Source organism: Phalangium opilio, unplaced genomic scaffold (genome assembly GCF_054372755.1).
Source record: "Phalangium opilio isolate 3A_F unplaced genomic scaffold, DU_Popi_V2 ptg000003l_1, whole genome shotgun sequence".
In the NCBI taxonomy this organism is placed as follows: Eukaryota; Metazoa; Arthropoda; class Arachnida; order Opiliones; family Phalangiidae; genus Phalangium; species Phalangium opilio.
This window is the reverse complement of record NW_028324145.1, coordinates 1,919,308-2,163,100: the sequence shown is the minus strand read 5'-3', so window position 1 is coordinate 2,163,100 and position 243,793 is coordinate 1,919,308. Positions and strand designations below refer to the sequence as shown.

General features: G+C 37.9%; 10 protein-coding genes, 7 long non-coding RNA genes and 4 other non-coding genes across 45 annotated transcripts; 9 read left to right on the top strand and 12 right to left on the bottom strand.

Annotated features, from left to right (window-relative positions):
• Nucleotides 1-4,386: 4,386 nt before the first annotated feature.
• LOC149717076 (uncharacterized) lies at nt 4,387-39,993 on the top strand. The gene is made up of 3 exons (XM_089834991.1): nt 4,387-4,724; nt 35,398-35,739; nt 35,874-39,993. The coding sequence occupies exon 3, from the start codon at nt 36,019-36,021 to the stop codon at nt 39,271-39,273; it is 3,255 nt and encodes a 1,084-aa protein (XP_089691117.1). The 5' UTR covers nt 4,387-4,724; nt 35,398-35,739; nt 35,874-36,018; the 3' UTR covers nt 39,274-39,993.
• Nucleotides 4,912-8,389, bottom strand: LOC149717077 (uncharacterized). Its single transcript, XR_016365725.1, has 2 exons — nt 6,603-8,389; nt 4,912-6,537 (listed from the first exon to the last, which is right to left on the bottom strand). It is a non-coding gene; the product is annotated as an uncharacterized LOC149717077 (long non-coding RNA).
• Nucleotides 23,715-48,769, bottom strand: LOC149717073 (uncharacterized). Its single transcript, XR_016365724.1, has 3 exons — nt 48,506-48,769; nt 25,728-27,119; nt 23,715-24,845 (listed from the first exon to the last, which is right to left on the bottom strand). It is a non-coding gene; the product is annotated as an uncharacterized LOC149717073 (long non-coding RNA).
• Nucleotides 46,599-46,717, bottom strand: LOC149717075 (5S ribosomal RNA). The gene has a single exon (XR_016368838.1). It is a non-coding gene; the product is annotated as a 5S ribosomal RNA (ribosomal RNA).
• LOC149717074 (U2 spliceosomal RNA) lies at nt 47,102-47,293 on the bottom strand. Its single transcript, XR_016368479.1, has one exon. It is a non-coding gene; the product is annotated as a U2 spliceosomal RNA (small nuclear RNA).
• Nucleotides 48,770-64,360: 15,591 nt separating the features above from the next.
• Src64B (Tyrosine-protein kinase Src64B) lies at nt 64,361-73,043 on the bottom strand. 3 transcript variants are annotated; one of them, XM_089834865.1, is made up of 10 exons: nt 72,907-73,043; nt 71,455-71,636; nt 69,572-69,852; nt 69,210-69,303; nt 69,043-69,141; nt 68,720-68,973; nt 68,122-68,286; nt 67,646-67,905; nt 66,947-67,232; nt 64,361-66,877 (listed from the first exon to the last, which is right to left on the bottom strand). In XM_089834865.1, exons 3-10 carry the CDS (start codon nt 69,843-69,845, stop codon nt 66,663-66,665), a joined length of 1,647 nt encoding a protein of 548 aa, XP_089690991.1. In that variant the 5' UTR covers nt 69,846-69,852; nt 71,455-71,636; nt 72,907-73,043; the 3' UTR covers nt 64,361-66,662. The 3 variants fall into 3 exon arrangements, with proteins under 3 accessions (XP_089690991.1, XP_089691007.1, XP_089690997.1); XM_089834881.1 differs by having other exon boundaries at nt 68,122-68,283; XM_089834871.1 differs by lacking the exon at nt 72,907-73,043 and adding an exon at nt 72,608-72,738.
• LOC149717071 (uncharacterized) lies at nt 73,023-77,066 on the top strand. Of its 9 annotated transcripts, none has more exons than XM_089834912.1 (7): nt 73,023-73,165; nt 73,604-73,762; nt 75,047-75,143; nt 75,226-75,282; nt 75,351-75,449; nt 76,097-76,286; nt 76,351-77,066. In XM_089834912.1, exons 3-7 carry the CDS (start codon nt 75,119-75,121, stop codon nt 76,892-76,894), a joined length of 915 nt encoding a protein of 304 aa, XP_089691038.1. In that variant the 5' UTR covers nt 73,023-73,165; nt 73,604-73,762; nt 75,047-75,118; the 3' UTR covers nt 76,895-77,066. The 9 variants fall into 9 exon arrangements, with proteins under 9 accessions (XP_089691038.1, XP_089691029.1, XP_089691082.1 ...); XM_089834903.1 differs by having other exon boundaries at nt 73,604-73,787; XM_089834956.1 differs by having other exon boundaries at nt 73,604-75,143; nt 75,369-75,449; nt 76,157-76,286.
• Nucleotides 77,067-77,132: 66 nt separating this feature from the next.
• Nucleotides 77,133-78,978, top strand: LOC149717070 (uncharacterized). The gene is made up of 4 exons (XM_089834982.1): nt 77,133-77,265; nt 77,333-77,474; nt 77,717-77,851; nt 77,958-78,978. Exon 4 carries the CDS (start codon nt 78,033-78,035, stop codon nt 78,369-78,371), a length of 339 nt encoding a protein of 112 aa, XP_089691108.1. The 5' UTR covers nt 77,133-77,265; nt 77,333-77,474; nt 77,717-77,851; nt 77,958-78,032; the 3' UTR covers nt 78,372-78,978.
• A 1,686-nt stretch (nt 78,979-80,664) lies between these two features.
• LOC149717069 (BSD domain-containing protein 1-B-like) lies at nt 80,665-84,525 on the bottom strand. Its single transcript, XM_089834892.1, has 8 exons — nt 84,402-84,525; nt 83,649-83,742; nt 83,457-83,573; nt 82,984-83,310; nt 82,693-82,834; nt 81,466-81,720; nt 81,300-81,412; nt 80,665-81,170 (listed from the first exon to the last, which is right to left on the bottom strand). The coding sequence occupies exons 1-8, from the start codon at nt 84,416-84,418 to the stop codon at nt 81,144-81,146; spliced, it is 1,092 nt and encodes a 363-aa protein (XP_089691018.1). The 5' UTR covers nt 84,419-84,525; the 3' UTR covers nt 80,665-81,143.
• A 1,648-nt stretch (nt 84,526-86,173) lies between these two features.
• Nucleotides 86,174-86,246, top strand: TRNAV-CAC (transfer RNA valine (anticodon CAC)). The gene has a single exon. It is a non-coding gene; the product is annotated as a tRNA-Val (tRNA).
• A 65-nt stretch (nt 86,247-86,311) lies between these two features.
• Nucleotides 86,312-86,384, top strand: TRNAV-CAC (transfer RNA valine (anticodon CAC)). The gene has a single exon. It is a non-coding gene; the product is annotated as a tRNA-Val (tRNA).
• Nucleotides 86,385-89,437: 3,053 nt separating this feature from the next.
• On the bottom strand, nt 89,438-160,827 carry LOC149717065 (putative 3',5'-cyclic phosphodiesterase pde-5). 8 transcript variants are annotated; one of them, XM_089834806.1, is made up of 26 exons: nt 160,429-160,827; nt 138,823-139,210; nt 109,495-109,572; nt 107,551-107,712; nt 106,413-106,450; nt 104,183-104,344; nt 103,800-103,834; nt 103,606-103,708; nt 101,884-101,977; nt 99,717-99,775; nt 99,414-99,464; nt 96,607-96,665; nt 96,465-96,516; nt 93,774-93,925; nt 93,570-93,662; nt 93,408-93,476; nt 93,090-93,344; nt 92,903-92,989; nt 92,688-92,838; nt 92,456-92,611; nt 92,324-92,374; nt 92,135-92,256; nt 91,926-92,037; nt 91,165-91,245; nt 90,620-90,708; nt 89,438-90,553 (listed from the first exon to the last, which is right to left on the bottom strand). In XM_089834806.1, exons 2-26 carry the CDS (start codon nt 139,130-139,132, stop codon nt 90,493-90,495), a joined length of 2,682 nt encoding a protein of 893 aa, XP_089690932.1. In that variant the 5' UTR covers nt 139,133-139,210; nt 160,429-160,827; the 3' UTR covers nt 89,438-90,492. The 8 variants fall into 8 exon arrangements, with proteins under 8 accessions (XP_089690932.1, XP_089690924.1, XP_089690938.1 ...); XM_089834798.1 differs by lacking the exon at nt 160,429-160,827 and adding an exon at nt 158,459-159,052; XM_089834812.1 differs by lacking the exon at nt 160,429-160,827 and adding an exon at nt 154,086-154,226.
• LOC149717066 (uncharacterized) lies at nt 129,463-130,315 on the top strand. Its single transcript, XM_089834857.1, has 2 exons — nt 129,463-130,066; nt 130,125-130,315. Exon 1 carries the CDS (start codon nt 129,587-129,589, stop codon nt 130,064-130,066), a length of 480 nt encoding a protein of 159 aa, XP_089690983.1. The 5' UTR covers nt 129,463-129,586; the 3' UTR covers nt 130,125-130,315.
• Nucleotides 160,828-173,274: 12,447 nt separating the features above from the next.
• Nucleotides 173,275-184,053, bottom strand: LOC149717062 (solute carrier family 2, facilitated glucose transporter member 10-like). Of its 6 annotated transcripts, none has more exons than XM_089834761.1 (12): nt 182,130-184,046; nt 181,861-182,067; nt 175,850-176,157; nt 175,575-175,678; nt 175,411-175,519; nt 175,257-175,343; nt 175,092-175,178; nt 174,733-175,035; nt 174,403-174,652; nt 174,073-174,195; nt 173,489-173,621; nt 173,277-173,415 (listed from the first exon to the last, which is right to left on the bottom strand). In XM_089834761.1, the coding sequence occupies exons 2-12, from the start codon at nt 182,012-182,014 to the stop codon at nt 173,277-173,279; spliced, it is 1,797 nt and encodes a 598-aa protein (XP_089690887.1). In that variant the 5' UTR covers nt 182,015-182,067; nt 182,130-184,046. The 6 variants fall into 6 exon arrangements, with proteins under 6 accessions (XP_089690903.1, XP_089690887.1, XP_089690886.1 ...); XM_089834760.1 differs by having other exon boundaries at nt 181,861-182,722; nt 182,784-184,046; XM_089834763.1 differs by having other exon boundaries at nt 174,403-174,619; nt 181,861-184,050.
• On the top strand, nt 173,288-174,079 carry LOC149717064 (uncharacterized). Its single transcript, XR_016365674.1, has 3 exons — nt 173,288-173,413; nt 173,541-173,759; nt 173,824-174,079. It is a non-coding gene; the product is annotated as an uncharacterized LOC149717064 (long non-coding RNA).
• LOC149717063 (uncharacterized) lies at nt 179,862-180,902 on the bottom strand. Its single transcript, XR_016365687.1, has 3 exons — nt 180,497-180,902; nt 180,279-180,436; nt 179,862-180,189 (listed from the first exon to the last, which is right to left on the bottom strand). It is a non-coding gene; the product is annotated as an uncharacterized LOC149717063 (long non-coding RNA).
• A 3,674-nt stretch (nt 184,054-187,727) lies between the features above and the next one.
• On the bottom strand, nt 187,728-188,604 carry LOC149717061 (uncharacterized). Its single transcript, XR_016365558.1, has 2 exons — nt 188,295-188,604; nt 187,728-188,222 (listed from the first exon to the last, which is right to left on the bottom strand). It is a non-coding gene; the product is annotated as an uncharacterized LOC149717061 (long non-coding RNA).
• Nucleotides 188,605-190,617: 2,013 nt separating this feature from the next.
• LOC149717060 (G protein-coupled receptor-associated protein LMBRD2B) lies at nt 190,618-200,856 on the top strand. Of its 3 annotated transcripts, none has more exons than XM_089834753.1 (10): nt 190,618-191,661; nt 191,724-191,787; nt 192,044-192,308; nt 192,862-193,072; nt 194,851-194,925; nt 194,999-195,478; nt 195,546-195,679; nt 196,260-196,368; nt 197,204-197,510; nt 197,934-200,856. In XM_089834753.1, exons 1-10 carry the CDS (start codon nt 191,488-191,490, stop codon nt 198,179-198,181), a joined length of 2,067 nt encoding a protein of 688 aa, XP_089690879.1. In that variant the 5' UTR covers nt 190,618-191,487; the 3' UTR covers nt 198,182-200,856. The 3 variants fall into 3 exon arrangements, with proteins under 3 accessions (XP_089690879.1, XP_089690878.1, XP_089690881.1); XM_089834752.1 differs by having other exon boundaries at nt 190,626-191,661; nt 191,724-191,847; XM_089834755.1 differs by lacking the exon at nt 190,618-191,661 and having other exon boundaries at nt 191,724-191,847; nt 192,025-192,308.
• A 153-nt stretch (nt 200,857-201,009) lies between these two features.
• On the top strand, nt 201,010-203,892 carry LOC149717059 (U20-hexatoxin-Hi1a-like). Its single transcript, XM_089834759.1, has 6 exons — nt 201,010-201,601; nt 201,696-202,022; nt 202,125-202,280; nt 202,369-202,396; nt 202,605-202,911; nt 203,763-203,892. The coding sequence occupies exons 3-6, from the start codon at nt 202,257-202,259 to the stop codon at nt 203,827-203,829; spliced, it is 426 nt and encodes a 141-aa protein (XP_089690885.1). The 5' UTR covers nt 201,010-201,601; nt 201,696-202,022; nt 202,125-202,256; the 3' UTR covers nt 203,830-203,892.
• A 938-nt stretch (nt 203,893-204,830) lies between these two features.
• Nucleotides 204,831-205,590, bottom strand: LOC149717058 (uncharacterized). Its single transcript, XR_016365670.1, has 3 exons — nt 205,276-205,590; nt 205,058-205,220; nt 204,831-204,982 (listed from the first exon to the last, which is right to left on the bottom strand). It is a non-coding gene; the product is annotated as an uncharacterized LOC149717058 (long non-coding RNA).
• A 2,792-nt stretch (nt 205,591-208,382) lies between these two features.
• LOC149717057 (uncharacterized) lies at nt 208,383-209,061 on the bottom strand. Its single transcript, XR_016365557.1, has 3 exons — nt 208,767-209,061; nt 208,619-208,705; nt 208,383-208,554 (listed from the first exon to the last, which is right to left on the bottom strand). It is a non-coding gene; the product is annotated as an uncharacterized LOC149717057 (long non-coding RNA).
• Nucleotides 209,062-243,793: the final 34,732 nt, after the last annotated feature.

Here is a 243,793-nt window from a genome sequence, read left to right as displayed (position 1 = left end):
ATATAATACCACTCTTAATTGGACGAACGACTCAAGATTTACCTAAATATTTAATAATGTATAAATTGGAATTAAATATCCATGACAATAGAGCATAATTCAAGACACAAATTTCAGTCTTAAGCTCTTAGTTAAGTTCGAGGTGAATTACATATGGATTTTATACTCAAAGGTAGCAATTAGGGAGCTCGTTTGGTAACGAAATACAAATAGTTATTAGTCGAGTACTTGGTGATTTCCCTTTACGTTGGTTAAGATAACTTGAGAGTGTAAGAGAATACAGAAGCCCTCAGGCAAAAAAGAGGAAAAATCTTTATGGCCATGTCCTTATGTGGACAAGTCTTTCTTACAGACACGACGACCTACATTCCGGAAACTGTACAAATACTACGAGATTTGCTCAATCGAAATATGCGGAGATATTTCATTCTCTAAACCTCAACGTGAATCTTATCTTTATTTCTTAAGTATTAATTCAAGGATACAATATCATATAAACGACATTAATACTTTAATTCACTTTTATGCTGTAACTCGTCATGAACTCTAATAACTTTGGCGCCGAACCTTTTTAGTAGTTAAAGATCTATTGTCCAAGCTTGCAAATAATTAGGCCTACCACTACCTGGCTGATTCTACCAAAGAGAATGTACCATGAGGAGTAAAAGATAAAACATTATGTAGTAGTAGTAACACTAGCAATCTGCTTAGACGGGCTTAATTTAAATATTCAGTTATATTTTCGCAAGCGTACACTATGATCATTTGGTATAGCGTTTCAATATAAATATCGGAGAAAATTGAAACTAATTGTTATTTTATTTTTCATTTTGAGATTTTTCTCAAAAACTTGTTCTTTTTGGTAACCCTAAGACTCGGATCCAGACTTAGAAATAGCACACGTCCACTGGTCCAAAACCAGTTTATTAATTGCTTGGACTAGTTTTTTAATTCAAAAAGTGGGGGTTACTGGTCCTCGGGACCAGTTTATTAATTGCAAATCTATAGGAGAACAAAGGCTGGGACCACTCCGGAGACCAGTTTATTAATTGCAAATCTATAGGAGAACAAAGGCTGGGACCACTCCGGAGACCAGTTTATTAATTGCAAATCTATAGGAGAACAAAGGCTGGGACCACTCCGGAGACCAGTTTATTATTTAGGACACTAGGGGGGTCACTGGTCCCAAGGACTAGTTTAAAAATTATCCTTATTTCTAAGTCTGCTCGGATCTAAAATAATTTCTGTCTTTAAGCATAAGCAGACGACATATTCCAAGTAATGAAAGATATAATAACCCACTCGATAACCCGCGAGCTGCTCACGCTATAGATCGAGTGGGCTATGTGAATGGTGTGACGAATAAGAAAATTACCATACCGTAGTTCTTCGATTTTTCAGAGCCTTGGTAAAGGTTTAATCTTCTGCTCCTCATGATATATTCTCTTTGATTTCTACTCGACCTGAAAAGGTGTAAATTGCCCTCTGTTTGGCGCATTGTTATTGCAGTGAAAGTCGAGCGGCGAGGGTAATGGTGGATGAATAAACAATGGAAGAATTGGATAAAGATTAAGCTCGTTTAAGGATCATATAAAATACATTTTTATTTTTTTTTTTTTTCGTTCTTTCACGAATCGATCTTGTTATACGGCGCGAGTTATATTTCGGTTCCATTTGGTTGAATTTTTAAAGGCCAAGTAGGTTCAAGGCGTTTCACTCCCCTTTGCCCCTCCCTACCCAAAAATTTATTATTCTAAACCCAGTTTCAATTTCGCGGAACGTCTTGAAGCTAAATGCTTGTAACTTGATAAATCTGACGTTTTTATACTAGGCCTACTCGTATTAGGTCTACCACTTTGATTAGCTCCTGCGATGAATATAATTTAAAAATATTACGTATCGTCCGTGGACAATAGGCTCTTTTCAAAAGAATGGGGACCGTAATATCGTCTGCTTGATATAGGGTTACGACGGAACATCCGGTATGTGGATCCAAAGACGTAAGATAAGGCTTCAAAGTTACCAGTCTACCAAAGTTCTTTTGTTTGAAGTCACATCGAACGTCTTTGGATTCACATACTGGATGTTCCGTCTTGAGAAAACAAGTTGGACAAACGATAAAGTCTATTTTACCCCAGACCTTTGAAAAGGGTTTTCCTTGAATCAGAATAATGTAAATACTTACCCTCGAGAGACGTTTACCACAAAGCTGGGTAATTGTAACATGATTCTTCCCAAAATCAGATTAACATTTGGAGCAAAGTTACTAAACCGAATCACATACCCGATAAATAGTTCCCTCATCATTACTCTATTAGCGCTTAACTATTTGCCAAGGCACATGCGTGTGTGGATTTTTGTCCCACGTCAAGACGACGCTTTTGGGTTGATTGCTGAGGTTTTAGTACCAAACACTAGCACGGTGCGATGCCCATCTGAAGTATGATGAGCAGGACAGCAAACAAAATCGGCTGAGTCTGGGAAGAATCATGTTACATTACTAAGTATTAAGAGAATACAGCGTGTCATTCTTCTTCTATTATTAGTGAAATCAGATAAAACGCTATGCAGTTATTCCAAAAAGAATTTATCTTTACGTTTCTGGTCACCATTTCTCAAGATGGAGTCATCCTTCTTTTAATAACCCCTTCTGCTTGAATATATTTTATCTTCCTGTTCAAAAACAAGTTGTGATTTCAAGAACGAACGAGAAACGAATACTGTTCGGTTTTTCACTAGGCAATGAATCCTGGAAGAACCATTTTAAATAGTACATGACCATTAGGGTAATATAAAAATGCAAAATTATAGATGATTCGAGAGTGTAATTATTTAAATGATTTTAAGTGGAGGGAATAGAGAAGGCAAAATTTATGTAAATCCATCCCTCTTTAAGCGGTTAGTAGTTCAGTTGGCCCGAAGCCATCATCCGTGCAGGCACATCGCGGCTTACTTTTGAAGTGAATATACCGAGGTGAAACTTACTTCCCAAACAACTGAACTCTCTATCCACGCACTAGAATGAATTCAATCTTGACTGTGTAGGAGAATTTACAATACGACCTCGTAAGTCATAGAATTCAGTTTATGATTCCAATGAAAATATGCCGAATTATACACGTTTTCGAACGCGATCAATTTCAGTATTTCAAACTCTATGTTCAGAACTATAGCTAAGCTACTAAGTACTAAGAGAAGTAATATCTTTATGCCCATCCGAATGAGATATCTGTGTTATGTTGTTTTATATATATATAATCTTTTTCACAACATTCCAATTCAATAAAACAATGATTAAACGGAGGTTAGTTACTCGTAAAACTAAAATGTTACGGTCTTAATGGATTGGGGTTTGCGTTCCCAACCTTGGGGAGCTCAACAAACCATGTAGTTTGGTCAAACTTGGTAACCAATTGCGACTGTGTATAAAGAATAAACAAACAACTTTCTCAAGTATACAGGGTGTTCCGAAAAAGCGTGGTTGGAAAGAACTACAGTGGACGATTTTGAGTCGAAAATGTTCTATGAAATTTTGCTGTCCTCACCACCGTTTTCAAATTACATTATATATTATAGCATGTTTTACGGATTTCCCACTATTTAAATTAGTATTGTCTTTCAGTTTCTTACTTAAATTTAAGGGATCATCCGTAAAACCTTCTAATCATAACTAGCAAAGGTGTCCTTTTGGGTAACATTTTCGAGCCAAAACTGCCCATAGAACTGTACTTTGGCCCTAACTCCCTTTTAGGCACACCTCTATATAAGATTTACAAAAATATGTGTGATCCAATTGATAAAATATTTGACTTCAAGAGTGTCTGGCCCCTCGCCAAACTACTTTCCAAGAGTAATGCAATGCCAAAATATACGCAATCGAAAAGTGGTTACGAAATTTGGAATACCAACAAGAAGAATTAAACGATTTCAGTTTGGGGGAAACGGAGCGGGAAGGCATTTTATCATACAAAATTTGCATAATGAAGTAGAGGGTTACGTACGCCTCTGGCTCAGTAACAAGCATGCACGTTCGAAGACAACCCAGCCTTTGTTGATTTCCCTTGATTGCCTAATATAGGCTTCTACTTGTAAACATGAAATTTCAAGAATAATTACCTATTAAACACGCAATGTTGTTACAAATAACTGTACTTGAGATATGTAAGCGTGTTCAAAAACTTTGCAAATAAAAAAATAAAAAAAAATCCAGAAGAGGTCCACGTAAAAAAAGGAGAATTTTAATCCCATACCCGCAGTCATCCCTCTACCTTTCCCTCTGTTTTTAAAAAAATCGCAGCGCATGCGCACCGGAGTGGAAACAGGTGTGAGAGAAAGAGAGATGGGAAAGGTAGGTAGCGCGAGTCAAGTGAAGCTAGAGATTCAGAATTTACCAAGTTGCTGCCAAAGTGAGTTCCGTCCAGCCGAGAGAGACATCGGACACAAGTACGAAAGTTCTCTGGTGGATAGATAGTTCGCTGCGTACCTGTTGGACCAAGCGCGCGCTCTCCAAGAACACCTGTCGTCTTAAATCTTAAAGAATGTGAATTAAAAACGAACAGAGCCGAGAAACGAATATCAGTGTTTCATTTTTAGACGATTAAATTCTAAAAAAACGTAAACGCGTAAACACCATCCGTGATTGTTACTTAAAGAGTGTCCTTTCGGATTTCTTACGGAGCTTCCAAACCTTATCGGGATTAAAAGACGAGACAACTCCATAAAAGGTAAGAATTTAAATTGTTCTGCCTGTGCAATATTTTCTAAATTTTAATCCAATTTGAACGTAATTGAATCTATAGTCTTTCAAGGGGTTAATTTTTACCATAAAAAAACCTGCTTAAGTCTAAAACGCTAATTTGTAGTGTTACTTTTCAACTCAATAAGAATGACACAGGGCCAAATGAAAAAAACAGAAACCATCGTTTACTCAAGTTTAACTAACGAATGAAATTAACCATAGTAAAGTACCCTAAATTTTGTCGGTCGTTAAAACGAAGGTAAAGTCGATAAAAACTTGGTTCGTCCTGAACTTTGACCTTCAAGCTGGTCCAGTCAAGCGTTTAACTTATAAGAAAATAAAAGAGTTAGGTGTATTTTAAACGTTTACCGATGATCGTTTGGGTACTAAACGGATACTCTGAACGACAGGTGTTAGTTAGGTACTCTTCAAGTTTCGTTCAGACTACGCAATTTCTTCCAACGAATTGCGAACTTTTGAATCAAGTTGTAGAGCAATTACTGAACTAATTTTTACAGCAAAAATTGCGTAATGTGAACGAGCCTTTAAAAGTGAAGCCGTAATATCTTTTAAGTGAGTTGCCTGACTGTTTTGAGGTCAAGACATTAAACGGTTGAGTTCAATGCTTTACACTCCAATGTTAAGATCAGCTTACCTTACTTGTAAAGGGAAATAAATTTTTGGGGGAGTTTATAGTTAAAATATTCGATCTATCGACAGGTGAATTTTAACATTTTGTTGGTTTTTTTTCTTAACATGAAATGAGAGAGGCGGGACGTCCCTAACAAAACATAAGACGTTCAAAATGATGGAGTGCAAAGATATTAAAAATACGAGCTTCTAAGAATGAGTTTTGTTTTTGTAGTTCTGGGAAAATTACACCCATTGGTTTCCTTGTTTCTGAGAAGGGTTAAAGTGAATTGTCTTCAAGATTAAGAGTTAGTTTCTTAGAAAGAGAATTAGGAAGTCATCTCCTCTGAGCAAACTCACGACGTTATTGAAACAAATGATTTGACATAATACAGAGTTTCCCGAAGTTGTGACACAAAGTTCAATGCGAGTTATTTTTTCTTGGTTTTCAGAAAACTATACTTTGAACGATTTCTATATTTGGTTTTGCCCTTTTTGTAGAAAATATGTTTTTATAACTTGTGTCAAACAAGTTCACTAAACTACAGACTCCTAGACACAGTGATAATAATCGTTTGAAGGCCAATAACGACTTAAAACTACCACGTGACATATAATCACTGAAAATCTTACGAAGCAGTTTTCAAATCTTAGGGCACCGTATTCAAATCTTAGAACACAGTTTTCAAATCTCGTGACACAGCGTTTAGAAAACTCGGATTTATTTTCTTAGAAAGTGGACGTCATCTCAAACGTCTGAGCAAACTCCCGACTTATCGAAACAAATTTTATGACGTAATATCCGGAATAAGCTGCCTCGAAAAATAAAAAAAATAAAATACTTTTGCATTCAAAATCATAATTCCGCGCGAGGGAAAAAATCAACCATGACTGTGAAATTTGGAAAATTCGGGCAAATACATGTAGTGTGATTTAAAATAAAATATATTAGCATCGATATCAAAAGTGGAACGTCATTAATTATGTATTTAAAACAGTAACCAACTATAAATATAAGTTTTTATATATTTCCCCAATTGCGATACAATTTTTTAAAAATAAAAATCTGTCAAGCAAAACGCCTCCCTTCTCTAAAATCGTGCAACAATGAAAGCGTGTCATTTGAAATATTTAGACTTACCGAAGTGAAGTTTTATATCGAACATATTCTAAAAGAGGAAACGACAATCTATTATTAAATCAACTGAAGATTTAATGGCAGTTTCCAAAATACTTTGTATTAACTTCTATAGCGAGATAAAGTCAGTGCCATTAGAGTCCTCAGTTCTTACCCTAGAAAGAACGTTCGTGTTATACTTTCGGAAAATGCAATGTAGGAAGGAAATGGCCCTAAAATAGTCCAATTACGACTTTATGAAGTGAAGGTTTAGGGTCAGGAAGGGTTGGTCGAGGCTGACCGATATAAGGCAGCCGCTTCCGTTCTGGCATGGCTTTAAGAAACATCAGATCCGGGAAAACGGAAGGATACGGTGAAAGGGAACTTAAGAAAAGTTCTCATTTCCGATTTGAAAGCATTTTGCGTGAGAAGATTCAGTAACTAGAAGCCTTTCTTTTTTTTCGACTTTTCTACCCCAATAACGTTCATTGAATTAATAAGGATTGTGATTGTCCTTCGATATCAGTTTAGTAACTAGAAAACGCTGAGGCGGATGAACACACAACTTAATTTTTAGGCTTATTTAACATTGCTTATTTCCAGCGCTGACGATATCTTATAACCAAAAAGATCATTAAGGGGAAAGTGTGAACCTAACTCGTGTAATAAAGTTTTGATGTGACGTTTGATCAGTTATTGAAACGCCCTCGGATCATGAAATTATGATCACGTAACGAGCGATCCAAGGGGCGGGCGGGCCTCCACGAGACAGACATTAAACGAATGACGTTTAATCTTAAAGGGGCTACCTTGATTTTCGCGTAGCGTATATCTGATCTGATCTGAAACAAGGCTGCAAATATTTCGAAAAGCTGTCGTAGAATTCTTTACGCGATAAGCTTAATAATCCGAGTGTTATCGTGTCAGAAACAACCCCGCGTTTAATTCAATGGAGGGGCCATCAAACAACATTCGTGGCTATAGCCGCCAACAAGGTCAGGGGTCAAACATATACGGGGCCTAAACTTGTAAATATGTTATTTTGAAAAAGGGATAATAGAACGATGACTACAAGCGGAGTTATGTGCGCAGCTCCGCTTGTTATATTTGCAAATAGAGTGATTTATTATTAGCCCTTTAAAAGATAGTTAAACGGCCATTTAAGAATTGAATTTTTCTCTTTGAAACTTTTAAGTTTGGCTCACGTTTCTTGATATGTAAACGGCAGGCACCCTTTAGTCCAATAAAATCTTGGCGGCGTGCTGGACAAAGGAGCTACTTCCAAATATTGCAAAGAGTTTTACCGGGACCATAAAAACGTGCCACGCTCGAAATTTTTGTTTAGATAGATATAGGCCTATACGCCATCCATTCTCTTCCGAGATATTATCCCACGACCGATAAACGTACCATACGAGTTTTAGTTTAAATACGCATGTGCCCTGCCAATGAATTGGGTTCATTATTCCTTGAATATTCCACAAACTAGGGCTAAAAGACGGCAACACCTAGCCCAACACTAATCAAAACCCAGCCAACTCTAACCCTAACCTTACCCAACCTACCCTAACTCTAACACAAACCTTACCCAACCTACCCTAACTCTAACCCTAACCTTACCCAACCTACCCTAACTCTAACCGTATGGTCAGCTTTAGGGTGAACCTGCTTCTAACCCGAACTAAACCTAACCATACGTGAACCTGCTCTAACCCCAACTAAACCTAACCATACGTGAACCTGCTCTAACCCCAACTGAACCTAGCCGTACCTGAACCTGCTCTAACCCCAACTAAACCTAACCATACCTGAACCAGCACTAACCCCAACTAAACCTAACCTTATGGCCCTTATCTGAACCGCACCATAAATCCAATGGGGGTCAGATTGCCATTTTTGCCTCAAACGAGTGTCGGTAACTCCGATTTTCGAGAAAAGTGAATCCATGCACGTAAGGCGTGGTAACCATACCAAAATTCACGTGAAAGTTAAATCAATTCGCTTAAACGTATTTTCAAGGGTTTTAAAAAACACAATCGTGTTTGTTCGACCCCCAACTTAAAATTGATTCATTACACTCCGCCTTGTTAAAAGGCTAATAAACCCTTGTCGGTTATTCATTCAACCCCTGGTGCGGATGGAGCCACTATCGATATGATAATACATAAGTTTTCACTAAAGAGGTTTTTGTCGTTCCCCCATTTTGCCAGAACGCATGATTTCAGAAAGAAAACTAGTCTATCAGTTCAGTTGAATCAATACTTGACTAACTTGGATCGAAGCCTGACAACACTGCAGTGAAGTTAAAGCTGGGATTGAGGGAAGTAATTTAGTAACATCATAAGTTTATAAGGGTAGCATATATCTATAAAATAAATTTTTCATCTGATGGGGCGCGAACTTTAGATTCCTAAAAACGTTATTTAAAAAAATCCATCTAAAGTGGCATTGTCTTCATCATTTTAATAACGGCTTTGAGGTTTCTATAGTCGTTGAGCGCCTTAGTTTACCCCATCGAAAGCAAACCCAAAACACTAAAAGACTATACAAATCCTGAGGTTTTTGATTTAGAAGTTTTAAATATTATAATGGCTTATAGATTAAATTCTCTGATATTTTTCAAAAAATAATATTAACGAAATAGGTCGAACAAGAATATTGAAACTTCCCACGCTTAGCCCCAAAAAATACGGCCAATTTCTTCCTTTGTAACAATTCAAAATAATTTCCTGATTTGAGAATTAATATAAAATAAGCTAGTCGCTAAATTAAGCGAGTAAAGTATAACGGAAACAAATTAACTAGTAAGAACTGAACGTGGTAATATTCAGTAAAGTCATAAAGTCGCAATGAAATCTTTCATCCATTCGCCGATTTCATGATGATTTTAACGTGAATTGAAGTGCCTTTTTTTGTAAAACAGTGCCTATTCCCTCGAATTTAGGCATATCTTAAGAAATTTGAAATGCCAGACTCATCTTTAGATTTTTTCAAGGTGACTTTTTACAACAACTTTTTGCCAATTACACTTTCTACGCGTTGGAACCAAGTGGTTCGCCCCCAGGTGCAGTCTTAGTGGCGCTTACTCGTCATAATTCCAATTCAAATGATGAAACACAACTACTGAAATTCGAAAGTGGCCCTAAAAGAAAGAGCCGCCTTCTTATTTGGGCGGAGTTCGAATGAGTGGGAGCTCGGAATTTGTGGCGTCAGGCTATAGGGTTACATCTTCAAGCTGACAAAAGGTGCCAAATCGGAATGCCACCATGTGGGGGTCAAGACTCCCGTAATATTAAATTTTCGGGCTACTCCTATTTACAAATTCACGTCAGCTTTGAAATCCCTAAAAGGGTTTAGTGATGTTCATGAAGAACCAATGTATATGTTTTATCGCTCAGACTCCACACTGTAAAAAATAACCGTACTGTCTAGTACCTTTAAAGGTATTTTTCGATGCATCCCCAGACGTACCTATAAAGGTACTACAAAATACCGTTGTGTAAGGGTACTCTGAAATACCTCTTGAAGAAGGTACTTTTGAGGACTACATGGTATTTTGTGATCCCGTAATGGGAATCATTTAAACCTCAAAAAAAGGTCGCAATAAAACTTTCAAATTGTGAAAGGTACTCCTTTATACCGAAAAGGGTACCTGTTAACACTCAAAAAGGTTCGAAAATATACTTTTAAAGGTATTTTGTGCTACCGAATTAGGTGTCAAATAAAACCCACAAACGTTCGCGCTATCAAAATTATTTGCGGCACATTTAAAACTGGTAAACTTTTCCTTAATTACCGCGGGCTTGAATCATTTTCAGACATGGTAAGCATTACACCACTTCGGTGTAAAAGAGACGGAAAGACACGAGAGTAAAATTTGCATTCCATCTCAACCTTTAGTGTCTGTGTTGTGGGCTTACGGGATAAGGGTAAAATTTTGCCTTCCATCTCGCCTTTAAGTGTCTGTGCCGTAGGCTTGCGGTGTCGTGAGAGTTCGCATAGTAAGCGAGGGATCAACCGATACTAAATTTAGCATCCCCTTGTTAAGGAAGGTGTGATATTGTTATAGTGTAAAGGTAATTCAGTGTCACATATACATGGATATTTTCTGAATGGCGACTGAAGGCGTAAGCTCGGATTCAAACCTTTATATTAACTATGTATGCCTTATATCATAATTGTACTGCCTTTAAATGATGTAACGTATGCTAGTGTACATAGCTGTCAAAGAAAATAATTAATATTAATTATATGTAATTAAATATTTAAGAAAAACCACTAGATAGGAAACTCGATATTGAAATTGAAATCTCGGGTAGAAAACCACAACCCTATTCTACCCTACCGAACCTATTCTTTGTGTTTATATATAATATTCCAATAGAGATTTCTTCTACGCTGCCATTACTAGTGCTACTGGTGAAGTAAACAGTTAGTGTTAGAGAAATTGGGCTAGAAGTATTATATCATGTATTTTACTTTATTAGTGTTGGTTAAAATCAGCACGCCGGAGCTAAAAAATCCCTCTAAAGAAGTCTGTTAAGTCTTTTTCTACTTCCAGGGTACGATAAAATACCACCAGAAGCGCATAAACTCTAAAAGGTTTCATTATATACCTTATATTTCCAAAATACCTCTTTCGAAATCATTTAATACCCGCAATGTGAGACAACTAATAGAATACGTTCATGGGTACTAAAAAGGTCGCGGAGGTATTTTATAGTACCTTGAAAATACCTTTATTTTTAACAGTGCATATACAGTAGAGGGACAATATTGCTAACAGTTCACTTATTTAGAACATAGGGTCTGCTTGCGAATTTCATTAACGGCTTAAATTAGTTGTTAGCAATTACTACTTAATATAACTTATATAGTTAAGTTACCCGGCGTTGCCCAAGTATTTTAAGGAACTAAAAACCGCGATGAATGTACATTCAAAATACTAAATAGTATCTGGATCCACCCATATGAAATATCCGCATCCGAGCTTGCCAATAAAATTGTACTTAATTTCTTAAATATGGGTTAATCATAGAAAGCTAAAATATTACTATATGGATATGGGTTCGCGACACCCAGACTTGTGCAACTCAAACAAACCACTTCTAATGAACCTTCCGCTAGTGTTACTGATATCAACAATGCAGTTTGGTACGAATTGCAACTGTGCATAAAAACAAACATAGATACAAACAACTTTCTAAAGTATACATGAGATGATGAGATTGGAATTGGTCCTAACGAAGATCCTCATTTCAAATGATGGTCTTCGTATATTTTTTAATATCTGAATGAATCTAGTGAGAAGTATTGAAAAGGAATCGTTTAAAGAACCCTTATTAATTGGGCGTCTACATTGAATGTCAGCCAAGCAAGTTTCCACTCAAAGACTTTAACGCGTTGATGGACGTATACCAATGATTTATACTTCTCCAATTCAATGTTAATCTTTTATTCAAAGATGTTTCGTTCTCAAACTAATAGCGAGCTGCTTAGGGATATGGTCTTACAGCTGAGGGGAAATTCACTCTCGAAAGTCACAATCATTTATTGTACTCTTTCCCAAATACTAATAATAATAATAATCTGAGCTTTGTCTATGAAGGGATTTCCACACTAAGCCTGTGGCTTGTTTACAGGTGGGTCCCTTTACAATGCATACTGTGTCGCGAGATCAATATGGTATAAAGGCCTTTTCAGACAAAACAATTTTTGACTCAACTAGATGAGTCAAAACGTTGCGTGAGCAAAAATTGAACAGTGATCAATTTTTTGTTTGGAGATTCAACTTTTCCAACTTCTGTTCGCACGACTCAACTAATTTACTCAACTCAAGTTGGCTAACCTAAATGAGTCAAAAAGTTGTATGGTCTGAAAAGGCCCTTAGTCTACAAATAACCTCGCTGTCTTTAAGGTGTAACCGTATTTAACACAACCTTTAAAATCATATTTTCACCAACAAAACTAAATATAGAAATAACTCAAAATATAGTTTTTCTGAAATCCTTACAAAATTCACATCGAAAGAGATGTGACACAGCTCTGAAAACATTGGGAAACACTTATTTTAGTAGTTAACTTCAACATAGTCACTAAATTTCGCTTGAATTTCGATATGTAGCCCGTGTCTAAAATGGTTGTGAAGCCACCAGGAATTCTTTGGAGGTATTTTCAAGTCAAACAAACCGGTGTAGAAAATAAACTTTTCGAAGTTATTTACCTTTACCATTCTTATTATAATTTCAATGTTGAAAAAAAAAGGACTTTTGTTGAATTTTGACTGAGGGTTGAAAGTTCAATCTCGATAAAAATACGGTTGGTTTTTTTATTATTTCAGATAAATAAACAAGTTTTACTGTACGTAATATTAGGTTGTTTTTACGTTAGTGGGTCAATGTAATCGCTTATTTCCCACGAGCACCGTAATTTCGTAAAAATACCTATTTTGTCAGGCAAATAATAGAAATTTCGTGCCCAAAACAAACCCCGATTTTTGTATAGCGTATTATAGAAGTGTACACCTTTGAGATTCTTCATCTTTCTGAAGTAGAGCGCGCTCGACGTTATTAGCCCAAAAGGATTCAATGTACCCTAGCTACGTTATAATAACGTTGATGGAGTACTTTGATATAAGTACTTCCATGAACAACAAGAACTTTAAAAATCGTTTTCAATGAAATTAGGAGACGCAATTTTACACACGAAACTAGCTGCCTTCAAAACAAAGTTAGAAACAGAGACGAGGGGTCGGACATTTGCGTTGGGAATTAATTCGAAATATCTCCAATTTGAAAATTTATACGAAACTACTAAAGCAATTGGTTCTGATCATCAGTAATAATTTTTCATTTTAAATTCGACCATAAAGTATGGTTTGAAAAATCTTAATTACAAATTTCATCCATACAGGGTGTTTCTGATAAGTCTGGCATAAATTAAGGGGGATGTTCTTTGGGCGAGTTGAGTCGAAAATGTTCTATGACATTTTGCCGTCCGGGCCACTGTTTTCGAGTTGTGATTTGAGTGTTTTAGGGATGGTCCCTTAATTAAATTAGCATTGTCTTTGAGTTTCTAAATTAATTTTAAGGGTCACTCGTAAAATACTGATATATTAAATTGAAATCAGTGACCCGGATGGCAAAATGTCATAGAACAGTTTCGACTCAAAATCGCCCAAAGAACACCCCCTTAAATTATGGCTGACTTGACAAAAACACCCTGTATACAGGATGTTCCTAAAAGGTTTGTAGGACCGAAGTATTGGCGATTTTGAGTCGTAAATTTTCAATGACAATTGTTCTATCTGGGCGAGCGTTTACAAGATATGATGACCACTTAAATAAATTAAAATTATCATTGTTATTTCAGTTTCTTACTTAAATTCTTAAATCTTAGAGGGCACCACTTTAAAACACTTTGAACAATCATCAAACGGTGACCCTTCGGTCCAAGCACCCTTTTTTGAGCACGCTTTATAAATAAGACTCATCGTGTTTTCGCTTCGTTTCTGATGCAATGGCTATTTAAAGGTGTGAAGACATACCAGAGCTCGTTGCGCTGTCCGACCCCTCTGCGGCGAAGAAGAACGAATGAGAGGGAACAGAGATTATAAAGTAAATTTCTAAATTTCCATTCAGAGTCAATGGCGTGAGAAGTTTGTATTCTTAGAACCGAAACCCCAAAAAAAAAAGAGTTTCAAGGGTGCACTAATAATAAAGCTGACCCAATTTGTTACTTGTATTCAATTTTTGATGATTACGTGTTTAGTGTTTACCAATAACGCTCAGACTATTAAATGCTCATTAGTGATTTATTTTGTTTATAGTTTTTTTTTCTTATAACGTTTTCAATTTGTCCTTTAGAGATTTTAGTCCTAGATTAGATTCACATATAGAATACAACCGAAGGGGGTGTATAAACACTTATTTACGATTCAAATTATCATTAAAAGATTACATGGCGATTAAAAAGTAACCCGTGCGTTACAAATGTTATTTTGTTACATGCGCATAATCGATGTAAAAATAAATAAATTGAACACTTAGCGCTGCATTTTTTAAAACTGTTTTTAACCATATTTAATGGGATGTGCAATTCGTTATGTGGGGGCGTGTGAGGAACTATATTTTGAAGTAGTAGTGTTACTCTAGAGAGTAGTGATTGGGCACATGACCGTATCCGTGGAATGACTCCGCGGTATAGATTCAACGACTTTACGTAAATTCCGATGCCCATTCCCAATGCAATCACTGATATAAAGTTACGGAATTCATGCATGCCCAGTAGAGCTCTATTTGATGGAAGATAAGCCCCTTCATATAGGCCCCGCCCCTACAAAACACATTGTATATCCCTTTAAAGAATCAAAAACTTAGAATGTAACATAAAATTAATTTTCCCTTTTTTTCCCCTTTTTTCTATATTTGTAAAAACGTTGCCAAGGGCTTTAAATTCAGTTTCTTTTTTTAATAGTTTTTTCTTTTCAATTTCGGTAGAATTTTTGGATAAAAACGTTTGATTTAACTTACTTGGGTGGTCTATCAACTATTAAGAACTTGTGACGAGGTAAGAATAGATTCTCTTAGAGCATTGCTGAGTTACGCGATTCTAGTATGTGCAAAAAGCATAGTAACCATACGCCGAAAAAACGCAATTGTAAGTTTTATGCTCTCACTAATCTAATTTTTGAAATCAATTAATAACCTGGTCCAAATATTATTTAAAGTTTTCATATTTAAATATACTTCGAGAAAGTACATTTGGTTTCTCTTGATAATTTGCGATGCTTTCATGGTTTTGAAAAAAAAAAGTGTGCGCGTGTTTCATAATTACACGCACGCTAGAAGAATCAATCATTACGGCGTAAAAATACTTTCTCACTTTTAATGGAGCTATAGCACTCAAGGTCTAATATCGAAGTTTGGCGCATTGAAGTCAAAGCTATACACAAAACAACAAATCAGGTAGTCTGTTCGACTATAGACCAATACGATAACTACCTACAGAGAAACAAACTTCCAGGGGCACGCCTAAATACTGGATAATTTCCCTGTCGCCACAAGACAATACTAGCTCACTGCATCTGAGAGGCTAGCCAACTCGGTCATGCCTCTAGCGGTGTCTCCTGACATGATTGGAATTATCCACTATAGAGGCGTGCCCCTGGAAGTTTGTTTCCCTGCACGTAATATTCGTATTGGTCTATTAAACACTGCTGAAAAACGGGTTAAGTGTGATTCTTCAGCACTGATGCCGCTACTTGAACTTATCCATGTAATTCCTCGATTTCAACATGTATCTGAGATTCACAGACGTAAGTAGAGCGGTCTGAAGTCGTCTTTATTGTTGTTTGAGTTCCGACAGATGTCGTTAATGTCTTGAAACTTCGGATGCAGACTTCTTCAGTCTGAGCTGCTTGGTTTACTTGAGTACTTGGTAGTGGCAGTTCATAAATTTCATCTGACATAGAACTAGTTCCTTCACTGCAACAATATTTTGGAACTATTTCATCTTCGTCTCGGTCGGTATCGGTAGTATTAAACAGTGTAGGAATTGCTCCTTCTCGCAGTTTCTTCTTGATAATGTTATGCATGATCTTAGCCTTCAAATCAACTTCGAAGCAATCTTCAGTAAAATGTACTTCACACACTCTAAAAGGGGTGTCCCTTAGTACATTACGTCTTTCAAACACGTCCAATTTCCTATCCGTTTCTGCTCTTGTAACCTCTAGGTAGAAAGCTTTCACCTTGTCATTAGCGTTTTGGGTCCATTGTAGAGCAATATGAGGTTTTTGAAGGTAACTCGGAACGCAAAAGAATCTAATGTTTGTGTTCTTTGATTTATTCCGACAATTTTTAATAACACAGTAAGACATTTTTTGAATTAAATCGATCTCGGAAACCACAACCCTATTTAGAACACGTACAAGTTAACCCCACATTTAACAACCGAGGCTTAGATGTTAGCAGAGTGTTAGCTCGTCGCGTTTGATGGTTTTCAGAGTGAGAGAGAGAGAATCCAGCTGTTTAGCCAGTTTTCCCTTCCCTACCATTGGACCTTAATGCTAGCGAATCGAAACGCAATTGCGAATGACATCACAATCTATATAAATTATTTGAAAAATGGCGCTAACCTGAATGGGTTATTGGAATGTAATAAAAGATTATAAATAATTAACAACAAATTATTTTATTTCGCTACTATTTTCGTATTTTTTACATTTAGTACTACTTATTTTATAAGGTTTTTACTATTGGTACGCCTTTCCTTTAAATGGAGGGTGAAGTGGGAAATTAAGTGATTTTTTATCGATTCTTCCACTAATTATAAGACCAGTCAGAGTCTGTATAGTGAAACATCCAGGAAATACCTCCAAATGAGTTCAAATTTCAAATTAGGTTCAGATTTTAAGGATAATTTTAAATAAGGACCTCTGACCAATCGCATAACGCCCTGCCTTCCTGTTAACAAAATTCCAGTTGCACGCTCTACATCTCACGCCACGATTATGATATCGCGCGCAAATTTTATCAAATCTCGCTGTAAATTTCATTTGGCATGGAGCGTGTCACGACAATTTTGATAACAAGAAGGTAGGGCGTTACTCAATTGGTCAGAGGTCCTTATTTTTAATTATCCATAAAATCTCAACCTAATTTTAATTTTAATATTATTTTATTACGTATATATTTTAAGTTATAATAAGTAATTTATCTATATCATCATAAGTTAATAAGATATGTTCTATAAGTATGAAATTTCCTATACTTTGTAATGCTAGAGACTTGCTGAGAGCTAGTTAGAGACTGACGCGAGAATTGACTACGCCTGTTTTGAAGTCCATCTTCCTATTTAGTCTGTACTAAGCCTTTGACAGCGTCTCACGAGGTGTCGCTTTACGAGATCCTATGACGTTTCGCCAAAGTCACTTCATGACAAGCTCTCAGTAACCAGTGACAAACTTATGGAACATATCTTACGAACTTATGATATTATTAAAAGTCCTCGACTGTCTGACAGACTAACTGATAATCAACGCCCAAGTCAAAACGCTTTAACTAGAAAGCTGAAAATTTGCATGGACTTTACTCTTTAGAAGTAAAGAAATATTTTGCAATCCGCGGCCATCTTGAAAAATGGCAGCAAGAAATGTAAAAAGACCTTTTTGAAATAACTTCCGCGTGTTTCAAGCAGGTTCTTTATACTATACCCAGCAGATGGGCTTAAGGCTTTTCGGGTTCGATTTGCGTCCAGTTTTTAAAATGGCTTCTTGAAAATTAATAAAAATGTTCGGATGGTAGTGTTGGGTGCTTTTTCAGCTAGTAAGTTATAAAGCTATGGCTATGATAAAGTGAACAAAATTTTACTAGTCCCAATTTTATCAGATTGATTTGTATTTAATTTGTGATGAAATTTTAATACAAACGGTGAACATTTTGATTAAGAAAACACTTTCGAAATAGTATCCATTCCTACTTATCATAATTTTAGTTTAAAGATGTTGATTAAAATGAAGGGATGTGAACATAACCTCAATTAAGAGGGAATAGAATGCGTGGGCGTAACGTCATTATTTTTGCTTAGGAATCCATAAAGGTGAAGCAACGAGGAAAACCGCGGGGAAACTACATCTGTGGGGGGACCACCTACACACTTAAAGGGTTGACTATAGTATACCGTCAGAAATTGATAGTGGTAAATGAGTGAAATCTTATATTAGTTGAATGCTTGTTCTTCGCATGCACAGTCCCAATTTGTTAATTTTCGAATTTGATTAACCATACTTCATGGTTGATATCAGTACTCAAGGGGAAGGTTCTTTAGGAGTGGGTTTGCTTAAGTTCCTTAAGGTTGGGATGGAGGCGAATTACATATCATTAACATTTTAGCTTTATAATTATCCCCTAATTTAAAATGGTTTCATTGTATTTAGAAGTTGTGAAATAGATTTTCTCAAAATAAAAACATCATGCATGTGGTTCCAAGAAATATTTAATGTTTAGTATGTACATTAATTTGGAACTCCATAAATTTAAAATGTACGAATTTATCAGAAATAAATGGTAGAGAAAGAACTTGAAATTCGCACACTTTCAGAGTTACCCCTTTCCCCTCAATATGGAGTCTAAAAGTTTAATGGAAAGGAAAACTAAAAATGAATAAATGATCTCATATATTGTCCTTGTTTTTTAGACTAATTAAATGCTATTTATTTTGTAATAAGAGATCATTTATTTTTGCTTAATATTTTCTATTTTATATTTAGAAACGGGCCGTTATTTTAAGGTATAATGTTAAGTTACCTGAACCTTTATCTGAAGAGACTTATCAAGCGGAATCGAGGCTAAGACATGGCTCGTTTCACACTATCTATTTCCCCTTATTTTTCAACATGGTTGCAACGCCTGATAGTCTTCATATACGCATATTTCTCACCAATCCTAATTTATATTCCGAGACACCCTTTCAAACGTAAGACTTAACGACTACATATTCATCCCCTACAAATCTCAGTAAAAAAGATTGGCGTCCTTTCCTCCTAATTTCTTTTTAATTTAAATTAAACGTACGATGTCATATCTTTAAATAATAAACCAAAACACAAGGTAAAATGTTCGCCTTAATTAAATGTTAATATCGTTTAATTAATTTCTAAAGATGAGAAAAATTAATAATTTTTTATGTGGATATTAATATCATTCGATTTGAAGGGGGCTTATCGTCACTTACACTATTTTCTTTTACATGAAGATCATCATTTTCAATTTTGTATTCAACCGCTGTTACTGTCGCAAATTTCGAAGGAGGAGCTAGAACCAGAGAGAAATTAGGTAGGGAGCGGTAGCTTACTGGTTAAACTGTAGCTTCTAAGACCACATCACATCAGTCATAGCGTATTTCATTTACTGCTCTGGGCGCTCGTTTGCGTGTTTCATTTATAGATCTCCTCGCGCTCGGATTTTCGTTTTCCATTTACCGAGCGCTCGATCCGAGATCTGTATAAAAAGACAGATCATTACCGATCAATTGCTAAATCTGTAAAAAAACCTATGTTAAAGGAAAAGATTTATTTTTAGAAAAAGGGTCGTTTTTTCAAGGTGTTATGTTATGTTGCCTGCAATTTGCCTTTCATTTCCAGAGCAATCTGCAATTAACTATTTTTGCGTTCTCGTCTGATCTTATGACGTAATAGAGCAAATCGCTAGCGATCTCAGAGCAAGTAAATTTAATATGCCATTATAGTTTCGGGCCGAGAAGATTTCCGGAATGACCAAAAAACTTGTAACTCATCCGTCGTTACAAAGTGGTCACGTGACCGGAGTGGATTCAGCCCAGAAACAGTATAGTAGGCTCGTAGCACGCTCGTTGGAGCTACTTTTTTGTTGCACTGTAAAGGCGAAAGCTTCTGCTCCCTATCTTATTTCTCTCCTGAACAACGAGTTGAAATCCTTTCTAACTTTTGTAGCGGGAAAAAGTGGCGCAATTATACACTGCCAAAAGGTAAAATACGTGGGTTGAGACACACTTTACTAAAAACTATGAGAGTATGGCTTAAATGTAGGAGTTTTATGCGAAAATTATAATCCAAGCTTGAGGCTATAAGGACGCGGGAAAAACAGAGAAAAACTACCTGAAAGCAAACCACACGTTGGGAATCTTATCTACGCTGTTTTTTACATAGCCAGAATTTAAAATTTAAAAAAAAATTTACGATAAACCTTTCGTCTGAAGAAATCAAGAATGTCACCGCGGGCCAAATTTCAAATTTCTTAGATAAACCCTTGGAATAATCAAATGAGGAGTATTCAATTTACGATGACAGATGAGTCGTGAGAAATACTTTAAAGGTGTCATAGATAAACCATAGAAAGGAAAAGTTGAATTCTTAACCCTTTCCCATTCGCTGTCTCGATATATTATTGTGTCGTAAGATTATAAAGTAGATCAAAACTCCAATTTAGTCTAAAAAAAATCGTCAATTGGATTCATATACAAAATCGTCATAATATATTACTGGAAAACGTCTATACCACGTGGGTAGTAATTTTATGTCTGTTATTTTATTTACTAACAGATAATTATTCTCAGACCCTAGGAACTAGTTTAGTGACCTTGTTTAATTAACACATTTTCACCAAAAAGTTTCATCGTATATAGGACAAATTAAAATCAGGGATAGATTTAATTTTAGAAGTATGAATGGAGAACGGTTAGTATTTACTTCAGTCCGACTCATAGCCCAGTATAGAGACTCTCCCTCCAACCCGCTCACTTAAACTACGTTTTGATGACGTTGCTGACGGGGACGGCGAAAAATACATAATTTCTTTTTAATTCTGTCGCTAGGACCCGCCTCTTCTTTCATACCCCTCCGTCCCGTGGAAGGGACGTCCGGGACTTTGACGCGCGCCCAGATTACTCTGTGCTCCATTCCTACTTCTAAAATTAAATCTATCCCTGTTAAAATTCACAAATTTTTCGTAATAAAGGCCTCTGAAATCCATTAAAAAATCATGTGAAAATTAAAATTCGTTATACATATATTTATAATAATAAAATCATAGTTTCACTGAACATGTTGCTCGTATAGTGCTAAAGTCAAATATATAGTATAAATTTTAATTATTTCTTGAAAATAAAGTTGTCTGAAATAAAAAAAGAAATCCACATGGAAACTGATACGTTTCATATATTTAAAATCGGGCAAATGACATTCATTCGAAACTCGGTAAAATTTGGAAAACACTGCTTTTTGAAAATAAAACCTATATTTAATTTATCTAAGAATTGCCTATTTTCGAATTCAAAATACGGTTAATTCTCAGCAGCAACGGATGGGCGTATAATTTGACGGAGGCCGACAAATAAAACCAGAAATTCCTAATAAATTTTACCTAATCGGAGATTGCGTAGGTTGTACGAGAGGAAACAAAATATAGTTAAACGGGAATAGTTTTATGTTCCAATCAAATGATCGATTTAGACTCGAATAACATCCTGAAAGAGAAAGGAAAGTCTGAAATAAGAAAATAATCTCAAAATTTAACACTTGTGACTTTCTCTTTGGAATGTGTAGGCTATACTGTAGCAAAGTCGAAAAGGAAACCAGTTCGTTCGTTGTATAGAACAAATTATAAAACATACAAAAATGAACGTCTAACATTGCGCCAGTGAAATTTGAGATTTACGTTTTAAACTTTAAAAGTCAGTCCCGAGTTAAAAACCTGTTATTAAATCAGAAAGAAAACCGTATGACGCCCAAAAACTATACGACAGAAAGATAAAGTTTTTTTTAGTGAACACTGGATAGAAACCATATTGCGCTAGCGATCTTTCGACTAAAGGCGCATTTGCAATTGAAAGATTTTCCGATTAATAATCGTGCTGAAAACAACTACTAGTTTAATTGGCTTAAGGTAAGAGGAGATAATTAAACAAATTAAAATAATCTAAAAATTTGTATTTGAGATTGTAGTTCCCTTGTTTGGATGTTTCCTCTTTAGGCAGTCACCAAACTGCATGGCTGATAGCAGTAGCTCAAGGTTGGGTTCGCGAACCCTAGCTTTTAAATAAGTCTGTCGAAAACATCTTATTCTAGACCCCTAAAGTTTAAGCTTATATTAAGCATCGTTTTATTGAAATGAAAGTTGTAAAAAATGTTTTAACGAAACAACATCGTACATGCGGGTCCAAAGACTATTTAGTTTTTTAGTGTCTACATAGACAGAAATCTTTTCCCAGTTTCCAGTTTATCAAAACCACCCGGGCAATGCCGGGTAGTAACTAGTACATGAATATTTGATTCTTCGTGCAGTTTACGACAACTAATCTGGTTTGAAAATACATCTTAAAAGTGTCAAATGACTCTGTTTGATGTAAAGGATTTCAGTGATATTTTGACAGAATGGTTCCCCTCGCATGGTCTTAGATTAAAACTATTTACTACATTTGAGTAAAATGTCCCGCTGTTTGATGCAGAATCATCTCGTTTGGCTTTTATCAAAAAATAAAATCAGGCGTCCTTGAAATAAAGTTGATAAAAACACTCGAAATGTCACCCAACCCTTTTTTAGAAAGAATTTCATCGAAAAATGTTTTTCCCAAAAATGGAAGAAGATTAATCGCACGCGTCTCTATCTCTCCCTTTGAACAATGGACACATAAAGAGATATTGAAAGAGAATTTTAGAGACCCGAAATTGTAATGGTTATGTGGAATCAGGATCTAATTTATAATCCCTTAAATCTAAATAATTAAATTGAGGTGCGGCACGCATGTGGCCAAGCTTACTCGCTCTTGAACCAAATAATTATTAAACGCTTATAATAATATTAAGCAAGAATCTCAACCTAATAGCTTCGTGACCTTTAGGTGGCCCCTCGATCTATCTTTCAGTCTCTCCCGGCATCGGCGCATGCACGAATACAGATATTCTTTATTCCTTCCACACATCATGCAGACACTGGCGAAGAAACAATAGAATTAGCAAAAAGAAGTCTTCTTCTACGAAAGACGTCTTCCAAAAAAGCTATGGATATCGGTGAATGGTAATGGAAACCGGTTTAGAAGGTTACGATGGCGGCGGCATTGCTGGCACTAACCCTATTGTTCTACAATCTACACTAGTCTTAAGTAATCTTCAAAAATGCGAGGAGAAAGAAAAGGGTGCAATTATTAAGGAATCTTTGGGTTCTAATTGGCGCCACCTGCTTCCTGACAAATAGGCGCGCCTTTTCCAACTTGGCACACGCGCCAACAAAAGGGTAAGGGTAAGGGTAAGGGATCGTATCATACCACCAACGATGATGAATTGAAGTAAATGATAGTGCAATGATATAAGTAGTAATTACTGGTCATTGAAATTTGTCAATGATCACCATTAGTTGTTTACAGATGTTCTAGCTGGGTAAGTTCTGAATTACCAGACTGGCATACCAGATATCCACTATTAAAGAATTAAAATTCCAATTATTTTAAGTGTTCGAATTTTGAACTTATTGTCGACTAAATAATAGTATAATAGTTAGGTCATTTAGCCAAGGCTTAATTTTTTTTTGAAAATAGAGTCTAGACCAGTCAAAAAGGCGTACTGATAACTTGGTTTTGTAGCTTTGACGAAACAAAAATGACTTTACAAAAGATTAATCGATAGTCGCACTTAAGTAGACGACGGATATCTACTTCCGCATTTAATTTACGCACTAATTAAAGTGGAAAGAAATGGAAAACTGTTTTTCAGTTCAAAAACATCCTTGTCTGTAAATTTGCAAATTACAATCCGTTTTTATATCGAAATATATTTCATCATTCCTTGAAAAGTGACGTGCCTCAGCATATTTTAAATAAAAATAAACGAAAAAATTGCCTAATTAGTATTTTATTGTCAGCAAAAATATTTAAGTCAATGCGTCAAAAGAAGTACAGGTTTCGTACAAAATATTCGTAATCATTATTTATAAGCCGTGGGGGCGTCAGGTAAATATACGCAACAACACATTGTTTAGGAGCGGACGTTACGCAAACATATTTCATACACTCAACGTTTTGTCTCTATCTTTATTAACATTAGTTCATTTAGTTCGTTTATGGTGGCTTCAATATGGTAATTCAAATGCATGTAACATAACTTTAAAAGATATGTTCAATAAGTATGAAACTACCTATACATCGTAGTGCTAGAGACGAACTGAGATCTAGTTCGAGAACGACAAGCGAAGCGAGAATTGCCTACACTCGGTTTTGCGGCCCATCTTCCTATTTAGTCTGTACTTAGCCTTTGACAGTGCCTCACCAGGCGTCGCTTTATGACGTTTCACCTACGTCAGTTCATGACAAGTTCTCAGTAACCACTGACACACTTATGGTGTACAGTACTGTTTGTTTCCAAGTCATTCTTATCTATGCAATCGAAGACTGAAATTGAACTCAGATATATCCATTGATGTTTGTAAAGTACTCTTGACTAACCATTTAGCGTTACCAAGAGTAAATCTATTATATATGTGAGAAAGTGTTTTGTTTGTTTGTTTGCTTGGTTGTTTGTTCTTTATACAGTCACAAATTCTTGCAGGATTTGACCAAATTGCGTTGTTGATATCAGTACCCACTTAAGGGGGTTTTTGTCCTTCCCCCAGTGTTGCCAGGTTAGTCAAGAGATTGCCTGGATTTCAGTTTCCATCTTTATTTGACCAACCTGACTAACAGAGAGCCTGACAACACGACATTGAAGTTTAAGCTGAGAAGGGGAAGGAATTTTCTATAGTCCTTTTAGCGAAAACAATCCATATAGGAAGGTTTTAGAAGTGATTTGGTCGAGTCCTCTTGATTGGGATGGCAGCGAACCCTTAAGCATTAAGCCTGTAAAGAATATCTTAGTTAAGCATCGTTTTATTGATTTTGAAAGTTGTCAAAAAAGTTTGTTAAAATAAGAAGCATCATGAAAATGCCATGGTGTTTAATCAGGGATAGATGTAATTTTAGAAGCAGAAATGGAGAACATTTAGTATTTACTTCAGTCCGACTCATAGCCCAGTATAGAGCCCCTCCCTCCAACACGTAACGAAGATTTTAAATTATTTTATTGGCTCACTTAAACTACGTTTAAATGACGTTGCTGACGGGGACTGCGAAAAATACGTAATTCCTTTTTACCTCTGTCGCTATGACCCGCCTCTTCTTTCTCACCCCCTCCCCGTCCCGGGGAAGGGGGTTCGGGACTTTGACGCGCGCCCAGATTACTCTGTTCTCCATTCCTGCTTCTAAAATTACATCTATCCCTGGTTTAATTAACTCAACTATATAAAAACACCGCTTTTAACTCTAAAATTATTATTGATGCGTTTTTGACGCTGTAAAAGCCACTCTATCGAATATTCAGGTATAAATTCAACCGAGAGTGAAACCCGCATTTTTTCACAAACTTCCGAACCGAAACTGGGTTACAACTTTTAACAGTTGAAACAACTTTCAGTCGAGACTCGATTACAAATAAGGGCTCGATGTTCAGATACCCTATCTTTCTCAAGGCACAGATTCTAGCACGAGGTCAAATTTAGAACGTGACCTTTAAAACACTATTTAAAGATGTCACCCACTCTCCGCGTGAAACTGGCCTATTGAATTATACAGCCTGTCCATGACATATCACGTTCAGATTATAAATGATTAATACGTGGCGTTTGTAACTCGATTGGGGGTTGCGAGGCTCTATAACCAGAAAGCGTGGGTGGATAAAGTTACCCTGACACCATGCCACGATGAAGAATGGATAGGGGTGCAGATGGGGTCACCACGATGTCGGTACCATGCCATAGACTCGCACCATAAACAAAGGGAGTTGCGTATTTAATATTCGCAGCGGGTAGCGCAGAAGCATTTCGTCATATACTGTTTCACGCTCGTGTACCGGTTCAATGGGTCAAACCGTCAAAAGCGGCCTATTAAAAATGAAATAGCAAAACTGAATGATAAAAATATTGTAAGAAGCAACGTCAACTCCTATTTTGAAGCATCAGAATTCTATTGGGTCTTTAAATAAAATGTCCTCTAGCCTACGATACTAAATATGTCTGAGGGAGTATAACAAGCTTAAAATAATTAAGTGATCGTGTCTAGAATGCGTATAGGTATAGTATACTGAAATGGATGTATTACACTCGGAGAGAGAGCGAAATACGGATTTTCCAAGATTCGGGAGCTTTTTGAAGTACAAATGGAAAATGAATTGGAATTTATAGCCCCGAGTATACGAAATAAATTTCGGTGGAGAGATGGCCGACCTTGGGAGGTCCTTGGATTCATTTGGGGCAAGATTCCCCAGCTCATGTAGAGTTTTGACAACTGGACCCACCAACTATGATAAAATTAATGTAGTCGAGGCATGGTCGAGGCTATCTTAATGGCTTGTTCTTTATGCACAGTCGCAATCGAACGTTTTAGAAGTGGGTTGCTTTAGTTCCTCAATGTTGGGTGCTCGAACCTCCATACACATTAAGCCTGTTAATAACTTCATATTATAGACCCCTAAAATTTAAGCTTATGAATAACTCTTAATTAAACATTGCTATATTGCTTTATTGAATTTGATAGTCGTGAAAAACGTTAGTTTCTAAAAATAAAAACTTGCAAACATTTTATGCCCAAATACTATTTAGTGTTTAGTGCAACTCTTCCCAGTTTCCAGCCCCTTAATACAACCACGGCCAGCGCTGGGTACCTTAGCTTCGAGCACAAAATTTACTATTTAAGTAAACTTTACTTAAAAATCCTGTTATTTATGAAGAAAGAAATATATATTAAAATGTATAAGGAATCCAAGCTGCATTATTTATAGACGCGTCCATGTCTATAAACAAGCGTTTAACTTCTTGTTCAGATGGCAAAACGGATGTAAAGAATTGTATAAACAGCCAAAGGCGATTCCATTTTCGCCAGACTATTGCAAATCCTGGTATTGCTTGAGTTATTTTCACGTAATGTTTTTTAATATCGAGAATGATGGGCGTGGTCCAACTTAACATGAAAAGAGGAATTACAAGAGAAAGTGGGCGAGGTCAGCAACAACAATCTTGAAAGATGCGAGCTTAGATGTAGTTCCGATTCCGCGTTGTTTTCGGAGTTACTTCTTTCTTTCTAATTTCAAACAAACAAACAAAAAATTAGCTAAATCAGTCATAAAAGCTCATGAACTTTTAATTAAGAATATTGAAAACTAACTGCTACCCGCATTATAATTAGAACTTGATCAAAAGGTTATCAGTGGTTCAGTAATTCCACAAACAAACAAACTTCACCTATTTATAATATTAGTACAGACCCTGGTATAGCTATTTATTTCCTAATTTTTGTTAAGATCGACAAAATGTAAGCAATTTTTAACCTAAACATTATAAAGAAATCTAAATTCAAATTCCCTCCTAAAAAAGAAGAACGAAATAGGGCAAAAAGTGCTTCGAAGAGTTTTGTCCCGGGTTTCATTTCATTAGTCTGGCTAGATACTACTCATAACTCGTTTGTGTTATTCAGGAATAATTTGAACGGGATAATACATGAGAAGTAGCAATACCTTTGACCAGAAGGGGACAATAGAAGAAGGATGACACTCTGTATCGTCTTAATATATTAGTTATGTAACATGAATCTTCCCAGACTTATCCTTTTTGTTTGCTCTTCTGTTCATCCAACTTCAGATGGGCATTGCACCGTATGGTGAATTCTATAACTGTTTGGTACTAAATCTTTAGCAATCAACAAAAAATATCGTCTTTACTTGGGACAAAAGTCCACAAGCACGCGCCTTGGCAAATAAATAGTTAAGCGCTAATAGAGTTATGATGAAGGAACTATTTGTCGCGTATGTGATTCGGTTTAGTAACCTTGCTCCAAAAGTTAATATGATGTTGGGAAGAATCACGTTACAATTACCCCGTTTTCTGGTACACTTGTGACTTATCTCGAAGAAAAATATTATATACTTCTGTTTAACTGAAAAAAGTCATGTATCACCCATTTACAATGCATGAGTTAGTAACTCATTAAGTTAAATGTTTCTAGAGTAAATGCCGACCATCTACACTGATGCTGACTGCGGTGACCAATTACTTTGATTTATTTAGTTCCTTCAATTAACATTATTGCGACTTCTCAAGTTTCATTTCCCTTCTCGCTCCTGTAAATCCCCTACGAACGTTCACTGTATAAAACCAACGCGATAGGAGAAGCATCTAGACTGGTTGCTGTCGTAAGTTTACACCCTGTAAAGCTGGAACGCGAGACACGTTGTTCTTTTGTATACCAACCCACTAAAGCGGTTTGTTTTCGCAAAATTAGGTCGCAAAATATAAAGCTGCTTGACCACCATCTTATGAGTGATTTAAATTCAAAATCAACAAAAGCAAAAACAAAGGGATAGAAATAAATGACAAATAAATAAATCAAGCTAAGCCTAACTATATATATATTTCGATTTTCCTTCAAAAATAACTTGTTAAATTTACTGTTTAACTACTGTGGTGACCTTTCTTTGAAAAGAATTGACCCGTGCGCGTAACATTAAGACAATTAAAACGATTAAGCGGAACAAAAGAGTTTCGATTAAAAACCGAGTGTCACGTAACGTAAGAGTTTTTAAAGCGTCTTTTAATGACTTTTAACTTAAAAAATTTAAGAAAGAATTCCATCCGAAAACAATTAACAAGAGGTAAAACACTCGAACTCATTTTGCAGAAACCGAATTCCAATTTTAAAAGGCCGCATTTTTACCATCTGACCAACTACCTGATAATCAACGCTGAGCCCAAACCTAATAAGTTGCAATTTTGCAGGGACGTTACTCTTGAGTATTAGGTACTCTCTAAGAAAGCTTCGCGGCCATCATGAAAAATGGCGATTAGAAATGGAAAAAGCTTGACTTATTGAATATAGGCCTACCTTTCAACCGATTACGTTGATACTTAAGTATACTGGTTCATTATACCCTATAGATGTGCTTTACTGCTTTTAGCGTAAACATGCCGCCATCTTTTAAAATGGCGCCCGAATACACGTCCAGACGGGCAACTCAAGGTCCGTTGCTGTACATAAAAACCTACTTGTAGAATGATCTACCCCTCGTTTAAATATCTCTTTGCGTGTTTTTTCAAAATACAACAAAGCAAATTTAAACCAGATTAAAGATATAAGTTAACTACACACACTCAAGGTTACTCTTAAGATAAATCTATCCTAAATTATTTCAATTTTTAATTAAATTTTAGAACTACTTTTGTTTGTGAAAAGTGGAGGGTTTTGTTACGACCTTCGCTAAAAAATGTTCCACAAAAAAGGGGTGTGAAAAGGACTGCCTCTTTTAATGTTCATCTGGTGAATTAAATAGCCATTAAAACACTCATTAATGGATGGATGGATTAAATTTTTGGTTTCTAGGAATTAGATGTTTTTATACAAGGTTATTTTAAAGTAAATTTGAAATTAAATACGAGTATTCTGTAGTCGGCTAACAGGGAATATGTAGTGCAGAGCAGTGTTCCCTACTTACATTACAGTGTCGTCAAATTTGAAAAAAATATTGTGAGATTTTCAGATTAAATTTTAAATTTCGAATTAAAAAAATCTTGGCCTACAAATAATTACTCTCACTCTCCCTATGAGTTTAGTCTCGAGACCTTTAATAGAGTCTTTCCCATATATGGCAAGTGGCAACGTCATAACCATATCTCTTACCTTAGTGACATCCACCCTTCCGAGGGCAAATAGTATTCTCTTTTACAAAGTTGCCCCAACGTTGGGGGATTCACGTTTCACTCCCCCTTTCTACCGAAATTTCTCTATAAAAGGGATGTGCAATGCGTTATGTAGAACTATATTTTGAAGTAGTAGTGTTACTATTTCATGAGGTAGTGATTGGGATATGTCACATGGCTATGTTTCGTCTGCTTAAACGTAGATAGATTCAACGAAAATGCCGATGCCCATTCCCAATACACTGATAACGCTACGAAATTCAGTCATACTCAGTAGAGTTCTAGTTGATTGATAAAGGACCCTCCACTACATAACACATTCCATATCCCTTTAACACAGGATATAAAAGCATATTTTCACTAAACAACCAAATTTAGAAATTCTTCAAAGCAATTCTCTAAAATCCAAACAAAAGTCATGTCTTAATTAATCGGCTAAAAGATATGTCGCAACTTCGAAAATTTTGGGAAACACTAATGTAGCTCAACCCTTAGATATTTTAAATAAAATTATTCAAAAAATGTTCTTGATAAGGCAATTTAAATATTATAATTTACGATTGTCTATTTAAATTATTGCTTGAATAAATTAAGAAATCGGGTCAATTTCATTGAGAAACGGTCTAGTTTCGTAAACAGTCTGGAGTTGTCTTTTAAACGCGTAGAAGCAGTAAGAGTTTGTAACATTGAAATTTAACGAGGCTATTACGTAAAAATATAAATAATCTCTATAATAAATTAGACCCTAGTAATATAGGGAGCGATAATAATTCATTTAACGTTTTTGATAACCACGCCCTTTCTTTCCTAATTACCCCGAAAATTGATTCATTGAAGAAATATTAAACAATCCTTCGTAAAGAAACGCGTGCCCAAAGAAATCAAATCATCGCCCGAAACATGAATATAATTAATCAATCTACGAATTTTGAACGAATAACAGTAATAAATACTGTATGTATCTAACCATTATCGTCCGAAACAAAATATGATAATTGGATTTATATAAATTACTAGCAGCGTTTCCGGTCACTCCTTAGGTTAGATTTGTTACTTTTCAGACCACCATTTTAAAAAATGGCGACCCGTCTATAGTACATAGGAAACTAGTATACTAAATATATTTTAACGATATCGGCTGAAAGGTATAGCTGTTATGCCGTAAGATAGTTTTATTTACATTTCTGGCCGCCATTGTTCTAGATGGAAAGGCACCCGACGTTGTCAGTCGGGTCATTTTTTATTACTTTTCGGGCCGCCATTTTTAAATATGGCGGCAAATCGAGCTTCAAAAGTCATAAAGCGCATCTATACGTAACAGGTAACCACTATACTAAATATTAGTAAAATCAGTTGAAAGATACGGTTGTTATTCCGTAAGAAAGGTTTTATACATTACTTTCCGCCATTTTTCAAGATGGCCACGGATTCTAAAAATATCTTTTAATGAGTAGCTACTACCTAATTGTAACGTCTCTGCAAATTTTCATCTTCCTAGGTAAAGCGGTTAGGGCTGGGAGTTCATTTTCAGTCAGACAGGAGTTTTACTTATATAGATATAGATTATTGGAAAGATTATATGGATTCAAGGGATATACACCATGACGTAATTATAAGTTTGCCTGGGGCGTTTAACTGGAAACGACCTTTGAAAGAATTCGAATCGGATGTTGATCCGAATAAGGCGAACGAAAAATTGAGTGAAACAAAAAATCCTATCGAAAAATGGGATCACGAAGAAAATCCTGTTTTCGAAAAGAGCTTGCTCGCTCGAAAGTATTCGACCTTCAAGGCGTCGTTTATGACGCATTTTTCTTTAAATGATAGATTATTCAACTGTCATTTAATCCAACTTGATTAGCCAGGAAATTGAACCACTTTATTTTCTTTAACACGTTTTCAAGAATAATATTAGTTCTATTTATTCCATACTTGTCTTCTGTTTACGGTGGTTTAACGTTTTGTATTTTGACTAGGTTTAACCAGGGAGGAGTAGAAAAGCAGTCGTATTGAGGGATGAACTAGACTAGACTCACAGTGTGAGCAAGGGGGGGGGGTTAAATTGGATCCTTCCTGTCACGTGGGTTACTCTTAGCATATTGAGTTACTATTTCGAATCCTATCTTTAATACATATAGACCCTTTCGAAGTAAAAAGGGGGTTGGCAACTGCAGTATCGGGAACCCTTGCCGTCTCTGCGCACTCTCATGATCTTCCAAGCCTACAGCGCAGGTGTTAAGAAGCGGGATGGAAGGCAAAGTTTTAGCCCTGTGCATTTACCTCTTAGTTTCGGGTCGAAGCGGTCTAATTGCGCGTACAATTTGTCTCCATTTCTACTCCTCCCTGATTCTACATTGTGTATTTACGTGCATCAGCTCTCGCTTGAACAGCAGATGGAACAGATCAGACTAACACTTATACGTGATGAAATGTTTCTGTAGCGACAACGGAAACTTAATCATTATGATAAATGTCAAAGCTAAGACTCCTAGAATGACAATGCTTTAAAAGCTAGACTTATGATATGAATGCTGGATCTAATTTCACAAGTAGTACAGAGATTTCACGTGTAGTGTTCGTCTTTATCTGCTCCACCCTGTATAGCAGCTCCATGTTTGAAATAAGTTGGATAAGGAAATGGTTAAACCACAAATAAATTTGGAAGGAAGAATGGTTTAGGCCTTGGTCAGATTCCATTTACAATAAGCTTATTAGTCATCATAGATCACAAAGACAGCGCACGATACACTCAATCATCATTGGGGCAATGACGTATTTGGGGTAAATTGAGAACACCCATGGATCATAACATAGCGAGAAAGTTTCAAATGAAATTGATAGACACGAATAGCGTGTCCATCAAACCACGTAATGTGTTACGGTTTTGGAAGCGATTGGAACGATATTTGATGGAAAGTGCGTTTGCAAATTTCCCTATACAGAACTGTCTATTTGTGTTTGGGCGTATTATATTTACTTTCTCTGAGATTGTATGCGTTTTGCTCTAAATTACATCATGAAATTAGACAGATTGCCAAGATCGTACAGAGATCGATCAAGAAATAAAATATACATAATTTCCGGAGCTGTTTAAACGTTAGTTTTTCTTTTGCCTACAAGTGCGGTAAATGGAAAACGGAAATCCGAGAACTAACTGACATAGATCTACTAATATAACAAGCAAAACTTTTCAGAGCGCTCTGAGAGAGTCCCAGAGTATTAACTTGAATTCTACAAAACATTTTCTCGTACAAAATCGAATGAAAGCGAAAGTTACAACGATGACCCGCATTTGAATGCCAAATCTAAAAGCGCCCGCGCCCTATACTTTTTGGTTTAATAGGAACGTTTCTGACCCGACCCATAAGTCAATGAGCTAAGGTCATATATTACAATGTTACTAAACTAATTTTCGAAGCGACGGTTTTATGTCCTTGAGAGTAAAAAGTAATTAAAATAACTAACCCCGCTTGAACTCGCTACAAACTAATCGACACCCGTGAATGAGAATTCACCCCTATGACTTTGGTTTGGCGTGACCCTTAAATCATCATGAAATAAATAAAAAAAAATACCGAAAACTAGTTTAACCAGATGAAATAAAGTCGATTAAACATAAAACGCGAAGTGGGAGTTACTTTGACCGTCCACTAATGTTAATTTATATATCAGGGAAGGGGAAGGTCTAATAGAGAGATAAAGCGTCGCCACGAAGTCTCGCTGTCGCTTGTACATATAATGACTATCCAGGTGAGCTTGACCTCTCAAATAACGACAGACCCGTACCATGGAAAGAAATTTTAGTCGTTGTATTTGTTTTCGTGGGTACTTGTCGCGTGGTTCTAGTCAAGGTAACTTCGTTTAAAGCGTAATTTCAGTTTGACTTCTCGATATGTTTCGCGTCAGACGCGTGGGTGTCTCTCGCGAGAACGGGTTAATAAAATAAAACCCATTTTACGAACGCGCTCGCGACGGAAATTTTGGAAAAGCTGAGCAATTTAAAGAAAAAGTCTCATGAACAAACTAAACTTGAGGAAGAGCTCCATGCTGGAAATTTCATTTTAAGAAATCATACGTGAAAGTCGATCCTGTCACAGTCAGACTGATTGTTAATCAACGCCCAGCCCAAACTGCTTTACCTAGAAAGCGAAAATTTTGCGGGGACATTACTCGTAAATAGAAAGTGGGACACTAAGAAAATACTTTTCCAATTCCTGGCCATCTTCAAAAATGTCGGCAAGAGTGGTGGAATAACGTCCACCTTTTCAACAGGTTTAGTACATTTAGCTTTTGCGGATCAACTTGCCGCCATCTCTTAAAACGGTGGTACGAAAATGCAATGCTAGCTCCATATCAATAGAAGTTAGTCGATAGGCTATCTGTATTTCAAAGCGAAACGCCGCTATAATTTACCAGACATGAAATACTTTTAGCGAGACTTCACCATAAACGCGTTACACTAGACGTAAAAACAAAAAAACCAACTTGGCGTGGCAAGTCAAGGAGCGTGGGATTAAACTTAACGTGATATTTAAACAAATCTGGATGATATTGTTTCGAGGCGGATAGAGAGTCGAAAAAACTGGTAGGATAATTGTTTATACGCCTTTCTCGAATTTTAAGTAAAGTCAGACTGAGACCGGATATTTCTGTTAACTTTTTTGGAGCTTTACTTCGATTATAGCTCGAGATAGCGATGAAATTGGTTAATTAAAATTGGATGAAATTAAAGGAATAAAAGGCGGAAACTGGACTCATTTAGGGCCGTTTAAAAAGAAAATTATATCAGATATACAGAGTGTTCCAAAAAAGGGTGGTAGGATTCCATGGGCAATTTTGAGTCGAAAATGTACTATGACATTTTCCCCTTAAAACTAAAACAGAAATATAGTGCTGATATACTTAAAGGGTCATCCATACTTATCTTAATTTGTTTGATCCTGTTATTTTTTTTGGGGGGGGGGGAGGTGTAAAGGAATAATAAGAGAGGAAAGAGCATTAATTTTGACGTAAACGAATGTTAGGTAACAAACCTTCTTGTGGTTAACACCCACATTCTTCTGCTATGTCACGGAAGATTAACATTTGAAACAAAGCAAACAAAACCCTAACCTAAATGGTTGCATTTCGTTCTTCGGAATGCTGTATGTTTGGGCCGAAACGCACAACTTTATTGGCATTATCGAACGACCTCTTTTCAACATACCCCCCCCCCCAAAAAAACACACACGCACGAGCCCTAATCTACGAAAGCGATCGAAAGAGACAACATTGGTTTCTATAGAGTAATTTCAGTCTTACGTATCACAACGTCATACCCTAGTATCTCTCACCTCTGTGTCATTCCCCTACCGTGCGGGAACAATATTCCCTCTTACTAAAACGAGATTAGAGAATGGGAACCAAGTAACGAAGTTTACTTTGAATTATTATTTACCGAGAGGTAAAACACTCTTCACGTCTGGTATTAACAGACGGTGAATGATTGTTGTAATACGATGGCGTGCGCGACATAAAAATCTTGTTTAGATGATAAAATTGCCTCGATAAATCTCATCGATTGAGGTAGAGGTTTTTTCTTATAAATTAACGCCTTCGCGTTGTAATTTCGTTCTTCTGATCAAAGTGGCATTTTACTTAAAATTATCTTTCTTTTCTTTTCTTTCCAGGTAGAATTCGGTGACGACCGAGTCCCCGGCTTCCTACGTAGCTCCGTGTTGGAAACCTGAACGAACGCCTCTTCGTTCAAAGTGGGATTTAACTCGTCTTGTCTCGGCGTTGGTTGCTGCGAAAGACTAGTATTTGGCCAAGGAAACTCTTTGTACACGTAACAACACGGAGGAGAACCACAACCATACGGAGCAACGCCCGATCATATTCCTCGACTAACTTCCTGTGCCAAAAATATTTCATCTTTCTAGGAACAAACTATAGAAGCTCCGAGGATTCAGTCGAATCACAATTTTGTTACGGTACCCGACCAGAATAGGCTTGGAAACGTCGACAATAAGGTAGGGAAATTTCCTGGATCATTTTGCCTAGGTGTCTTACTCCAAATGCTTTTCAAGATGAGTCAAAACAGTCGCATATTTGTAACAAACCTATATTTTCAAGTTTAACTAAAAGAAATTATCTTGTCATTCAGGGACGTTCCTGGTATGGGTAAACGACTCCTCGAAACAATGATCGTCAGGCAAAAAAACCCTTCGACCTACGAATACGAAACGAAAAACTCAACCGAATAAATTGAGAAAGTAATCAACTCGAAATAAAACAATTAAACAAGAAACATGCCCGGTAGTTTACTCGGTTTAGGATCTTCCAAAGTACGTCGCAGCGAATCGGGAAGATCTGATCGTTCGGACATCTCGGCATACAGCGCAGACTCGCGAAATTCTGGCGCTAAAAAGGTCAGTTTCAACCGCGCTGTTCGCGTCAAAAAATACCCACGACGGGGGGACTCTAACGCCGGTGATGATGGAACGGCCGAGGTTAGCCCCGAGAAAAGGTTCTGGTTTAAAGTCTATAAGAACAGACACCCGAATACAGACATTTACGGATCGCGAAAGAATAAAGATTCGGACGACGGTGAATATGGGACATACGGGAAACTGCGACCAATCGCTGAAAATAACGATGGTCCGCGTTCTTTACCTAATTTAAAATTAACAACAGACGTTGGGGTTGGAACTGATTCGACAACGCGGAACTTCAGGAAAGGCGCGAAGCACAGCAGCCAATTACCGCCGGACCCGCCATTTGTGCGACCTAATTACGTCAAGAAAATCGTCAACAAATTTAACGATGAAGCCGTCATCAAATTCCAACATGACGATGATTATTACGAGGATGAAGAGGCGGAAAAGAAATTCGCCCACGTTTCCACTTCAACGTCCACAACTCCAACGACAACCATTCCGAACGGAACGTTGTACAGAAAGCCGCCGGAACCACCCGTTGATTATGGTGCCTCGGAAAATCCCAACGGAACTACCGCGTCAACACCACGAGTTACGTCAAAGAGTAAACGCAATCCATTGGTCAACGGTGTGAAAGTAATATTCGGTATGACTCAGCTTAAAAAACGTGACGATAAAACAAGCAAGAGTAATCTCGTCGATTCCAAAAATCGGGCAAACCTTAAAAAGAACGTTAGTCAAGGCACAAGTACCCGGGACAAACCTGTGATGAGCAACGGGATAAGCCACAAAGGACCATACAAGACCAGTATAGTTTTGGCGGATGAAAACTCCAAAAAGTACCGCAAAACTAAAGACGCGGCAACTTTAACTAGACAAGGAAACGGAAATGGTTCCAATTGGGAGCTGAACAATAATATGGATGACAAACACGATAAACGGCTGGCCGTTATCGACGATGTCGAAAGAAGAATTTCTACGCAGCAACCCATTGAAATTTGGGACAGCGGAGATAGACTAGTGTCAGATCGAAGTCGGTTCGAGTCCTCGGTTGATAAGACACCAGAAGGTCGTTTCTTCCGCTCTTCGGGGGAACAAAGTCGCATTTGGCGGAACGAGAAACGAACGGTTTACGAGGAGGAATCATCTCCCATCATAATCCACGAGAGACGTGCGAAATCACACGGAGATTTACGAATCGACGATAAAAATTCTTCAACCACCATCAAACCATTACCGGGGAAAGTTTTGTCCAGCGATGAAATTTACCGGAGTTCCAACGTGGATTCCAAGGACTATACAATAACTCCGTTGAGCGGAAGTCGCGTTAACACCTTAACTAATACATTGACCAAAGACAAAGGTATTCAATGCGGGCCAGACCAAACTGAAGAAGATTCGAAATCCAGTATAAATCGGTACCGAGTGATACGTTCCAAAGACGGATATGTCTCCGCTTTTAGCGACGTTCCATCCTTGGACTCTGACGAAAAAGAAAAATATAAGAACGATTCCAAAACGCGTACACCAAGTATGACATCCACCCTGAAGACAAACGGAACCCTATCATCGGACGCAATTTACAGTATGGTTGACAAGTCCAAGAAGAAAAAGAAACAAGCTTACGTCACACCGGTCGCCCGAACAGCGTCCCCAATTCTAAAGAACCCTCGAGGCTATCCTTACACAGCTGGTCCCGAATCGACCTTGAGTGGAAGCGACACCTTGAAGAAGGTCAAACAATCCCAAAAAGGGTTCGGGTTTCGACTAAAAAAGGCATTTGGGAGTTCTCAGGGTTTGGACAAAGATAAGGGGAATACGTACACGTCAGCCGTTGAAGATGACGATAATTGGTATGACGTCGACGCGGACGTCGCCGCCGCTGAGAAACGGGGCAAGGATGGTGTCACTGCGGGTCAGAAATCGCACTCGGAACCACTTAGATCTGAACCTGATGATGACGACTTGTCTAGTTCTGCTAGCAACGATGGACAAAATAAACGAGACTCGACTCCCGCTTCGGTCATCCGCGAAATGAACCATAAGAAAAGAGAAATATCTTATGAGAATGTTCCGCATCTTAGCGCTAGTCACGGAAGAGAAATTGGCGCGGGGAGCGGAAGTGGACTTTGGTTCCGAGACGCCGATGAAGATTATAGAAGAGAAATGGCCCAAAGCGATGTTTCTTACCCTTCCGGAAGTCACGTAGGTAACAATGGATACGATATGACCGTCGGTTCCTCCGCGACTTTATCTAGGTTGCGCGACAAACGTGGTGGCTCCAGAGACGACCTAACGACCACACCCAAAGCGTACACGCTGGACAGAAAACGTACATCCTCCTCAACGGGTAAGAAATCAACGGGTGGAAAATTGGACAAGGACAACAAGAACGACGTTAAGATACTGCTCAACGGACACGAAATTAATGACGTTGAACGCTTCACGCGCTTGGATAAAAATCATCACCACCGAAGAAGCCAACGTGGTAGGAAGGACGATTCCATAAGATTGGTATCTTCGGTCCAAAGTGACCCAGTACATCACAGGGGTGGACTAGCTGCAGCGTACAAGGCGAGACAAAAGGCTGCATTGAAGAGAAGCAACAGCGCCGCAACCGGAAGCGTCTTCGGTAGCCGTTTAAGCGTCAATAGTCCATCCAGGACACGTAGAGGACACCAGTCTTCCGGTGGTTCCGCCGTTGACAGTTCGGACAGCGATTCAACCCGACGCAGACGCACTTTAATAATGTATATTCCCGGTATTAGTCACCCGGAACGTCGAGCCAGCGACGAGGACAAACTGTCCCGGGTTTCGAGGACGCAATCAATGTATTCCGCTGCCAAACCCCCCAGATACCAAAAGAATCCCAACTCTAATTTAAAATTGACCGGAAGTTCCCATAGAATTAACACAGCTAACTCGGATCTGTCTGAAGAAGGGGACACAATCACTCCGCTTCGATCCGAAATGAAACGTAAGTCCAAATCAAAGTCACCCGGTGACTCCATTGGAAGATCTTCCGGAAGGAACAGGGACTTAAGGAGGAGACATTCCATGCCCAAGGACACAAAATTTGGATGGTTGAAATGGAAAATTAAGGGGAAACCATCGAAGGAATCTTAGGGCAACTTTTCGTTGAGCGAAAAGAAGCAAATCCAGGTGATTATGTTAAATAGCGCGGTCGTATTCAGGGACATTTTTGAAGATTTGAAACTGGTCAACTATTTCCATTAGGAAAATGAACATGTGTTAATTGTTAAGAGAAAAAAAATTGATAATTGCGTGTTTTTTTAAAATGCCAAAATAGAAATGTAAAGTCCGTTCGTTGATAATTATGTTTCTTAAAATTGACATATATAGGTCGGAAAATTATACATTAAAACCCGATACATGAAAATGAAGAATAGTCAAAGATTTAAAGGTGCTAGTTAATTTAGTTAATCAGTTCTGATATTTTAAAATAATTAAAATCCTTTTCAATTCAAATCTTTAGCCACACTTACTAAGTTTGTTTTTTTACTTACTGTACTACCTCTTGAAAAATAACCCCCCAAAAAAGTCAAATTTGTTTTTAGTTTGATCATATATAATAAAAAAAATGTATATTTTTCTAAAAGCGGGGAAACGATTTTTCTGTAAATATTAAAATTGTGTGTAAAAATTAAACACAATTCCGAATTGCGTTTCAACTAATCAAGCTTAAATTAATTATAGTAATCACTCTAAAATTAAATCACAGCCAATTCTGTTAATTAACCAAGGTTTCTAGTGTCTTTCACAAAGAGAAAAACAATTTAAACCATATTTTAATAAATACGAAACGCTTTTTCAATCGAAACAAAACGACCACCTTTTTTCATGAATTTTTCCTAACATTTCACTCTGTTCTAAAGGATTAACCAATTTTGGCAAAGCAAGTGTATAAGCCAAATTTTCCAGCTATATCCAATAACACCAAAAATTGGGTCCTAAAACAACAATAACTCCAGAAACTATTTGCTAGGGCCAGAATATAATGGACGCCCGAATGTAGAAGATACACTGAACCGGATGTTCTGAAAAGGGTGTTTAGGGCCGAAGTACAATGGGTTGTATCATAAGTTTGTAACATATGTTCCATAAGTATGACATTTTTTATACTTCGTAATGCTACAGACTTACTGAGAGCTCTGGAGCTAGTTAGAGAACGACACGACAATAGACTACACTTTCCATCTTCCAATTTATTCTGACAGCGATTCACCAGGCTGTCCAGGCATCGCTTTATGAGAATCTATGACGTTTCACCTACGTCACTTCATGACAAGCTCTCACTAACAAGTAGATGATTTGGTTCGAAAATTGTTTATGACATTTTGCCCTCCGGGCTACCGTTTTTGAGTTATGATTGGAGTGTTTTAAATGAAAGACAATGCTAGTAAAATTTAAGGGTCAGCGTAAAACACTTCAATCATAACTTGAAAACTGTGGTCTGAACGACAAAATGTCATAAAACATTTTCAAAACCACCCAAGGAACGCATTGTACTTTGGTCTTACCACCCTTTTCGGAAGTAGAGATGTGAGTCGGTATTTTACCTAACACCGCGTAAATTACCGGTAATTTGCCAAATACCGCGTAAATTACCGATTTATATCTTACCGTAATTTTATGATGGTAATTTCCCAAACATTTTTGAAACTTTTGTGCTCAGAGTCTAAACCTCTGGGAGTAAAATCAAGTGTACTAGCCAGTCTGAGACTAAAGTAATGTTCCTGTTTACTTAGGAGTCCAGTTTTCCCCTGATTTGCCGTTCGTTCACTTGTCAGTTCTGGCGGGGAAAACGTAGTCCTCTCATCCTAATATTGTTAGTTAGTGTAGTGTTGACTTGCCAAGAGATGACATGCCCAAGCCAAGGGCTTATTACGCCTTGAAAGTTCATTTCATATTTAAATGATCAATTTTACTTTGAAAATTACTTGCAAGGCGCCAACCCGCACTGGCAAAGGTGCGCTAGAAATTTTGTCTTTTAATAAATATTCAGAGATCAGCAGATCAGGAAGACGACGGCTGCCGTTTTGGTAGCAATAATGTGCAAAACAGTCAAGCTAAGTATAAATCACTCACAATCTTACGTCTAAGCAAGTGATAACATAAAGTACCTACTGATCGGTAATCTTTATTTTCCCAAAATTTTAATCGGTAAATTACCATTTTTAAAAATTACAGTAATTTCACATCTCTAATCTTGGCCCTTATATAAATCTACGAAATATTCCTGGGCTTCAAATTAATACATAGAAATTGTGATTAAGGGGCCCATCTTGCTCTATAGTCAAGCTTACACAACGGCAATCAGTCAATTTGCGAAAGTTACAGGGTGTTTAAAGTTATCGATTCTGTGGCCTTAGAATAGACCCTTTAAATATGATATTCAAAGAAAAAGGGCTCGTAAAAGATGTAGGCATACTGTAGTAGGATTTCTTTGAAAACGAGGTAATTCTCGATGTATTGGGCAATCGAAAAAATTGAAAAAAGTGGGTGGCAGTCGCGAGCAGAGAGAGAGAGAGAGAGAGAGAGAGAGAGAGAGAGAGAGAGAGAGAGAGAGAGAGAGAGAGATAGCCTTATTTGGAGAAATTCTGCAGCCAACGCAAATTTTAGGTGAGGTTACAGTAACCATCTCGAGGGTGAAACCAAACAATTAATCAAAATATTTTTGAATTCAATATTTAAGTAAGTGTTGAAAGTGCTATGACGTTCCAGTTAATTATCCATAAGTCTGAAATCGTAAAATCAATTGAAAGTAATTTAAAATCTAATATAAGGTGGAGAGATTTCCAAAAGAGTGATTTCCCCCTCGAATTTTCTTGTTCTTATCATTTATTTTATATAGAAGAAGTTTTTACCTCACCAAGTGACAATGACGTCACGGAGAGGTATTACAATGGACGTATCTGTCACCCCGTTCGCACTTGGCAAATCGGAGCAAACGTGTTAACAGAAAGTTAAGATGTACGCGATGATAGGCTAGGGTTACGAGACACGTCTACCCTCCCAATAGCAGCTAGGACTTCCACCAAACGTTCACGCAATTGCGAGTTTTCATGTCATTCACTTTGAATCCATCGCCTTATATACCCTAAACTTCCAATAATAGGGGGCTAACAACTTTCTAGGGGGAAGAGATAGTCTGACGTCACGCAGCCCCTCTGGTTGGCATTTTTGCGCGTAGAATACTGCTTCCAACCGTTAGGGGGGATGAAACTCCAGTAAGAGATAGAAGGGTGTGACGTTTCGGGGTCAGAACTGTTAGCTCCCTATTGTCAAAAAGGCGTTCGCTAGAAGTTAAACGTTAACAATAGCTATGATTTTAGGAATAACGTTTCTTAAAACGACTTAACTAGGATTAAGGTAAATTACTGACGATTAATATAATTAATATCAATAATTTAAGAAAAATATCTTAACTGGGTAGATAGCCTTCGTCTCGAATTGGAGACGTATATTATGGTTTCCCAACTTGTTTTTTTTATACCTAGATAGATTCTTACAAATTTACGATAAGGAACATTTGGGCCAGTGGAAAAAAAGAATTACTATAGCGTTTCAGCCCCCAAATTGATTTAGTTATTAGGTCAATCGGCAGAAAGAAAAATAGCACCCATAAACTTTTGTTAGTTATGGATGGCAGCAGCATGGGAGTTGTAAATAACAACAGGTGGTCCCACTTCCCAAATTCAAACAGGTAAGATAACGAATTTAGTGAAATTTTATTCAAACATGAATAATGAACTGACGCTATTGTTGCGCAAGCTTCAATTATTGTAAGATATTAAAACCAGACTTTTTTGTTTGTTTTGTTTAGAATATTCGACGGTACAGAGCAAATAAAAAGTAATAAATAAAATTCTGTGTATTTAGTATTTACAATGCGTAATTACAGATTTTGACTGCAAGTAATGTCTGTGACACGTTGTATAGTGATGGCCGATATCGCAAATAGACCATTTTCAAAAGTCGCGGGTAAAATAGAGACTGCTGGTGTTTGACCACGTGATTTTCTTAAGGGAACATGATAGGGTATGTGGATCCAAAGATCTTAGGTAGGCCAACGCCTACGAGATTTTATATACATCTCTAGGCGTTGGGTAGGTCTATGGCTTTAAACAATAAGAACTTTGGTGGACTGGTAACTTTGAAGCCCCATTTAACATCTTTGGGTTCGCATACCTGATGTTTCGAGTTAGCCCTATCAAACAGCGAATACTGTATTCCTTTTTGGAAAAGGGTCCATTAACCGCTTTTGGTAGCAATTCTTTCCATTTTTTGGTTTATGTACCAAACTCAACAAGATAATGGATATTGACATCGTTTTTACCATAAGCTTATAAGATATGTTCCAAAAGAATGACACTACCTATACTTCGTAAAGCTAGAGACTTAATGAGAACCTGTTCGAGCTCGACGCGAGAATTTACTACACTCGGTTTTGCAGTTCATCTTCATGAAACAGGCTGAGAAATAAGGATTATTTTTTAACCGGAGATATGGCCAGTAGAGCCTAAGCACTTTTAATTATAAAACTGGACATTGTCCACTTAAAATGGTGAAACCTTGGAACGTTGTTAATTAAGTGGCCACAGGGCCAGAAGACCCCAAGCGTTTCATTTCTAAACTGGCCCAGCTAATTTTTAAAATGGACATTAGCCCAGGGCCACCGCTTATTTCTCAGCCTGTTATGAACTTGTGAATTTACCCATCTTCCACTACCTTTGCACTACCAAGTGCCGGGATAGCAGATCAAATAAATGTAGAGATCTTTTGGTTGGGGAAGAAGCTAAGATTCCAGCAAATTTACGCAGCCATACTGGTGGGTTGAATGCAGAAAGGAAAGCTGAAACCTACAACTATGGGCTATGGCTCACAAAACTGTGGTAAGACTTTTAGGAGGCTGTGACTACTTCTAGGTTCTCAGCCAACTGAAGGAAGATGACATTAGCCAATTTAAATGTGCCATCTATCGACTTTTAGAATATCAGTAAAAATTGGTACTATGACCAATATCGTAAATTAACGGTTGTCAATACTGATTACCAATGCAAATATTCAAGTTTTACAGGTACCAATACTGATTCTAACCGATTATTTAAACTCAATGAGATCAACGAAACTGTTAGGACAATAGTTATCCAGTTTTTTGAGTGGTTAAACCAGCCATTTAAATTAATCGGTTAACCGAAAACCGGTTTTTTCGGAAGTTGAAATCCTAGTTATGAGGGTTTTACTGATTAAGACCCATCACTAGCATTGAGGCTTTATCCAATAATAAAAAAATAATAATCATTTAATTATGATCGAACTGATACTGATCTCAGATCACTTTGTGCTCATCACTAGTTCATATGATAAAACCATCCAATATTACTTTAATTTTTAATAAAAAGCTATTAACTCCATGCTTTATCCAAAATACAAAGCACAATGCCACTGGCAACCAGGCCAATTCCCAATGTTGACTCTGAATCAATCAATAAAGAGCCAATCAGAATTCAGTTAGATTCCTACATTTAAACCATGGAAAAAGAATGCGAGTGAGGAAATTAGTTTTCACGCTATAGGATAGGCAACTCCCTATCTACAATGGCAGATTATTCTGTATATACTCTGTTACAACATCGGTTGTCAGCACGCGTAAAGCTAGGTCTCTGTGCAACGTAGCTTTGAGCGTGTTGACAACCGACGAAAGAAATAATTTGTTTCAGTATCTCGGAGATTCTAAATACTATTTCTTTCGTCTCTTGTCAGGATAAGCAAAGCTACGTTATAGAGACCTAGCTTTGCGCGTGCTGACTACCAAAGCTGGAACATAGTATATATCAAATAAGCTGCTGTCGTAGATGGGGAGTTGCCTATCCTAGTGTGAAAACCAATTTCCTCGCGCGCATTATTTATCCATGTTTAAAATACTAAAGTATGGATGAAGGATGCGCGTGAAAAATATTCGACGCTCAACAGGATGTGCAACTTCCCTATACTAAAAAGTAGACAAGCCGATACTAGCGCCGCCTGGCTACCAGCAATGGAAACCTTCGCGGGAAAAATAAAAAATACTGGACACGAGAAAAAACACGCGCTACCATCGTTTTTTTTCTTAGCGTCGTCTGCTAGAAGCAAAACAGTTGTTTTTTTTCTTATGTCCAGTATTTATTATTTTTCCCGCGAGGGTTTCCAGCGCTGGTAGCCAGGCGGCGCTAGTATCGACTTGTCTACTTTTTAGTATAGGGAGTTGCACATCCTGTAGAGCCTCGAATATTTTTCACGCGCATCCTTCATCCATGGCTAAAGCACTATGTAGATATGCAATAAAAATATTTACTGAAATTTTTCTCCGTTTCTCCAACTAGCCTTCCAGCAATGGTGGTAAAAATGAATGTTAAGGCGTTTGTAATTGGAACGGCGAAAGACAAATCTGAATTTGAATTGATCATATTGGTTTAGTTAAAGGCAAAATTTAAAATGAATATCGAAACACTGACCAGCTGGACCCAAAGCCAAAGCATAAATAAGGGATCCACTTTGATTAATTAGAAAGACTAAGACATACTAGTAAAGAAAAAAATCCCAAGTATCAAGAGTGCAACTCATTTATATGAAACATTTTGTTCAAATCACAGAAAAATTCAAGAGCTATTTGACCATAGTTTTTGCCCTCTTGAATTATGTCAATGGTGTTTGAAATCGCCAGCTTTCTTACTTTCCAATTTGTGGCAAGAAAGTGCAGTTCGTTAATCCATCTATGAATGAATGTTTTTCCTCGAACCTTATCAATTCCTACACTACCGTGTCGCAAAAGTGGCGTAGTGAAGCCCCAAATGGCTGCCACTAATACAAACCATATCACCGACTCAGAAACTAAAATTAGTTTTCGAAATATCAACCATCCAATAAGGGTCAAGCTACGTTAAGATCATACCCATTGTCTTTAAGGTCTATTTCGAAAAGAGGTCATCCAATGACAGTCAATGGAAACACTAGAATCAAATACTCAAATAACTCAATCAATTACATAAATGAAGCTACTGCAAAAATGCAAGAACAACGATATACCTAACAACTGTAATTTGACAGCCAAAGGCTTAGGACGCTTAGCAGTAGCGAAGCCGCTGTACAACAACCTGGAGCCCCAGCGACCGTCTACGAGATACTCAGACTCCGATCGATTTGGCTCCTTCGCCGTTTTTTTCGGCGAAAGTGTCGCCATCTAGGTTAGAGTTATTAGTATAACATAATTCCAACCTTGCGATCCCCTGAATACTACATATTTCTTTTGACAGACACTATAGTGTAGCTTAATGCAAATTAAGATATAGTTGCATTAACAGTTGTAAACGATTATGCAGCGTCGCGGTTTGTGATGCAGACCTGACAAAAAAATTATCCACCGGAAATTAAAAATTTCAAATAAAAAGAGCCAACGGCACGCAGTGTTCCCAGGTGGTCTCCCTCCCAAGTACTGACTGCGCTCGACGCTGCTTAACTTCGGTGATCGGACGAGAACCGGTGTATTCAGCGTGATATGGCCGTTGCCGAAATAACACTAGCAAAATTTCATGATAAATCTGATTTGATACACAGTTTGAAAACGAAGTTAGATAGTCTACTGGAATTTATACAAAATTGTTTTGAATAGGGAGAGGGCAAACCCATTCTTGTCACGTCATAGGCTTATATCTCTTACCTCGATTCCATCCCCCTATCGCGCGCCTACAAACGTTCCCCTAAGTAGAGGTATAAAATGACGTCGGATGTTCTTTCCCTCCCTGACAAACGCCCTCTCCCTATACAATACAGGACAAATTTTTCCGCCAGATACATTGACGCAATGAACGCAGATTATTTACGTACCGCGGCATTTATGAATTATCACTAAAACGAGCTTTAAATGTGTGTGTGTTTGATTTTAGTTTATTTAAGGAAGTGGGCCGATCCCGGAGGTACTGCAATACCGGGCCAACCCGTGGCGGAGGTGGAGCAAGCCCCGAACTCTCCGCCGCCGTTCAAAAATAAGTTTAATATCTTGGGCCCCAATGGGACCCGTATCAGATATTAAGCTGATAAGAACAGATACTACACTTTGATCTTAGCCAAAAGGCCGAGAAGCGATAACCCACATTTGTATCCTTTTAAGGATATATAAAAATTCTTACCCAAACCCTGTATGGAAGAGGTGTCATATATAATACCAAGTGTATGCTTCACATACCTACGTTATTTCTCATAACTTAATGTAAAATATAGACGTTTTTTATATATGGTGCTATCGAAAAACGTGTTTAAAAATTGACCTTATTTACTAGATAATTAAGAATATAAGGGTCTTAATTTTACGTTCTTCCCATGAAAAATAATGCAAGCCGTGCCATCTATTTCGCCTTCGTTGATAAGATAATCAAATTTAAGCTTATCTTATATCATGCAGCTAAATAAAATCTGCTTAAGATAAAAAATTATAGCAATCTGTTTTTTACAGTTTTTTTAAGTTTAAAATTCTAAGGCAAATTGATAAAGACTCCACCAATAGATGGTAGCATTGTTTCATAAAATAAGATAAAACATAGAAAAGGCGCAAAAATTCAAACTTACTGAATCTGATATAGTTTACACAAATGAAGATTATGTAATGGTATGAATTCTCCATGTTTGTAAACTATCTATATTTGATCAATATCATCAGAAGGGGATAATAGAGAAGTATTATTCTAAGTGAGCGGTTTTAAATCTAGAATTTAAGCTAAATATAAAACAACTTTAGAAATAGCAGTTTCTGAAATCTACAAAATCTCTTTAACTATGGTTTTCGTTAATAAACACATGCATTTCAACTTTTATAAATGCGTTAACGAAGCTAATACATAGTTTACAGGCGTGGAGGATTCATACCATTTGCACAAGGAGACCTGGCAACTTAGAGTGTAAAATAGCAGACGATTTTACACTCTAAGTCGCTTGGTCTCCTTGTGTTAATGGTAGGAATCCTCCACGCCTGTAAACTATGTATTAGTAATTAGTCACTATCAAAAATCATAATTATTTTGTTTAGCTATATAACTTGAGAGTGTCACCCTTCTTCTATTATCCACTTCTGATATTACGTAAAAATTATCATTCAATTATATTTGACCTTATCTACATAGAGGCATGCCAATTTGGGGTTGGTTGTTTCATCTTTGGCCACTTAAATTTTAAGTAACTCCAAACATGCATTAAAATTAACAATATTAAAATAAGCATGCGTAACTATTAGTAAAGTGCATTGATTAAATAGGTTTAATTAACATTAACGCGCTTAATAATTTATTTAAACTTAAAAGCTTACCTTTAACCTTAGAAAGACGCATCCCAAAAGCACCACAACACTAGAATAATTCTATTTCTAAATATAGGTCTAGTAAATGTAAATAACACATCTCAAAAATAGGGACTTGGCAGTACTACGTCATGCAACGTCAGGCTACCTTCCACTAGTGCTAAAAAACATACCAGGAGGAGGGGCTTATGTAGCTTTCATTCTGTTAAAAAAACATACCATAATGGCGCTGGGGGCGGAGTTAAGCCCGAATTGCTAAGTCCCTATACGTAAACAAGCAACCTGTCTAACACCTGGGCTCAAATTTTCCAAGAAATAGAGAAAAAAGACACAAAAGGAAGGGGGTGGAGACAAAGAGATAACTTCAATGGCGCCAGCCCAGTAGTTTCTGCCTTTCACACGCACTCACCTCGGTGCAAAACAGAGCAGCAGGCCAGTATGTCACGTGTTCCTTTAAACAAGAAACCACCGAGGAGGAGAGGGGGGGGGTGTTGTTGTAAAATAAGTCCTTTTATTTATGGCCACCAAATTTTTCCATCAAAAAAACCCAAGCCGCCGTACTTTCCCACTGGTCCTCTTTTCTGACCTGTTCCTAGCCTCAACAGAGTATTTTAATAAAATAAATTCTTCCCCCTTCGCGACCAAGTACAAGCATAAGTTCATAAGATATGTTCACCATAAGTTTGTTAATCTCTGGTTACAAACTGGTGCTTGTAATTTTGAAGTGATTGAAGTAGGACGTAGATTAAGGGTAAAGCGAAGACGCCTGGTGAGACGCTGCCGTCAAATTTGGGCTTAGTAAGTTCAGACTAAATAGGACCTAGATGGAACTTGGTCCCGCAAAATTAACCACCATCGAGTGTAGCTTAGGACTTCCGTCGTTCTCCTTCTCGAACTAGTTATCTCGAGGACTGTAAGTCTCACCTCAGTAGCATTACGAACTTGTATAGCTAGTGTTATACTTATGGAGCGGAACATATCACTTATAAACTTATGGTACACAAGCAACCCTTCCTCAAAGAAAAGCTTTCAAGGTTAAAGTTGATGGACAGGACGGTCCTTATCTTATTTTTAGTTGAAACAAGTTGGGAAAACCAAAATATTACCTCTCCGAGTCAAGACGACTACTTACAAACTTATTTAGCCAGATATGGAAATGTTTCTTAAGTTAAAATTTATGAAATATTAAAGCAGTATACAAAGCATAGCAAATTTACTGTAAATCAGACGACATTTTACATCCAATAATGATATACTTGTACACATTAAAATCATCCGATGGGGGAAAAACGGGAAATGAAGAGATAAAACTTTGGAGGGATATTACCTTTACGTGTTTGTAAAGGCCCAATTTTCTACTCCTCAACTGTATGCCCTCTATGTTCAAAGCCATATTCACAACAGGGTTGGCATGTAAACACTATCCTCTCGTTTCACCTCAACGATTTTCTTAGTTTAACAACATGACTGTTAACGTCACATAACACCAAAGCTTATTTGTGGCTACACACACTGAAAGTAAATGCGTACCATAAAAAGCATGAAAACACGAAGCTATTATCCGATTACGATCAGACCTTTCACTGGTCTGGGCTGCGTTCAGCAGAGCTCACCAAAAAAGACAGCGGATTTTGGAAATGTTTACCGGTGAGCTCTGTCGTCATAGCTTTTCTCCGGTCATCGGCGTTTTATAAATGACGCTAGCGCAATAAAGCGTGCAAGGCACCAAGGCTTAACAAAAATTGTAGGATAACATATTTATAGAGATAGATAACAACTTTTATAATTAAAATTAGAAAATAACATATCTCTTAAAATTCTCGGGTGATCAACTGGTTTCACGCCAATTATATAGCTTAGTCCCATAAAGTTATTTGTATTAATTCCTCCATGGTTTATTCGCCAAGCTGAGAACTACGCGTTTTACGTCACGTTATCCAAAGAGCCGACTATTTTCTTTGAAGACCGCGCTAGCTCAGCGCTAAGCACCGTGACGTCAAAATTCAAAAGCAAAATCCCGTTATGTAGGACACTGCTAGCAGCGCTGCGCTCTGCTGAACGCGGCCCAGATTTCCACCATGATTATAAAATCTAAGCCTAATTATTTAAATTTGTATTTAACTTTCGGCTCACTCTGAACCGTTAATGTCTCTGCATACAGAAACGAAGACCAAACCCAAACGTTTACTTTTTGGTTCACTAGGCCTATTGACAAATAAAAGTTCATTAGACCAACATAGCAGCGTTGTGCTTGTATTCACTGTGACTTTAAAAAAGGATTATGCTATAAACAGATGTAGTATAGCTTAAGTAATATATAAACATCCATTTTAAATAATAATATTAAACAAAATCTTTGGAATATCAAAATGAAACGGAGCTTTAAAGCTACAAAAGTACTAAATGCATCATAATTACGAAAAATATTTCCACATATTCATTTTATATTATGGAAAACGGGAATATTAAGGTTCTGAAGGATTTCTTTACACATCAAAACAAAACGAACTTCTAACGCAGCGCACTAGTGTTACAACGGACGGACACATATAGACAAACACATAGACTGCTGTTTTACCCTTTCCGTATTAATTTTGAGTTGAGAGACATGATTATATTAAATATTAAAATAAATATAATTAATATTAAATATTTTCTTCGATAGTTGTTCGCCTTATTGAGCGTTACATCGTTTTGAAAAAGAACAATTAAACATTCTTGAGAGACTTGACTAATATTGGCGTTTGAAATGAAGCATACGCCGGTTGCTTCGCCTTCATCAAATAGGTAGTATATAAGGGTGTCGAATCGCAGCTATGGATAAGAACAGCGCAATTGCGTGAACCTTTGGTGGAAGCCCCACCATTGGGAGGCCGGACGTTTCTCGTAACCCTGGCCGATCGCCGCGTATGTCTTAACCTTAAGGAGTAGAAGCCAGGTGTACAGACTGGTGTCCATGTGGGATGGACAAAAACAAAGACCAGAAGATGGTGGTGTTAGAAGCCAGGTGTACAGACTGGTGTCCATGTGGGATGGACAAAAACAAAGACCAGAAGATGGTGGTGTTAGAAGCCAGGTGTACAGACTGGTGTCCATGTGGGATGGACAAAAACAAAGACCAGAAGATGGTGGTGTTAGATGCTAGGTGTACAAACTGGTGTCCATGTGGGATGGACAAAAACAAAGACCAGAAAATGATGGTGATAGAAGCCAGTAAGTACAGACTGGTGTCTATGTGGAATGGACAAAGACCACAAAATGGTGGTGTTTGAAGCCAATAAGTACAGATTGGTATTCATGTAGAATAGACAATTGACTAGTCAGATGAAGTAATAGTGGCCAGTTGATTTGTGGATAGATTCAAGTTTTGAAATTTCCGGGAACTGTGAATACGGTCCGGAAATAGCGAACACATTTGCTTCAATTCGGAAACTGCGAACACGGTCCCCTGGGGTGTAAGTCAATAACAACAGACAGACACACACACACACACCCACACAAACACACACACACACACACACAGACACGTCGAAATTAGAACCTCTCCGTGACATACGTCACTCGGAGAGGTAAAAAGAGCGCCTGCTAGGCGACAGTGCTAGCCATAATCCCATAAACAACCCTAGCTGAAAAATTCAATATAGAATATCGTTACTCGGTAAGACTGATACTTTTGAACCCGGTAGAAAACTTTTCTTTTCATCGTGGTGTCGAAGAATATATATATAAATAGTGTATAAATTAATCACGTGGTCAGTTGTGTCTAGGGGATTTTATAGTGAATACAAGTTGGGAAAACCAAAATATTACCTCTCCGAGTCAAGAGGTCTACTACTACAAAGTTTTTTACCTAGATATGGAATTACTTCTCTTTTTGAAGTAAAAATTTACGAAATATTGAAGCAGTATTCCAAGCATAGCGAATATACAGTAAAGCAGACGACATTTTACTTCCAATAAGGATAAATCTTGGACACATGGAAATCAGTTAATGGCAAAAAGAACAGGAAATGAAGTCTACGCTTCAGCTGTTTACCCTATATTCTGATAGCTACATTCACAACTGGTTAGCAGTGTAAACACCATCGTCTCGTCTCACCTCAACAATATTCTTAGTTTGCCAACATGAGTGTTAACGTTAAATAATACCAAAGCTAAATTGTAGCTATACGCACTGATAGTCAATGCGCACCATAAAGAGAATAAAACTCTGTAGCTTAGCCCTACTAATCTAATTGCCACCATCATCTTTTCTTCTATTATAAAATCTTAACCTGATTAATTAATAGTGTATTTAACTTTCGGCTCACTCTGAACCGTTGATGTCTCTTCATTTCAGACACGAAAATCAAAACCCAAAGCTTACTTCACCTCAGGCCTCAATTATTTACTCTATATTTCACTAAGCTTATTGCAAGTAATACTAGATATGCCCGCCGGAGTCTAGATCTTAGCTTTATTCATGAAATTACTAAACCAAGGATTATTCTATATACAGATGTAGTATAGCTTAAGTAATATATAAACAGCCACTTCAAATAATAATATTAAAAAAACTCTTTGGAATATCAAAATGAAACAGAGCTTTAAAGCTACAAAAGCACTAAATGCATCATAATTACGAAAAATATTTCATCATATTCACTTTATATTAAGGATAAAGGGAATATTATGGTTCTGTAGGATTTCTTTACACATCAAAGCAAAACGAACTTCTAACGCAGCGCACTGCGGCACTAGTGTAATAACGGACGGACACACACAGACAATAACATAGACTGCTTTTTAACTCTTTCCGTATTAATTTTGAATTGAGAAACAAGATTATCTTAAATATTAAAATAAATATAATTAATATTTAATATTTTCTTCGTTAGTTATTCGCCTTATTGAACGTTACATCGCTTTAAAAAAGAACAATTAAACATTCTTGAGAGACTTGACTAATATTGGCGTTTGAAATGAAGCATACGCCGGTTGCTTCGCCTTACTAAAATAGGTAGTATATAAAGGATTCGAACCGCAGCTGTAGATAAGAACATCGCAATTGCGTGAACCTTGGAGGAAGACCCCTCCATTGGAAGGCTAGACGTTTCTCGTAACCCTAGCCGATCGCCGCGTATGTCTTAACCTTAAGGATGATGGTGGTGTTAGAAGCCAGGTGTACAGACTGGTGTCCATGTGGGACGGACAAAGACAAAGACCAGAAGATGGTGGTGTTAGAAGCCAGGTGTAAAGACTGGTGTCCATGTGGGATGGACAAAAACAAAGACCAGAAGATGGTGGTGTTAGAAGCCAGGTGTACAGACTGGTGTCCATGTGGAATGGACAAAGACGAGAAGGTGGTGGTGTTTAGAAGCCAATAAGTAGAAACTGGTGTCCATGTGGAATGGGCGAAAGACTAGAAGATGGTGGTGTTTAGAAGCTAGTAAGTTCAGACTGGTGTCCATGTGGGGTGGACAAATGAACAGAGTTGTTAGACAGGCAATGGAATAATAGCCTGTAAGTGGAATACAATTTCCGGGACTGTAAATGCGGTCTGGAAATTGAATACACGTTTGCTCCGATTTGCAAACTGCGAACGCGGTCACGTGGGTGTAACAACGGACAGACGGACAGACAGACAGACAGACAGACAGACACGTCGAAATTAGAACCTCTCCGTGACATACGTCACTCGGAGAGGTAAAAAACTACTGTTTTGAGAGTTACCAAGATTAATCATTTAATTATTCTTAACCATAAAATAATAAACCTAAGCTAATAATAATTCTACTGGTCATGACCTTTAACTTTTAACCTAACAATAACTTAAAACTAAATTAACAAGATCATAACGATACGTGAAACGTAGAGTCCAGAGTACGAAAAACGGTGGCACGAGGCTCATAGCCTTTTAGAAGTCCATCTTACGATGTGTGCTCTTTTTGGCGGGAACGGCACACGGGACGCGGGGTTCGGGTTAGCGCAAGGCACGTAGCCTTTTAGAAGTCCATCTTACGATGTGCGCTTCCTAACAAGGAACGAAACGTCTTTTTGGCGGGAACGGTACGCGGGACGCGTGGTTCGGGTTAGCGCGGATGGTTTACGTCTAAAGCAAGTAGTCCACCAAAGAGGGTAGAAAGAGGGGGAGTAGAAGGCTTGGCTGGAGTGTTCTCGCTTTGAAAGTTTACCTCTAAGCTTCCGGTGTGCGCGCGCATCTTTCTCTGACCTTTTATTGGTTGAAATACGGTGAACCGGATATTAGGAGGAAAATATAACAAACAAATAAAAAAGAAAAGCGAGAACACCCAAAATGCCTCGCCAAAGCCGCTAGCTTCTACTCCCCCTCTTTCTACCCTCTTTGAGTCCACCAAGCCTTGTGAAACCGTATCGTTAATGTAACGTCACATATCCAAATACGAACAGAACGCCATCTGATAACGATTCTTAAACGAGGCTTTCGGACTAAGGTAATGGGCGCCCTCTTTCGGATGATTTGCGAACTTAAAACGGTAACGATACGGTTTCGCAAGGCTAAGTGGACTACTTGCTTTACGGTTTTTGGAGGGCCCTCTTAGGGAACACTCTGGCGTCCGAGCTCCGAGGTTTTTGGTCGGCATACGGCAGCGGAATTGTAAAGCGGTGTACGGCATCGGCATTAGAAATTAGCGAGTAGCGTCCGGCAGAGTCTGTCCAGCATCGAGGGCAACTTCTGTGTATCCTTCGGCTGGAGGGTATTGGGCATAACCTCTGGCTTTAACGACCGAAATTAAAAGACGACGATCTATTGAAAGTCTTGGGCTTATATGATATCGTTGGCCAAATCTTTTGCTGGCTTGCTAGGGTATTTGTGACGCAGGTCGCCTGAGAGTATTGTCCTCTTTTAACCTCTTCGTCAGATGTTCGTGGTTTCGCGAGCCTCTTCTTTGCTTTTCGTATTGAGGGTTAAAAACCCATCTTCGCGCTTGTTACTATTTCTATATACATTGCTTTCGATATTTTAACTTTATACAATAGAATACACTTTACAAAAATACACTTGGTAACTCTCAATGTGGTGTTTAAGAATAATATTCATTTCGGGGGATGCTATGAACCCAGTAAATAAACATGGGGGTAACTTCACGGTTTTAATAATTTGAATGTAGCATCGCTTTTCTCCTGGCCTAAAGAAAGCTAGCAAAGGGCGGATGACCTTTTCTTTGTCAGCCAACGACCAGCGTTAAGGCCTTTACAAAAGGGTCAAAGGGGAATTTATTTTTGAGGCACTGTGAATAATCAGGGAAATAAATATTTTAAAGGGATAATGAACATATTTTAAAGGGATAATGAACATATTTTAAAGGGATAATGAACATATTTTAAAGGGATAATGAACATATTTTAAAGGGATAATGAACATATTTTAAAGGGATAATGAACATATTTTAAAGGGATAATGAACATATTTTAAAGGGATAGGGAAAAGTTGGTTAATTAATATAAAAAGTCGTTACAAGCTGTACTAAGTAGATTTGTACCGCGACGTAGGACTTTTAAGTTGCCATTGTACTTGGCCCTGTACACCTGTTAGGCACAAAGAACTTTAAATAACAAATTCTAGGAATTTGGGGTAGCTAACGGGGTTTAATAATAGCGAAAAAAATTCTATCCAACACAATAAAATTTTGAATTCTTTCTTGGAGTACTGTTTGTGTTTTCGTAGAACTGAGTTTAGGTCTGAGTATAAGAAGAGTGGCATGCTCATTGTTAGTGTTTTTTCTATGATCAATATTTTGTATTTTTCAAAAGTCGGGGATAAACAGACTCTGTTGTTTGACAACCTGGTTTTCTTAAAGGCCGACTTCCAGCGAAACAGGTTCTAGCAAACTGAAAACCGAGCATCGAGACTAACAATAGAGCGACCGTGCCGATTTTCGAATCCCCGCTGGGCTAGAAGATGGAAGGGTTCTAGCTAACTGAAAGCCGTGCAATGTGGTTCTAGTGAACTGAAGATGGACAATAGAGAATTTCTTTGAGGGGAAAGCAAAAATTCGAGAGGAAATAAATTTAAAAGGATTTCTATTGTTCATTGCCTCCTATATCTACCAAGGCCCGTGCAATTTACTATTTTAAAATAAACTTCCTGCGGTTGCAAAGCAATAAAAAGCGATAGATGCATATTTAGGTTGTTTAAGGGGGCAGTGATAGTCATCTCGACACGGAGAGGTAATACGTTGGGTTTCCCAACTTTTCGTACTTGTCTTAACCTAATATAAACCGGACGATCTCGCGCCCTCTTTCTAAAATTGTTAGCGAAGGCCTTGGTGCCCTTTATTAATTAAATTTATAAGAACGTAAGAAATTAAATTTATATGAACGTAATAAATTGAATTTATATGAACGTAAGAAATTAAATTTATTAGATGTATAGTCGAATTTACCTATGAATTTACAAACATTCAATATTCACAATATAATATCTCCAAATTGTCTTCCAAATTTAAAATTTAGCTTCAAAACAACTTCAAAAATTCCGTTCTTAAAATAAATGTAAACAAATATCTATAGAAGCAATTGGATGTTGACGTTCAATATAGCTGGCCAAACAATGCCCGTCATGGACACGGTTCACCTACTGCATTGGTGCAGGTGGATTGGTCACGTTCGTTCCATTATTCACAGATATTGGTATTTTTGAGAATATCTCCATTATAAAACCCTCCCCATGACCTTCCAGGTCATTTTCCCTATTATTGAAGTAACAATATAGAACGACAGGTTTGCCAAACCAAATCGCATTGTATAGTTTTAAAACTTAAGTTCAAGGCTAAGATTAAAAGCATAAAAGCACGTGTTTTAAAAAAACACGAAAATATAAGGGACCCACGAGGTACTGGAAAGACCCAGTGTGATAAGGGTTACAGAAAGAAATACCAAGAAGTACGAGAGGATTCACCTAAAGGAGAAGGAGAACAGCCCACAGGGTTGGATTAAAGGGGGACTGAGGGGGCACTAACCCCCGGGCGCAAGGCTTGTTGGGGGCGCATTGAGTTAAACAATTCCCCCTAGCAACATGTGCAGTTCCTTTTTTTCCGGTTTAAGGGGGCGCAAATTATCTCGCCCCCGGGTGCAAAATTGCTTAATCCGGCCCTGAGAACAAAGTGGGGGAGTAGAAGCACGGAGCTGTATTGTAGAAGGAGTAGAGACTAGGCCTCTAGGGCCTAGACATAAGCGTACTAGTGCTCCGCGCACAATTTTCGCCCATACAGAGCCAATGTAAACAATCTCTGACGTCACGTGTTTTAAAGAAGGCGTCGTTTTCTTCTTTCCCGGCTTAATTCTTTGAATATTTTCCATATTATAATTAATATAAGTAGAAATAATAGTAAAAATAAAAATTTAAATAAGATTTGCAAACGCTTGAGAAATTCCCGTCACCCGGACTCAATACACACATGACCGAGGCTTAACCCTCCTGAAAGGCTGAACGTTCGTAGCTCGCGGCCATCTTTATTGTTTACATTGGCTCGCCTAGGTTTGGAGGGAGGGTCAAAATTCATACCCCCTTTTTATGGACAAATAAGGTCTAGCTTTTGTTAATAGAGGGGAAGCTACGAGTCTCTACTCCTTCTACAATACAGCTCCGTGGTAGAAGGCTTTGCTGGAGTGTTCTAGCTTTGAAAGTATTCCTCTAAGCTTCCGGTGTGCGCGCGCATCTTTCTCTGCCCTCTTATTGGTTGAAATACGGTGAACCGGATATTAGGAGGAAAATATAACAAATAAAAAAGAAAATTAGGCAATATTTTGAAAGGCGGTATTGTAAAAATAAGTCAACTCCGAGCGCACCCTAAATTTTTATCTGCTTCTGTTAGGCATTAATATTACTGCTTTGAGGAGTTCATAATAACCCCCCTTCGGGGGGTATGGGTAAGCTTTGAATTAAAGGTTAGGCCTAAAAAGGCATTGTTAAGAAGCTTTACTCATTCGTCTCAATAAGATATTTTGATCTAAAACTGTCACGGCTCAAAAATTGAAACATTTTTTTGGTCATAAAAGGGCCAGTATTGTATATACAGTTATCATAAGTTTATCAGATATGTTTCATAAGTATGACACTGCCTATACTTCGTAATGCTAGAGACTTACTGAGAACTAGTTCGAGAATGACGCGAGAATTGACTACACTCGGTTTTGCAGTCCAACTTCCTATTTAGCCTGTACTGCCAGGTGTCGCTTTAAGAGAATCTATGACGTTTCACCTACGTCACTTCATGACAAGGTCTTAGTAGCTAGTGACAAACGCATGGAATATCTTATGAACTTATGCAACAACATAAGTATTCCAAGCTTTCAAAGATGATGACAGTCAAGTTCTATGGATTCAAAACCTAATAAAATAAGAGTTAATTCTATTTGAGGTGAAAACTCGCAGAAAAACTATTTATCCAAAAAAAAAAATAAATAAATAAAGGTAAATAAATTAATTCCAGTTTATTTTAATGATTTAATCCCGTTTTGAGACCAAAAATTTATTTCAGTTTTAAGTTTTACATTTTAATTTTGTGTGGAGAAGAAATTCACTGGAAGTATCGTGGAAATCTTGGTATTTCCGAGGGGCTAATCACTCTCATAGTCCCTGAAAACTGAATATTATGCTCGTAATCATTTTACCCCTCTCTCCGCCCTGCCCCTGTCGACGACAGCGCTTTTTAAAGATTACGCTTTTTAATACAGTCAAAGGTGCTGATTACGCAGAGTGACTGGCAACTCGGGAAATTATTATTGAAACGATTGTAGTGGACAATAAAAACTTACACAGTTTTATACAAAAAAACCCCAATGAGAAACAATTCAACAAGATTAAAATTTTTCATCTTAATTAATAGACCAATAATATCCTGTTAGCTTGATGGTCTTGGCTTTTATTGTGACATCATACGTTTTATAGCTCCTCCTTTACCCAGTGACTGAAGTTTGGTCTGCCAATTACTCTCTCTTCTCATCTCATTTGTATAATCCGCGTCCGAGTTCGCCCTTTTACCTCACTACTGAACAAAAAGCGGTGGTAATTACCGTGGCTTTTAATTACTTCTAATTAATTAAATAGCTAGAGCTCCATGTTAATAAGATTTCCCGTTCAGGTTACTCTCCCCCCCCCCATCCTCTCTCCTTCCCGCTCTCGGTAAACGATTCCCTTCGGACTCGACCCCTACCTTGCTGGGGGTATATGATACAAGCTGTATTATAATGGAATTCGAACGAGGCCCGTTTTGTTGAATCCAGGTGAAACAAGTTGGGAAAACCAAAATATTACCTCTCCGAGTCAAGAGGTCTACTACTACAAACTTATTTACCTAGATATGGAATTATTTCTCTTTTTTTTATGTAAAATTTACGAAATATTGAAGCAGTATTCCAAGCATAGCGAATATACAGTAAAGCAGACGACATTTTACATTCAATATGGATAAATCTTGGACACATGGAAATCAGTCAATGGGGAAAAGAACAGGAAATGAAGTCTACGCTTCAGCTGTTTACCGTATATACTGATAGCTACATTCACAACTGGTTTGCAGTGTAAACACTGTCGTCTCGTCTCACCTCAACAATATTCTTAGTTTGCCAACATGAATGTTATCGTTAAATAACACCAAAGCTAAATTGTAGCTAGACGCACTAATAGTCAATGCGCACCATAAAGAGAATAAAAAGTCTTTAGCTACTACCCGCTTACCATTAGCCCTTTTACTATTCTAATTGCCACCACGATCTTTTCTTCTATTATAAAATCTTAACCTGATTATTTAAGAGTCTATTTAACTTTCGGCTCACTCTGAACCGTTGATGTCTCTTCATTTCACACACGAAAATCAAAGCCCAAAGTTTGCTTCACCTCAGGCCTCAATTATTTACTCTTTGTTTCACTAAGCCTATTGCGGATAATACTTGATATACCCGCCGGAGTCTAGGTCTTAGTTTTCTTCATGAAATCACTAAACAAAGGATTATTCTATATACAGTTGTAGTATAGCTTAAGTAATATATAAACAGCCATTTCAATATGCCTGGTGTCCATGTGGAATGGGCGAAAGACTAGAAGATGGTGGTGTTAGAAGCTAGTAAGTTGAGACTGGTGTCCATGTGGGGTGGACAAATGAACAGAGTTGTTAGACAGGTAATGGAGTAATAGCCTGTAAGTGGAATACAATTTCCGGGACTGTAAATGCGGTCTGGAAATTGAATACACGTTTGCTCCGATTTGCAAACTGCGAACGCGGTCACGTGGGTGTAACAACGGACAGACAGGCACACAGACACGTCGAAATTAGAACCTCTCCGTGACATACGTCACTCGGAGAGATAAAAAGCCACAGTAAAAAAAGCTATGGTTAAAAAAGGCAAGGTAAAAAAAGCCAAGGTAAAAAAAGAGAAAAATGCGGAAATAAAAGCCATTTCATTTTATATATAAGGTTGTCCAAATTTTATATTGTGGCTAACCCGAAGGGTCCGACGCTCCTTCAAATCTCGTACAGTAGAAGATTTTGAATGTGGAAATCTTAAAAGTCTTCAAATCTTTCAAATCCCAGAAAATCCAAAAAAATTCTTGATAAATCTTTCAAATCCCAGAAAATCTAATAAATCTTTCAAATCCCAGAAATAGGGACTTGGCAGTACTAACTACGTCATGCAACGTCAGGCTACCTTCCACTAGTGCTAAAAAACATACCAGGAGGAGGAGGTTATATAGCTTTCATTCTGTTAAAAAAACATACCATAATGGCGCCGGGGGCGGAGTTAAGCCCAAATTGCCAAGTCCCTATTCTTTCAAATCCCAGAAAATCTTATAAATTCTTGATAAATCTTTGAAACTTCACAAATCTTTCAAATCCCAGAAAATCTTTCTAATCCTTGATAAATATTTCCAATCTCACAACTTCCATAAATTTTTAAGTCCAAAAAAAAAAAAAAATCGAAACATTCCCAATCTTTCAATCTTAAACCCATATACTCCCATATTCTTTCAATCTTGAAATTATATAATATAATAAAATATATTAATATAATTGTAAAGTTTGTGGTTTTTACCTCTCCGAGTGACGTATGTCACGGAGAGGTTCTGTAACGATCGTGTGTGTCTGTGTGTGTGTCTGTTGTTACACCCACGTGACCGCGTTCGCAGTTTCCAAATCGGAGCAAACGTGTTCGCCATTTCCGAACTGCTTTCACAGTCACGGAAATGCCTCCTCTTTTTGAGTTCTCACACCACTATCTTCTGGTTTTTGTCCATCCCACATGGACACCAGTCTGTACTTACTGGCTTCTAATCACCACCATCTTTTGGTCTTCATCCATCCCACATGGACACCAGTCTGTACATACTGGCTTTTAATCACCACCATCTTCTGGTCTTTGTTTTGGTCCATTCCACTTGGACACCAGTCTGTACATACTGGCTTCCAACACCACCATCTTCTGGTCATAGTCCATCCCACATGGACACCAGTCTGTACACACTGGCTTCTAACACCACCATCTTCTGGTCTTTGTTTTTGTCCATCCCACATGGACACCAGTCTGTACACCTGGCTTCTCCACCACCATCTTCTGGTCTTTGTTTTTGTCCATCCCACAAGGACACCAGTCTGTACACCTGGCTTCTACACCACCATCTTCTGGTCTTTGTTTTTGTCCATCCTACATGGACACCAGTCTGCACACCTGGCTTCTACTCCATCGTCATCGTTGGGTTTAAGACATTCGCGGCGATCAGCTAGGGTTACGAGAAACGTCTAGCCTCCCTAGGGTGGGTTGTCCACGATAGGTTTTCGCAATTGCGGTTGTTCTTGCTTTTAGCTGTAGTTCGACACCCTTATATACTACCTATTTGAGTAAGGCGAAGCAACCGGCGTATGTTTCATTTCAAACGCCAATATTAGTCAAATCTCTCAAGAATGTTTAATTGTTCTTTTTTAAAACGATGTAACGTTCAATAAGGCGAATAACTAACGAATAAAATATTAAATATTAATTAAATTTATTTTAATATTTAAGATAATCTTGTTTCTCAATTTTCACGCAGAAAGGTCAAGTACGCCTCCCCCATTTAGCCTGGGTTGCAAAAAGTAAGGCCCATTAAATGATCTCCTACAATTCCCCACCAGACGTTCAAACTAAACTGAACTTGATGTTTCATGACAGTGGTCGCGTGCGGGTTTTGTTGCTTCCATTCGTGATAGTTATGTAAATTAATTATCCTGTCACGCGAGAAATTGGCCTCGTTGGAAACTAGCAAAGTACGCGGAAAGACTAAGTCATTTACCCGTGCCACAAACCACTGGCAGAAATCGACCCGTCTCGGATAATCAGCTTCATTAAAAGCTTGTACCTTTTGCAAATGGTATGGGTGGAACTGATGTCCTCGAAGGATTTTCCAGACGAGTACATGGTTAACGCACAATTGCCGCCCGACGTTCCTGGTACTGGTTGTTGGATCATCTTCGAAAATTGTCAAAACGGTGTCCTCTACATCCTCGCCGCACGAGGCTCAGGTCCCGGTTTCTCCCAAGCGTCTGTCGACTGCCGTAAACGCTTGTCTATTGGGAACTTGTCGTTGAGGAAAGTGCCCCTGGTACAAGCGCCGAGCTTCCACCGCATTTCCCCGAGCCAGTCCATACATAAGATCTGAGTACTTTGCATTCGTGAAGTAGACCATGATTAGTTCCAGATAAGCTTCCAAATGTGCACGCACGCCATGAAGCACGTTAAGGTACACACATTTAAGCCGTCTGTAAAAAACCTACAACTTCTGACGTTGAAAACTACCCTAATGTTTAGACCAACACAGCATAATTTGTTTTTAACGGAGGTGGATAGGTCGAGGTGGAACTGTTGCGTGGCCAGCAGGATCTCCCGATCTCAACCCATGCGATGTTTTTCTTTGGGGCCATCTCAAGGACTTGGTATACCGAAGTGAAGTTCGGGATGTCGAAGACTTACGACAAAGGATAATTGATGGATGTGATATTATCCGTAACACACCAGGAATCTTCGAACGTGTTCGTGAATCTTTCAAACGACGCGCGCAAGTTTGCTTAAACGTTGATGGTGCCCATTTTGAACAATTTTTGTAGAACAATGTAATTGGGTTTCATTCGAATTATAGTAAAAGTAATGGGGTTCGATTCGAATTATTGTAAAAGTAATGGAGTTCGATTCGAATTATTGCAAATGTAATGGGTTCGATTCAAATTATTGTAAAATTAATGGAATCGATTTATTGTAAAATTTAAGGGGTTCATTCGAATTATTGTAAAAGTAATGTGTCTAATTGAAATAAAGAATAAAAGACTGGTCAGTTACTAGTAAATCTGAACAAACAAGCAACCGATATCTGAGCTACTTTCCTTACCTTTAATTACAATCATTAATAAAAACAAAGGGATTAACGCTTTTGGCCGTTTAACACGTTCACGGTCTTCTACTAGGTTTGAACTTATTTCGATCATTGCCTTATGTTCAATAATCGAAAACAATTGGGTCAAAACCACAATACTAGTGCTATAATTCTGCAAGATCTCCTTGTTTTTCGGCCTACTTTTGAGAGCCCATAACGTCGCAACGGAGCGCTTTACCCCAAAACGTCATAGGACCTTTCGGACTCCTTTTGACCCAAGGAACATGCCTGTTAATTTGTGCCAGACTTTCCAGAAACACCCTGTATATCGAATAAGCTGCCGTCACTCCATCTTACCTCTTTTCTCCCTATTAGTACTAACCACTCACTGCCTCCCATACAGGAGACAACAACGATAATGGTGAACTTGTTCAGAAAGAGAAATTGTCAGAAACGTTATACCTTTTCCTAAATAAATTAAATATATTTAAAAATTACGCGTTGCATTCCTAAAAATCAATTTAATACTGTGTTATTTTTTAGCCTGGAAGATTTTGAGCTACAAAATACTAATTTCCACGTATTCACGTTTTCACTTTGTTTTTATATAAGGTTACAAAAATCTGTTAAATCGCTTATTACATAGTTAATATTAAAAAAAAAAGTTATTCTTTAAGAGAACAATAGGCCATGGATTAAGTGGGGGAAGGAAGGTCTTACATAAAGAACAACAAATAAAGCTACCAGCTAAAATTATACATTAAAATGGCACATACATTTAGAGAGAAGGGTAGGGATGGTGGTGGGGGGGGGGCAGAAACAATTAGCAGCTTTTCTACCAAAATAGAAACGGTTTCGTCAAATTACAAATTTTCTTTGTATTAAAATTATTTTAAATAAAAGATTAATAATCACGTAACGTTATTTCACAAACTCGTAAAATGGGGAAGCTAAACTCTAATACAAAAATTTACATTTCCGGAATGTAAATTAATTGCGAAAAAAAGGGGGGGGCGAAAAAATTAAAACCCCGTCTTAGTTACAATTTCCAGAAAAAAATATACAGCTTTTCAAATAATAATAATAATAAGCGTTAAATAATAATTAAAAGAAACAAAACACTCGGAAACTTTAAAACAAATTGGGAGGGAACCAAAATCTATTACATATCTTTTTATCTTGTTGTATATAAAATTTGTTTCAAATAGGATTAATTAATCGCTAAGATCATATGGAAAGACGCTTAGTTGGATTTTAGTTAATTTTTTAATCTTCTTTCGTATAGAAAAAGTTGTTTTTTTTTTATCAAACATTCTCAAAATTATTTCTTATTTAGAAGTTAACTTTTCTGTAAATAATTTTTATTTCTCGTTCCTCTTCGAACGTTTTTCTTTTAATGCAGCCGAAACGTTTCGCCTTATTAAAAGTTCCGTTTAAATCCTTCTGAAAAAACTTGTTCATTTATCTTTATATTTTTATTAGCACACTCGTTAATTGACTTATCTCTCCATTATTAGGTATTTTAAAGGGATATTTAAGTGACAGTCGAAATTCAAGAAATATTTACGTCAAAAGTAGCCAAGAAGTTTATGTTAAAAATAACTCAATTTTCTTTTACCGAACGAGCTCTCAAATTTCAACAATTTAGATCCAAATATTTTGAATGTAGTTGTATTTTACTCAGGATGTGAATTAGCACTGTGCAGGTAGTGATTTTGAAAAATTCCCTAATGGATTTCAGGTCGGATACCCGCATTGCATTTTCGACAGGTACTTGTATAATTAGTTCTAGCAAAAGTACCAATTGTCGGGTGCTTTTAGGGTACCATAAATCAAATCGGGTACTAATCGGGTCAAAATATTTTTATCTGTGGAAAAACAGTACTAAAAATGTTTAGTTTTTAGATCACTTATTAAGGAACACGAACAATTAAAATTCCTCGTGTTCTAAAAAATAAATATATAACTAATTTTTAAAATCCCCTTTCCCGAGTGACCTAATTCTTGTAGAGGTAAATTTTAAATATTTGAAAATTTTGAATACTTTCGGATATTAAAAAAGTTAAAAAAAAAAAAAAAAAATGTTTCGGATTTCGCAACGGTGGGTACCCGACCCGACCCGACCCGAGTAATTGCTGAATACTCGCACAGGACTAGCTAGTGTGAACCTTCAAATGTATATTTCTCAATATTTTTAACATAAAAGCTTCATTCCAACTATATAGTTAATCTTAATTCATTTCAGATTCATAATTTCAACGCAAATGTTTCCAAAATTAAGATAATTTTTCATATTCAGTAACTTACAACCTTGGAAATATATCTGTTGTACACTTAAGGACCCCTTTAAATATTCCATAACTACACTTTTATTCCAACTAAATTGTAAATAATTTCTTAAACCTGATCGTCGGTCGTAAAATTGGCAAATATTGAAATACCTCGCTTAATTTCCATCCAAAAAATACGCGTTTATCAAAAAAAAGGAACCACCAAACTTGCGGTAATGTTTATTTTTAGCAAGCTCGGGGGGAAAAAATGTCACCTCACATTATTTTGGCAAAAGCCGTGCGTGTGAAGGCACTTTGCATAAACACTGTCCCGTTTTTATTTTTTCTTTGTAATAATAGAGTTGATAATTTCTCGAAATATTCGCGATAGTTATTTTAGATCATGCGTGATCATACAATCACTAATTGTCACAGTTTACTTCTAGAAGGCGCTCCAAACTTTTGGTTTTAGGGTTCTAGTTGGTTTAACCTTGAAAGATAGAGAGAGAGAGCTCTTGGTTTTCATTTTTTTTTTTTAGAAATCTTCAGCGTCTCGATAACTGGGCTCGGTGGCCACAAAGTAATCGTCGAAAAATCCAAAAAGATACTCGAAAGTGGGCCTGCGTTCGGGTTCAGCGTCCCAGCAATGAACCATCAAGTTATAAACGGAATCGGGACATTCACAATTATTGGGTTTTGGCATTCTATATCCTCGTTCGACTTGTTCAATCACTTCGCGATTTTGCATACCTTGTTAAAAGAATTAAGTTTTAGAAGAAAGAAAGAGTGTAGGGGCGCGAAAAGTGGCAACGATATTACCTGGGTAAGGTACTTGTCCGTGGGTGACCAGTTCAAAAAGCAGAATACCGTACGACCAAACATCGGACTTTATCGAAAATTTTCCATATAAGGCGGCTTCGGGGGCCGTCCACTTGATGGGAAATTTGGCTCCCTGCCTGGCAGTGTATTCTGAGTCTTCTATCACTCTGGCCAAACCAAAATCGGCCACTTTCACCACGTTATTGTCCCCTACCAAGATATTCCTGGCCGCCAAATCGCGATGGATCAACTGCTGGCTTTCCAAATACGCCATACCACTAGCAATCTACCACAAAAATAAAACAATCAAATCCTTTGGCTGTTGATCGAGCCAAGGCTTGTGCCAACGTTTTTGTTCCTCATTGAGCTTTGAGCCTTAAACTTCATTATTCAGAAATTAAGACCCTATTTTGAGCTTTGGCCAAGCGTCAAATGTCTCTTAATTTATACGTTACTAATTTACACTTACAAATACTGCCCTTTAATTTTGAAGACCCAATCAAATATGAACTTGCATTATTAACGATAAAGCAACAAACAGAATAAAAGAAGTGCACCAAAAAGGTACGCACACAGTCCAAAAATGTTTGTTATCTTAAACCTTGGTCTCAATTTTTTTACAAAGGGTAGATCGTAACGTGCGCTTGCACAACCCTAACCGTCCCATTAGAAGCCTATAGCGATATTGGTTCCACTTACTTGAGAAGCCATGTCTATCAAGATGGGTAACTTGAGAGTTTTGCCATCTCCGTTCCTTAAGTAGTCTAAGAGGCTGCCATTGGCCATGTATTCGGTCACAATGAAGATGGGTTCCTCTTTGGAACAGACGGCGTACAAAGAGACCAATTTCTCGTGTCGGAATTTCTTCATGATGGACGCTTCTTGAAGAAATGCTTGAGTATCCATTGTTCCCGTTTTTAGAGTTTTGATCGCAACTTCAGTACTGCCTTTCCACATTCCTAAGTAAAAAGAGGCATTTCATTTTTAAAACCTATCAACCTTCGTCAAGGCAGTTGAGTAACTAATTTCCTGTACCCAAAGTTCTCCTGACTCTTTAAATTCTATAATCAAATTAACAATTTTTCTCGTGTCTAATGTAAGAATTCTCTGACTTTCTCGCGACTTCGTGAAAACCTTGACTGAAGCTTGTGAAAGAGATTTAAAGGCACACTTACCATACCAGACATCACCAAAATTGCCGCTTCCTAGTTTCCTAATAAATTGTAGTGAATTTCTGGATATTTCCCATTCGTCTCTGGTTTCGGGCGAGAGATCCCACATGTGCGGCTTCGGCTTGGGACAAGGCTTTGTCAGTTTGTAGCAGAGGCCGTTAGCGCCTTCTGAAAGGCAATTTAAACGCCATGGCATGAAGTTTTGATACGAGGCACGCAACACAGAAACAAGAAGAAAAAACAACATGCCGGAAAAAAGAACGTTATAAACAGGCACAATTGACTGAAACAGACATTAACAAAGAACAAAATTGTAACAAGCAGCTGAAAGGCAAGTCAATTGGAATTATCTGTACATTGAGGACTGAATTCCAAGAAATTACGAGACTTGTTTGAGAACTTGGTTACGATAACTCAAGCTCGGATCTCCCAGGTCAACTTTAACAGCAGCTAGCCCAATTAACTAACGAGTTTTCCGTATTTGAAACAATTTTTTTTCCATTTGGCAAATTCAAAAAGGTAAACCATATTTTACAGCTGACTTTAGAAGCAAGTGACTTGCCTTTCGCAAAAAGAGATACGTAACATTTGTGTGTACCACCTTTGTAAAATGTGACCAATTCTTGTAGTGTTGAGAAAGTTTTCCGTGTTGTGACGTAAAATCCTCCATTATCTAAAACTTTAACTTTGTAATGTTTGACGTGGTCATTCTTTTGAGGTTCCCAGTCTCGAACCGAAAGAGAATACGCCCCTGTAGTTTGTTCGCTATTTCGCAGTAAAAACGTTCCGCGTACATTTGTCGGTAACATCAGCAGCTTTTCAGCCTCTTTCCTAGAAATATCTCCAAAAAACCAACTGTTTGGGACGCGGAAATACAGCATTAGAGATCTAAAGTACCATCGAGACGTCAAAACTGAAACTTACTCTTCACTCTCGACTGTTTTTTCAATAGCGACAAAATTTCGGGGGATGTACCCTGTTTTGTGGTTACCTAGATGTTTAGCGTTCCACCAATCATTATCACTATTAAATGAGAATAGAGTCAGTTTCACATAATCATCTAAACACGCTTTTAAAAAACACTAACAAACCTTCCGTCTAAAATGAGCAAACGGTCTCCTTTCTGGAAACTAAGGTCTCCATCGTCTCGGGCGTCGTGAGTATAAATGCCAACTACAATGTTACCTTCACGTGAAATTAGTTGCGTAAAGATTGTTAACAATATGATGCTTTATATTTTTAAAGGATCATGCAGTTAAAAGAGTTTCGTGAAAAATCAAGATTTTAAAAAGAAGACACCAACATTTCCTGGAACTTATGCCAGGTCATATAGCAACCGAAATACAATATTGATTTTTCACGAGCCATCCTTTTTTAAGAGAGTACCAAGCAAGTTCAATACTTCATTACAATACGCCTGGACTCTCCCTTAAGGATTTTAAGAAACGCTTACCTTTTTGGACAGACGTAACTGGTGTGCAAGTTTGAGCGCTACTATTATCACCGGCGGGATTAGGAATCATTTGCGAATTATTAGCCGTTGGAGATCTGGTGTAACGATATCTTGGGTCCAGTCCATTATCATTTCTGTTTCCAGGGACGCCCAATTGCGATCCAGCGTGACTGTGACTTCCCATTCCCCCAACGTTAGTGGGAGGACAGTCCATCGAAGCCTTATTTGAGGGAGTATAATTGTGCTCCACATTTTTCCCCAAACAGTTTCCCATCTCTGGACTAAGAAACCGAGACAAAATGCGAAGCAATTAGAATTGAAGAACGTTTCAGCATTAAGGAACTAAAAGGGTGTTTGTTAATGTCAGGGTTAAGTTAGTTAAAACTTGGGAAACTTGGATTTCCTTCAAGCGGAAACAAAAACTGATAAGAAATACCACACTCCAGTTCCTCTTACTGTACAATGAAAACATTTTTTTACTAGAACCCCCGCCTCTCCATCATCGGAGACGCGTATTTTTTTTTTAATTGCCACATGAAAATTAAACTCTAATTGGAGAATAAAGCTAAAACACGCCTTATTTTTCATCCTTATAATTTTATACTGGGTGTTCAAAATGTATTATGTTTGTGTATGTGGATGACTATAATCTTCAGTAATGGTGATTCATGGGTAAACTGAACTAATTCATGGGAGGGGCTGATAAAGAAAAAGCCATAATTTTTGCTACTTAATACAAATTATACTCAATTACTGCTAATCTAAATCAAACAAGTTTGACTATGATAAACTTAAAATAAGGGCAAAGATTGGGATTATCAAATTATCAAGCCAAAATCTTTAAATATTTATAACACTTTAACGATAACACTAATAATTTATTAGCGTGGAAACATGGTAAAACACATCAGAGAAGTAAAGTTAATTGAGGCAGAATTGAGGGGTGTAAAATTGAGGCAGAATTGAAAGGTGTAAAATTGAGGTAGAATTGAAAGGTGTAAAATTGAGGCAGAATGGAAGGGTGTAAAATTGAGGTAGGATTGAAAGGTGTAAAATTGAGGTAGGATTGAAAGGTGTAAAATTGAGGTAGGATTGAAAGGTGTAAAATTGAGGTAGAATTGAAAGGTGTAAAATTGAGGCAGAATGGAAGGGTGTAAAATTGAGGCAGAATGGAAGGGTGTAAAATTGAGGTAGAATGGAAAGGTGTAAAATTGAGGTAGAATTGAAAGGTGTAAAATTGAGGTAGAATTGAAAGGTGTAAAATTGAGGTAGAATTGAAAGGTGTAAAATTGAGATAGAATTGAAAGGTGTAAAATTGAGATAGAATTGAAGGTTAAAATTGAGGCAGAATTAAAAGGTAAAATTAAGGCAGAATTGAAGGTAGAATTAAAAGGTAAAATTAAGGCAGAATTGAAGGTAGAATTAAAAGGTAAAATTAAGGCAGAATTGAAGGTAGAATAAAAAGGTAAAATTAAGGTAGAATCGAAGGTAGAATTAAAAGGTAAAATTAAGGTAGAATCGAAGGTAGAATTAAAAGGTAAAATTAAAAGGTAAAATTAAGGTAGAATTGAAGGTAGAATTAAAAGGTAAAATTAAGGTAGAATTGAAGGTAGAATTAAAAGGTAAAATTAAGGTAGAATTAAAAGATAAATTAAGGTAGAATTAAAAGATAAAATTAAGGTAGAATTAAAAGATAAAATTAAGGTAGAATTGAAAGAAAAAATTAAGGTAGAATTGACAGGTATAATGATAACACCATGAGTAACATATTATTAACTCATGATAACACTGATAATTTATAATTTATCAACGCAGAAACATGGTAAAACCCAATAGAGAAGCAAAGTTTCAAAGAAAATATTAAGGTAGAATTAGTGAATTACCTTTGAGCTGAGCACCAGATTTGTCGATTCTGGTTCCTCTTTAAGTTAAATTTGGCACTTCATCTGCATTTATGACTCTATGACTTCCATTTAAATCAGCTGAGTATCATCCATCCACATATCACATATGAAATTTTAAAATAATATCCAGACTAATGGTTCAGTTTATCATACGTGAATACCTAAAACATCAATGAAACTTCATTTAAATTTGGACACTAACACAGTAGTACGCCAAAAGAATTCAAACTCTAGTCCCCTTCCCTATTTTTCTTATTGAAAACTAAATAATTCTAGCTAAGCTACCTAGCGTTGCCTGGGTGTTATTAGGGCCGAGTTTCGTCTCTGCAAAAACACTAAACAATAGATGAGCTTTGACATGGAATAGCCCCATGTTATTTTTTAGAAAGAAACCTTTTACACAACGTTCAGCTTCAAAAAACAGATACTAAATTAGGGGTTAATTTTAAAGCTAAAACGTTACAAGGTTAACGGCTAGGGATTCGTGGACGAAACCATTTTTAAATCATCATCTATATCAATAACGAAGAGTAGTATCACAGGGTTCGTACAAAAATTTTGGAATGAAATTCCCTGACTTTTCCAGGTTTTCCCTGACTAAATTCCATAAATTTCCCTGACCATATGCAATAACTTACAAGGCGTAAATATATGAAAACCAATCTAAAATTCACTCGAAGCATTTTTGCACAAGCCTACTATTTCATTGAAATTTAACCATTTATCCAGACTATCAATTTCCCACCAACATATTTTTCCCTGACTTTTTAGGCCCATTTTCAATTTCCCTGACTTTTGGCCCATTTTCAATTTCCCTGACTTTTTCAGGTTTTCCAGGTCGTGTACGAACCCTGTATCAATATCATACACAATTTTATCAAATTTTCATTGAATCTAAAGTCTAAATAGATTTTCTCGGCTCTCCGAGAGGTAAGAAAATTCCCATATAAAACCAGAATTTTCCATATCCCTAAGGACCTTAAGAGGCCATAGATCGCTATAGCTATGTAATAAATTCTTAACCTCATACAGATATGCTAGCCAACTGTCAATTTCTAAGAGGGCCAATTCCCCTAAGGTGGCAAACAAAACTGAGTACCAAATAATTGAACATAAATATCAGAATTCAAACCTTGGTTATGGTACACAAGGCTAATTTCAAATAAAAATACATAATGTTACATACGTAAACATAAATTATACTATTAAACCTAATCATGATATTCAAATCATAGGGGGTTGAAAACCGCACGACAAATATGCCACCAGAATGGGCTAAGGGCACCCCTTTTGGGCGACAAACAACAACAAGGCTTCCGTTTTCCATCCCCTAGGAGGACCCCTCCCCCACTAAGCCTCGGTACAATTGTTCAAGCATAATAATAAAGTCCATTAGGCCTAAGTCCCAAAATTATAGTTCCATTAACGTACCTGCGCAGAAATTCCTTCTTATTCCATTCGAATAACTTGGAATTGAGTAAATCCAGTATGATTAACCGAAATTATCGGGCGTAATCATTTTGCCTAAAATAAAACTTACAATTTACAAAATACAAGTGGTAAAAACCTACGGCCTGCCATCAAAGGAAACTCGGTAATGACTCAAAATAGGCCTAAAGTCCATTGCGCACGCGTAAAAAGCAACTCCAGCAGGCTGCCAGGATTTTTAAACACCCGCCAAATTTAAAACGTAAAAACATGGATGAAGAATGCGCGTGAGGAAATTTGTTTTCACGCTATAGGATCGGCAACTCCCTATCTCGAGCGACAGCTTATTCTGTATATACTCTGTTACAACATCGGTTGTCAGCACGCGCAAAGGTAGGTCTCTATGTAACCTAGCTTTGTACGTGCTGTAAAGAGACGAAAAACTCGCGGATATTAAAATCCTGAAGATCCTGAAGTTTTTTTGGTCTCTTGACAGCACGTACAAGGCTACGTTACATAGAGACCTAGGTTTGCGCGTGCTGACAACCGATGTTGTAACAGAGTATATACAGAATAAGCTGTCGTTCGAGATAGGGAGTTGCCGATCCTGTAGAGTGAAAACAAATTTCCTCACGCGCATTCTTCATCGATGGTAAAAAGATGAACTTGATTTTACTTTAGTACTTAATTCTTTTTATAGAGTGCTGTTAGAAGCGCCGGTGTGACGTCACCCATGCTGTTTTCCCATAAAGAAAAAACGGTAACTGTCATGGCCGCCCATTGCTAAAGGCAGACTCGTGACGTTTAACCTTGGATCTAACGTCACAACTGACAGCACTCTATTGTAGATAAATAAACGGTAGTATTTAAATTTCCTCGAGACGGTAAATATAATTTGCTAGTTTTAAGTTTCAACAAAGTTGGAATGATATATAGCATAAGAGTATAAGATATGATATGTTCCATAAGTATGACACTACCTAAATTTCGTAATGCTAGATACTTACTGAGAGCTAGTTCGAGAATGACGCGAGAAATGACTACACTCGGTTCTGCAGTCCATCTTCGTATCTAATCTGTACTAAGCCTTTGACAGCGCCTAACCAGTAGTCGCCTTACGAGAATCTATGACGTTTCACCAACGTCACTTCATGGCCAGCTCTGAGTAACCAGTTACAAACTTATGGAACATATCCTATGAACTTATGTATACAGCGATGTTTCCACTGGATGCTCCAAGAGAGCTCTTAGGGACTCAGGCTTGGAAATAAGGTTTATTTCTGAACTAGTCCTCCGGACCAGTGACCCCTGATGTCTTAAATATGAAACTGGTCCCGGGACCAGTGACCCTTCCCCAATTTATTTTTCTACTGGTCCCAGGACTTGTGGTCGTTCTCTCTTCTAAAAAATCTCTCTCGGCTTAGGGTTGTATACACAACTGGACTCCTGGAGTCGAAATTTATGTTAAAATGAAAATAATTAAAGAGGTCCCCATATCAATTTTTAATAAAAGTAGGAATTAATAAACTAGTCATTGGGACCAGTGACCCTCGCGTTTTGAATAAAAAAAGTGGTCCAAGATATTAATAAACTGGTTTTTGACCTGTAAACCTGTCTTATTTCCTAGCCAGCTTAGGGTTTTGGGCACATTTGTTTTCTCGCTATAGGATAGGCAACTACTTATCTCGAACGACAGATTTTAACCACTGTTATAGAGTAATGGCACCTACTTACCTTTGACTGTATTAAGCTCTATGGGTAGTTAACATGGAGTGCCACTACTCTATAGAGAACCCGCAGTTCCTTCGATATGGCTCTATTACGCTCTGGGGCAGATAACATTATGTGCCAGCTCCCTATTGAATTCATGATTGATTGCTATTTGCTATAGAATCGAAACCTTTGAATGGGCAAATCTCCCCGTAGATACACAATATTTTTTAATACACCCTTTCTAAGATTAGTATATTAGGAATAATTCATGTTTATTTTCTTTGAAATGACAAGCAGGATTAAGTTTAAGGAAAGGGGTAAATTTATGGCCAAACGTGATGTTTTCGAAATTTTTAAACTAGCTAAATAAATAAGAGCAGAATTTATTTAGTTCCATATTATGTTTCGAAACATAATTTCGTCGGACTAGGTATATAATGGAGATCTTGCACGAAAAAGAAAGAAATTAGTATGTTAAACGAATGCTCTGTCTTCAAGCTCTATGAACATGTCTTTTTTGTTGTCCTGTAAGTGGACCCACTGGTGGAATACGGTCTTTTGCTTTGTCTATAATTTCGAAACTAATATATTTAATATGAATAATTTTAGGGTCATTAGTTATCCTCCTACTACTCCTGAATATTAATGTTAACTTGTCGAATCCAAGTATGTATTGTATTCTAATAATGCTTAAATAGAACTGTCGTAAGTAATGTAGAACGTACTTCAAAAAGCGTTTTGGTGTTGTATAGTTGAAGGATTGAAAGACGGGAAAACAGAAGGAAAGGCCAGTTATCCAATGATATTACAGCGAACAGTACGCGACTTAGAGGGTATGAACTTATGTAGCCTTTTCGGATTTATACATAGTTTTCAGACTAGGAGGATACATATCATTTACACAACGAGGCCTAGCTCCAATAGTGAGTCTGTCCTCATTAAGTAACCGCTAGTGTCTGGGCACCTCGTGTAAATGGTCTGAAAATTATGTATAGGCAAAACCATGGATAAAGAATGCGCGTGAGGAAATTTGTTTTCACGCTATAGGGTAGGCAACTCCCTGTCTCCAATAGCAGATTATTAGATATACACTCTCTTCCAGCTTCGGTTGTCAGCACACGCAAGGCTGGGTCTCTGTGTAGCTTAGTGCGTGCTGACAAGAGACGAAAGAAATTCTGACTTTCAGTGTCTAAAATCTCGAGATTTTAAATACTGAAAATGAGTATTTCTTACATCTCTTGTCAACACCCACAAAGCTACGTCAAAGATAACCGCTAAGCCCCTCGAACATAGAGACCTAGCCTTGAGCATGCTGACAACCCAAGCTGGAACTGGGAACAAGTATATTAACATTACGGTAAGGTGCGTTCTTATAATAGATAATCTGCCGTCGGTGATAGGGAATTGCCTATCCTATAGCGTGTAATAAATTTCCACACGCGCATTCTTTATTCATCGCACCTCATTTCATCTTCGCCAGAAAATGATGAAATGACGTACACATTGCCACCAAGACCACTGAAAGTATTGAAACCCGCAGAACCAAGAGCCAAGCCTAACTTAGCATCTGAATTAAAACCAAAACCTCCAGCAAAACCTAAAAAAACCGTAATTACTACGAAATCAGGATGCTCTGGAAAACAAGCAGCCAATAAGAAAAAAAATCCCACGTGAGTTAGCTGCACTGAAAAATTTACTAAAAAGTGTAAAAACACTGGAGAAAAATTCTTACAGTGAAAGAGAGCAAATAGGAGTACGACTACTTTTCGTCCAAACTCGTCTAGGTAAAAACCGCGCTAAACTTCTAAAATACATCGCAAGACACAAGGAAGACAGTGGCGGCATCGAGCCTAAAAATGCCCCCGAAGTGATACCACCTTCTCAGAGTGCCTGCATTCTGCATTGTATACAGCAGAGATTGAACTGCTATCATTGTCAGTCAGTGGACAAGACGAGCGGAGATAAGGCGGCAGATTTAAAGTTTTTACAACGAAACGAGGAAGATGATGATGGTTACGATTTTGACATCAACGATGAATTACCGAATTTGGTCAAAAACGGCCACAGGTCATGGGCCAAGACGACGGGAGTTAACAGATTATCGGATTTTTCAATTTCACAAGTACAAAATGCGGATGGGGTCAGTTATCATCTTGACAATGACAGTTCTTGGTCTCAGGCCCAGGCCTACAAGAATTATAATGAGCATTCTTTGCCTAAGGAAGGAAGTAAACTGTCCTACAATAATTATCAATATTCTCCGTTAGATTTTCAGTAAGAGGGGTTAGAGTGCTCCAATTAACAATGGCCAACTTTGGTGTGTACTGGGAATTCTAATGCCTACAGCAAAAAAAAAAAAAAAAAAAAAAAAAACTGAGATAGGTAAACTTATTAGTATGGCCCATTTTTGTAACTATGAATGAATAAAACTTATTAAGTTATTATACTCTTAATAATAAACTCATTGTTAATATTCGCCAATTTTCGGTGCAGCCATGATTATAATACCACTATGAGGAATACTAACGTTTGTCCAACTGTGGACGTGTATAAATACTACATGCTTAATACCATAAGTTTATAAGATATGTTACATAAGTACAACACTACCTATGCTTGAGACTTACTTAGAGCTAGATCGACAATGACGTGAGAATTGACTACAATCAGTTTTGCAGTCCGTCTTCCTATTTAATTTGTACTATTCCTTTAACAGCGCCTCACCAGCAGTTGCTTTACGAGAATCTACGACGTTTCACCTACTCTACGTCACTTCACGACAATCTGAGCTCTAAGTAACCAGTGACAAACTTATGGAACATATCATATTAAAGGGACTGTAAAGAAGGCATCGGCGGGTGGGTAAAAATTATTTGAAATATGTCAGAGGCACGTGACCAAGGAGAGGCGTGGTTCAAAGAAGCTTAGTTCATTTTATTTCGAAATCTACCACTTCATGGAATTGGCACTGCAATCTCGCGAAAAACAAGGACTAGATGTCCAGTTCCACTCCATGAGGAGCCTTTGCATCTTGGCATCACGTGATGTCTGCGACGTATTTCTAATAATTTTTACCCACCCGCCGATGCCTTCTTTGCAGTCCCACGGTCATACTGGTGGAACAGCATCTTTGAAACATAATCTTAGAATTTCGTTAGTTAAAACCAAGTCCTCCCCATTGGACACTGCCAACTACATTAGGAAGTCAAAGGCAGGAATCAGTGGTGAGCCTCGAGTAAGTAATAATTTTTAAAAGGATGGCCAATGGACCCTTTTTGAAAGTAGGGAGTAAAATGGAGTCTGTTGTTTTTTGTTTTTTTTTTTCCTCCAACGTCCACTAGTGCTTAGCCGTGAGGCCTTGAGCACCAGGAAGAGTGTGCAGGGAGGCGGCGAAAACTCCTCAGCGGGCACGGTCGATGCCCAGCGAGGCGAGCGCCGCACAAGTGACGCGTTCCGCGGTGACGTGGCCAGCGGCGGTAAGCGATAAGAGTCCGTCGAGGGTGACCGGGCGGGCCGACGGACGAAGAAGGGAGCGGACCGGCGTGGTCGACGAATACGTGTACGGTCAGTCCAGCAGGAGGTGTGCAGCGTCTGCCAGAGTCCCGCAAGTGGGACAGAGAGCGTCAGCCACAAGACCAAAACGACGGAGTGGGGACACGGTCACAGTGGAGGCGAGCAAGAAGAGATTCCCCGTGCCGGCCGAGGCGCAGGGAGTGGACCGCATGACTGCCTGGGGTCGGGCGATGGCGGAATAGGAGGCGGCCGCCAGGATTGCCGGACCAGGCCGAAGCCCAGGTGCGGAGGGCGGCAGCCCGAAGGACGAGGTTGACCTCGGACGCTGAGTAGGGGAATGAGGCCGTAATTGCCGGTGGGCGGGCAGCGAGAGTCTGGAGGGCAAGCCGGTCGGCGCTTTCGTTGCCCGGAATCCCCACATGGCTGGGGGTTCAGAGGAACCGGACCGTGCGCCGGGCGCGAATCAGTAGGCCGATGATGTCGAGGACCAGGGGGTACAGAGCACGTGAGGAGGCCAGGAGAGCGAGTGCGGACTGAGAGTCCGAGCAGATGAGGAGAGGGAGGGAGCTGGACCGAAGGCCCAGCTCTACAGCCCGGCTGATGGCGAAGAGTTCGATTCGGCAGATACTGTGGCCCGGGTGAACCGTGAACGTGACGGGAAGTTGGGGAGCTGGGGGAAGGACCGCGCCGCCGGCCACGGCGGCCCCGGGGTCCAACGAGCCGTCCGTGTAGAGAACAAAGTGGTCCGGGTAGAGGGCACGGAACTGTTCCCCGAAGCGGTGGGCGAGTTCCGCCGAAGAATAGGCCGCACGCGGGCGAGGGAGCCAGTTAGTGTGGACGGTGTAGAGGCGAGGCAAGTGGGCAAGGCGCGTGGGCGGATCCGGGTGACGGCGGAGTTCGTCCAGTAACCACGAGAGGTTGTGAGTGACGTACAGGAAGCCGGCAGCTCGAAGGACGGGCGGCCGGGGGTCGGAAGCCGTGGCACTCACGAAGAAGGCGTGGCGGAACGCCGATGCGGAAGAGCACCGAACAAGAAATTTCCCGGCCAGCAGCGAGCGCCGGATCGAAAGGGGCATCACGTTGGCCTCGGAGTGCATGGCGGCAATGGCGGTGAAGGGCGGGACTCCGAGGATGATCCGCATGGCAGCCCGTTCTAGGATGTCAAGGCGGCGGAGGAGACGCGGGGACGCGGATGCGAGGAATGGGGCCCCGTAATCGAAAAGACTGCGAATGAGTTGTTGGTAAAGCATACGGAGGGAGGAGCGATCCGCCCCCCACGTTTGACCAGCGAGGCAGCGGAGATTGCATATGTGGGCAATGTGAGGGCCTCAGGACGGGCTGTGGTCAAATATGAGGCCCAGGTAGCGGACAGTGACTACCTCCTCGAGTAGGGTGCCGTCGAGCCAGAGGGAAACTGTAGGGTGGGATTCAGGGTCCCGCGAGACGGTGAGGACCTTGCACTTGCTGGCGTTGAATGTAAGGCCCAGAGCGACGCATAGGCGTGGGCTTCCGTGACCGCGACCTGTAGGGCTGCTTCAGTTTCAGCGGCCGACGAACCCGACGCGTGAAGCGCGAGGTCGTCCGCGAAAGCGCTGTCCGTAACGCCATTGGCAGGGGAGAAGCGAAGGTCGGCGAGGAAGAGCGTGAACAAGAGCGGGCTCAGGACGCTGCCCTGGGGGACACCGCGAGCCGTGGTAAAGGTAGTCTCTCAGCTACAGGAGGAGCCGGCCTTCGAGGCCGTAGTTGCGTAATTTGCAAAGGAGGGCGTCAGGGTGGAATGAACCAAACGCATTTTGCAAGGTCGAGGAAAACCATGCAGCATTGTTGGCCGCGGCGGAGAGCGGACTCCGCGGCGGTCACAAAATCGGCTACATTGTCCAAAGTGGACCCGTTGCGGCGGAACCCAGACTGGTGGGGAGGGAGGGTGGCGGAGGACTCCGCCCACCATTGAAGGCGGGAGTGTACGATACGTTCAAAAAGTTTTCCAAGGTTGGCGAGGAGAGCGATGGGGCGGTAGGAAGAAGGGGCGTCAGGAGGCTTGCCCGGTTTGAGGAAGGGGAGGATGATGGCTTCCTTCCATGAGGATGGAAAGGTGGCGGAGAGCCAGAGGGAGTTGTAGAGGGCCCAGAGGCGATGGAGGAAGGGGTCCGGAAAGTGGCGGACGAAGGGGACACCGAAGGTGTCAGGACCCAGGGCGGACGGACGAAGCGACGCGATGGCGGTGGCCAGAGAGTCTGTTGTTTAACCATCTTGTTTTCCCAAGAGAAAATATCCCTACGTGGACCCAAACTTCAATTGTAAAGATGTTACATATGGTTTCAAACTAAAGAATTTTGGTGGACTGGTAACGTTGAAGCCCTATCTATATTCTTTGGATCCATATACCGGATATTTCGTCTTAACCTTATATAATGCGACAATACTGCGTTCCCTTTTGAAAGAGCCAAAGAAGTGCCTTTCCTAGTGAGTTTACGCAATTACTCGACTATTAAAACAACGCGACTCAAATTTTTGATTTAGTAATGACTCTTAAAATACAAAGTAAATAATATACGTTTAATTTATCTGTTAAACTGAGCAAAGTGAATTAAACTCGTAGAATTTAAATTTAATAATAATATTAATATTAATAAAAATTATTTTTTAAAACATCAGATGAATTTCTATTAATTTTTTGTACTAATTTTTTTAAAAGGGCTACTTTAACAACAACAACAAACTCTTGTATTTACACCTTTTTATAAACAAATAAGTGAGAAAATATTGTCTTATCATTATTTATACAATTAGGTAGAAAACTTGGCCAAGGCTTATTTCCACCATGCCGATGCAAAGGCTTAGCATCTATTAATCAAATTCTCCAACTATTTCTAAAGTTTTTTTTTATTAAAAACAACACACACAAAGTTTACCGCGAGGTATTTAATAAGCGTGCTAAGCCTTTTGTAACGGCAACTAGAAATAAGCCCGCATTTCGATAGTAGATATTATAAATTTTTATTTATAGTTTATATTTACTCCCATTTTTCCCAATCCTCATCCTGAATGATTGTTTGCCGATGGCCGCATTAAGTTTGAATTAGTTTAAATAGTTTTAATTTTAACAACCGAAAGAAGTAAATTATTTATCTGATTATATTTGTAAATTAAAAAAAAGTTTAGATACACACTTGTTGTGTAATTTTTGGTTCTTCGGATGCGGCGAATAATTCCGCTTCCTTTTGAATGAAATCACTCATTTCCGCTTCAAAATCTTTTTCCCATTCATCTCCAGTTGTTCCATCTAAAGCGTTAAATATTTTATTAGTCGAATATCTCGATAAAGAGAATCAATACCTTTATCACTGGAGTTTGAAGCCGCTAAGGAAGCGTCAGAACTCGTCGTTTGCTTTTCAATGAAATCACTGGTTTTGGCATCCTCTAGATTTAAGTACTCCTTAGAGGAATCATTTTGCGCCTTTTCAACTTCCACAGATGAAACGTTTACGATTAATTCGGGACTTTTTGATAGTAAACTTTTGGGGGTTGTAGTTATGGAAGTAGTCACGGCTACACTTTCCTTTTCCTTATGGAACTGCGTCGCTTCATCTTCTAAAGAAGTCATTAAAGCTTTAGAACATAGACAGGGTTCATACAACATTTGGAAAACAAATTTCCCTGAGATTTCCAGGTTTTCCCCCCATATACTTCCCTGAGTTTTCCAGGTTTTTCCCATATATGGAGTATCCTATGGGGCAAATGCTGACGAAAGAGGGGGAGGGGGAGCAAATAGGACTATAACATACTCAAAGGACATCCCCGTATCTCTAATATAACCAGAGTTATGAGTCTCCAAAGCATAGTGTAATGTTAACACGGAGGGTATGTTTATGAACATTTTGCTTAATTACTCGGCCCCTGTTTGACGCAAATTTCCCTGATTTCCCTGAATTTTACTAAAAATTATAAATTTCCCTGAGGTTTTTGTCAACTATTTATTTCCCTGATTATTCCAGGTTTTCCCTGTTTTCCAGGTTTGTATGAACCCTGATAGAATTAAATATTATTACATGGTCACCACGGAATTTCAGAACATAATTCCCTGACTTTTCCAGGTTTTCCCTGACCTTTTTCTGAGATTTTACCTGACCTTTTTAAAAGGCTGAAAGCGTAAATGTTTACCGCACGTTTTAAGTGCTTATATTAAATAAACTCTCTACATTAAGTTTTCCAATGTATTTGTTGCACCAAAATTATTAAGAAACATTTTAACTATAAATAACAGTCTTAAGAGATTTTTTAAAGGCATTTACTTTACAAAAACAATTCTAGACATTTTTAAGGATTGCTCTAGAGTTTTCTGTGTTAAGAGAGGATGGGGAGAAACTTTCATTACTCTTTCAATAAAGACTTATCCCCAGAAATTTTACCCACTAAAATCAAATTCACTGACTTTGTTGAAATTTTTAAAATTTCCTGACTTTTCTCTGACCTTTTCGACCCATTTTTGAATTCCCTGACTTTTCCAGGTTTTCCCTGACCCGTGGCAACCCTGTATTATGAATTAAACGCGAAAAATCTTACCATCTTCCCAAGCCAGGTCTTCTATTTTATCAATGTCAACTCGTTTAACAAGCTCGGCTCTTCTAGTTTCTTTTTCTTTTAATTGGTGGACCCTGTAGAAATAACGCTGCCAAAATTCTGCATTTGAAATTGCCGCTGGCACCTGTAGTTATAAAAAAATTTATTTGGTCTAATAATTTTATGATTTACAAACGGTTGCTACATTTGAACTTTTCTATGACTTTTTACAAAAACAGCCTAAACTTAACCATTGTCACAAATAATTTCTAATTCTCAACTGGCATTACTTACTAATTTTGAATATATCTGTCTTGTTTCTGGATTATCAACCAAAATTTGTGATATTTCGTCACTATGACTTTCAATTTGAAACGATTCCAACCACTTTTCATATAATTCAGGGGGTCCATCAGGTTCGTGACAAAATGTACCAAATTCTATTTTAATTTTTTGCAATTCAGATTCCCAATTGTCTAGCCTGATTGGCTGTGAGTTGTGAATCAACAGAACTTCATTCTCTTCCGGTTCGTTGATTGGATAAAAGGCACCGCTAACTGAATGTACCAGAGTCGTAAGGCCAATCCTGGCTCGGCCTGCCACTGACTCGTCGCTATCCACCTGAATAAATTACGATAAAATTTTACGAGACATTGCGTGAAAAGAGTTTTGAATCTGTCTTTTATGTTAGAGCCAACAAAAGCGAAAAGGCATACAATCTTGCCTTTCACTGTATTGGGTCCATTTCTGGAGACAAACAACTTTACGTTTAATTTCTCTTTGACTAAAGCGGAAGTGGTTGATATTGCTGAAACTGTATCTTCTTTGACAACTTGAGAAAATTCCGATAAATCTTTTTTCATAAATTCCAAGGCACTGGAAGACTGTTAGAATTGTTATAATAGTTTAAAAGAGAGATTAAAAATGTTCCCTGTGTTTTTAAAACAAATGAAAATAACCTTTTCTTTAGCCGATTGCCACCAGCTATTAACCCATGATGCACCAGGAAACGCCTCTGCATCTTGACTTCCATTCTCTTTATCTTGTGTAATTCTAATTGTCAACATTAAAATTTAAATTAAAAAAAAAAAGAGTCCGAAATTTAAAATCTACGCAGTCAATTGTTTTAAATAAAGTTTCCTTAAACAAGCGCTGAAGTTGACTGTACACCTGCTAATCTAAGAGTACTGAAAATGGGCTCTAGAAGTATAGGAAACCAACTAATTCACTACTACAACGTTCGTCAAAATTTTAGCCTTTCATCATTATGGTGTTTAGTTTAAAAAATATCCTTTGCTAACTTCATAAATGAAAATTGATTACTTAATTATTATATTCCTATTAGTACAAATGTACATTTATTTATTTTTGACTTTATATATTGTAAGGCGTTGTCGCGGTAACCACCACAAATAGGCTGTCCTCCATACCCACAAATAAATAGGCCTAGAATTGCAAATGTAATTATTTGCAATATAAATATTATTTTTATCATATCAGTCATTTGCCCAAAGCAGCCAAATCTAAATGATAAGCCTTGGCCTTTAAAACGTAAACAAAAACAAACCGATTTATAAAGCTAAAACCACGCGGTGAATCACACCACGGATATTAAATTAAATTTCACAAAACTGATGAGCATCTTTAACTTCAAGTTAATCATCAATTTAATTTAAAAACATCCATTGCATTTAAATTAAAATTAAACTTACTCGACTTGTTCCGCCATAGCTCCGTTCACTCGACTTTAAAATCTTGTTGACTTGTGATCTGAGGTCAAGGGGGGGCCGAAGGTTAGAAGGCTGAGCATAAACAGAATGAACCAGTTACGTCATATCACCATGGATAAAGAATGCCCGTGAAAAAATGGTTTTCAAGCTAGAGGATAGACAACTCCCTATCTTCGACGGCAGCTTATTCGATTTATAATAATGGCCTTTGTAGACTAAGATGTGAAAAACTATAAGATAGGTGAACAAAATCGATTCGCTGAAGTAACAGATATTAAAATTTCCAGTTTTAAAAATTATAAAAATTAATTATTTTAAAAAATGAAAATAATTATTTATTTGAAAATAATAATTGAGAATAATTCTAATTCTTTTTCCCCGACCAAAATTCCATTTGCCAATAATAATTTAGCATGAAATATGCATTATTTTTAAAAGGGTACGTGTAAGGTTGGTCATTTATACATTTTAAATTCCCTAATTAAACTTATCAGTGATATGTAATGTGACCTCAAAGGGAGAATAAAATGGTAACAAAATCATAAAGAAAACGTACCAAAACTTGTCCCGGGTAAGTCTGATCGTGAGCGGGGCATATTCTACAGGGCCGGTAGGCCCTTGTAGATATGGCTTGATACCGTTTCGTAACGTTAAAGTAATATTCACCCGCTTTTGCTAATTTCCTATGGAGATTAACATGAGTTTTTCGTGATTTTTCCCCACCGATAACTTAAAAACTACATCGAAGATACTTTTCGGAATTATTTTAAATTAACAATTAAGTACTCAGGGTGTGCTATCGGCCAGCTTGATCAAAACAATTAAGTCTAAGTATGTTAATTTTACTTAATTACAGTTGTACGGCTTTGACCATCATTATTGGACATAATTTTCTCCATCGCAAAATAAGAAACTGGACGTTGAGAACATTAAATTCTTAGGAGCCACTGATATACAAAGAGTCTCTGTGGTCAAGTACTTGGGCATATATATAGATGAAAACTTAAACTGGGTTAATCACATCGATTACACATGCAAAAAATTAAAAAAAAGAATTTGGATGCTATACCCCTTATTTTGTGCCCTTGATAAAAAATCCCTTAGCATTCTATATAACGCTTTGCTCCAACCAATCTTTGACTACTTAGACATATTATATGGCACTGCCTCTAAAACTAACTTAAAGCGACTTCAAGTATTACAAAACAGTTGCGCGAAGCGTATTTTACGAAAAGACAAAAGATTCTCGGCTACGGATGCAAGGTCTGAACTTGGGTGGTTGGATTTGTCCAAAAGACAGGAGTTACATATTTTGAAATTTATGTTTAATATCATTAACGGTGAAGCACCAAATTATATAACTGATATATTTCATAATGCCCTCAATGGCCCTAAAAAACATATAACCAGAGGTAGTGAACATAATCTTTATGTTGAAAATTCCCAAAATAAATTTACACAGAAAAGTATTAAAAGTAGAGGCGTGAAGTTATGGAACTCTTTGCCAGAAGTAATTAAAAAATCAGACACAAGGGCAACTTTTATAAATGGAATGTTAGCCTTCTTGAAAAATGATGCATAATGATTTGAAATTTATATTATTTATTTATATTATTTATTTATATTATATTGGATTATAATTTAATTTGTCGGGACTCTCTTGTAAACCAGATCTATCTGAATGTGAATATCCCTATTAAAGCTTATTATTATTAATAATTAGCTAGATCTCTTGGAAAACTCAGTGTCGCTACGTATCTGTAGTGTGGTGGTTATCACGTCCGCTTCACACGCGGAAGGTCCCAGGTTCGAGCCCTGGTAGATACATGTATTGACCATCGTGATTGGACATAAGAATTAGCTAGATCTCTTGGAAAACTCAGTGCTACAACGTATCTATGGTGTAGTGGTTATCACGTCCGCCTCACACGCGGAAAGTCCCAGGTTCGAGCCCAGGTAGATACATGTTTTAACCATCTTGATTGGACATAATAATTAGTTAGATCTCTTGGAAAACTTAGACTTACCACGTGTCTGTGGTGTAGTGGTTATAATATATATTTAACAATTATTTCACTTCACTTGGTTTAATAAGGTGACATAGGTAGCGTACTTTTTCCCTACTTTTAAAACCATTAAACTAAGTAATATTAGAAGTTCAATAGATTGTCTAAAAAAGATGTTAAAAGCCACTGTAAGTGGTGCATAAATGCTTAATATTTCCTTAATACTTGCAAATAATATTAGTAAATGGCGTGAATTGATCATAGAAAGTACACCCTAAATGATGTCTTTTATGGCACTGGAAAAAACAGCATATATGGTGTTTGAATGCACCATTATATTTTAGAGTGCAAATGTATGACGGTAAAGCAAAAATAATTATTCAAAATTTAATTACATTAAGACTGAAGTGACAGATATTATATAAAAACGTCTTGATTTGGACCAAGGCCGAAAAAACAAACGATATGTGTGAGGTTTATCAATTGACTGAAGTTCAGATATTGAAAATTTTTTCTAGTTCTTTTTATCCACTCAATCCTTAATCAATATTTAATTCAATCAACTGATTTTACTGTTAATCGATCTAGTCCCTCTAAATTAATTGAAAAAAATTACATATCTACGCTTTTTCAAGAACAATTAATTTCATGATAAAATGTTTTCGAAAATGTAATTGTTCTTGAAAAAGCGTAAATATGTAATTTTTTCAATTAATTTAGAGGGACTAGATCGATTACAGGCCCGTAGCCAGAAACGTTACGCAGAGGGGGCAGTATTTTTCTGTGAGGGGGCATGGCAAATGGAATTTTTTTTTGTAGAATAACATAAATATCAAAATGTCAGACAATAAATATTTCCGCAGGTATTTCATTATTGACACTCATTTAACAATTGAAAATCAAACTTTTTTTAAAAAGTTTAAAAAAAATAAATTGTTAATAAACAATTCTAAATCTAAATTTCAAGTCAGATCTTTTTCGTAGGCTAGGGAAGTTAAGTTTCACTTTCTTTCAAGTGACATAGCTCGTCGTTAAAGTGAAAATACGCGAGTAGGGCAAGAAAAGCTTGCCTCGCAACTTCGCAAGTCGCTGTTGAGGCGTCAAATGTAAGTCTGTACCCCGAGGGGTCGGTCATTCATTAATTCCCGTACGCTACCCGTGAAATCCAACTTAAGAAATCCGAAATCAATGCTGATTTTGAAATCAAATAAAAAATCAGCAACGAAATCACAAAATCATTAAAGAAATCATAAAATCAGGAAAAAAACACAAAATCAACTAAGAAATCACGAAATCAACATAAAAATCACGAAATCAGAAGCGAAATCACAAAATCAGTAAAGAAATCGTGAAATCCATTACAAAATTCACGAAATCCAAAATCCAAAGAAATCACAAAATCCGACGAAATCAAGGGGAAATTCTCAAAATCCGAGGATATCACGTAACAAATCTCAAAATCCAACGACATCAATGGAAATATCGCAAAATCCGTCGAAATAACGAGAAAAATAGCAAAATCCGACGGAATCATGGGAAAAATCTCAAAATTCGATGAAATTCATTGCATTTTATCGAATTCTGAAATCAAACGGAATCCGAAGAAATCAAATTGGATTTCGAAATCCCGAACACTTTTTCCAAAACGCCCGACCCCTCGCTGTACCCCGACATAATATTTTGGTCCTGGATGACAAAACCAGCGATATATATCAAGGATAACGACAAAAGCTAAAAAAAATTCAAGTGTATCAGGAATATACACAGATAAAGACAATAAAGTCTAAAATATGTTGATATACATTCTAAATAGTTTTAATATTTGTGTACCAAAATAAAATGTTAATTTGATAAGGGGGCATTGGAAAATTTTTAGGGGGCATTTAGGGGCAAACCGAAATCTTATTTGAGGGGGCAGGATATATTTTTGAGGGGGCATTGCCCCCTGGTGCCCCCCCCCGTGGCTACGGGCCTGATCGATTAACAGTAAAATCAGTTGATTGAATTAAATATTGATTAAGGATTGAGTGGATAAAAATAACTAGAAAAAAATTTCAATATCTGAACTTCAGTCAATTGATAAACCTCACACATATCGTTTGTTTTTTCGGCCTTGGTCCAAATCAAGACGTTTTTATATAATAGCTTCTGTAACAGTCTGGGAAATGGCACATTTCCTCCGGTCCAAATCCAATTTATTGATTGCTTGGACCAGTGTAAATATTTTTTGACTTAAAGGGAATGAGAAGCTTCGTTGGAAAAACCTCAGATTTATATAACAAAAGATAGAATTAATTTCTTTCAATTCAAAAATATCAAGCTTTTAATTTGTTCCCGTTGGCTGACGTCACAGATATATTTTTCACTTCAGATGGTGCCACTCTCTCCGCTATCAGACCCAGAGTTTAGACTTGGCGAGAAGCTCGAGACGCGTATTCGATTCCCGCGCTTTTATTCCTCACGTCATAGTGATGTCATCAAACGGGCGAACAAGCTCGACAAGACAAAATTATTGATATATCGAAACTGAGTTTTCGTAATTTTTCAATGGATTTTAAAAATAGAAACTTTGGTTCAATTATATTAAAAACTTGATATTTTGAAAGTAGAAACTTGAAAGTGTAACATAATACCACTTTCGTGGTAAAATATGATATGAAATTGTAAATTCGCATTCCCTTTAACTTAATGTTTTATTACTCTATTTTTACCTATCCGAGTGACGTATGTCACGGAGAGGTTCTAATGTTAATCTTATCTTGACAAATGTATCAAAAACCGTTGTTCATGCACACGTTACGTACTCTGAACTTTGTGGGCTAATATATATATTCATGCAAAAAACGTTTTCTTGGAAACTTTGAACCCTTTGCACTAGTGTCACTCGGCAACTGACAGCCAGAAACGTCCAGTGTAATATATCTTCGTGACATACGTCACTCGGAGAGGTAACAAATTTCTTCACCACGTCACATCATTTTGATATTGAATTTCAAAGAAAAGAGACTGCTATACGTGCAACTACATTTTATTTCTTTTTGCCTATAAAAATAAATGGGTTTACAATCGTGCCAAGACGTTTATATTTAAGAACAATTTTAGTCTTATAAAAACAGACTATATATAAATATTTTCCAATTTCATTTTGTAACAACTCTCAGTTCAGTTCCGCACCTAATTAGTTTATTAAAATATTTAAACTGCATAATTTTGTATTATTTTTATTATTATCGTTATTTCGCTCTTGTGGTTGCGAAGTTTTTAATTGACGATTTTCGTACTTGCGATAGAATTTCTAAGAAGCTTTTTTTTGCAACAAATATTAACAACGAACGATGAAATTGCAATTAATTACCAAGTTAAAATTTCCATTTAAAACATTTACATTCAAAATTTCGGTAATTTTTAAATCGTTACTTTATACAAATAACACTATATTTATGTATATATAGAAGACTAGACCATTCACAAAATAACTTACAAGAATGATTTTTATATTTTTTTCCATAATTTTGGTTGGTAGGGTAATTTGAATATCACAGCGACAAATATGACAGGTAATAATTAATGAATTAATCTATATACACGTATATAGTGAGATCACGTATTACCTTAATTCTCCCACGAATATTGAGCCGAATTTCACTGACCTTGAGAAAAATCTTTCTCAAAATTAAAACTTTCCTTAAAATGATTAACATTTGAATGTAGAAAAACTTGTCTTTTTCTAGTTTTAAGCTCACCTTATTAAAGAAGGCTTTTCTGAAAGGTATGATACGTCCTTCTTGAAAAAAAACAAATGTTCAATATTTATGGGAGATTAGAACTGATTCATGGCAGGTGAGATCTCTATATAATAAAAACACGAAAAATATTCGACTTTAATTCCTTTTATTTTTTGCAATTTTTGGAAGGTTCTGCAGCAATTGCGCTGTTGGACTCTTGGTTATTTTGTAGTAGTAAGATTTGTAATGGGGGCTACAGTCGGATGAGAAGATCTCGCATCGTGATAAGGACGCCATTCTTCGAAACGTTTTTGGACGAAAAAGACGATTGAATGATTTTATTCAAGACACATCTGCTGTTTTCTGAGCGTCCGCCAATTCTTGCCACTTTGCTAAATTGGATCTGACAAAAGAATAATTGTAGAGCGGGGCTTTTAATATAGAGTTTTTTGAGTTAAGCTTGTCTTACAGACATCCTTGGAGGAGAGGCGTGGAGGTTGGAATCAATTTACAAACGAGTTCGTAACACGGAATACAAATTCCCTTCAAAAAGCCCACCTAAAATGGAATTAAAGGTTTACTTACATGAACCCTTTTTGCGTGATGCCCTTAAATTTGAGCGATCTGTTACTCAGTGTAATCAGTGTACACGACCCTTAATCTTTTAAAGGGATGCACAATCCGTTGTGTGGGGGCGTGTCAAGAACTATATTTTTAAGTAGTTGTGTTACTATTTCCTGGAATAGTGATTAGGCAATGGCACGTGACAGTAACCGTGGAACGACTCGGCGGATAGATTCAACGGAAATACCGATGCCATTCCCAATGCAATGATAATGCTTCGAAATTCACGCATACCCAGTAGCGCTCAATTTGATGCAAGATAAGCTGATATAGAGGCTCCCCCTCTACATAACGGATTGTACATAACTTTAAAGTCCTGCCCGTAATCGATGTACAAGAACTTAACTTAGAGTGATTAGACCTTAGCATAAATAGCTTTAACTAGTATACCTGTGAGGCGGGTTGTTCGTGTTTTTTATTCCTATCCATCATGGGTATAGGTTCACGACCTTGCGCCCTTTCAGCGTCACCCTAAAATAGAATGAACAAAGTGAAAAACGATAATCGCATAAAAAAATAATAATAATAATAAAAAAATTGCGTTGGGAGGAAATGGCAATTTGGGCGAAAATTTCAATAGACGCATGTATAAATGTTTCACCTATCGTACATCGCGGCTCGGGTAAAAGCCAAATTACAGGGAAACTAGAAATATATTTAGAGTGATTGTCATGCAAGTATCTCTTAAAGACCGACTTCCATCGAAAAGAGTTCTAGCGAACTGAAAACCGAGCAATGTGGTTCTAGCGAACTGAAGATACACAATAGAGAATTTCCTTCAGTGGAAAGCAAAAATTCGAGAGGAAATAAATTTAAATGGATTTCTATTGTGTATCTTCAGTTCGCTAGAACCACATTGCACGGCTTTCAGTTAGCGAGAACCCTTCCAACTTTTGACCCAGCGGGGCTTCGAAAATCGGCACGGTCGCTTCATTGTTAGTCTCAATGATCGGTTTTCAGTTCGCTAGAGCCCTTTTCGCTGGAAGTCGGCCTTTAATGCCTTTGAAAGTATCTTTGAAAGCGATCAATTTTTCTGACACTTCAAAGTGGAGGTGTTATTAAGGGAAAAAGCGATGGGGGACGATGAACGTCTGTTTATTTCTGTACACTATGGCAAACAATTGGTACAAGAACCAGGAGAAACGACTGACCTGATCGTAAAACTCTTCGAAAATGACTCTAACAGTTTCCTGTTGTTGTTCCCATGGTTTTGTACTGGCGCATAAGTCGCAGGCCGTCATCGTAATCGCCTCCAGAAGAAGCCTAAAAAGAATTTCTAAAGCTTTAATCTAACAGACGGATTATAATACGGAAGGACAAGCGAGACGCAATGCCGATATAGATTCACCCACTACATTACCTGTGCTCTGAATTTTCCCAGTCAAACTGGTCTTGATCGACGATACTTTTCATTTTGGCTTTATTCGGGAAAAACAGAGCCAAATCCGTCGCCAAAATGCAGTGCTTAATATTGCTCAGGACCTATATAGTTTGTTTTTAATTAAATAAATAAATTATTTTAAGCTATATTTGCACTATTCCTTATTACCTGTTTGTATTCTTCGGAATTTAGATTTTTAAATATATTGTGACCATCTTGCTGAAAACCACGCCCGAATTAAATATCAAGGGAGGATAAAATATAGGCGTGAAAAAATGTTTTAATTCGTTACTGACGTACTTGCAATATAGAAACGGTTTGGTTGAAATGATGATGCTCCAGGGTGGATGTAGTGTAAATGGCGGCTAGTGGTGAAGCGGAATTGACCAGGAACTGATTTGTTTTACCTCGATGGTCCAAATCGTGGCACAAGCAAGAGACAAACAGAGACAGTTCCTGGTAGTTCCAAAGATAATTTTAAATACTGTAGAGTGAAGGGTTATTAATTATATGTGTATTTCTCTTGACCGACCTCAAGGGGTTTGAAACGGCCGGTTCCATTCTTAATGATGGCGTACATGGAATTAGCTACGCTAAAACCGTGTGCCCAGTTATGGTACGGCACCCGTCGGTAATTTTTACGTACGGTCAGAACGAATCGTATCAGACAATCCAGTTCGAACCTGAAGGAGTGTCAAAATTTGGCTTAAGAAATGAAGGACGTACACGTCGCATTCATCAATTTACCTTTGTAAACCGAAGAGGTCGTTAAACATGAATATGGAGGCCAGAACTTTGTCGTCCGATGAAATGGTGAGAGGGGCGAACGCAAATCTATATAGTGTATTGAAAATACAGGGCCAAATTTACTCCGTAATATCGTTAACATTTAAAGCTGGACTTTCTTCAGAAAAAGAGACGCCAAGTGACTTACGAGCTGAGGTCGTCGGGCATTTGGAAGGTCAGATTGTTGCGAATGAGGCGGGCTTCGTCGTCGGAACAGGTGTTATGGTAGGAGAGGATTTCCAAGGCGACTTTGTACTTCTGTTCGGATCGGCGAATTTTGTCATAGAGTTTGGCGTGGTGCAGAGCCAGACCGCAATAAGTGGCGAAAGTGGCGAAGGCTTCTTCGTCGGCCTTGGTGAAGGGACAACTGATTTTGTTGACCATTTGCACCACCCCGATGACACTAACGTCATAGAGACAACTTGACTAAGAAGTCTGTCACTCGTTATTTGGCGGCCTTACTCACTTTCCTCGGATAAAAATTGGCATGCACAGCAGACTTTTCGTCGTGTAACCCGTCTGTTGGTCTACCGCTCTTCGTATTATAATTAACAAGAAATTAATTAGGACTATAAGCTTAAATAAGTAATTATACGTTTTGGCGGTTCAAAGAGAGACGGAGACTAACCTATTAAATCTTTCATCATCGTATGCGTTTGGGATATTAAGAGATTCGCCAGTCTGCGCAACGTAACCCGCTATACCAGTTCCTATGGGGAACCTACAATACAACACATCGTCGGATTACAATTTAATCTGACTCCTTATCCAACACCATCTCGTGAAATTGGGGTGTCAAGTAAAATGCGAGTGAAGGTCAAGTGGTAAAGACCTGATTTCTTTTGAAGCTTCCAAGTTGACGTTGGGGGCACCCGTTTCGGGTTCTCCACTGACGTCGAAGATGCGAGCGTACAGTTCCTTGCTGCGTCCATCAACTAGGAACAGAGAAGCGCGATCCGCGTCTACCAGCTTTTGCGCGAAAGTCTAAAATCAATAGATAAAAGGAAAAAAAAAAATTATATTTCCACTTTTATTTAGCTCCAAACATTTCTATACGAGGCGGAAATGGATTTTGTATTTTTTTTCGAAGTAGAAAATTTCAAAGTTATTATGAAAAGTATCATGATGAATTTGTTCACTATGGTTCACGAAAGGTACGTCAGTTCCCAGCATTTTTCGTGTTTATTTATATGCAATTTGATCCATATAACTTTTTGTTCATAATATATTTTATTGATTTTGGTTTTCAGTTGCCTGTTCGTTGTTGAGGTATTTTGCCCCAGGCTAACAGAATAAAGTTACTCTACGGTCGGAGGTGAAGTAGAAAATCTGTAAATTGAAAGGAGCGTTTTCTTAAGAAAGAAACTTGGAACAAATATTTTATATAATTTTGTTATTGGAGTTGAGTCGCCCAACTATACGACTCTTAAGTTTTGCAGCTTTTTGTCCGGTACATATTTCTTATTGAATAAAAGCAGGTGGATACGCCAAGAGCATCAAGTTGACTTAATATAGACGTAAGAATTTTTTATTATCCGCCGCCGCATTCTATTAATATCGAGTAGGGCCGTGCAGACTATTCGTTACTATTTGGTCGGACCAAATAATTTGGTCAAAATTGACGTTTACTATTCGCACCGACGAATCGAATAATGATTTTCAAAATTCTAGAATACCAGATAATGAGCTTCGAAAAACTGACTATTCTATAGCGGATAAAACAATTTGAAAGTGAATGTTTTTAACAGTCTATTGACCAAATTATTTGGTATTCGCAACCAGTTTTTGAATTTTTCTGTTGATTTTGTGAATTTGAGGGCGCTGTCATAGAGATAGAAACATAAATGTTATGCTCCTATCCCTATGGACGCTATGATAATGTCCGCTGGACCGTGACCTAATAGATGACGCGACTGGGCAGACACACCCTTAAAATTCTGACGTGGCTACTGTTAAGTATTACCCGCGTTCACCGAGTCGCGTGATCTAGGAGGCTATAGCTGGAATCAGCCACTCAGTCTTTAGAAGTTCATAGACAAGGATCAATCATTAAAGGTTTTAACTTAAAAGGTACTGGTTATTATCAACTTCTCGCTGCGGAGCTAACTATATTGAACTTCCTAATAATATGTCACTATAGTATACCTATTAAAAAATATAGTATCATGGAAGAGGTCATACATTGCAAAGCGAGTAGGGATATATTGACAACTAACCTAATTTTGATTAAAATAAAACCTTTGATTCGTTCAAAAATAAGTTTTCAGCTGTTCAAAAGTACCTTTCCGTGTCCCATTATTTATAAATTTGAAATTTGGTAGAATAGTTTTATAGAAATTTAAATTTGGTCGAATTTTTGAACTTCACACTATTTGGTCAAATTATTTGGTCATTTTCCTATTCCGAGCCGAGAGATGGCTCCCAAAAACACTGCTATTTGGTATTCGACGAATACCTTAAAAAGTACAGCCCTAATATTGAGGAAGTGTCCCAGCTCATTTTACTAGCTTTTTCTTTGGGAAGGGGGGGGAGGGTCATTCCCCGGATTGCTGGTTCGTGGGGCTTGGAAGATTCACGGCGACGTAAATAATTTCTCTTCTTATTGAAAAGGAGAAAATAAGGGTTGGGATACTGCTCCAAGCAGAAAGGAGAGACTTTGATTTATGAGTATGACTGGGGATACAACATTTACGGACAGGAGACACGGAAGATATTTCCCCAAAGGGAGAACTGAACGATCTTATTGGAGATCGATAAAATGAAGCATTTTTATCCAATAGTTCACCTTTTTGCTATGACACAAAACCTTCCATCCTTCATACCACCTGCTGCCACCCTTCCAATGGGTACTTGCTCCCTAAAGCCTTTAATCGATACGTTGGTCAGTTATAGACAGACATGTCAATTTGATGAATGAGAGTCAAATGGCAACACATGGCAAAAGCTACTACGCGTTGCCAAGGTGTTTTAAGGGATTAGAAACCGGGAAGAGATTCAGATCTATGTGGAAATCAAACACTAAACAGTCTTTAACACCTCCGTATTAAACATCTGCAAGATGTACGTTTTTCACACCTTTTAAAAGGATTAAACTCGGCCTTGAGTTACTCAACCAAACCACTTTCATAATTTTCATCTAGTGTTACAAATATCAAGCACACAGTTTGGCCAAATTTGGAAGAAAACGAATTGTGACTGTGCATAACTTCATCCAAACAATGAAACCAACCATTTTCACAAATATGTATAAGCTTAGCAATTACAAACAAACAATTTCTAAGATCAGATGAAGCCCAGCTTAGCAATTTCTTAAACTTCAACATGAGTTTCCTTTACACGGAAGCTCCGACATTACTGGGGTGGGATTTCGCCTACGTTGGTCGAGTTCCGATTTCAAAGGTTTCTATTCCATACTTTTTAACGTTATTACCATTAACAAAATTTCGTATTTCCTAACAATGTCTGACACAGTGGATAAAACTTGGGCTTACCGATAGGGGAAAAAGAGAAAATTTGAACTGACCATTATTTTAACGATGACCGTATCCATACTGATCATGTCTTGAAAAATGGACCTAAAGAATAAAATTGTACTGAAGTTATAATAAAAATCTTTACAATTGTTTGATTAAGTTGGTTATTGAATAATTTCGCTTTGTACTCACTTGACAACAGCCAGTAAAAAGTTGTTCAGCTTCCTTTGTCTCGCCATATTAGAGTATAGCTAAAAATACAACAAGTTCTGAGAATTTGTTTTAATGCCTATTGAGACAAGGAAAATACTTTAACGTCTAATTTAGTTTCGTCAAAAAAGAGTATAAGCCCTAACTTTCATTATGATTTGAGGAGCAAAACAACGAGTGAATGATCCCTTCCCATTGGCGAAAATTACCCTTAACCTCTTTAGAAAAGGTGTTACTGATAAGTCTGCCAAAAATTAAGTGTGAGAACTTTGGATCAAACTGAGTGGAAAGTGTTAAAGAACATGATGTCTATAAAATTTAGTGACGGAGATAAGTTCTCCCAAACATTGGCCCCTAAAACAACGAAAAAATCACGCATGTGGAGCAATTAGCTTTACTTTAGGAGCGTGCGCACACTTCTAACTATTGTCAAACTTCTGCTGGATAAAGGTTCAATAGTCAATACCGTTCTTAGATTGAAGGATAATGTCTTCTTACTTCACATGTGAGACTATTTCCTTTGTTTTATTGAGCCAGTGTTTATTAGCCTATATCTCCTTAACCATAAGTTTATAAGATATGTTCTATAAGTGTGTCACTCGTAAATGAGAGCTTGTCATGAAGTGACGTAGGCGAAACGTCATACATTCTCGTAAAGCGACACCTGGTGAGGCGCTGTCAATTAAAGGCTTAGTATAGACTAAATAGGAGGATAGACTGCAAAACCGAGTGTAGTCAATTTTCACGTCGTTCTTGAACTAGCTCTCATTAAGACTCTATCATTACGAAGTATAGGTAGTGACATACTTATGGAACATATCTTATAAACTTATGCCGTAACTAAATGTTGACATTTTTCACTCAGTTTGACCCAAAGACCATACTCTTAATTTATGGCAGACTTAGGCCTATCTGAAACACCCTGTATTCTATTGGCATTGAATTGCAAAACACTTTATAGTCCCTTTGAAAAATGGGTCGACTATACAAAATCCTTTTTATTGAAGGATAAAAATGGGAAAGTCCTCTATAAATGATGGCAAATATTTTGCTTGGGTATGGTAAAATGACAGAAACGCCCGCGACTGCTGCATGCTTGCCTATATCAATAAAGTCGTCTTCGCTTGATTAAAAGTGACGTCTTCTTTCGGGCCAAACTTTTTTTAATCAAATTCATATTTTCTATCGGGGTTATTTTTACTCCGAATGTAGTCCCGAACCTTTTTAAGAAATAAGAATTTCGCATAACAATCTAGTTACGCCTACATTGTCAATTTATATTTCCAAAACGACATGTGACACAAGCCAATGTGAAAAGCCAATATAAATTTAATAATGGAATTATAAACGTCTAAAAATTCTAATTCCCAGGGAGTAGTAACTCGGCTTTTGGCAAAGAGGGTACAAAGGCGAGGAGTTAAAAAATGGGCTGAAGAGTTCTGGCTTTGAAAATTTTCCACTGCACTACCGGTTTAGGGACTTTAGGCAAGCATCTTTCGCTGCCTTTTTATTTGTTGAAATATGGTGAATCGGATGTTAGCAGAAAGAATTAAAAAAGGGAGTGGAAGCTCCAGTCTTTGACAATGCAAAACACGTTGTAGCTCAAACGAGCGTGCGTCTCAAATAACTGGCCAGTTGAACATCCGGTCACATGATAAATCTAACGCCTGATGAGCGAACGGACGTAGTGACATTCGATCTGGTTTGTGACCTATGATCACGTGGTTTTTAGAGCTACATCTTTCCCCCAAGTTTCTACTCCCTTTCTTAATTCGTTCTGACGTTAGGTGGAAAATTGAACAAATAAATAAAAAGGAAAGCGAGAACTCTCAAAATCCCTTGACAAATATATCCTCTTTGGTTTCGGAAAACGAACACGAGTCTTCAGAAAGCTCCCCCAGTGTTGGTTAAAATAAAAACGGTGTACTTTTAAAACTAAAGAATTTCATTTCGGGATCGATAAATTATTGCAAGAAGGAAAATCGAGGGACTGATCACTTCCAAAAAATCTGTACACTCGATTTCAGATTTCAAAAATTCCTAAGGATTTCGAAAGATTTGAAAAATTTCAGAAATTTTTACAATTTCCTATAATGTCACCCAAATTTCGTAAGATTTCAAACAAAGTTGGAAAAATTTCATGATTTCAACAGAGCTTTCAAAATTTCGTAAGATTTCAAACAAAGTTGGAAAAAATTCATGATTTAAACAGAGATTTCAAAATTTCCATAGAAGTTTTATGATTTCAACAGATTTCGAAAATTTTCCAGAAATTTCAACCAAGATTTCATAAAATTTCCAGAAATTTCAACCAAGATTTCATAAAATTTCCAGAAATTTCAACCAAGGTTTCATAAAATTTCCAGAAATTTCAACCAAGGTTTCATAAAATTTCCAGAAATTTCAACCAAGGTTTCATAAAATTTCCGAATTTCAACTAAAATTCTCGAAGATTTTAAGTCAGATTTCCAAAGATATCAAAATGTCAACTAAGATTTCCAAAGATTTCAAAATTCCAACTAAGATTTCCAAAAATTTCAAGATTTCAACAAAGATTTCCAAAAATTTCAAGATTTCAACAAAGATTTCCAAAGATTTCAAAATTTCAACCTAGAATTCAAAATTTCAACCAAGATTTCAAAATTTCAACCAAAATTTCAAAATTTCACCCAAGTTTTCAAAAATTTCAAGATGTTGTAAATCGGATTTCATGGGCGTTTGTACACTCGATTTCGCAAGTGATCAGCCCCTCGAGGAAAATAGAAGTAGCAAATGAAAAATGAGCTTACCTCCGCGTAGTGCAGCGCGATTCCACCCCAAACTAAATAACTATTCACAATCTGAAAATAAAAATAATAATAACGAAAAAGACTTAATTAAACGATGCAGAGACCAGAGGAGGAAGTAAGGTTGGTCTTTTGAGTTTTACGTCACGAATAACTTTCCCGTCAAATATTTTGAACAAAGGTGCATTACTGAAAGCGCAACACACTAATACAGTAACTTTTCAAGCAAGAGGTAAAATAATTTTCTTTTTGGGAAAACGAAGTAATTATGATATAATAACGAACCAAAAATAAAAAAATGCTTACTTCTTCATCTTCCTCGTGGAATTCCGGACCAGTTTCTCTCCGATACAATTCCAAAACTCCTAAATGAAGAAAAGAAAACAAAACAAAACATTTTAGCGCCTTGAGACCAGAGATAAAATTAATTGAATTATCGTAAAATGCCTTCATTTTATAGGGATGAACAATTGTTTGTACTAGCCCAGGAACTTTAGGGTTTGACTTAGAACATTTGAGCATAAAAATGAAAATTGGTACACGGGTAGTTTTAAACCCCCAAAAATATACTAAAAGTATCCTGCTCTGGAGCGCCATCTTGGAAAATGGCCGCCCGGAAGCCCGAGAATGCCATCTACAATGTACACACAGTATTCTTCAAAAATTATGAAATCTGGTGCATGTTATAAATGAATCTACATGAGCTTTTTACTAAAATATTAAATCTCCGCGTTTGATAGTTTGGCCATTATATTGAAAAAGGGCCACATGCAATGCCAGATACATTTACAGTATATTCCACCGTGTTGTTGGAAAATTAAGAAACTTGGTTCGCATTTTTAATAAAACTCTAAACATCTTATCAAAATATTGAAGCCATGAACTCAATAGTTTTGTCGCTATCTTGGAAATGGTCGCCAGGAATGTCATGTAACTATAAGTTCAGGAAAAATTATGATTAGGAACAGTTCAACACCCTACTAAAATATTCAAGGCCTGCTATTCATATTTTGGGCGCCATCTTGCATAAGGTTTTTCAATATTAAATACCGGAACAATACTCCTCAATCAATGAAATCTTGGGGACTTGTTATAAAACTAGTACTAACAACAAACAATTAAATGTAAAATTTCCAGAGTATATGATTGATTTTCAGTTTTTCACTATACTTTACATGTTTAAATTTAAGGGAAATAATTTTCCAAGGGTCGATAAAGGAACAGCTTTTTCTGGGTTTTCATAAAATTAAACTACTCATATTCGGAAAGCTCTGACGAAAAATACAGATCATTAGGTGACTGTCGTTTAGATACCATTATGAAAGATGGCAGATAATCTGTCAGTCGGAACCTTTTAATATTTTGGTGTAATGTTCACATGATCCTAATTACAATATATACCAATTTTCGTAACTTTTAAAAATATCGTGAAAAATGCTTTGGCTGCATCGCATTCCTGGCGGTCATTATCCAACAGGGTGATCAAAGTACCCGACCCACGGCTTGAGTATTTTATTATGGTGTTGAAACGTTCGTAATCATAATGTGTACCAATTTTCATTAATTTTTGACGAACGTAATATTGCTACATGACATTTCTGGCGGCCATTGTCCAAGATGGCGACCAAACTGTGGCGCTGATGGGTTGAATATTTTAGTCGGAACTTCTGAAGTTCGCACAGTTCTAATTATAATGCACACCAAGTTTTCATAATTTTGCATCAACATGACCCTGTAGGTGGTTTTCCCGGCGGCCATTATTACAATATAGTGGTCAAACTATCAAACGCAGAGCTTTAATATTTTAGTATGATGCTCACATGTTTCGAATTATAATATATACCAGTTTTAATAATTATTGAAGAACACTGTGGGATACATTGTAGCTGGCATCGCCAGCGGCCATTTTCCAAGATGGTGGTGAAAGCTTGCGCTCTAGAGCAGGGGACTTTTAGTACAGTTTTGATCTGGCTCAAATACTACCCGTGCATCAATTTTCACCTTTATTTTCAAATGGTCTGGGTGAAGCCCATTGTTAGCCTATCTGTCCTGTACTATACGTAACAAGGCGTTAAGACACTACAACCAAAAGCAAATGGAAAAACACAAAGTGTCTAAAGGTCATTTTAGCACCTGACATGCTTTTTGGAGCGCGAGTCATTTCGAAATAATTTAAGCCAACCAGATTGTAAATTCATGAGGTAGTCGTTTTTGTAAAATTAGGAATGTGACTGCCCTCCAAGCGGTCAAATGTGAAACTATGGTAGCGGTGTTTCGCCGCTCTAGAGTAAAAATAAAGCGGAACTTTATTGTCGAGTACGATATTCGATAGGCTAGTGGGGGCTGGAAGCGATTTGATAAAGCATGGCCCTCTTGAAAACGCATGTGGCAGAAAGTGCAGCCTGTTAGACACTTTGTATATTTTCGGTGTACTTTTGCTATAATTAAGATGGAAAAGTGAGATCAACTTTACCGGAGAGCTCGCCGTCCGGTTGCACGACGGGATAACAAAGAGCGTACCGAACTTCGTCGCTTTTTGATAATAAACCGTCCGGGAAACGTAAATCCTATGTAAAATCAGAGATAGATGTAATTTTAGAAGTAGGAATGGAGAACAGAGTAATCTGGGGCACGTCAAAGTCCCGGACGCCCTTCCTCGTGACATAGGGGTATGAAAGAAGAGGCGGGTCATAGCGACAGAGGTAAAAAGGAATTACGTATTTTTCGCAGTCCCCGTCAGTAACGTCATCAAAACGTAGTTTAAATGAGCCAATAAGATAATTTTAACTTTTCGTTACGTGTTGGAGGGAGGGGCTCTATACTGGGCTTTAAGTCGGACTGAAGTAAATACTAACCGTTCTCCATTCCTACTTCTAAAATTAAATATATCTCTGGTGAAATAATAAAACTTATTTTATTGATTAAATATCGTTTACAGTTCGTGCTAAATAAAATTTTTAGTTTCCTATTCCCTGGTGGTTTTTTTCTCCTGAAAACTAGTGTATGGGTTGAAACATTTCTACAGGGGTCGTAGGATTAACAAGGGGATGAAGACCCCTGAATGTTAGCTTCCTTCGAATTTATATTTTTAATATTTAATTATATTAATAATATAACAACTTCTTTCATTCTTTTAAAAGCTTTAAACCTAATGCAAAAACGTCAGGGCCGGTTTATAGGATTATATATATCATTGGGTCTATTAGGAGTTGTTGACAAATTACGTCACGCAATGAAAGACCAATTTTCGACCCCTCCCCATAGTAAGAAAAATACCAATCGAGAAGAACCCCTGTGTACATGCATTTTGAGTCTTTTGAGCTTTCTGGTCTATTTTCCTCTAAAGAGTGGGAAAAGAGGCGTAACTATACAATAGGAAATCTTTTTCCTAGTCTATATTTGCAAGTGGCAATCCTTTTCGGCCGTAGAAAAACTAAAAACGCTATGACGTTGATGTGTCAAAATATGATTTGTTTCGTAAAATTTTCCATGACCCTCCCCCAGTAACAATTAGTAACATCAAAAGTATATAGAAATAAAAACAAAAATTACACTTCGTTGAAACTTGCTCGCGCGGTGTAATATGAGAAACCCTCCTTTTTCCCAGAATAGTGTCGACCCCCTCTGCATATGATTACCTTCCCGACCGTGACCCAGGGAACAAACCGTGAATACATAGTTTACAGGCGTAGAGGATTCCTACCATTAACACCAGGAGACCAAGCGACTTAGAGTGTAAAATCGTCTGCTATTTTACACTCTAAGTTGCCAGGTCTCCATGTGCAAATGGTATGAATCCTCCACGCCTGTAAACTATGTATAGGCCCCCAAAGTAGCGGATGCTAGCTCTAGTACCAAAAATTAACGTTTGGATCGCCAGCATCATGTACTACATTCTATAAACCTCTGACGTCAAGCAGCTCTTCCTTGACTGGTTAATTCGTGTAAAGGGTTGAGATTAGGGTAAGTTTTCTTCTCAGTTTACATGTCGTCTACAGCCAGAGGCAGGGAATTTTTAATGAAGTGTACTTTTTATAAATCTATATACTTTTGGTAACATAAATTCAAATCCTTTCCCTTCCTGTCTACGTCACGTAATTTGTGAAAAGCCCCTAAATTGAAAATCATTCTTTAACGTGGGGCTCTAATATATGTCCCTTCAGCCGTTCTAACAATAATTAAAGTAAGTACTTACGTTATCATCGTACGTTATTCTAACTACTTCTTTGGTTCTAGCGACATAGGCTGTGACATTTGTTCCTATTTCAGCCGGAAATGGTTTGGGAATTTCACCGGGTCTACGGAAATAAAGAGTTCACCAATTAAAGACAATTTTTCGCGCCAGTACGAAGGCACCGTTAAAGTATTATAGTAACAATAAGAACTCACTTAACACCATCTAGTTGTTGAAACTTGGTTATTTCCTTGTCAAAAAATAAAGAAAAATTAAATGATTACTTCCGATGTTTATATAATCTACTTAAGTTTATAAAATATGAGTTGAAAAAGTTATTAGATTGGTTAGTCGACGACCACAACTATCTAATTTGAGCCATGATTATGGCGCCACTTGGGAGTGGTTGATGTTTTTAAATTGGTAACTTTAATTAAAGGACGTGATTAATTAGATTCACAAAGATTTACAGAAAAAGTAAATCGTGAACCCTAATTAGTCTGGTCAAGCGATAAATTAATCCGACTTTTGAATTAAAGAAAAAAATATATTTTAATAAGTTCTAAAGTTTCTTTTGTAAAGGGCTTCATATACTTACTTCAGTCAGCCTGTCGTACATAAATAGGTCAAAGGAATCAGCGTTGACTGCCGAACAAATGGTTTTGGCCAATTCGCTCAAGACGTGAGCTTTATGTGGTCGCAAATAAAGCGCGTTCGTTAATTCTTGTAACATTTTACGTTTGTCAGCGTGCACGCAAAACTGAAACGTAAAATACAATATTATATTAATTATCTTTAAAACCTTAATTATTAAAAAGAAGCTTAAATAAATAAGTGTATTTTATTCAACGCCATGGAACCACCTCAGAAATAAGATTATATTGGTTGGTTAGGCTAAAGGATAAAGACACACGCTACCTAAATCCTATAATAACAATATAAAAAGCTCTATATGTTCCTAAAATATAAGTAATAGAGCCAGAAGGCCCAGACTTAGAGAAAGAGGGTCAAAACGTCATTACGCGTACCTCCTTTCTACTGCCTTTCAGCTCTATTGCCTTATAGCCAATGGACTGTAGCTTTTTATCTTTTTTAGGGAGGCTAAAGAATCGATGCAGGGCTGCTTTAAGAGTTCTAATTTGAAGCCAAGAAGGCGACCGTTGAAAAAACGTGAAAGAAAGGTCAGACTGGCAATAACCTTTATCAGAAATAGATAGATAAAGGGAAACCTCCATTGAGTGTATGGTTTTCAAATACATTTAGGGATTTTCGCCGCACGATAAAATGTTTTCAAACGATAAGTTAAAATTACGCTGTCCATTGAACCAACAGATGAGATATAACAGTTACTCTGATGGCTTCCAAAGAATGAAGTTTTAACTCTATTAACGTCTAGAGTGGCCTCTGAATTAGCCTTTTTAAAACTAACAATTGGACTCATTAATTGATGCTGACTGAAATGCAGTTTAATATTCAGGCGCTTAGCATCAATAGAGGGAAATCATATGGCTTACAGCAAGAAAAAATAGGAGAGAGTATAATACTTCTGCCTCCGCGTGCTGCGCCTCGTTTGAGGCGTTAGATTTCTACCCCTCTAGCATAGCGACCCCCCTCCCAGGATAGCCTCCTCACAGCTTTTAGAGAGAGAAAAATAGTCCACTCAAAACAAACTATGAGCTTAGAGGTGACGAACGAGGAGTGGCTCCCTCTCCCAGAATCCCAAGAGTAGCGCTACTTTCCAAAAACACAATATCTAACCTCTAGCAATCTGACTGGCTATTTGAAGTTCTAGGGGGGCAAAAAACAGAACGACCCCGACCAAACAAGGTAGAAAGCAGGGCTAAAGTTATACTCTCTTGCTTACAGTTAGAAAGCTTAACTCGAAAAAATAGGCCTAATCAACTTCATCCTGAATTGTCAGCGTAGGGATACGATAGAATATTAAGGAAGAAGTCGTTGATATTTTTGAAACTTAACAACTTGTTTTCGAGAGTATTCTAGCTCTGAGACGGGGACGGTGTAGGTGTAAGGTCATTCTGGCGTGTTGAGCAATTAGAGACTCAATTAGTACATAATAAGCATCCATACAATGAATAATGGGTCAAATTGGTCAAAGGAAGGGTCGCTAATTGAAGAGACTCTTCCTTCTATCTCCACCGCTAGTACGTCTAACGGTCTAACTCTGTTTTACAAGGTTTATACAACCACAGCTTCGATGAGAGAATGAGATGGAGAGGTTCTCTACAATTCCATTAATTGCACGAAGAGAAAACAACACGCAGGAAGGAGACCACAATCTTAGGATATTTCCCTCTCGCCAAGAAGCAAGACGGAGCCCGACCGTGTAACACGCGGAACTTGCCTTTAGCCGTGTTTCTTGGCGTAATTGAAATAACCTAAGGCAGTGGCCTCAACTCGTGTGTATTTGCTTCCCTGGAGGAATTAATGGAATAGCCTATAACGTTTCCTTTGTACCCTCAGAAGTCCTCCCATCATTCTAGACGCTTCAGTAGAACTATATATAGCTAGCAACATTGTGGTTTTTGTCGATCTGATATAGTGTTAATCAAGAAAATGGGGAAGACCACAAAACTTTCAAGAGAATGTCGCCAACCTCCACTAAATACTGTAATTATCCTTGTATTTTCTAAAGACTGAATGAGTCATTTTCTTCTTCCATTTGGGAATATAAGAACGTAATGTCGACTGATGGGAAAGGGAAGCGAACGCAGCCAAGGAGAAAATAACAATAACAACAACAATAAGAGGAAATGGCAAGGCTTAAGAGCTGAACCAAAAATGAAACATTTTGACAGCGGAGCACTTACTTTCCAACGGGATAAACTCGTTTTGCGTCCAGGCCGATCTGAAAAGAGAGAAGAGTCTCAAAATATAGACGTTTCTTCATTGACTTCATTCATATATTGTTCAAAGAAAATATTGCAAAGCCTAATTGTTTTTTGCCGAGAATGGATTCAAGTGCACTTGGTAGAAACACTCTAACAGTTTCAAGTGATTGAGCAGTTGCTTTGTTGAGGAGGGAAAAATCGTGTTTGTAATTCTCATAAAGGTCACGAGTGATCTTTTCATTCGCACACTTTTTCTATATTAGTGTTTCCCAAATGCTATCGCGAAAGATTAAAATTCTGAGTCAAAACATCGTTAGTAAAATTCATAGGCTAAATGGAAATAATACAAGGTGTTTCTGATAAGACTGCCATAAATTTAAGGCTGTTTTTTTTAGTCAAACTGAGTGGAAAGTGAAGGAGTCTACAACATTTATTTACGGAGATATGGACTCCCAAACATTGGCGCACTATAAGAAGGGAATAGTCAAGCATGTGGAGTAAGACATATTAGCTCGTGTTTATATTTATGCCGATGGTGAGCGTTTTCTACAATAACTCTGAATAACGATGTTAACTTTGTATGAAGAAATTTTTTTAACTCGAAACTCTTGTAAAAACTGGGTGGTGGGTATACCACGTGATATTTTTAGACATTTTTGGACTACATGAAATAATCTTGCCGTCTTGAGGAGATCGTGTTTAACACGGGATATAAAATAATATTTTGGCAAAACATTTAGTCGTATAGGACAAAATATAGAAATTGTTCAAAAAGGTTATCTGAAATCCAAAAAAGAATTCACATGGAAGGAGGCGTTATAAATTAATAATCGGAATAAGACGTGTGGCATTTTGAGAAACACATTCTACAATTTAATCTATTCGGCTTTCTCGTACAATTCATTATTTAGATACCAAATGTTAAAGGTCAATCAATTACATTCGTAGGAATTGTTCTTCGATGACAAGACCACGTATATGGTCGTGACCATTATTCCTCAACGTCTGAGGAGTATTGGAGGAATGGGTAAACTCAATACTCTATTTTAGATACTCTTGTAAGATTGAAAGAGAGAAAGACAGATTGGTCGATGGAAATAAAAAGGGAAATAAATACCGTTTCCGGTTTCGGTGGATAGGGCGCGTTTGATGGATCTTTGCGTCTTGCGAATCATCCATCTTTCCAAAAGTTCAAGGTCCACGTGACTCATGACGTAATCCTCGACGAAAGAAGGATTCTCCTTCAAATAGTCCGTTACCACTTTCGGGCTCAGCAGAGCTAAACACAATAAAATATACCACCAAAAACAAAACTAATCCGTCATGGAACCTGGAAAGACTATTTATTCTTGAGTGCAACAACTTTCAGATCTCCCCTGGTTTTTAGTTTATCATGTTAAGCCTTGGATTAATTAGTTGTCGAGTTAAGAAACAAGAGATTGCAAGTTTGTACAATGGATATAATAATAACTAGTTATTTATTAGGATATTCATGGTTGAATGCAGGGAGGAGTGAAAAAGGATATATTTTAATCGCTTTTCAGCCTAACAACCGTATTTCTTAACTCCCACAACTGAACGGATGTATCCCCGTAGGGATGTCTAAAACCAGTTTTTAGCCATATCGTAGTATACGATAGGCTCTTAGTTTGACCCGAGCCGTCCGTAGTAGTAGTAGTGGCCGGGGTTGTCGCTTCGTTATCGTCAGATTTTAGCTTAAAAGGAACTTTATATTACCACAACCCACCCATAGGGGTTACTGGGCTCGGTTAGAGATTTAATTTTAATTAAAATTTTTCAGGTTAGACCCGGGAATCGAACCCGGGTCGCTGGCTTAGTAGGCAAACATTCTACCACTGAACTATAGAGACTTGATAGAGACCCCGAGTTTTTTATCATTTATTTTTATCTCTAAAATGTCGGGGTGATGTGGGGTGGGGTACCTCTTAATCTGTGGGATCGGATACTTTTGAATTTCTATCTGTGGGGTCGGATACTTATGAATTTGTATGTTTGGGGTTTTTATATTTATTTTCTTTTTATGTATGTGCTAATTAAATAGATAACGATTTTCCCCGTTTCCTACCGCGCTCCTCATGTGTTTCGTTCTCGTTCGGTAGCTATCGTCATCTATGTTATGTTTGACTGGAACGTTTTGGCGGTTAATTCAAATGTGGGTTTAGATAGAGCTAACATAGTGTTAAATGAGCGTTATGCATTTGATCATTTTAGCATTGCTAAAGGTAATTCGAGGGGTTAATCACTAAAATGCGTAATCACTATAACTAAACTTTCTCTTTCAAACGTTTCTGGGCATAAGTCCCTGTTAGAAATTTATGAGATGCGATAAGTGTGCATCGGCATAAGTCTATGTTGTAAACTCATCGAGGGGATTATCACTAAAAACTATCTGTTCTTCGATTCGCCGGAATATTAGAATTACAGCATAAGTAAATTTATACGGTCATAATTTAATCACTGTTTAGAGTAGGGAATCGAGGGGCTATTCACTCTGATTTTATGCACGGTAAATCATTTAAGCATTGAAAAAGATAGCGATATTCACTCATTAGGGTAAGGTATAGAGGGGTTATCCACTCATTAGGGTAGGGTATAGAGGGGCTATTCACTCGTACGATATGGCTACTATTACGAGCCCTTGGGCCGTCTTGTTTTTGTTGGTTTCTGTTAACCGTTTTTTCCCCGATGGTTTAAAGTTTTAAACCAGTTGGTTTTTTAAATTGCAATAACCGAAAAAACACTAGAAACTATAATTTCATTGGCTTCTAACAATCTACCACCATGGAGCAGCATTTAAGGAAAGCTGTTTTATAGAAACCAATATGTTACCCCTTTTTCAGCGGTCCCCTTTCTCCCACTGTGGGGGGTTAAACAGAGGTAGGAAACTAGTTCACCCTACAATTCATCTCCTTTTCTACTCCTCCCTGGTTTACAGTCGTGGTAAAATGATGTATCGAGCAACTGGATTAGATTTTAATGAAGGACTGCAGTTTACCTTACCAATGGTAAAAATTCTAAATACGATGTAAATTTGATATACCTGTTCTTTGCAGACAATCTTGCGATGTACTTCTCATCATTCTGGATGGAGAGGCCACTTCTAAGTGCTTCCCGGAACCTGCACAAAAATAAGATTCACTCTGTGAACGAGTTATAAACACAGGAGAGATATTTTTGTTCTATCCAAGTGTTTCAAGGGAATAGTGCAAAATGCGTTTGAATAATCAATAAACTCGAATGGAATATAACGAGCGCACGCCTTGCATCAAAATTAATGACACTACTCAGGAAACTAATTAAGGGTAGGATGGAGGAAAGCGAATACAATTAAAGTTGGGAAACAGGCGTTCTCAATAGAAGCCGATTAAAACGCCAGCCTTACCTAAATATATCACCAATGAATTACGGCCGCGAGCCACCTCTATCTCTCTCACAGGCAACTAATTTATAACCTACGCTTCTTGTTTCCTTCATAAGTCACTAATTTATGTTACTTTCTGCAAGTATGACACCGCGACGTTTAGTAACGCAAATTATTTCTACGTCTAGTAAAATTTCAGTTGCGATTTTTATTTTGCCTTTAGTTATCTTGACGGTTGATATTAACATGGATATATTTAATTTTAGAAGTAGGAATGGAGAACAGAGTAATTTGGGCGCACGTCAAAGTCCCGGATCCCCTTCCACGGGACGGAGGGGTGTGAAAGAAGAGGCGGGTCATAGCGACAGAGGTAAAAAGGAATTGCGTATATATTTTTCGCCGTTCCCGTCAGGAACGCTGTCAAAACGTAGCTTAAGTGAGCCAATTAGATAATTTAAACTTTTCGTTACGAGTTGGACGAGTCGGAGGGAGGGCTCTGTACTGGGCTATGAGTCGGACTGAAGTAAAAACTAACCGTTCTCCATTCCTACATCTAAAATTAAATCTATCCATGATATTAGTAACACCAGATAGAAATGGTTTGGTTGTAAAGCACACGGTTGGGTCCGCGGACCCCTACCCTATAAGCCCGTTAAGGATGTCGTATTACATTTTCGTAACATTGTAGCCTTGTGACTAACCCCTAATTAAACATTGCTTTGTTGATTTTAAAATTTGTAAAAAGACAAGTATCTAAAAAATCTCCATCATGCAGATATTTCATACGAGTATGGTTAAAATCTATTTAGTGTTTACCACTGACATGTTTAGTAAAATATGAAATTTTTCACGCTTTCCAGTCCCTAAAATCAAACGGGCAACGCAACGTAACTTAGTTAATCTAGTGTACTTCGGAAAGTTCTTTACATGTTTGTTCTGAACAGTCATAATTCGTTAATTTCCGAAATTGACCAAACCGCATGGTTGATACTGGTAACACCAGGCGAAGGTTCATTAGAAGTGATCATACCTGTCCACCATCGCTTGGGCTCAGCTTACGTTACTTTATTGAAATACACAACGAGCTCACCTCTAGCTCGAAATTAAAACAATGTTTCCGTCGACCTCAATGTGAGTTCGAAGTTAGTTTTGATAAATGAACTCACCTAGGGATCGTGTTCATTCACATAATTTTGATGGGCTCAACTCGAACTCAAGCTCGCTCTAATATCTTTCGCAGGCTCACCTCGGGTCCAAAATTGATAGTATTTAAGGCTCAACTCGAGCTCAAGCTCGCTCTAATATCTTTCGCGGGCTCACCTCGGGTTCAAAATTGATAGTATTTAAGGCTCACCTCGAGCTCGTGCTCAGTCAATTTAGTAAGCTCAAGCTAGAGCCTGGTACTCTCATATTTCCGGAGAATATTTCTTCAAGTAGTGTAGATGTTGAAATTAACAATTTTATGGCTATTTTTACGCGATGAATGCAAAAATAGAATATTTATTAACTATCCAAATGACTTGAACTACTTTTGTATTAAACAAGATGGCCCAAGGGGGTGGGCCTTAATATTAACTTTACACGGCTCACGTGGTCCGCCATATAGTTTATCTCCCTAGGGTATTGTCAGGGATAGATTTAATTTTAGAAGTAGGAATGGAGAACAGAGTAATCTGGGCGAGCGTCAAAGTCCCGGACGCCCTTCCTCGGGACCCGGGGGGGGGGGTTATGAAAGAAGAGGCGGGTCATAGCGACTGAGGTAAAAAATAATTATTTTTTTTCACCGTCCCCGACAACAACGTCATCAAAACGTAGTTTAAGTGAGCCAATAAGATAATTTGAAATTTTCGTTACGCGTTGGAAGGAGGGGCTCTATACTTTCCTATGAGTCGGACTGAAGTAAATACTAACCGTGCTCCATTCCTACTTCTAAAATTAAATCTATACCTGGTGTTATTAAATTAAATCGTACAACTGAAAACATTTCTGAAACACAATCGTGAAATATTTCTAATGACGTCACATTTCAAATAATATGAATGAAACTAAATTGTGCACCCCACTAAAGTATAATTTTTAAAAACCATACGAATCAAATAATGTATCTAAAAAAATCGTTGATCCCCTAAACCAGAAAGCACTATAACCGCAAACCATCCCCTCTATTTAACGAAACCTAACCTAAGCATCCAGCATAACCTGATGCATCATGTTTTTCATAAACCTTCAGGTTCGGCTCGGGCTTTTGAGCTCATCAATTAATTTGAAGAGCCTCGCTCAAATGAAGTGAGCGCAGACATCTATGGAAGTGATTTGGTTGAGCTCTCCTTAAGGTTGTGTCTGTGGACCTCTAGCCATTAGCCTGATAAGATTGTCGTATTTGTAACATTGTAGCTTTGTGATTAATCCTTAATTAATCATTGTTTTATTGAATATGAAGAAAAAACATCATGCATATTACGGGTGGATCTAAAGTTTATTTATAGTTTTCTGGTCCCTTACGACATCCAGGCAACGCTGAATAGCCTATCTAGTAACGTATGTTTGAGTCTCCAAATCTCCTTTTTATTAGTGGTTCATTGGGGACATGGCTAAAAGGTTTTGAACAAATAAAAATAGCGAGACAATTTAATTTAGGATAGACGGTAAAATTATTTTTATTCAATTTCATTCCATTCGTTTGTTTGTATATTATTTATTTAGAGCAGCCGCCCGCGCTAGAACGAAACAAATTCACTTAAAAGCTGATAGGCTAGCGGCCGACGATTCAAGCTTTTGAGGAATTGCGTTTCCCGCTTTTGTTTAGCCCCGAACTCCAAATAAGAGCTTCTTTCCATAAGGAATGCATTCATTTTCTCCCAAGAATAAAAAGTTGTGTTGGTTGGTTTCACTCGACAACCTAAAGACGAGTGCGTATCAGTTTTGAGGGATTGTCAACTTATTCCTCGAGCTAAGATGTGAGAGGACATTAGAGAGTGTCTGGAAGAGACACTCGCCAGTAAATGAAGATTCCATTTTGGCGATTAAAAAGCTGAGGATCGTTGATATCCCTTTTACTGGCTTTAATCTAGAAAAGAGGCTTTGCATCTGCCAAGTGCCGCCTGCATTCAAAAGAGATAATGGCTTACAATTTATTCCCTTAACAATAGAGCCATCGACAATTATTACTTTGTTAAATAAAACATTTATAAGAAACTAGCTAAGCTATCTCGCGTTGCCTGGGTGTTTTAAGAAACTGGAAAGGAAACCAGTAGGAGTTTACTATCAATGTACCCTGAATACTAAATAGTCCTTTGAACCCGCACCCTTGAGTTAAGAGTCAGTAATTTACCGTCCGTAAATTACCGGTAATTTATCAAATACAACATAAATTACCGATTAATATCTTACCATAATTTTACAAAGCTAAATTACCAAAAATTTTTGAAATTTTGGTGCACAGAGTTCTAACCTCTGGGAGTGAAACTAAATGTACCATCCTTCCAGAGACTATAACAATGTCCCTTTTTACTTCGGAGTACAGTTTTCCCCTGATTTCCCGTTCGTTCACTTGTCAGTTCTGCTGGCGGGAATCCTAATATTGTTAGTCAGTGTAGTGTTGACTTGCCAGCCGGGCCAAGAGGTGTCATGCCCATGCCATGCTAGTGCTTCATTTATTTGGGCCAAGGGCTCATTTCGCATTGAAAGTTCATTTCATATTTAAATGATCAATTAATTCTATATTACTTCCAAAATTACTTAACAGGCGCCAGCCAGCACTTACAATGATGCGCTAGAATATTTGTCTTTTAATAAATCTTTAAATCAGAAAGGCCTGGCCACGCTTACTGTCTTGATTGTAGAAACCGCAAAAACGTGTAAAGCAGTCAAGCTAAGTATAAAGTGCTCACGATTCAAAGTTGTTTAAATTTAATGGACTATAACCACATGAATAGATAAATTACCTACTGATCGGTAATTTTTATTTTCCCTAAATTTTGATCGGTAATTTTCTTGGTATAAATCACGCTAATTTCACATAAGAAATATCAGCATGATATTGTTTTCGAAGAAACTGATATTTTTTACAACTTTCAATAACAGTAAGCTTAATTCTCGCTCGGCGGAAAATCACGATAGAAAACTGGCGTAATTGAGAGCCCGCGGTAAACAATTCTAGGGAAATCTTTGAGGGGAATCACGTCACTCTGGTCCTATAGTTACAAATTGGCGGACTTTTTCGACACTAAAAAACAATTCTGAGCTCGAGATATATTTGATAAATTTAAAAAGTGAAATTTTATGAAAATAGCGCTCTTTTGCGTTGGTGCCTGAGTTCGAATATGACATCTTCTAGGAAAAAAATAAAAATAAAATAAAAAAAAGGAAGGAGAGCGAGATAATTGGTTTTCACGTTATAGGATAGGCAACTATCCGACAGCAGATTATTCCATATTCTAGAGGGCCGGTAGGCCCTTCTAGATAAGATCCCACACCCTCCCGTAATGTTAAATGAAAATTCACAGATTTTCGCCGATTTTCCCATAGGAATAACATGGGGTTTTTGGTGCTCCTGTACATCGAATCATTTAAAAACTACATGGAAGTTAGCTTTCGGAATACTTTTAAATTAACAAGTAACTATTCAAGGTGTGCCTTTTTCAAGTTTCACCAAATTTAATTAAGTCTAAGTATGTTAATTTAATTAAAAATGTAAGTACCTCAAAAGATTATTCTACAGCAGACGACGCTAATTGTTCGTTACTCTACAGTAGACGACGCTAATTTGCCATTTCACCGCCTTGAAACTTTAACTTGATATTTTTAAATAAATATAACACTATATTTATTAAAAACTTCTCTGGCGGGTCTAATTTTCGTTTAATTATGTGTCTCGGTTGAAATTCTATACTTAAGATACCTTTTTAATTTATATTTTAGATGTTAGTTTCGACCAAGGCTTAAGTTGCCTTACTTAGGCCATGGATTTATAATAGGAGCTTACGCTTCATGGATATTTCCCTGTAGCCTTCAGTAAGGCATTTTGATTTTAAACACATTTATGTCACAAAAATTCGCGCGGGTGGGGACGTAGAAATTGAAGCAAACTTTTTTCTTTAGGCGCGCGCGATCGCGCGCTATTCAAAATTTGAACTCGATCACGCGAAAAACTTCAACCCCCCTCTGAATTTGCCTCAAATTCTACGTCACAAACGCGCGTGCCAGGCTGGTACTATTTTAGACGAGGAATAAATGTTGTGCGCGTTTTAAGGTGAGTGAAATATCCAGGAAGCGTAAGCTTCTATTCTAAATCCATGCTTAGGCAGACTATTGAGTGAGTCTATGCAATGGGTGATTGTAAAAGCTGGAAGGATAGATGGATCAGTGTTGGAAATAAGGATATTTTTAAAACTGGACCTGTGGCCTAGGTATTTTAATTAAAATAACTGTCCACGGTGCCAATCACTGTAAACGTACAAGGGCAGTGCACGCAATGTCATGGATAATTGCAATCGTAAAGTGGACTGTAAAAGATACGGCTTTGATAGTTTAAAATCGTGGCAGGTTTGTTTTGAAGTTGACTATAAAGCTCGGGTTCTAAAGCGAATTGTGAGCCGTATCATATAAGAATTAGTAAAAGTGTAGAACCATTTTTAACCTCGTCCTAGAAGTGAAAAATTTCGCATTTCAGGCAAATATTATTTTATAATAGATTAATACAAATAAAGACTGAAGGAACAGATATTATATAAAAAAGGACTTGGTTTGCCCAAGCCTAAAAAACAAAACGATAAGAGTTTTTTCCAGTTGACTGAAGCGCGGATATTTTATTTTTCTATATAATTTTAAAGACAATCTGTATTTTACTACTCTTTAATTCAATCTCCTGATTTTACTGGTAATGGATTTATTTCCTATAAATTAATTGAAATAAAATATTATCTCAGATTTTTCATGATAAAATTTTTACGAAAATGGAATTGTTGTTGAAAAATCTGAGATAAGATATTTTATTTCAATTAATTTATAGGAAATAAATCCATTACCAGTAAAATCAGGAGATTGAATTAAAGAGTAGTAAAATACAGATTGTCTTTAAAATTATATAGAAAAATAAAATATCCGCGCTTCAGTCAACTGGAAAAAACTCTTATCGTTTTGTTTTTTAGGCTTGGGCAAACCAAGTCCTTTTTTATATAATATACTCTGTTCCAGCTTCGATTGTCAGCAGGCGCAAACCTACATCTCTACGCGCGTGCTGACAACCGACGATGGAAAATACTGATTTTCTATCTAAAATCTCGAGATTTTAGATACTGAATATCAATATTATTTGTTTCTTGTCAGCACGCTTAAAGGTACGTTGTAGATAATCGCTAAGCCGCTCCAACATAGAGACCCAGGTTTGCGCGTGCTGACAACCCAAACTGGAACGAAGTATACATCGAATAATCTTCCGTCGGAGATAGGGAGTTGCTTATCCTTTAGCGTAAAAACAAATTTTCTCACACACATTCTTTATCTATGAAACCTTTTTCTAGGGGTTCGCCTCCGTCCTAAGTCCCAACCTTGTGCAACTCATTCAAACCACTTGTAAAACCTTTCCCCGGCGTTACTGACACTTTGTTAAGAATTGTGGCCGTTCTTAGAGAACAAACATAAAAACAAACAAACCACTTTCTGAAATATATAGTGACGGCGCTTCATTTTCTTACTAACGCAACTCTATAATCATCGAAGCACTTAAAAATAAAGTAGGAATTTTCAAAAAACTCAAAAACATATCTGTAGGCCTACAACTTTCTTTTAAAAATTAACATTCGATAAAAAAACATAACACAATGATAAAATATTCAGTAGGGAATTATGGCGACGAAATTCATAAAAATATTTTTAGCCAAATGTATCTAAAATCCGAGGAGGAAATCAGCACCATGAAAGTCAGCTGTCAACTTTATTTTAAAGTCAAGTCAGAGATACGCGGCTAGAAAACAATTGAGAGTGACTCGCATTCAACTTATGGTGAAACATATAATAAAATATGATGGTAACGAGGTTTGAAATGGAAAGAAACGAAATTAAAACTAAAATAGAACGTGGTCTTTTCACGGCACGCGAGTTGAAACGCCCAAGGCTTAGGAAGCGAATGACTGGGGAGTGAAACTCGCTTTCTCTCGTAAATACAACTCAAGAGAAATAAACATAAAACAGATAGAAACGTTGGGTGACGTCCGATGGGAGCCAAATGTCGGACCAATTCCGCTCTCTTTCTCTCCCTTTTGTTTTTACAGATTTCTTGCCAACGATTAAAACCAAAACAGATCAATATCTGACAATCACGAATGCGCATACATCACACTACTACAATATTTTATCTTTAATTTCAGAAAGTTTGGATGTTTGTACTTGATGAACACTCGCAATTCGTTAATATTCAAATTTGACCTAAAGCTAGATTTCCACTCGACCGAAAAATACCGACGGAAATCACGCAGCCAACGGTAGAAATGTGAATTAAATTACGCAGGACTCCGGCAGTAGACCGTTTATACTACGACCGAAATTTGAGTTTGACGGTAGATATTTTTGGGTCACGTGACAAATGGCAGTGGTTTCAAGAGGTCGCAAACTGACATATATATTCCCATTTTTCGTCACATTGTTTCCAATTCCAAAAAGCCGTGGTCACCTACTTGTTACAGCTAATGTCAAACACAATAAACAATGGCGACCGAAAATCAATCCCGCGTACGCGTGCGCTCCGATTAGCTTCATTGGCTGAGACTCCGAAAAGCGACCAGGGATATTTAGACAAGCAAAATAGTTTTCATTAATTAAAATAAGGGCATTGGTTCGTTGAAGTTTTCGGATTCCGTGTACCATCATTTACAAATTTTAAAGGTAGAATAGTTTTATAGAAAATTTAATTTGGTAGAATAGCTTTATAGAAATTTAAATTTGGTAGAATAGTTTTATAGAAATTTAATTTTGGTAGAATAGTTTTATAGAAATTTAATTTTGGTAGAATTTTTGAACTTCACACTATTTAGTCGAATTATTTTTCATTTTTCTATTTCGAGCCAAGAGATGGCTTCCAAAAACCATACTATTTGGTATTAGACGAATATTTTAAAAAGTATATTCGTACAGCCCTAGTTTAAGGCAGAGTGGGAATCTATCTTAACTGCTAGCTGCTAGTGCAGCAACAGTGCAGCACAAGGAGAAGGTTCATCAGAAGTCATTTGGTTCAGTTCTTCTCAAGGTTGCATTGGCGGCGAACCCCGCAAACATTATGCTTGTAAAAACGCGTCCTATTCAATATTTTAAGTTTATGATTAGCCCATATGTTACGATCCTATAAAAAACATGTTGAAAAGTCTTTAAAACTCGACTTTTTAATCGACTGAAAAACATCGTTAACATTTTCATTTTTAACTTAGTCGCCATCGTTTCCGAAAGTTTAACGGTGCCTTAAATTGAAATGGGTCTTTTCTAGATGCGGAGCGTGCGATATTAAAAACAGATAGTGCTTGCCCCAGCTACTTTCACAGAAAAAATAAATAAGACAAGATAAACATTGATTGCAAACTCCTGATGGCAAATTGATTTACTATTTATAGATCGATACGCAGCGCATTAATTAGAGAATAGAGTGAAAAAAGGAAGCTGATCTAGCTTGTTAGCACTCGACTAACGTCAAAATTGAAATAAGAAAATGATGCTACAGAATTATTTGAAAGTTGTTTCCGAATGCACGCGCCACATTTGAATTTAGATTAAAATTGAAAAACAATTACGTTCTGCTGATGTAAATGTGTCAGCCGTCTCTAAAAACAGATGGGTGGATAAGATGCAAATTTAGAGGCACTTGTCAACTGAACTCTAAGTCAAGAGAACAATTCAACTGAAGCAATTTCAAACGGAACAAACATCAAAAATTGCTTTCAAAGAAGGCAACAGAGGGACGACAAACAAAAAGGGTCCGAAAACATAGGATACCATATGCAAATCAAGAAGAATCAACAGTTCTTCCCATTTCCAAGGAGTCGGACATGAGACCTAGATATCTTTAATTAAATCGGTACCCTCATGTCATCACGTGACCTTCCTAAGCCAACATCCACTATTATCCTGACAGGTTAACGAAAGTCACTTTTAATACTGTTTAGGCTAGGTTGTTACAAAAAGGATGGTGTAGGATCAGTGGGTTCTATGAGCGATTTTGAGTCGGACATGTTTCGTGACATTTTATGTTATGATTAGAGTTTTTAGAGATGACCGCTTAATTAAATTAGAAATCATTGTCTCTCAGTTTCTGAATTAAAATTAAGGGGTCATCCCTAAAACAGTCCAATCATAACTTGTAAACGGTGGTCTAGAGGGCAAAATGTCACAGGACATTTTCGACTCACAATCGCAAACTGTACTTTCGTCCTACCACCCTTTTTGCAACACCCAGTAATTACAACCATAACCAAGCTACACTGACATTGTTGTCCCGAAAATTCTTAGGACCTATCTTTCTGTTGCTCAACACCTAAGGTAGACTGTGTTCATTTGTTCTTTCACAATGTTTCTAATCTAGGCATTTGGTATAATTGTCCCCCTTCAGAAGGGACTAGATGGAGCGAGCCCAAGTTAAATAAAAGATATATACGGATAGGACAAGACTAGCAAAAGAGCTGATATTAGGAGGGGGATTGTAGCTAGAATGAATGTACTTGTACGCGTCGAGAGAAGCGGTATGGACCTAGTGGTCCTTTCAGTTGAGGAGGAGAGTTGAATCGTAAAATGAAGAGGAAGGATGGAAGCGGAATGTAATTCAAAGCACGGAGCGAGCCAGAGAGAGGGGCTGGAGAAAGACATGAAAAATTCGAAAGGATGTTAAATTTCCACCTAGAATCCGGATGGCGGGCGAATTTTAACGCTCGCTCGGCACTCAAATAAATTCCACAAACCGTCATCGTTTATTAAAGCGCTGCCCTTGTCGAGCTTGCTTTCAAATACCCCTCCTGCCACCCCGGAGTGAAAATACCACGTAACTTCAATTATCAACTTTGACTACGATTTCTTACAGGACGCCCACTGAATTAAACTGCCGGAAAATTACGCAGAAGCGGGTCTGGAAAAAAACAGTTATTTTGTGGATTAAAACTTATAAGAGATCACGTCAGGGCGAAATCCTATAAGAGTGTTGAAGCTTAGGCCTATCTGGAATTAAGGTTACGCGCAAAATACTTCTCTCCTTGTTAATTAGTCAACTTTCATGGATTTTTGGATCAATAAAAGTGAAAAAGATAGTTTTCCAAGTACGAAAATTGGTCTAGTGGTGGTTGCGACATTTTGAACGGTGGCGCATTAGTCCGAGGCAGCTATTTTTATCCTTAGGTAGAAAGTTAAGCGCGCGTGCACCGACATTATTGACGGTAAATCAAAATGTCCAACTCCTTCATTATTATATACCAACCCTTTCCCTTCTCTAAACAAAGCACGGCCTTATAACCCTGCTTAACCCAGTTTATACCACAAAACGAAGCCATAGATTATGGCTTTAAGAGAATAGACAAGGTGAATAGTTTACGGACATCTTATTAATAACAATTGCTTATCATCTAAATCTACCAAAAACGCATTAAAAATTGCACCGTTTGACGCTAACAATATTAAACACTACGAAATTATTCAGAAAACTCCCTTTAAATCTTTAATTGTTTTCCATAAATGACCGACTCCACTCCATCGGCCCTAAAGTGAAGCTCTAATAACCGAATTGTCAATGAAAATGTATTCAATTCAGTCAGGTGAAATAGAAGATTATGAACTCATCGATAAAATAGCACATCCAGATATATAATTCAGTTTTTGTTCACCTGAAAATTATGAACCCTGGATCACTTGAGTTTTAGTTGTGGGCTGAAGAAAAAACATAAAGGTATATTTAATAAGAAAATGACGAATGAATTTCATTTAAGTGTGAGGATCAAACTAATATTTCAGGAATTAGAGGGAGGTACCTTTCCAAACCGAAAATTTCAAACCACGTCGGCAAGGGTTTTCATTTAATTTAAAAGTTTACGGAGTTATCTATCATAATCTAATTAAATGATTGGGTAAAAGCCTTTTTGTACCACCGTAAAAAATTTCAAAAGTGTTTGTCGAGGAAATATTTTGTAACCTCGGAATATATAGTAGACGATAAATTAAGATATTCCAAACAGCTATCTAAGTTACAGTCGAGAAGCTTTATTTACGGCACGTTTGGCCGAACAATCAAATTCAAACAAAGAGCGAGAGAAAAGCGCTTTCAAAACGACCTTTTAACTTCCTGCATATGTAAAGAGGAGGACTTGACTGAATGCTTAATGGAACTGGAGCACTATCATCCTTACTAACCCAGGAGCCAGAAAGATTAATTGCAAATGGAGTAGAATGGCTGGGGTCATAGAATGTCCCTAAGGAAGTCTCTGCAATCGTTCCGTTGAAAAAATAGCGCTAAAATGTTAAAGGTTCTACTTTTCTGACTATAATTCTCTCTGACTGATCGCAGCGTTCTATTTCTATGATATAATTATCTCTGGCTGATCGCAGCGCTCCACTCCACTTTCCATCATTCTCTCAGGCAGATAAAAGCTGTCTACTCCTATGACTATAATTCTCTCCGGCAGATCACAGCGTTGTTCTTCTCTGACCATAATGCTATGCCAGTCACAGCGTTCTACTTCTCTGAGCATAATAGACCAATAAAAAAATCGCCTGTAAGTTGTTTTTCCCTCAGTAGGTACTGGTTTTGGAAATTGAAGTCAGTTCAGTTCGGTTCACATTATTCTTGACTCTAAGTCCTTGAACTACGAAGATTTTTATTTTTAGTTGTCTGCTACTTAGATTCTTTGTTGTTATCAACAACGCAGTTAAAACTTAGCACATTTTATATTATTATTTAAGTTCTTAACCCTCGGATACGCCAGCTCTATACTCGACACACCAGTATAATATAATATTACGAGAAGAGTCGGGCTCCGGGACTCGTGGCCGGTCTGCTTTATCCAGAAATATACTTAAATCTTATTTCCTTGCCTGATCAGAAACGTTGAAAAACAACTGGCAACACGTACGACCAACTAGACGTAGCGCTCTTAGTATAAAACGCTCTACTGAGTTGCCCAAAAAATTCAGACCACACTTTTGAGCCTCTCGAGACGATCGAAGCTATCTACTCCTCTGACTATAATTCTCTCGGGCATATCATAGTGCGAAATACCATATTTATGTATATATACACACAGCCTTACACACTTCAAGTTAGGGCCTTTGTCTTTTTGGCCGCTCACCCTGACTTTCTTGGGCATTTTGGGATCGACAGCGAATTTCATCAATCAATTTAAGTGCCGAGTAATGTTATGAAAGGGAAAGGCTGGCATGTAATAATACATTGAGGAAAAAGGAAAGCTTTTTACCCGAAAAATAAACAAGAGCGATAGACGTACGGAAGGGGTGCTGGGAGAAGGAAAGGAACTTGATGGCGAAGGAAACCTTAATGGAACCCCTGAATGATCGCCTTCAGTACCATCACCATGTCTGTCGACCTCTACTGTACAACATAAGTACTAAAACTCAGGACTCGTTTCCTTCCTTGATCCTTTCCCATACAAGAGCAATTGATAACTGCATGGATGCAGCCTCTTTAAAAGGGTGTCACTTTCTAAGAATTCTTAATTCGATTGCATTCTTCCATTCTTTATAAACATCTTTGTCGATCAAATATTCGATTTAATCGACTTCAGCTACATTACAGACCTTCGGGTTTAGTTTATTTAATTTTCCAATTTGCTAATGCTGTGATAAGTATATAAAGGGTTTTTCTGATAAGGATGTCATAAATTAAAGGGGTTTTTTTCCTGATAAGTATGTCATAAATCAAAGGGTTTTCCTGATAAGTATGTCGTAAATCAAAGGGTTTTCCTGAAAGTATGCCATAAATCAAAGGGTTTTCCTGATAAGTATGTCAAGTATGTCATAAAATAAAGGGTTTTTCTGATAAGTATGTCATAAATCAAAGGGTTTTTCTGATAAGTATGTCATAAATCAAAGGGTTTTTCTGATAAGTATGTCATAAATCAAAGGGTTTTTCTGATAAGTATGTCATAAATCAAAGGGTTTTTCTGATAAGTATGTCATAAATCAAAGGGTTTTTCTGATAAGTATGTCATAAATCAAAGGGTTTTTCTGATAAGTATGTCATAAATCAAAGGGTGCGTTCTTTGGGTCAGACTGTGTGAAATTTTTCAAGGAACATGGGGTTTAAAACATTTAGTTTCGGAGGTACGGACCCCCAAAACATTGGCCTCCAAAAGCAAGGAAATTCCTTGTTTTAGCCGAACGCCAATGTTTTGGGGCCCGTACCTTCGAAACTAAATGTTTTAAATTCCATGTTAGCTGACACTTTTCACACAGTCAGTCTTACCCAAAGAACAGAACCTTTGATTCATGACATACTCATCAGAAAGAGTATGTTTGTGAAAGAGTGATTTGTTTGTTAGTTAGTTTTCAGGAACACTAGAGTAAGATTCTAGAAGTGTTTCGGTTGAGTTTCTTAAGGATGGATGGATTCACAGACCCCTACCCATTAACAATGTTAAGATCGTCCTATTATTTACCCGTAACATTGTAGCTTGATGATTAACCCCTAATTGTGTATTGTTTTATTAAAATTAAAAGTAACATCAGATTCTAACAATAAATAAATAAAAAAAACCTTATCATGAACATATTTCATACGAGTGCCCCAAAGATTATTTACTGTTTAGTGTCTACATAGACAGAAAACTTCCTGGTTTCTAAACGCTGGGTAGCTTATAAATATACATACTGTATTTTTCACATGAACGCTGGATCTCTAAAGGGACTGGTAAACGGGATAGATTTTTCATAGCACGTTTGCTTTGTAAAAAAATAAATAATAAATAACGGGTACTGCCGAGGTAGTTTAAATTTTTTTTTCAATAGGTTTATAAAGAATCACAAAAGACCGAATGGCCTTGAGTGTTCCGAAATTCTCATCCCCCATCCCTTCCCCCGATGCTATGCTAGTGAGGACTCGGTTGGTACAGTGGAAGGCGGGCGTTTTCCGGTCCTTTAGAGATTTGGTGCGTCTTTCTTTGTGCGAATGAATAGAGAGACTCGGTAAAATTCAAATATATTGGCAATTTCTTTTCCCGCGAAAATCCCAAATATAGTGAAGAAATAGAGCTGACAAGAACTATACATACAGGTACTCGGTTCTTTGAGAATATTCTAAACTATATTATGGTAATAATCTGGCAGGCGTGATGTCATCTTAAAGAAAAACTATAGAGAAACGTAGCCCACAAATGAAACGTCAATCATTCCGGTCCGAAGGCCATAACCGAAAGTTCTTTACTTTAGTGCTTCCCATAATGTGGTGGCGTGAGATTTGAAAAATGCGTCATCACATTTTAAATTTCAAAATAAAGTGTTCACAAAATTGACATATATTACAGAAAATGGTGTATGCCACGTGATAGGTTGTTCATTAAGGCTATTATTGGCCTATAAATAATTTTCTTCTTGTCTGTAGGATTCTAGCATAGCCGACTCGATCCACGCTCACAGACGGTTATGCACGTGATCGAGTGGGCTATGATTCGAGCCAAGCGACCTTGCTTAACAGACTATAAAATTCTATTTTCAACAAACGTTAATTTGGTTGCATAGGGCAAAGACAAGTATAAAATTTGTCTAAATGATCAAATCTGGCATAAGATTTGTCGCAACTTCGATTACTGTGGGATAGGCATCTCATGTCACGAGATGAGTTTCATTCTGAGCAAGTTAGCAAGTTGGATAATGATGGTCATTAATCAATAAACACGTAAGCCGCGCAATAATAAGTCTATTACCAGGAAGAGTGTGAGCTGCCACAACAAAACTTAAACAAGAAACTAACCTTTCTTGGTGAAACACCAGTTGTATAAGACTTTACAACTTTTCATTTGTCAGGGGCTCAATGCCTCGGGATGATTATGGCCGTCGCAATTACCATAATTTTTCAATTACAAATACTACGGGATCTTTAAAGAACACTCATTGTTTTTCAGTTAATATATACAACCGTACTTGAAACTAGAACGGTTTAAAAACCACAACGACAATAAATGAAGTCTTCCTTATATGTATCAGAGTCGTTCGACTTGCGGTGTAGATTAAGGGAAAAGAAGGTGCGGGACAGGAAAGGTTATCTTAGCACGTGGAAGGGGGACTTTGGTCAAGGAAAAGAAAAGAGAGTGGAGGAGAGGGAAAAACTCTAACTAAAGAAAGGAACGTGCCGAAAGCTTTGGAACGTAATATTCCGCGTCTCTCGTGCTTTGAATGATTCGCGTCGACTGCTCCGAGTGTCCCGTCCGTCTCTGTTGGGACGAATTGCAGCGGCTCCCTTTTTCTTTTTTAGCTGAGCAGACAAACTGCGGAAGCTTGTTTTCCTAGGAACTCTCGCGCATCTTTCCCCCCTCTCTCTCTTAAGAAACGTTTCCATGGTAACGACAAGTAGGATAAGGGTCTGGCTCTCTCCTCTCCCATCTCTCCTCCCTGCCCATATCTTTTCCGAGACTCAGCTAGAATTTTATTCGCAAGTCGCGTACTCTATCGGATAAGATCAAAACTTCGCTTAAAAATTTCAGAAGAGGTTAATTGAGGCCGGAAATAGATTATGCTGAAGTGTAGTTGAAGGTTATTTACACTACATGTTTGTTGGTGGAAACTAGCATATTTAAGCTTTAAATATTTGAAACTCAAGAAAACAGGATAATGTTTGATTAATGGGCCGTTTTTGGCAGTAAGGAACTTTTATTTCAGCAAGACTTGTTAAGGTACCCGGAGCTACCCGAGTGTTTTAAGGGGTTGGAAATCAAGAAACGTTTACTGTCTATGTAGACGCTAAACGATAAGTAGTCTTTGGGTTCATTACTGAGATGTCTACATGAAAATGTATTTTTAATAAAATGACACTTTCGAATTCAATAAAACGAAACCTGTTAATCAAAAATTTAAAGCTCCAGCGGATCCCCTACAAGGGGACTTTCCTCCTAAACTCCGGGTTTGGCTGGGCAAAGGCTAGTGGGCGGGATTTAAACATGCACGTATAAATCACGCCCACAAATGCCTCTAGCTTTGCCAAGCCAAAACTGGAGTTTGTAAGGAAAGTCAACTTGTAGGGGATCCACTGGAGCCGTGCTTGGTGGCTAGGTATTCACCCTCAACCCAACGTATAGATGAACGCAAACAAAACACTTCAAATGAACCTTTGCCTAGTGTTACTGATATCAACCAAATTTTGGTCAAATTCGGAAAAAGAATTGTCATGCTGCATTAAGACAAAACATAAAAACAAATAAATAACTTTAATATTTATAAAATTTTATCTTGAACCATTTTCGTGTAATAAACGTTAAACATAGGTTCGGTCAGGGATAGATGTAATTTTGAAGCAGGAATGGAGAACATAGTAAGTCCCCGACCCCTTCCCGGGATGGGGGGGGGGGTATGAAAGAAGAGGCGGGTCATAGCGACAGAGGTAAAAAGGAATTAAGTATTTTTCGGCGTCCCGTCAGCAACGTCATCAAAACGTAGTTTAAGTGAGCCAATAAGATAATTTAAAATTTTCGTTACGTGTTGGATGGAGGGACTCTGTACTGGGCTATGAGTCGGACTGAAGACGTTCTCCATTCTTGGTTCAGTCATTATTATCTCGAAAACTTCATTTGAACCTTTAAAATTGTTTATAAACGAGTTTATACCCTTGAGCGTGAACACTGGCTTGTCGGTGGACAAACAGTATAGATGAAATTGAGCAATATAGTTACGTGCAAGTTCACTTAACTATGATGTGCTCATACACGATATGTAACTGACTCGCTTAAGGGAAGTGTATAATTTTAAAAGGCCTACGAGAAATCAATTGCGAAGAAAAATTGCTAGAATTCGCTAGCTTTGGAGAATGAAGAGACGAGAAAAATCTCTCTAGGCAGAAAAGAAATGACAATCGATTGAAAGGAAAATTTGATAGGAAGGGCAGGGAGCACAAATCCAACGGGAAGGGCGAGGAGTGGTCGAACACTTGCGAGGGACGCAAGAATTACCCGGATTAAACATGGTTTTCACTTGGCGTAAATCACGACTTTTCGCCCGACGTCAAGCGACAACCGAAAAAAAAAACATAGTTACGATGGACAGAAATTACGTTGAGTGTGGCAATATTAGCTTTCTATTTTTTCGGCCGCGTTCAACGTTAATACTCTGCGTGAGCCAATCAGCAATAAGCTAGAGTCGTGACGTCATTTTCGACTACACGTGTTCCGAAGAGGACGTCCGTGGTCCGCCATGTTTTTATTTATTTAGTTCCTAATCGAGCGAAATCCCTGAGAATAACGAAATTAAATGCTGAGTTTTATTGAAGAGGTTAGGAACTATCCAAATCTTTTTGATATATTAGACACAAAGAGTACAAAACAGAAAGACAATAGATGGGCCGCAATTGGTGCAATGTTCAGTTTATCTGTCAAGCCTTGGTTCCATTATTTGCGGAAATTACGCTAAGTGAAAATGCTTTAACGCGGGGTGACAACGTTTAACAAATCTGACGTTTGACGTCCAGCTGCTATGTAGTTTATTTCGGTCAAGCGAAAACCATGCTTTAGTCATGTGGATCTGCGTCGCGGCACATTACTGCATGTCATGAGATTTGAAAAGTGTGCATTGACGAGATTTTTAGATCTGCTTCAAAATTTTGAGTCAAAAATCCTTAAATAGGTTTCATAGACGAAATTGACATAATAAATTACTGAAAATGTGTATGCCACCATGGATAAGTATAAATACTAACGCTCTATGGATTTCCTACCTTGCCCAAAAGCTGTCCTCCTAAAGTACGGTAGCCGTGAGGTGGCTGCATGACTCTTAATTGAGTCGGAAGTATCTAGGTATCGAGAAAGTAGTGAATAAAATTTCACTCATGCCCTTGGGAAAAAAAAACGAATTTCCGTCTCACTCAAAAGGTTGGGGGTCACTCTTCAACGATCGCTTAAGCGAAATGCCCTGTGGAAGGTAAGAGATGAATATCCATAATGCGTTAGTGTTTATGATGCCACATGGGAAGTATTTAGTTGTTATGGGCCTACAAATAATTTCACTGAATCTAGCGACCTAGTTTAACCATAAACGACTTGTTTTAACACAGGCCGTAAAATCACATTTTGACCAAACATTTCGGTCGGAAAGGGCAAAGCCAAATATAGAAATTCTTCAATAGAAAGTTATCACCTCACCACAATTCTCTCCCACTCACTCTCCCTTCAGTGACGAAAGAATTCTACTGAAAAAGGCGGTTCTCTTTCACTACGCCAATGCCAACAACAACAACAGGGCAGGTCAAACTAAGACCCACATCGTAGATGTTCATCATACGATGTGGCTAAAATGAAAAAAAGTATGTCAGAACTTTAATTACGTTTAGTAGGCGTCAACTTGTTGCTGTCAACTTGTTCACTGTCCGACGCCTCGTAATTGGAAAGAAGGATTTGGGATTTATCTGGTAAGGAATGAAATCGGCGTGGGTAATCGGATTTGAGATGGAGTCGGTATCGCCCGCCATCAAACTAGGAAAAGATAGGGTGCTATTGTATCTGAAGCAAAGCAAACAAAGGAATCCAAGATATTGATACTACATTAGAGCCACCATCCTACTCCCTCCCTTCTTAAAGATAGTCATGGAACCGGAGATTAGCCTTCCCCAGTGTTAAAACAAAAACGCCATACCCAAAAGAAGAAATCGTGACGCGAATCGAAACTAAAAGCTTATACACCCAGCAAGCACCATGAACCTCACCAGGCGTAATGTCTCAAACCTTTGTGTAAAGAGTTTAATGGAGAGAAACGCTCTGTAACTATGACGTTGCTTCTGTACCACCATCCACTTCAAGAACGTCCTCCCAGTATCCAGCGCATTTCGGTAGGGTCGATAGATTTAGCCGCCCTCTGTCCCAGGAAGGTAAAATCTAAGAAAGTTTTAGGAAAAGTTTCCAAAAAATTCGCAACGCGGCAGCACTTGCCTCGCCCCTGACTAATAGCAAGATACTCTGGGAGATGTTCATTCTGCACATGGCCCACAAACATTTTTACTCCATCATATACTTTCCTCCAAGTTCAAACTTGGTTTCTATCGTATTGCTAGACTGGCCCTTTCCGGTGGTGGTTTGGTAATTTTTGCAACTATTTTAATTAATGCGCTAACTATCGTAGTATTTGTAAAACACTAATACCTCTAGAGCCTAAAGTCTTATAATCTTCATTGATTAAAAATACTGAAGAGCTATCTATAGTTAGGAATTTTTCGATTTCAACTTCCCCAAAAAAAATTCGAGTAAATGATAAAAATAAGAATAATGTCTTGTTTATCAGCTCTTTCCAGTTTAAGACAATAAATTGTTTTAGCTTTAATTTCAGAGATATTTGAAGCTACTACACACTCACAGTCTATGGAATATAAAATATTTAATTTTGAAATTTTTCTACTGAATTTGATTAAGTATTATGTCAATATCAGCCGCGGCGCTGCTGTGTACCATATCGGAAAGGGAGTAAATTCACAAGCACAAATCACACAGCACTCGAGCTACAAAAATGCATCGAAGTGTAAAGGGGTGAAATCCGTAAGAATGCCAATTTTTTAAAAGCCTAGCTGAACTGAATTACAGTGGACCAACTTGGTGCGTCCACAAAAATGCGCGCTGTCATAATACTGGTCGTCCTTGGTTTAATCGTGGCTTGCTCGGCAAGTCCCAACCCTCATAGATGCCGTCGTTGCAGTTACCATATATGGCACCCTCGCCATCGTCTAGAATGTTGTCAAATGGGTTTCAACCAAGTGCACTGTTGTAGCAGAAGCCCACCGCAGTACCACGGATGGCTAAGCACGTTTATACCTCAACCAACGACCATTCATCCTCAACCAACGCCCACACACCATCAACCAACGCCCATACACCATCAACCAACGCCCATACACCATCAACCAGCACCCATACACTCTCAACCCATCAACAATGGACTTTCAACCACTAATAACTATCAAAACCAATACGGGGGCGAGGACTACTCCACCGGTCCCCAAGGGTCGGATATCTTGGAATCGGATAGCGTATTAGACTACGATTACGATGCCATTCAAGCCAGAGCGAAGAGGAGATACAGATTTAATTAAGTATAATTGAAGCCAATTTTGGTAATATAAATAGTTTCAAAACCGGTTTTATATGAAGGTGATATCACTTGTTGGAACTTGCATAGCTCGTGTTTGTATTTAGTTTTGCCGTGTTTCCGTCTCAAATCTTTTAGAGTTGAAACTAAAAGAATGTGACTTGTAAAGCTATAATGTAATGACTTTATTTCAATAAATTAAATTATATAGATGTATCTCAGATGGTAAAATAAAGAGACGCGCTTGCGTTTGCGGCTGTACTGTTATTTCTTATATATACAGGGTGTGACATATATGACGAACACTTATTTTGAGTAAAATGTTGCTGTACAGCCCTTTGAAAAGTAATCGGTATGACAAATGTCAGACCTATGACACCGAGTATGAGTAGAAATTGCGCTTAAAGCTTCAAGTAAGAGTGATGGATCTAATTTCACGAGTAGTACAGCGACATTGTACTGAAAAAAAGCTGATGTTAGTTCCCTGTGACGTAGAAGATGAAAAGCATACAAAAAATAAGGCTTAGGCTTAAGCCTAATCATACGCACAATGTTATTGCTTAGCCTAATTTGAAACTTTATATGGAAGCTGTACAGACCTTTGAAAAAAATCGGTATTATAAATGTCAGACGTTTGACACTGAGAATGAGTAGACAATGCGCTTAAAGCCTGAAGTAAGAATGACGGATCTTATTTCACGAGCAGTGCAGAGACATTGTACTCTTATCTGTTCCACGCTGCATAATACCATATACGGAGTGCAAAAATTTGCTGTCCTGTCCTTAATAGGGTCAAAGACAAGAAGCAGCAATTACTTTAAATATGCTGGAGTTAAATTTTCTAAGAAATGACTCAACCCACCCATGCAGAATCGGTGATGGTGATACGAACGATTTAGACCCTTTCATCATCCATATTGTAACACGTGTTTAAAACATATATGATATATGGATAGTCAAGTATTTCGCTTATCTACACTTGTTCCCTCCTCGAGATCAAATATTTAAACTATCGGATAGGCTGTACTATAACCATTCTTTACTCTATCATTACTGAAAATATTACCCTGTCCCATAATAGCAGACTCTGTTGGTTGCAGTCCCTTCTTTCTTAGCGCGTCACCGCCCGTCTTTCTTTCAACCGAGATCTAATGATAAGAGCTAGGGACCTCCGCCCCGTGTCTCCCTCCCCGGCCACGCTTGTTGCGTTTCCCTCTCTTGTCCCATATAGAAAAGATCGTAATAGAAATAATAGCCCACTTATTAAAACAAGGACATCGTGCAAGGGACCTGAAAATAAATAAAGAAATGTGCTATACTGCAGGCAGTTTTTTCCGTTGGGATAGTAGTGTGTGTTGACTGCCTTTTTGTAGACGGTTTCGACTGCTCTTTGAATGAGGGTTATAATGTCACTTTTAAGAACTAAATAAAATATTTAATGCAATTACTGTAAAATTGAATAGAGGAGTGACAGAAACTGTCATTTTCGAGGCCAATATTTTGCTTGAAAGTGGAACTTTTAAATTAAATGGTATAGTGTTGAGACAGCGTTTGAATTGTAAGATTTTAAACACGAAATTAAACATGTCTATTATTTTTGTACGTATAAATACAATAATTTGAAAATTTTATACTTTATAAAACGTTAGATAAATTTTGTCCCCTCAAAACAAAATCGTCAAAATGTGAGTTCCCTGTGACGTAGGTGAAAAGTATCATTCAACGACTTCACCTTGAAATCGTTGGAGGCAGCCATTTTTTATGGAAACTTGTTGTTATCATATGCAAATCAATGTTGCCATGTCAAAAACAGAAGGCGCGGTATTTTTTTTAAGTTACTGTAGGAGTTTCTATAACCCAATTAGAGGACTGGAAAAATATTTAACGTCCTGACCGGGTAGAGCGAGATTATACATAAGCTTACCCTATTTTATCCCACACATCACAGTATCGGGTGTACAGCTATTTACTTATTCCAAGGAGGGATATGGGTTCCTGTTGTTACTGATATCGACCATGCAGTTTGGAAAATTCAGAAACTAAGAAATTGTGAATGTGCATGAAGAACAAACATCCAAATAAACAAACAACTTTCTCAAATATAGGCAAGATGCAGGGGAGATTCCATGATGGAGTTAAAATTTTGCTAGAACCAAAGGGGTGTCCTCCCAATGAAGCGAATTCCCATTCGACCGAAATGCACCAAATAAGATCCGAACCAGCGGAATGGCGGGTTTAACATGTTAATTTACCCTGATTTTAATATAAATTTATCCTTACAATAATATCAAAGAAAATGTTACGGATTATGACTTATTTTACCTTTCCTTCATATTTAGATAAGCCTTCAAATCGTTTGAAAACGTAGCTCTTTGCTATACTCCGTTATTATAAGAGATAATATAGCAATGAACACTTTCGTTAAGTGCAGTCTTTTGAGGCTATTTACCACTTTTCGAAAGTCGCCCTAAGTGCGGGAGTTCGGTCGAAAGGGACCTCCCAATTTTGGTTTCGATCGAATGGAAATTCGGACCAATGGTAGGGAACCTCGAAAGGTGCAAAACACTTGGGCCCGAATTCAATCCGGGCTGTAGAAAATGAGCGTTTAGATAAGATAACGCCAGTCCCTTGTCAAGAATCGTATGTTAAGGCGATCTCGATAGATACTTCCGAAACATTTGGGTTATAGGAGAAATGACGTTGACAGAAGATAGGGACAATTTCTAATCCTAATATTGATATAGGGGTTATATGGGACGAGCGCTCAGTACCAGTACTGTTATGATTGATCCGCCTCTTCCAGGAGAAAGAAAAAGAGATATATATATACTTAAATAGGAGGAGGTCATCTGCCAGTGACCCTATATCACCAAACTATTTCTATATCTTAAATCGTCCTGAACAATATCAAGAAAGCTATTTAAGGCCATCTTTTATTGAAAAAAAGAGTGTGTCCATTTGGCATTATGCCTCATCATATCATACTGAAAACTTCGTAAGAAGTCAAGCGTTCTTAACAAAGATAGCTCATAGCCCTGGTCTTAATAATTGGGCCAGATGGACACTTGACCAGATGCTCCCACGAACATAAGGGTCAAAAGTTTAATATTAAGGATGTTTCTGAAAAGTCTGTAAAAATTAGGGGGGGGGGAGTTTCTTTTTCCGAATTCGAGTCGAAAATGATCTATTACATTTAGCAGTCCAGGCCACCGTTTTGAAGTTGTGTTTGGAGTGTTTCACGGATAACCCTTAATTTTAATTAACATTGTTTTTCAGGTTCTTAACTAAATTTAAGGGGTTATTTGTAAGACATTCCAGCCACAACTTGAAAACGGTGAACCGGACGTCAAAATGTTATAAAACATTTCCAACATGAAATCGCCCAAAGAACGACCCCCATAATTTCTTACAGTCCTTTATTCGAACATGGGGACCAGTGTATACTGTATTGCCCGATGGGGGGGGGAGGCTGTATAATGCTATTAAGATGGCTCTGTTCATGGAGCTTTAATCATTTATAAGGATAAGGTTACACGTTTTTAAAGGCAAATTAAAAATCATATGATACCCTCTCAAAATTGAGCTTGTATGTTCTACCAGGGATAGATGTAATTTTTGAAGCAGGAATGGGGAACAGAGTAATCTGGGCGCGCGTCAAAGTCCCGGACCCCCTTACCCGGGATGGGGGGGGGTATGAAAGAAGAGGCGGGTTATGGCAAGAGGTAAAAAGGAACCACGTATTTTTCGCCGTCCCCGTCAGCAATGTCATCAAAACGTAGTTTAAGTGAGCCAATAAGATAATTTAATATTTTCGTTACGTGTTGGATGGAGGGGCTCTATACTGGGCTATGTCGGACCATGGTCGGACTGAAGTAAATACTAACCGTTCTCCATTCCTACATGTAGCCCCGGTTTTACAAATGGGATTTATATCGGCAACTTCGTTAATACTTAACATTATTACTCATTGGTCTTTGACGATAAAACACGCTTGTTTAGAAAGGGAGTTGTGACATATTCAAGAAGCTAAACACGTGTTAACTTTAAACGGGTGAAATACTTAAAAAGGATTTGACTGTGTTTGAGTAATTTGGTTGTTATTCATTCGTTGTTTTAGCGTGTAGGACACGACAAAAATTAGCGCAATGAGTTGTTTTTCAAGAATGCGATGGCGGTGTTAAAGAGGCAAAACACTTGAAAAATTACCATTTAAAGAGAAACAGTGACTGACGCAATGAGAAATTCCAAGCAAGGGGTAGGAAATTGGGGGCAATAACCTTTCGAAGTTTATTTAAATCATCTCACATAACACAGATTCCCCGATCGAAACATTGAAGGATGTTTTCATTCAATCTTTATCTATATAGGCATTAGTTACTAAGGTATGTTCCATAAGTTTGTCACTGGTTACTGAGAGCTTGTCAGGAAGTGATGTCATAGATTCTCGTAAAGCCAGGCCTGGTGAGGCGCTGTCAAAGGCTTGGTACAAACTAAATAGGTAGATGGACTGCAAAACCGAGTCGTCGCTCTCGAACTAGCTCGAGCTGTAAGTTTCTAGCATTACGACGTATAGGTAGTGTCATACTTATGGAACATATCTTATAAACTTATGATATAAGCAAGAGCCTATAGTTTTAAGTAAAGTCCAAACAACGCCCATTCCAAACCGCTTTACCTAGGAAGCTGAAACTAGTTTTGCAGTAAAGTTACTCTTAAAGAGTAGATACTGAACAAAGAACGGTTTTTACCTCCCCGAGTGACGTATGTCATGGAGAAGTCCAGGACGATTCTGTCTGAATGTTGTTATCTCCTATAAAGGGCTTTTAGGGTTAAACAAACTGCCAGTTCTTAAAATGGCAACCCAAAAATTGGGCTTTAACCCCAAAAAAAGCAGGGTAAATTGAAAAAGGTTAGCAGTATTCTCCACGGACAATACGGCCCACATTTACGGTAATGTTATTTTCATTGGTAGCAAAGTTAAGTTTTAAAACTTTGGTTATTAAGCCACTTCAAGGCATCACAGTACCTCGAAAAGTCAAACTTCGGCTGAAAGTTGATTAAAGAAGGGTTAAAGAAAATATTTTCTGTCACTAAATTAAATTTTCTACTCCGATAAATACTATTTACTTATTTTGGACATAACGCGATTAACTCGGAGTGGAATTACGCAACCAATCGAAAGTTCAGCAATTAGTTTCGGACTCCGGGATATTAAACTTTCCGAAAATTTTGTAGGCGGGAAGAATCGACCCCAGAGGATTTGTTTTCCCAACCGCAATCTATGCAGCCGAGCATAGAGACGAGAAAGAGAGAGAAATGCCGGATTATCGACTAATTTAGAATGATGGTACTTAATTTAACAGCAAGCATCCATTAAGAACGCTATCCAACCAAAGTGAATTAAACCGAAATAATTCTAAGTTTGCTCACGTACCATGCATGGAGGGTGACTAGAAGACGGCAACCTGACCAGTCGTTAATTGAGCCAAAAATAAAGAGGGGAAAGTGTCGGACTGCCATATATTCCTGCCTTTGCCTTAGCTTGACATGCATTTCGAGACGCTCAAGCGCGTGAGAGGCGTTTAAAATGGTATCAGCTAATCAGATTTGTAGTTGAAGATGTCATTCTTCCCGAAAATAACGCTCTTACGCCAACAAACGTGAGAATTTGGCATTTATTTTTGATTGAGTCTTACACTAAAACCTGAACTAAGTCTAACACATTATAAATACTATGGGGGTCTGATATAAATTTTATCCCCAGAGTTCCCACAAATGTTTACACTTATATTCCTTGACCTTTCTAACGATTTTTAAGTCAAAGATTAACTATTGTTTAAAATGATGGGCTAGGAATTAAATTCCTTGACTTTTTCGGATAAAAATTGCTGGACTTAAACAGTCTAATTTAGATTTAGCAGACTTTTCCTGACTCGTGGGTCATTGCTGGGTATAGGGAATGGGCGAAGAGCTGAAAGATCTGCTACCAAACGCCATATCGCTTAGCCACTATATCCTTCCACTCTGAAACGTTAGTAGTCATTTTGGTGGGAACATAGGAACCATCATAAGTCACACCCCTCTGGCCTTTCCCAGTAGAGAGCTTTCACTTGGTTGAGTGATACCTCACACCCTCCTAAGTCTAACCTTTGTTATTGGTGAGTTTCATCATAGCCCTGCACTGAACACATCAGTATGACCGTACATATTACCTCACGAACCTTAGCTCCTCTCCGAACGAAGTTGTCTTTGATTTAACCATGAAATTGAGAAAATTAAATATGACCGCTCGATAATTTCGGGTTAATGCACTTCGGTGACGAGCGAAAAAAATCAAATGAAGGGTTTAGCTGATGATGTCATTGAAGGAGGTGGAGGTAAGTGGAGGTGGTTGGCTGGTTGGTTAATAGCATCGTTAACTTGATAGGATGGACGAATACGGGAATTTACGAGAGACGTTTAATTGAAGGCAATCATCAACTAAGGTTCGCTTCCTTCAATCGAATCGCATTTTTGCTCGCACCAACATCCATTAACAACTGCCCACGCTGCTCCCCTACCAAGCGACCGAAACACAAATTTTAACAGAAACAATCAGTTAGGCCTAAGGTGGTACCAATTATAACGCCGAGGTTTTCCATGCAAAAAGCGTGAAAACCTGGAGGAGAATGTTGGTGGGCCATATACCTCAATCTACGTCTCCCAGAATACCTTAAGCTTAGGTAGGGGCGGAATGTTTCTCATTTGTTTCAGAACTAGGTTATATTTTGAATGCACCTACCGAAAAGCCAATAATAACGCGAGGACTTCGTTGCCGTGGATGCGGGGTACAGAGGCAACTTTAACCTATAACCTTTAATGTTTGAATCTGACCTATACGTTGCGTAACTTTATTGTAGACAAAGTTTGTTGTGTCAAAGTGGATGTGTCAATGAGAGCCACCGTTGTCTTAGTATTTTTGTACCCAAATGACTTCATGGTGTTGGGCCACGACGAGAAGTAAGTGGAAAAATAAGATTAAACTAATGATGGAATATCGTTAAATATCGCTGGCTGGCGATCCTCATCAAATTAAAAGTTTGGACGATTTCTTCCGCTTGTTCGAGCGAAAATGATAATCGACAATTTTAATAGCACTTTAATGGTCAACCGAGCAAATTCTGGCCCCAAGGCCTTTCCACCGCACCCCGAGCTATGATTATCAACTTGATAGTAAAAGAGTCTTTGCACCTTAATGAAATATTCTAAAACCATCGAGTCAATTTCACGGTAGGAAAAAAATAATTGCATTCCATTTATGCATTGCTTATTTTTGAAGCAATTTCAATGGTAATGGTTTCGATCATATAGTAGCCTACGTGAAATCCTGACTGCTAATCAACGCCCAGCACAAATCGCTTTACCTAGCTGGATGAAATTTTGTTGGGACAAATTGGTATACATCGCAAAAGATTTTCGAATACCCGGCTATCTTGAAAAATAGCGACTTTAATGTAATTTCATTACGGATTAACGTCAACAGAATTTCATGAGTTTTCAGTATATTGGTTTGCTATGTCATATTGACGGGCTAAATGGATTTTTGTGGTCAACTTCTAGTCATCTTTAAAAATGGCGGACAGAAAAGTAATAAAAAATGCCATAACGGACAACGTCAGGTCCCTTGGCTGCTAGTCTACTATAAAATAATTAGGTGAAAAAATATCCGAGTAAGGAAAATATCAATCTTGGTCTTGGGCTTGAGACACTAAAAGTCCTTAACGAAGTGCTTAAAAATTTGGAAAGCTTCACGACTTTGAGTGTTATCCTTGCGCCCAGGAAAAATTTATCTGTATCGTTTCAATCAATTTAGCAAAGTATCTACGTCTATCCATTTTTCCAAAAATTATAAAGTGGGTGTATATGTCAGAAATATATTGGTTCGCAATATCCTATCGTCGGGAGCTACGACTTTTGGGGATCTACCTGCCTCCATGTTATAAAATGGCGGTTGGAAAATTGTCAAAAGGTTCGTGACGCGCAACGATGCTATAGTGCCTGTCATTATTTTACATCTTCGTCAAATTAGGCTGATTTTTAAGTAGGGAGCGTCCATAAACTACGTCATACAAAAAAAAAGCATTTTCTGACTCCCGTCCCCCCAGATCACGCTTCGGCACGTCTTCTCAGATCCCTCCCCTAAAAGCCACGTCACATTTCTTTACCCCCCCCCCAATGCACTATGATTAGTCTTAAATTTAAAACTTTGATTAATTTGAAAAGAGACCCCTTTTTCTTGAGTGATGTGGCGTTTCACTCAGGAATATTTTGGTTGGCTTGAAATTCAACTAAACCGTTTCAATCGGAAGGGGGATGCTAATGGTGCATAAACAGTAACATTAGAGAGTTCAAGCTGACACTACGGGGACTCTATTTAGCAATCCTTACGCGTACTTAAGTTCTGCAGTGAACTGGTCGGTTTATTTTAAATTGGCGATGATAGATTAAAAATGTTGGTAAATTATTGCAGAGGTGGACGGTGGACTTTGGAATGCTGTGTTTTTTCTTCTATAACGAAAGAGAGCCACTCGACTTCTTGCTGACTTCGAAACAAATTAATGTTAAATGTGACGTCACGCATAGAAGAACCCCTCCCTCCCCCCTTGTCACGGATCGTCACAAATTTTGAAACCCCTCCCCCTTTAAGAGTGTGACGTAGTTTATGGACGTCATGGCGAAAAATCTTTAAAATAATGTAATATAGGTGTTTGTAAAACTCACAGTTAAACCTGGGGGTCCTCGACGATCTCGGCGGAGGAAACTTTCCAAAGTAGACACCACCTCCACAACTGCTCGGCGTGGGAGTAGTGGGAACGAAACAGTTGCTATGGTAACGACTGCCAGATGGCGAAACCTGATGAGAGTGCTGATGGGAACATCCCCCGTGTATGGCCACGGGCGTCGTGGCTCGAGATGGAGGTGAAGTGGCAAAAGTGGGCACCGGGATCCTAGATTCCGAAGCGGGGATGGTCAATAATGGCGGAAGTCGACGATTGCCATTTCCGCCCGGGCTTCCTCTCCCGCGGGACATTCAGACAAACGGAGGGCTAACTCTGTCCACCCTCACAGCAACCGCTGAATTATCCTTTGACTCCTTTGATATTCCAAACTGCAAACAAAACAAACAAACATTACAAATCTGGAGTAAAATGTACATAGTTTCTCCGTGAGTACAGCAGTGTTTTCCAAACGTTTTCCGGTTGCGATTCATCGATTGCATGATTATAAATTTATAACTCATCTTTCTACGTGAATACATTTATTCGAATTTCAGAGAACTAGAACTTTCCATATGCCCTCAGACCACCTAACGATGGACAGGCAACTGAGCTATATATAGGTTTGCTTAGAGCTGTGGCGGAGGGTGTTGCAAGTTTATCACCAAACCCTAGTAAAATAGTAAAATTCGGCGATAAATTGCTGTCGGTAGACGCGTGCTATACATTGCTATTTGTTAGCGCTTTATCTGTTTATTGTTAGGTGGTCTGAGCTATACCCTACACGATTAAAACGTTTACTGTGAAATTCAGAGCTCGTGCTAAACATGGTCACGATAGACATAGATTCCTAAGCTTAAAAGTAGCTCTTGGCATACACTTTTACTTTATTGGCAACTACTTGCAGGGGCACTACGAGGGGACATTTTTATTAGTTTTCGGGCCGCCTATTTAAAAGATGAAGGAGAATCGAAGCCCAAAATCCATAGGGCCTATCTTTAGGAAATAGGGAACCAGTATACTTAATATTGTTAAAAATGGATGAAACATTTTTTACATTTATGGCCGCCATTTGAAAAGATAGCCTCCAATCGAAACCAAAAAGCCATAAAACCCGTATACAGGGATTAGGGATCCAGTATGAAATGCACGGACTTTATAACATAGAGGAAGTTTTTACATTTCTGCCCGCCATTTTTCAAGATGACTGCGAATCGCAAAATATTCTTTAGAGTATCATCCCTGCAAAATTTCAGCTTTCTAGGAAAGCGGTTTAGGCTGCGCGTTGACTATCAGTCAGTCATTCAGGACTTTGAATACAGATACAGCAATATTATGTCAGTTTTATCAGAAGTTCATAACCCATAATAAGTGTGATGGACTCCTGGTTTTATCTATAAAGCCAATTTACGATTTTTTGACTCGAAATTTAATGAAAATCTCGCGACACAGTTTTCAAATCTTCCGCCAATGTTAGGGAAACACTGGTTTATAGAGAAATGTACGAAAATAAAGAATATAATCAGTGAAGTCGCGAAGATGCTAAAACAGTGCAAAAATTGTTCACATTGATTTAAAAAAATAAACTAAACTATTGTTGGTTGGTTGCCTCCCCAGAGAAAAAACTCAAATGTAACCAAGTTTTGCGTTCTAATAGCCGACAATCTTTTTTCCGGCCAGACAGCCGATCGTAAACCTTCGGATTAGAATTTCGCCCCGCACTTAAAGACAAGCCACGCGCTATAATAATAAAGATACTGGACGACCGCACCGCTTCTACGTTAGAACTTTCGAATGGACCTTCTGAGCTAAGAACATTAACAACCCCCGGGACTTGCAACGCAAGCTTTCTACTATTCGTGGTTTTCTGTTACGCGCGATCGTAGCGACCCTTGCGGTATATTGAGGCAACTTTTAGGGGGTACCGAATTTCCGGTTTACAGCAGGGATAAGGGAGGTCAGATGGATTGCAAATGATGATGGGCGACCTGCGGCACCGTATCTCTCCCAGTGTTCCTCGCGCACGCCCCTACCCTTCCGTAGGTGATTGCTAAGTGCTGCTGCGTAGCGCCATTTTATTTGAATGAGAACTACATTCTATTTTTGAGATAGAGGGAGCGTCCTTTACAATTTCGTCCGGCACGACCTTACCTAACCGCTGGGGATGATGGGAGGACTACGGTGCCGTAGGTATGGGTACAAAGGCAACGCTATAGGTATGGGGGTTTCCACTCCATTACTCTCTCCTTCAAGTTTACAGGTTCCTCGCTTTGCTATTTAAAAATGGCGAATTACGACGAAGAAGATGAGAATGAAAATGTTAACGTGTACATATTTTTTTAACTACCATATTGGAGATATCAAGCTAATTTAGCGATATATTATATTGCTATTTTATCATAATTGTACATTAAACCGCTGCGGCCTCGGCCTCGGAATTTAAAAAGAAGACAATCTTATTTCTTTTTAAGCGATATCCGGAACCGGAAGCTCTGTACACCCTTATAAATTTCTATCCGTTGCCGCTTCGTGGCACCCTTGTCGCAAAATAGCCGTTATCCTAAAGGCGGAAATTTCAATACGATGATCTTATTGCGTTGCGAGTCCCGGGGGTTTTAAGTGTCTTAGGTCTGAGAAACACAACTGGAGATAACGGACGGGGAAAAGAAGCAATCTAGTTACAGCATATACCAGTCTTCCAGACTGACTGGACCTGGCGCCTTGTGACGACAATATATCGTCAGAGTCGAGCGGACCCTTTGACAGTATAACCATAAACTAAGAGCTAATAACCAACCCCGTTTTATTTTATTTACAAGGAGTTAAATTCAAGTTCTACATTTCTGAACGTTTGAATCCAAAACCGGGTAAAATAACAAGGACAGTGTAGATGTAAGTTTTTTCTCTTCAATGCTTCCAAGATTGACTTTACTTTTAAGGCCCCTTGGAAAAAAGGTTGGGGTTTTTCTGTCTCTTAAACTGAATGAACGAGGACGATACTCCTTCATCACGCGGATGTCGGAACAAGTTCAAACACAAGAGACCGAATTTTCTCTCTTTTTACGTTCGAAAAAGTTTCATCTTTAAAATAACCCGTCATAAAGAAAAGGAACCTTTCGCCAAATTTGACTTTTTATACGACGTACTAAACATTTTATAGTCCCAATTCCACAGACAAAATATTTCTCGGACAAGCATATTACCTCACAAATCAACTCCTTTTCATTTATTCGGAAGACTGACTTCCCTACTTCACCGCGTTACAGGGATAAGATTTTTCTTCCGAGCACCACAAATAGTGGAACTTTGCTTATCCACTTTAGAAACATATATTTAGTCTTTGCCAAACTGTTACGGTTTTCCGTCATTAGGCGCTACTAAGCAAACTTGAAAAAATAGCTTTTACATATATACTTCAGAAGAAAGTTGTTTGTTGGTTTGGATATTTGTTCTTTACACACAGTCCCAATACGTTACCAAATTTTTTTTCCAAACTGCATATTTTATATCTATAACGCCGGGAGTAGGTTTTAGAAGTGCTTTGATTGATTTACTCAAGGTTGGGTCCGCGAACCGAAAGCTATTAAGCCTGTTAAAAAAATTTCATTAGAGATCTGCAACGTTTGAAATTACCGAATAACCAATGAAAAAGCATCGTTCTATTGAAATTCCAAGTTGTAATAAATGTGTGTACCTTGTATCAGAAGTTCCCGAAATAGCAACCACGATTTCATTAAAACAGCGGCTTTGTTCAAAAATGCTGTTTTGGGAAACAGCAGAGTTTAACTCGAGTTTTGAAAAACTCTTATAACCCTACAGTTTACCTTCCCTTAAGTACAACTAGATCATCATACTCTAACCTAACCTAACCTTGCCGTACTTGACCTAATACCAACCTGACGTAATACTATTGGGTTCAAATAACCAAACCTAACCTGATACTATTTTGGTACAAATACCCAAGCTTTACCTGACTTAATTAGCCTCACCTGACCAAGTACTATTTTAGTACAAATACCCAAACTTTACCTAACACTATTTTGGTACAAATACCCAAACCTAACCTAATACTATTGTGGTACAAATATCCAAACTTTACCTAATACTATTTTGGTAAAAATACCCAAACTTTACCTAATACTATTTTGGTAAAAATACCCAAACTTTACCTAATACTATTTTGGTAAAAATACCCAAACTTTACCTAATACTATTTTGGTAAAAATACCCAAACTTTACCTAATACTATTTTGGTACAAATACCCAAACTTTACCTAATACCATTTTGGTACAAATACCCAAACTTTACCTAATACTATTTTGGTACAAATACCCAAACTTTACCTAATACTATTTTGGTACAAATACCCAAACTTTACCTAATACTATTTTGGTAAAAATACCCAAACTTTACCTAATACTATTTTGGTACAAATACCCAAACTTTACCTAATACCATTTTGGTACAAATACCCAAACTTTACCTAATACTATTTTGGTACAAATACCCAAACTTTACCTAATACTATTTTGGTACAAATACCCAAACTTTACCTAATACTATTTTGGTACAAATACCCAAACTTTACCTAATACTATTTTGGTACAAATACCCAAACTTTACCTGACTTAATTAACCTCACCGAGTCACCTGACCTAGTACTATTTGAGTTCAAATACCCAAACTTTACCTAATACTATTTTGGTACAAATACCCAAACTTTACCTAATACTATTTTGGTAAAAATACCCAAACTTCACCTAATACTATTTTGGTACAAATACCCAAACTTTACCTAATACTATTTTGGTACAAATACCCAAACTTTACCTAATACTATTTTGGTACAAATACCCAAACTTTACCTAATACTATTTTGGTACAAATACCCAAACTTTACCTAATACTATTTTGGTACAAATACCCAAACTTTACCTGACTTAATTAGCCTCACCTGACCAAGTACTATTTTAGTACAAATACCCAAACTTTACCTAACACTATTTTGGTACAAATACCCAAACCTAACCTAATACTATTGTGGTACAAATATCCAAACTTTACCTAATACTATTTTGGTAAAAATACCCAAACTTTACCTAATACTATTTTGGTAAAAATACCCAAACTTTACCTAATACTATTTTGGTAAAAATACCCAAACTTTACCTAATACTATTTTGGTACAAATACCCAAACTTTACCTAATACTATTTTGGTACAAATACCCAAACTTTACCTAAAAGGTTTGAAGCACGGTCGCCCATTGTTAGTTCGATGCACGGTTTTCAGTTTGGCAAGAACCCTTCTCGCCGTTTCCCGGCCTTTAAGTCAGGTAAAGTTTGGGTATTTGTACCAAAATAGTATTAGGTAAAGTTTGGGTATTTGTACCAAAATAGTATTAGGTAAAGTTTGGGTATTTGTACCAAAATAGTATTAGGTAAAGTTTGGGTATTTTTACCAAAATAGTATTAGGTAAAGTTTGGGTATTTGTACCAAAATAGTATTAGGTAAAGTTTGGGTATTTGAACTCAAATAGTACTAGGTCAGGTGACTCGGTGAGGTTAATTAAGTCAGGTAAAGTTTGGGTATTTTTACCAAAATAGTATTAGGTAAAGTTTGGGTATTTGTACCAAAATAGTATTAGGTAAAGTTTGGGTATTTGTACCAAAATGGTATTAGGTAAAGTTTGGGTATTTGTACCGAAATAGTATTAGGTAAAGTTTGGGTATTTTTACCAAAATAGTATTAGGTAAAGTTTTGGGTATTTTTACCAAAATAGTATTAGGTAAAGTTTGGATATTTGTACCACAATAGTATTAGGTTAGGTTTGGGTATTTGTACCAAAATAGTATTAGGTAATTTTTGATTATTTGTACCAAAATGGTATTAGGTAAAGTTTGGGTATTTGTACCGAAATAGTATTAGGTAAAGTTTGGGTATTTTTACCAAAATAGTATTAGGTAAAGTTTGGGTATTTTTACCAAAATAGTATTAGGTAAAGTTTGGATATTTGTACCACAATAGTATTAGGTTAGGTTTGGGTATTTGTACCAAAATAGTGTTAGGTAAAGTTTGGGTATTTGTACTAAAATAGTACTTGGTCAGGTGAGGCTAATTAAGTCAGGTAAAGCTTGGGTATTTGTACCAAAATAGTATCAGGTTAGGTTTGGTTATTTGAACCCCAATAGTATTACGTCAGGTTGGTATTAGGTCAAGTACGGCAAGGTTAGGTTAGGTTAGAGTATGATGATCTAGTTGTACTTAAGGGAAGGTAAACTGTAGGGTTATAAGAGTTTTTCAAAACTCGAGTTAAACTCTGCTTTTTCCCAAAACAGCATTTTTGAACAAAGCCGCTGTTTTAATGAAATCGTGGTTGCTATTTCGGGAACTTCTGATACAAGGTACACACATTTATTACAACTTGGAATTTCAATAGAACGATGCTTTTTCATTGGTTATTCGGTAATTTCAAACGCTACAGATCTCTAATGAAATTTTTTTAACAGGCTTAATAGCTTTCGGTTCGCGGACCCAACCTTGAGTAAATCAATCAAAGCACTTCTAAAACCTACTCCCGGCGTTATAGATATAAAATATGCAGTTTGGAAAAAAAATTTGGTAACGTATTGGGACTGTGTGTAAAGAACAAATATCCAAACCAACAACCAACTTTCTTCTGAAGTATATATGTAAAAGCTATTTTTTCAAGTTTGCTTAGTAGCGCCTAATGACGGAAAACCGTAACAGTTTGGCAAAGACTAAATATATATTTCTAAAGTGGATAAGCAAAGTTCCACTATTTGTGGTGCTCGGAAGAAAAATCTTATCCCTGTAACGCGGTGAAGTAGGGAAGTCGGTCTTCCGAATAAATGAAAAGGAGTGCAAAGCGGTTCTTGTCAAACTGAAGATAAACAATGGACAGTCTCTTAAATTTTGTTTCCCCGACTTTTTGCATCCCCCATTTAAGAGACTGTCCATTGTTTATCTTCAGTTTGACAAGAACCGCTTTGCACGGCTTTCAGTTTGACAAGAACCCCTAAAAAGTTTGAAGCACGGTTGCCCATTGTTAGTTCGATGCACGGTTTTCAGTTTGACAAGAACCCTTCTCGCCGTTTCCCGGCCTTTAACCTCACCTGACCTAGTACTATTTGAGTTCAAATAACCAAGCCTACACCATCATATACGACTATAGTTTTTCACATCCCGTTTGTACAGCTTATTAGAAAACTGTTGTAACGGTACGTTGCGTTTACGAGAACCGCTAATTAGGGAATTGGAGTAACGGTATACGTCGCTTTTACAAGAACCACCAATTAGGGAACCGCGTTTACGAGAACCACTAATTCAATGTCTACAAAGCTAACTCTTCCCTTTTTTCCAGTCCCTTAAGGCACCCGGGCTAGTTTTTAATATAGGACCAGATACTGTGATATTTACTGTCGTAAAAGACAGACTGACCGAGGGCCTAGAAGCTTTCAGACTCTCTTTGCACCAATTATAAATTTCGCTAAATAATTTTAACACTGAAGGTTGTATGGCTTTTAAAGTTTGCGCCTAATACGTTTTAAAGTTGGAGCGTGTACGCTGTCAGACCACTCGTTAGTGTCAATCGCATTTTGGGCCAGGGAGGAAAGGAAACGTATTGCGGGGTGAAGTTAGTGAACTAGTATTCTACACCGCAAGCCTACATTTCCACAGTTTGTGGAAAGCGCTCGAAGGTTCCTTCTTGGATAAGTTCATAAGATATGTTCCATAAGTTAGTCATTGGTTACTGAGAGCTTGACATGAAGTGACGTAGGTGAAGCGTCATATATTCTTGAAAAGCGAAACCTGGTGAGGCGCTATCAAAGGCTTAGTACAGACTAAATAGTAATATGGACTGCAAAACCGTGTGGAGTCAGTTATCGCTTTTCGTTCTCGAACTAGCTCGCCACGTGATAAGCGATAACAAAGTTTTCCTTTTCTCTCGTTGTAAATATTATATAAGGTTGTTAGTCTCAAAATCGCGTACAATTCCGATCCTTTCTACTAATTCCTGCTTGAGCACTTGTAAATAGCTCCTTAAAAATATTCAAGCATTTCTCGACTGCTTGCTATTTTGTGGGCTTTAGCGTAGTTCGATGATCTAAAATCACGTAGCCCTATAAAATAAAGACGTTTTAAAAGCTTAAAGAGTGAAGATTGATGGTTCTTTAGTTTGTGGCAAAAAGAAAAGTAATAAAAAAGCAAATGATTTTTTTTTCAGAGAATATACGTTCGGGCAATCAATTTAGAAAGATGCGTGCTCCCCCTTCTATAGCCCCGCTTCATCTTCCATCTTCTTCCTCCTAGTTCTGACCGATAAAATAAAAATGAAAAATATATGTTCAAGAAATATGGCATACGTTTACCACTTAATAATTAAGTGTCAAAAGTTATTGCAACCCCAAAAAGAGAAAAGGAAAGTCGTTTTTATGAATATTGATGGTGAACTGAAACGGATAACGCCAAATACGGACAGTTCTCTGAAGGGAAACTCAAACCGGAACACGGTAAAATAACTGATAGAGACTTTCCTTGGGCACAAAACATCACGCTTTGTCATTAATTTATGCATTCGCGTAATGCATTCTGGCATCTATAGAACGATGTTACCTTCTTCTACTTTATAAATAATTCGTTAACCTATCTGGCGTTGCCCAGGTGTTTTAAAGGCCGACTTCCAACGAAAAGAGTTCTAGCATCGAGACTAACAATGAAGCGACCGTGCCGATTTTCAAATCCCCGCTGGGGCAAAAGTTGGAAGGGTTCTAAATAACTGAAAGCCATGCTATGTGGTTCTAGCGAACAAAGGATAAACAATAGAAATCCTTTTTCCTCCCAAACTTTTGCTTTCCTCTGAAGGAAATTCTCTATTGTTCATCTTCAGTTCGCTAGAACCACATAGCACGGTTTTCAGTTAGCTAGAAGCCTTCCAACTTTTGCCCAGCGGGGATTCGAAAATCGGCCCGGTCGCTCCATTGTTAGTCTCGATGCTCGGTTTTCAGTTTGCTAAAACCCTTTTCGTTAGAAGTCGGCCTTTAAGAGCCTGAAAACCAAGATGAGAGTAATGTCTATGTAGACACTAAATAGTCTTTTCACCCACTCATATTAAATATCTGAATTATAAAATATGTTTTTAAAACACTAACATTTTTCACAATTTTCTACTTCAATTAACTAATGATTAATTAGGGGTTAATCATAAAGCTGAAATGTTACGAGTCTTGAATAGGACATTCTTTACAGGCTTAATATCTAGGGGTTCGCGGACCCAACCTTGAGAATGTCTCAAATAAATCACTTCTGAAAACTGGCGTTATTGCTATCATATATGCAGTTTGGTCAAATTCGGAAAATAACAAACTGTGAGTGCGCTTAAAGAACAAACACCCAGCTTTCTCAAATATATCAAGAACAAAATTTATTTTTCTTGTCGTTTGATCTTCCCTTTAAAAATATTTTACAGTCAAGTAAAGTTCAAGATTTGAGATAACAAGATGGCCCAAGGGCTGGGCCTTAATAGTAATTTTACACTGCTCACGTGACCCCCCGTATAGTTGATCTCCAATAAATCGTACAACTAAAAACATTTCTGAAACACAATCGTGTATCCCTTTAATTTCTAATAACGTCACATTTCAAATAATATTAATGAAACTAAATTGTGCACCCCACTAAAGTATAATTTTTAAAAACCATACGAATCAAATAATGTATTTAAACAAAATCCTGGATCCCCTAAACCAGAAATCACTATGACCGTAAAGCGTCCCCTCTATTTTACGAAACCTAACCTAACCATCCAGCATAATCTCTGATGTATCACGCGCACAAAGTGCAGTAGTGCACGAAAATTATCATCTTGTTTCCCTTCACTCAAAAAAGCCCGCGAGATTTAAACTACCTTTCTTTCCTCTCTCTCCGAGCGGGATGCCCCCTCTCCCTCTTCCCCCTCTCACTAATATACCAGGCAGACAGTTCTCTCTCTACGCGGAGCTTCGTATCGCCACCGCGTACGCTAGCGATCTCTCTCTCTCTCATCGTAAGCGTACGTTTCGCGGACGCGACCGGTTTCCCTCTCTTATCGTAAGCGTTCGTTTCGCGGACGCGTCCGGGACAGGGGTTTTGGTGCCGTTTCTTAAATTTTACCGGAATTAAAATTCCGTGTAAAATTAAAAACAAGGGAAAAATAATTTTGCCATACTCCGAGTGGTCTCCAATATGCTAAGGTTGTACAACATTCAACAACGTGCTAAGACTATGCAGAGGCATGAAAAATTTATGAAGAGTGCAACATAAACTTGACAAATGCCAACCCAATAGGCCTTTCAATAAACCTTCTATGTAATGGACCAGAATCTTAATGGCGGATCCCATGTTAAAGTTTTCTTGCTAAAGTGTCTAAAAATAATAAAAAAAAGAAAGCTAGCCGACGACTAGGTCTTGGAGAAAGACGGTACAATGTAAACAAGTAAAATGGCCGCTTGGTCTCATTTCGCTAAGCCTTGGGACTAATGTTAATTTTTAGGATCTATTTAAAAGTTATGTTTAGTAAAGTAATTAAAAATAGGAAAAATAAAGATTTGCACGTTTGGCAATTGTGAAAGTGAATCAAGGAAATTCAAATGGAAAAACATACGTTTTGTACCTTTCCCAAAACCATCACGTTTGTTTACGTTGTACCACGGTGCGCGGGCAACTGCGCACAGACGTTGTAAGCAGAAAAAATCTCCCAGTTCAGGTCCTACTAGATTGACGGTTCAAGGCGTGACCTTTAAACAAGATGCCCCGGGCTCAGAAACCTTTTCGGAAAGACCTATTCAACACTCTCGCACCAGTGTGACTGCAACACTATACAGTGCCATTTCTAGTTCAGCATTCATTTTCTTTTTAGTTGTTTATGTCGTAACATTTCAATGCAATCAAAGAAAAGGAAAATTAACCCACACTGTAACAAATTTCACAATTTAATTTGCCTAAAAACTAAATCCATCAATTTACTGGTCTATTGAAGGGGTTTCATATTTCTATAGGATTTCGAAAACAACCTTATCGCCCCTCAGTAAGGGGAGGCTTTCATTTAGTATAACTAAAACTTCTTATAATATACTTTTTCCACCTTTTCCAACTGAAATTGGCACTGGAAAAGTGACAGTGTAAATATAGACAGCAAAATAAACACTAGGATTTTACCAGTTTATTCCTATAGCCAGAAGTAAGATGAGACTAGAAGTTAAGAGCTCTAGCATTGGTAGTAGATCCTGGCACTAGGGAACAAATTTGAGGATTTAATGCCGCTTCCATCGCGCCTACACTAGAGAGAAAACAAGACGGCCCAAGGGCTCGTAATAGTAGCCATATCGTACGAGTGAATAGCCCCTCTATACCCTACCCTAATGAGTGGATAACCCCTCTATACCTTACCCTAATGAGTGAATAGCGCTATCTTTTTCAATGCTTAAATGATTTACCGTGCATAAAATCAGAGTGAATAGCCCCTCGATTCCCTACTCTAAACAGTGATTAAATTATAACCGTATAATAAATTTACTTATGCTGTAATTCTAATATTCCGGCGAATCGAAGAACAGATAGTTTTTAGTGATAATCCCCTCGATGAGTTTACAACATAGACTTATGCCGATGCACACTTATCGCATCTTATAAATTTCTAACAAGGACTTATGCCCAGAAACTTTTGAAAGAGAAAGTTTAGTTATAGTGATTACGCATTTTAGTGATTATCCCTCGAATTACCTTTAGCAATGCTAAAATGATCAAACGCATAACGCTCATTTAACACTATGTTAGCTCTATCTAAACCCACATTTGAATTAACCGCCAAAACGTTCCAGTCAAACATAACATAGATGACGATAGCTACCGAACGAGAACGAAACACATGAGGGGAAAATCGTTATCTATTTAATTAGCACATACATAAAAAGAAAATAAATATAAAAACCCCAAACATACAAATTCATAAGCATCCGACCCCACAGATAAAAATTCAAAAGTTTCCGACCCCACAGATTAAGAGGTACCCCACCCCACATCACCCCGACATTTTAGAGATAAGAATAAATAATAAAAAACTCGGGGTTTCTATCAAGTCTCTAAAGCTCAGTGGTTAGAATGTCTGCCTGTTGCGCCAGTGACCCGGGTTCGATTCCCGGGTCTGACCTGAAAAAATTTTAATTAAAATTAAATCTCTAACCGAGCCCAGTAACCCCTATGGGTGGGTTGTGGAAATATAAAGTTCCTTTTAAGCTAAAATCTGACGATAACGAAGCGACAACCCCGGCCACTACTACTACTACTACTACTACTACTACTACGGACGGACGGCTCGGGTCAAACTAAGAGCCTATCGTATACTACGATATGGCTAAAAATTGGTCGAGTTCCATAAGAACTTCCTACCCCTTCCCCTCAACCTAAAGCCGCGGAACACGACGCGAGTGCTTGAATCTAGTTAGGCCGTCTACCGCCGCGAGAGTCTCACGTTTTGAAGGGAAAATTCAGAAACCGCTACCAGAAGGCCAACCGTTGGTGTGTTATCAAGAATATTCACTTTCGCCAAGTGAAGAATTTGGTTAGCTCAGTACTTCTAGTCTCATCTTACTTCTGCTATAGCCAAAAGCAGAAGTGAGATGAGACCAGAAGTACTGAGCTAACCAAATTCTTCACTCGGCGAAAGTGAATATTCTTGATAACACACGAACGGTTGGCCTTCTGGTAGCGGTTTCTGAATTTTCCCTTCAAAGCGTGAGACGCTCGTGGCGGTAGACGGCCGAACTAGATTCCAGCACCCGCGTCCGTTTTCGCGGCTTTAGGTTGAGGGGAAGGGGGTAGGAAATGATTTTGGAATTCGACCAATTTGTTTCTCTCTAGTTTTAGCGCGTGGGAAGCGGGATAAAATTCTCAAATTTGTTCACTAGTGCCAGGATCTACTATCAATGCTAGAGCCCTACACTTCTAGTCTCATCTCACTTCTGCCAAAAGTATATAGAATAAAAACAAAAAGTACACTTCGTTGAAACTTGCTCACGCCGCGTAATATGAGAAGCCCTCCCTTATCCCAGAATAGTGTCGACCCCCTCCGTGTATGATTACCTTCCCGACCGTTTCACAGGGAACAAGCCAAGAATAGGCTCATAAAGTAGCAGATGCTTGCTCTAGTACGAAAAATTAACGTTTGGATCGCCAGCCTCATGTACTACTTTCTATAAAACTATGACGTCAAGAAGCTCTGGCTGATTGATTAATTCGTGTAGGGAGTTGAGAGTAGGGTAGTTTACTTCTCAGTTAACATGTCGTCTACAGCCAAAGGCGGGAAATTTTTAATGATGTATACTTTTTGTTTTTATTCTATATACTTTTGCTATAGCTATACGAGTTGGAAGCCGATTAAGGACTTTTCATAAACAGTTAAATGACGTATTTGTTTTTCGTCTACACGGGTACAGACAAACAAACGAACTAATCACGAGCGCAATACTTCGTTACCATACGATGTAACTAGAAACTTGTTAGTAACGAGCGAGTCAATACTTAGGCTTTTTCAATCGCTTTGGAATAAAATAAGAAGCGAGTCAATGCTTAGGCTTTTTCAATCGCGTTAGTATAAAATAAGAAAAGTGTTGGAAGTTGCGTAGGTCGAAACGAAACCCAATCTTTAATAATTATTTACCCCCTCCCAAAAGAAGAAACGCCCCCTAAGAAAATTGCAGTCGTATAATTTATTCGCGCCACTCCCACAGATAATACAGTTTTTTTCTCCTTCAAACTCTCTTAAACGCTTTTAAAAAACGTTTAATTTTCACTATATTTTCTCATTACGAGAACTTGGCCCATCCGAGAAAGGATAACAAACTGTTACCAGCTTCTCTCTCGCCATCAATAGCTAGATATACGACCTGAGAATTTCCTGGGCCACGACTTGAATCTTTTATATATTTGAATAAGTGGTTTGTTTTTTCTTTATGCAGAGTCACAATTCGTTACCAAATTTGATGAAACTGAATGGTTGACATTACTAACACTAGGGGAAGGTTTTAGAAGTTTCGCCAGATTGGTTCTGCGAACTGCAAGCCATTAAGTATGTCAGGTTTGCTTTGTGATTGTCTCTAATAAAACAGTGGTTTTTTTAAATTGAAAGCTGTAAACATTCTTCATGCAGATACTTCACACATGTGTGCCCATAGACTATTTAGTGTTTTAGTGTCTACAGAAGTGAGATGAGACTAGAAGTGAAGGGCTCTAGCATTGATAGTAGATCCAGGCACTAGTGAACAAATTTGAGGATTTTATGCCGCTTCCCACGCGCTAAAACTAGAGAGAAACAAATTGGTCGAATTCCAAAATAAATTTCCTACCCCCTTCCCCTCAACCTAAAGCGGCGGATCACGAACGCGGGTGCTGGAATCTAGTTCTGCCGTCTACCGCCACGAGCGTCTCACGTTTTGGAGGGGAAATTCAGAAACCGCTACCAGAGGGCCAACCGTTGGTGTGTTATCAAGAATATTCTCTTTCGCCGAGTGAAGAATTTGGTTAGCTCAGTACTTCTGGTCTCATCTCACTTCTGGTGTCTACATAGACTAGGAACTCTTTCTAGTTCCTTAAAATATCCGGGTATCTTCGGGTAACTTAGCTAGTAGTAATTAACAAAAATAATCTGTGCTAAGAAATATCATAAGCTTAAGCATGATGAGCATGAATCGTTCTTGTCCATACGTATGACACTACCTATGCTTCATAATGCTAGCGACTTACTGAGAGCTAGTTCGGGAACGATGCGAGCATTGACTACACTCGATTTTGCAGTCCATCTTCCAATTTAGTGTGTAATAAGCCTTTGATAGCGAATCACCAGGCGTCACGAGCATCTATGAGGTTTCACTTACGTAACTTCACCACAAGCTCTCAGTAATCACTGACAAACTTATTTAACATATCTTATAAACTTTTGGACTCAATAAAGGGAAGTGCCGAAAAGTATAGTTTGTTCAACCCAGGAAATTCTCAGGACCTGGTTACATCACGCGGTAAATGATGAAGTATACTCGAAGCAATTTATTTTCGGTGAAATTTAGCCTCCTACGCGTTTAAAATTGAAAAATACCAATCTCAGCACCATGTACTATGACATTTAGCCTTAGGTTTTGATTTAAGCGCTCGCGTCACGATTCAAATTGTGCTCATACAGTTACCTAAATGAATTTACAAAAACATAGGCTTACCTACGGGATGCAATCTCAGCTATAGTGATAGCGATTAAGATTCGAACCGAATTCGATTGACTTTGCGAATACGCGAGTCTAGAAATAAAAAAATCAGTTCTTTAGCTTCTGTCTGTCTTCACTAATTATTAAGCGCAACTCGACAAGACGTCACCGAGTCTGTATTGACAGTCATAGTCCGGGCCTTGCCAAACTAAAACTATAGTCTTCATTTCAAAATTTCGCCTGTCAAAAAATAAGACCAAGTGTGGGGCAACGAAAAGGGGAACGTAACGGAGCTCATGCAACAAGAATGAATCTAATAAATTATAACGTGAATATTTAATTATGACAAATTCTATAGGTCAGGCTTTTTTGTGTTATTAAATAAGAGCACTTTATAGATTGAAGTAGTGTTTCTCAGTATAAATATTTCCGTCTCGGAAGGTTTTCGGAACAACTTTTAAACTTCGAGTCAAAAAATCGTAAATAGGAGACAAAATTGGCATAATATACAAACTAAGAAACGCGTATATCATGAAGTAGGTTTAAGATATTAATGGTTCTAAATAATATATCATTTTTTTATAGGGGGCGCGGTATATAGTATTAAGGCGGAACCTCCGGTATGTTGGTCCAAAGACGTTTAATAGGGCATCAGAGTTACCAGTCCACTCAAGTCCTTTTGTTTGAAGCCATATCTAACATCCTTTGGATGCACATACCGGGTGTTCCCCTTTGACAAATAAGGCAGTCAAACAATAAGAGTATTTTACCCCCGACTTTTGGGAAGGGCCTAGTCTTTCCTGCCCGTCTCTATTAGTCTAGTTTAGTCACTTTATTTAAAGGGAAGCTAACATAAAATTATACCTTAAAAGGATGGCCTATTTCGAAATATAAAACGAAAAATCTTTAAAGAAATAACTCTCATTTCAAAATAATAATCATTTAACTAGTCTGGAAAATGAGGACTACTGTGCCGCCATTGGTTTAGTGGCGTCTGCTAAATCGAACTTCTTACCCTTACCTTGTTTAAAGGAAAGGTGAGCTTAAAAGAACGGCATTTTTCGAAGTATAAAACAAAAAATATTTAAAAAAAGATCTCTTATTACAAAATAATTAGTCTTAAAAATGCCGCTATTGTTTTAGTGGCGTCTGCTAAAAAGAACCTCTTACCCCTACGGGATTGATTAAATTGTCACAGACTGAGAGAGGTAAGGGTAGGAGACTCGGTTTAGCAGACACCACTAATTAAAAAGTTCAGCTAGCTAATTGGACCAAGTCATCTTGCGACTTATTGCCACTTATCTAACGCCTTTACAATGCATAGAGGGGTGGTGGCTAGCCCCTATGCCACAGCTAACCGACAGCGCCCTATACTAACTATTACCGTTAACCTCTGCAAGTTTTGACTTATTAAATTAAGACTTATTAAATGCTAATTATTTTGTAATAAGATATTTTTCTTTTCATTTTATATTTAGAAAAAGCTCGTTCTTTCAAGGTACAATGTTTGTTAACTGACAGGCTATAAAATCATATTTTAGAGTATACTACTTTATCCTCCAAGTTGCCTGCTGGCCTCCTTGGGTAAATGTTATGAAAAACCAAATATAGAAAATCTTCAAAATAAATTTCTCAGAAATCCAAAACATTTTCGCATATTCGTGTGAGATTTGAAAATATTCACGGACGCATATAGGGAAGATCGTATTCTTAGCAATTAAGGAGGAGAGTGGGAAGTGACATTCCTCGGAATTAGATTTCAAACTCCGTTTTTTTTACTTTAGCGGCGGAACCCCTGCAATTTCTGTCGAGCTTTCTTATAGGTGTTAGTGAGTGTCATTTAAATGGGGCTATTGACTCTATCGCTAGAGGAGGGGGTCTCTATTAATAATTTAATAGCAAAATTCGGTTCATTTATTATTACTTTCAAATTTAAATTCACTATTAAACGTTACCTACACACTACATTATACAAACGGATCTTTCATCCATTAGAAATGTTTTTTAAGAAATGAAAAAAAAAAGCTATTTCAAATAAGGGAGCAAGGCGCGTGGGACACCCACGGACATGGCATATAATTCATATAAGAGATAATCAGCCCTTATAAACGATTAGCATCAAAGAGACCCGGCGTTGCCCGTTAGGATATTTTGGTTACTTTTCAGGCAACCATTATATAATATGGTGACATGTTCAACCTCAAAAAGCCACAAAGGTTGTCTATCGGATATATATATCGATAAGATTTTTTTCTGTGACTCGAAAAAGTTTCGAGCATCAAACCAAGGCTCGATAAATACTTGAACCTGCTTTTGGAAGACCTTTAACTCCGAAAATGGGATGTAGTAGCTATAAAAATCTACTAGAAAGTCACGCTTAATGGTTAATAGACGCAAGTTAGTGCTCATTGGGTAGTTTAGATCATAATACCAGTGTAATGTAGTAGGGAAGTATAGCTCCTAGCTGGTAAAATAGTGGAAGTAAAAGTCATAAAATACAGTAAAAGGCGCGTTGACTACTATTATTATTATTTTTTATTTTATTAATTAATAATTTTTTTTTTGTTTTGAAGTTCAGCTTAGTAATTTTCGTTTGGGACTTGCGCGAAGTATAACAATGGCTAGAGATGACTTCGGTGAGGAATGAGATTCCGCAGAAGATATTAATGAGGAATTAAGTTTGACAAATATAAAGGGAAGACGACTAATACCGTCTGGGAATGGTTTGAAGTAGTTGTCGATGATCAATATTGCTCTAAATGTTTATTATGAGAGCGATAAATCAACAGAACGTGTGGAAATACTAGAAAATCAATTCCCAATTACTCGATAAACACTCGAAACAAATTTTCCAACTACTCGATATTCGATAAGGTAAAATTTCAATGCTCGAGACTCGACTCGAAACCAAAAATTCAAGGCTTGCACAGCCCTATCACATGTTTATAAGATATCTTTCATAAATTTTTAAGATATGCTTCGTAAGTTTATAAGATATGTTTCATAAGTATGACACTACGTATACTTCGCAATGCTAGAGACTTAGTGTGAGCTAATTCGAGAACGACGCGAGAATTGACTATACTCGGTTTTGCAGTCCATCTTCCTATTTAGTGTGTTCTAAGCCTTTGACAGCACCTCACCAGGCGTCGGTTTACGAGAATATATGACGTCTCACCTACGTCACTTCATGACAAGCTCTCAGTTACCAATGACAAACTTATGGATCATATCTTATGAACTTATGATATCATCCGGTATTTTAAATATTAATGAAATCGTTTGAAACGAAATGATTTACGTTTCTGGGGGCAAATTTACCTATGTTGTAGGCCCCTTATAATTGGACACTTTGTACTCAGTTTCACCAAAGAGAATATACCAAGAGGAGAAGAAAGTTTAGTCTTTCACAAGGCTTTTGAAAAGCCCGGCCACGGTTTTGGAGTATCTGGATCCGGTTTTTGTTGATTGGGTAAGCAACGACGCCTTTTATTTGTTAAATTATGTCGACTGCTTATTTTTGGTGGTTGTAAAAGGTTGATCTCTGGGTTGACCGTTGACGTACAAAAATAATTTTTAAGCAGACGACACGTGAACAACGGAAACTAGTTTCTCCAAATTCAGAGCCGGTCCTTATTTCCAAAGTTTCCGCTCCACTTGGTATATTCTCTTTGGTTTCACCCAAACAAAACACCCTAAAATTTATGGCATATTTATCAGAAACACCCTGTAGATTTCGTAAAAACTACATTATGTAATGATTGATTTTTTAAACGAATTATGTATAATCTCCCATAACATAAGGAGTGAAACTATCAATGTTTAAATTTCGATAAAATAATTTCTGTTAATTGCCAGATGAAGCAAAGATTCGTACTAGTGTTGCTAATTTTTTGGGAAAATAAAAAAGTCATCGAGTCGGTTTTAAACCCATTTCTCAACCAGTGTAGAACCTAACCTTAAAACAATGCAATTCATTTGTCAATGTGTCTGGTAAAGCTTTTATAAAAATCGCGGGAAAACAGAGCTTCTATTTTACTTCTTTGTTTTGAAACGACTAATTAGTAAATGTATGGGCTTGACTTGTCATCTCAGATCTCACACTATAATAAAGTAGAATAGACTGAATTCTAAAACCTAAACTATTTTTACTTCTTTTCAAGTACACTGAAACGCATCAATACTCAATCGTATATAAATTAGCATAATTTCAGATGTTAAACAGTAAACCTTATAGTAAAGAAGTAGTGTTTGCAAAAGGCGCTAGAAGAGAGAGTTTAGTCTCTATTCCATTGATTTAAAACAAAATACATTATTTGAATACAATTAAATCGAAGACGTAACTTCGTAATTGATAAATTGGCTTCAGAAAAATGCGGATAACTTACCTTGGATAACAATTTTTGTTTTTATAAACCCGGCATGGTTGATTATACAATTTGCGCAGTTTCTCTTGATAACAACATATACCTTACGGAAGGAAGACTTTTCTTCGCTTCTGTCGAGTTGAATTTTTATATAAACGAGCGAACGAGCGCGATCGTGTCCGAGTATAGACGTCTTATGGGATGAAGGAATAAAATGTCACTGACCACTCTCTCTCATCCTATCTCTATTCGAAACAAACGCCAATCTCTCTCCGGGCTCTTAGAGGGCAACTCCATGAGGGGGAAGAAGATTATTTCAGATTATTTCTCTGTACCGCGTCAACGCCAATCAACATTCACTTTCCCTCAGCTCCAGTTAGTTCAATGGCAATGGGATCACCACCGTCCAACGCTAAGCCTATTTACATTACGAGTCACTTCGAAACAAAAGAAGCAAAGCAAACCAATTTCAGCTATGCAATTTAAGACATCCTAAGCAAAATATTAAAATTCTACAGTATGTACTTGCTTCCTCTAGGCTTCGATAACCACTATTTTTTTTATCAATTTCCATCTATAAATTACAGCCGGAAGTGCAACACTGCGTTCATTGCCTCCTCGAAGCTTTCATGGCCCGTTCTCAAGAGAGTCACTTTAAGTATACCACTGTTTCCCACTAGAAAGGCCGTTTCCCAGACTTTTTCGCGCCTTAATTCCGACGAAATGAAGTCACATTCAAATTATAATATCTATTTTGCGAAATACAAATATGGCGGGAAAAGTCCTTCTAAAAATAGCACCATGGACGGGCCTTAATAGAAGAGGCAGTGCTGCGTACAATGAGCTTTAATTAAACCATCGGAAGTGATCGAATCTAAATGGTGATTGCGTGAAGCAAAGCGAATAGTGCCCTAATCACCCTTCCCCCATCACCCCCAAACCTAATCGAAAAGGAGCATGGCTTGAGAATGTTTGTTTAAGCACTCATCTTATACAGTTAACGTTAATCCTTCTGACGAAATTAATGAAGTATTTCTTTTACTCGCTCTGAGATCGCTTGAGATTTGCTCTGTTCCAAGGTGTCCTCAGATTTCTCTGGAAATGAATAAGTATCATTTCCAGAAATGCTTTAACGTTATTTTTTTCCCGCCTAAACGTCTTTACAGATTTAGCAAGTAAATTAGTTACGAGCGTATCTCGACCGAGCATGCTCGGTAAATGGAAAACGGATATCAGTAAGCAAGCCGATGTAAATTATAAATGATACACGAAAAACATTTCAGAAAGCTCGGAGACCATCCCAGAGCAGTAAATGGAATACTCTATACGGCAACAGTCTTGTAGTTGAAAAACTCTTGCAAAAGAATAAATGATCTGTTTATTGGGTGTGCAAACTCTTATTTGGTAGTATCTGTCCCTTCCCTTTCAAACTGCATTTCTCGATTTAAATTTCAGAACGACTTAATAATCGGTAAATGGAAACGTTTCCACAGATTTAGCGAGTAAATTAGTTACTAGCGGATTTCGGACCCGGCGCTCGGTAAATGGAGAACGGATATTGGAAAACGAGCTGATGTAGGTCTATTAAATGGTACGCGCAAAACCTTTCAGTGCACTCCGAGGGCGCTCCAGAGCAGTAAATGGAATACCCTCTAAGGCAACAGTCTTGTAGTTGGAAAACTCGTGCAATAGAACAAATCATTTGTTTATTCAGTTTGCAAACTCTCATTTGATAGTCTCTGCCCCTTCCCTTTCAAACTGTATTCCTCGATTTAAATTTTAAAACTACCTCATAAAAATGCCCACATGAAAAAAGCCATTAAGATAATCGTTTTAACAGATAAAATAAGGTTACACGCGCGCGCTTTTAACTGAAAACAAGTGGCCATTTCACAATCGCACGTATATTACCCTACTATTAAAATGGAATTAGAGAAATGGGACGGACGTATTATACGTACCCTGTTAAAGAAATAAATTATAAAACTCACCTGTTTTATTAATTGTTTCTTTGTACGTATATTGTTATAAGAGTTCTGACAATTAATGAGACTATACAATAGCGGAAGATTTAACCCGCACGCTAAGAGAAAACCTTTACATATGTCAACGAGAGAGAACGGTGGTGCTAGCTGTTCTTCCCGACGCGAAACCCACAAAGAGAACAGAATTTAGGAAGAGCAGCACAGTACTCCAGAAAACACACACACTCCCATCCATCAAAAGCCCATTCATTTGAAGTGAGGAACGACCCATTTTCAACTTCAAACTTCACCATTATTAACTCATGTTAAAATGCTACGGTTCTTATATATCTTTACGTGGTTCAGCGTTGCATATTCATCCACCTCAGAGTCCACTCTTTTATCAAGTTAACTTTGGATACGACGATCCCGTGGGCGCCTGAAAGAGAGAGGACAAACTAATACCCTACTTAATAAATTGATATTTCGAAGAGCGTCAACTGTCATTTCTTAGGCCATGGAACTTCGTACATTATACAAACAACAGGGTGGTTGATTAAAAGTCAAATTTTCAACCAAACTATAGAGTTTTGCCGATGCTCGTGTGTCTGTTGAATAAACACTCCAATAGATAAAAAATACGGACCCAAAGATAAACCTAAAAAATTAAGCTATATCCCTTTCTCTGATAGATATTTCAAATATGAATTTACCACCAAGCGCGAAGATTTACTATCTATATCTATTTAAGTAAAAGTCCTAACTGACTGACTGACATTTTGCAAGGACGTTATTCAAAAGTAGTAGCAAGAGAAAATAGAAGAGAGTTTAATACTTCTGCCTCCAGCCTCCGTGTGCTGCGCCAAGTTTGAGGCGTTAGATTTCTACCGCTCTAGCGTCGCGACCCTCTCCCCTCCCAGGATAGGTTCTTCAAAACTTTTACAGAGAAAAAAATTCTTCTCGAAAAATAGACTGGGGGCTCAGAGGCGGCGGACGAGAAGCGGCTCCCTCTCCCAGAATCCCTTACTTTCCGAAAACACAATACCTAACCTCTAGCCTTCTGATTGGCTACTTGAAGTTTTAGGGGGGTGGGGGTAAAAAGAAAAAGAAAAAAAAACGAAACAGGACGACCCTCAAAAGAGGTAGAAAGCATTGCTAACGTCAAATTTCCACCCCCCCCCCCCAAGTATGATGCTCTCATCTATCTTCTCTTGGTAGTAGTTATATTCATTTTGAAATATTTTTTTCAATCCACGGCGACCAGTATTGTAAAAAACGTTTTTTACTAAATAACGTCCGTACCTTTCAAGCGATTTCATTAGTATAAATTAGTAGACGGGTTATAAGTTTCAACATGCCACCATATTTTAAAATGGCGGCTTGAAAAGTAAGAATAATGTCTAGACGGACAACGCCGGGTCTTTTTCTGCTTCTAATTTTTCTGCTGTCTGCTTTAATCGGGGCAATATTTATTTCACGTATCTATGAAGCGTATGTACCCCTTATGTGTATATTTGAGAGATAAAACAAATGTTAGTTTTCGAGGACAATAAAATTGTATAAGTTAGTTATCATCTATTTTTTTCTGCTCAAGTTTCCAATTTCGACTTTATTTTTAATTACAACGCAAGCATATATTTCAAAAAGGTCGTATTTCATCATAAATTTATTATTAAAATATTAGCATTTGAAAATTTAAGACTTCCATATGAAGGACTTTGCACCTACTTTACAGTAACTTAAAGCTCTACCAACAAGACTAGAAACTAAGTGCATAAAACTTTGTAGGATATAATTTAAATGCTGTCAAAAACTTTCTTTCACAAACAACAATAAATAAAGGCGAAGTTAATCATTTAGTTTTCGATTTTTTGGCTACCGTTATTATTAGCTTTTAAAAAGTGTTTTAGTGCTTTGAAAAGTAAAAACATTTGAAGAACACCATCTCAAATAATTCTTTAGCTCTCCGAGTGACGATGACGTCACGGAGAGGTATTACACTGGACGATTCTGTGTGTGTTTGTCACCGCATATCGCAGTTGGCAATTTTTGGCTTCTACTCCCATCGTTAAGATTAAGAAGTACGCTGCGATCGACCAGGAATAAAGTTTCTTAAAACGATTTAGCTAGAATTAAGGTAAATTACTGACGATTAAAATAATTAATATCAATTATATTTATTTAAGAAAAAGTCTAGGGCTGTGCGAGCCTGCAATTTTTGGTTTCGAGCCGAGTCTCGAGTATTGAAATTTTCCCATATCGAGTATCGAGCCGAGTCTCGAGTATTGAAATTTTCCCATATCGAGTATCGAGCCGAGTCTCGAGTACACGAATCAAGCATCGATTTGTTGGAAAATTTGTTTCGAGTATTTATCGAGTAATTGGGAATTGATTTTCTAGTATTTCCACTTATCGCTCTCATAATTGACATATAGTGTAATTTTGATCATCGACAGCTACTTGAAACAATTCCCAGAATGTATTAGTACCTTTAAATTTAAGAAACTTAATTCCTCATTAATATCTTCTTCGGAATCTCATTCCTCACCGAAGTCACTTCTAGCCATTGTCATACTTTGCGCACGTCCCAAACGAAAATTACTAAGCTGAACCTTAAAAAAAAAAGATAAACTAATAAAATAAAACAATAATAATAATAGTCAACGCCCCTTTAACTGTATTTTATTACTTTTACTATTGAACCAGCTAGGAGCTACCATCCTACTACATTACACTATTATGATCTAAACTACCCAATGAGCAATAACTTGCGTCTGTTAACCAATAAACGTGACTTTCTAGTATATTTTTATAGCTCCTACATCCCATTTTCACAGTTAAAGGTCTTCCAAAAGTAGGTTCGAGTATTTATCGAGCCTTGATTTGATACTCGAAACTTTTTCGAGTCTCAGAAAATCCCTTATAGAGTATCGAGTCGAGTACTCGCACAGCACTAAGAAAAACCTGTTAATTGCGTTTCGACTCGGAGAGGTTTATTTGGTTTCCCAACTTGTCTTTCTTGGGCAACTTCAGTGTTATCCATTTGACTTCCCTTAAATAGTTCGCGTAATCGCGTTATGCTCTATAGACCCTTTAGGTAAGTAGGGGTAAAATAGTGTGGTGTTTGACCTTTCTGTTTTAAGACAGAACATCCGGTACGTTGATCAAAAGATGTTATCTATGATTTCGAACAATTAAGGACTTTGGTAGACTGGTAAAATTGAAGCTCTATCGAATGGGTCCACATACCGGATGTTCCTTCTTAACCCTATACGGGATTTACCTGTCGGCGGCCTTTAGTTAGTGGCTGACATTGCCTGTCGTCGAACGCGCTCTGTAGCCTTGGCAGAACAACTCTCCGAAAAGGGGGCGGTAACCTCGTAAGTCCCGTATATCAAGCAGACGATACTCCAGCCCCCTTTAAAAAAAGTTCTGTTAGTTCATCAAATCTTACAGATCGTTTGTAGATAGATCCGAAAATAAAATCCAGATCAATTTAGAACGTATTTAGAGAGATGATTTTTCATTTCCAATAAAATTCAATTAGCAATCCTCACAGTAATGATACGATTTTCTCATATCTACAATTTTTACTTGAATTTTTCTGTTTTTCCTCTTAAACTTCAGTTTTGTATAATTAATTTTTCTTGGTTTCCCTAACATTATCGTTGAAAACCAAATTTTTCAATTGGTAAAAAAACAACTCCCCCCCCAAGACCATAGCTTACACTGCATGTGTTAAGAATATAGTAGTATTATATTATCCCATGGCCTGGAATATCTAATCAACACTGTAGTATTTCTTGTCTGGCCAAAATTGACTAAAACGGGTAATTAAAGCATTGGAATTTTTAGATCCAAACATGAATTACTAGGTAAAAAACCCATAGTATCCCCGGTTGTTTTAAGGGACTGGAAACTAGAGGGGCTAACCACTGTCAGATTCCCTGTACACAGATTAAGGACTAAGTGTAATAATTTAGCACTGTCTAGGTCAGGGTTTTCATAGATTACGCGTAATCACTTCAGTAAAGTCAAAGGTACAGTCGTATACACCGATTACACTAAGTAACCGGCCCCTCGGAATAATCTACATGATGTCGTTTCAAAGAATCTTATTTTAACTTATTTTTACAACAACTTCCAGTGTTCATAAAGCTAAAATGTCTAGATTAGAACGTTCTCTACAGGATTTACAGCAAGAGATTCGTAGACCTGAACAAAAATTGTTGAAATTCGGTAAAAAAATTGTGACTTTGCATTAAAAACAAACATAAAAACAAACCAATTTCTCAAAAATATTTAAGATTTACGATAAATTTTGACCTTCGACCTCAAGACAATAATTCGTGTAAATTATTATCCTTCTGGAACGTTCAACAACTGGCCTACACCACGGATTATAACAATACGCTCTGTTAAATTCTAAGAACTGTGAAACAGTAACAAGCTCGATAATCTTTCTCGTGCGTGTATTCATTGTAGCTGAGGAGTTTGTATTTCTTGTCTAATCCAAGATACGTCTTGCCCATTAAATTTTCAAGGTTTATAGCAAATAGACCTAAATAATATAGCATCCCAGCTGTGGTTGATAACGTCATTCCGTTGTCATAGCAACGTTCTGAGAAGATACTATGGAAAATTATTCCGGAGAGTCTGTAATTATTGAGGAGTTAAGGAACTTCTGTTGTAGAATCTTATATACATTTAAGAAAGTTTATATTCGTTATACCATGAATTTATTGTTAATGAATAAATTCATGGTTATACACATTGACAATTCTTTATCGAATTTGACCATTGATCTGAATGGTAACACTTGGGGAAGGTTTTAAAAGTGGTTTGGTTAAGTTCCTCAAGATTGAGTCCGAGAACCCCTTACCATTAATCCTGTATAGAACGTTCTACCCCTAACATTTAACCTCTATGATTAACTCCCAATACGGGTGGGTCCAAAGACAATTTAGCGTTTAGTGCAGCCAGGTTTACAGTTCTATTAAACCTCCGGGAACTTCGGGTAGCTTTGCTGGTTTAAGCTCGGCTGCCGGCGTCTCAAATGAAAAATAATCTCAATGGATGACACTTTTACTTTCCAAGTTGTTGAAATATGACAAAAGAACCAGACTTAGTCACTACACATGGTCAAAGTACATATAGATTTCATTCAAAAAACGGATCCAACTTCACAGGGAAAAATTTTATACAAGAAAGCCTTCTTAACAGTCTAAAGCCACGCAGTAGACTATTCGCGTTCAATGTAGGCTTTACACTAAAGTTTAATTCCGTATTTTCGAAAATTAGGCCCTAATCAACTCCAAAAAGAATTATTTTTACATGTTAACATGATGGTGCTATAGAAATGCGTATTTCTTCTTACATAATACGTTGTTAAACTTCTTAGGGACCGAACACTAATGACCAGTGGCATAACTACGTCAAATGCTCCCCAATAGGGTTGCCAGGGAATTTTCGGATTCAAACTTTACCGGGTTTACCCAGATTTTTCTCTACGATTATCCTTGCCTTTTAGGCCTAAAGTTTTCAATATTAACAGTAATTTATATTTCTTTTATTAAATAAACTTAGCCCTGATATCCACACACTAACGTTTTGTGAAAAAAGTGACTAAAAATTAAGTAAGATTAAGCTATTTAAAAGGGTCGACGTGTTGGGTTAAATTTATTACGTTACTAAGAGAGTTTTTCACAGATGGCCGATTTCCATAATTCTTTTTCATGATTAAAACAATTTAAATCTACGGGCTGAGAAATTTTAGGTCAAAGGTCACCCCATAAAATTTCTATCCGAAAATTCCACTGAGACACTTTTTTTTTGTACAATTCAGAATGCGAAGTTATTGTTGTTGTTTTCATTTTGCAAAATGAGTAAAAGTTTCGTTTCATTTGAATTTTACAAAATGTTAACATAAAGCATTCCACAATTTTGGGTTGTGGCCAAATGTAATGTCAGTAAAACGACCGTCATCCAATTGGATTGGATGATTAAAATATACTTTGTTTGAAATTAATAGTCACTTTGATCAAATTTCCTGATTTTTCACTCACGTTTATGGGCTTTTTTGCAATTTTCTCACTTTTCCAGGTTTTCCCTGTCTTGCCCACCTTAAAGGAACTGCAAAGAAGGCATCGGCGGGTGGGTAAAAATTATTTGAAATACGTCACAGACATCACGTGATGCCATGATACAAAGACTCCTCATGGAGTGGAACTGTACATCTAGTCCTTGTTTTTTGCAAGATTGCAGCGCCAATCCGATGAAGTGGTATTTTTCGAAATAAAACGAACTAAGCTTCTTAGAATCACGCCTCTCCTCGGTCACGTGCGCCTGACGTATTTCAAATAATTTTTTCCCACCCGCCGATGCCTTCTTTACAGTCCCTTTAAGACCTTTTTAGACGATACAACTTTTAATCCATCTAGATGGGTCTTAAATTTGAGTCAGAAAACATTGGCCAGTGATAAATTTATAATTTGTTGATTCAACAAGTCCAACTTCTGTTCACACGTCACAACTAGTTTACTCAACTAAAAGTTTACTCATCTAAATGAGCCAAAATGTTCTATCGTCTGATAGGGCCTTGTGATGTTAAAGTAACAGGCGGCTCCATTATCACCCTAGCGTGCTGGCAAATCTTCTGGACACGAATTCTACCTTGCCAAAGGCGGGAACCAATCAGACCCAATGCACTAGGTCCCATTGGTTCCTGCCTTTGGTTTAACTAGCCTTTGCCAAGCTTAGCCAACGTGTAGCAGAAAAGGCATCTTTCAGGGGCATCAACGGGGCCGCCCTTTGCTTTAAGGCGAGGCAGACCGGCAGAAGTGACCCCTTTAGTAGACTTGCACCCCCACGGGATCTGCTGGGGCGGTAGTTACGCCATTGATATGAGCAGAAGTAAGATGAGACTAGAAGTAGAGAGCTCTAGCATTGGTAGTAGATCCTGGCACAAGTGAACAAATTTAAGGATTTTATGTCACTTCCATCGCGCCTACACTAGAGAGAGAAAAATTGGTCGAGTTCCAAAAAATTTCCTACCCCCTTCCCCTCAACCTAAAGCCGCGGAACAGGGACGCGGGTGCTTGAATCTAGTTCGGACGTCTACCGCCGCGAGAGTCTCAAGTTTTGAAGGGAAAATTCAGAAACCGCTACCAGAGGGCTGTGTTATCAAGAATATTCACTTTCGCCAAGTGAAGAATTTGGTTAGCTCAGTACTTCTAGTTTCATCTTACTTCTGGTATGAGCTATGACCAGACTTAAAATTTCTGAAAATATCTCTCCCATTTGAAATATCATGTATAATAGTGAATAGCTCAAATTGGGGCATGTACATTGAAGCCTTATACATATTTGAGAAAGTGGTTTGTTTGTATGTTTGTTCTTTATGCACAGTCACAATTAACTAATAAAGGTTTGGTTATTTGAAGCCAAATAATATTAGGTTAAATTTCGTTTGGTTATTTCAAGCCCAATATTATTAGGTAAGGTTTCGTTTGGTTATTTGAACCCCATAGTATTGGGTCAGATAAGTTTAGATTGGTTTATTTGAACCTCAATCGTATTAGGTGAGGTAAGGTAAGATTTCATTATTTCAACCACAATAGTATTAGGCCATGTAAGGTTTGGTTATTTGAACCTCAATAGTATAGGTCAGGTAAGGTTAGGTTTGGTTATTTGAACCTCAATAGTATAGGTCAGGTAAGGTTAGGTTTGGTTATTTGAACCTCAATAGTATAGGTCAGGTAAGGTTAGGTTTGGTTATTTGAACCCCAAGGTAAGATTTGGTTATTTGAACCCCAAGGTAAGATTAGGTTATTTGAACCCCAAGGTAAGGTTTGGTTATTTGAACCCCAATAGGTCAGGTGAAGATTGTTCATTTTAACCCCTATGTTTTAGGTGAGGTAAGGTTACGTTTGTTTAAAGGAACCCGTGAGATCAGTTCAGGTTTAGTTATTTGAACCCCAATTAGAATAATAGGGGAGGTAAGTTAAGTTGCCGATCTATTTGTTCTTTATAAGTAAGGCAAACTATAGGATTTAGAATTTTTCAAAAATCGAACTCTGCTATTTCTTAAAACGGCAGCTGCTATTTTCAACTAGGCCGTTGGGGTTTTGGAACTGCTCTTCAGAGTTACACCCTCGGTAACAGTAGGGGATTTTGTTAGAAATGGTTCCGTTGAGTTCCTCCATATTGGGTCCTTGAACTCTTAGCCGTTGATTAAACTTGATTTTATTGATTAAAAGTTGTAAACACTATGTTGCTAAAGAACTACATCAGGTGTATATTTCATACGGTTGGGGGTAAAGACTTGTGTTACGTGTCTATCAAAATAAATAGATGTAACATTGTTTTTGTATAATATCTTTTTTCTTTTCTTTTTGTCTACATTGATAGGAAATTCTTTAGGGTTTACAGTCCCTTCAAACAATAGAGCATCACCAGAAAGTTTAGCTAGTCTTGAAATAATAGAGAAGATACGAGCAATAAAAATTTCTAAGAAGACCGTACGTTAGACCTCTCCATGAAACAGCTGACTTTAGGTCAAGGGTTCCAACTAAAGTCCCCACACAACATTACGTCATGATCCGCTTCACAGATAGGCATAACTCCACTTGTAAGAAAACTCAATTTCTTGAGTCTTTAATATCGGACGCACTGTTTTCATTTTGGAAAGAAAAAAGTTATAGGTTACAGGCTATGCTGCCCGGAGTGGTCCAGCTATATATCAAGGGACTCAAAAGAGTTGCCTGTTTATGTCAACACTAAATAGTCTTTAAGCTCACCAGAAATATCTGCAAGCAATTTTTTGTAGGAAGGAAAGTTTTTGAAAACTTTCAAATTAAATAAAACGATGCGTAATTAGGTTTCATTTATAAAATTAGATTGCTACGGGTCTAGAATTGGACATTCGTTACAAACTTAATGGCTATTGGTTCGCGGTAGGACTGTTCACGAGCCGAGCTGAGCGAGCTTTTTAAAAGCTCGAGTAGAAAAACGGCGGCTTGGCTCGACTCGAGCTGGCTCGGTTAACATATATATATGTTTAACAAAAATTGCTACTACCAACGTAAGACTTGAGAACGACTAGAAATCCGCATGTTTAGGAATGTAGTGGCTCAGTAAAACCCGCTCGGTAAAAAGTGAAGAAATCGTTATATGCTCACGGTTAGAGGCGAGAGAAAGCAAATTTTCCCACGCTTTATTTCATGTAAAAATACAACGGAACGCTAAAGGTGGATAGAAGGACTTAAAGGGAAGCACGGGTTTCAGTGACCAAGCTCGCGAGTCGTAGTGGCTCGGCTTGGCTCGACATTGAAAAAGCTCGGTCGTTAATTAATCGAGCCGCCAAAGTGTCGGCTCGAACTGGGCTCACTCGTCACGAGCCCGAGCTGGCTGAAGCTCGTGAATAGTAATAGTTCGCGAGTTCAGCCTCGAAAACTTAACCAACCCGCTTCACTTCTAATGAACCTTCCCCTGGTGTTACTAATATCAACCATACAATTTGGCCCAGTTTGGTACCGAATTGTGACCGTGCATAAAGATAAAAAATACAAACAAACATGCCTTGTTTTCATATAAACATGCATATAAGATGTTGTTTCGAATGAAAAACAAATATTTTAAACCTGGCTAGCTATTGCATTTGACTGAACAGACTGAAATCGAATGATATACGGTTAAAACTCACCTTAAACGAAAATGGCGAAATCTCTGGTCTTTAAAATGCAACGTTTCAATTTATCTTGCTGCAACTCGATAAAAGCGAAGTAACAAACTTTTAAAAGTAATTCGGCGAGTATTTGCCAAAACATAAAGAAGAAGTGACTTATTCTCGAATTGGAAGGGCGCTTTCTTCAACTTTCTATTCGGGTAACAAACTTACTAAGGTTCTCGTGATTAGAGGAATCAAGGATGATTGAACGATTCTAAGTAACAATCTCTAAATGTACCACTACCGAGAACCCCAATGTTACACTACGGCGATGCCTTTAGCTTTGTCTAAGGAAAATAGGAAATTTGCCTTTGACAAAGGTAAATTCAGTAACCTAGTGAAGATCTGAGACTAGTGTTCGAGGGCTTCAATGAAAAAGGCCTAAGCTCAATTTAGAAATGAAAACGAAATTTCAACCGTGAGAGGAATATATTTAAAAGGTTAAAAAAAATTAACACTCAACCTTAAAAATGACCCATTTTTTGATGAAAAACCGGCTTTTATATTGATATCCACATTGCTTCTCCGATTGAGCGCAAACATAGGCAACACAAGAGGCAAACAGCGAACATTCTTCCGTTTTTATTTTTTTTAAATCTTTCCTCAAAAGTTTGGATTACTTCAAAGTGGTGGTCACGAATAATCGTGAAGTCACATCAGCTAGCGCCCGTCTTGATTTCGAACTTAACATTCCAAACCGATACCGCCCTCTCTCTCTCCATCCCCTTGATGATGAACAGAACAAAAATCCACAAAGTAAGATTAATTTATACAAAATTAAGTACAACTTTACTTCGGAATCACAGATGCGGAAACAAATGTAATATTATAATATTTTATTTGGGGGGTGGGGGTGCTTTAAAACTCTATTTCATTTTGATATTCCAAGAACATCTTTTGATATTAATATTTGGAATGGCTGTTTACATATAAATTAAACTATACTACATTGTATATAGCCCAAACATTGATCTTTAGAAGACAAAATGGAATTATCGAACGTATATAGTTTCATTTGTTAAAATTGGTCTGAGAAGTAAACTATTCAGGACCGATGTGAAATTAATTTACATGTGGGTTTGGTTTTGCATGTATTCTGTGAAGAGAAGTTAACTGGTCAGAATGAGCCGAAAGTCAAATACACATTTGAATAAACAGGTTAAGGTATTATAAATTATAATAGAAGCTAGTGTCATGGTGGTTACTAGATTAGTTAAAGTTTGAATTATAATCGGGTTATTGCTTCCGAGTTTCCATTAATTTTTGTGCGCTAGCACTTTCAGTGTGGCTAGCAAACAAATCAGCTATGGTATAATGTAACATTAAGAGTCATGATGGCAAACGAAGAGTATTGTTGAGGTGAAACGAGAGCATAGTGTCTACACGCCAACCCAGCTGTGAATCTAGCTTTGAACAGAGAGGGTATACAGGTGAGGAGCAGAAAATTGATTCTTAACCAATACATAAGGGACTACCTCGCCAAAATTTATCCTCTCATTTCCTGTTCTTTCCCTATTGGATGATTTCCTTGGATACAAGAAAAACCCTTATTGGATGAGAATTTCGTCTGCAATAGTGTAAATTCTCTATGCTTTGAATAATTCATTAATATTAACTTCTGAAATTGTTTATCAATAAAGAGCGATCCAAATCTACATAAATAAGTTAGTAGGTAGTCCTCATATTAACTCGGAGAGGTAATAATTTGGTTTTCCCAACTTGTTTTTAAAAACTATTGTTAATAATTTAATTTCAGCAATACCACTAATTGTACAAAAGAGCTATTGAACCTTAGAGGCAAAAATATTTATGGGTAACCATTCCTTTAATTATTAGTTTTCAGAGATTGGCCGATACCGATGCCATATCGGTATCGGTACCGATATTTGGCTTTAACCGATACATCGGTATCAGTTAAAAATGAACCGATATTTCTACCCGATATTTTTTAAAGAAGAATACTTATGTTGAGAGTAGATGGCACCATAAGACTTAAGACTTAATTTTTAACGAATCACAAGCCTAGAGAATTACAGCAGAGTGAGCAGATGTATAACTGGGGATTCTGTTACTCCAAAGAGAAGTCGCCTGAAACCTCAAAAAGTTGGCGTTTTTGAACAAGTTTACTCTTTAAACACTGCATTTTTACATACAATTAGTATTATTTCTTTGAATGCCTGACCTTCAAGTTGAACGCGTGTTAACACGGGGAAAAGTGTTTTTCTGTGATACGCATACAGTTTAGAAAATTTCCAAAAATATAAGAAATTCTCAAAATTGTTTTACATAGAATAGGAGAAGTATTTTGGGATGATCTAGTATTATATAACGTAAGCCTATGCTCCCACAGTGAGATAAAGGGGTCGAATGGGGTTAAGTTGAGTTTCTATTTTGCGCCCTCTCTACAACACAAAACGTACTAGTTTGAAAAATGTGTGGTAGTGTCGTACTGATTGCGAAACTACAGCCAACGGACGCTTTTTCTCTTATCAAGATTCTCACGAGAAGGCAGTTTGTAGTGCTCATTCGCGAGAACTCCAATGCCACTTGCCACGTGATATGCGATAACTAAGTTTTTCCTTTGTTCTTTACATTGTCAGTCTAAAAAGCGAGATCAGTTCATTTCTATTCTACGGTTTGAAGTATAAAAGAAATCTCGTGAATACGAGCTCCACACACAACCCTCACATACATAACTTATATAAAATATAATACGTTTGAGCATAAGTTTATAAGAAATGTTTCATAAGTATGACACTACCTATATTTCGTAATGATAAAGACTTACTGAGAGCTAGTTTGAGAACGACGCAAGAATTGACTATACTGTTTTGCAGTCCATCATCCTATTTAGTCTGCACTAAGCCTTGACAGCGCCTCACCAGGCGTCGTTTTACGAGAATCCTAGACGTTTCACATACGCCACTTCATGACAAGCTCTCACTAACCAGTGACAAACTTATGGTACATGTCTTATGAACTTTTGGTTTGGGAATATGATACGATATTTTTGGATTGGATACGTCATAGTAAAACCGTCTCTTTCAACCGATTTGATAAAGGAAGAAATGAACTCGATCAACAGAAGAAAGTTTATTTTCACTTGAACTGAGATTCCGGTAGTGAAATCAAATGTGTACTAGGTATTTCACATATGGGAGGCCTCCGAATAGTCGCAATTGCTTTGATAGGAGGCGTATTTAATGGAGTTCGTAATCCGAGTTCGATCAGTATCATATGACGTAGTTCTCCTTTTACAACAATTGCTTGGAAAGATGTTTCGAGGTCTGGATGAGTCAGTTTGTTACGATAAAAATTAAATAGGGAAGAAGACGAACGGCATTAATTTTCTATACGAACCCCGAAGTGAGATCTCTAGATATTTCCTCTAATGTTTTTTGCTTCGTTTCAGGAACGAAAATGTAGATGAAGACGGCAGCCAGTAAACAAAGACACGCGTAAATAATAAATAATATTGAGATTCCCAGACATTCTAAATTCAAAGGAATTAACGCATCAAAAATAATAATAATAATTGACATAATTTTAATTTAAATTGATTCCGTCTTTCCAAGGAGAGGATATGAAAAGTTTTCTATTTGTCGCATACTGCCGCCTCAATTCTATCAAGGTGTGGTGCCATTTTTATGGGTTATAGTATAGGTTGTATAATATTGCCCTATATTTCTACATAGATGGCGCTGTTTTCAGATTTCGCAAGCCATCAGAAATTCAGAATGGACTTCGTTTAGCTAGGATTCGTGGGCGAAAGAGTTTGACCAGCGGCGCCTCTAGCGAGGAACAGCGGCGAACTAAATTCCACAAGAACGGGATTTAAATAGAGGAGGCAGTGGTCTACTTGAAACATTTGACCAATTTTCAAGCGAACTGTACTTTTTTATACTTTCATCCTCCCATTGTCAACGAACCAACTATAGATTTACCCATTAATGAGAAAAAAGAAACGGTGATAAGCAAGTTGGATGCCCAGTAGACGCTGGTCGCTATGGAAACACTGCGACCACGAATCGCCGTCGGAAAAATTTCGCTTAAAACCAGCCAAGTACCTGCGTGAACCCCAAACTAGATATCGAAACTAAACTACACCCTTGGGCCCGGGCGCGGTCCCCCAAAACATAACGGGATACTTAAATAACCCAACAAATGAATTATTGAAGCCCTTGGTCCTTTTCAAGGAAAAAGACCAGTCTCTTTAAAGAGTGGCTAATCAAAGCATTCGAGTATCTCATTAAATGAAAGGGTTGTTCCCTTACCTATTCCGAAGCTGAACTGATATCCGCATATGTAAGTCATCAATGCGATGACGCTGAGCACTTTGATCCAGATAGGGTCGTCGCCGCTACCGCAACTCCCAAGGGTCTCGTTCTTATCGGCAGATGAACGATTGGGAAGCTTAGAACCGAGGGCTAAAGTCAACTCCGGATGGGAAAACGTGGAAGAATCGCTCTCGTTTAACGTGATAGTCCCGTGCTTTGAAAAATTGCTCAATTTTAAATCCAATGCCTGAATTAATTAATTGAACGGTAACCCGAGAATCTAGCAAATTGCTCACGGGAGTATTATCCTAAATAAAGTATCGTTACCCGTGGGTCAACAACAATCTCTGGTCCGATATTGACTACCGTTTCCTCCGGGCTAATGGTCAAGGGTTTATTGGTGGTGGTCACAATTCCTAGGGCCAAGATTGAAACGCACATGACAGTGGCTCCACTGCAAAGAAATGACCTTCGACCATAACGGTCAACTAAGGCCAAGGCAATGGCGGCCGTTATCACTTTGACGGCGCCCAAACTGACGCTGACCAAGGTGGATAAGCTATTCGAACAGAAACCAAATTGTTGGAAAATAATGGGAGCATAGTATAGAATGTTGCTGTTGCCTGTAAACTGTATCAAGCGTATGAGTTCAGTTCAATAGAGAATTGAAATCTAATAATCTATACTTGTTGTAACAGAACGAGAGCGATTCCAATCATCATGCGATACCTCATACCGTCCAAACTGCTGAAGATATCGCTAAGTTTAGAACTCTATAAACAAAATAACAGGCGAAAAATTTTAACTTTGGGTGGGATTAATATTGAACCAAAATAATCAAAATTTCTAACTTTAGATTCTCGAATAGCGAATTTGATTTCAGCAATGACTGAATACGGATCGGAATTTTGGTAGAGACGTTCGATCGTTTCCGCAGCCTGCAAAATGAAACCAATTCCATCACTTATATTTCCCCACTCTAAGATTAATTTCTTTATAGCCTACTTTTTCATCTTTTCCTTTTAGAATCAAAAAGTGAGGGCTTGGTGGCAAGAACGCCACTCCTAGTAACTGGACAATGGCTGGGATGGCCGCTACTCCAAACATATAACGCCTAAAAGTTTTTTATCTTTAGAAACAAAAAGTAGTAGTCGCGTCGGATCAATTACCAGCCATCTTCGTAAGAAATGAAGATGTAACCAAAAACGTAAGCCAGAAGAAACCCAATGGTGATTCCAAATTCGTTCAGGGATACTAAGAGCCCTCTCCATCTCTAAACAAAAATGCAATATGCCTCTAGGTTTAAGTGATTTCCGAAACGAGAGGAGGAAACCACTCGTCAGATTAGGGAAGCCAAGTAAAGTTAAATCATTCCAAGTCAGTTGACAAGATTTGTCTTTCCCCCAAGTGGTTTCACCTTAAAAAACGTTTGGTTAATCCATACCGGCGGAGAAATCTCGGATATGTAAGTGCACTCGGCAGCCGTAGAAAGAGCTACTCCAAAGCCAACAACAATGCGACCCACCAGAACCATGGTCAAATCAACAGCGAAAACCAGAACGGCGGTCCCGGCTAAAAACAGGACGCTAGTGAAGAGAATTGAGGCACGCCGACCGAAATAGTCCACGAAGGATCCGGCGACGAGGGAGGACAAAAACGCGCCCAACAAGACACTCGACGTCACCACTTCCTGCATCAGACTACTCAAACCGAACTGGACACTGATATGAAGCATGGCCGCGGATATGATACCTTCAAATCGTTACACGCGACAAAATGGAAGTCATAGAAACAGGGAAAGTAGGCAAGTGCAACCACAGACAGAGCTATATCATAATTTGATATACGATCACACAAATTTTCTCTACGCATGTTAAGTTGGGTTCAATGTGGCTAATATTATGAGCCCAACCCTTAGGCCATCTTGCTTAGAATCCATAACACCAGAAGTATATAATACTTCTCTTAGAGAGAAGTGTACAACAAAGTGGGGTAATTGTAACATGATTCTTACCAACATCAGAAGAACATTTGGAGCAAGGTTACTAAACCGAATCACATAGGCGATAAATACTTTCCTCATCATTACTCTATTGCGTTTAATTATTTGGCAAGACGCGCTTGTTGATTTTTGTCCCACCCCAAGACCAGGTTTGTGGGTTGATTTCTGGGGATTTAGTGCCAAGCAATTACAGAATTCACCCGTGCACGGTGCAATGCCCATCTGAAGTTTGATGACACGGAAATCAAACAAAAAGATGAGCCTGGGAAGAATGACGTCACATAACTAAAGTATTAAGAGGATACAGAGTGTCACCTTTCTTCTATTATCCACATTAAAAAGGGTCTATAAAGGGGGTCGGCGGACGTTGAATATTTTTTTCGGAAAACGTCGTTCTTGACATCACAACTCCCCCCCCCGGGTGGGTAAGCATTACGAAAGTATTTAATTCTTTGCGGGAATATATTGTTAAGGCATTTTCCTTTTTTGTATTATTCAGTCTTATCCGGCAGGTGATATAATTGGGCCAATCATAGCGCCTTTGCTATTGCTACTGTCGACGGTTCTAGCAAACGAAGCACTAGTCTCGAACTCTCGGGAGTGGGGAAACGCCGGAGCGGCGCAGCCTCTGAATGATTATTTTCCAAAAAAAAAAAAAAAATTCAACGGTCCAACGACAACTTTACAGTCCATTTAATTAATACATAACCATGACTCAACGTCTGAGGGCCTATTCTGTAAGCTTCGAAAGGGAGTTTTCGATGAACATCTCTCTCGATCTCGAAAATCAACGAGATTTTAAACACTGAAAATCAGTAATTCTTTCGTATCTTGTCAGCACGCACAAAGCTACGTCATAGTTTACCGCTAGGCCCGTGATGAGCAACCGAAGCTGGAACAGAATATATATAGAATAAGCTGCCTTCTAAGACACGCTGAGATAGGGAGTTGCCTATCCTCTAAGCGTGGAAACGGATTTCCTCACGTGCATCCCTTTATCCATGGTTTTATAAGATAGCATTATAGCAGTGAAGACGTCCTCACTGAGGATAGATAACTCCTTATATCCGACGGCAGCTGTATATACTATGTTCCAGATTCGGTTGTCAGCTTGCGTAAAGCTAGGTCTCTATGTAACGTATCTTTGTTCGTACTGACAAGGGACGAAAGAAATATCCATGTTCAGGGTCTAAAATCTCGAGATTTAAATCCTGAAAATGAGTGTTTAAATCGTCTCCTGTCAGCACGCCCAAAGCTGCGTTACCTAGAGACCTAGCTTTACGCGTGCTGACAACCGAATCTGGAACCGAGTATACAGGGTGTTTCTGAAAAGTCCATCACAAATTAAGGGGCGTGTTTATGGGACCAAACTGAGCGGAAAGTACCAAAGAACATGGGGTGTACAACATTTTGTTACGGAGATATGGCCTTCCAAACATTCGCCCCTAAAACAAGGAAATATCCAAAAATGAGGAGTAACACTTAAGACCGACTAACCAGCTTGTTTAAAATTACTAGACAATTTCAATAGCCTTTAATCGAACAATTGATTTCTACCTTTACTAATCAGAAGCGTATAAATGAGTAGAAGTATGCCTACGGTGGTAATGTAAAATTAATCCCAAGTGACATGATGTTTCAAGATCTTCCCAGCACCAAGTAAAATGGTTCTGATTGAAGGGACTTTTATTAGCACAGCGTAAACAACGTTATTTTCAGGAATTAGTCCAAATGTCCACGGGCGGCATTACAAAAACGAGGCAGTCTTTCGAATGATACTTGGACATGTTGGAAGATCCCTGGCTTGTTCCTGTTATCTCAACCCGTAAAAAGCTACGCAAATCTTCATCATCACGGACAACACTCTTGTACGTTAGGTATGACCTTGAGAAAACCTAAAAGGACATCTCGAATGTATTTGAAAAACCCATCTCCAATTAAGGGGCGTGTTGTTTGTTTCCAACAGAGTAAACTCGCCCAGAGAACAATTACAATGCAGAGCCACGTTTCGGCGTTAATGGCCCACAAAGGTGGTCCCAAAAACAAGAACAAACTTTAATTTGTTTCGTTCAGTAAGTGTTTCATGTGTCATAGATAAAACGCCATGATTAATGCACGAAGAAAATGAATTTATTGACAAGTTTTAACATTTAATTGCAACTAGTTACAAAAATTGTTCAAAGTGTTCACCACCCGCGTTAAGGCACACATTAGCACGTCTTACAAATGATTCCCTTACACGTTGAAAAATGCCTGGAGTTTCGCGAATTGTTTGACAGCCGTGAATTATTCGTCGACGTAGCTCTTCAACACAAGGGTTCAGATCGGGTGATCGAGCAGGCCACTCCACAGGTCCACCTCGACCTAACCACCGCAAAGGGAAGGTCGCGTTAAGATAATTTCGGACCGCGATGCTGAAATGTGGTGGTGCACCATCGTGCATGAACCACATTCTGTTTACCAAACCTAAGGGTACGTCTTCGAGTAGTTCCGGTAAATCGTCCCGTAAGAACTGCAAGTAAGCCACACCGTTTAACCTGGGCTCTAGGAAATATGGCCCAATTAAATTGTCACCCACAATACCACACCACACGTTTAAACTGAATTGTACTTGGTGACTTCTAACGCAAGTTGCGTGGGGGTTTAGCTGGGACCATTGATGTTTATTATGTAAGTTAATAATACCATCCCGTGAAAAGTTAGCTTCGTCAGTAACCAACAAATCCCGTGGGAAATCGATATCGTTTACTTTAGCCAGAAACCACTGACAAAACGCCGTGCGTCGTGGGTAGTCCGCTGGATTCAAACCTTGAACTTTTTGAACATGGAAAGGATGAAACCGGTGGCTTCTGAGGATTTTCCACACGAGCGTGTGGTTTACGCCTAATCGGCGACCAACTTGGCGGGTACTTGATTCAGGCTCGTCCTCGAAAATGGTGAGAACTTCGTCTTCTACGGCCTCTGGGATGGCTCTCGCTCTAGGTTGAGGTCCAGCCGGTTGGATTCGTCCATCTTGCCTCAAACGTCTGTCCACAGCCTCGAACGTCAGTCGATTTGGTAGTCGCCTCTGCGGAAATCTTTCCTGATACAAGCGTACAGCTGCAGCGGCATTCCCCTCGGCTAGTCCATACATTAGGTGCATATCCGCATATTCGGCATTTGTGAAGAAAGGCATTGTAACAGACTTCGTTGAATTATGAGTTTAATAAAACAAACACATGTACGTGAAACCTCTTTTATTCCTTTCTTAAAAAACATAGTGCTCTGTTTTAGTGCTCTGTTTTTTAAGAATAGGCGAAGTTCTCACTATTTTCGAGGACGATCCAAAAACAAGCAGCCGCCAATTGGTTTGCTGATTAAGAAAAAACCACACGCAACTTGCGATAGAATTCACAAAGTACAATTCAGCTTAAACGTGTGGTGTAGTATTGTGGGTGACAATTTAATTGGGCCATATTTCCTAGAGCCCAGGTTAAACGGTGTGGCTTACTTGTAGTTCTTACGGGACGATTTACCAGAACTACTCGAAGACGTACCCTTAGGTTTAATAAACAGAATGTGGTTCATGCACGATGGTGCACCACCACATTTCAGCATCGCGGTCCGAAAACTTGTCAATAACATTTTCTTTGTGCATTAATCATGGCGTTTTATCTATGACACATGAAACACTTACTGAACGAAACAAATTAAAGTTTGTTCTTTTGTTTGGGACCACCTTTGTGGGCCATTAACGCCGAAACGTGGCTCTGCATTGTAATTGTTCTCTGGGCGAGTTTACTCTGTTGGAAACAAACAACACGCCCCTTAATTGGAGATGGGTTTTTCAAATACATTCGAGATGTCCTTTTAGGTTTTCTCAAGGTCATACCTAACGTACAAGAGTGTTGTCCGTGATGATAAAGATTTGCGTAGCTTTTTACGGTTTGAGATAACAGGAACAAGCCAGGGATCTTCCAACATGTCCAAGTATCATTCGAAAGACTGCCTCGTTTTTGTAATGCCGCCCGTGGACATTTGGACTAATTCCTGAAAATAACGTTGTTTACGCTGTGCTAATAAAAGTCCCTTCAATCAGAACCATTTTACTTGGTGCTGGGAAGATCTTGAAACATCATGTCACTTGGGATTAATTTTACATTACCACCGTAGGCATACTTCTACTCATTTATACGCTTCTGATTAGTAAAGGTAGAAATCAATTGTTCGATTAAAGGCTATTGAAATTGTCTAGTAATTTTAAACAAGCTGGTTAGTCGGTCTTAAGTGTTACTCCTCATTTTTGGATATTTCCTTGTTTTAGGGGCGAATGTTTGGAAGGCCATATCTCCGTAACAAAATGTTGTACACCCCATGTTCTTTGGTACTTTCCGCTCAGTTTGGTCCCATAAACACGCCCCTTAATTTGTGATGGACTTTTCAGAAACACCCTGTATACAGAATAAGTTGCCTTCCGAGAGAGGGAGCTGCCTATCCTATAGCAACAAATTTCCTCGCGTGCGTTACCCAATGAAACATAACTAAATCGTCACTTACAGTTGGACTAAGAGCCTCTAAATGCGTGCCTGTTTTTGTTATTATCAAGTTTTATCAACAGAATAAATTTCCCCCTTTTCCAAAATTTACTTAATTAAATATTGCTTGTTTATTGTCAACTTTTCAACAATATTGTTATCATAATTACTTTCTACACTAAAAAGAGGCGCACTTTTAGCCACTTGTGTTGGAATGGTCTGAAAATACAAAGCACCATTTAAAAGCACACTATGCTAGATAGTCGTTGGATTCGCGGGAAATTAACTGTTAAATTCCAGACAGGTATTATAATAATTCTTCAGGTATTTATTTGCGATAATCTCACATTGGGATTAGCAAGACAAAAAGTAGGCTTATAAGGGTTTTGAAAAATCATAGAAACCTTAATTTGATCATACAAAGCAACTGGCGTAGGAAAATCGTCCTATTAAGGCCACATGTTAATAATTAGGACAGATTGTAAAGCAAAACGAGTAGTCCCAAGGGCTGGACCAAAATAGTAGCCACATCGTTTTCTATTTAATTAGCACAAATGAAAAGAGAATAAAATAAGACCAAAAGGCAGTAATTCTTAAGTATCCGACCCCACAAATAAATAGAGTTCTCCCCCATTCCGACCCTTCAGATATAAACTAAAGGAAGAAAACTCGAGATTTCTGTCAAACCCTTTTAGTACAACTTATATCAATACATAGTTTTCACACTAAGAGGATTGATACCATTTAAACCAGGAGTAGAGGCTACTTGATACTGCACTTTGTCTGCCAAGTAACTTGGCCTCCTGGTGTAAATGGTATCAATTTTCCTAGTCTGAAACTATGTATAATGCAATTTGGTCAAATTAGGTAAAGAATTGTGATTGTGCAAAGAGAACAAAAAAGAAACTTTCCCAAATATGTAAAAGCTGACGATATTACCTATATCATATCCGAACAAGATTCCACCCAAGGATGAGATGACTGAGGCCAAAACAACCAAGGCATTCATTTTTTGCAATTTCACTATCCTAGACGCGTCAACTTCCCTTCCGGGGCCAAGGGTCACGACGGAGTTCTTCCTATCAACTAACATGTCTATCGACTCGATTGAAGCGAAGTAAAGGGGGTTGAATTTAATCACAACGTCTACAAATTCAAAGGTTAATCAAAAATGGTTTTGCAGCCTGAGACTGAATTTGTTCCTTTACTTATATTTCAAGGGAAAGTCACACTTCGTACGTTGTAGGGTGAAAACTCGTTTTACTTGAGCTGAAATTATTTATGTGTCATTCTAACAATGACTTGCCTTGTAAACTGTCTTTGGAAGCACTCCTTAAATAAAACCGTGACTTTTGGTCAAAACTATCGGGTGTATTTTTCTTGACTCTCAAAATGTCTGACACGGTAAGAAAATTATTCTTAAAGAATTCGGTAAGAAAACTGTGTAGATTTAAAATTTCATGAGAATAAAATAGACACTAGAATTTTGGTTTGATTAAATGTTAAGCCATTATGAATAAACCATGCCCTTCATGGGTTCAAAGTCTGCGTCTTTTAAATTCTTTGAATTTTCTATTCTTTTTTTTTTTTTTTTTTTTGGAATAAGCCCGATAGATAACTTTGCTTAATTTTATTTTTTGTGTATTTACGAGCGCGATAAACAATCAATTTAGGTTAAAATCAGTCACACTAAGACGATCTCAAATTTAAAGTTTCAAGGTCAGAATGTAAATAAAAAATTTTAAATGTTAACAAAATAAGTATTAATGACATTACCCGTAATTTAATCCTCATTTCAATACTGCCAAAAATAATTTATGATTAGAATGTACACTGCACGTCCGTCAACCACAATTAATTACTTTTTATAATTACGTAACTACAAACATAACTAAACGTACGAGACTTGAAAAGCAAAAAGGCCCTAACTTTAGTTACGTTGTTTTGTATTTGTTATGACTTTCATCGTTTCTTTTCTGGAAATTGAAGATTAATTAATAAACTGTAAACTAAATTTACTCTCGAAAGAATAAGGATTCGTGGTTTTGATTGTTTTCACACTTTTCGAGCGTCGTGTACGATGTTTGTATAAGAGAGAAGAAAGCGTTCATACACTATGACCAGAAATTAAAAGCAGCAGTTGTGATATCAGGCGTCGCAAGTTTCGCAACACCAACGTAAAAGTGTACTCGAGAGATAGGTACCGAGGGTTTCTTGCGCGACGAAACTGTTGTTTTATACTCTTAAGCTAGCTATTAATTATGAATTATCAGTGATTTTCGTTAAAGAGATGACTAATTTAGTAATTTGTTATAAATGGGAAGCGAAAATTGTATTCGAAGAACTTAATTGTACTGATTTGAAATAAAATTTCAAGACTATCGGAATTGGAAAATGATTATTCTTATATAACTTCAAGCCAATACATGAAAACTTTTGTGGTAAAAGCCCCTGAATTCACGGAATGTGAATTGGCTTGAAATTATAGGAAAAATCAAATAGACCCCATGCTCACGAAATTCCCACGGCATAAAATTTTGTATGATAAGCAGATGGAAAGCTTTGAACAAGGTAAAAGAGCGAAAGAGAAATAGTTGTAGACAACTAAGAAAAGAGCGCGCATGCACTGTTTTCATGGTTTAGACGAAACACCTGCGTTGGCAGTACTGGTTTATGAGCATTCACGTGTTGCAACAGATGTGGAAAAATCATAACCTTGCTAAACAACATATACCGAAGAACAAAAGAAAGGTTTTATATTTATTTAGAAATAGGGTCGTGAAGCCGCCAGGGCTTGGGTAGAACTTCCTCCATAATACAAAATAGTAGTGACAAAGTATAGGATAGCGGAATATTACAAAGCGGGAGAGAGGGATTATATACAAATTCAAGACGAGCAAATACTGACAAAAAGAAGAAGAAAAACAAGATGATCAAGCCCGTAATTAAGCCACATCTGACACGTACTCACGCTATCCCTACCACAATAAATATATTTCATCATATCAATCATTTTTCAATAGCTGCTTGGCCAACGCCCGTTACTAATTTAATTACTAATACTACTACTACTACTACTACTACTACTACTAAAAAGTCCTAGGCCGTTGCGCGTCCATCGGTAATCTAGCTTAAATACCAGCCGTCGGTAATACGGCTAAATTACCAGCCGTCGGTAATACGGCTAAATTACCAGTCGTCGGTAATCTAGCTTAATTACCAGTCGTCGGTAATCTAGCTTAATTACCAGTCGTCGGTAATCTAGCTTAATTACCAGTCGTCGGTAATACGGCTAAATTACCAGTCGTCGGTAATCTAGCTTAATTACCAGTCGTCGGTAATCTAGCTTAATTACCAGTCGTCGGTAATCTAGCTTAATTACCAGTCGTCGGTAATCTAGCTTAATTACCGGTCGTCGGTAATCTAGCTTAATTACCGGTCGTCGGTAATATAGCTTAATTACCGGTCGTCGGTAATCTAGCTTAATTACCGGTCGTCGGTAATCTAGCTTAATTACCGGTCGTCGGTAATCTAGCTTAATTACCGGTCGTCGGTAATCTAGCTTAATTACCGGTCCTCGGTAATATAGCTTAATTACCGGTCGTCGTTAATCTAGCTTAATTACCGGTCGTCGGTAATCTAGCTTAATTACCAGTCGTCGGTAATCTAGCTTAATTACCAGTCGTCGGTAACCTAGCTTAATTACCAGTCGTCGGTAATCTAGCTTAATTACCGGTCGTCGGCAATCTAGCTTAATTACCGGTCGTCGGTAATATAGCTTAATTACCGGTCGTCGGTAATCTAGCTTAATTACCGGTCGTCGGTAATCTAGCTTAATTACCGGTCGTCGGTAATATAGCTTAATTACCGGTCGTCGGTAATCTAGCTTAATTACCGGTCCTCGGTAATATAGCTTAATTACCGGTCGTCGTTAATCTAGCTTAATTACCGGTCGTCGGTAATCTAGCTTAATTACCGGTCCTCGGTAATATAGCTTAATTACCGGTCGTCGGTAATCTAGCTTAATTACCGGTCCTCGGTAATATAGCTTAATTACCGGTCGTCGGTAATCTAGCTTAATTACCGGTCGTCGGTAATCTAGCTTAATTACCGGTCGTCCGTAATCTAGCTTAATTACCGGTCGTCGGTAATCTAGCTTAATTACCGGTCGTCGGTAATCTAGCTTAATTACCGGTCGTCGGTAATCTAGCTTAATTACCGGTCGTCGGTAATCTAGCTTAATTACCGGTCGTCGGTAATCTAGCTTAATTACCGGTCGTCCGTAATCTAGCTTAATTACCGGTCGTCGGTAATCTAGCTTAATTACCGGTCGTCGGTAATCTAGCTTAATTACCGGCCGTCGGTAATCTAGCTTAATTACCGGTCGTCGGTAATCTAGCTTAATTACCGGTCGTCGGTAATCTAGCTTATTTACCGATCGTCGGTAATCTAGCTTAATTACCGGTCGTCGGTAATCTAGCTTAATTACCGGTCGTCGGTAATCTAGCTTAATTACCGGTCGTCGGTAATCTAGCTTAATTACCGGTCGTCGGTAATCTAGCTTAATTACCGGTCGTCGGTAATCTAGCTTAATTACCGGTCGTCGGTAATCTAGCTTAATTACCGATCGTCGGTAATCTAGCTTAATTACCGGTCGTCGGTAATCTAGCTTAATTACCGGTCGTCGGTAATCTAGCTTAATTACCGGTCGTCGGTAATCTAGCTTAATTAACGGTCGTCGGTAATCTAGCTTAATTAACGGTCGTCGGTAATCTAGCTTAATTACCGGTCGTCGGTAATCTAGCTTAATTACCGGCCGTCGGTAATCTAGCTTAATTACCGGTCGTCGGTAATCTAGCTTAATTACCGGTCGTCGGTAATCTAGCTTAATTACGATCGTCGGTAATCTAGCTTAATTACCGGTCGTCGGTAATCTAGCTTAATTACCGGTCGTCGGTAATCTAGCTTAATTACCGGTCGTCGGTTATCTAGCTTAATTACCGGTCGTCGGTAATCTAGCTTAATTACCGGTCGTCGGTAATCTAGCTTAATTACCGATCGTCGGTAATCTAGCTTAATTACCGGTCGTCGGTAATCTAGCTTAATTACCGGTCGTCGGTAATCTAGCTTAATTACCGGTCGTCGGTAATCTAGCTTAATTACCGGTCGTCGGTAATCTAGCTTAATTACCGGTCGTCGGTAATCTAGCTTAATTACCGGTCGTCGTTAATCTAGCTTAATTACCGGTCGTCGGTAATCTAGCTTAATTACCGGTCGTCGGTAATCTAGCTTAATTACCGGTCGTCGGTAATCTAGCTTAATTACCGGTCGTCGGTAATCTAGCTTAATTACCGGTCGTCGGTAATCTAGCTTAATTACCGGTCGTCGGTAATCTAGCTTAATTACCGGTCGTCGGTAATCTAGCTTAATTACCGGTCGTCGGTAATCTAGCTTAATTACCGGTCGTCCGTAATCTAGCTTAATTACCGGTCGTCGGTAATCTAGCTTAATTACCGGTCGTCGGTAATCTAGCTTAATTACCGGTCGTCGGTGATCTAGCTTAATTACCGGTCGTCGGTAATCTAGCTTAATTACCGGTCGTCGGTAATCTAGCTTAATTACCGGTCGTCGGTAATCTAGCTTAATTACCGGTCGTCGGTAATCTAGCTTAATTACCGGTCGTCGGTAATCTAGCTTAATTACCGGTCGTCCGTAATCTAGCTTAATTACCGGTCGTCGGTAATCTAGCTTAATTACCGGTCGTCGGTAATCTAGCTTAATTACCGGTCGTCGGTAATCTAGCTTAATTACCGGTCGTCGGTAATCTAGCTTAATTACCGGTCGTCGGTAATCTAGCTTAATTACCGGTCGTCGGTAATCTAGCTTAATTACCGATCGTCGGTAATCTAGCTTAATTACCGGTCGTCGGTAATCTAGCTTAATTACCGGTCGTCGGTAATCTAGCTTAATTACCGATCGTCGGTAATCTAGCTTAATTACCGGTCGTCGGTAATCTAGCTTAATTACCGGTCGTCGGTATTACCAGTCGTCGGTAATGTAGCTTAATTACCGGTCGTCGGTAATCTAGCTTAATTACCATTCGTCTGTAATCTAGCTTAATTACCAGCCGTCGGTAATCTAGCTTAATTACCAGCCGTCGGTAATCTAGCTTAATTACCAGTCGTCGGTAATGTAGCTTAATTACCATTCGTCGGTAATGTAGCTTAATTACCAGTCGTCGGTAATCTAGCTTAATTACCAGTGGTCGGTAATCTAGCTTAATTACCAGTCGTCGGTAATCTGGTTTAATTACCATTCGTCGGTAATCTGAATTAATTACCAGTCGTCGGTAATCTGGTTTAATTACCAGTCGTCGGTAATCTAGTTTAATTACCCTTAATTGGTAATCTAGATTAATTACCCTTAATTGGTAATCTAGATTAATTAGCCTTAATTGGTAATCTAGATTAATTACCCTTAATTGGTAATCTAGATTTATTACCCTTAATTGGTAATCTAGATTAATTACCCTTAATTGGTAATCTAGATTAATTACCCTTAATTGGTAATCTAGATTAATTACCCTTAATTGATAATCTAGATTAATTACCCTTAATTGATAATCTAGATTAATTGCCCTTAATTGATAATTTAATTAGTAACCCTTAATTGGTAATTTAATTAGTAACCCTTAATTGGTAATTTAATTAGTAACCCTTAATTGGTAATTTAATTAGTAACCCTTAATTGGTAATTTAATTAGTAACCCTTAATTGGCAATTTAATTTGTAACCCTTAATTCGTAATTTAATTAGTAACCATTAATTCGTAATTTAATTAGTAACCATTAATTCGTAATTTAATTAGTAACCATTAATTCGTAATCTAGTTTAATAACCTCTAATTGGTAGTCTAGTTTAATTAACTCTAATTGATAATTTATTTTAAGAACGTTTAATTGGTAAACTACTTTAATTATTTAAATTCGTAATCTAGTTTTTTTATCTTTAATTGGGAGTCTAGTTTAATTATCTTTTATTGGTAATCCAGAATAATTAGCAGGGAAAAGTTAAAATGTCCATTAAGCTAGTTTGAATTTGACTATATCCGCGACAATTTAGACCCGTGTGTTTTGATGGCGTCGCTGTAGCGGCCGCGTCAACGTCACTGCAGCAATATTAAAGCCGTCTTATCTCACTATCGATAGGCCATTCCAACCAAAAGGCATTAAGAAGAAACAATCGGATTATTATGAGGCAACTATACGTTAAAAATGCCAACATTGGTCTCGCTGATATTTCCTAATAAAACAGTGTATAAATGCTAAAATATCGCAGATTGGGGTAGTTTTTAAAATTTAAAATTAAACATACTTAAAATTAATTTTTCTCAAAAACCTTAAAAATGGTCCTAGAAAAAGGTTTAAATTTTGATATAAAACCATTCCCAAACGTAACAAACGAATATTTCATTTCAAAAGGGTGGCGACAAAATGGCTAAATTTGAAAAAAACTCCATGTTATTTCTATGGGAAAATTTAACTTTTTCACCAAAAGGGCTGATTAATTTTATGGAAATGAAAACCACCCTTAGCAACTTTATTTTTTATACAATAAACTAATGGGTGGATCTTCTTGAAATTTTAACCACATATTGAGGGCCCGAATTGTAGTTCTGTGGAATTTTTTCAAAGCAATTAATACGATAAAAAAAAGTTATAACCAATCAAAAAACCATCCTTATACATTAAAGTCGGTATGAGGTCTTATCTAAGAGAGCTATCGCTCTCCTAGATTACGTTGCATTTCTCCGCCTTAAAAACAACTCCAACTTTGAAAGTTAATTATTACGGAAATAACGGACGGAAATTATAGGTCTCAAAATATAGAATAGAACTTATTTGGCTTCTCTTTTAAAATTTGGAGACGAAAAAAAAATAAGTAAATAAGAAAAACTTCCACCCCCCCCCCCCTCTGAATTTGCCTCAAATTCTACGTCACAAACACAAGTGCCAGGCTGGTACCAGAGAGAATTTAGAAGGGGAGTGGAAGGGGTGGTTTGGAATGTAGCGCAACATCGTCTGCTAAACGTTATCTAGGCAGGTCGATTTCCGGTATGATGCGTTTGTAATAGATAGATTTTAGAACACGTTACCGGAAACTCGCCTACCCCAAAAAGCTCAACGCGACATCTTGTTTGGGCCTGCTGGTACTAGCTCGCGCCAGTTCAGACGAGGAATAAATGTTGTGCGCGTTTTAAGGTGAGTGCAGTGGCGTCGCTAGGCCTTTTTTTTGGGGGGGGGGGGCTATAGCCCCCCCCCCCCAAATTCCAAAGTTAGCCCCCCCAAAAAAATCCGTAAACCCTACCAAAAAATTGCTGTTAGCATCCTAAAATTCTGCATAAAAAATTATAATGATGGATTCGTTAAGTTTGATCTCTGCAGAGATGAATTTCAATATCAAACAGTACAATTTTGAAGAAAAGAACAGATGGAGACAAGTAAAATGTTTCATGTTCTTTCGAAGGGAGTCCCAATAGTGTGGACTAAAAGCTAACCAAAACTAAAAATAAACTTAAGACGAGTGAAAATCCTTCATAATCGGTTCCGTTTTATCAATAAAGGGCTGTATATCTTTAAAATACGAATAATTTCACGTTGACACAAAATTACGTAGTGTTAAAGGTCTACACATTATCCAATGAACCCATTATGCAATTTTTTTTATTAAGTTCTTATAATAACTAGTTTGCCCAGATTTAGCCCCCCCAAATTTCAAACGCTAGCGACGCTACTGGGTGAGTGGAATATCCAGGAAGCGTAAGCTTCTATTATATATCCATGGTTCTACCTCCGAAAGAAGACCATTCAAGTTGGCCATGAAGAAGGTAAATCCAAGCACCGCCTCCTATATTAAATCCAAGCCCGCTCGCCGTCCCAAAATTTTTTCCAGAAGTGGATTTTTAATTCGCCAGTCTCTACCATAGATATAGAAATACACTGTATCTCTATGGTCTCTACCGCTAGAGGCGCGATTTTACCGTGACGTAAGAGATTTTGAAAACGACCGTTATTTTCCTCTTTTTGAATTGGTTAATTAATGTCTATGCTAGATTGGAGATATTTGATATTTCAGATGAAATAAATAAATAAAAACTGCTAAAAGAATTAAACATGTTCTATAAGTTTTCCATTTCAAATTTTAGTTTACTTTGTTTAATTTTCTTGGCTTAATGAGGGAATTTATTCACTTTAAAGTTAAACCACCGTTGTTAACTACAGTTTTCAAATTCAAGGGTGAAATTGTACACAGTTAGTTCAGCGCAGTATATAATAACATTCAATTGTTTATCTTTGTTTTCCTAGATTATCCTGTATTTAGATATAATTTACTAATCAATAATCCTATAATTTACTAATCAATAATCCTATAATTTACTAATCAATAATCCTATAATTTACTAATCAATAATCCTATAATTTACTAATCAATAATCCTATAATTTACTAATCAATAATCCTATAATTTACTAATCAATAATCCTATAATTTACTATTCAATAATCCTATAATTTACTAATCAATAATCCTATAATTTACTAATCAATAATCCTATAATTTACTAATCAATAATCCTATAATTTACTAATCAATAATCCTATAATTTACTAATCAATAATCCTATAATTTACTAATCAATAATCCTATAATTTACTAGTCAATAATCCTAAAATTTTCCTAATCACTTTCCTATAATTCATATGATTTTAATATTTAAATCCTATTTCCTAATCACTTTCCTATAATTCATATGATTTTAATATTTAAATTCTATTTCCTAATCACTTTCCTATAATTCATATGATTTTAATATTTAAATCCTATTTCCTCATCTAATTTGCATCTCAAATTCCAATTTTTCCTATTCAATTTCAAGATTTTCCCCTACTATGTACTGAATTTAATCTTGGATTATTTCAAATTAATCATCATGATATGAGAAATATAATCAAATACTTATATCACTTGTCCAACTAGTCGAAGAAAATGTATTGTACGAACACAACCATTATTTCGAATCTCGGATAAATCCCGCCACCTATTGGGATAAAATGGCATTCCTATACAACATAAAGTCCCCCCTAAAAATTTCACCGTGCACGGGCTTGGATTACATATAGGAGGCGGTGATCCAAGGTTCCAACTTCCAAGCACAATACAAGTTGGCCGTGCCATCATTGCCATGGTAAAACAAAAATAATAAAAATAAAAAAAAAATCAAGGTTTGTTGCTGTTTGTCAGACACTACTCACTTGTGTTAGTTATAATGTGAATTTGTGAAACTGAAACCAAAGTAACATAATTAAAAATAATTAGTTTATTCAGAGTTTATACACAAATTCCTCAAAAGCCCTCCATGTAAATGTTGCTGAAATTTTGTGTAATGGATCTGGATCAAATCATGTAGCGCTAAGCCTTGCGCGTCAAGCATAAGGATAAGGGTACCTAATCGAAGACTCGAAGTTAATAATAATAGCATAGTTAGGGGAAATTTTTCTGTATAAATCATGTCTGTGGGTCCTTTAATTACGGAAATCGGGCTAACTTTGGTGATAGTTGCCTTTCTACTTCATCGTTATGGAAATTGGAATCGACACCATGTATTTGTTACATTGAGCGTCTTCGTTGCTTGGTATTTTTCCTTTATAATCATATCTATCATCCCGTTGGACGTTTCAACCGTAAGATGCTTACTCAATCCAATTCTTATAAATTTCTGAATTTTAAATAAATTAATTTGCAGACTGCATATCGTCAATGCATGAAAGACCGTTCATCCCCAGAAGAAATTGTTATCCCAACACAAAGTAACGAATCTTTCATAGATAACGCTACTGATCTTCTCCAATCTTCGGAACCTCTAGAAGGTTTCTTAATATTTCTAACGCTAGTTCATCGCATTAAAGGGCTGGCAACCGCCTTCCTAAATTAGGAAATGAGTGATTTTGAGGGAACTTTCCCTAAATCTTGCTTGAGTACCTGTTATTTCCCCATACCGTTCAAGGTTGCCTGCTCATTTAAAAAGCTATCTCTAATGAAATCGGATGTGTTTTGAATTTAAAGAGACCAACCCATGCGAAGTGCCGTGGAGTCATATCCCAGAAGGCGTCTTGCCAGTCTTATGGCGAGTGGTCTATTGGACATCGCAAGCGCTAACTTGGATTATAATGCCCATGATGCAATCATACGCCACTTCGGGCAATTTCACCATTTCGGGGAAGCTGAAAAACTCGCTTCTTGAAAACGCCATTTACTACGGAACTTATTTAGTCATATTTATAATCTTGCTCATTTACGTTGCGCTGCTACCAAATATTGACCTTGATTGGTATGATTTAAGCAGTGGTGTGCGAGTCCCGTTTTTCACTTTCGAGCCGAGTCCGAGTATCAAAACTAATTTCTTATCGAGTATTGAGCCGAGTATCAAAAATACTTTCGAGTATCGAGTATTTAGATAGCTCAAATTTTGGTTCTTTCTTATCGAGTCTCAAATATTGACTTGTCGAGTAGTAATTTTGTAAATTTCTTGAAAATAACGAAGATGTTCAATTATCTTATATCTAACTAGTTCAAAAAGATTGCTAGTGATCAATTAAACATTGAACAGATGATTTTTTAAAATAAATGCTCATGAGCTCATCGTCTGCTATAGTTGTAAGCCTCGGATTCGAGTATTTTTCGAGTATTTAAGATGTTAAAAAGCTACTCGAATCTTTCTCGAGTATCTCAAAGTGTTGTTATCGAGTATCGGAGTCGAGTACTCGGCTCGATACTCAAACCGAGTACTCGAACTTAACGAGTACTCGCACACCCCTGGATTTAAGCCTTATTTTGAAATTTTGATGGTCTTAATTCATCTCCGTTTGCATTTTTAAAATTAGGTCAAAATTGGTTGTTATTTGTATTACCGCTAGTAATACTTGGGGTCTGTTTCTGCTGGTATTGTTATTGGGGTACAGTTTAGTGGAAATCCCACGTTCTTGTTGGAATGGCAGTAAAAGAGGCTATATGCTCAACTACCTCTACTTTCGGGCGGCTAAATTGAGCACCGAACGTTGCGAAAATGAAGAAAGGCTAGAAGATGTCTTAGAGGTTCAAATTTATACCAGTCCTATAACCTGTTTTTATGGCGAGACTCTACCCTAAATTAGACCATAACCAAAATTGAGCGTTTAATAATGATATAGCTTTTAATTTAAGGTGGGAGCGGAGCCTCCGGGATGAACTAGGCCCATGCATGTCAAATTTTATGTGGGGAAATATCCAGTTTGTTAGGAAAAATATTTTCACCATAGATGGCGCTTATTTTTCCGTTGTGACAGGGGTCTTCCTTAAATTATCGTTGATATTTTAGGGGTCAGTCATAAAATTTTTATGATAGAGAAAAGTTTCATCCTAAAATTAATGTAAATGTTTTTGGGGCTATTCACTTTTTACTGAATCTTTCGGTTAGATGGTATTGATGACAACAAAATAAATTATTTCAATTAAAATAATTCAGTAAGAGTTATAAAAACGCATACTTACAATCCGAGACCTTGGCCCAAATACTTAAGCAGTCGACAGGGTCACGGGGTTGAACTTTGTTTATTTTTCGGTCGTATCAGCGCCCCCAAACGGGAAAACACGGCGAACTAAATTAGTTAAAAAAATATTCTCGCTTCGCCACACGCATGGGCCTAGTTCATCCCGGAGGCTCCGGTGGGAGGTTAACCATTTCAATCGAATAATTCACTATTCAATAGTAATATCAAAAACCGAACTGACTATTCGGTTAAAGTTCGACTACCATTAGTTTAGGGCCTTTCCGCCTTGGTACTGCAGCCAGTTTTATTTATCTCTCATCAAAAACTACCAGAAAGTGCCTAGGAAAATTTTAAGAAATACGCGGCGGCCAATGAGGAGAGAGGACCTTCTAAATGTTTTTATCCTTGCTTGGTATTAACTATTCGCGAGCATTATGGTTAACTATTCGCGAGCATTATGGTTAACTATTCGCGAGCATTATGGTTAACTATTCGCGAGCGTTATGGTTAACTATTCGCGAGTATTATGGTTAAATATTCGCGAGCGTTATGGTTAACTATTCGCGAGCGTTATGGTTAACTATTCGCGAGTATTATGGTTAACTATTCGCGGGTGTTATGGTTAACTATTCGCGAGCATTATGGTTAACTATTCGCGAGCGTTATGGTTAACTATTAACGAGTATTATGGTTAACTATTAACGAGTATTATGGTTAACTATTCGCGAGCGTTATGGTTAACTATTCGCGAGTATTATGGTTAACTATTCGCGGGTGTTATGGTTAACTATTCGCGGGTGTTATGGTTAACTATTCGCGAGCGTTATGGTTAACTATTCGCGAGCGTTATGGTTAACTATTCGCGAGCGTTATGGTTAACTATTAACGAGTATTATGGTTAACTATTAACGAGTATTATGGTTAACTATTCGCGAGCGTTATGGTTAACTATTAACGAGTATTATGGTTAACTATTCGCGAGCGTTATGGTTAACTATTCGCGAGCGTTATGGTTAACTATTCGCGAGCGTTATGGTTAACTATTCGCGAGCGTTATGGTTAACTATTCGCGAGCTTTATGGTTAACTATTCGGTATTCGGTAGCCCATTCGATACTCAAAAAGTGGCACATCTCTACTTTTAATCATTATAGTTTGTATCGTATATTATCTGGTCTGATTAATATAGAAGCGCCAACCAGATGACAAAATCAGTGCTCTGAATTTTTCGATGACCACCAGTAACATGATGATATTTAATAACTTCAGTTGTCCATATTCATTCTTACAAACAGTCTCGCTTTATAAATTTTCCAAAAGTTAATTTTTCAATTTTATTTTAAAGGAAATTCAACAAGTCTCAGAAAAAATCGCCATGTCACACCCGCTTCGAGCAAACGTGGAGACCGTTTTGGCGAAAGTAATTGCCTACACTATGGAAAGATGTCCCATTTACCAGCTATCTTGACATTAATTTGACTTTTCATAAATAGTGTCCTGATGACAAAAAGAATCTAATAAACCGTCAGAGAAGAAACCCTGACGAAAACGCCAACCAAGGAGGTTCCTCCGTATCGGAAAGAAGTCTAGTGAAACTTCACAAGAGAGTAATTAAGGCGTTACACGCGCATCGGAGAACGCAAGTTCAATGGCAAAACTTGGTGGAAAAGGTTTTCCATTGGGAAGACGTGGCTCGTAACGAAATGAGCCACGAAAGGCTCTTCAAGCGATCCTTGACTCCTCAACAGCCCTATTCCATCATTAATAGATTGATATGTACACCGTCCGTTGAATGGCTCTGGTATTGCAAGTTTCGCAGTTGGGCCCTAAGGGCCTTGGCCGTTATCTTAACGGTTTTTAGCGTGGCTGTTGTTTGGTCAGAAATGACTTTCTTCAATAAGTCTCCCGTTTTATCCATATTCGCCGTTTTAATGAATCAGGCGAAATCGGATTACAATTACGCCTTTATTGAAGTAAAATTTAAATTTTTCACCCTTGATTTTTGGCGATTGTTATAATGTTATTCTTTTACTTTCCTAGCTTTTGTCTATGATGACTATCGCTTATTTGTGTTTTTGCGCCTACTACACCGTTTTTAGGGTCAGGATATTCAATTTCTACTATTTGGCACCTCACCAACAAACTAGCGAACATAGCCTCATTTTTGCTGGAATGTAAGAAACCTTTAAAGGGAGGGTGAAGTAGAAAATCAAGTGTTTTTTTATCGATTCTTCTACCAATTTTAAGACCAGTCTGCATAGTCAAACATTCAGGAAATACCAGCTCTGAATAATTTTAAAATTCAAATTAGGTTCCGATTTTAAGGATAATTTTAAACAAGGACTGCCGACCAATCGCGTAACGCCCTGCCTTTTTGTTAACAAAATTCTCGTGGCACGCGCCATGCCTAAAGAAATTTATCACGAGATTTGATAAAATTCGCGCGCTACGTGATAATCGTGGCGCGAGACATGGAACGTGCCACGATAATTTTGTTAAATGGAAGGCAGGGCGTTACGCGATTGGTCGGCAGTCCTTGTTTAAAATTATCCTTAAAATCTGAACCTAAATTGAATTTTAAAATCATTCGGAATCTGTATTTCCTGAATGTTTCACTATGCAGACTGGTCTTAAAATTAGTAGAAGAATCGATATAAAATCACTTGAATTTCTACTTCACCCTCCCTTTAAGAACTTAGGGTGCGGCGTAGTCGGGTTTCATAGAATATGGCCGTTTTCTCATTCGCGCAATAGGATGCTTTGTCGATTAACTCCCCCATTATGCCTAAACTTCTTGGGTCTAATCCACTTGGATAACCACATCACCAAAGACACTCAAATTGTGGAAACAGCGTACACCTCGGTAAGCCTGGCCCACATAAAGGGAGAGTTAAAGGAACTGTAAAGAAGGCATCGGGGGGGTGGGTAAAAATTATTTGAAATACGTCAGAGGCACGTGACCAAGGAGAGGCGTGGTTCAAAGAAGCAATTAGTTCATTTTATTTCGAAAACTACCACTTCATGGAATTGGCGCTGCAATCTCGCGAAAAACAAGAACTAATGTCCAGTTCTACTCCATGAGGAGCCTTTGTATCTTGGTATCACGTGATGTCTGTGACGTATTTCAAATACTTTTTACCCACCCGCCGATGCCTTCTTTGCAGTCCCTTTAAGTGGAAGATCAAGTGATTTTTTAACTACTACTAATTTTAAAACCACTCTTCAAAGTGAAACATTCAGGAAATGCCTCCGAATAATTTTAAAATTTCAAATTAGGTTCGGATTTTAACGATGATTTGAAATAACTACCTCCGACCAATCGCGTAACTCCCTGCCTTTTTATTAACAAAATTCTAATAGCACGCTCCGTGTCGAATGAAATTTATCGCAAAATTTGATAAAATTTGCGCGCGCTGTGACAATCGTGGCGCGAGTCATGGAGCGTGCCACAATAGTTTAGTTAACAAAAACGCAAGGCGTTACTCTATTGGTCTGAGGGGCTTATTTCAAATTATCCTTGCAATCTGAACCCAATCTGAATTTTAAAATCATTCGGAGACTTTATTTCCTGGATGATTAATTAAGCAAATTGGTCTTAAAATTAGTCTCATAGGTCATAAAAAATCACTCAATTTTCCTTTTCACCCTCCCTTTAGTCTTAATTGGATCCCATCTAAACCTTTTACCTTCTTAATTAGATCATGGGTCACATGGACGTGATAAAGATCATATCGGATGGTTTCAACATCTACTTCCCCATATTGATCTGCGTTCTGTGTTTAGCCAATTATTTCCATTGTGGGACACGCATACTGAACATGTTGGGCTTTGAGCAATTTATTGGGGACGACGAAATGACGACCGATTTGGTAGAAGAAGGTCGCGAACTGGTCAAAAGGGAACGTACCAGGCGTCAACGCTTGGAGGAGGGTGAACAACGCAGGCGCAGTTATCAACCTCGCGGTGCCGGATTAACTACGAGACCCATTTCCCCGCTATCAGCTGGTAAATAACTGATCACGCACAAAACCTAAAACCGGGTTGCCACGGGTCAGGGAAAACCTGGAAAAGTCAGGGAATTTAAAAATGGGCCGAAAAGGTCACGGAAAGGTCAAGGAATTTTAAAAATTTCAGCAAAGTCAGGGAATTTGATTTTAGTGGGTAAAATTTCTGGGGATAAGTCTTTATTGAAAGAGTAATGAAAGTTTCTCCTCATCCTCTCTTAACACAGAAAACTAAATGTAGATAGTTTATTTAATTATAAGCACTTTAAACGTGCTGTAAACATTTACGCTTTCGGCATGAAAAGGTCAGGGAAAATCTCAGAAAAAGGTCAGGGAAAACCAGGAAAAGTCGGGGAATTTGGTTCTGAAAATTCCGTGGCAACCCTGTAAAAAAACCCAGACACTATATAATAACTTTGTTTAGGATTTTCAAACCTGGTTCGCTCGCCTTCGGAGGAGAGTGCCACCGCTGGCTTGTTACGCGATGTCGAACCCATAGATTACACGGAAGAAAGACCCAATCGTAGTTACGGCGATTCGAGAAACACTGGGGATGTCAGATCCAGACACGATTTTGATTCCTACAATGATAGCAACTTCAGTACAGGTTACAATCGATCGCAAAATATAGTTAGCGGAAGACCACCTAGAGGACTTTTTGACGATGTTTAGTTTTAAATTATTATCTTTGAACGCAAAAATGTTGACACTGATACCTTTAGGTAAACCATGAATATTTCCTTGAATATTAGCAAAAATAATATATATCACGTCAAGGTTAATTTCCAGGGGTGTGCTGGTACCGGATACCCGAAAATGACTTCAAACTATTCGAAACCCCTCGGGTAGTAAAAATACTCCCCCCTCCCCCATTACCTGTGTCAAGCTGAAACAAGTTGTCGGGCTATTCGCGGGTAGAAAAATAGGAATCAGAGGTGAAAGGGGACCACCCACTGTCCAGTTTAGAAAGAATTGGGAGTTTTAAGAATGATGAAATCGGGTGAAACACTGTTTCAAAGTGAAATTTTCAAATTTAGTTCATAAGGTAAACGTTCTGTGGTAGTTTCTTTCTGAGACAGACTAGAATCATCCCTTTACACATATATATCATCCCTTTGCCAGTATTCTGTGTTGAAATAAGACTGGGTTAAAGGGACTGCAAAGAAGGCATCGGCGGGTGGGTAAAAAGTATTTGAAATACGTCACAGACATCACGTGATACCAAGATACAAAGGCTTCTCATAGAGTAGAACTGGACATTAGTCCTTGTTTTTCGCGAGATTGCAGCTCCAATTCCATGAAGTGGTAGTTTTTGAAGTAAAACGAACTAAGCTTCTTTGAACCACGCCTCTCCTTGGTCACGTGCCTCTGACGTATTTCAAATAATTTTTACCCACCCGCCGATGCCTTCTTTACAGTCCCTTTAAGAAAGAGAAAGCAACCAAAAGTTAGATGAAGTATCAAAAGGAAATAAACTAAGAAAGACCATACATTGAAGGCACCAGAATTGAGATATAGCTGTAAAAATAGTGTACCTACTAAGGGAGCTTTTGAAGGAAGTACCTATTTATTTAACCCTAATTACCCGAAAATGTTTGGGTACCCACCACAATAACTATTCATTCAACTTTTAATACCCGAATGTTACCCCGACAACCATTTTTCGGCTAAGCCTAATTAGTAATTACCGGAATACCCGACAAAAAATTCGGGTACCCGCCCCGATACCCGAGAACAATCGTTTTGATTTTTGACCCGAACCCGATTCGAAATTGAAAAATCAGTACCCGCACACCTCTATTATATTAATTTCCTGAATATTTATTCTGAAAATCTCTCCAAATGGCCATGGTGCATGGTGCTTTTTAATTGGTTGTTGGTAAAAAAAGCCAATGGAAAAAAAGCCAAGGTAATAAAAGACAAATTTACGAATACAAAAAAAGCCAAGGTAAAAAAATCCACAAACGCGGTAATAAAAGCCAATGGAAAGAAAGTCAAGATTAAAAAACCCCACAAACGTTAGCAATTATATTAATATATTATATTATATTAGATTATACAATTTCAAGATTGAAAGACTATGGGAGTATATGGCTCTGCCCCATTGGACCGAATCGCATTCGGCCGAAACCAGTCCCAATCAACCGAAAAACCCGCACTTTTGGCGGACCTAACCAAACCTAACCTAAGTTAACATAACAGTAATGTTTTGGAAAAGGCATATTATTTGAGAAGTCAATGAAGCTAAACATGAATATTTTGGAAAAGGCGTACCATAGTTAAATGATTTATAAAATATTACTAACCTAACCTAACCTATAACCTATCAATAAACCAATTACAACCAAACCTAACCTAAACTGACTTTAAAAATGTTATAAAATATTCCACCTCAATTGAAACCCGCCGTTGGGCTAGATTTTGAAATTCTAGCCAAACATTTTCTGTCGAATGCGATTCTGTCCAATGAGATTCGGTTGAATGGGAACCCCCCCGAGTAGATGGGTTTAAGATTGAAAGATTTATCAAGGATTAGAAAGATTTTCTGGGATTTGAAAGATTTGTGATGATTTAAAGATTTATCAAGAATTCATAAGATTTTCTGGGATTTGAGAGATTTGAAGATTTTTAAGATTTCAAGATTTTAAATCTTCTACTGTACGAGATTTGAAGGAGCGTCGGACCCCTCCCCTCGGACCTTACATATAAAATAAAATGGCTTTTTTTTTCCGTATTTTTCTCTTTTATTACCTTGCCTTTTTTAACCTTAGCTTTTTTTACTGTGGCTTTTTTCACCTGGATTCTTTAAATTAGCTAACGACATCGATTTATAATTGTTTCATCACGCTAGACCTTAGCCACATTATCCTAATATCAGAATCGGTTAATTTACGATATTGCCTCGGTCATCACTAGTTATTTTCCAAATTTTACTTTCAGAGATGCTATGAAATAATTTTAAAAATGCAAAAATCTATAATGATAGTTAAATTCTGTCCACTGTGAAAGGCAGGGATTCAGAGAATTATAGTGATAATAAGTCAAAGGCAAGGTCGCATTTGTTTTGTTTTATTAAATGTCTCATGCTGTCAAAGCTCCCAACTCGATAACTTAGAAAAGCTTGATAACTTTTTAAATTTGAACAACTGTGAACAATAAAAAAAAATTAAAATGAAATCTTCTCATAACGCCAAAATAGTCATTGAAAGATAATTTAAGTAAAATTATGAATTAAAGTTTTGGAACCTTTGTGATAATACTGTTAATAATATTATAAATTTAGTTTATGATTGATTTAACGCATTCAGCATTTGTATTTATTTTATATATTAAACTTTTAATATTTATTTTTTGTTACATTTAAATAAAATTGGACAATTACACCAAACTAAGTCAAAATTCTCCTTTTCCTCATAACTCCAGGTGACTTTTAAAACTTTCAGAATAAATACTGAATGAATATATTCATTTCAATCATGAAAATCCAAACCTTTACTCTAGCCATGGGAACTAGCCTATACTGACATGGGCGGGACCAAAAGAGAAGCTGACTTCATTAAGGGAAATGATTAAAGTCCCCTTTCACTGTCATACAATTAATACAACCAGAGAGACATAATAAGGAATAGAAACTGAGGAATATAATCTAGGCTTTGTCTATGAAGGGATTTCCACACTAAGCCTGTGGCTTGTTTACAGGTGGGTCCCTTTATTATGTAGCTCAAAAATCACGTCATCAACACAACTGGCCAGGTCTATTTCCGGTATGATATTTTATGGCTTCTTCCTATAGGGTGGGTCTAGAATGTTGCGGGATGATCTCCAGGGGATATGAAATAGGCGTCCAACCATTCTTCGATGCCAGCCACGCCCACTATAGAGAGCTTTCAGTTGGAGGAGGAGCTGACTCTCGTGACATAATTTACGCTGCCATATTGGTGGGTTTAAAGCAGGAATGAAGCTGAGACCTCCCAATATGGCTACCAGAACAGCGGTAAGACTTGGGAGGGTGTGACGTACTACTATCCAATCTGAAAGCTGTCTATAGACATCCGAAACTGCAGATATTTGTAATGTCTTTAGCATTTAAAGGTAAGTTAAGTTTAATGTTTAATGTAATGATATACATTGCAACGTTAAATGTTAAATATACCTTGTTTAATGTGTTAATGTACAACCTCTACAGATTGTTTGAGGGAAAACTTTAAAATTAAAGGAGTGTCATTTGCCTGGCCAGTTTTAGCGATACAGTCTACTTGTGTGAGCTACATTATATCAAAAGTGATTATATTTAGCACTGTCAAGGGAAAGAGCTTCTAATTCTACTTCCAACAACAACAACAACAACAACAACAACAAGATATTCATGCTTAAAGTGAAAAAATTCACGCTACATTTTTCTTCTTCCGCTTTAGAATATGACCCTAATTAAATTTTGCAAAACTAAAAGAGATAACACCAGATTAGCATAATTTGATAAAAGTAAAATTTTCCTCTCTTCATATTATTGCAGGTTGGTACAATAATCATGCAATAATGAAATAGATTACGTTATCATCTCTGTGGAAAGTAAAACTTATGTCAAAAGCTTTGGAATTATTTCATCTGTTTATAGATATCCGACCAGCCACAAGGACATGGGACCTCACGCACCTGAACTCTTGGCCAAACTTAATATAAAAAGCATGTACAAGGAAGAGATTAAATCACAAGTTTCACTGAAAGAAGTAAAACAACTAGCAAAAACATGAAGTTCGTCATTTGCTTAGCCGTAAGTCAAACGATTTTTCCTCTTTTAATAACAATTACAAAATTTCCTCTAATTACATTCTCAAAAAAATTAAATATGTTTTTCTCAGGCTTTGGTCGTGGTAGCTGTTGCCAGACGTAAGTAATTCTTAATAATGATTGTGATTTTGAGAATGTTGCAGGCCAGAGCTGCATTAACAGCCAGCTGCAACAGTCGCTGAGATCCATATTCAAATAAATATACAGGATTCATGGGGCCCTAGAGGGGCAAGTGCCCACCTGGCCCACTGGAAACGCCTGAGCATCGGTGTGATCGAAATTTTATGGTTAATTTCTTCACATGTAGCCCAATCCCACTGCGAGAAATGGCGCGAAAACGCCTTGAAGTCGACCATCATTGGAGCCATCGTGCCCGAATGCGAGGAAAACGGTGACTTCGCCGCCTTGCAATGCCACGAAGAAAACTACTGCCAATGCTGGAACCGTGACGGAACTCCCTTGACCGCCCCTTCCAAGAACATTAAGGCCTGTGCCTGTTTTAGGCAACGCGAGGATGCCCGTTTCAAGGACCGTATCGGAGCTTTCGTTCCCCAATGCAAGGCTAGTGGACACTTTGAAGCCCGTCAATGCCATGCTTCAACTGGAATGTGCTGGTAAATATACAAGTCCCGTAAATAAAATTTCCGTATTGGCTAGGTGTGGTTGGGGGTGGGGAAAGCGTGTTAGTTTCGCATGTGCTAAGTACAGTATTCATAATTTCTAACTCGTTAAGGTAATATTCGAAATGTACAGTTGGGGTACATTAAGTACTTACATCACCTAGCTTAAAAGGTCTTTTCGACACACACTAACCACAAACATACGCACCCACAGATCATAATCGTCACATCGTAGCTAAAAACATTAGAACTAGATTTATATATATTTTCAACGACAATAAGTAACAGTAACGCAGTATAATGCCGTATCCGCTTGAAAATCAATCCCTCATTCTTGCTACCGTGCCATCCTCCAACAAACCGTTCTATAAAGAAAATACTTACACACTTACACTTCCAATACACACTTACACTTTCCAATTGATCGACTTCGATACAGTCGCCCATCAAATAACCGGGTGAATTCTTTGACGATGTCAATGTTATTTCTTTCCCAGTATACTTCTAATAGTCGAAAGTGGATATTTCGTTAAATAGGGTTCCTACAAACTTGTTTTACGACCATCCGAAGTCAGGAAAACTGCTGAAAACTCATACCATAGCGCAAATATACTTTCTTTCGCAATGCTTTCAAATTACGAGCTCCAAGGTGGTAGCGGAACTTGCCTTAAACGGTTTCTATCCACGCTTGATTTTTGATGTACCGCGGAAAATAAAAACCAAACAGGCACACTCCCACATAAATACAAAACAGCAGAACAAAGCTAGGCCTGTTTACATAACCACACCTAGCAAAAATGCTTTCTCGAGTGATTAAGGAGTTATAACGATATCATCGAATGTAGGTGCTCCGACGAGCAAGGAAACAAGCTGAGTGAGGAAACCCGCGATGCTGCTGCTCTCAACTGTTAAACTTTTTAAAAAAGTATAAATTGTATCCGATTTTATTTTCAATAAATAAAATAGTTCTAAATCAATGTCGTTCTTTCTTAAATGGTAATTTTGAACGACACTCCTAAACTGAGCTAATTTATACAATTATTGCGCAACATATATAATTTCTGGCGTAGCTAAATGACAAATGTGGCTAAAAAGAAAGAGCCGAAATATGGCCTCCAAGATGACGCGACTGGCGGACGCAGGTTGTTAGCATGAGTAGCCCCTTCAACCATAATCTCCTACATCAGGTGACTCGACCTACGCAGGGTGCTCACAAGGCCGATGCCCGATCAGCTGGCCCAAAAACGCGTATATCGCATTTTGAGCCGCAAACCAAAGGCGTTAGCTTTGAACTCTCGGTTCACATACTATCTCTATGACAAACCATTGAAAATCGCATCTCTGAAGTCTGAACCGGATCTCGGTGTTATTATGGAACCCGATTTTAAATGTCACTCGCAAACGGATAGACTGTATAAAAGATTATACTCCGTTTTCGGTCTCGTTCGCCGTATTTTGAATGCTCGTTCTCCATATTTTATCAGGTAGCACAAATCCCTGCTCACTGATTTCATCAAGACCCTCTACAATGCCTTTTCCAAAATATTGTGGTTTATCTTCATTTGCTTCCCAAATAATATTATGCCTTTTCCAACCATTGTGGTTTACCTTCATTTGCTTCCCAAATAATATTACGCCTTTCCAAAATATTGTGGTTTATCTTCATTTACTTCCCAAATAATGTTACCGCTTTTCCAAAATATTGTGGTTTATCTTCATTTGCTTCCCAAATAATATTACGCCTTTCCAAAATATTGTGGTTTATCTTCATTTACTTCCCAAATAATGTTACCGCTTTTCCAAAATATTGTGGTTTATCTTCATTTGCTTCCCAAATAATATTACGCCTTTCCAAAATATTGTGGTTTATCTTCATTTACTTACCAAATAATGTTACACCTTTTCCAAAATATTGTTGTTTATCTTCATTTACTTCCCAAATAATGTTACGCCTTTTCCATAATTTGTTGTTTATCTTCATTTACTTCCGAAATAATCTACGCAATTTAGCAAAATATCGTTGTTTATTTTTAAAATTGGAGCTTGCTTCAAATATTTTTCTACCCTGGTATGAGAATTCAGCGGGTGTTTAAAATTTCATAGCTATATTTCCGCCACGAGTCCTTGTTATTATATTTACCCCCTGAGTAGTTTTCCAAGATTGAGGGCAGAATGCGTTTAGGCGCGTAGCGGTCTTAATGGCGGTAAGTACATACATGCTATTTTCAAATTTTCCAAAATTGTTTTGACCAACTTGCGGCGGGTTTAGAATTTTTCACTATTGTTTTCGAACTTCCCGTGGTCTAATTAGTCAGAAATCAGTGTTGGTTGGGTTAGTTAGATAAAGTAAAATCCTACCAAGTGGGTCGTCTGAACGGGCCTTAAGAGAGCTACTGCCAATATTAGACTATTCCTCTAGAATCTGGACTCCTCATGACGGTAGCACTAAATCATCTCTTTAGAAGGAACAAAAAAGATTTACCAAACCAGGGATAGATTTAATTTTAGAAGCAGGAATGGAGAACAGAGTAATCTGCGCGCGCGTCAAAGTCCTGGACCCCCTTCCTCGGGACGGGGGTGGTATGAAAGAAGAGGCAGGTCAAAGCGACAGAGGTAAAAATAAATTACGTACTTTTCGCCGCCCCCGTCAGCAATATCATGAAAACGTAATTTAAGTTAACCAATAAGATAATTTAAAATTTTCGTTACGTGTTGAAGGGAAGGGCTCTATACTGGGCTATGAATCGGACTGAAGTAAATACTAACCGTTCTCCACTCCTGCTTCTAAAATTACATCTAAACCTTGTAACGTCCAAATTACTTATTTTCCCAATTTAATAAATATTCATGTTGGTATTACATAAAATTCTTTCCAAATTCAAAATTCACGCACTCAAATGATTTAAAAAACACCATTCTTAAAATTCCATAGTGTTTAAATTTAAAGCTCAAAGAACTCCAATAGTATTGTTTAGCCACGGGGTCCCTGATGCTGGTCGTTCGGGATCTCAAGTTGAACAATACCTATTGAATTCTCTTACTCAACGGGCGTGGTTGACCTGCTGCAGAGGTTACCCATTTGTTCCGCCAGGTCATCTATTGGGATACTACGACAGTCGTTCCTTAAACTCTAACCATCTCCGCCGTTTATCAATACCCCATTACAATAACTAGAAAATAGGGTTGCCAAACCTAAACCTTTGTATAGATTTAAGTTGAGAAAACACCTGCAGATTGAAAAGGTGTAAATATATTTTTCAAAGAGGTTAAAACCTCTGACGTACGCGAACTAAAACCCATGACGCACGGAGTCGACGAAAAACATCAAGAGGTCAATGAAAAGGAAAGGCCCAGAGCGCGATAACCAAAAGGACCAGGGCGAGGAAAATAATTAGAAGAGATTCTCTTTTTGGACGCGGAGGACGAAGGTCAGAACCAAGCGCAGTCTCGCGACTATGGTTTCTAAGTTAAAACTAGGCCCCGCCCTTCCGGTATCTTCCCATTGCGCAGAATTCCATTAGACCGAATCCCGCCAATGTTTTTAGTGAATTTAGCCCAACGGCGGGTTTGGTATTTACAAGTCAAACGACGCTATTTTTCGAAAACAGCGACCCCAAAAATGCTATGTAGTTTAATTTCTATTAATGCCGTTTTTTAATGAAAGCGTTTTAAATACTTTTTTACTGACTTGGATACGCCATTATTTGGTCAAGCTAGGTTAGTAATATTCTATAAATCACTTAACATTGTTACGCCTTTTCCAAAATATTGATGTTTATCTTCATTGACTTCTAAAATAATATGCCTTTTCCAAAAAAATACTGTTTGGTAAGGTTTGGTTAGGAGGACGTCTCTTCCTCTTTGGAGCGGTTATACACTTGAATACATAGTTTACAGGCGTAGAGGATTCCTACCACTAACACCAGGAGACCAAGCGACTTAGAGTGAAAAATCGTCTCCTTGTGCAAATGGTATGAATCCTCCACGCCTGTAAACTATGTATTATATTAAAACGGCTTAAAGTATTTTCATGATGAATATGACATAAAACGCCACTATTTGGTTAAGTTAGGTTAGTAATATTCTATAAATCACTTGTCAATGTTACGCCTTTTCCAAAACATTGATGTTTATCTTCACTGGCTTCTCAAATAATATGCCTTTTCCAAAAACATTACTGTTAGGTTAGGTTTGGTTAGGACGTCTCTTCCTCTTTGGAGCGGTTATACACTTCAATTATATTAAGGGGGAAGTCTAGCGTTTTGAAGTAATAAAGGCAAATTTTCTTGAACTAAATACTAGATAACTAAATAAGATAGAACATCGCGGTTTGTTTTAAAAATAAATTTAATGACTATTGTAGCGATTGATATAGTTTTGAAAATATTTTAAGTATAATTACTATTAATTAATTTTAATTTAAAATAAAGAACTCCCTGAACTGGAATCTCCAGTTCTAAACACTCGAATTGCAAAATTCAATTGTCAGCGGTCCGTACCGAGGTTTTGTGGCAAATGATTTGCTTTGGTAACTCTAGCTTAAATATATTTAAATTAAATGCGAAATTTGTAATCCGAAGCCAGCTTTTCAGGTTTTCTAAAGATGGCACCACTATGTATGAGTTTGCTTTTGATATAAACCTTATCTCAACCCTGGCCGCGTTCTAGTCCTTCCTGTCAATCATTCGTCCACGCCCTTGTATAACCCCATGCTCCCCAAATTTTACCGTCATATTATCTTTCTCTACACCGTCCTTCCTTTGAATGGGGGGGGGGAAGAGATTTTTTTTGATTAGGCTATTCTTGTGTGTATAGAGCTTTTACCTTGTGTATCCTTTCTCGAAGGTGGGTGAATTTTGTAGCTCTTCATATATGGTTTGATAGATACCAAATATTTCTCAAACTCCCACCCCCATCTTCTTTCTCCTGTTAGGGATTAACCTTCCCTGCTTTTTCTATGAAGGGTTCGACAGTTTTACCCTTCATTATTTTGGTTCCATAGAAATAGTTTCGCCTGCATTAGCAGCTTAGACTGTCCCCATGAAGTTTATTTAGACATGATATTTTTCGCACCTCCCCCAAACCGCCCTTATCAAGAGACGATTTTTCGAGCCATCTATATTTTCGGTTAGGCAAAACAAAAATGTAAAGCGCTGCCTCTAGTGGCTTATCTGCGTACTTCAAATCGCTAGACTTCCCCCTTAAGCGGGAACAAACTCTTCACGAACCTCGATCTAATGTCTGGTTATTACCAAGAACGAATTCAGGATACAATAAGATCGTTGAACCAGGGCAATGCTGGCGCCATGAAGTCATACTTTTCATAATATGAGGGAGGGCCCATTTTTGGGAATATCGAAAATTTTGTCTCCTAGGTCTAGGAGTGTTGATATCGGTGTCAAGAAAAAATGGTTAAAATCGTTATAAAAGTAAGTTTCACCAAAAAAGTACCCTTTGATTTTTATTACTATTTAGATGAAAATTTATTCCAAATTCAAAAATGTTCGCAGAAAAATTACAATAGCATATCAAAGTTTTATTGAGACGGGGGTGGCGATGGCGATTGGGGTGGCAGTGGAGATGATGGTGGTGAGGGGGGGCTGCGGGGAGTACGGCGTATCCAAGCCGTAGGCGTATCTGTAGAGAAATCTTTATGATCTACTCCTTTTAAAAAAAATATTGCTTCTTAATATTTTATTACTGTTGGGACTGGTCAAACGCTGGTGTTGGAGACGGTTCAGGAGATGGGGAATGAGGGGAGAACGGTGTATCGACTCCGTAGATGTAACTATAGAGAAGAGTTTTAAGATCTTCTCTTTAAAAAAGTATAATTTCATAAATTTTCTTACCGTTGAGAAAGGTCGAGAGGGTACGTCTGCTCCATTCCTATCTTCTTTTATTCACTTTTTTTCTTCAAAAAAACTTTTTTACTACACTTTCTTTTCTCGACGTCAAGTTCAAAGTGATGCTTTCTAGGGGTACGACCCCAGCCTTATGTACTTTTTTCTGTGTCTTGAAATCACGCGATGCCCCCCTCCCCATGTTACTTTCTTGCAAGTCCCCCTTCATAAAGGTAAACTGCCCCTTTCAACTAGTTTTAATTCTATTGTGATATATTTTTTTCTTGAATGGGTTTTGAGGGACTATGTTCATCCTTTGTATTCTCTGTTAGGATCTTTTAGTACATTTCAGGTAAAAACATCTTCGCTTCCAATCCCGTTATTGCCTAGCAGGCGGATACCATAAAATTCTTCTAACTATTGTAGATTTTCAAAAAGTGTTCTTTCGGGTGTAATTACTTCGCAGTAGGCAACCGTGTTAGGGAATAAATTCGATAACAAGCTAACGCCATTAGGGAAGACTATATAAACATTTTTTAAATGTACAGACTGTTAAAAAAGTCTTTGCGCGTTGCAGTTTTCGCACATATTTTACTATATTTCAAAAACTACTCAAGCTAGCGCTCTGGAATAAAGTGCGTTATAAATGTTTTGCATTTCTCTTTCATATTTTACCCGTTTCAGAGTTGTCCTTTGCATACTTATACCGGAAACCGGAAATGTCAAAATTATCAACTTTGAAAATATTGGATTCTCGAGGATATAAATGCGATTTTCGGATTCCTTGGGGTCGATTCATATTTGAAAAGTTTTCACCAAATTCAATTCGGATGAATAGGTCACGAGTAATCAGCCTTTATTCAAAATCTGGCAACTTCGATTTAAATGGCGATAATTCATAATCGAGTATCGAATCTTTGTCGTAATAATGCTTGTTAGATGTTATGGCACTTTATGCATATATAAATGATTGGTCTTGTGGCGCGATACTTTGAAACAATTCAGACGCTCATTAAAGGGATGGTGAAATGGAAAATTAAGTAATTTTTTATTGATTCTTCTATAAGACCAATCTGCATACAGTGCATATAATGAATTATCCAGGAAATAACACCGAACGATTTTTATACGTCAATTAGTTTGAAATATCATGGATAATTTTAAATAAGGATCTCCGACCAATCGCGTCCTTTTATAAACAATTTTCTCGTGGCACGTTCCGTGTTGAATCAATTTATCGCGAGATTTGAAAAAAATTGCGCGATGTGACAATTGTGGCGCGAGACATGGAGCGTGCCACGAGAATTTTGTTAACAAAAAGGCACGGCGTTACGCGATTGGTCGGAGGTCCTTATTTAAAATTATTCTTAAAATCTTAGCCTAATTTGAATATTAAAATCAATGGGAGGTATTTCCTAAATTTTTCATTATGCAGACGGGTCTTATAAGAACCGATAAAAAATCACTTTAATTTCCACTTCCCCTCCCTTTAAGAGAAAACTCGCGTCTTTTGAAGAGGATAAGCGGTTTGAAAATATTGTTATTTGGGCCATGATATCATAATATTTAGAACTCATATTAATTACGTCTAGGTCTTCAGCCCGACTCATTGCAGCCTAGTGAAAATCTCACTCATGATGGCATATGCGCTTCACGAGATCCCTTCAAATAGACATATTCGACTATTCCATTTAAGAAACAACTTCAGAGGAGATGGCTTCTATGCTAGGAAGGTTCGCTACGCGATTGAGCTTCGCTAAACGGAGCCTGGGGTTGCCTATAGCCTCATGCGTATAGAGCAAATGTCAGGCCATTGAAAGATTTTATTTTAGAGGTAGGAATAGGGAACAGAGTAATCTAGGCGCGCGTCAATGTCCCGGACCCCTTCCTCGGGACGGTGGGATATGAAAGAAGAGGCGGGTCATAGCGACAGAGGTAAAAAATAATTACGTATTTTTTGCCGCCCCAGTCAGTAACGTCATAAAAACCTAGTTTAAGTGAGCCAATCTGAAATTTTAAACTTTTTATTACGTGTTGGAAGGAGAGCTATACTGGGCTATGAGTCGGACTGAATTAAACACTAACCGTTCTCTATTCCTACTTCTAAAATTAAATATATCTCTGGTGAGGCTTAATAATAAAGCCGACCACAACCAAAGCATGGGCAAAGGCGTATTTCACAACTGACGTTCAAAGCTACCGATGGAAAAGCCTAAAAATTAAATGAAAAAAAAATTAATGCCGGTAAGAATGATCACAACTGAAAATAACAGCTAAAACGAACCCGAACGGTAAAAACTTGAAGTTAGTCTCTGCGCTGCTGGTCTGCTACTCCTTTTGTTTATTTTCTATGGCAAAAACTCTAACTTAGGGAGGTATTGGGATATTAGGGCATTTTGTGTTTTAAAAAATTTATTGTGAAGGAAAGAAAACAAGCCTGTTTAAAGATATTTCGAATAACTTTTAATATCTTTAAAAGTTGAAAAATATCTATAAAATTATTTGGACGAAAATTTTCAAATAACAAGACTTCCTTTGAGTTTCAAATTGAAGAATGTTCGTGTGCTTTATTGAACTATTTTTTACAAACAAGGCCGTCACTTTCAGTTTCAATTATTGCTTGATTTTTTATTGGACCTCCCCTAGCCTTTAAAGGGAGGATGAAGAGGACAATAAAGTGATTTTTTTATCGATTCTTCTTCTAATTATAAGTCCATTTTGCATAGTGAAACTTCCTGGAAATAAAGTCTCCGAATGATTTTAAAATTCAAATTAGGCTCAGATTTTATAGATAATTTGAAGTAAACAAGTCTGACCAATCGCTTAACGCCCTGCCTTCCTGCTATCAAAATTTCCGTTGCCCGCTCTATATCACGCACAACGATTGTCACATCGTGAGGAACGTTTATTAAATCTCGCGATAAATTCCATTGGGCATGGAGAATTTTGTCAATAGGAAGACAGGGCGTTACGCGATCGGTCGGAGGTTATTACTTTAAATTATCCATAAAACCTAAACCGAATTTGAATTTTAAAATCATTCTGAGATATTTCCTGGATGTTTCACTATGCAGAATGGTCTCATAATTAGTAGAAGAATCGATAAAAACACATTTTTTCACTTCACCCTCCCTTCAAAATCATTCTTAATCTTATTCTTAAAGACAGACATAAAGTCTAGTTAATAAAGCAAACGAACTATCTTTAATTTAAAACTCGAAGGAAGTCTTGTAATTTGAAACTCGTAGGAAGTATTGTTATTTGAAAATTTTCCTCCAAATTTTATTAATATTTGTCAGCTTTTAACTAATTATTAACAAAGATAATAAAAGTTTTCGAAAAATTCTTGAATCGATAAAAACACATTTTTTCACTTCACCCTCCCTTCAAAATCATTCTTAATCTTATTCTTAAAGACAGACATAAAGTCTAGTTAATAAAGCAAACGAACTATCTTTAATTTAAAACTCGAAGGAAGTCTTGTAATTTGAAACTCGTAGGAAGTATTGTTATTTGAAAATTTTCATCGAAATTTTATTAATATTTGTCAGCTTTTAACTAATTATTAACAAAGATAATAAAAGTTTTCGAAAAATTCTTCAAAAAAAGGCATGTCTTCTTTCCCTCATAATAAATTTCTTAAAACACAAAATTCCCTAATATCCCCATTACTCCCTAACTGCATTTTTAACGCCCGAAGTAATATATTTATATAAATGATCGAGCAAGTAACTGCATTGATGTTTTTTTTTTCACTACCCCTCGATGCCCAAAAATAGTGTTTTTGCCATAGAAAATAAACAAAGGTGTAGCAGACCAGCGCAGAGACTAACTTCAAGTTTTTACCGTTCGGGTTCGTTTTAGCTGTTAGCTGTTATTTTCAGTTGTGATCATTCTTACCGGCATTAATTTTTTTTTTCATTTAATTTTTAGGCTTTTCCATCGGTAGCTTTGAACGTCAGTTGTGAAATACGCCTTTGCCCATGCTTTGGTTGTGGTCGGCTTTATTATTAAGCCTCACCAGAGATATATTTAATTTTAGAAGTAGGAATAGAGAACGGTTAGTGTTTAATTCAGTCCGACTCATAGCCCAGTATAGAGCCCCTCCTTCCAACACGTAATAAAAAGTTTAAAATTTCAGATTGGCTCACTTAAACTAGGTTTTTATGACGTTACTGACTGGGGCGGCAAAAAATACGTAATTATTTTTTACCTCTGTCGCTATGACCCGCCTCTTCTTTCATATCCCACCGTCCCGAGGAAGGGGTCCGGGACATTGACGCGCGCCTAGATTACTCTGTTCCCTATTCCTACCTCTAAAATAAAATCTTTCAATGGCCTGACATTTGCTCTATACGCATGAGGCTATAGGCAACCCCAGGCTCCGTTTAGCGAAGCTCAATCGCGTAGCGAACCTTCCTAGCATAGAAGCCATCTCCTCTGAAGTTGTTTCTTAAATGGAATAGTCGAATATGTCTATTTGAAGGGATCTCGTGAAGCGCATATGCCATCATGAGTGAGATTTTCACTAGGCTGCAATGAGTGGGGCTGAAGACCTAGACGTAATTAATATGAGTTCTAAATATTATGATATCATGGCCCAAATAACAATATTTTCAAACCGCTTATCCTCTTCAAAAGACGCGAGTTTTCTCTTAAAGGGAGGGGAAGTGGAAATTAAAGTGATTTTTTATCGGTTCTTATAAGACCAGTCTGCATAATGAAAAATTTAGGAAATACCTCCCATTGATTTTAATATTCAAATTAGGCTAAGATTTTAAGAATAATTTTAAATAAGGACCTCTGACCAATCGCGTAACGCCGTGCCTTTTTGTTAACAAAATTCTCGTGGCACGCTCCATGTCTCGCGCCACAATTGTCACATCGCGCAATTTTTTTCAAATCTCGCGATAAATTGATTCAACACGGAACGTGCCACGAGAAAATTGTTTATAAAAGGACGCGATTGGTCGGAGATCCTTATTTAAAATTATCCATGATATTTCAAACTAATTGACGTATAAAAATCGTTCGGTGTTATTTCCTGGATAATTCATTATATGCACTGTATGCAGATTGGTCTTATAGAAGAATCAATAAAAAATTACTTAATTTTCCACTTCACCATCCCTTTAATGAGCGTCTGAATTGTTTCAAAGTATCGCGCCACAAGACCAATCATTTATATATGCATAAAGTGCCATAACATCTAACAAACATTATTACCACAAAGATTCGATACTCGATTATGAATTATCGCCATTTAAATCGAAGTTGCCAGATTTTGAATAAAGGCTGATTACTCGTGACCTATTCATCCGAATTGAATTTGGTGAAAACTTTTCAAATATGAATCGACCCCAAGAAATCCGAAAATCGCATTTATATCCTCGAGAATCCAATATTTTCAAAGTTGATAATTTTGACATTTCCGGTTTCCGGTATAAGTATGCAAAGGACAACTTTGGAACGGGTAAAATATGAAAGAGAAATGCAAAACTTTTATAACGCACTTTATTCCAGAGCGCTAGCTTGAATAGTTTTTGAAATATAGTAAAATATGTGCGAAAACTGCAACGCGCAAAGACTTTTTTAACAGTCTGTACAGGTAAGAGCTTGAAATTTTGCTTGCCGCGAGGACTGTCAATCGTAGCTATAGTTTCCAAAATTCAAGTTCCTACTCTATATACTTTTCGAAATATCGCTGGTGAAATTTACCTTATTTTGTCACTCACTCACCGATCATCAAAATTCTAAGGTACTTCTAGAGGAGATAGAAACTTAAAATTCAGGATTTAGTTTTCATTTATTTTATAAAGCACAGAAAAATTAAAACATCCCGAAATTTTTATAAAATTGTTCTTTAGTTCTTTATTTTAAAACTAGATGGCGCTGCCGTCTTTCAACAGAAATAGTGTGTGTTCTTGATGAAAGGACGTAATGGTCCAAAGTTAACCGAAAGTTAAATATATATTAAAGCTAATAGGAGTAGTAGTTTAAAAGAAATGTGTCGTAACTGATGCTACATTCTTTTATTAGGATATCGCGTACAATCTTTATTGCATATTCTCTGCGGGTCGAAAGGGGTAATTCAGCGTAAATATGGACAAACGTTAGCGATTATATTGGCAAACGAATTACCACGAGAGGGTCTTGTTTTAATATAACTACCGAAGTATAACGAGAGGGTCTACAAAAAGAAGTGAGATCCTATGAAAAACACTAACATGTGCAAAAATGGGCCAAGCCTCGCTTCGTGCCCTCTCCGCCGTAAAACGGTCTGAGATCCCATGTAGAGCCAAGTCTGCCTTTGTTCTCATTCAATCGCCATTTGAACAATTATGTTATAAATTAAGTCCTTTTCCTAATTAACAACCAATATTCTTTGACACTATCATTATTATACATCTTTGTTCGTATCAAAAATATCGTGACTTGGCAAGCGCAGGTGTACATAAGGTTATGCATAACTCGCCTTATAAACTTGTAAATAGGGTTATGCATAACTCATCTTATAAACTTGTACATATCCCCTCGACCATAAACGATTTAGTGAATATCCCTTCGATTATTTTAAAATCGGCAACGATTTAGTGAATATCCCCTCGACTTCCTTTTAATATTACTTATCTGCGATTGCCAAGTCACGATATTTTTGATACGAACAAAGATGTATAATAATGATAGAGTCAAAGAATATTGGTTATTAATTAGGAAAAGGACTTAATTTATAACATAATTGTTCAATTGGCGATTGAATGAGAACAAAGGCAGACATGGGATCTCAGAACGTTTTACGGCGGAGAGGGCACGAAGCGAGGCTTGGCCCATTTTTGTACATGTTAATGTTTTCATAGGATTAATAATTACAAAAAAGGTTATCGCAAGTTTCAGTCATATTACTGTTCCTATTTTACTTATTTTAGCAATATAATTAATAATATTGTGATAATTAAAGCTCCATAAACATTGTGATTAGATTGTATAAGTTAGATAATTTTTGATACTTTGTAGTAATTACAAATAAGAAATTCAAATTAAATAACTAAGTTTTAGTCGTATTCACCGTACCTAAACATTTGTCCTGTTTTACTTCAAATAATAACTTCACAATGAATAATTATTCAATGGGGACCACTGATGGGGTTAAATTAGTTAACGCACAACAAACTGTGCATATTTTGTCTATGGTCGCTAAGTCTTCGGTTGGAGCGCAACGTAAAAATTCAGTAGGTATTTTAGAACGCAATATTGTGTATTTTTGTCGCAATTGCCCGATAACTCTTTATACATGAATTCTTGGCTAATTTTCTTGTCGCTTCAACATCAAAGGGGTCTAACTGTTTTTTCCCGTTAAGAAAACTTGGGTATTTGATCGTTGCGCAATAAAACCCTACCGCATCATCTATATCAAATCCTCTATCAGCAAAACCAGGTCACCAGGCACAAGTTTATCCAATATCCCCGAGCATTCCGTCAAATATTTGTCACTCACTCTACCACCCCACCCTTTAGATATGAAACTGATGGAACCCTGTGGTGTTACTCTAATAAGAAATTTAACTGTGTTGTGGTGCTTGTAACTAGAAAATGTTTCTGCTTGAGTTCTAACACTAGATGGTTTTTCAGAAAAAACTTCGAAACAGTCTATTATTACACAACACTTTTTCCCTCAGGCCATTTAACAAATTTAATCAAGCGGTTACACAAAGCATTAAGGCAGTTGTAAAAAATACGACCTACAGCCGATTCAGAAATACCAAATCTGTTGTTTGAGGCCAGTCTAAGTTTCATAACTGTCAAAATAAACTGTTGAAAGGGGCTCAATTTGGAATTTTTGAATAGATAAGGTTTTATTTCGTCGACTATGTCTTCTAGGTATTCAAATGAGGTGAGACCTGTATAAAACAATGTTTTTGTTGGGTCACCACAGAAACTTTTGCGACCAAATTTCAAGGTTTCCAAATCATCCCCTTTCATTTTTATATCTAACTCAACGCCTTGATCAAAAGTATTCCGGAAATAGACGAAACAAAAAGAAGCTTGTTGAAATCCGCAGCAAAGATTTTCGACCCCCCTCGGTCTATTACCGCCATTTACAATTAGAGTGAAGATTATGTTCTTGTGGAATCTCTCGAGAGGGGTTGATAGGATCTGTGATAGGAACATCCCTTGGACATGCCTCTTGGCTGGGCAAGGTCGTGGTCGGTTGTGGCAGAGGCACGGGAGTGTCCTTGTTAGGTTGACTCCAACACTGATCGGATACTCCTTTATACGACTTGTAGAAGCTTTGGTTACGCGTTATCGTGCGATGGCTATTAGTAGCTGTAAACATTGAACCTTTTATTTTCGTGACCACCAGAATCTCTGGATCATACGTCGGATAAAGTTTTCCATTCTTTCGTGTTTGGACTAATACTGAATCGCCTATTGAGAAAGGCATTATCCGTTACACCATATCGCTGAAGCATCCAGTGTTTTAAATTATATTGAAATTGCATTTTTTATGTCCATTTTAATTTCAATATGACGGGGATTATAAACCCGGCGGTTTTGTATAGATAATGGGGAATTTAATTACTCTAGCTTAATGACTTGTAATCGGTAAACTAGCTTAATGACTTGTAATCGGTAAACTAGCTTAATGACTTGTAATCGGTAAACTAGCTTAATGACTTGTAATCGGTAAACTAGCTTAATGACTTGTAATCGGTAAAATAGCTTAATGACTTGTAATCGGTAAACTAGCTTACTGACTTGCAATCGTTAAACCAGCTTAATTAATTGTATTCGGTAAACTAGCTTAATGACTTGTAATCGGTAAACTAGCTAAATGATTTGTAATCGGTAAACTAGCTTACTGACTTGCAATCGTTAAACCAGCTTAATTACTTGTATTCTGTAAACTAGCTTACTGACTTGCAATCGTTAAATCAGCTTAATGATTTGTAATCGGTAAACTAGCTTAATGACTTGTAATATGTAAACTAGCATAATGACTAGTAATCGGTAAACTAGGTAAATTACTTGTAATAGATAAACTAGCTTAAGGACTAGTAATCGGTAAACTAGTTAAATGACTTGTAATCGGTAAACTAGCTTAATGACTTGAAATAGGTAAACTAGTTAAATGACTTGTAATCGGTAAACTAGCTTAATGACTTGTAATAGGTAAACTAGTTTAATGACTTGTAATCGGTAAAATAGCTTAATGACTTGTAATAGGTAAACTAGTTTAATGACTTGTAATTGGTAAACTAGCTTAATGGCTTGTAATAGGAAACTTTTGGGATGAATGTAGAACACTATTATAACTATAGCTTTCTACTCATAACTTCTATCTTAATTACCTGGCATGGGTATTCTAGCTTAATTACTTGTCATGGGTAATCTAGCTTAATTACCTGTCATGGGCAATCTAGCTTAACTACCTGTAATCGTTTATCTAGCTTAATTACCTGCAATCGTTAATCTAGCTTAATTCCCTGTAATCGGTAATCTTATTTAATCACCCTTATTTGTAACTATCCCTGCGTAATGAGGACGGCATCAGTTCCGAAATCATGAGCAAAATCGATTAATTATCACAAAAATTATTTGTTAATTCTAATTCCTTCCTTGAAAGTGTTTTATATATCATTATCATTCAGTTTGATGCAACGAAAGAGAGTAAAATCAGATATAAGTTCGCGGTAAAACAGCGTAAGTGCAAGAGTGGCTTTCTCCTCGGTTTTTTCCATGGTAAAACGTCGTAAGTCCAACAGCATGTCATATAGGATGCAACAACCTAAGTCAAAGCATGATTAAAAAACATGAAATGTAGCACATAAACTTAATTTTTCTCAAAACCCTCAAATTTGTTCCTAGAAAAAGTTTTATATTTTGATATCAAATCGTTCCCAAACGTAAGAAACGAATATTTGATTTCAAAACAGTGGCGACAAAATGGGTTAAATGGAGAAAAACACCCATGTTATTTCTATGGGAATTTTTTTCAAAACTGTAAACATAATTCGAAAAAGGTTACATCCAATCAAAAAACCCCCGTTATATATTAAAGTCGGTATGAAGTCTTAATTAAGAGAGCTATCGCTGTCATAGAATAAACAGACCCTTTCAAAATTTTCACTTGGAGCCACTTGGACGGTTACTTTTTTTTAGCTACATCGTAGTATACGATGAGGCTCTTAGTTTGACCCGAGCCGTCGTCGTAATAGTAGTAGTAGTGGCCGGGGTTGTCGCTTCGTTTTCGTTAGATTTTAGCTTAATGGGAATTCGATAGTACCTCAACCCACCCATAGGGCTAACTGAGCTTGGTTAGAGCATCTATTTTAATTAAAATTTTTTTGGTTTCAGCCGGGATTCGATCCCGGGTCGCTCACGCAATAGACAGACATTCTACCACTGAGCCATAGAGACTTGATAAAAACCGAATTTTTTATTATTTATTTTTATCTCTAAAATGTCGGGGTGATGTGGGGTGGGGTACCTCTTAATCTGTGGGGTCGGATACTTTTGAATTTTTATCTGTGTATGTTTGGGGTTTTTATATTTATTTTCTTTTAATTTATGTGCTGATTAAATAGATAACGATTTTCCCCGTTTCCTACCGCGCTCCTCGTGTGTTTCGGTCTCGTTCGGTAGCTATCGTCATCTATATTATGTTTGACTGGAACGTTTTGGCGGTTAATCCAAATGTGGGTATAGATAGAGCTAACATAGTGTTAAATGAGCGTTATGCGTTTGATCATTTTAGCATTGCTAAAGATTCTGGGCATAAGTCCTTGTTAGAAATTTATAAGATGCGATAAGTGTGCAACGGCATAAGTCTATGTTTTAAACTCATCGAGGGGATTATCACTAAAACTATCTGTTCTTTGATTCGCCGGAATATTAGAATTACAGCATAAGTAATTTATACGGTTAAAATTATATCATTGTTTAGAGTAGGGCCTCGAGGGCTATCAACTCTGATTTTATGCACGGCAAATCATTTAAGCATTGTAAAAGATAGCGCTATTCACTCATTAGGGTAAGGTATAGAGGGGTTATCCACTCATTAGGGTAGGGTACAGAGGGGCTATTCACTCGTACGATGTTGCTACTATTACAAGCCCTTGGGCCGTCTTGATTTATTTGTTACTAAAAATTTGGATTTTTACTCGAGACTCTTTACTTAGTTTAAAGGCATTAAGAAAATGGAATTTTGGACTTTTTGGACTTAATTGAACTTGAGGTAAACAGACTGTAATTTTTCAGTCGTTGATAGGCTCTATTAAGTAGCCAAAAGCTATTATTAAATCCCAACAGTTAGCGTGCGCCACTAGGAAGGTGTGATACCTTTTAAGGGAAAAAGAAGATTCATATGGAAATAATGAGCTACTAGCGTATTAGTTGAGAAAAATTGCAAATATTAAACAATTTTTGATAAGCAACTAATAAACAATTTTTGATAAGCAACTATTAAACAATTTTTGATAAGCAACTATTAAACAATTGTGGATTACACTCTTCTAGGGTGGGGAAATGATCGCGGAATTCTGTCTAGAGAATAGGGATTTTTTACTTTACTCCAGAATGGGGAAAAATCACCGTGGTATTTTATCTAAAGAATAAGGGATTTTTTGCTCTTTTCTAGGATGGGGTAATGACCGAGGCATTTTGTCTAAGGAAGGGGGATTTGTTACTTTTTAATAATTTGGGATTATGACCGGGGTTTCTTTCTTGAAGACATTTAGTCCGTATACCGTTTCGAAATAAATTTAAGATTCGGAATTTCAAATTAACTTGTATTTGTGGTATCTTCTGTTGTGCTAACAATGTTACGATAGGCGTGACAAGGCAAATGGCCAAAGTTTCATACCAGCGATCATTTGAGAATACTGTTTTCACTCGCAACCCATACAATACGTTCAGAAATTGAACATCACAATTAATTCAAACATTCCTACAATCATAAGTAACATAATAACCATAAGTATGACAATTAGCCAAAACTAACTATAAACCTATTTTCGGACCTTTTACGTCATCATAAGTTCGCACCCAGCACAGAGACCCCTAGCGGTGGAAAATGCAGCGACTTCCGCCCCATATTGAAAATCCGGTTCAGAAGTTTAAAGAGACGCCATTGAGATTTGAGTCAACGGTTCTAAGCCTTGGTTATATAGTTGATTTGTATTGACTTTTTACCGACTTTAGCGCGACCACATTACGAAGTTGAAAATTGCACTGGGTAGGTTTAGTTACCGAATATTTAGACTTCAAAAGGCTAATAATTTTTAGTGCTGAAATATCCGACTTATGGCAATCTCAAAGTCAAACATACAAACACCGCGACCCCGCGAGCTTGTACAATAAATAGCAGACGAGCTATTTCCGAGACAAATACGTTCAAGGAGAAGGTTTATTGTGATTGGCTAAAATTGTAGAACTATGTCATTCGCCAAAGACCAGCATGAAGTACTCGACGGGGTTGCAAGTCCTGGCCTGATGTAAGTGAGAGTGTCAGTGTTGATTATAGGTTTCATTTTGAAATTTGCATTATTACAATAGGAAGAGTCATACTTATGTTTATTATGTTACTTATGCTACAATGAATAAGTAAGTGTGGCTTGGATGGATTTCAAACTAGACTAGGTACCCGGCGTTGTTCGGGTGCTAAAAGGGACTTAAGGTAGTTTACGGATTACAAGTCATTAAGTTAGTTTACCGATTACAAGTCATTAAGCTAGTTTTTTTTTACTTTCAATTTATTTTACTTTAGCATTTATACATTGAGTGGCGTGGGGCTAAGTCACTTCGTGACTTGTAAGCCCCACACATGCTGTATTTGTAATTAGTTATTATATATTTTATTTTAACGAAAACCAGCAATATTTATATCGTAAGAGAATAAGCAGCCAGCATACTGAATTAATTCGGTATACAGACTGCCTTTACGTAGCCCCATTTGTTGCCCCCCTTTTCTATCTATCTCTTTCCTCTAGATGGTACCGTGCCTGAAGGGGGGAAATATGGTTGGGGGGATTGATGACGTCACGTATCACGTGTTGTTGTTGGCGGGAATTTAGAATTTATTTTTCGTGTATTGGTATGACGTCACATGACTTGTCGATGGTGACGACAGTCAGAGTCCCGTAGATCTAGTGGTATTATTTTGGTATATCTTTAGGATATTGTATACATTTAGTGGATGATTTCTTGGTAATTCTATAGGTTCAGTAGACCCTTTCTACACCATCCTGTAATGCTATTCTCTGTATGATTTTGAGGTCTACATGTATGCTTAGTTATTCTTATATTAAAGAACAAGTTTTAATTGAGATATGGGTTACATTGCAAAATACATTTACAATTTAAGCTACGACGCGGTTCTAGGTGTACTCATGTTTTGTATTGTTATTATTAGGTGTATCTTTAGGATATTGTGTACATTTAGGATATGATTTATTGGTAATTCTATAGGTTCAAGTAAACCCTTACTACACACACCCTTCCCGTAATGTTGTTCTTTGTATGATTTTAAGGTCTCCATGTATGCTTATGTCATACTAAAGAACCAGTTCTAATTGCGATAAGGTTTACGTAGTTTATTGAAAATTAAGCTACGACGCGGTTCTACAGTAAGGGTGTACTCCTTTTGTGTATTGGTAATCAAGTTACTGGGTTAGAACAATAGTACATTTTAATATCATAAAAGGAAATTATGGCAGTTGTTACACTATTCGGTAGCCGATAATTAGTTAAAATGAACAAATATTACTAAAAAGCTTCACCAGAAAATTAGATTCACATAGCAGTTGATTTGGTAGTTGATAAGTAGTTAAAATGCAAACAATTTCTAAAATCTCAGAACATAAGGATTACACTAGTTTTGATACAACTTGGCGACTAAGCACAATTAGGTAGTTATTAAACTAAAAATCCTCATAGGATTGACTGAACAATATATTTTTTCAGACGCGCTAAAATATTGATATACATTTAAAATGCGGAATCATTACTAAAAAACATCACTAGAAAATACGACTTACAATGGTTTTAATAACAAACAAATTCAATAAAACGCAAAATTAACACAACTTCATAGAAAATAGATCAATATTACTACATACGAGATTATTAAGTACATATATACCCATGTACCTTCATAGAAAATATAGCAATACTATACTACTTTTAATATGATTTAAAATCTACAATGGTTTTTATACGATTTTAGTACAAATATTAGGCAAGTTATTAAACTAAAATGTTCAATGGATTGTCGAAAAAATATATTTTTTCAGGCGCGCTATACACTCTAAAATACTGATATACGATTACGGATAAAAATATCGAAATAATACTAAAAACATTACTATAATGATCATCAAAAAATAAGAATTACACTGATTTTGATAGCAAACCATTAAATACAATACTTATGGACTAATAACATATACTAATTTTTATACTAAAGTGCAGAATATATACAAATTTAAAAAAAACTTACTTTCATATGTATATTACACGATGATTAAGCACATATAGTTGCATAAGCATATGCTATTACAGAAGGTATAGCAATATTACTGCATGCGATATTATTAAGCGCATAAATACCCATGTACCTTCATAGAAATTATGGCAATATTATATTACATGATGATTGAGCACATATATTGAAATAATCATGTACCTACAATAGTCATAAAGAATTATAATGGTTTCGATACGATTTGAGAGTAAAGCAATGAATACAGCACTACTTGACCAAAATGCGAAATATATACAAATTCAAAAAAGCTTACTTGTAGGCGTATATTACTAATTACAAGTTGATCACGCGCATATAGTAACCGTGTTATTCAAGATGTAAGAAAGTATAGCAATGTTATATTGCTTTTAGTACTCATAAAGAAATGTAATGGTTAGGATGCGTTTTGGTACGATTATTGAGGTTGTTATTAAAATGGAGCTACCCTATTCGTTGACTAAAAATATAATTTTTCATAAGTGATATAGGATTATAGTTAAAATACGTTAATAATACTAAAAATAATAGAAAGGAATGTTCCCTTTTTTGGTCACTTTGAACCATAACAAATTTTATTTCATTTTCAACATTTTTCATAATTTGTTAAATTTTATAAGGATTAAATTTTACAAATTATGCATTTTACTGCTCAGTTTTAACAGGCGTTGCCCAACTTCCCATCCCAAACATTCGCCCACTAACATTCATTCACTAATACCGATTTCGATAAGTTGCAACATAAACCTAAAATTAAACTAAATGCAACCTTTCTTGTTTGAAGAATGAAGCAAAATGTCGGTGTTCCTTATTAGTTTGCGCTACTTATCGCTGTCAGTTTACCGTTAGTATCGGTTAGTTGTTTCAACACACTATATCGTAACATGTTGTTTTACATTGATGTTCTTTATGAGTCACCAACTGTACAACTTTCTACTCCTTAAAAAGTTACTATAAACTCTATGGCTATGAGGTTTTTTTGTTTTAGCTGGCAACCACTAATTTGCAATAATCATCCTATCTTGAACTTAATTCCTACTGTTTTAGACGAAGTCAACATGCTGTGATTTATACAAACTAGCAAGTGTTAGGTTCAAGTAACTTCCAAATGGGTTGACGTACGACAAAATGTCATACCACATTTTCGCCTTACATTGGCCCTAGGAACCCAAATACTTTCGCTCCTACGTCCATTTCAGATACACCCTGTATACAAGTAACTCATGTGAGGATAATAGCAATGATTCTAGTTAATATAACCGTAGGGGGCAGTTTTATAACCAGGTAGAATTCTAACTTTATCCACTACGACCTGATATGTTTTAGTCCGAGGGATAGTGATCAGTGTGTGATCGGGAAGACGTCTGATTTGTGGGACTAAAGGGACTTGACCCAAGCTCATTAGAGGTTCACCTTCATTGTTTACCCCTAGTAGATTCTTCATTGTTTCAAAATTTATATAATTTTCAGTAGATGTGTTTAAATAAAATACTTTAACTTTTATAATATTAGTTTTTTTGCCCGTTTAAGGGGCGAAAATGTCCATAGAATAGTTCTTTGGCCTAGCACTCCCCCATTCACAAATATACGCATCCTGTCCATAAGGTTCTAATTCATTTTTTAGTTGCCCTAAATAATCGCCTGTGGGTAGCAAATGAGTGCCATCTGGAGAGAGGTAGACTAAACTGTCAGTGTCATAATAAAAACAAAGGTCACCGACTAATTCAAGATGCTTTAATAAATGTAATCGCGCCATAGCTGTTGTGTAACAAGCGATAATTACGTTTGTATGTTTGTGTATGATCTCATTTTCGAGAATGTGTTCGTATTTTACTAGTACTGTGTTTTCGTTGATTGTTAGTAGACTTTTTACTTCTATATCCGGATTTAATATTAGTGCCTATAATTTTCGAGCATCTTTGTTTAGTTCTGTAGAGATGTGTCTTGATTTTTGGCCGAATTTACCTCAAAAAGAGTTAGCATAAGTTTGCTGGTTCACGGGTAGTTGAGCGGTTTTCAAAAGAGCGTTTTTGAATAAAGCGGTTCCTAAAACAGCGGTTTGCAAAACCGCGTGGAAGCAAAACCGCAGTTGCTGTTTCCGCGTTTCTCAATACAGCGCTATTTCCCAAAACAGCGGTTGCTGTTTCCGCCCAAACTGTGATTGATAGGGAGGGAAATCTCTATTATATTAAGTATATAGAACAAAGAACAATATTATGCAAAAAGGAGTAATGTTATGTCGGAAGTAAATATAAAATATAACTTTTTGGAAAAGGCATATTATTTTGGGAAGTCAATGAAGATAAACAAAAATATTTTGGAAAAGGCGTACTTTCGTACGCTCAAGATATAAACGCTGTAATCAAAATGCGCTAAAACGAGAAATGGCTATATGGCAAACGCGTTTATGAAAAAGCCGTTTTGGACAATGCTGTTTTGATAACACGCCCAATCGATAACATAACAAGTTGGTTAAGGCATCTCAGGCCTTCATTTTTCTCTACTTTAGTGATATCTAGTTCTACACCCTCTTCGTTTTTGAAGCTTTCGATATAGTTCTCTTTATCTTCTTGTGTCTGACAATCTGCAGGGAAGCCACTAGCTTGGGTTTTATACTCTAAAAAGGTATTAACGTAATCTTTAAACAGTCCTCCTTGCTTTGTTTTGGGGTCGTACAGTGTCACTTTGTATGACCAAGCCTCGTACATTCGTGTGATTGTGTAGCCATTCTCTACTGCATGGCGTAACTCGTCGACTACCCATGTGCCTCGCAATTCTATTTGTTCTGTAGTATGTTCGCAATCACCTTGAAACTGGGTTTTACAACATGTGTAGCATAATGGAAAATACCCTTTAGCGGCGTCTGATATACCAAAAGTAGCGGGAAACTTTGCTAAGGCTACAGGGATGAAATTATAATAATCCAGAAATAGCAAGTTAAACAATTTCATTTATAAAATTCGAGTTCCGTTAATTTTCAAAGACGGAACGAATTTTTCATCTCGATTAATGATTTCTCGAATTAGTAGTTGATTATGATAATTACTGCCAAAATGTGACAGTATGATGACGTTCTTGACGGCATGCAATTGCATTAAATAATCTAAAAATAAGGCTATAGGATTACCGCCTGAAAATTGTTGTTTACGCTTACCAAACTGACTACACATATTACAGTTAAAATTTAGGGGCGTTTCATCTATACAATGCTCTAACATGGTTATACTGACTAATAGGATAGCCTGGTGTTCGTAGGCTCCTAACTTTTCCTGACATACCTTCGATTGCACGCATTCTATGTGAAAGAAAATGTACATAAGGTTTGGCTGATTAGGTCTAGGTTTCTTAACGGATGGCACTTCCAGAGGTTTGTCTTTGGCAACCTGGATATAACACAAGTGATTGCTCGGCTGATATTTCTTACAGACCTGACAATATATCTCCTCACACGTATGCGTTTCGGTTCTTCGGGAAAAATCAATAATTTTTAAGCAGTCTTTACAGTGAAAAAGACGGTCACATAGAGACTTTTTATCGCTGGAAGATGCTAAGTGGCTTTGATAGCAGTCATCGCCTAAGAACTTGCGTAAACATGACCCACAAGCTTTCTGGGGGCCTTGGCATATAGTGGGTCTCATGCAACTAAAACAAAAGTCGTTACATTTATGGGGCTGTATTCGCCAATAGGGAGTGAGGCATTTTTCGCAGAATTGGTCGTGATTAAAAAGTGGTCTTAATTTTGTAATAACATTATACTGGTTATTCTCGTTTAATAAAAAAATACGGGGCCTAATATCTGTAGGATCATTTTCGCCTAAAATCAAAACAGGGACGCTATTTTCGAATTTGTAGACGAAAATCAAATATTGATTTAAATAAGATTTGAACCTTTCAAACGATTCGGCAGTCCCACACTCACTAACTCTTACGTCGGCCTTATAACATAAATCTGTAGCCTCATTTCTTTGTAGTGTGCTCTTTGGATCTATTTTAGATATAGTTGCATATCGCGTTTTTAGCGTCTTGTCACCCGATGTATCGTCGGCGTAAGCTCTATGAGTCACAGCTACACATAACGCTCGAGCTAGACATAGCTTGTCAGAATTAACTATGCGTACAATACCTCGCCTATTGAGACACTTTTTATTATGATAGGGAGAGGGGGATATTTGATAAAGTTATGGTAAGTTGTCAAGGGGAAATTAATAAGTTACGTGTCATCATTGGGTAAATTAATAAATAAAACAACGGGCCGATATGAGTCTAAAAGTAATCATTAAATTTAATCCGAATTCAAAATAGAGCTAATTATTAAAGGTAAACACATGGTAACATTAAACAATAATTAATAACAGGTTAATGAGATAACTTAATACTAAGGGGGATTTGGCTGGATACCCTTATAATTTAAGTTCGTAACGTTTTCACTTATCTTAGCGACCTGGTCCACGATGTACGGGAACGGAACGTTGCTGAGGAAGGCGCGCACATATTCCTTTGTTTCAAACGGTTATTAACACGCGCGCGTTAGTCGGGATTAACTTTAGTTTTCCCGCACGAGGGTTATCCCTTAGTCTTTGGGTCGAGTTTTAGGTAGAGTATATTTAACATGGGCAGAGGTTTGCCATCTCTTATTAAAACTTAGCGAGCGCGAAGTTGTAAGCGCGCGTCCGCTTCGGACTAGTCCTGGTCTCGATCTACTTAACCCTTTCTTTTTCCAAGATCTTCCCTGATATTATTTTTGGAAAGAAAGAGAACCCTTGACCCGAGGTGGTTTACCTTTAGGTCGTTTCGGGTCAACCTTAATGTTTTTGGGCCTGGCAACCTTTGTACGGGGCCAACAATCCTCCTTTGAAATCTTCTTAAGAATTCGTTACGGGTCGTATCTAATTCGTTACGGGTCGCATCTACGCGAGGGTACCCAGCTTTAGGGAAATCCAGCCATTGAAGTTGTAAAGGGGGTGTTGAATAGCTATTCAACTATCTTTAAACCATTATGGTTTGTTTTCATCAATAATAAAATAGGGGACTATTTACTAATATAAGTAAATATCGTAAATATCGCTACAAATCCTCCTCCACTTAATCTTGAACGTGCACGCGAAAACAAAACAAAATCATAATTTGACGCCAAACAAAACAAAACAAAAAAAAAGGATCGAACGTCGCGCAAACAAAAAAAATAACAATAAGCAAAAATAAACATAATGAATGAAAAAAAAAAAATTTGCGAAATGGTGACGCAAAACAACATACTGGCGCCAACGAACATTGACCGTCAAACAAAGCGACGTTACAGTTAACTTAAATATTCTACAATGATCAGTTCGCGACATATATATATAAAAGTACTTTTTTAAAAAAAAATTAAGTTTAGTTTTAGCATGCACACTAAAATAACCTAAACAAACAATGGGATTGACACTCCCAGAAGTAATTTATTACGAGCATATCGCTCGACCAGTAACGGGGTTACGAGGCCTAAGGCCACGACGACTACCAGGCTGTTCATTGTCACCCAAGACTAAATCCTGTGAATTATGTGAGTCGTCGCTTAACGCACTATTAGGTCTAACTATGTCGGCATCTCGCTCGACAGACAAAGGTTCCATGACCTGACTGAGGTCAGACGTGGCATCTCGCTCAACAATCTGGGCCTCGGTTGTGGTGTCGGCATTGCGCTCGACGTAAGGTTTAAGTTCGTGAATATGAAAGGTTCCCTTAAATATCCTACCTCGTTTAACATACTTTAACCTATAGGTAAGAGGAGAGAGCTTTTGGGCGACCAAAAGTGGTCCATCCCAACGAGGGGCTAACTTAGCAGTGAAGCGATTGGCAGCGGAGGACAGAAAATGGGTTCTCTTTAAGACCAACTGGTCTACTTCCAATTCAAAATCCCTGTGGTGCTTATTGTAATAGCTCGCATTACGAGCTTGAGCAGCCAACAGATTGTCTTTAGCCGCCGCTATGGCGCAATCGGTTCGCTCTTTAATTGCTTTCGCATGCGAATGAATATTTTCCGAAACTACGGGTGCAACTTGGAGACCAATGTCGGCGGGGGTTCTTAATTCGCGCCCAAAATTCAAATAGGCAGGGGTAAAGCCAGTGGATTCCTGCGTGGAAGTTCGTATCGCCATGGCGTACTGCTGAATACCTATGTCCCAATCACGGTGGTTGTCCTCTACATAAGTAGCTATCATTGTGGACAAAGTTCTGTTAATACGCTCCGTTTGATTGGATTGCGGGGAATAGTATGACGTAAATCTATTGCGAACGCCTAAAATCTTCAGAGTGTCTCGCATTATCCGAGACACGAATTGTTTTCCATTGTCGCTAACGACGGTTAATGGGAGACCAAAACGCGTGAACACGTGGTCAACTAAGATGTTTACTATCGCTTTGGTAGTGGCTCGTCTCAACGGGAAAACCTCGACCCATTTGGTCATCATGTCGGTTACTACTAAAAGTTGAGTAATGCCTCGCTTGCTAGCTGTGTATGGACCTTTTAAATCTATCCCTATGACAGTCCAAGGATCGGAAATACTAGCGGACTTCATGAGTCCTGCAGGGGCTTGTTGTGGTACCTTATGTTTCTGGCACGCAGCACATGATTTGACGTAATTACGAACGTCGCGGGTCATTCCTTCCCAAATATACCATTCACGCATTCGCCTGAGTGTTTTAAAATTTCCAAGGTGACCTGAACTACGAATGTCGTGATTCAATTCAAGTACAGTATTATGAAGTGCTTTAGGTACCCATATTCTGAAGTGCGCATCTTCAGGGGTAGCTTTTGCAGGACGACGGTGAAGTATGCCATTGATAAGCCGACATTGACTAAGCGCGTTGTCTGGGGAGCTAAGCGGGGTGTTATTTTCTAAAGACTGAACTAGTGGACCAAGGCGGCCGTCCTTGTGTTGTTCACTAATTAAAATATCTGTTGAAAAAGCTATTGGCTCTGGGGGCGCTGCCATGGCAACTGCTACACAACCTTCGGCTTCAGGAATTGGATTCGCCAGCAAATCCTCCTCCTTAACCGTTGGTAATCGTGAAAGCGAGTCAGCCAGAATATTTTTGTCACCAGGTATATGGTGAACAGTATAGTCAAAAGCTTGCAACTTGGCATACCAACGTGCGTACTTTCCTGTGGGGTCTGGAGTTTTAAGCATCCAGACCAAAGCAGAATGATCTGTATATAAATCGAAATGAACGCCTTCGAGGTACGGTCTAAATTTCTTACTAACTGCCCAAACCGCGGCGAGGGCTTCTCGTTCGGTTGTGCAATAGTTCTTCTCGGCGTCTGATAGTGTAGAACTAGCGTATTGCACTACATGTAAACGACCATTGCGTTTTTGAAGCAGCACCGCTCCAATACCATGATTGGACGCGTCAGTCTGTACTATAAAAGGTTCTTTAAAATCAGGTGCAATAAGCACGGGTGCAGACGTTAATGCGGTTTTAAGTATTTCAAACGCTTCGGTATGTGTGTCAGTCCAAACAAAAGGAACGTCTTTATGCAAAAGAGCGGTTAGGGGGGAAGCCAATTGGGAGAAGCCTTTAATAAAGCGGCGATAATAACTCGCCATTCCTAGGAATGATCGCAACGCGGTTATGTTACGAGGGGGCGCTAGTTCATTGCGCGGGTCTTCTCGGGATCGACTTTAATTCCTTCTGTGCTAACAATATGTCCTAGTAGTGGTACCTCATCTAGACAGAATTTAGTTTTACTCGCCTTAATAGTTAACCCTGCGTCAGAGAGGATGTTAAAAACTTTTTCTAAGGTGTTTAGATGTTCCTCAAAGGAACTGGAAATGATGCTTACGTCATCAAGGTACGCGCTGACACTTTCAGACGCGAGGGGTCCAAAGAGCCTGTCTATCATTCTCTGAAATGTGGCGGGTGCATTCGTGAGCCCAAACATAAGGACTTTCGGTCTAAATAAGCCTTTGTGCGTCACGAATGCTGCTTTATCGCGGCTATCTTGGTGGAGTGGAATTTGCCAATAACCCGCTTTTAAATCTAGGGTAGTGATGAACTGGGGTTGACGAATTGAATCTAGAATATCGTCGATTCGTGGGAAAGGGTACGAGTCCTTCACCGAAACCTCATTAAGCCTGCGATAATCAATGCAGAGGCGATCGCCTCCATCTTTCTTTGGTATTAAAATGCACGGGGAACTCCATGGCCCATTTCTTGGCTCAATTAAATCATCGGCTAACATGTCATAGATAATAGCGTCTATTTTCTCCTTCTTAAAAGGGGAATATCGGTAAGGGGCGCACCCTATCGGTGTAGCGTTACCCGTATCTATATAATGGGTGGCAGTATTTGTTAGCCCTGGCACAGATGCAAATAGATGCTTATATTCGTAAACGAGATTTTCTAACTGGACTCTCTGATTGGATGAGACCTTAGCTAGTGAAAGGGCTTCTTTCAACTCGGCTTCGTCAATTTCGACGTCATTGGAAGCATGGCACAAGACAGGGGAAGCAAGTACTTTACCACCGGCGGCAGGGGGTGAATCAAATTTAAAAAACTTTGTGGGTTCATCGAACCAACAATAACGCATTTCGCGGTAATTTGCTATTAAACCACATTTTTGAAGGAGGTCCATGCCAAGAATACATGGAAACACTAAATTATTTACAAAATATACAATATTGGTTTCAGTTTTGCCTGGTAATTTGAAAGTAGCGTTGGCAGTTCCAGTCGAGGTAACACGTGTGCGGTTAGCTAATTTTATGCCTAATTTATGACGATGACGACCTTTACTAATCAAGGTTAATTTATCTTTAAATGAATCTTCTACCAAAATAAATGACGACCCAGGGTCAACCAAAGCTACACACTCAAAATTACCAATGCAAATCTGAATAAAAGCCATCTGAGGGGAAGCCAGTGTTCCACTCGAGATGTTGCCTAAAATGGGGCGGTTATTTACTGACGGTTGCCGGGGGAGTTGCCCGAATTGTTCCCTCGGTTTTGGTCGTTTCCCTGCTGATCAACGTTACGCCTAGGACAATCAGGTTTTATATGGCCTATTTTTCCACACCTAATGCAGGTAGGCACAAAGGGTTTGGCGCTAGCATTTAAATTTCCTCGAAAGTTTCCTCGGTGGGAAACGGAACTACGATCTGGAACATTGTTAGGGCAGTGATTCTGGTAGTGGCCAGTCTGACCACAGCGCATGCAAATAACTGCCGGCTTACTGGGGGCAGGGGATTCTTGGGAAACTCTAGCGCGGGGGTCTTCGGACGCGTGCTCTGTTTTAGTAGCGTCGGACAAAAGTTCTCGGACTCGAGAGTAATTTTTGGTAGCTAGGGCTTTCTTTGTGTCCCTTAGTAAGTTTCGCCTAAAATAATTGTTCGCGCTCTGTCAGGGGCTCTGAAAGTTTCCTCATTATAGCTAGCATGGCGTCAACATAGTTACTGGCAGGTTCGCCGGATTTTTGAAATCTATTATGAAGTTTCTCTAATAGAAAATCGTCATCAGTATCCTGCTGGAATTCTTGATTCACAGCGGAGGTAAACTCGCTAAAATCTTTAAAAGGGGGTTGAACTTCAAACCATTCAAGAGCGGAGCCTGACAACATACTTGGAATCCAGCGTTTTACGAATATGTCCTCTGGACAATCGCGGCTTACTAAAATTTGACGAGCTTTCGTCAGAAAATCGTTTGTTCCCATACCTGTCGCTGCACCTGAAAAATTTGGCATGACTATAGAAGGAACCCATGAGGTTGGAAGCCCCATGTTCTGGGAAGCGCTTCCTGTGTGCGACGGGCTTGGATTTGGAAAACTACCACCAGGGGGTATTGAATTCATGCTAATAGCTTGTGATAGCGTAGAATTAGCTACGGAGGGGGCAGGGTTAAAATTGGCGCCAAAAATATTTGAATTGGCGGGAAACGCTGCGGCTAAAGGTGGGGTTGTACTAACACCAGCGGGAGGCGAAACAATGCCTTGATTCGGGGGCGCTACTACGCTTTGATTACCCGAAATGGAATTAACAGGGGTAACCTGAATTAATGGGGTATTTATGCTTGAAGTAACTGTGGGGACAATTACGGGGGACGCAGGTGTGGCGCTCGCGGCTAGCTGTGCATTAGCTGTGGCTAAATCACCCGTAAGTGAGGCAACTTGTTGCATTAACGCTTGAATTTGTTGTTGCATAAGAATTAAAGTGGGATTAGTAACCACAGGAACACCTGTTTGAGCATTACTAGCGGTAGAATTCTGCGCATTAGCTCCGGGGGGAGAATTTTGAGCGGCTGTGCCATTTGGTACACTCGCCTGAGGTACAGTTGGACTCCCTGTTGGGTTGTTTTGCATTTTTGGTATTCGCGAAATCAATGCGGTACTACCAGAGGGGGGAGGCGAAAGAGGGGTAGAGCTATTGGAAGAGTTCACGTTCTGTCCATTGTTTGTTGCCATTTTGCTTTTCGAACTTTTACCCTTCTTAACGGGAGGGGGAGGGCAATTTTGCCTACGGTTAACTCTCTCACTCCTTTCGAAATTTTTAAACGCCCTATAACAAGGCTAACAACTGAGTTCACGGTTAAATTGAGGTAAACAAGTTTTGTGTAGGGGTTTGTAATTCATATGGAATGACAAACAACAAAAAAAAATACTGGTTCTAAGCTAAGAATTTTGAAAAACTTTTCCAGAACTAAAACCCAAAATATATTGCGATAAGCCAAATTAGACAAAGCCAAAATCATGCAACTTAATATTAACCCTAATTAACCCTACAAAACAAATATCACTATGGATACAATAAAGGGAAAACTAACTTTAAAATTCCTACAAAACTCGACGATTAAACAAATTAAACTGCCGTAGACTACCCTTAGTACTACGTAATATGATTCAAAGTTTAACAATTAATCGAAGAGCGACCCAACTTAATTCACGTTAGGACTAAATTTTAAAGCAGCCTCATGGAGACAATGAACAATTAAAAATGGATTAATTTAAAAATGATTATTTCTGGGAAAGTCATAGAGTCATATCTGGTTATCCCAAGGACGGACCCCCAAAATGAGACACTTTTTATTATGATAGGGAGAGGGGGATATTTGATAAAGTTATGGTAAGTTGTCTAGGGGAAATTAATAAGTTACGTGTCATCATTGGGTAAATTAATAAATAAAACAACGGGCCGATATGAGTCTAAAAGTAATCATTAAATTTAATCCGAATTCAAAATAGAGCTAATTATTAAAGGTAAACACATGGTAACATTAAACAATAATTAATAACAGGTTAATGAGATAACTTAATACTAAGGGGGATTTGGCTGGATACCCTTATAATTTAAGTTCGTAACGTTTTCACTTATCTTAGCGACCTGGTCCACGATGTACGGGAACGGAACGTTGCTGAGGAAGGCGCGCACATATTCCTTTGTTTCAAACGGTTATTAACACGCGCGTTAGTCGGGATTAACTTTAGTTTTCCCGCACGAGGGTTATCCCTTAGTCTTTGGGTCGAGTTTTAGGTAGAGTTTATTTAACATGGGCAGAGGTTTGCCATTTCTTATTAAAACTTAGCGAGCGCGAAGTTGTAAGCGCGCGTCCGCTTCGGACTAGTCCTGGTCTCGATCTACTTAACCCTTTCTTTTTCCAAGATCTTCACTGATATTATTTTTGGAAAGAAAGAGAACCCTTGACCCGAGGTGGTTTACCTTTAGGTCGTTTCGGGTCAACCTTAATGTTTTTGGGCCTGGCAACCTTTGTACGGGGCCAACAATCCTCCTTTGAAATCTTCTTAAGAATTCGTTACGGGTCGTATCTAATTCGTTACGGGTCGCATCTACGCGAGGGTACCCAGCTTTAGGGAAATCCAGCCATTGAAGTTGTAAAGGGGGTGTTGAATAGCTATTCAACTATCTTTAAACCATTATGGTTTGTTTTCATCAATAATAAAATAGGGGACTATTTACCAATATAAGTAAATATCGTAAATATCGTTACACTATCTTTGCAAAATAGATTGAAAGGTTTAATCCCTCAGGCTACAGAGCGTCCTTTACCCTCCGGTATTCTTACAATGCTAAAAATAATTTTAACAGGACCCAGGAAAAATTCTTACATTTCGTCATCATAGAGCATAACACTAAGCTGGTCAAAAAGAATATGGGGGTTGACTTTATCAGCTCTTCTAAAAGATAATTCTAGTTCGGATCTGCAAATATTTGCGGCACTCTTTGGACGTGATCTGTAGGCCTGTACTTACTAAGGATGCATTTGGTTACGGTACATACACTAGCGACGGGATCGTCAGTAACTCTAAGAACTTTGAAATGAAACATACGCCTGTTGCTTCGCCTTACTCAAATAGGTAGTATATAAAGGATTCGAATCGCAGCTGTAGATAAGAACATCGCAATTGCGTGAACCTTTGGAGGAAGACCCCGCCATTGGAAGGCTAGACGTTTCTCGTAACCCTTGCCGATCGCCGCGTACAAATATAAGTACCCTGGTAATGGTAAAACAGTCAACGTGGTCGTCCCCTAGCAAAAACGTTGAACTGACCGGTCCCAGGTGCCTAGAAAGGCTTAAAAAAGTGTTAACATATTCTATACACTTATTTGCAAGTTTAGAATCGTCTTGATTTTTAATAGAAAACCCCATTTTGATGTTTTTACGTTGGTACGCCAAGATAACAAATAATATATTTTGATCGGTTATATGTACTAAACCTCTGATCTAAACTTACAGTTCACAACAGAAATGGTCACTGAAACATTTTTGAAGGCAATTTTAGCGTGAGTCAAACCGTTTAATGAGCAACACTTTTCTAAAATTAGAATTCATAACTCAAAATTAAACCCAGTTATAAACCAAACTAATATAAAAATAAAATTTAATTTATTTACTAAATATGGGCGAAGTTCTAATACGGCTTTTTTGTGAGTAAATTCTGACTTTTGACGTGTCAAGCACCAGCGAATGAATGTACCCCATTCCCAAATTTCTGAACCTTGGCCTCTCGGCATGAGAAGGGGTTAAAACCGATTCACCAAATAAAATATTAATTATTCTTCCTCAGATGCTCGGGTTAACTACATGACGTCAATATGTTTATATCCTTTACACCTAGAGTAGGTTTTGAACACGTTTAAACCCTGGCGTTTCGGTTTATGTCCACTTTACGATAAGTTTAGATTTTAAACGTGTTTTTAAAGGCTTTCAATGCGCTGTTGTGTTTAGTTTTTATATGTTTAGCTATTACACCCATTGGTACTAGTTGGTGTTTAGTTTTCGTACGTCAAATCTAGGGGTTTAGATTTTCAACATGTTTAAATCAAATGGATGTGCTCAAAACCTAAACGTTGTTTTTTCTGTGTACTTTGGTATTTTAATACTCGTGCTCGAATTGATTGACGTTTCCCTAGAAATACTTTGTTTAATTAGCTTAGTCTTTGTTATAGTAAAACATTGCTATACTATTTTCTGCGAAGGGGGGGCGGGGTCAATAGGTGATAAACTTTTATTTAAATAGAAAAAAATAGGTAAAATTTTGCTAAAGCAAAAGGTTTTTTGGTGAAACATAGAGTAATTTTGATCAATGCTGTGCAAATTTATCGACACGTTTTTTACAATTTGAAATGTTTTTCAAATGACTCGTTTCGTATTTTGATAAATATAGAACGTTTAGGTCAATGTATCGGTCTAATGATATATTGCCTTTCTGTTAACGCAACGGAAACATCTTAAACATGTTGAGACTTGTCCGGATAATGCCCTCGGGGGCAAACACCTGGAATCAATTAAATGCTTGAACCCCATTGTAGGATGTGTCACCAGCCCCTATTAATAAAGTGTTGTGGACTTGATATTAGATGGCGCTAGTGTACTAATTTTGTATAGAGTAACTTATAGCCAGAAGCTATGAGACTATGATCGGTAGGCAGGAAAATATGTAAGCTAACTACGTATGTACGCGTTAAAGTTATACGGGTTTAATAAAGTCTTTCTGTTGTTATTAATCTGAGTCGTTAATGAAAGATACAACAGAAATTGGCGACGGATCTTCTCGTGCTCACGCGGGTTGTTTTATGTTGTTTCGGTTCCCCGTGTTTCTTTCGGACTTTACAGTTCGTGTTCGTTTCGGTTAGGCCTCGGCCTTGTTGTTTTTCTTTGTTTCGTTGTCGACGGGTACGCCCGCGATCGGAATTACGGTGCAAAATGCCGTCCCACGGGACTATTGCTCCTTTTGACGAATCGATAGAAACATTTGAGAGGTACTCCTCTAGGCTGAAACACTATTTTGCCGCTAACGATATTACCGACGAAGGTAAAAAGAAATCTATCTTTTTAACGACGGTGGGTCCGAAAATATTCAATCTGTTGCACGACTTGCTGGCCCCGAATTCTCCGGATGATGCAAGTAAAACCTTCACAATATTAGTTGACGCATTAAAGGCACATTTCTGCCCAAAACCATCGGAAATTTTGGAGAGCTTCAAGTTTCGTAGCTGTATGCGATCACCCGCCGAACCTATTCCTACGTACGTCGCTACATTACGGCGACTGGCTGGAACATGCAACTTCCAGGCAGCTTTGGATCGGGAACTTCGCGACCAGTTCGTCTTAGGAGTTCGTGATGAGATGATACAACAACGGCTATTTGAAGAAGAATCTCCGACATTCGATAAGGTTGTAGCGATAGCGCAAGCTATGGAGTCAGCCTCACGTTATACTCAAGAGGTAAAAGTGACAGGAGCTACTGCAAGTAACGCTATCCCACAGGTAAACAAAACTACCATAGCACAACAACCTACCGCTGGAAAAAGATACTACCGCAAATTCAACCACAAGGCAAAGCCACAGAACAACTCTCATTTTACGCCCAAGAATCACAGCGAATGCTCCCGGTGCGGACGATTTGATCACCCACCACCTAACTGCCCATTTATATCCGCGGTTTGCGGAAAATGCCAGAAAGTTGGACACCTGGCAAAGAAATGTCTTGCCGATCAAAAGCCAGCCAAGAGTAACCAAACATTCAAGGCGAGGGGAAAAGTTAACACGGTAGGAGCAACAGCCGCATGCAACTCTAATCCGGAATATACCATGTTTCATCTGCGATCGCTGCCACCGGCACCGACGCCTGTAATGCTTCCATTTCTGGTTAATGGCAAACCAGTCGAACTAGAATTGGATACCGGCGCTGCATACACGATCATCTCACGTAAGACTTGGAACGCCTTATCTGGCGGTAGTCTCAGCGCTCTACGTCCTGTAGACCCGGTATTGGAATCATTTACCGGACATCCAATTGGAGATCTGGACGCGGCACAGGTACTAGTTACTTACCAAAACCGTTCTGAAACCTTGGAGCTACTAGTCGCCAAGGAACACTGTCCAAACGTTTGCGGACGCAGTTGGATTTTCTCAGAGTTACGAATTCTGGATCGGAACAGTATTAACCAGCTCGTTGGCGGAACCCTGCCCAAGCAGACGCTCGAAAAAGAGCTGACCAATCTATTTACGGAATATTCAGACGTTTTCAAACCCGGACTGGGGTTATTGAAGAACTTTAAGGCTCGTTTGGACTTGAAGGCGGAAGCTACGCCCCGCTTCATGGCCGCTCGACCAGTACCCTATGCCTTACGAGATGCTGTGGGCGAGGAACTGATCCGATTACAGGAGTTGGGAATTATTGAGCCGGTACGACATTCAGATTGGGCCACGCCCATTGTAACCGTCCTAAAGAAAGACTCCAAACCACGAATTTGCGGCGACTATAAAGTTACCTTGAATCCCCAGTTGGATACTGAACGATACCCTCTTCCCAAGGTGGAGGATATTTTTGCCAAATTGTCTGGAGGCCAAAGGTTTACGAAGTTGGACCTTAGAGAAGCATTTAACCAGATTGAGTTGGATGACGCATCCAAGCTGTTGGCGGTAATTAACACCCACAAGGGGTTATTTCGGGTCAACAGACTACCATTTGGCACTGCCTCTTCGCCTGCTATTTTCCAAAGAGCGCTAGAGGAATTGATTCAAGGAATCCCGGGGGCAACCAATTTCGAAGATGACATCACTATCACAGGCACTTCAGACGCAACACATTTGCAATCTGTTCACGAAGTACTTAAGCGAATGCAAGATGCAGGCCTGCGACTTAGGCCAGACAAATGTAGTTTCTTCCAAGACTCCATCGAATTACTTGGTCATCGTATCGACAAAATGGGAATACATCCGCTTGAGTCCAAAATGGATGCCATCATGCAGGCCCCAAGACCTGTAAACGTGGAACAACTACGGTCGTTCATTGGATTGTTCTCATACTATGGAAAGTTCGTTCCCAACCAAGCAACATTGTTAGCACCTTTGTACGCTCTTTTACGTAAAGATACGAGTTGGAACTGGTCGAACGACGAAGAAACTGCATTCTTGAAAGCAAAGGAAACCCTACGGGACTCTTCAGTGCTGGTTCATTACGACCAAACAAAGGAACTGATTTTGGCTTGCGACGCCTCGCCATACGGCCTAGGCGCCGTTCTCTCACATCCTGGGCCCGCGAACACCGATCGCCCTATCGCGTTTGCCTCGAGAACTCTCACACCCGCTGAGCGGAACTATTCGCATATCGAGCGAGAAGCTCTAGCATTGGTGTTTGGCGTCACCAAGTATCGTGATTACCTTTTTGGTCGCCGATTCACCTTATTAACTGACCACCAGCCTCTGGTCTCACTTCTCTCTGAGAAGAAACAAATTCCTCGCACGGCAGCGTCTCGAATTCAACGTTGGGCGTTAACTTTGGCCGCCTACCATTATGTAATTAAATACAGGAAGGGTACCCAAAATAATAACGCCGACGCCCTCAGTCGTCTTCCAGTGGACTCCGCGCAGGTTGACCCACCTGTACCGCAAGATATAGTTTTGCTTGTACGCTCCTTATCCGACCCTACGTCCCCAGTATCTGTTGACGACATCAGAGTGGCAACCGCCAATGACCCTACACTCGCCAGAGTACTCGATTACACTCATCATGGGTGGCCTACAAAGCAACCGAAGGGTCTCGCTGACGACGGTTTCCGTTTTTATTGGATGAAGCGGGCGGAAATAACGAGCGTGGATGGAGTGCTGCTATGGGGCTCACGGGTTATTGTACCACCACCATTACAGCGTGCGATGTTAGACGAGTTGCACAGCACTCACCAGGGTATGACCCGCTTGAAAGGCCTCGCTCGAAACAAATTTTGGTGGCCGTTAATAGACAAGAACATAGAGTTCGTCGTTAGCGCTTGTGAACGCTGTCAACAGGATGCTCCAATGCCACGGGCTACATCGTACGAACCATGGCCAGAGTCTACTGCCCCATGGCACAGAATCCACATTGACTATGCCGGTCCGATCAATGGGAAAATGATATTAATCGTGGTTGACGCTCACACTAATTGGATTGAGGCCCTAGTGGTAAACTCTGCTACTGCATCCGCCACCATCATGGAGCTTCGGGACCTCTTTGCTCGATTTGGCCTGCCATCACTAGTCGTATCCGACAATGGAACACCGTTCACCGCTCTAGAAACAGTTCAATTTCTGAAAGCGAACGGAATAAAGCAACTGTTTACACCACCATATCACCCGGCGTCCAATGGACTGGCGGAGAGGGCCGTACGAACAGTCAAGACTGGTCTCGCGAAGTCATCAGACCATGACCTACGAACCCAGATAAGTCGAGTGCTGTTGAACTATCGCCGCACACCAATAACGACGACGGGTTTGTCACCTGCCGACCTCATGTTAAAATATTCCATTCGGACCAGGCTGGATTTAATCAACCCAACAGTCGGAGTTCCCCACCCACATACGGAGAAGGAAACATTCAAATTTCAAACTGGCGATACGGTCTATGCTCGAAATTTTGGGCAAGGAGACAAATGGTTCACCGGCGAAATAATCAGGAACCAGGGCCAAGTTATGTTCGACGTCGCGACACCTCATGGTAACGTCAGAAGGCATAGCCATCAATTACGACCACGAATACCTTTAAGGAATGACACCAGTCAACATAATCATTCCACGAACGCACAAGAAACAGAAACACAAGAAGAATCAGAAACACAAGAGTTTGGAGCGCAGGAACATTCAACGCCAAACGCTCCAGACCTAACGCCTGACACTGAACTGGCACAGCCATGCCCACCGTCCACGCCAGAACCTTCTAACACATCAAATTTGCGAAGATCAAAAAGAGTACCCAAGCCACGCGTTTTGTTGGACTTATAATTATCTTTTCTTCTGGGGAAAGGCAGTGTTGTGGACTTGATATTAGATGGCGCTAGTGTACTAATTTTGTATAGAGTAACTTATAGCCAGAAGCTATGAGACTATGATCGGTAGGCAGGAAAATATGTAAGCTAACTACGTATGTACGCGTTAAAGTTATACGGGTTTAATAAAGTCTTTCTGTTGTTATTAATCTGAGTCGTTAATGAAAGATACAACATAAAGCCATAAATCACTCTAAAAATAAATTCCATTAGTTCGGCCGAGGGGCCGGACGTTTTTCAAAATCCCGTACAGTTCATTTGAAATCTATTAAAATCTCTCTCGAAAATCTCGAAATCCCGAAATCTTACCCTTAAAATCTCAAAATTCCGAAATCTCAAGTCAAAATCTGAAAATCCGAAAATCTCACGTGAAAATCTGAAAATCCCAAAATCCCTACCTCAAAATCTGAAAATCCCGAAATCTTCACCTAAAATCCCGAAATCCCACATTAAAATCTAGAAATCCCGAAATCTTAACGTAAAATCCCGAAATCTCACCCTAAAATATCAAAATCTGAAAATCCCCAGGCTAACAATACACGTTTTGCATCTATTTAAGAGGGGAAGACAAGAGGGTAAAACTCTGCCTTCCGTCTCGATTTTTGGCGCCTGCGCTATATAAGAGTACTGTATTACAAATAAGACTATTTTTGTCGATTTTTCTCCGGTATTCATTACGGTAAATTAAAAAAAAATTATAGTCTAAAACCTAAACCTATATTTCAAAATCTCGAAATATCCTATGAACACCGAACATTAAAAATGTTCCTTAGTAATACATTTGAATATCATGAAAAATACTGGTATTTACACCAATAGTTACAAAATTTGACGCCTGCTTTGACTAAATTTAATATTGACTATGATAACACTAGTGTTAGTGGTTAGGGTCGCTAATTATTGAGATGTTCAGACTTTAGGGTGGTGTTGCTCTCGATTGTTATCTGATGCTCATAGATTTTTTGCTTTGGTCCCATTGAACAGAATTCCCATTCGACAGAACGGCTTTTTTGTGGTGTCCCATTCGACCGAACGTTGCCAAAAGGTGCGATTTTATTATAGTCCCATTGGACCGAAATTCTGTTGAAATGGAAGAAGACATACTGTGTGGTTTTGCATTAAATATATTTTTAATTAGTAGGAAAATCTTTTGGAAAAGGTGGCAGCTAATTAATAGGAGAATATTTTAGAAAAGGTGGTAGTTAATTAAAAGGAGAATATTTTGGAAAATGTGGTAGTTAATTAAAAGGAGAATATTTTGGAAAATGTGGCAGCTAATTAGTAGGATAATGTTTTGGAAAAGGTTGCAGCTAATTTATAGGAGAATATTTTGGAAAAGGTGGCAGCTAATTAATAGGAGAATGTTTGGGAAACGGTGGTAGCTGATTAAAAGGAGAATATTTTGGAAAAGTGGCAGCTAATTAGTAGGAGAATGTTTTGGAAAAGGTTGTAGCTAATTAATAGGAGAATGTTTTGGAAAAGGTTGCAGCTAATTAATAGGAGAATATTTTGGAAAAAGTTGCAGCTAATTAATAGGAGAATATTTTGGAAAAAGTTGCAGCTAATTAGTAGGAGAATGTTTTGGAAAAGGTTGCAACTAATTAATAGGAGAATATTTCGGAAAAGGTGGCAGCTAATTATTAGGAAAATCTTTTAGAAAAGGTGGCTTCTAATTAATTGGAGAATGTTTTGGAAAAGGTGGCAGCTAATTAGTTGGAGAATGTTTTGGAAAAGGTTGCAGCTAATTAATAGGAGAATGTTTTGGAAAAGGTGGTAGCTATTTAAAAGGAGAATATTTTGGAAAAAGTGGCAGCTAATTAGTAGGAGAATGTTTTGGAAAAGGTTGCAGCTAATTAATAGGAGAATATTTTGGAAACGGTGGCAGCTAATTAATAGGAAAATCTTTTGGAAAAGGTGGCATCTAATTAATTGGAGAATGTTTTGGAAAAGGTGGCAGCTAATTAGTTGGAGAATGTTTTGGAAAAGGTTGCAGCTAATTAATAGGAAAATATTTTGGAAACGGTGGCAGCTAATTAATAGGAAAATCTTTTGGAAAAGGTGGCATCTAATTAATTGGAGAATGTTTTGGAAAAGGTGGCAGCTAATTAGTTGGAGAATGTTTTGGAAAAGGTTGCAGCTAATTAATAGGAAAATATTTTGGAAAAGGTGGCAGCTAATTAATAGGAAAATATTTTGGAAAAAATGGCAGCTAATTAATAGGAGAATGT

What these genes read in the sequence shown, in the direction of transcription:
- LOC149717076 (XM_089834991.1), top strand. Translation starts at nt 36,019, where the DNA reads ATGCCCGGTAGTTTACTCGGTTTAGGATCTTCCAAAGTACGTCGCAGC.
- Src64B (XM_089834865.1), bottom strand. Translation starts at nt 69,845, where the DNA reads ATGGGAAACTGTTTGGGGAAAAATGTGGAGCACAATTATACTCCCTCA. An exon ending in AAAACAGTCGAGAGTGAAGA is followed by an intron (nt 68,974 to 69,042) that starts GTAAGTTTCAGT and finishes CGTCCCAAACAG; the next exon opens with TTGGTTTTTTGGAGATATTT. An exon ending in TTTTGGTGATGTCTGGTATG is followed by an intron (nt 67,906 to 68,121) that starts GTAAGTGTGCCT and finishes CTTTTTACTTAG; the next exon opens with GAATGTGGAAAGGCAGTACT.
- LOC149717071 (XM_089834912.1), top strand. Translation starts at nt 75,119, where the DNA reads ATGAACATGTCTTTTTTGTTGTCCT. An exon ending in TGTTAACTTGTCGAATCCAA is followed by an intron (nt 75,283 to 75,350) that starts GTATGTATTGTA and finishes TACTTCAAAAAG; the next exon opens with CGTTTTGGTGTTGTATAGTT. An exon ending in AATAAGAAAAAAAATCCCAC is followed by an intron (nt 76,287 to 76,350) that starts GTGAGTTAGCTG and finishes AAATTCTTACAG; the next exon opens with TGAAAGAGAGCAAATAGGAG.
- LOC149717070 (XM_089834982.1), top strand. Translation starts at nt 78,033, where the DNA reads ATGCCCAGCGAGGCGAGCGCCGCACAAGTGACGCGTTCCGCGGTGACG.
- LOC149717069 (XM_089834892.1), bottom strand. An exon ending in AGACCTGGCTTGGGAAGATG is followed by an intron (nt 81,721 to 82,692) that starts GTAAGATTTTTC and finishes TGACTTCTTTAG; the next exon opens with AAGATGAAGCGACGCAGTTC. An exon ending in AACCAAAAATTACACAACAA is followed by an intron (nt 81,171 to 81,299) that starts GTGTGTATCTAA and finishes ACAATCATTCAG; the next exon opens with GATGAGGATTGGGAAAAATG.
- LOC149717066 (XM_089834857.1), top strand. Translation starts at nt 129,587, where the DNA reads ATGCGCGCTGTCATAATACTGGTCGTCCTTGGTTTAATCGTGGCTTGC.
- LOC149717065 (XM_089834806.1), bottom strand. Translation starts at nt 139,132, where the DNA reads ATGTCCCGCGGGAGAGGAAGCCCGGGCGGAAATGGCAATCGTCGACTT. An exon ending in CGGTCATCGTTAAAATAATG is followed by an intron (nt 93,926 to 96,464) that starts GTCAGTTCAAAT and finishes TATTGATTTTAG; the next exon opens with ACTTTCGCGCAAAAGCTGGT. An exon ending in AAACCGTTTCTATATTGCAA is followed by an intron (nt 92,375 to 92,455) that starts GTACGTCAGTAA and finishes CGTGGTTTTCAG; the next exon opens with CAAGATGGTCACAATATATT.
- LOC149717062 (XM_089834761.1), bottom strand. Translation starts at nt 182,014, where the DNA reads ATGTTAGTTGATAGGAAGAACTCCGTCGTGACCCTTGGCCCCGGAAGG. An exon ending in ATTTCTTACGAAGATGGCTG is followed by an intron (nt 175,520 to 175,574) that starts GTAATTGATCCG and finishes AAAAACTTTTAG; the next exon opens with GCGTTATATGTTTGGAGTAG. An exon ending in TCGCTATTCGAGAATCTAAA is followed by an intron (nt 175,179 to 175,256) that starts GTTAGAAATTTT and finishes TTTTGTTTATAG; the next exon opens with AGTTCTAAACTTAGCGATAT.
- LOC149717060 (XM_089834752.1), top strand. Translation starts at nt 191,488, where the DNA reads ATGTCTGTGGGTCCTTTAATTACGGAAATCGGGCTAACTTTGGTGATA. An exon ending in TCCCGTTGGACGTTTCAACC is followed by an intron (nt 191,662 to 191,723) that starts GTAAGATGCTTA and finishes ATTAATTTGCAG; the next exon opens with ACTGCATATCGTCAATGCAT. An exon ending in TGGAGACCGTTTTGGCGAAA is followed by an intron (nt 194,926 to 194,998) that starts GTAATTGCCTAC and finishes TTTCATAAATAG; the next exon opens with TGTCCTGATGACAAAAAGAA.
- LOC149717059 (XM_089834759.1), top strand. Translation starts at nt 202,257, where the DNA reads ATGAAGTTCGTCATTTGCTTAGCC. An exon ending in CGTGGTAGCTGTTGCCAGAC is followed by an intron (nt 202,397 to 202,604) that starts GTAAGTAATTCT and finishes CTTCACATGTAG; the next exon opens with CCCAATCCCACTGCGAGAAA. An exon ending in GCTTCAACTGGAATGTGCTG is followed by an intron (nt 202,912 to 203,762) that starts GTAAATATACAA and finishes CATCGAATGTAG; the next exon opens with GTGCTCCGACGAGCAAGGAA.